At 39.0% G+C, this 220,000-nt stretch overlaps 6 protein-coding genes across 10 annotated transcripts in view; 1 reads left to right on the forward strand and 5 right to left on the reverse strand.

The window, feature by feature from the left end:
• csnk2a4 (casein kinase 2, alpha 4 polypeptide) overlaps positions 1 to 2,116 on the reverse strand; it is a gene marked incomplete at both ends in the record, with an annotated part of 9,294 nt that extends 7,178 nt beyond the window's left edge. Inside the window, one exon of the mRNA XM_081356938.1 lies at positions 2,016 to 2,116. Within this exon, the coding sequence (XP_081213064.1) occupies positions 2,016 to 2,116 (101 nt within the window). The remainder of the gene's footprint in view (positions 1 to 2,015) is intronic.
• A 15,817-nt stretch (positions 2,117 to 17,933) lies between these two features.
• Positions 17,934 to 41,350, reverse strand: hipk1b (homeodomain interacting protein kinase 1b). 3 transcript variants are annotated; one of them, XM_081357996.1, is made up of 16 exons: positions 41,019 to 41,321; positions 34,751 to 35,439; positions 32,855 to 33,228; positions 32,571 to 32,694; positions 29,454 to 29,573; positions 29,247 to 29,333; positions 28,976 to 29,160; positions 28,534 to 28,871; positions 27,808 to 27,926; positions 27,403 to 27,537; positions 25,857 to 26,017; positions 24,656 to 24,808; positions 24,306 to 24,437; positions 23,172 to 23,383; positions 22,945 to 23,075; positions 17,934 to 19,430 (listed from the first exon to the last, which is right to left on the reverse strand). In XM_081357996.1, exons 2-16 carry the CDS (start codon positions 35,435 to 35,437, stop codon positions 19,029 to 19,031), a joined length of 3,360 nt encoding a protein of 1,119 aa, XP_081214122.1. In that variant the 5' UTR covers positions 35,438 to 35,439; positions 41,019 to 41,321; the 3' UTR covers positions 17,934 to 19,028. The 3 variants fall into 3 exon arrangements, with proteins under 3 accessions (XP_081214122.1, XP_081214123.1, XP_081214124.1); XM_081357997.1 differs by lacking the exon at positions 27,403 to 27,537 and having other exon boundaries at positions 41,019 to 41,350; XM_081357998.1 differs by lacking the exon at positions 27,403 to 27,537 and having other exon boundaries at positions 25,857 to 26,014.
• A 2,040-nt stretch (positions 41,351 to 43,390) lies between these two features.
• Positions 43,391 to 46,881, reverse strand: LOC308685480 (ubiquitin-conjugating enzyme E2 J2-like). The gene is made up of 7 exons (XM_081357268.1): positions 46,717 to 46,881; positions 46,441 to 46,571; positions 46,206 to 46,246; positions 45,976 to 46,078; positions 45,745 to 45,883; positions 44,393 to 44,473; positions 43,391 to 44,319 (listed from the first exon to the last, which is right to left on the reverse strand). The coding sequence occupies exons 2-7, from the start codon at positions 46,569 to 46,571 to the stop codon at positions 44,041 to 44,043; spliced, it is 774 nt and encodes a 257-aa protein (XP_081213394.1). The 5' UTR covers positions 46,717 to 46,881; the 3' UTR covers positions 43,391 to 44,040.
• A 51,777-nt stretch (positions 46,882 to 98,658) lies between these two features.
• Positions 98,659 to 189,039, reverse strand: acap3b (ArfGAP with coiled-coil, ankyrin repeat and PH domains 3b). The gene is made up of 26 exons (XM_081358380.1): positions 188,828 to 189,039; positions 154,727 to 154,784; positions 149,706 to 149,825; positions 149,541 to 149,594; positions 137,735 to 137,793; positions 137,442 to 137,625; positions 135,672 to 135,716; positions 135,497 to 135,592; positions 125,197 to 125,271; positions 124,037 to 124,048; positions 113,419 to 113,531; positions 113,288 to 113,339; positions 112,805 to 112,905; positions 112,600 to 112,711; positions 110,961 to 111,169; positions 108,603 to 108,672; positions 107,319 to 107,413; positions 106,512 to 106,726; positions 106,292 to 106,387; positions 104,977 to 105,069; positions 104,673 to 104,893; positions 104,290 to 104,399; positions 103,148 to 103,258; positions 102,895 to 102,956; positions 100,541 to 100,590; positions 98,659 to 99,263 (listed from the first exon to the last, which is right to left on the reverse strand). Exons 1-26 carry the CDS (start codon positions 188,872 to 188,874, stop codon positions 99,195 to 99,197), a joined length of 2,529 nt encoding a protein of 842 aa, XP_081214506.1. The 5' UTR covers positions 188,875 to 189,039; the 3' UTR covers positions 98,659 to 99,194.
• A 2,522-nt stretch (positions 189,040 to 191,561) lies between these two features.
• pusl1 (pseudouridine synthase like 1) lies at positions 191,562 to 213,433 on the forward strand. Of its 3 annotated transcripts, none has more exons than XM_081357494.1 (8): positions 191,562 to 192,101; positions 192,194 to 192,251; positions 193,697 to 193,884; positions 201,679 to 201,828; positions 203,663 to 203,833; positions 211,860 to 211,914; positions 212,084 to 212,246; positions 213,268 to 213,433. In XM_081357494.1, exons 1-8 carry the CDS (start codon positions 192,043 to 192,045, stop codon positions 213,276 to 213,278), a joined length of 855 nt encoding a protein of 284 aa, XP_081213620.1. In that variant the 5' UTR covers positions 191,562 to 192,042; the 3' UTR covers positions 213,279 to 213,433. The 3 variants fall into 3 exon arrangements, 2 of the variants coding, with proteins under 2 accessions (XP_081213620.1, XP_081213621.1); XR_014029481.1 differs by having other exon boundaries at positions 191,772 to 192,101; positions 211,860 to 211,891; XM_081357495.1 differs by lacking the exon at positions 212,084 to 212,246 and having other exon boundaries at positions 191,772 to 192,101; positions 213,268 to 213,311.
• A 1,896-nt stretch (positions 213,434 to 215,329) lies between these two features.
• The window catches only part of ddx19b (DEAD-box helicase 19b), an 11,616-nt gene continuing 6,945 nt past the window's right edge, over positions 215,330 to 220,000 (reverse strand). The window contains exons 9-12 of the mRNA XM_081358591.1: positions 218,557 to 218,794; positions 218,273 to 218,435; positions 217,977 to 218,168; positions 215,330 to 217,294 (exon numbers count right to left, since the gene is read on the reverse strand). Coding sequence (XP_081214717.1) covers positions 217,233 to 217,294; positions 217,977 to 218,168; positions 218,273 to 218,435; positions 218,557 to 218,794 — 655 coding nt within the window. The 3' untranslated portion in view covers positions 215,330 to 217,232. The remainder of the gene's footprint in view (positions 217,295 to 217,976; positions 218,169 to 218,272; positions 218,436 to 218,556; positions 218,795 to 220,000) is intronic.

Raw genomic sequence — 220,000 nt, forward strand, 5'->3', positions numbered from 1 at the left:
AGTCAATAAAGTTAAAGCCTTGCCAATTGAAATATTCAAGCGCAAGAAGACGTGAAAGGGAATTTGTTTGTTTCTCACTGTGTGGGAAGTAGGGCTGTCACTTTACGTTCGAAAATCGATTGCACAATCGATCGGACCAACCAACGCAAGTTTCGAAAATGAAAATAGGGAATCGATTTTAACGGTCTTTTCTCGGAGCGCGTCCAGCTCGGCCCGCAGCGAACGCGCGTCACAAGTCCGGTGGTCCCGAGTCCGGTGGTCCCAGTTCCGGTGGTCCCGAGTCCGGTGGTCCCAGTTCCGGTGGTCCCGAGTCCAGTGGTCCCAGTTCCGGTGGTCTCCGCCCTGGCCGCCCGATGGACTGTCGTCTCCACCCTGGCCGCCAGATGGACTTTCGTCTCCGCCCTGGCCGCCAGATGGACTTTCGTCTCCGCCCTGGCCGCCAGATGGACTGTCGTCTCCGCCCTGGCCGCCAGATGGACTATCGTCTCCGCCCTGGCCGCCCGATGGACTGTCGTCTCCGCCCTGGCCGCCAGATGGACTTTCGTCTCCGCCCTGTCCGCCAGATGGACTGTCACTCCCTGTCCCCGTTTCCCTCCATGGACCTGGCCCCCCATCCCTCCCCCTGATCCTCCACCAGTCCACTTCCCGCCTGGACTCTTGTTTTGTTTGTCACGTCTTGGAGCGTTTGGTAGCCGCTCCGTAGAGGGGGGGTTATGTCACAGTGTTTGGTTTGTGTTCCCTGGGTAACCACTAGATGTCCTCCTTCCCCACGGTGTCTGTCACTTTCTGAACCACATTCCCCACGATCCTTGTTTCTTCATTGCACTCAGCTGTCCCTTGTCATTAATCATTGCACTCAGCCAATTCCCCATTAGCATTGTCATTTCCCTGTGTATATAACCCTGTCTGTTTTAGTATGTGTCACGGAGTCCTTGTATTTATCACGCCACTTCAGTGTCTGTTTCTTGTCTGCGATTGTCTTGTGTTTTGGATTGTTATTTGGATTTTGACCCCTGCCTGGACTGTTTATGAGTTACGGATTTTCCCTTAAATAAATATACTTACTGCAAATTGGATCTTCCCTGCTTCCCGTGTGTGGATCGTGACACACAGTCATGTTGAAGACTGCAGTGATGTTTTTCAGTGATGTTATGGCAGTCCACTCTGCTTCTTGTTCTTCGAGAATGTTGCTCTCCTGTTTGTCATTGTGCACGAAACTTCACGCCAATAAATCATCAGGAATATTTGCTGACTTGTGTGCGTCTCAAGCACCCTCTTTACGTTCGTCCTCCTAATGCCTGTTAATTGTCTGTGGATTTGCCCATATTTGGCGTTTAAAATGGAAACGTCTTTAGATATGGAAAATCGATTTTACAATCGATTCAAGGAACACTTATGTCTCAAAAATCGAACAGGATTTTTTCACAAAAGTGACAGCCCTAGTGGGAAGTTTTCTGTGCGCAAACATCAGAAGCACACACCCAGAAATCCGCATCTCAGAAAAGCATGCGAAAACTGAATTGAACTCTTTCACGTCTTCTTGCGCTTGAAAATGCCCGTATTGGCGAGTATCCTCTCAAACATACTCAGTTATGTCTTAAGTGAACATAAACAATTGAGAAAGAAAGTGCTTGTGTATCAGGATCCATGCATTAGGTCTTAAAGTGACAGCAACCTAATATAAACCTGCTGCTGTCTGTCATTTATGTTAATCAAACAACAAAAGACAAAGAAAAATCACTCACCGCTCTTGACTGAATAACTTTTGCAACTTTAATAAGGATTAATCCATGTTTAATTTACACAGTGAAGACTGTGCAGTGTTATTTTATATTTGATTGCTTTATTAAATTTCTGTACCTAAAAATTGCGATTTTTACTGGTATCTAAAATTTTTGTATCATAACTGCCTGTTTTTGCAAAAACAGTTTAAAAATGTTCATGGCCGGTAAATTTTCTTAAGTCACCGCCCATTATTTAATAATAAGTAACTCTATTATTTAAGTAATACATACCCCCACTCAATAATATGAGATTCATAGTCCCAGTATTCTCTGGGCCGGTGTGTGTTCACCTCAGTGTAGACTCTGGCGCGACTCGGCACAGGTCCTGACATGACACACAGTTTGACACTGCGTTTACTATGCTGCGAATTAAAAATCAGATGGGAAAACACAAGCAGTCTTGCTGAAGGCCACAGAAGATGGAAGCACCTCTGGATGGCTGTGGGAGAAAAGTAAATAAAGTGGGAAATCTGTGACTTTGCTAGGATGATACTATTTAAGCTAATTCAGTAAGTATACAGTATAAATGATAACAAATCATGATCACCATGAAGAGTTTGAGATATTTGGAACTTATGGAACTTTGGAACTAGTTTGAGAACTTGAAAACAACAAAAAACCCTCAAAGCAACAGTTCTCTTGTATGACTCTCTTTTTGTAAAACATAAATTAAAATCATTAAAAGTGTTTGGTTACCAACATTCTTCAAAATTTCTGTTTTTTTTTTTTTGTGTGTGTTCAGCAGAAGAAAGAAAGTCAAACAGGTTTGAATGACATGAGGGTGAGTAAATAAGGTCAAAATGTTAATTTCTGGGTGAACTATTCCTTTAACTAGTATTTGCTTTAGTGCTGAACATCTTGTTTTCATGGAAGACTCTACGATCTAAAGAACTTTATGTGGTTTGCATCATCAAAAATCCTTTGTCAGAAAACTATGTAAATCCCCCTTTTCATAATCAATCAGTTTGCAATTAGATTTGCATTTCCTGAAGGAAATACCAGCACTTGCAAGGAAGCCAAAGAAAAGGTTTTTTTAATAAAGAAAAGGAGACCCAGCTGACGTCATCAGCTACAAATGACTTGTTCAGTTTAATACATTAAAATGAGCTGAAGTAACATGATTTTGGAACATCTTGTCAAAACTTAATTTTTTCGTGTTCAATCCACCTAATTTATTTAAAACTGAAGTTTACTTAATCCATTTGTGTTGGAACTACATGAGTTTTTTTGTTGTTGACATAAAATAACTAAGGGGGCAGTGGATCTGTAGTTCCCATCATGCTTTACAAGGGAATTAATTGTCATTTTATGTGTTTTTCAGTAAAGGGAAAGACACGTTAGTGATTAATGTTCAGTTATGTTGTAGATTTAGAAGAGTTTCTGTAAAGTTTTTGAATTTTATGGTGAACCATGGTGCTGAAGAGTGGTGGTGTTTCAAAGTTTGAATTGGAACAATTGTGTTTTGATTTACTTTGTTCAATACGAATAGTATGTTTTGCTAAAAATTATGTTTAGCGCTTGTTGCCTTACAATTTAAGTTTTAACTAGAGCAAACATTACGCAGCATTTTAACTAGAGAAAATGTCTTTTTATTTATATATATATTTACTTGAATTCACATTCTGCAAATGATTAGATGTTAAACTGGCTTGCCATAATATTATTAAGCTATTTCTAAATAAGAGAAATGGCATATGATTCAGTGGTTAAGAGATATTATGCATCAAAAACTCAATGATCATATCATGTGTTATAGCAGTGAAACAAACACATATCTGAAGCACAGTGTAATAAATGTGTGATGAGTTTTCCCTGCACAATCCTACATGAGTAACTGCCGGCTCCCTCATCCCAGCACTACTAGTCTTCTTCACTATAGCATTACACAAACGCATTTACCTGTTCGATGATCGCAGTGCTGATGCGCTTATGTCCAGCCCGTCGTGGGGATAAAAATCCTTATTTCACTGGGATATTGAGTAATTTCTGTCTCAGAGACTCAACATGGCTGTTTGAGAGCTGCTGGGCTTTGAGAGCGCACGCGCCAAACACAACAGACAAATGCAATGCTGACTGACCTAGACAGAACATACACATATTATTTTCTCAAATAACAAGCAAATATGGCGCTAGCAGCACCAATGGTTCTATTCCAGGGAATACAAACTGATTTAAAAAAAAAAAAAAAAAAGTCGTCTAGATACCTTGAATAAAATGTAAACCTCTTTGGATAAAAGCATATGACACATTAAAACAAATCTTTAATCTCTTACGTGCACGTGCATACTGAAAAATCGCCATTGCATTTGTATGTCTCAAAGCCATCTTGCACCCTGGTTTTTGGCACATAGCACAAGGTTTTATAATCAAAGTTAGCTGAATTTTCAGCAGTCATGATTTTTTCAGAAATCATTTTAATATTCTGGAAAAGAAACATTTCTTATTATTTTTATTGTTACCCTAGTGAAAAAAGCATACTTTATTGTATTTGAAATATATTCCTTTTTTCAATAGTACATTGCAAAAATACTTACAAAAATTTTACTATCTTTAAATATATTAAAAGTATATTAGCATCATGCTTTTACCTATTTTTACAATACAACTTTTAACACACTTTAAAATAATTGTACTTTAGTATATTTTCTAAAAATATATTTTAGAAAAATATAGGCTACTTGAAGTGAAAATTAAGTTTATTTTTTAAAAGTGTATTTATTTTAACTTAAAAAATATATATTTTAGGTATATTTTAACTGTGTGCTGGAAATGATCATTGTAACAATGCATTGAAAGTATTTCAAAATACATTAGGCCTATAGTATAGCTACAATAATATTTTGTACAAAATGGAGCTTTTAGTTAAATATTTAGTTCTTTAAGTTTTAGCTTCGGGGGACCCGAGTTTGAGTCCCGGCTCGTGGACCTTTCCTTATCCCGTCAGGTACAGCGTTTCTCAATCACCAGTACTTTGGCGCTCGTTTTGTGTACATTCTTGTACTTTTGAGCGTCTTACTGAACGGGTGACCCACGTGACGACCTGAGGTGACGAAAGCGTCTTAAAATTAGCAGTTTTTTAACCATGCAAGTATCCAAGCTGATTTGTAAAGATTAAAAATGGGCATTAAAGGCAATACATATATTGTACACCTAAAACAACACTAAAATATTTACTGCATCCATGCTGTACTGTAGCCTACCTGAATACTTGAACATTTACAGTTTTTCTGAATTGCTAACAATAAACTCCATTCTCTGAACCAAATTATCAATAGCCTAAACCAATTTGTCAAATATATCACTATTTCTGCAAAACCTTAAACAAGTTCAGGCAATTAGACACTGTTTGCAAATCTCCTGCACTCTTTTTTTCAAAACTCTAAACACATTCTCAATTATTATAACACATATCGCACAGTGATACATTTGTGTCACAAAACACTAAACACAAAAGGCAAAATTTCTCACATAATGATTCAAAATTGTTCACACTGATTTCTAATGATGTGATCAAACCAACTGTATTGGTAACTGTAACTGTAACTGTATTGTGTCTCCTGATGAGGCTCTAAGAGGGAATGTGCGATGTCCCAGTGCGCAATGCAGTCGTACGGATTCCTTGCTAAAAAAAAGCATAGTCTGTTGCCTACATTACTCGTGCAGAAAACACAATCTGCCAGTTATTTATTGCTGCCACCAGTACGCTGGAACCTGTAAATGCGGATCCCTCTATTTCACAATTTCTGCAAACTGCTCTGTTGGCAACAGGCCATGTGACCCGCGAGCTGGGTAGTCTTACAGCCACGCTTCTGGCAGCCCGCCGTCAAGTGTGGCTTGCCCAAGCACGGCTGCCGGAGGACTGTAAGAAAACCTTGAGAGATCTTCCATTTGTTCCTGTTGCATCCTTTTGGTCCAAATGTTCCGGAACTGCTGGAAAAGAGGGTAAAGCTGTCTAAAACCACTTGTCAACTGACACAGGTGCAGTGCAACCCTAACTTTAGGATGCCAGTGGTTCAGACCCGACATCACTATGCCACGTCGGAGCAACGTGTCCGTCGGCACACTACACCTCAGTCACAGCCCCCTCAAAGACCTCGTGTTCCTGAAGAGTTTTTCGCCCACCTCATCGACAGTTTCCAGGAGGACCCCGTCAGCGTCCCCCTGCGACCACTAAAAATCACACACATAAAGCCTGAGACAGTCAGGCCGGCGGTCGATCGTTTTTCTATAGAACAGCTGGAGTACTGGAGATCCAACACAGCAGACCCCTGGGTGTTGACGACTCTGAGCAGGGGATATACTCTACAGTTTTGACGCCGGCCTCCCAGATTTTCAAGAATAATTCATATGATTGTTAGAGACGCGGTTTGCGCAATGGCTCTCTCTCTGGAAATTTGTTCACTGTTAGAGAAGGGAGCCATAGTAAAAGTTCATCCCCTCGTTCAGGGAGACTATTCAACGTATTTTCTTGTTTCGAAGAAGGATGGTGGTTTCCGCCCAATTCTCGATTTGAGGCTTCTGAATTTGTTCCTGAAGGTCCTTCCTTTTCGAATGCTGCGCACAGCCGATGTTCTTCGGCAGACGATTAGTTTGTAAGTGTCGACCTAAAAGATGCATACTTTCACGTCCCAATTGCTGTACATCACAAAAAGTTTCTGCGTTTCAGTTTCCTGAATCAAGCCTACCAGTTCAAAGTAGAGCTGGGTGATATATCGCATTACATTGTTAGGCGCATCTCGTCAAGCTGAGCCATATCGCATTAATTATCGCAGGCGATACATCCGCGATATTAATGCGATATGGCTCAGCTTGTCAGTTAACTGGCTTTACTGACGAGATGCGCCTAACAATGTCATGCGATATATCGCCCAGCCCTAGTTCAAAGTGTTACCCTTTGGCCTTTCCCTTGCTCCTCGCGTCTTCACAATTTGTGTGAGCGCAGCTCTGTCTCCTCTTTGGGCGAGAGGTATGCGTATTCTTCCTCATTTGGACGACTGGCTTCTCTGTGCCCCCACAGAGCGGCAGGCTGTGCAAGACTCCAGACTGCTTTTGAGACATGTGCAGAAGCTGGGGTTTACTATGAACGAGAAAAAGAGCTGTCTGATTCCAACACAGACCACTACGTTCATAGGAATGACCCTGAATTCCTGCCTAATGTCTGCCTCCCTGTCTCAGGAACATGTGACGAACATTCTGCAACTTTTGGCTTGCTTTCGCCCGGGTGTGTCTTTGCCCGGGTGTGTCTTCGTCCGGGTGTGTCTTCGCCCGGGTGTGGTCCTACGACTGATAGGGATGTTAACAGCGGCTACAGTGGTGATCCCCTGGGTTTACTCCACCTCAGACCACTCCAGTTATGGAACAATAGTTTGCGGCTAGATCCCACCAGACATCGCCATCGACTAGTTATAATTTCTCACCGTTGCATATGTGCGTTGAGGCGGTGGAGTTCCTGAAGGCAGGAGTGCCCCTGGGTGTTGTTCCCTCTCGGTCACGACAGGCGCTTCCCTCACAGGATGGGGGGGCAACGTGGAATTGGAGGGGTATTTGCGGGCGCTGGACACCGACCCAGGCCATAGAACATATCAACCTGCTAGAACTAAGGGAAGTGTTCTTGGCTCTAAAGTACTTCATGCCGGTCCTGGCAGGCCGCTATGTTCTCATTCGGTCCAACAATACCTCAACAGTGTTGAAAGTGTATTTTCTGGTGGTTCCATCTGAACCACCAGGGCGGCACGAGATCTCGCAGGTTTCTACAGCTGACTCATGAGATCCTGACATGGTGTCAGCCACGACTCGCTTCACTGAGGGCAGCTCATATTCCAGGAGCGTGCAACCAGACAGCGGATGCTCTTTCCAGGGATCAAGTACATCCAGGAGAATGGAGGCTTCATCCAGATGTAGTGCATTTCCACCTATCCCTCTATTATGGGAGACGTTGCACAGGATCTCCCTGTGCAAGGACAGAGTGTTACTCGTGGCACCACAATGGCCAGCCAGACCATGGTTTCCTTTGTTGCTGAGACTTCTGACAGGCAATGTGGAAGCTTCCCCCCAGGAAGGACCAGTTTTCTGCAGGTTCTTCTTCTGATATGGTGAATTCTGGGGGGACGCGTGTAGTGAATGTGACATAAATTTTTCACCTTTGTTGTTAAGCATAGTTCTATATACTGTTGATTATAAACGCACTACTTTGTTCTTAGCGTGTTTCTTCATGACTGTTCAGGGATCGCGGTCCCTTTAAATGTTCTGAATGCGTGATGACGTGGGACGCTTGTCAGCACCATTTCGTCTCTGTGTTTACCTACTAAAAAATAAATGACACGCGCATTTGTGTGCTCAACGTGAGAAGCTGTCTCTTGCAAATGACTGCAATTACCACACAAGCTTCTCTCTCTCTCTCTCTCTCTCTCTCTCTCTCTCTCTCTCTCTCTGGTTAATTCATAAGAAAAGTATTACAGCGCTACTTTATTTCACTTCAAAATTCTAGATCTGAGCTGTAGATAAACAGGGAAAAAAATTCAGAACTATATATCTTTTCCGTCAGACTTTTGACCAGCAAAACATTCATGTCATGACAGCTGTTATCTTATCTATTTATCCAACCCCATTTAAAAACAGTCTGTGGGTGCCATCTTTTGGACATTTATCATATTGCATTGGTTTTCATTTCTTGTCCTCAAGCAGAGCACTAATCTGTTTATTTTTAAGTTACACATTCTACAATGATTAAAAAAGAAAATCAAATGTGTTTTTTAATGGTAGTATTATTTTACACAGAAATAAATTATTTATAATTCAGATGAGAATAAAGTCAGTGGTAATTAAAATTAAGGAAAACAAATATATTGATCTGAAATATAGCAAATTATTTTTAAATTCATTCAGGTACAATTACCAAACATATCTCAAGGTCTTTTTGTCTTTTTATTCATTTCATTAATAAACTAATCATATAAAACTATTGTCAATGCACTAAAAATAAACTGGTTCTATGCCTTTACATTATTAATAAACTTATTTAAAAAAATACAAGGCTTAAGGCATTTATTTTCCTTTAATCTGCTGGCAATTTATCATCCTCAATGTCTTGACTTCATGCACAAAGAGTTTGGTGCCGATCGGATGAATTCCCTAGGAGGAGTATATCAAATTCCAGAGCATGCGTTTTCCAAACAACCCATAATAGCTGACTTCCTGTTGGGCGGAGCTAATAACATAGAGTGCGGAAGTTGTTCGGCCCGATGAGATCTATATGTTTACTGAGTTTCATACTAATTCATGCAAACGTGTTTGATATATGGACAAGTTTTCGGACACCGTTCAAGGAAAGGACCTAGACGAGGCTAGACAAATATATAGCTATAGGCTATCAAGGGCTAGGAGGATGGTGGAGAACTCATTCAGGATCCTTGCATCCAAGTGGGAGTGGTACCAAAAAGCTGCAGCCCCAAAATGTGGACAATGTTATAAAGGCCACTTCTGTCCTGCATAACTACATCATCAAAACCACTGACCCAACAAACCAACACCAAGCACCAGAGTGTTTGGCAGAATCCAGTATCAGTGGATCTGTACAGAATCTACAGCAGTGTGGGAATCATCCATCAAAGGAAGCATTTCTGATAAGGGAGGCCTACAAGGACTATTTTATTTCTACTGGAGAAGTCCCATAGCAGCAGAATGGCTCAATAGGAAATTTAACTGTTGCACAATCTCTATATTTAATTCTATTCTGTTCATGATATTTATGAAGTAATAAAAAAAACAAAAACAATGTACTCAACACTACAAATATTATTTGACTTATTGACTAGAATGACTAAAAAGGCTGCTTTCCACATTAATTGACTCATTTATTCTTTAAGCAATCACAACATCTACAGACATTTTATCTGCACATTTTTAAGTTAAGTTGTAACAGTATGTGGAAGTCTATAAAAATGTGTACTCAAATTCACTGGCTGAAGAAGATCCACTGGCTTCATACATTGTCTCCATTTCTGCTCTATGGACAAGCTCATGAATCTGAACATTTACCTTAGCTTTTGTGTGCACTGGCATCTGTCGCATGGAGGTAGCCATTTAATTAAAAATGCATCTAGCTCATCCTCCTGATGCTGTTTCCTGCTACCCAAATACTCCATTATTGCAGCATCAACTGCAGATGGATAAAAGTGGCACTTCTTTTGGAAGCGGACTTGGATTTTTTCCCTGGTTCTGCCCTCTTCTGCCATTTTGACTCTAGCTGTCTCTCATCTGCATCCCTTTCCTCCTCTGCATCATCTGCCTCATCTGGTAGATTACCGGATGTTCTATAAAAATAATTTAGATGTGATCTGCATTACAATTCATATGAGATTTAAAAATAGTTAGATAATAAAATAACTCCATAAGTGTAAAGCACAAGTAAAGTTCTGATTATTGATAATTAACTTAAGGTGTGGAATCATAAATTCCAGGATCCCTGAATATTTGTATGGCTTCTGAAATTTTGCTGGCTGCTTTTTTTCTGCTTAGGTGATGGGCATCTCGGATGTTGATCCACTTCTTCTTAGCACAATCCCCTATAATAAATTATATATACTAATACTAAAATAATAGGTTTAATGATATTGATTGATGTTATAGATTACATTTTATTACAATTGTTGTTAACAACATGTCACTGAATGTTTTTGCAATATTCTTGTTGCTTTTACACGTCTTTTACCAGCAGATGTCCTCAGTTTACTACGTTTCAAGCGCATCTAAACAGTGAATCTATCTAGCTAGTCTAGTGTAATCGATCTAATCTAACAGTGAATTTAGCTGACGAAGTCAATAATGGAATACAAACAACGCCAAGTCAACACCTTTATATATACACTACTGTTCAAAAGTTTGGGGTCAGTAAGATTTTTTAATGTTTTTAAAAGAAGTATCTTCTGCTCACCAAGGCTGCATTTATTTGATAAAAAACAATAATAAAAAAACAGTAATACTGTGAAATATTATGACAATTTAAATGACTGTTTTCTATTTTAATATATTTTAAACTGTAATTTATTCCTGTGATCAAAGCTGAATTTTCAGCATCATTTCTCCAGTCTTCAGTGTCACATGATCCTTCAGAAATCATTCTAATATGATGATTTGATGCTCAAGAAACATTCATTACTATTATCAATGTTGAAAACAGTTGTGTACAAATTTTTTTCAAAATTCTTTGATGAATAGAAAGTTCAAAAGAACAGCAAGGCCTTGTTGGGCTCTCAAAATGTGCATCAGTTTATGTTAGCATATTGTTTGGTTTTGATAACTCAAACAATCAACAATCAATAGACAATATAGTGTGTGTGTGTGTGTGTGTGTGTGTGTGTGTGTGTGTGTGTGTGTGTGTGTGTGTGTGTGTGTGTGTGTGTGTGTGTGTGTGTGTGTGTGTGTGTGTGTGTGTGTGTTTTTCATTTTGTCATGTGTATTGTGTCCATTTTCTCAGTGTGGACATCCTTTATCCACATTTTGTTTTCCCTCTATGTGGAAAGACTGTCCGTAGTCTCTGAAATGTTTTTTTTTTTCTGAAATCTCCTCTTGTTTCACTTCTCATTGTCCATTCTTTTCCACTTGGACCCTTCTAGAAGAAGCAGTCACTGGTGTCGTTCGAGTCTGTGCCTATGGTGGGTCTCAGGGTTTCTTGGTCTAAAAGGAGAACTCCGGTCAATTTTAACATTGAGCTCATTTTTTTGTAAATTTGGAGTGCTGTCAATACAGAGAACAACGACAAAAATCGGTGTTGCCTACACCGAGTTATCCTCTTTTTAAAATTTGCACCCTGTTGACTTCAATGGGGCAAGTTCTAAACCTGCTTTTAGCCTCTTAACATCCTTGATGTGTCATTACAAGTGCACAGGTCATGTGAGTGATTCCTTCTGAGTGAACACGAGTGAATCTGACTGCAGTAGATGTGAAAGATATGTATGAAAATGATGTTATTTCAGTCAGCGCACATAGGCCTACCTGTATTTTCTTCCTGTTTTCGGTCGAAGTCCATAGTAATCGATTGTCGAGTTCACACGCGTGATCATAAACCTATGCGTGTGAACTCGACAATCGATTACTATGGACTTCGACCAAAAACAGGAAGAAAATACAGGTAGGCCTATGTGCGCTGGCTGAAATAACATCATTTTTATTAATATCTTTCTACTGCAGTCAGATTCACCGTGTGTTGACTCTGAAGGAATCACTCACATTAGCTGTGCACTTGTAATGACACATCAAGGATGTTAAGAGGCTAAAAGCTGGTTTAAAACTTGCCCCATTGAAGTCAACAGGGTGCAAATTTTAAAAAGAGGATAACATGGTGTAGGCAACACCGATTTTTGTTGTTGTTCTCTGTACTGACAGCACTCCAAATGTACAAAAAAAAATGAGCTCAATGTCAAAATTGACCGGAGTTCTCCTTTAAGGGCCTGGATTTCTGGATCTTGCAGGTCTGGAAATCTCTGTATTTTGTTCTTTTTCTTGAGAAAATCCACTGGTTCTACTTCCTTCTCGTCCTTCAAACGACTAGATCATCTTTCTCCAGGAGGTTACACGTTTCAGACAAACATTTTGATGCTTATATCTGAAACAATAATCAAAAAGAAGAGGTTGCCTCCCTTTTCCCCACAATTATCTTTTCACATTCGAAACATTAATGTCACAGGTTTAATGAAATGAACATCAAACATCAGTAATGTCTTAAAAATTAATTTTAAAATAAATGTCATTAAAACATAGAAATTACAACTAGCAATGCTAATAAAACATCTTTCATAAACAGTAGCGTACCGTGGGGTTTCAGTCAGGGCCTTCAGTAACGATCTACCCCCCCCCCCCCCCCCCCAAAAAAATAAAAATACAATCATGCACTGTATGCACTGCGTAACATCAACGACGAGACAGCTGATCTTCAACCTCAGCGCACACGCACACCACTGTACATTATAAAAGCTGAGCTGAAACATCTCGCGCACGGATGTAAGTTAGTAATACAAATAAATAAAACATCTCCGGTTAACTAGCAGGACATTAATTTTCGTTTGTTGAATAAGATGCATTCTAGCGCTGAAATGTGTTGTTCAAGCTGAGTGCTCGTTGCCGCTGTTATCAGTGGCGCGGATACAGTGTTCTCTTGTGGCTCGCGCACAGTTTTCACTCAGATGCGCGCTTCAATCTAGCGCCGTTGCGGAGACTTTCTATTCGTTGAAATCTTACAAAACAAAATGCACACAAACGCCTTGCTTGATATACAACCACTGATGAACATATTCGGTAAAATAAAAATAAAAAACTATACAAGTGTGGACTCGAACCCAGAACCTCTGACACACTTGGCTAAAGTTCTACCACTGGACCATCGTCGAACACTAAAGTTACATAGTTATCAATGGATTTACTCACGTGGAAATTCTCGGTATTAACAAAATTGGTAGATCTAGAATGACAAATGTACCCAAAATGACCCAATGTACTAATGAAATTTATTTCTGGACATCGTAATGTTATTTTTCCTGAAAATTGTTATTGTACACAAACATGTATTGTATCTGCCCACCCATGTCGATGACATCAGCGCGGGCTAGCCATCGACACATCGCTGGGCCTCTGGGGCGTTCTGTCATACGCATCACAATTTGATTGGCTGATAAAACACGTCAGTCAAAGTTATGATCAATTGGAAAACGGCAGCTTCAACGGAAGGCTAGCTATACTACTAGTGCTGGTCCACGGCGTTTAGATGACATATGTAAAATCCAGCTCAGACTCACAAAAAATAACCATATTCTTTCTGGAAATATAATTGTAACGTACTGATAGACAGTAATTGAATTTAGACATGTTCAGACACACATTAATTTAATTTTAGAAAAAAAAAATTCTATTTTGACAGGGCCAGCAGAGAAGGCCCTGCTGGCTCTGACGGCACACCACTGTTCATAAAGAATCCCCCCCCCCCTTTTGATAGTAAACCTTTTTCTAAAATGTGCTACTATCGTAAAACCAATAATAATTTGCATCAGCATTTGCTTTTGACTGAGCTACAGTCATGTTGCTGGTGCAGTGATATGTTTGACAAGGTGTAAATGGCTTTTTCTTTATTTCCTTTCAACAGTGCCAACTGGGTTTCTAAATTACCTATTTTCTTAAGCAAATCACGATATAGCCCATCTTTCTTTTGTGTGAAAAGTGACACCGTCTTGCCTTGTGTCCGATCTTTCCACAAGCAAAACAATCAACTTCCTGATCTTTTCTTCTTTCCATATCATTTCACTAGCCTGGTAGTTATTATTATTATTATTATTATTACCCAAAAACTAAGATGCTCATTTTCAGCCTCTAACTCCTCCTAATTAATATACGAAGCACAAACAGCTTGAAGCGCATTAGCGTTTTTTCCTTTTTTGTTCCTAGGCATTTTGGGATCATTTTCAAACTTAGAGATAGTCCACTTATATGGTTAATAAACTATATTCTCTATTCCATCAAACATTTCCTGAAAACCATGTTTGAAGATGTATTTCACAATAATTTATTCCATTTTCAAAAGTCTTATCGGGCTTTAAAAGTATCTTGATTTAAAAGACTAGCCTACACATTAGTTGCAGACTAGTATCCATTAGTCTAATTATTCACAGCTCCAGTAGCCTACTTCGGACGCAAATGAACAAAATAGCCACACTACAGAGGCTTCTAAACTTAACCACGTCCACACAGTCCTTTCGACCTCAAATTTCACTACGCAGAACAGTAAGAATTTTTTTTATTTAGGCTATTTAACACTGTCAGACAGTACATCGGACAAAATCACACTACGTCAGGTTTTATGTTATTTTCTCAAAACAACTTGCCGGTACTTAGACACACTACACTATTCTTGCTTACACTATAACACAGTTGTGAAATAATTCTGTGACCACACTGCGTCGGGTCTATTCAATTACTTTAGAATTTCCTCAGAACTATAACAACTTTCACAATCAGTTTCAAGTAGGCTACCTTAGAACACACACATTTGTTTCAGTTACTTTAGAAACAACCAATCTAATATAACTCTGCCACCACACTACTTCGGGTTGATTCAATTACTTTAGAATCTTAAACAGAATTATAAGAGACCAACACCAAGTTTCAGTTTCTTTAGAAACATTACACTTAAGCACTTTGTTTCAGTTACTTTAGAAACAACAATTCCAATACAACTCTGCCACCACACTGCATCGGGTCTATTCAGTTACTTTAGAATTTCCTCAGAACTATAATAAGAACTTTCACAATCGGTTTCAAATACGTTAGAAACATACACATTTGTTTCAGTTACTTTAGAAACAACCAATCTAATATAACTCTGCCACCATACTACTTCGGGTTGATTCAATTACTTTAGAATCTTAACAGAATTAGAAGAGACCAACACCAAGTTTCAGTTACTTTAGAAACAACAATTCCAATACAACTTTGCTACCACACTGCTTCGGGCTGATTCAGTTCCGTTAAATCTTAAACAAAATTGTACGGAATAGGCTTAACAACTCCTCCTATAACACACAATAAATTGTGAAATTATTCTGTGACCTGACCACACTGCGTCGGGTCTATTCAGTTACTTTAGAATTTCCTCAGAACTATAACAACTTTCACAATCAGTTTATAGGCTACCTTAGAACACACACATTTGTTTCAGTTACTTTAGAAACAACCAATCTAATATAACTCTCTGCCACCACACTACTTCGGGTTGATTCAGTTCCTTAGAATCTTAAACAAAATTGTACGAAATAGGCTTAACAACTCCTCCTGCTAATACTGAATAAACCAAATTCTCTTCTGTCCTTAAAATTTTCCTTTCTAGATTTTTTAAAACGAGGGAGTTTCATGACCAAAACCAGCATAAATGAAAGAAAACAGCTTTTTTCTTACCTTTCCTCACTTTTTACTGGAAATTCCTCGATGGGTTGCTCGCCAAAGTGAAAAAATGATGTGTAGCCTACGTCGAAGATCTCAAAAATAAAGTTTATTACAGCATAGCAGTGGCAACATGAAGCACCTTGGGTTCACCGGCGTCAGAACGAACCCAGAACATCCAAATCTTAAACCTTTTATCCTGTTCTTAATGTAAATTAAGTTGCTCTAACTCTTGTTGCAACAGCTGTGGTCTGTATGTTAGCCTAATTAACCCTCTGGGCTTCTTCGTAAATGGGTTACACTTAGCTTCCTTTCGGTCAAAAAAGACCGAAGCCTTAAAGTCCACATGAAATCAAAATTGACCATATTTACTTTGTTTGCCTAAATTGATCGTTTTGTGGTGAACAATTCATCCATGCAAGTCAATCCACACAAAAAATGTTTTGGCTTTGTAATCTTTAATCAAAATCTGAAAATGCCCCTCCCCTGTGCATTGGAGGACCTTCCCTGATGACGTAGGTTTGACGGCATGGTTTGGGAAACGCTTAACCACTCCCCTCAAACCGTCCCCTCACACATGTCCCAAACTGTGGGCACATGTGTGGCCCCTCGACGGGAGCTCGGGGACCTCCCAGCGAGTGTCCTGAGTACTATCAGTGAGGCTAGAGCTCCGTCTACCAGGTGCCTCTATGTTCTTAAGTGGTCTGTGTTCTCTAGCTGGTGCGCAGCCAGAAACCAGGACCCGGTCTTGTGTGAAGTATCACAGATGCTCTCATTTCTTCAAAAGCTGTTGGATGCAGGCCGTTCTCCATCCACGCTTAAAGTCTATGTGGCAGCCATCGCAGCTTTTCATGCACCGATGGCTGGCCAGTCGGTGGGCAAGGACGACATGATTGTCCGCTTCCTGAAGGTAGCCAGGAGGCTTAACCCCCCACGGCCCCCTACGGTGCCCTCCTGGGACCAATCAATGGTCCTTCGAGCACTGAAGGGGCTCCCGTACGAACCATTGCAAACTGCAGAATTAAAACCACTTTCACTGAAAACTGCGTTACTGCTAGCCTTAGCATCAGTTAAGCGATTTGGTGACCTACAAGCGCTCTCTGTGACTGCTTCCTGTCTGGAGTTTGGCCCAGGGGACTCTAAAGTCATCCTCAAGCTAAGACACGGCTATGTGCCCAAAGTGCTTTCAACCCCGTCCGGAGCACAGGTGATCACGCTCTCTGCTCTCCCCTCCGCGGAGGACGAGCAGCAGTTGCACCTGCTCTGCCCAGTCAGGGCTCTGAGAGCATACATTGAGCGCTCCGCCCAGTACAGGCAGTCGGAGCAGCTTTTTGTAAGCTTCGGTGGTCGCACCAAAGGGCTTCCGTTCACGAAGCAGAGACTATCTAGATCAGGGGTGCCCAACCCTGCGGTCCAGCGGGGTATCCATTGGTGATCTCTGTAGAGCGGCAGGCTGGTCTTCGCCGTCTACTTTGACCAGGTTCTACAGTCCGGAAGTATCCCTCAGTCACGTATCCTTTCTGTGATTTAAAAAAAAAAAAAAGGGTTTGGGGGGGAGAAGGTGAGCTGGCCTCTACGAGCCCGGCCCTTCACAGTTAGTGCTTAGGGTCCATACTCAGATACCCCATGCCACGCTGCAAGCACACAAGTCTCTTCATCATGATTGTGGCTGGCCTTGGTGAGCCCGGCCCTTCACATTATGGGTCTTTGCCCCCTTATATGATATGTCAATAAACTCTAGCTTGGGACCCTTCTTAGCATCCCAACTTGGGTGGTGTACATGTCTTTGCACTCATCATTGCACGGCGTGACTGAATAGGTTCCCCTAGCGTCTTAAGCTAAGATGCAGTACGACTGACCGTTCGAAAGGGAACATACTCAGTTACTAACGTAACCTCGGTTCCCTGAGATAAGGGAACGAGTACTGCGTAGACGGCCGTGCTATGGTGTGAACGACTAGCGATCGTCGCTTCAGTCAATAAAAACCTGAATCCATGGCAATTCTTATCCTGACTGTTATCAGTTCCCACTGACCAGCCAATAGCGTGCGAGTAAGCCTCAGCACTGTATGGCTGTGCAGTAGCACTGCGTTTATATATATATATATATATATATATATTTTTTTTTTTTTTACACAGTGTAGTTTTACACAAGCTAACAACTGAAAGAAAGTTCCCAGAAAACAAACAATAAAACTAAAAGCTTAAAAATGCAGCCAGATAAAACTGAATTGATGTTTGTTTATTTGATGGCATTACAATGGAGGTGTTTTTTCTTTCTTTCTGTCATTGTTTGACATTACAAAATGTGTACAGTACTTTCTTGGTTGATGCTAAATGTTCTCTGAACTCAAAAACACAGCCAAACATGTTCGAGAGAATGTCAAGGCACGTCATGTTATTGAGACCAGAACAAAGAGGACCATAGAGGTCAGTCACAGTGTCATTTTGAGCAGAATTTCAAATATCACATAAGCTGTCCGTCACTAAGACCACAAACAGAGGTCAAGGGTCAGCAACATTTTTGGTGTACTCTAGTTTTAAAAGCAGACTACTCATAAATGCTGCAAAAAAACAAACAAACAAAAAGCACAATGTCAGAAAACCACTTGTTGGTGTGTGATAATGGTTTCCAAAGTAGCATCACATTTTCATTGGCTTTGACATCCCATCTCTTCTGCTAAATATCCTAACACTAGTTTCTCCATGGAGAATTCATGAGCACTGACATGATTAAAGAATTTTAGCATAATAAAAACAGGAAGTTGATGTTACTCCTTATCCATTTATATTCCTCACAACATACACTATGATTCTACAAGGACTTTGATTTTGAATCACATAAAGAGCTAACTTAAATAACAATACGACCAGGGCACATAATTTTTTTTCTTTCTCTTTCCATCCACTTGTTGACCTCCCAGAAAAGTGGTTTAGAACCAGTCAGCTTCACAATCAAACATAATTTAAAAACCAAAGAGATCCTACGACAACAAAAACACGGCACAGAATCAAAATAGAGTATAAAACATGTCAAGGATTAGTGTAAGGATTTTAGTTGAACAGATAATATTACACTATCACGATCCCGTTCCTTTATGTCAGCATTAGTCCGCTATTGCTTGCAAATTAAAAACACATCAGCGTTCCTTGAGCTAAGAAAATAAACTTACCTAACCAGACACTGGATTTCTCAAAATGCAAATATTATATTTCTAAATATTAACAAGGTTCTAAAACATAAATAGGATAGCTAAAAACAGTTGCAGCAGTTGACGGCAGGTCTGTCGGTCATAAAAAGGTAAGACGTGGTCTGTGCGTCTCATATGTAGGGGTACTGAGGGACCCTCCGGGGACTGAGCTGATAGCTGTTGTACGCCCCGCTGCCTCTAGTGGTGCTGGTGCTCGTGGTCACATAAGGGTGAGCGGGGTAATGTTGCTGGTAGTGGGTGGAGAGTCTGTGGACCACACCTCCAATGGAGTCCTTTGGGATAAGACTGGCTGCATAGTGACTGGTGGGCGGGGCATGAATGGAGGGGGAGGAGCCCTGGACAAGCAGGTGCTCCATGTGGGATGCGGGAGTGGGGTAGGTGTACAGGCTGGGGGTGCTGGTGAACGAGGGCGCCTCCTGGAGACAGTAATGAGAGGAGGCCGGAGGGTACGTGTGCTGTCGGCGCAGGGAGGATGAGCCACCGGATGGTCCTTGGGATGAGGAGACAGTGGTCTGGAAAAAGGAGGAAAAAAAGGAACATGAAGCACATGTATTTACCATACATTAAGTGGCTAGATTTAACTGATCGGCGAGATTTGATGCTTGCAGACGTGAAGTCGGACACTTTCTGTTTTTCACAGTGTTTGTGTATACTTTGGCCCCTTTCACACAGCGCGTTGATCCCGGGAAATTGCCGTAAAACTACTAGAGTGCCTTCTGTGTGAACACAAACACGTCCTGGGATCGATGCTGGGATGGGGAGCTAGTAACATTGCCGGGATCAGTCCCGAAACACGCCCTGTGTGAACAAAAGGACTGGACTGATGCCATTAGGGGTATTTTGTTGCTCTTAGAAGAAAGTTTGTGTTCATCATCAACAAAGTAAGAACAAAAAAAATCTCTGCAAACAAGAATGAAGCCGAGACCAGGAGCTCCTTACTATCCGCACTGAAGCTGAGAGCGTTCGCCAGCTTTGTGGAACGGTACGCGATGGGTTAGTGTACGACCGAATCCGGAAAAAAATGCTTGAGCGTGGTTTCTTGAGATCGAAAGCGCAGATCATTAGGAAACTTAAGACGCTGCGTATAAAAATCCACCAAGAGCACGACTACAATGGAAAAAGCCGTAGCGGAAGATTAGACTGGCCTTTCTACAACACATCCTGACGTCACGTGTCTTTACGGGATGTGTGTGAACGCACTCACAGATTCCGGAAAATCACTGGCAGTGTGAATAAACCAAAATCAAAATCCCAGGACACATTATCCGTGTATTTTCCAGAATCTCTGTGTGATCGGCTTTTGACTACCGATGAAGTGGATTAGATCCAATATTTGTCAAACACACAGATACAGTTGTCAAAATTTGAAGTGGATCAAAAAAGTTCAAAGTTGTCCTAAGACAAGAACGAGTATTGTTCAAAACTCATGTATAACTTTGATGAAAGGATTGGATCCACTTCAAATGTTGACTACTGTATTTCAGACATTTTCATGAGGCAAACACTTTTTATTCTATTTTGAATTTTGAATTTGAATTCTATATTTTATTTTGTCTACGTTAGTGTGCTTTTTCTTTTTTTATTATGAGTGGAGTGGCAGTCAGATTGGTGTATATTAGGGGTGGAACGGTACATGTATTCGTACTGAACCGAATCGGTACGGGCGTCACGGTTCGGTGCCTGAATTTACACGGAGAATACACGGTACAAAAATAAATAAAACTCGCGTGCAAATTAATGTAATGTAATGCGGAACTACTGTTAGATACGCGGGTTCTTTAAGGACACCTAATCTGTAGTCCCGCCTTAAGATAGGTTTGTTTATACTTTCGCCTGCCTCCGCAGTGCGAGCCTCCGCTGACCGCGTGCGCGCCTCCCCAAATGGACAAGGCATTTCTACTTCGCGCTCGCCGGTGTACTATTCTTTGAAACGACAGGGTGCGACTCAGTGTAACTGTCATCTAAACCATCAGGAATCAGCGGTGAGAAGTAAGGTACACTCGTGAATGTTTATTTTAGTACAACAACACTTTAGTACACCAAAACCACACTACAAAATAATCGTGTAAAGCAGTAAACCAGATTATTCCTTGTGACATTAGAAAAAAAATGGATGTGAGAACGTAACCTACAACTAAATTAACATTATCTTACATCATTTCTAAACATTTTTATTTAGTTTTGTGAACCTTTTTATAAAACATGGCCATTTATTTTTATTTAAAGGGCTTATGTCTGCTATTGTAGGCTCATTTTGTTAATGAAAGCAACTAATTTAGACACAAGAACTGGGTGCCGGTGCTGTGAGATGTACATGCTCGGCCAGATTCGGCTCGGAGCCGCCCGTGTTAAAAAGCCGTTAAAAGTGTACCGTTCCACCCCTAGTGTATATGCAGGATGATCTTCTGGGGCTGAAAAGTTCAAGATGCGGGGTTAAACATCTGATACCGGCTGTGCTGTGGAAGAGCTAACGCAAAAATGAAAAGCCAAGAAGGAGATATAAGCCATTTCTGCCATCGATACTTATTGGGAATGTTAATTCTTTGCCCAACAAGGGCGATGAGCAGGAGGCACCAGCAACTGTACCGTGAGTGTAGCCTTAAGCATTTGGTGGAGAGCTGGCTGAACAATACACCCGATGCATGTGTGGACATAAGGCTTCTCTACGGAGCAGGCAGGGATGTAAAGGCGAACCAGAATAGTAAAGGTGGGGGACTGATTTTGTCTGTGAATAACCGATAGTGTAACCCTGGTCATATTATAGTCAAGGAGAGGATCTGCAGTCAGGATATTGAGCTCTTGGCAGTCGGTCTTAGACCTTATTATGTGCCAGTGTTGAGCAGCGTTTGGGGCACCACAGGGAACTGACTGTCTTAGCTCCATTCTCGTTCACCATTTTCATCGGACTTAAACAACTCAGAGTCCTGCCATATACAGAAATATTCTGATACAGCTATTGTGGCGTGTATCAGGGATGCACAGGAAGGGGACCTTCAGTGACTGGAGCAATAAGAACTGCCTCCTTCTGAAGGAGGAGGTGGTGGACTTTTGTAGATCTAGGACACAATTGCAGCCTGTTTGTATACGTGGGGAGGCCATTAAGGTGGTGCAGTCCTATACGTATCTGGGTGTGAAACTGGATAATAAGCTGGACTGATCCCTAAATAAGGATGCCCTCTGCTCCTCTTTTGCCTCAGGAGGCTCAGGCCTCTTGATGTCTGCATTGCGCATGTTCGATCAGTCAGCTGTGGCTAGTGTCCTCTTGTATGCTGCAGTTTGTTGGGAAGGCAATATGATGGACAGGAACGACAGGCGGTTGGACAAACTGGTGGATAAAGCCAGCTTGGTGCTTGGCAGGAGTCTGGATTTTGTGGGAGTGATAGTGGAGAGATCCATGAGGAGAAAATTGCAGGCAGTACTGGACATCCTCTTTATAACATCTTGATCAATCGGAGGAGCAGTTGTAGCGGACGACTCATTTCACTGCGTTGCAGAACCGAGAGGTTTCGAAGATCTTTCATCCCTGTGGCTATTAGGCTGTTTAACAGTTCTTGATCCCCCTCACCCCGCTCTTATCATTACAACTTTACAAAATACTGAACATGCTAAGGCAGTATTCTGGTCTGTTTTGGTATTTATTTTATTGTGCTATTCATTTTTATTATTGGACTTTTAGGGATCATGTGCAATATTTGAGTCTGTAAATTAATTTGAGTTAATTATTTATTCTAAGGACTATGTGCCTTTTAAACATGCACGTTCATTTTTGCACATCTTTTTAATTTGGTTGTTGTGGCTGATTTATTTATTATTAAGATCTGGGTGTTGGTTTATATTGTCTGTAATTGTTGTGTGAGCTACTGGATGCTTGAATTTACCCAAAGGGGTGAATAAAGTATTTATCATCATCATCATTATTATAACATTAGAAATCAGTTATTGAGCAAATACATAATACAAAAATTCAGCATTCAAAACGGTATCAAAACGGTGCTTGCGGTGTTGTGCATTGACAGATGTGGTCACCTGACTGAGGTTAAGTGGTTGAGATCTGCTGGGCTCCTGTTGGGGGTCAGTGACTCTCTCTCCTGAGCTGCTCTGCTGCCTTGTGGCGGCTGCGGCTCTCTTATGCTTCATGTAGTAATTCTGAGTAAGACCTAAAACAAACACAGCCAAAAAAGTATTTGTTTAATAAAAGTACACCTAATAGCTGTTGACCAAGCTACACTGAATAAAAAAAAGATGATACTCACCTACAGCAAGTGGGATTTTGGCTGATATTGAGCTTTCCACAGGCTGCGCTTTCACAGATGGAGCCACCACTGCCATGGATTTGGACAGACGTGAGGACTGGAACCCCACATGACTGTTCTGGGGCTTGGGAGTTAGAGGACTGGCAGTGGAAGAGTCCGAGTCATGAACGGTTAGACAGCTGATCACATTAGTCCTGTGGCTGGGGCCACAGCTGAGAAATGAAAAAAAAAAATGCTGATTTTTAAAAATCCATGGAATTTCACATGAATGAAAGGAATAAAATAAATTATACATTTGGTTAAATGTGGCAAAACATGCGTACTGGTAACATTCATCACATTTGCTAAAATATTCAAACACCTCAGTGTGGTTTACTGAAGTTATATTGAGCTATTTTGATTGTGAAAGACATTATATCAGTATTAAATGCATACAATATAACTATAGAACCAATTCTAAATGCGCACGTGAACGCCATCAGCGTTTCCCACAGGTTCGCGTTTAAAGTCTGTGTAGAGAGAATGGTGTCGTCTTAGGGGCCCCTAATTTAATAACAAATGATCGTTGTGACGGAAGCAAATCAATCAAAACTAACTTTAGCTGGAAAATAACTTTATTAAAGAACCGCTATAAAGCCAAAACAATCTCTGTTACCTTAAATTATATGTTTATCTCTGTAAAGCTGATTTGAAACAATCTACATTGTTAAAAGCGCTATATAAATGAAGATGACTTGACTTGACAATACCGTTCAAAAGCTTGGAGTTGGTAAGATTATTTTAACTTTTTTTTTTTTAAATGAAGCCGTCTTCAAAATGAAGTCTTCTGCTCACCAAGGCAAAATTGTATTTATTCCTGTTATGGCCAAGCTAAATTACTCCAGTCTTCAGTGTCATATGATCCTTCAAAAAAATCATTCTAATATGCCTATTTGCTGCTCAAGAAACATTTCTAATAATTAAAGAATAAATAATAATAATAATAATAATAATAATAATAATAATCAAAAGAATAGATTTTATCTTTTATCTTTACAATCAACTCTCCATCAATTGAATGTGTCCTTGCTGAATAGGAGTATAAGTTTCTCATAAACCTGGTTGTGTATGTATATTAGCAGGTAGTGACCTCACCTAACGGGGTGGAACTTCCTTTCGTCCTCATCGTCAGAGTCACTGTGTATGGTGATGACACTGACAGCAGGACTTGGGGTGTCAGAGATGATGATGGGCTGAGTGAGAATAGCACTGTATGACTGAGCACTGCTGTGAACACAGAAATGGTCAGACGGTATATTAAAAGATCTCTCCACATACAGGGACACTTACACTACATTAAGCATGGTTTATCAAATCATATTTTTCTTTTAAATATCGCACAAGCTTTACAAACAAAATGCCAGTTCAAAATGACAACAACAATTACTGTTAATGTCGTTTATATTATTGAAATATCTGAGTGTCAAAAGTAAGTAGCCCAATACCTGCTGCCAGTGTCACAACAGATCCTGCTCCTCTTGTTCTGTGACTTCGTGACCGTAGAGGTTCCCCGACTAAGGGATTGAGTGGAATTGAGATTGCCAAGGATGTGTGGGTTCTGCTGGACAACGCCATTGTGCTGACCGCTCTGAGACACCCTGCAGGACACAACCAACCAATCAGCATTAACCCTTTTACACATATATATGTTTCATTAATTCTAGCTGGGCCCCCAGTGTGAATTTATGGAGACCATTATTTTAGAACGCATCGCCTGACTTCCATGGTAATGTGAAATGCTTGCCATGTGATCCACCACAGCCACAATAGCACTATGACTGATGCATCGCTATTATTTTATTTTTCATTCAAAATATCCACAAACTTGTTAATGAAAATAAAATAAAATCTGATATTACGATTCTCAAATATGTGTAAATTAATACGTTTGGTCATTTCAACACCTTTATAATAATCTTATTAGTCAATCTATAACATTTGCATATTGCAATTCAGATTATCACATCTGTCTGATTTAAAACACGTAAATTTATTCACTGTTCCTGAAATACATGAAAGAAAGTGGCCGTTGGGTTACAATATTTCATTAGTCCACTTTAGACATTCTACTAACTATAAGTAACTTTTCAACTACATGTCAACTAACTCTCATTGGAGAGTTAGTAGGCAGTAGTAGACTGATAGGTTAGGGTTGGGGTTAGTAGAATAAGTTGACTTGTAATTGCCAAGTTACTTATAGTCCGTAGAAACGTCTGTTGGGGGTCCAACAAAATTTGAAGTGTTAAGTGTTAGCAGATATTAAGCAGAAAGTCTACTAATACTGCAATGGGAGTTAGTTGACATGTAGCTGCAAAGTTACTTATAGTTAGTAGAATGTCTAAAGTGGAACCGGGAGAAAATTAAGAAAAGAGTAAACGTTCTGACTGCAGCCACTTAAATAACTATTAATATTTAATTAGATTTAATTAAAAGACTCAAAGATTTCACTTGCTTCCTTGCTGAATGAATCTGTGTTTTTGAACAAATATCTACAATGAACGATTCAATGACATACATTTTTTTAATTCACTTGTCGCCACCTACTGGTGTAACGAGGTAATTCATTCAATCTTTATTTGAAGTGTTATTTTGACGGCAACAGTAGACATCAGTAGGTCTTTATTCATTATTATTGTGTAGCTCTACCTCCAGCTTGATGTTTGCTGTGCAGAGTTTTCGGACAGTAGGGCTTCCAGAGGCGATTCGGTCACTACGGGCTGGTGGCTGGAGTTGTGGATGGTCATGCCAGGAACCTGCTGCCATGCAGAGGGTATGAGGATCTGCTGGGTACCCGCTGGCCAGGCCTGCTGGGGGATTACAAAATATCGCCCTTAGTGACACTGGCACTAAAAAAAAAAATACTTGAACAAGTCATAGTGTACCACAGATTTTCAATCAAACTTAAAAAAACAAGTTTTACTAACAACTGAATAAAGGGTAAAACAGCTATGACCAAGCTTCACCACACAATGAGTGACATTGATGCATACATGGCCATTTAAATTTGAATTTATACATCATTTGTGTCATGCTAGAATGGCGAAGAACCTCATCTAACATGCTGATGAAACACGCAGTGACATCACTGCACTCAATTAAAGTGAACACCCCAATAAATAAAACGAATGAATTAAATAATCCATCAATGCACACAAATTCTGCAATTCTCTCCTGGAGCATAAGGCAGCTTTAGATGTAGCACAGCCATTTCGTATGATTTTAAAAGCCAAGACAAGCACAGCATGCAACAATTATACACAAGCATTAAAAATTAAGATGGGGATGAAAGACAGTAATCCGGCAACCTGTTGGGAAGAACCATGGCTGTTAAATAGTCAGAAAACAATGAGTGTTTCCACAGAGCAAAACTGCCCAAAAGATCTGCCATGCTGGTACGGGCAGCACTAGAGTACCTGCGGACAGACATGGCTATGAGAGAGAGAGAGAGAGAGAGAGAGAGGAACATGGCTGCAAATGTTTTTGAGCTGTAGACAAGGTCAGTCTCCTCCCCTGAGAGAAGACGGAGGGCCAAACAGACAGTGGGGCTGGGGAAGGAGGGGTTGGAGGTCAGAGAAGGGATTTATATATATATAAAAAAAAAAAACAATTCACACAACAAGAAGCTGCAAGCAAAGCACAGAAGAGTCAGCACATGCCTCCCATGCCTGTATCAGACCTGCACTGAGAAAGAATGATGCGGGAGTGACTCAGAGGGAAGAGAAAGGGAGAATGATCAGAAAGTAAGATTAGAAATACAGAAAAGAAAGGAGGAAATAGTAAAAAAAAAAAAAAAAGTCAGAATTTTTGGAGAAAAGAGATCAAAGAGAGATCAGAAAACCAGTTAAATAAAGGATCAAGAGATCAGAGGATCCATAATGATCAAAGAGAGAGAGAGAGATCAGAAAAAAAGATCAAAGAAACACTGGAAAACAGAAAGATACAAAAAAAAAAAAATCAAAGAGATCTGTAAAGATCACCAAGAGATCATAGAAGGCCCAGAATGATCAAAGAGAGATCAGAAAAATATAAATATACACAAGTAACAATGAAAGAAAGAAAGGTAAGATCAAAGTGTTCAGAAAGAAATGCAGAGAGATCAGAAAGAAAGGAGGATGCATTTAAGGAGGATTTTGGAAAGAGGGGCATTGAGAAGTGATGTTAGTGGTAGAGCGCTGGGTGGGTCTCTCTTTACCAGCACTGTGGCTGTCTGCTCCAGTAGGGCAGGCCGTCCTGCCCCACAGCCCAGTGCCAGGGGCAGCGGGTACTGGGACGCCACTCCCGCTGTGTGGGGGTGCAGTGTGGCCACCATCAGAGGCGTGCAGGAGCCCTATGGAGGAGGGGCAACCATGGAGGGAAAGGGGCAAAAAGCATGGAAAGATTAGACAAAAGGTCAGACTCAGGTCAAGGGTACAAGGCTGTGATCTCACGTGCCATTTACTGGCACTTGCCAGCAGCAGAAGGGGTGTCCGTGCAGACTTTAAGAACGGACGTTTCCTCTCCAACTCAACTGGATTCATTTGCAATTCATCAGATTGCAGTGATCAGTTAGATATTATGCCAGAGTTAGATATTACACACAGAGAAAAAGATGTCTTACCTGTGTCAGCATGCTGGGTTGAAGCTGAAGGGGTTGTGTGGACTGGTTCTGCTGGACAACAGGAACACCATTCTCCATCCTGACAGGATAGCTAGAGGTTTTATTAGAAGATGGAAGCCCTTTGGGAAAAATAAAAGAGCATCTTAATTTTTGGTACCAAAAATGAATTGTTTGCAACATTTGCAATGTGACGTTTTTGAGACGCAATATTCAACGAGAAAATGATGAAACAATGCTTTAGCTAGAACTAATGGCCTGCGTCCAAAAGCTGAAAAATGCTTTCTCTGCAGGCAGCAAATGGAGGAAGGCAACAAGGCATGTCCAAATCAAATGATATCGTCACATACTGTCTAATGAGATGTTTCATAGATGTATCCTTCACTGCCCATGATATCCCACAATTCCGTGTTCAATTCTGTGATATATGAGCTAAAATATAAAGACGCCATCGGAAAGTTGCGTTTGGTGTTCAGTTTGATTTTTAATGCCTTGAATATTTCTAGAGAGAAAGTAGTATTGCAGTATTAGACATTCACTTCGCTATCAGCATCTTTCTCCATTTCGTTTTTCGTTGTAGATCATTCAACCATTATGCTGCCTCAGAAGTCTTGTTTGAAATCGGTTTCAGGAGGTACATTCATGCATAAAAGTCATTGCCTGATAGGGCGGCAAGGCAACAAGTCAAGACTGGCTTAGACACCCATAACGCGCCCTGCTCCAGCTCACCTTGGATAGTGGTGGGGGGGCAGACGATGAGGGTTTGCTGGAAAGGTTCAGTCTGAGCACACAGCTGTGTGGGGCGGGTCTGCATGGGGATGCTGGGTTGGGCCAGGCCTGGGATGTTTATGGTAGCCTGCTGGTAAAGGGCTGGCTGGTAGTTGAGGAGAGGAACAGCTCCAGCAGCAGACGGGACCTGGCTGTGCTGGTTTAGCTGGCTGCTGAAGGTCACAGTCAGGTTTCCAGCAGTTCCAGGAACAGCGTTAGCAGCAAACAGGGCCTTTCCACTGTCAAAGCTACTGTTCCTTCTCTTGCAGATATCCATGTTCTGGAAGCACGACTTCACACTACAAAAAAAAAAAAATAAAATCATATGAGAGCCAATTTAAACACACATATCTCTCAAAATGAACAAAAGCTAGAATTCAGTGTCTTCTTCAACAGGACATACTGAGAGCTGTGTGGGAAACTCAGCAAGTGGCTCATGGTCACAAACGGATGTGCCAGGGTTTTTGTGGGTGTGATTCTTTTATCAGCGTCCAGTCTCAACATCCTCTTCAGCAGGTCAATCAACTCCCGTCGGTCCGCCTTCTCCGCCAACAGGTCCGTCCCTTCTAAATGAGTAGGCAGATTGACCTGGAAACCGATCAAAAAACAAGAAAGATTTAGTATTAGATGTCTAGTATTGACAGATTCCATCCTAGAGATCTATTTTTAATTACCTGCATCATGTCATCTAAACAATTGAAGATGTATTTTCTCGCTTCTTTTGACTTGATGCCCATTTCAGACTCATGTTCAGATGTGGTCTAGAAAAATACAGAAGTGTCAGCCAAGTAAAATATCCAACAAAGAGTATCTGTTCTGTCATTCAGCGTTAGTTTCGTTTTAACCCAGCCAAAAAAAAAAAAAACTTAATGAGTACTGACTTTTAACCTCCACAAGGGATAGCTGGAGTCTGGTCCTCTGTTAAAGAAGCGGCTTGTCTTTGTGCCAGCACTCAAAAGATACTCTGGAGGCAATCCCTGTGTCTGAGAAATGTACCGAATCTGGAGAGGGAAAAAGGAAATGTCAAGTCTAGAACAAAGACTAGAGAAGATTTCAACAAAGGACTCAGAAACAAATCAAAGCAAGCCATCTTGAAGAACATCTCAATTCTGTAATTGTAACACGAGGCATGTATGAAAACAAAACACAAGTATGAATTCTCCTCCCCCTTCATATGTGTCACAATAATTTAAATTTTCCTCTGCAGTTTTAATAAACCATACATCTAGAGTTCTTACTAGAACCAGGAAGTATGACCATATTAGCCCAGTTCTGTCAACACTGCACTGGCTTCCTATTACACATCACATACATTTTAAAATCTTGCTAATTACTTACAAAACACCAAATGGTTTAGCGCCGCAGTACTTAAGCGAGCTCTTATAGTCCTTCATGTCTATTGCGATCTCTAAATTCTGGCCAATTGAAAATACCTAGAAAGATCAAAATCAACTGCAGGCGGTAGATCCTTCTCCTACTTAGCACCCAAACTCTGGAATTCTTCCTAGCCTCGTTCGGGAAGCAGACACTCAGTTTAATTATAGACTAAAAACACCTTTCATACACAACAAATGATCAATTTTTATTATTCAAATCAGTTAAATGATTGTTAGGCTGCATAAATTAGGACAACCGGAACCAAGACACTTCCAATAACACCCGATGTACTTGTTACATCGCAAAAAGAATGATATCTACACTCATATAAGTCTGTCTATCTCATCCTTATCCTGAGGTTACCGTAGTCAGCCGGATCCGGGCCATATCCAGATCAGATGTGGACCTGCAACTAGACACAACCAAAACGCAGCCCTCAATGTCAGCAGAGGCCGTGTCTACAAGACAATCCCCTGTGAAGACCTCGTCGACACAACAGCCATCGGCACAGATCCTCAGCAAAGACCACGAGAACCAGACAGGTCCTCCACACAGACCCTATCGCCAGCTTTGGCTCCATATCGGCGTGATGAATCGATCTTCAAGCAGAAGGAACTGGATGAAAATTTGAATGCTATCGATCCGGTTCTGAATTCACACCGTGGTCGTTCATTGGCCAGAGGAGAACTGGCCCACCAAACTGAGCCTGGTTTTTCTCCATTCTGTCGCCTGATGGAGTTTGGGTTCCTTGCCTCTGGCTTGCTTAGTTTTGGACACTTAATATTCAACAATATTATAGGGCTGGTCCGAATACCATTTTTTGAGCTTCGAAGCTTCGGTAGTAATGAACATCGAATATTCAAAGCTTCGGAGAGAGGGGGCTGAACATATTCTTCTCTCTAATAAAGGCAGGAATCTCTATGTGTCTGTCTGTCCGCTTGCATTTTTATTATTTCGAGAACCGTTCATCCAATCGACTTCACAAGGGAGTGCAGTGTCGCATTTGGTGCAATATAGATGGACACACGGGACGCAACACATTCAGAATTAATAAACTTTTAGTAAACTACAGAACAGCGAAAAGAAATTGAAATAAAGAAAAAACAAAATCGAAATAAAGAAAAACGAAATTGAAATAAAGAAAAACGAAATTGAAATAAAGAAAAATGAAATTTAAATAAAGACAAAAGAAATTGAAATAAAGAAAAAACTAAATTGAAATAAAGAAAAACGAAATTTAAATAAAGAAAAACGAAATTGAAATAAAGAAAAATGAAATTTAAATAAAGACAAAAGAAATTGAAATAAAGAAAAAACTAAATTGAAATAAAGAAAAACGAAATTTAAATAAAGAAAAACGAAATTAAGTTGAATTAAAAACGAGATTAATTTAGATTGATAATAACGGGTAAAAAAAGGCTAATACATTTTGTTTCTATTATTCTATTTTCCACAATGTCAAAGCAACGCAGCTTAACCCAAAACACAAGCTCAGGCATGCACTTCGGTCCATACAAACTCCGCTGTTCTGCGCTCTAGCCAGAGAACACTCCAGTGTAGGCGTCGGTTCTATTTATAGCATGCACGCGTTTTCCGCGTGGCTCGAGCCGCGCCTGAGACGCGTGTCTCACGCAGGCAGTGTGCAAACTTCAACCTGTTAACATGGGAGCAGAAATAAAAATGGAAACGCCATGGAGCTGAGACGCTCGATTACGCCATGCAGCCAGTGTGTCGCCGGCCTTATTCAAGCGTGAATGAGAACCGTTTCGCGGGGGATCCGAGGTGTGAAAAAAAAAAAAAAAAAAAAAAAAAACCGAATATTCCAATGTCAAATTTTCAAATCGAATACCAATCCACCAAACGAATATTCGGATCCAGCCCTACATTGATCTGACTGTACTGATGGCATTATATGAAAACTGAGCTGGATGATAATTTTTTTTGCAGAACTGCTTTATAGATAATATTGATGATCTTTACAACAGAACTAAATCAATACTGAGGCAAGTAGCCTGTACGCTGAGTTTCGGTTCATTTTTGTGACGCTCTCCAGTTCACGGAGAACAAGATGGCAGAAAGCGCATTCTGTTTGTTTTCTTTATTTTACAAAAGCACAACGTTTTGTTGTTACTGTGAGTTTACACAAATAAAAGACCTTTTACAATTTCGAATGATGTATTACTCTTATCTGTACGACCAAAAAAGTATTTTAAGTTGTTATCAGAAAAAGAAAAGCGAGTGATCGCGCTGGCGCCTTCATGCAGTAAACGCTATACTTTAGCTTCCACACTTCGCACAAACACTTATAAATGTGTGCCCAAAAGCACACATTTATCTAGGTTAACATGTTTGAACGATATGCCATATTTGAGGTTGATGATAGGCGAACATTTGGATTTCCTGCCTGATATGCTGTAATTACCACAAGGACCCGCTGTTAACAATCTGTCCCTCACGGACTGCGTGACTTCACTACTTCCTGTGGAGTTTTTTTTATTTCTGCAACTAACCGACTAATACAATTTTAATCGACTAACGTTTAGTCGACTATTAAGAGGCAGCCCTAGTTAAGGATTAGTTTTTTTCCCTAATAATAACAATAGTAACATAATATATGTGACCTGGTCATATTCTGATGCTCCTGGATACAGCGGCCAGCCCAGAAAGAGCTCTGCGATCACACAGCCCAGCGACCACATGTCAATGGCTTCACAGAATGGCAGACCCAGGATGATCTCGGGGGCTCTGTGAACAGAAAGTGGAAAAAAATACCATTTCAATATCATAATCTATGATTATAGGCTGTATTTCTCTTTGATCAATCATTTAGGATTCCATCAGGTAATCTCTTCTACAGGGATGCCTGATCATTAACATCTACAGATTACAGATAATCCCTTCTCACCTGTAGTAACGTGACTGGAGGTAAGTCGAGCAGACGGCTTTGGAGACGTGACTGGCTGATCCAAAGTCGATAACCTTTACCCTGTAGGGCTGTCTGATGGGGTCAACCAGCATGATGTTTTCAGGCTTCAGGTCAGCGTGGATGAGACCCAGGCTCTTCAGCTTCATCAGGGCCGTGGCCACCTGCTGCAGGATGGGCCGGATGTGCCTCAGAGGCAGTGGGCTGAACTTACTGTGCTTCAGGAAGTCATAAAGGTTCTGCTCCAGCATTTCAAACACCAAGCATGTGTGGCCCTTGTGTTGGAAACACTCGTAGGAGCGCACAAAGTTGAACTCATCAGCGTTCTCCGCACTGAGACGATTCAAAATGCTCACCTAGAAGAGGATCAATGACGAAAGGTGTCCACAATTAATAAAAGGGACAAAACAATTAATTTAGTTTAAAACATGTGCCAGGTTCTTAGAAATGTAATCTTTTTATTCTAGGGAGAAAAAAGGCAACATTTCACGGTACTGCATCTCTCGAACACACAGTGAGCCGTTTGTTGAAGGCGAAGTTTACGTCAAAGATTTACAAGCTGAAACTCTGCAAAAGAAAATGGGCTGAACCGGTCTGCAACACAAGCGAACGTTCCAAATGCATTTGTCCTGTTGTCAAAAGCACAAGCATGCGGATTGGATTGAGTGAGTCAGGTGACTTGCTGTGTACAGTGCAGTGTAGACAGAATCACTGATTACAATGGGTTCTATGTGCTTTTGACACAACCTGTCACACTATTCACGGGGTTTAACAGCTCAAAGAGGGTGCTAAGAAAATAATGAATTCAATATTCTGCATTTTATTTAATTTTACCCTTAATCATTTACAAGGTAACATTGTAAAGCGTGCAGAGTTATTACGCACGTTATAAATTTCCCTGAAATTTATTACTTTATTAGTGACACAGTAAAAAACAGGAAAATTATTAGTAAATCCTATGGGGCTGTGCCGTTGCTATGCAAATATCTGTCCGGGCAACAGCCCCAGCAAGCCTTTCGATCCAGATTAGAATCAAAGAAGCTGCCATAATGTGATATCTACACTGCCAGCACGCTCGTTCATAGTACAACAAGATTGACAAGAAAGACCACAGTAGCAGTAAAATGTGTCTAATTCTATGAGGGAGGAATGACATGTAAAACAGCCAGCTTCATCATTACAGATAGCCTAGCTCACCTGTTACATAAAGGTTACATTCAGTGATACCAGTTAAACTCTTTTGAAATCTAACCATTTTTGTTATTGTGTAGGCGATTTCACATTGGAAATAACCTCATCCAAGTTTTTAACTATCTGTTAATGGCAAATGTATGCATCTTCCAAAATCAACAATCTAAATATGTTTCAGCACATAATTACATTTCACAACTAAAAAAAGGAGAGTAAAGTATAGTCACCTTTGACTTTTTCATTATGCTGTTGGTAAGGTTGTTTCTTTGTAAAATTGCTTAAAACAATATGTATTGTAAAAAAAAAAGAAAAAAAAAGAAAAAAAAGTACACTGAATTGAAAGTGCAAACACTAAAATGTGCAAACTGTCACACTGTAATTTCTATAAAAAAAAAAGTCTGAAATACGAGTTAGGAAGGGACAAAGGAGATGGATGTGAAATGTACAGACTGGAAACATGATGTACATGATATATCAGTTTTTATAGCGATACTCGGCATTTAAATCGCCAAATGTTTAAAATCACAATATTTTATTGTGGCTTAAGAATCGTGATATTGCATCGTGGGGCCTCTTTACCAGAGACTTTGCAGTAAATTTTGGCTACAATGAAATCTTGATAAGCGGCAACAACCCTAGATTTCAAACAAAACCCAGTACAGAAACACAGATACTATCATAACATACCTCGATCTGTCCCTGACGTGCATATGATGGATGGTTCTTCAGGATTTTGATGGCCATAATCTCATTAGTTCCCCTTTTCCAGCACTTGGCCACCTGCCCAAATGTGCCCCGGCCGAGAAACTCAAGAACTTCGTAGCTGTTGGATACGGAGCAGAGGATCTCGTGTTGGACCAGCTGGTAGTCCCCTTCCCCATTGGAGCTGCTGCTTTTGGTGGTGGTGGCCGAGTGCGGGATGGACTGGGCGGTGGTTCCGGTTCCTCCGGTCCGAGCGGAGAAGGCAGGAGCCGAGAGCTCCTCCAGAATCTGAACGCTGCCGCTACCACTTCCACCTCCTCCGGAAGTCTCCACTTCCTCATTCTTCCTCTTCACACCATACCTGTGCCCACGGGAAGAGTGGGAATCCGAGTGGTGGGTGTTGTGGGAGGTCCTGCGACTGGACCCACGTGGGAGGCTCCCGGTGCTGTCTGCAGCACGGACCACAACCTGGCCCCGGGACACTGGGGGGAAGATCAGGCCGGAGGTGCCGAAAGGGAGGCCCGCTGCGGGGTTGAAGCTGTACTGGCCCACAGAACTGTACGCTTCATTGGAAGCATCCCAAGCACAGCTCTCCACCTTCATCTTTTTCACCCTGCAGAAGGCACTGGAAGACACAGATGGAGGGGAGAAAACCTGCAGCTGTGAAGCCATGCCTGCGAATATTAGATGAGATTTGACATTGTTGAAAACAGAAAGATTAGAAAGCACTTTTAAATGGCAATACTGATATCAACACGAGTGAACAGTCAAGCAAAAATCGGTAAAATATTTATTATAAAAGGACACATCTATGGCCGTTTACATCTGGTATTAAGATGCATTTTGGTCGATCGTATCAAAAGCAGACACCCGTTTACACCTGGTATTTTATCTCTTTTGTCCACTTTCGACCACTTCTGTCCTGATTTATTGGTGTCCTTGATGTTCTGTCCTGATTTCGAGGTGAGGGTCTATAGGTGGGTAAATACATGTATTTTGGATAAAATAAACACACTCATTGCAGTTATCTGATACTACATGTCAAAATAGATGTTTGCATTTACACTCTAAAGGCCCATTCACAACATATTTAACAATAAGTATATTTAACAATAACTATAAAGATAACTATCACTATAACTATTTTAGTGTCCACACCAGAGGACGATATAAAGGCTCTTGCGACCTTTTTTCTTGCCGGGGTGACTAATTTTGTTAGTGGACTGGGTAGGGTTGCACCAGCCGTTCGTAAGTTCTTTCTTAAATTGGAACGTAAAGTCCACACTAGAGGCTTAGTAACTACTAGCTAGTTTGTAACTAACTCTGAACTTTATTCCGTTGCACCATTTGTTCGTAAGGCAGAACGTAGCTAGTAGGCCGTAAGCTCTCCGTAAAGTAATTCGTAGTCGCATAATATGACGTTTAGCCTCGGTTATCCAATAGCAGCCTTCAAATACGTGAGCAAATGCTGTGAATTTCAGTTTATCCTTCATTCTTTTGCCTCACGTTACTAACGGTAAAAATAAGTTTCCATTAAATACGATACTTGATCATGAATAGCATAAGTGTTTTTATATGTAACATTCAGAAACTTTATTTGAAATGAAATGAATAAGGATCAATAAAAAAATATTGATACAAAAAGCATAAGAAATTACGTTTATTGATTATGACTGATAGGCTATATGACATGCACACCATGGACCGATGCACACAGCGGCGCGCTGTTTAGGGTGGGTTCGTGTTAAAGATAGCCTAGTCTGTCAGGTAAAAGAATAGCTTATTGATGCAGTTCAGTGTGTTTGATATTTTATTCCAGCCGTTAGCTACTCCTGATCGGAGGCTGCCGTAAATATTTAGTTTAAACGTAGAGTTACGCTTCAACTAAGTTTAATGGTGCAACGCAAAAATATTTAGAAGTGCGTAAGTCGTAACTTAGTGCCCATTTACGTCAAAACTAGGCTAAGTTATAACTTACGCACAGCTGGTGCAACCGGCCCCTGGTGCAACCAACACGTTGCCCAACTGATAAGAGCTGCCACTTCTGTTACATATTTAAACATCAAACGGCAAAGGAAGAGTGAAACGAAAACTCGTTTGAGCCGCACTGCGCAGACTGTTTATCAGCTCGGACCAATATTATGAGGCGGTCACACTGCAATTTTGTTCCATTGATTGATTTCCATTCAAATGCACATGAATGCATCAGACTGGAAATGCAAGGTCATGTGAAAAGGTTTGCATTTCACTGCATTCCAGAGTTCAACTTTGGTGAACCCTGAGCTGCGCATTCGCATCCCGTGAAGCAGAGGGCGACCGATATGGGTTTTTCTCTGGCCAATACCGATATTAAGAAATCGAGGCAGCCGATGGATGATATGTCGTCAATTTGTTTTTGGCCGATTTTGAATAATTTCACTAGGGCTAAGCGATTTATCAAAATTGAATCGCAAACGCGATTTGAAACGTTGCGATTATCTAATCGAAAAAGGCTGCGATATTAAAAATATGTCCCTGAGCAAAAGCATGACTGTCCTCTTTGTGTGGCCGTCTTACTAAGCAACTGAGTGAGCGGCGCGCACCTCTGTTCAGCCCCAAGGAAGCCAACCATCTACTGGATAGAAAATAATGTTAATTTCGTTAATGAAATCTATGACGAAAAATGTTTGTTGATGACCTTTATTTTCCATGACTAAGACAAGACAAAGATGAGACGTCCAACGTCATTAAACGATAACTGTGACTTAATAAACATGCAATATCGTTGACGAAAGACAAGACTAAAGGCCCGTTCACACCAAGCACGATAACTATAAAGATAACGATAAAGATAACTATATATGTGTCCACACCAGCGACCGATAACGGTCTTTTTATTCTAAGCACGCGCGCGCCCGGATGATCCAGATCCATTTTAAATGCGCGAAACCTTTAAATTAGAATGGATTCTGATTGGCTGTCAGTGTTTTATCGTTCGACAGCTGGAAAAAAATCGTTCTGAAAGTGATCCCAACGATATCGTTCCTCATATCTTTATCGTTATAGTTGTGGTGTGAACTCGGTTATTCTTTAATATGGAGAACGATTTTTAGAATTATATCTTTATCGTTATCTTTATAGTTATCGTCCTTGGTGTGAACGGGCCTTTAATGTAGTTAAAAATTTAAATAAAAAACTTGACCAATATAACTGTTTTTGTAGGAAAAAAAAAATGAGACGACAAAAAATGACTGTTTAACAAGCCGCTACGGGCATTCCTCCTTGTGGTTGCCAGATTTCAACAATTTAAATCCATGTGTATGGATTGGTTAACATTCTCTTGATTTGTGCTTATAGGTGAAAATGCAATAATTCTGATGAATATACAATTCTCAAATGACAACAATTGTTATGAGCAAAATAATCGGGATTATCAATTTAACCATTATGCAGCATGATGAAAACTAGACTAAAATACTCAGACATTTAGTCGACTAAAACTTGACTAAAAAAACAGGACATGGATGACTAAATATGATAACTAAAAAGTATATTTGACTCAGGACCAAGACTAAATAAAAAAAAATAGCTGACAAAATGAACACTAATAGAAAGGTACACTGCATCTGCTAGACTACAAGGAAGCGGAGGGGTCAATGTTAAAGGCATGAGGACTTATTGACTAGTACTACTTGGCCATTTCCACTGGAAAACGGTAGGAAGTCATTAAGTCTCATGAAAAACAAAAACTCTACACAAAAAGCTGAAAATAGTTTTTTTTTAAGGTTTAAAGGAGGGCATGACCAAACAAGTTTGAGAACCACTGCATTAGAGCAACAATGGCCTACATTTAATAGGAGTAGAATATTTAACTTTTTTACCTATAAAAATTAAAAAAGTTTTTGCATGTTACTGTGGTTAATAAAAGTATTTATCTATATATCAATTCAAGCTCAGTGCTTTACTGTTAGATTTCCGATACACAAACATGTAATGTTAGTAACTGCACTTATTAATTCAAAACAATAGTAATTTTATGATTAAATGAACTTTGATACATTTTCCCACAGCGCTACCAAATCAGGTGCTGGCGCCACCATCTGTAGAACTTCTGCGGCGAACTCACGCCGTAGCTACGTGGTAGGCTGTGTGTAGCACGCGTACCCTGATGCGCACCTCTCCAAAAATGTAACAATGCGTCAATTCTACGCACACCGCAAGCGCTGTGATTGGTCTGGGAGCCCCCGTCCAATTATCAAAAATATCCATATTTTAACATTAAAGGGTTAGTTCGCCCAAAAATGAAAATTCTGTTGGTAATTACTCACCCTCATGTTGTTCCAACCCCGTAAGACTTTCTTTCATCTTCGGAACACAAATTAAGATATTTTTAATGAAATCTGAGAGCTGTCTCACTCTTTCACAGGCTGATATAGGTAATCAATATCTGCCATCCCAGAAAAGTTAGTAAAGACATCATTAAAATAGTCCAAGTGACTACAGTGGCTCAACCTTAAGTTTATCAAGCGACGAGAATACTTTTTGTGCGCAAAAAACAAAAATAACGACTTTATGCAACTATTCATTTTCTTCTGTATGAGCCTCTGAGTGAGTTCACCTAGTGTAACAGCGCAGCGCTTCTGGGCTGTACGTCAGAAGAACGTAGGCTCACTATTAACCAGCATCACACACGACCAGCGTCGGCTAACTTTTATTCAAGAAAATGAATAGTTGAATAAAGTCGTTATTTTGGGGTTTTTTTGCGTACAAAAAGTATTCCCGTTGCTTGATAAACTTAAGGTTGAGCCACTGGAGTCACTTGAACTATTTTAACAATGTCTTTACTAACTTTTCTGGGATGGCATATCAAAGGAGTGAGTCAGCTCTCAGATTTCATCAAAAATATCTTAATTTGAGTCCTGAAGATGAATGAAAGTCTTACGGGGATGGAACAACATGAGGGTGAGTAATTACTGACAGAATTTTCATTTTTGGGTGAACTAACCCTTTAAATTCAGTAGTCATATTTTGTTTAGCTTTTTCTGGTGTTGCTGGTTACCAAAAGGACTTACTTAAGATACACCTAAAAATTGCAAACAATTTCTTTATAATATGTGACAGTAGGCATACAATAAATTATGCACAAATTACTAAAAAACAGAGCCTGTGATGTTGTTAATATTTTATATTTCATAAATATGCTGACAACAAATAACAACAGCTGGTAGGGACACAAGCGAAACCTAAATGTGCAGGATTTCCTTTATGAATCTTTCTGTAAAGATTTGAGATATAGCCTAGTGGTAATGTTTTTCACAAGTTTAATGTATATTTTTATTCAGTATCAGGCTGTTGTCTCAAAGCAAGTAGTTTTGGGGGTAGTGAATTCATGTAATAAAAAAATATAAGAGAAAAATCTGTGACAATCGCTAAATAATTATTTTATAGAGACGACGTTGCTTCTTGAAAAACTAAAGGGAGGCAAATTGTAAGGCAAGTTTCATCCCATATCTGTGTAATCCCTACATTCAGGCGTTTCAACGACAAAAACAATATTATTAATAATATTACATTTTTAAAAATTGGTAGTTAGTTGGCCGGCCAAGGGTCTCTCTCTTCTGTCTGTAAAAGCTTGAATCCCCTGATTCACACAGGCACATTTGCACAGAGAAGAGCAGGCAGAGGAGCGTCGAATCTAAACATTTAAATCAAATAAAATACATCTAAACAGAACTGAAATATCAAAGATTACAAAAGAGCTGCACAAACTGTCTATTAAACGAGTTTTACAGTGAAACCAAACCGATGTATGTGTTTACAACCACCGAACGACTCCACCCTTTTCGAGAAAACTGCGCTATTGTCGTGAAGCAACAAAAAAATAATAATAAAAAAATACTAAATTAACTCAAAAACACTAAGCTTGTTCCTTGATATGTGAACATTAATATCGCAGTCGTTGAATTTAGTGACATTGTTGCCGAGATCTTAGAATCTGCAGACGTTATAAGTTCGCTACATTGTATCATCTGTTCGCTGATAAGCAACCAATCGTTAAAGTTAGTGTTACAATATAACATATTAAATGCAAAACTAAAATTAAAGTACCACAATAACTCACAATACATGAAAAAAATCATTGGGGAAATTACCAGAGTTCAGCAAATCCAATCCCCTTCACAAAAGCACGTTCAAACGCATTAAATGTCACCATTAGTGTCATTAAAGACATTGTGGATGTATATATTATGGATGCTTATTGCTATATTAATACCTGAGCGTGTCGTTGATCCTTGTGTCTGGGACAGAGGAGAGCTTTAAATCCCTCGGATCTGGATTCTAGGCCTTCATTGTTTCAGAGCTACTCCGGCCCAACAGTTAACTCGAAAATAAACAGCGATCGGAATAAAAATACAGCTCCATCAGTCACTGTGAAGCGTGACCAGTGCCACTGCTCATAAAATCGTCGATTTCTGTCCTTGTACTAAAAATAAACCTGATTAAAACCCAGCCAGAAAGAGGCTGTCGGGCTCCCGGTACATCCGAAGCCTGACTATCAGCTGCTTCAGTCAGACTCAGGCTTCCTGTCCACGGGCGCAGCACTGCGCATGCGCACACGGCTTTACGCGTTTTGTAACACGAACTGAGATTAGCAATTGTGCAACTGTTGATGATGGGAAAATACCATGGCACTGCCCTGCATGTTTCCCGTTTCTACTGGAAACACGTCATTGACGTACACGGACCATTTCACGTAAACTGTAATGGAAGATATTAGACAACCATGTAATTTTTATAACGTACCACTACGATTAATGCAGTTAACATACATTAGGCTATGATGTAATAGTGCAATATACACTTGCGATATAAACTAAGAATTTACAAAAGCTCATAAGATTTTGTAATCCAGAACCAGAGTGGTTAAAAAAAGACATAACACGTTAAGCATATTACAAGTGATAATGCCAATTTGTTATGTAACATTTTTTGGGTAACACTTTATTTTAGTGCCCTTGTTACATTATGTTACATGTACTTACCATAGTAATAACAGTAAATTGAGCATAATTACATACAACTAACCCTCAACCAAGTCCTAGTCCTACCTTAACCTTATAGTAAACATGTTAATTAATATTACTCAATAGTACTTACATATATAATTACACTGTAACAAGGGCACCTTAAAATAAAGTGTAACCCATTTTTGTTATAAACATTTTATACAGCTATGCCATAGTTATTCAACCCCTATTCAACACTGCTGCTTTTTAAAAACACTTACTACTGTAGTATATAGGGTACAGAATTGTATATTAAGCCTGTGGGAACTCCATAAATGATACTTAATTAGCTATAGTCGTGACACATGGATAAATTTAGCTTATGCATGTGCTGAAGCTGAGTAGCAAATATGGCCATGACAAGAGAGCTCTAACAAAAGCCAAGAGAAGAGGTTGTTTATATTACTTCAAAAAGGCTGCAAGAACATTTCCAAGACACTAAAATTTCCTGGAGACACAGATGACATTTAAAATCCATACCATAGCAAAACTTCCAGTTCATGGAAGAAAAAGTATACAAATACATCAAGGGGAATAAGATGTTTGATCAGAGAAGTTGAAGAAAAATCCTGGATTAACTGCCAACGACTTGCTAGATGACCTGTCCTGATGAAATGAGGAAAAAATATTTAATTGCAGACTATAAGAACAACACTAAGCAAGCACTGACCCCAATGCGCGGACATTTCAACAAACGCCATTTTCGACCAAGAGAACATAAAAGGTTGACCATACAGTTACCCACCTTTCCAATGGTTTGATGACTTAAAGGGATAGTTCACCCAAAAATGAAATTTAGCCCATGATTTATACACCCTGAAGCCATTTTAGGTGTTTATGACATTGTTCTTTAGATGAATACAATCAGAGTTATATAAAAAAATGTCCTGGCTCTTCCAAGCTTGATAATGAGAGTGAATGGCTGTTTGTCTTTGGAAGTCCATCAAAGCGCATCTATTCATGATTAAAGTGCTCAACACGGCTCATGGGGGTTAATAAAGGTCTTCTGAAGTGAAGCGATGCGGTCATTAAGAGATCGTAAAACTAATCCATATGAATTGAGCAGTTTAGTAAAAAAATTCCTGAAGAAAAACGATTGCTTTATATGATGAACAGATTGAATTTAGGCTTTTATTCAGATATAAACATTCATCAAAGCACACATAGGTTTTGGTAAACAGAAGTTCAAGCATGTTCGCTTGACGTGTAAGATCCAATGAGGTTCATTTTCGTGTTAAGCAGCACGTTTGAAATTCAGCGAGAACCAATGCGGTTCATCGTTTTACAATCTCTTTATGAACTTTTTGAAGCATCAAAGTGGTAGTTGCGTAGACTGTCAATGGAAAGACGGAAATCTCTCATATTTCATTAAAAGGATCTTCATTTGTGTTCCGAAGATGAACGAAAGTCTTGCAGGCTTAGAACGACATGAGGGCGAATAATTACATAATTTTTGGGTGAACTAAGGTTTGGGTTTAGAACAACACGAGGATACGTAAATGATGACTGAATTAACATTTTCTGGTTAACGATTCCTTAAGAGAAATAATCAAGAAGCAGACAATTCTGAGATTTTTTTAAACATTAGTATTTTTCATTACATTATTATATTAACATTATTCAAAATATCATAGTCATTTATATTAGGAATAAGAAAATAAATACATACTTTAATACATCTGAAAGTAAGGCTTCACAAAGGACTTTAACAGAAACATAAACAGCTGGGTTCAAATCAAATTAACTAAGAAAAAAAAAAAAACCTTTCCCATTTACGAAACCATAAGTGTTGGGAAAATATTTTGAAAGTGTAATTTGGCATGGCATGACTGTTATGAGAGTGCACTGTGCGAGGACCTGAAAACTGTCACAGATAAACACAAGTGCTGTTGACCAATTTCATTCTTCCATCCAGCTAGTCTGTAGTGGCCAGTTCAGTCGAGAACATAATAAAAGCTGGAATTCTCTTTCGTCACATCAGAGAAGACACTGTTGGTTTCATTTTTAAGTGGATTCACCCAAAGCCTAATTCCGTGAACTTCAGAAAAAACACATTCTTTCGGTGCATTACCCAAGGTTGTGTCAAGTAGATAGTGTTCTGAAAGGAAGCTCAGTTTGGTTAAAAGAAATAGAGATGCCTAGGTGTGTGTTCACACTTTTGGGTCTGGACCAAACAAACCACATGAACACACCCTAAGAAAGAGCTTTCAAGTTACATCTGTACTGTTTTCAGTCCTGGCCTATATTGTGTAGCACAAACCTGACTGTGTAGACACAGACAACAAAGCCAGCTATAACACACAAGTTTCTAAGTGCTCCCTCGAGGTTTCGCTTTGGCTGGCGGTGTGCAGGAGCTTGTTGGGCCACTGCCTCCTGATTGGCTGCGTGACCATTATGCGGAGGAGCACCAAAGAGGTCTTCATCTCTATTAGACGTCACATCTGGAATATACAGAGGTTGTTGTCGCACACTTAAGTCTCTCTGAGTCCTTTGCTTCATCCTGATCTCCTGTAAAACATTAGTATGTAACATTAAATGAACACACATTTCATTCACAAGCTTATTTCCGAGTAAGGTTTACCTCTGCAACATCAGGAAACAGCTCACAGAAAACTCTGTCCTTCAGGTTGTATGCCAAGCTCTGCGCAGATAGCTCTCTTTTCTAACAGACAAATATAAAAAAATATATAAAACATTGAATGACAACCAATTTGGTTAAAAAAAATTACCATACTATGGGAGCATGAATATTACCAACACAATCTCATGGCAATCCACAACTATTTCAACTTGACCTTGTCCAACTCCACCTCTGTGGATCTAAGGGGTGGAGCTTATCCGAATTATGCCCCAGTTATAGTTAGGGGTGGATCTTTATGCTTACTTTTTTAAAGATCATGCGATATGCACCTCGTCAAAATACGTACGTTTGTATGATGATGGTAAATGCATGGTAGATGGGAAGCAAAATTAGATGTAAAAGGTTAGTTCACCCAAAAATGGAATTTATGTAATTAATTACTCACCCTCACGTCGTTCCAAAACCATAAGACTTTCGTTCATCTTCGGAACACAAATGAAGATGATTTTGATGAAATCTGAGATTTCTGTCCCTCCATTGACAGCAACGCAACTACTTTGATGCTTCAAAAGGTTCATAAAGAGATCGTAAAACTAATTGGTTGAGTGGTTTAGTCAAAATTTTCTGAAGAGACTCGATCACTTTAAATGATGAATAGATTGAATTTAGGCTTTTATCCACATGTAAACATTGATCAGCAAATATAAACAGAAGTTCAACCGAACCTTCTTGATCCTTGAACCTCATTGATTCTTGCAGAAGCTCAAACTTGCTGCATAACAAAATCTCTCCGATTTCATTAAAAAGATCTTCATTTGTGTTCCGAAGATGAAAGAAAGTCTTACGGGTTTGGAACAACATGAGGGTGAGTAATTAAAGACAGAATTTTCATTTTTGGGTGAACTAACCCTTTAATGCTTCTGCATTCTCTGGCAAAGCATTTGCGTTCCCCGATAAACTTTGTGCTACTTACAAAACTTTTGCCATGGAAATAATATGAGATGGGAGGGAAAAATATATATTTCCAGAACAAATGTGAATTTCTCTGTGGAACGCAACATTTCCTGGGGGGAATGCAGTACTTTTGCGATAGAATGCAAAATTTCCCGTGGAACGTAAAGAAATTCTCAGGGGAATGCAGACATTTCTTGGGGGGATACAATATTTTGGCGAGACAACACAAAAGCTTTTTTCCTCCTATAACCATGTCCATATATATATATATATATATATATATATATATATATATATATATATATATATATATATATATATATATATATATATATATATATATATATATATAGCCTATTCTTTCAGCAAAAAACATGTTTGCCTTTCAGTGTACATACAGTGAAGTCAGATGTCTCAATGCTTCCCAATGTGGGAATCTTTTCCATCATGAAGCTCAGCAATCCGATGAGTATAGCAGAGACTGACCACGAAGGATTCCAGGTGTCCGGGTGAAAGTCACTTATGGACAGGCAAAGCCTATAGGGACATGGTAGCAGATACTTGAAATGAGCCGCAGTGACTTTACAAGCAACTGTATGCTTACAAAGTCAAGCTGTTATTGACCTTACCGTGTGTTGCACTTAAATCTCCCATTAGGGGTTATCATATAAATACTAGGTGGTTTAAAAGGAAATTCTTGGGGGAATAACAATTTGCCATGATAGTAGCCACCTTAAATGAGCATTAAAAACAACATTGATTACCAAAAAAGAAGAAATAAGCTCAAATAACAGGCTTATAATATATAAGAAACACTTTAAGATCAAGCTTTCATTCAAGTGAAAGTATTCACACCTACCCTCATAAGGGGATTTCTCAGGTCCACGAACAACAAAATGCCTGGGAAACATTTTATCATGAGCGAGATCATTAACAAACATTTCAAGACATGAACATTCAGGGAAAAGGTTAATTTCACTATATTTTTGCCCAAGACCGCACAGCAAATAGATGTATTACGTTCATTCTTGTTTTTATATCAGTGCCAAAACCAGTGACATGACATTGACTGTATAAATCAGACAGATTCGTACCATTCTAGTATATTGGAGGGCAAAGGTTCGGCACAGATGTAAGGCACAGGGTCTTTCCTAATCCCGAAGTAATCCTGCTTCAGGCGCCGTGTTGCTGTTGAAGGAGTTTTCCTGTTACCACCCCCACTCATCTGAAATTGTTTTACTTAATGTTAATCGGCATTAAAAAAGTACACAGAGTAAAAGCTGATTGTACATGTAGCTGATTCTCCTATCCCTCTTCATATTTATACTCTCTCTCTCATATATAATTATTTAAATGGATGGCATACTCACCTCTCCAGATCAGATAAAAGTGTGAAGAGTATTAAATGAAGTGTCCGGTCTCTGTAAATGGGTCAGTTTCATGTGTCAACTAGCTTTGTGTGACTTTAAGTCAATACTGAAAATGTCGCATAAACAGGACATGCACGAGTCCTGAAGTCACTCACAAGTGTTCACGTAGTGACTTCAGAGAAGAGAAAATGAAGGTAACATAATTTCTGTCTGCTTTCACTTTTGATTTAAAGGAGAACTCCAGTCAATTTTAAAGGGCCAATAAGTAGGAATTTCTCCCATCTAGTGGTGAAACTGTATTTTGCATTCAAACGAATAATGCTCTCCAGCGCCTCACTTTTCCAAATGCGCGTTGCATCTACGGTTGCCGTTATGTACCAAAAAGCTATGACAGGATGTCTTATAATAGCACTTCGAGTTTTTCTTCGGTGAACAGGTTTGTTATTTAAAACAAACTGAAACTTGAATCAACGAAAAAAGAATGTTACAGTATAAATTACTGACTGTGAAAAACATTAACAAGGGTAGTTAGTAGTAATGTCGTCTTTATTCGTTATATTTTTGAAGTATGTGCATTGTTAGATATCATCATCATCCGTGCCTTCTCTAACGTTCCTTTACTCAATAGCTGCTATTCATCAAAGAGACTGTTTAACTTACTATGAATAGAATAGATAAATAGATATAACTATAAATGTTCTACTGTATATAATAAAGTTCACAACAAAGCAATGAAAAAAAAGCTTGTAATTAAGACCGTAACATTGACTTACCTGTCGAGAAGAAAGCAGGCAACTTCAGCATCTCTTTTGAAAGCTTTCTCCTGCATTTGCTATCCCGACATTAACCCTTGTTTTTGTAATCTCCGGTGTCACGTTTACGGTCTATTTTGGACTTTTTTGACGACGAGGACTCCTTATCCTGTGACTCATATGTATGTATGAATGAACGGTGTATAAATAACCGTGCAGTGCATCCTTTTAAACTTGCCGCGGCAGTGACAAGCGCCTCTCTCTGCGCCTCCGCTTCTGCTGGGCTCAGTCACGTGACGCTGGCTCTGAACGAAACGCGTTGTGGAAACGCGTTGGCCTAGTACTTTTTGTCCCTCTCTGCTATTATAGTTTTTCAAGATGGTGGAACTACATGGAAGCCTCCGTGGACCTACCCGTCCCATGTATATAAAGATAATAAATTCTTCTTTTACGAGGATTAGTCTGATCATTGGCATAGGTATTTGTACACCATTGAGGGCATATTTATGATTAAAAATATTGATTTTAGATAATAAAATACCTAAAAAGCTACATATTGTCCCTTTAACATTGAGCTCATTTTTTTTTGTACATTTGGAGTGCTGTAAGTACAGAGAACAACGACAAAAATTGGTGTTGCCTGCACAGTGTTATCCACTTTTTAAAATTTGCACCCTGTTGACCTCAATGGGGCACGTTTTAAACCTGCGTTTAAACCTGCGTTTAAGCCTCTTAACATCCTTGATGTGTCATTACAAGTGCACAGGTCATGTGAGTGATTCCTTCGGAGTGAACGCGGGTGAATCTGACTGCAGTAGATGTGAAAGATATGAATAAAAATTATGTTTATTCAGCCAGCGCACATACCTGTATTTACATCCTGTTTTCGGTCGAAGTCCATAGTAATCGATTGTCGAGTTCACGCGCGTGATCATAGGTACTAAACCAATGCGTGTGAACTCGACAATCGATTACTATGGACTTCGACCGAAAACAGGATGTAAAAACTCACAGAGAGTCCCGGAAACACTCCATCCATATGAAAGCAGCGTCATAGACGCAAAGTTCACAGACAGGGCCAGAGCTGACCTGAACTGGTACATAAATGCGGGTCTTACGTAATACAGCCCATAGCATAAACAGTCGGCGGCGCGCATCGCTTACGACGTCAGCATCCTAGTAAGAAGCACTGATTCGTCTATACCGACAGCAGCTTAGCCTGCAAGGCGGGAACCTCCAGGTTATAGAACCTTATGAATGCCGCCATACATATGTCTTGCAAGGAAATCCCGCTAGACCAAGCCCACGAAGAGGCGACGCCTCTCGTGGAGTGCGCTCTGACACCCAGCGGGCACTGTAAGCCCTTGGCAGTGTACGCCAGCACTATGGCGTCAACTATCCATCTGGATAGGCTCTGTTTCGAAACAGCCAGTCCCTTGGAACATCCACTGAACGAAACAAATAGCTGCTCAGTCTGTCTGAAAACAGACGAGCGAGACACATAAGCTCTTAGTCCCCTTACTGGACAAAGAAAGCTTGGGTCCCCTTCCTCGCCTGACACCGACAGGGCGGACAGGAAGATGACCTGAGCCCGAAATGGTGTGTTGAGGGATTTTGGAACGTAACCATGTCTAGGTTTGAGTATGACTCTTGAGTCGCTTGGTCCAAACTCTAAGCACGTCGCGCTCACCGAGAGCGCGTGCAGGTCACCTATGCGCTTCACTGAAGCGAGAGCCAACAAAAACACTGTTTTGAAAGACAAGTGTTTGGGGCTAATCGTTTGGATAGGCTCGAAAGGGTCACCTTTCATGGCTTCCAAAACCGTAGAGAGGTCCCACATAGGGACCGAAGGAGGTCTGGGAGGATTCAGCTTCCTAGCTCCCCTGAGGAAGCGGATGACTAAATCGTTCCTTCCTATTGACTAGCCGAGCGTTGACACAGTCGAAGGGTGAAAAACCCCGAGCTGTGCACCAGCCGGAGAATACCGACCACTTCGAGGCATACAGCCAATGGAGCTCTAGCCTGAGTCATAGTATTTAGCACTCCCACTGAGAGATCAGCGGGTACCCGTTGAGCGCCCACACATGAAGGGACCACAACTCCGGGTAAGGATGCCAAATCGAACCCCTGGCCTGAGAGAGGACGTCCCTCCTCAAGGGCACTGGCCATGGGGCAGTGTCTGCTAACTGCATCAGAACTGGGAACCACGGTTGGTTCTTCCAGAGCGGTGCTACGAGCAGCACTGAGCATTTTATTTCCCTGATCCGTTCTATCACCTGAGGCAGGAGAGAGACGGGGGGAAACGCACAGAGCGGGCAGCGCGGCCATGTTTGGGACAGCGCGCTCTCGCTCTTGGAAAAGAACACAGGGCAGTGAGCGTTTTCGTCAGACGCGAACAGGTCTACTTCCGCTCTGCCGAATCTCTCCCACAACAGCTGGACTGTTTGTGGGTGTAGAGACCATAGACTGTAAAAAAATATGGATGACGCCCCTTCGCTCTCTTCCATTGGTGAGAACTGAAGCCGCCAGAGTCCCGATATGGCGCTGACATATTGGAACTTGAGTCTGCGCAGTAGCGATTTCGGGACCAGACCTGCGCAGTAGTGAGCAGGAAGTAAAGCCGCAAAATCAACGCTCCGCCCTCACTCTCGCAGAATGCACTCAGGGAGAGTGGATTCTGCACACTTTTTTAAAAATTGATTGCAGTACGACAAGAGGCTTGTTAAAATAAAGCAAATACAATCTCCTCAGTCCTCTGAAGATCCCGAAAAAAATGTCCGTTGGTGCTTCAGTGACTACTTCGCTCGGAGAACCTGTCAATCACAGCTGTCAATCATGACGTTACACCACCGCATCACGTAACTAACTAAAAACCAACTTATTTTGGAAACAGATACTAGAACTTACATCAGCGTGATAAAAACGACAGCAAATGAAAGAAACCACCTTTGGAAAAAAGATATTTGAAGTGTAATTTAATTGTTTAGTTGGTCTCGCGTCCCGTTGAATAACATGGGGAGGCGGGGCTTATGACCTATACTAGGACCAGTCACCGGGGGGCGATCGAGACGTTTTGGCTTCACTTTTCAGGGCTTGTGCGGCACGCTTGGTAGAGACCATTCGCTCGCCGGAATGTTGTTCCTGGACAGTCTGTCTGGCCCCAAATTCTGAAGCCCAGGCACGTGCACTGCTCTCAGCGTGCGCAGGTTGCGCTGAGCCCATACCAGGAGGCGTTCCGCCAGCCTGTATAATTTTCAGGATCTGAGACCGCCTTGGCGATTTATGTAGGACACCACTGACATGTTTTCCGAGCGGACTAAGACGTGGAGGTCCTTTATTTGGGGACGAAAACGCGTCAGCGCGTTGTCCACTGCCAACATTTCCAGGCAGTTGATTTGTTGAAGCTTCTCCCGTTCCGACCACTGGCCGAAGAACGGTCTGCCCTCGAGCAGTGCTCCCCATCCCGAGGTGGAGGCATCTGTCGACACCACTTTCACTCTCGAGGAAGTCCCCAGGCTTACACCTGATTGGTACCAGTCGCTTGCTTTCCAAGGTTTCAGAGCTGCAACGCAACTCTGATCGACCCTGAGACGCAGCTGACCGGATGCCCACGCTCTGCGCGGTACTCGCGCTTTCAACCACAACTGAGAGGGCGCATGCGGAGCAAGCCCAGCTGAAGAACTGATGATGCTGAGGCCATAAGACCGAGCATCCTTTGAAATTTCCTGAGCGGGACGGTCGCGCCGCAGCGGAAAAAGCTCGCTGCGCGCTGAATGTCTAGCACGCGCTGTGATGACAGCCACGCTATCATAGACTGCGAGTCCAGAACTGTGCCCAGAAACGATATCGTTTGACTGGGGTTCAGAGAGCTCTTCGCCCAATTGACTCTGAGACCTAGATTGTCGAGGTGATCGAGTAAAATGGTCCTGTGCTCCACGAGCTCTGATCGTGATTGAGCTAGAATCAGCCAGTCGTCCAAATAGTTCAGCACTCGCATGCCACGGAGTCTGAGAGGTGCGAGCGCTGCGTCCATGCACCTCGTAAATGTACGGGGCGCTAGGGACAAACCGAACGGCAGGACTGTGTACTGATATGCCTAGCCCTCGAAGCCGAATCTCAAGTATCACCTGTGACGTGACGCTATCTGTATTTGAAAAGGTGTGAGAGGGGAGTTCCAGTGCAGACCACTCGAGGCCGAGGCCAACAAAAACACTGTTTTGAAAGACAAGTGTTTGGGGCTAATCGTTTGGATAGGCTCGAAAGGGTCACCTTTCATGGCTTCCAAAACCGTAGAGAGGTCCCACATAGGTCCCACATAGAGGCTCGCCGCGGCCAGCGTGAGTATATGCATCAGTTCCCTCTTGATGTTAGCTCTCTCGTTAGATTTACGAACAGGAGGCGCGAGATCCACAGAGCTCGCCCAATCCTCGCTGCCCGAGGCTAGCAGAGAGCACGTGTCATCCTCTCCCGACGCGGCTTTAGAATCATCCTCCTCAAAGGAAGCGGCGGCAGACAGCGGCCGCTATGCATCAGGAAGTGATTCAGCGGAAGCCAGTGAAGCAGGCGGGCGAACCGGCAAGCTTTGTCGGACTGGAGAAGGTTCAGGGACCCGCTGAGCACGGCGCTTTTTACGGCGCGGCAACACAACGGGAGGTGCAGGCTCGGAGAAAACTGCCAGGCGAGTCCTCAGAGTCACCATCGGCATTAGTTCGCAGTGAGGGCAGCCGCCGTCGGCGAGCGCTGCATGATCTTCACCCAGGCAGGAGACACAGATAGGGGTGTGACGGTTAGTATATAACCGTGAGACCGACGGTTATAGTTGAACACCGTCATTACAACTCTATAACCGCCAAAACCGTGTTTATTAAACAAATGAAAAACATTTGCAATAATAAACATTAGCAGTGAACATTTGCAATAGGGAGACATGGTTTTTACCACTTAATGAAGTTTTGTTTTGTAAATCGTCAGACATGATTTTTACCACTTCATTAAGTTTTGCTTTGTAGAAAGACTTTCTTTAAAGCGAATTTCGTTTTGTATTTTAATAAATGTTTCATCAACCAATTGGATGTATTTAATAAATAAAAAAGCAAATATAGGATAATAACCGTGACATGTAGGCTCCGATGCGCCGCGTTCACTTGCATTGCATTGTGAAATTGAACTAGAACGCATCTCATCGTAAATGAATGAAACTCAGCGTAGGCCTATGCCTCATACATTAGCATTAAATATCTTTGCTGCATCCTTTATAGAACAGACAAGGGCTTTCTTGCGGCTCGCTTTCGGCAGAGCATTACATCGTCCATGGAGAGAAGGGTCTGACTGCAGAGCCGCAGAGCCCCAGTTTCACCCCAGCAGTTTCACCCCAGCAGTTTTACCCCGCTCATGCGCAGTTTTGGTTTATATTGATATTAAAATATATTAAAAAAGACCTATATTTTTGTGAATTGGTGAATTTCGTGGCCACGAATTAATAATACCTCGGCAGGTTATACTAATTTGTTCCTCGTTTTACTATTGTGGCCACGTTGTAATTCGTTTAATCAAAATGAGGGAGGGAATTAGTTGAACGTGTCCACGATTTATTAAAACGAGGGAATAAATAAGTCAGGGCGCATAAAAAAACAAGCAGAGAGAGGATATTTTTTCCCAGGATGGTAGGGGAAGACTCATGAATATTCATTACCCCTAACCCCACCCCTAAACCTACCCATCACTGGGGTCTATGTGATGACCTACCCCAACCCCGCCCCTAAATCTACTATACCCGTCACTGGGGTTAAGACCAATCAGGGATGACTTTCCTAATGAATATCATGAGTATTCCCCTACCATCCTGGGAAAAAAAAAATATCGCGCCCCGGACGCGCGCGCGCAGCCCGCGCACTGCCTTTAAACAACCATAGACAGTATATAAACAAACAACACGAGCGCTGCATTGCTCTCTCCCTCGCGCTGTCGCGCATATAGTAAAAGGTCGAAAGACCGATTGTGTTTTATAGATTAGTAGTTTGTTCATAAAGTGTTTGGTCATAAAGTGTTTGATTAGTTCAGGAAATCTGAAACTGCGCATGCGCGGGTAAAACTGCTGGGGTGAAACCAAGCGGCAACCTCCCCGTCTCTCTCTTGAAACCAACACGGAAGTGAGTTAAACTGCAATTCATTGACTGGCCGCTTGGCCTGGCTGCAGAAGTGAGTCAAATCTGTATCTCCCTCATGTTAAAATTACCAACTTTACAGCAGAAAAAAATATGTTTACAGCCTGGATCTCTATATGTGGCTTTGGTCTATACAGCTAATTTTGCCCTTCATAACAACTGTGCGGGGGGTGAATTATTTTATAACTCGTCCGTTTAGTTGATTAATATTTAAATTTAAGGGTGTGGCCAGTGGCCACTTGAGTGACAGATGGATTGCCGCTGTCAGTGCTAGCCGTTTGTCTGCTGTTACTAGCCGTCACTTCACCTCAGCAAATGTTAGCTGCTGAACTTGCCATCTCTGCAGTGTTTGTGCTTTTTTTGGGATTATTTCATACAATTTAATACTTGGGTACAAAGCCCACGTCTTTGGATTCCGTCGTTATCGTTCGAGAGAACAACCAGCGCTGTATTTCAGTTGTTTTCCTCCGTGAACCTGCACTAATGGATGTCTGACAATTTCGTTGCTTTTTGTGGTTTTCAAATTTAAAACGTCAATAAAGGCTCGTTCGTTCTGCTCTCACGGAACAGATGGATTATAATATGCTTATGTGGGTGGTTCTTCAACTACGGGCACTTTTGGCCTTGTGAACTTGATGTAAAAAAAAGTGTTCAAATCAAAATTGTCACAGTCTTACAGTTAAATATAACTAGTCTAGTTTAATGATCCATAAGAGAACGCACTTACATTATAAGACAAATTGGTGTTTTTTGACATATTTTCCGATCCGCACTGAACAAATGTCATTTCCATCACATGCAAATATTTGATTATTATTTAAAATTCTTATGATATACATAATTTCTCAACAGTGTAAAACCACTTCCACACATAGTTTGACCAATTTATACCTATATTGCAATTACCATAGATTTGTGGATTAAATTAATTAATTGTCATGAGGCCCAAACACAAAGCTTACATCCACCACAACCTGAAATATAATATTGCATTGGTTAGATACATTTCAGAAAAATAACTACTTGTGTTATTACATTAAGTGGAACATTATCCCATAAAATATGCAGAATTTTTTAATGAGTGATTAGAATTTTGTACATATTTTTAAAAAAGTTATGAGGTGGTGGAAATGACTGGGTGTTGTGGAAATGACAATGAATGGACGTCCATGTAGAAAAACAGAAAACATTTAGTTGAAACCCATTTAACAAATCATTAGTCATTAGTCTGTTTGGTTCCATAACCAGATGAACAGTTACAGTCTTACTGTAAACAACTTTAACCACAAATAGTGAGACCTTTATCCAGTTGACCTCCGCAGCATCTTAAAAATAGATGTAAAGGCATTTAAACAAATATATATTTGAATAAATACATTAGTGTTGTACATTTCAATAAATAAAATATTCATATGTAGCCACTCAATCTAAGAATTCCACCTTGTAAGCATAAATGTCATTTCCACCACACCTTTGTCATTTCCACCCAAGAATAATTTGGTGGAAATGTGGTGGAAATGACCGTGGTGGAAATGATAATCCTACAGTATTTTGTAAAAAAATCCAAGCTAGTATTACATATTAGCTATGAATTGGTAGTTAGCATTGCATGCCTACAAAATACATCTATTTGTGTTAAAAAATTAATTTATTTACAAACTCATTTATTGTTACGCCATGTTTGGAAATGACATACAATAAAAATATTTTCATTTTAAGCAACATTTACCTTGAGTTTTCTTATCCAAGTTGCTGAAGAAATTTAAAATCTCCTCCATGTCAGACATGTGCTGTGATGTCATTGTTCATCTCCATAGAAACTACCCAAACAATCTTTCAAAAAAACTTTTTAAAGGGACATTACAGCGTTGGGGTGGAAATGACGGCAATACTGTGGGACAACTACATTTTGTATATAAAATCACATTAATAGTTGTCTGACCTTAAATACCTCAATTATGTTTTGATTCTTTTACTGAAACTTTATTCAGTCATAATAAAAAAAAAAAGATAAATAATTTTTTTACACTTCTTTTTCATTATTGAAGATCAAAAGTCTGGGTGTGGGACAAGCACAAAACAGCAATATTTGCATGTATAATGATGTTTAAAAAGGTGAAAAAATCATCATAGACTACCGGTAAAAAGTTCCTAAAGTACTTTCATTGTAAATTTAACTATGAAAGTGTTAATTTTTCAAAATTAAATGTTTTTTATAAAATATGATCAAAGGACATGAAAGTGCCCGTAGTCTAAGAATTGCCCATGTACCGTCAGATGAAATCATGCGGGCGTCGGCGCTTTCTCCGTCCATGCAATAAATGCACATGAATGAGCGCGGATTTTCTAGCGCATTTACTTGCACTTCAAAGGCAATATATCTATGGTTTAACCCAGTGATGTAGTGGTGCCTGGAGAAGTGGGTATACTCTTAATTTATGCCTCAAATTTTTTTTTAAGCGCCCCAGGAAAGGATGAACGCTCTGTGTTATAAACAGTGATGTAAGATAGTCTTGCATACAAGTTCACCCCAAAATGGGCCAGTATAGTATTTACACATTAGCTTGACTTCACAGAAAAAGGATCATTATAAAATTAATATTAGCCACAGAAGAGGTGCAGTTTTTGTAATTAATACTGGCTTTTAATTATTTATTAATACTAAATAATTATGAATTTTGAGTGACTATTCCTTAGTCCATCCACATATGAGGTCCTTTATTTTAGGACTATTCAAGGGATCACTGCAACACTGTCTTTACTGGGCGCAGGGCCATACGCAGGGTTTTATAAAGATCGAGGTCCCAAAAATTTTTTTGCTAAGGGGGTTCGGGGGCATGCCCCCTTGAGAGAATATAGATTTTCCTGATCTCGACATGTGCATTTTAAGGTGTTTTGAAGGCCAAAATAAATGGACAACAGTAGCTTTAAAAGCATGTCAGTGGGCAGTAGCATGAAGTATTTTATCAGATATTTTTAAACATGAGAATCAGTTTAAATGTCGCAATGAATGATCCACACTACAAAATGGAAATGCAGAATGTTTATGCTTATTGTTGACAATACACAATCACATATTCGAAACAGGAATGGCCTTAAATAAGAAATGGTTCAAGGATTATTTTGCATAGATGTTACATTTCAAACAAACGCCAATGCAATCCTTCTGTGTCCAGACCAGAGGCATATGAGCAATTTATATGAGTATCAAAGATCAGTTTCAGCTACTTTTTCTTTCCTAAATTAATCAATGTTTTTGGACTAATATGTTCATTTAATCAATGGTTCAATTGCTCATTCATAAAGACAGTCACTTGTGCCACCTTCTGGCTTAATGATGCAAGTTGCGCAAACACAGACAAGCGGAGTGATACAAACAGTGAAAAGTCTGATACTGGGGAAATATTCAAATACATTCGAGGTAACGTTATACAAATACATTTATACATTGTATTTATAATAATAATGGCTGTGCCGGCTCTCCTATGCCATTGCCGTTGATGATAGGAGTATGCAAGTTTAGAACGCGTACAAACGGAGTCAATGCAGACGGATGTAGATGCATAAAAAATGTCTCTTTATTACTTTTGCTCCATTAAACATGATCGTAAACTTCCTGTGGCTTTTCCTTGTTCACGTGTACACCCAAAGCCATACCTTATGGACCGCATACAACTAAGATCCAACTTACAAGCTACTCTGTCGTGCGGTCAAAAACTGTGTGCTTCCTAATCACCAACGCACACACCTGTTGCTCAGGGGATCTACTTATACACAGCACCACCCAGTGGACAAAAACATTTTTGCCCCAAAAAATGGCTCCTACAATGGCAATATATTTAATATGGTGCTTGTGTTGTTAAATTGAGCTTATAGTTTCCACTGTCTTTTATCAAACTGTTTATTTCTGTCGGTCATTTAAAACTTCGATCGAAAAACAGCTGTTCAGTTTAGCTACTTGTATTATCGTTAACTCAAGCGTGAAGCGTCGCGTTGGTCTTCGCGCTCGGCTCGCGCTTCTGTGAGTGAACATAAATCCCGCTTGCTTTGATTGGTCTCAAACATTTTGACATTGACGAGCGGGTGTTTGAGTGCTGAAGCAGCTCAGATGAGAAGGTCGGTTATCGTCGCGATGGGCAAATCATTGCAGCACCAAATTAGAGTTAATATTAGGCAATTATTTCACAACTTTCATTATATAGGCTAAACTAAAAACAATTACTGAGGTCTGGACCTCGGGGACCTCAATGGTGGGTACGACCCTGACTGGGTGTTTTCACACGCACATCAGAGGGGATTTAGAAGTGGGTATACGCAATGCCGACTGAACAAGAAGTGGGTATACGCCGTATACCTGCGTATACCCTGCACTACACCACTGGTTTAACCCATTTGAGAGACGGCCAAAATCAGAATTTAAAATGGACTGAAAAAGCTCTCTACGAACTTGAGCGATGCCGCGCTGACGGACCATGAAAGAGTGACGGACATGTATGCACATAAATCACTGTCACACACAAACACTCTCGAAGTAATACACAGTCTCACTTGTAGCCATGTCTTTTAACTATTATAATATTTCGAAGGACAAAAATAGGAACGTTTAATTGGCTTTACATCATCAGCTAACTCGATCACGTCGAGCTAGGTGATTTCAGATAGCCATGCATGCTCCTCAGCTCCACTCACGCCCCGCCTGTTCAGTGTTGCCAGATTGGAAATGTCCAAGTATCGTACCAGAAGCTCAAAATTATCGTATTTGGAAGGAAATGATCGTACACGAGTCAAGAAATCTCCAACGGGGGGGGGGGGGGGGGGGGGGGGGGGCACCCGCCCGCACTTACAATTCATTGGTTGGGTCCTTACATGCGCTTCGTGAGGCACACTAGCACACACACGCAAGGTCTCTCGCTCCCTCTCTCTACACGTTCTTCCCCCGGTAGACGTAGAATCCACAGCTAGATCAATGAGAAAGCCCTATTGCAACGACCATCATTTGAAGTGTCACACAGTTCTGAAATTATCGTACATTATAGGATTTTTTCCATTATTGATCGTACGAATACGATAATTATCGTACATCTGGCAACACTGCGCCTGTTTGCCTATTTTCTGTTATCCGGGAGTGACGCAAGGCCAAGATGGCGACGGCCGGCTCCGCCCACTTTAGGCTTCAAAAATGCTCTTCAGAAACCTACGGGTGACGTCATATTTTTTTACAGTCTATGGGTGAAACTGCTGGGGTAAAACTGTGGCTCTGCGGCTCTGCAGACAGATATTATTGTCCATAGACCGCAAAACAATCAGCGGATGGCGGGCGGGTGCGGCTTTGAAATCTGGTCAAAAAACGTTGGTGCGGATGATGAGTTATGCGATGCGGTTGCGGATGAACTAATACCCCATCCGCGTATCTCTATTGATAACAACATTGAACACTACACAAGTATTAAAGGTATAGCGGAGAATCTTTCCGAATTTTAGATAAGAACCGCCCTCTCCACTTTTTGAAAAAATGCACATGCGCAACACTCTACCTGCTCCCGAGAGGGAACCCCTATTAAACGTGTGCGAGGTTCTCCTCGTGCACGCTCTGTTTACAAGTTGCTGTCGGCATCGCTCATACAAGATTACTTTCCAAAAGAAGATTTGCACTTTTTCTCCAAATAGCATGCCAAACTTTTCCTGTCGAGTAGAAACTTCGCGACTGAGGCATCAGTGGGAAGCCCAACCTGTGTTTTCAGCGCACGCCATCGTGTGAAACAATCTCCCAAAAACACTCTGATCTTGTTTCTCTCTTCTGAGGCCTTTCTCTTCTTCTCATACAGTTCATACAAACTTTTTCTCTTGCGACCCTCAGACATTTTCAAAGGACCCGGTGAAACGGCGAGCTTCAATGAAAAACCGTAGCTCTAGCTCACCACCACACATAAACACCTGAAAGTAAGAAAAGCGAAAACTAAGGGACGAGCACGCGACGGCCTAACGTAAACATATCACCAGAATGATTGACACTTAGTTGGGCCAATAGTATAGACTACCCACCTGGAAAAAGAAAATCCTCCGCTATACCTTTAATTTAATTCAAACTAAGTTGTCCTATAACAGACGAACGTCGCATACAGTCTTCTCTCCCCTGAGCTAGCTGCAACAGCCTGCCTTGAAGTGTGTAAAGTAAGATGTAAACAAAATAAGACAATCAGCTATAAAACTGAAAATAAAGCATCTCTTATTTATGCGAGGGTGCGCGCTGCAAAAATACATTGCGGTGTGGGCGGTCGTGCGCGTTGGGTGCGCAAGGCCACATTTCGCGTGGCGGTGTGCAGTGCACGGCATTTTAACGCGCGCGGCTCCGCATCCGAAGACGCACGACTTCGAGCCGAATCTGGCCGAGCATGTACATCTCACAGCACCGGCACCCAGTTCTTGCGTCTAAATTAGTTGCTTACATTAACAAAATGAGCCTACAATAGCAGACATAATCCCTTTAAATAAAAATAAATGGCCATGTTTTATAAAAAGGTTCACAAAACTAAAAAAAAATGTTTAGAATTGATGTAAGATAACGTTAATTTAGTTGTAGGTTACATTCTCATATCCATTTTTTTTCTAATGTCACAAGGAATAATCTGGTTTACTGCTTTACACGATTATTTTGTAGTGTGGTTTTGGTGTACTAAAGTGTTGTTGTACTAAAATAAACATTCACGAGTGTACCTTACTTCTCACCGCTGATTCCTGATGGTTTAGATGACAGTTACACTGAGTCGCACCCTGTCGTTTCAAAGAATAGTACACCGGCGAGCGCGAAGTAGAAATCTTGTCCATTTGAGGAGGCGCGCGCGGTCAGCGGAGGCTCGCACTGCGGAGGCAGGCGAAAGTATAAACAAACCTATTTAAGGCGGGACTACAGATTAGGTGTCCTTAAAGAACCCGCGTATCTATGAAGGTAAATCAGTAGCAAAACTCGAGAGCACGTAGATGTGAATTTGAGAACTTGTACAATAAATATTGGTACTTGTACATGAACATTTACACTCACAGCTCCAATGTGAAAACCTGTAAAATAAAAATCTGAAGTTGAATGTTGAAATTTGCACTCGCATACAATAGTCACAAACCTGTATTCTGAATCTGAAGCTGCAGACAAGTAGTCACAAATGTGTAAAATCATTCACAGAAATACAACGACAGACACAAACTTGTAATATATATTTTGCGTTTAATCTTATGTTCACATTCGCAGTACTACCTCAATTAGGCACTTGCAACTTCTCAAATCTGTCACTGCAATTTCAAATTTCGCGCCTTGACTTTTGCTACTCTTAACGCGATATATCAGGTGCAAAACTAACTTGTGCACTTGAAACTCAGAGTTATAGAATAGTTATAGTTATAGAAAGATTTAAGTCCACAAATGTCCAACATTGATAATGGATTTAATGCAGTAACATTAACCGTAACTACAAATGTTTTTTCTAAAAGTTCAAAAATGTCATATTTTTTATTTTTATGTGATAACCAAAACATTTTTACATAAAAGTGATTTCATTTATAATCCTAAAAGTTGCAAATTGTAAGAAAAGTCACACTTAGTTAAATATATAAAATGTAGCTAAAAATTTTAAATAAAAAGTTAGTATTGTAAATAGTAGGTAGATGCAGTTGTGTATTTTTAGTCCTAATATATATATATTTTTTTCTACTTTTGATCATGAATGAATATTAAGACATTATGAATTATAATAAAGTCTAAGTAAACGTTAATATATTAATATAAAATTGTGAAATGTATTATTGCCTGATTGAATTTTATTAGAGTACTAATAGTAATTTGTTTTATTAACATGTTTAGATTTGATAAAATTACTGTGCAGATTTTTGCAAGAATTACTTTTTGCTGCTGATTTATATACTCATTAAGTTTAATAAAAATACATAATACATTTTTGTAATATTTAAAGGTGTTAACTGTAATCTTACACTGCAAAATAATAACTTAAAAAGGATTAAATTTATCACAATTATGTAAGTATCTCGAAATTTGCAGCGGGGCGAGGGCTTCGATAACCTCTGTTTTTTTGACCATACATGTGTTTGTATCACTGCTGGTGCTATGGCATGTTTGTGCTGTGTTGGAGATGTTAGCGCATCTCTAATTACATCGGACACAAACATGATCCCTGCACGATCTAATCTATAGTGTCTTATTAACTCACTGTCACCCACTGTCTGCAACACATTTCTTCTCCCTCTTGTCTTTCTGTCATTTTCTCCTCTGCTAAAGAAACTCTTAAAGGAGAACTGCGGTCAATTTTAACATTGAGCTAATTTTTTTGTAAATTTGGAGTGCTGTCAATACAGAGAACAACGACGGTGTTGCCTACAACGTGTTATCCTCTTTTTAAAATTTGCACCCTGTTGACTTTGCACCCTGTTGACTGTTAGTGCACAGGTAATGTGAGTGATCACGGGTGAATCTGACTGCAGTAGATGTGAAAGATATTAATAAAAGTGATGTTATTTCAGCCAGCGCTCATACCTGTATTTACATCCTGTTTTCAGTCGAAGTCCATAATCGATTGTCGAGTTCACACGCATAGGTTTAGTTATCTATGATCACGCGCGTGAACTCGACAATCAACAACTGTGGACTTCGACCGAAAACAGGATGTAAATACAGGTATGTGCGCTGGCTGAATAAACATCATTTTTATTCATATCTTTCACATCTACTGCAGTCAGATTCACTCGTGTTCACTCTGCAGATGAAACGCATGGCATCGCTTTGTGTGTGTGGGGTGGCGAAATTTTGCAAAATGCAAAATGCTATAAGTTGACAAATGTGTCCGTGAGACAGTTTGGTGGAGAAACGTCCATTTCTTCTACAGCACAGTCCAAAATAAGTCTGCTACATGGTGACATGGAGGTACATGGCATCGTCAATAACTTGAAGGTCTACGAAGGACAACTCTTCTCCGCAGAGTTGAGAGTTGAGTACATGTGTCCAAAGCGACATGTTCTGCCAAATATCAATCATGACACTGCTATAACAAGATGTCAACAATGTGGTGCATACTGCAAAACTGCAGCCGTTGTTGCAGTTTTGCGTGCAAAAGTGACCATCGAAGATTTAACTGGTAAAATGATTGAATTTCTTATTGATGACTACATGCTGCGCCAACTTCTAAATGTTGGATCTGAAAGGTTCTTTGACACGGATGTTCTGGTCTCCAAGCGGCTTATGGAGGACAGTATCCAGTTAAAAGGCAGAGGAAACCGCATTACCGCAGCAGCGTTTTTGCGTCCATGTAACACGTCTACTAATTAGATGGATGAAGCAACTGATTCAGGCTCGACTGCAAGTTGCAGCACCACAGCTTTGCCTCCATGTTCTCAGTCTACTAATGTGATGGATCAAGCAACAGATTCATGCCTGACTGGATGTTGCAGCACCCCTCAGGAGTGTGTAGAGGAACTCATGCTTGAGGAGTTTTTCAAAAGTGAAACTGGTGAACAGTTAGACAATGTGAATGAAAAGGTGACCGAGAAGTTTGAAGCGGATGGAAAGGATAATAAGAGTGATTGTAAGAGAACAGATGCATCTGTTGAAGAAACTGTGGAAAAAGTGGTGGAAGCATCAGCACGTCGAAAGAATGCCAAATGTGACCGAAGTTTGAAGTTTCCAGGGAAGACTGGGAAAAAGTGATAAATTGTGTAAAAATTACACTTACAAAAAAAAGAAAAGTATGCGGTTATTATTGTAAGTTATTTGTTGTTTAAAGTTTGGAATGGTAGTAAATATTTAGGAAAATTGAGATTCAGGAAAATATCATTCAGTGACGTAAAAAGTTAAAGTTTGTTCAAGATAGGTAGGAGTTTAGGGACAAAAATAGTATAAAAGTTTAATATGTAGGAACTTGTGGAAGTTTTATGTAATGTGATGTTAATTTAAGTTTTTATTATTAATCGTAGTAGATTAAAATTATTGCAGTTAATTGTGAAGTTCTATTTGTAGTTTTTAGTTTTACTCTTTAAATGGTTCATTTGTGATTGGTACATTTAAGGATGGTCAATAGTTAGATTTGTAAAGCTAACGTTAATCTTAACAAAATAGTATTCAAAAGTATTTTAAAATAATCCTATATGTCGTGTGTTGTATAGATGAGGTGTTTTGAAGGTATATGATTCTTTTGAAAATATGTTATTCTGGAATCCTGTGGTCGTTGAAGAGAGCATTAACGTTAACGTTCAGTACGTGTAGGAAATGTGCGTATTTGTACCATTTTGAGATAACATGATTCATAAAAAACAACACGAAATGCGACAGACTAAAGTGTGTATTCTTCTGTGAGGTAACGTTAAATATTCCGGTTGTCATTTGTAGTGTGAATGCTCTATTTGATCACGTTTAGTGTTCATGTAAACAATATATTCAGATTCATTAATCGGAATGAATTTAGATTGTACGAGTTTTGTTCGTAGATGATTAAAATACGTTCACGATCTACTTTTGAAGAAATATATTATCGTGCAACAGCACACATTTTAATTGTAGGCTATACTTCTGGCGCTCCGTCTCAACATACTATACAACGCGACACTTAGGTAAAGTTGGTTTTATATTCGCACATTCGCACTTTTTTGCTTAAAAACTGTCTCAATAACAAGCGCGATAAAGCACATTTTTGCAAAATAAAAGCAGCTACATGATCTTTAGGACAAAGATGGTGAACTACAACACTCAACAATCGATCAAAATGGTAAAATATTGTTTTAATGGCATACAAAGTTGCGACTGTTCACTGAACAATCAATGTGTGGTAAAGAAGATTAGGGACCGTCTAAAAAGTTCTATTTTTTTTCCATTGTGTGCAAACAGACAACTGCATTTTTGCAAAGTACAGATGTACCAGCAAATCTCTCTCACATTATGTGTTCTAATGCTATTGATTGTACTTTAGCAACAATAAAAATTGCATTATAATGATTGTATTTAGGAAACCTGCCTCACTTTACATAATGTACATAAATATTTTTAGAATAAAATTACATTAATTCACCAAAGGGATTTTTTACTATCTGAAGGTTGTAGCATGTTCCTGGTGACCACACTGACTTACTCCAGGTGGAATTTTGACAATACCTCCTTTACTGTACGTACAATAAACAAATAAGCTTAAGAAAAAAATACAGTAATTCACCTAAAGTATTTTTTCGTGTTCCAAAGGCTGTAGTGTTTTCCTACAGACCAGACTGACTTACTACAGGTGAAATTTTGACAAATAGTCCCTTACTGTACGTATAGTTGACAAATGTTTTTTTAAAAAATACTGTAATTCACCCTAAGTATTTTTTTCGTGTTCCAAAGGCTGTAGTGTTTTCCTACAGACCAGACTGGCTTACTACAGGTGAAATTTGGACAAAAAGTCCCTTACTGTACGTACAGTTGACAAATACACCCCCAGGGTGTATTGCTAATTGCCTATAACTTCCACCTTTTGTCTATTCCATTTGCACAACAGCATGTGAAATTGATTGTCAATCAGTGTTGCTTCCTAAGTGGACAGTTTGATTTCACATAAGTGTGATTGACTTGGAGTTACATTGTTTTGTTTAAGTGTTCCCTTTATTTTTTTGAGCAGTGTATTATTCTGTTTCTGTTTTAGGACTTTTATTTTAATGTTAATTATGATCAAATTTTCCTGTGTTTACATACTGTTTTCTGAATGACCTATGTTTGTTGTGTTCTTATTTGTTTCCTTGGTTAAACATTATGCTTAGTTGTGTCTATTTTTTTTTGGATTATTATCTCTATTCAAACTCCTCTGTTTCTTCAGTTCATTGCTACTGATTATTTTAGTTTGCTAAGCTGTTTGGTTTTGATTTCTGTTGCCTTGGCTCCACCTTTGCTGCTCACTCCATTGGTTCTACTATATGGCCTTTCGTCCCTCTGGTTCAACTGGTCCCTCATTATTCAGACTCTGCTCTGGTCTGAGATCCCCCTGGTTCCACAACAGACTTCCAGTCCTACCGCTATGTCTGCACCATCCAATAATTCAGCTTCACCAGGGACCTTCATCCCTCCAGCTGCACCATCATCCTCATTACCACCGGCTTCACCTTGTCCCGCACATCTTCCATCTCCACTTGGTCGTCTGGTCCACTGGTATCACACTGGTTCTCCAACCCTCTGGCTCCATCAAGGTAACCCACTCTGTCATTATTACTGAAAAACATCTTTAAAACGACTTGATCTGAGCATATTTAGTATTTATAATTGCTGTTTTGCATATATTAGAAATTTGCATACTATTTGTTTAACATCGTATAAAATTTTGTTTTATTGTGTTCCAGGACTATGAAGACACTAAACATCATCTGTCACCTTCTAGTTAAAACAACAGACTCTGCCTACACCCTCTAATCATCTGGCTCCTGTAGTCCATCCCTCCAGCTTCACCATGTTTGTCACTCCCACCAGCTCTACCTCAATCTGCAGATCTTCTACCTCCACCTTGGCCCTCCAGTAAAGTGGTATCACCCTGGTTCTCCAGCCTTCCTGACTTCGCCTTGGTCTTCCATATGATCTGCACCACCTTCACCATAAGCCTCTATTCCTGCACCTCCATCAAGGCATCCCACTATGCCATTTCTGCCATGGCAAGCTTAATTGATTTTGCATTAGTCTTTCCTCCACTGCACACCCATGAGCTCTTCTTACACTAGTTATGTGGTGTCTTCCTCGGTCTTCTCCACCTTAGTCTCTTCTCCCCACCACCATACTGCTGTTGTGATGTTGTATTTAGGCATGAAGAGCTGCCTTTTGGAAGTGCATGTATTGTCATGTTCTGTTTCTGTTCTAGGACTCATATTTTGATTTAAAAAAATAAATATCAATAGTTTCTGAGTTCATACTTATGTTTAAACTTATGTTATGTTTTTCTGAGGTGCCTATGTTTCTAGTGTGTTCTCATTTGTTTCATTGGTTGCCCATTATGCACACCTGTGTTTGGTGAATTCATTGTTATTTCTATGCATTTATACTCATTTGGATTGATAATACAAATGTATGGATTTTCAGTATTAAATTTATTTAATTAATTAAATACAGCAATGCTACTTATTGTCAATACATACTAAGAATTCTGTCATTGTTTTTATTATAATTTATGAAAAGGTTGGTTTTTCCTGTGAACTTTTTTGTGATCTTGAATGTTTCGTTCGCATCCGTGAAACCAGTGACTATCTATATAGTGTGTGTTTGTGTGTGCCTGTGCTTCAATGAAAGCTCACATTAATTTAGAACATCAATTAAAGTCAGGGTATACATTAAACTGTTTAAAGCATGCATTGCCATTCATTTATATCTACTAAACCTTATAACATTAAAACCAAACATGTATTTCTAACGGGCAAAATGCCATACTATGATATCCAATCAAATTTCGTTTACAGTCAAAAGTGACTGAATCAACAAGCACAAATGGGCTTCCTTTGTGAAATATAGCAGTCCACTGTTTTAAATAATAGTTTAAAAAAAAAACGTGCTCTGCTATCTTTCAAAAAGGAAGCTCAGACAGACAGACAGACAGACAGATAGATAGATAGATAGATAGATAGATAGATAGATAGATAGATAGATAGATAGATATAGATAGATAGAAGTTTAAATGTGTTTGGCCTATATACATTTATTAACATAACAAGCATTACAAACTACAATAACCTAAACAGAACTGGAACCTTTGTAAGATATGATTTTATGACGTTTTTAAACATCTTGTGTGGACAAAATATTGTTTATTCTGGGCAGTATGGCAAGCCATGGCAAAAAGTATGATAAATTGTAGGCTATAGCCTACTTGAAAGGAAAACAAATTTGCAAAACAGAGTAAAAACAGAGTTTGTGTTGTTGAATCATATTTTTTTTCTAGTAAGCTACATCTTAAAATATAGTTCCAGATGGGCAAACATTAAATGCAAAAACCAGTGTGACTAACAATATCTTAAAATAAACTAGAGAGTGGATACATAGATATGGCCTATTTATAAATGCAATTCATGCAGTTATTTGTCATTTAAACTGATGTAAACAGGGAAAGAGAGTAGAAAACACTTATTATCCTGTCGCCCCCTCTAGTGGACAGCATTACGTATTCCGGCCTTCATTACTCAGATAACGCAAGTCAATGGATTTTTTGGGAAAGTCTGACCAGTTAGAAAAGATATAAGCGAGTCAGACCAGTCTGAAGGTCTGAGCTGAGTTTGGTGAAGCATAAAGCACACTTTCTTAAGCCAACATAATAAATAAAACTCAGAGAAACATCGACCAATTCAGTATGTAATACAATTAGTTTTATAATAAAACTAATACATTTTAAAGGTATGCCGTGCTATTCAACCAACATGATTTTAATTAATCCCAAACCTGATAATTTTGTCAGTATTAATGTACGTTCACTGATTCTAGCTTCTCTCTTTTCTGTCTCTTTCTTTTTGTGTGAACTGCTTACATTCATAAAAAATAAACTTTATTTCTATTCAATTTTCTAAATTATTTATAGCCTACATGTCACACACGCCTACCTTTTGATGTAAATAAAAGACGAGAGTGGTAAATGTTACGGACATATTATCATGGTACAGTTCAGCCTATTATTGATTTTTATTTACACTTCACTTTTATCCAAAGAGACGGAACTATTTGCACTGTATTTATCAATGGGAAATACTTCATGCTAAAATCAACCTGGTCTCACAGGATTCCGTGAAATGTCCACGGTCCCTTAAAGTCCCCATGAAATCAAAATTGACCCTATTTACTTTGTTAGCGCATATTACTAGTCTTGTGGTGAACAATTAATCCGTGCAAGAAAATATTTAAAAAAAAATTTTTTTACCATGGTAATCTTTAATCAAAATCTGAAAATGCCCCTCCCCTCTGCATTGGAGGACCTTCTCTGATGACGTAGGTTTGAGGAATTGGTTTGGGCAACGCTTAACCACTCCCCTCAAACCGTTAGTCTAGGCTTGTTCGACTTGAACCGGCGCTGCACAGACCGATCGGTGAATGACATCAAAGTACCGCGAGAGCGAATAGAAAGTAGACGGCTCCTATATGCTTTTGAATTGCTCTCGCGGTACTTTGATGTCATAAACCGATCGGTCTGTGCAGCGCCGGTTCAAGTCGAACAAGCCTTCTGTTATGAGCAGAGATGGAGAGGAGGAGCGCTAGAGTAAAACCCTGCCCTCTGTTCAATATTCCTTTTCACTGGGAAATACGTCATAACACTGGAGAAAAGTCGTTTGCAACTTCCGGTTCACGGGGACTTTAACTCAAAATCCGTGCAGCCATCACGGAATCGCCCCAAATTCCGTGATGCGGCCACGGATATAACTCCAACGCAAATCAATGACACTGGCCTTCCGTGGTCCACACACGGATCCCCGTTTCAATGACGGGAGTACAGAACTCACTCAACGGACGTGCTTTCTCATTTGGAAACACAACATTTGAAGTATTTGTTTCTTTTCCAACATCAAATGCCATAATAACGTTAACCTGACTGTTATTGTAGCTATTGCATTGTCCTGTCATCATAAAATTTCAGTTTGTTTCAGTTAGCCTAACCAAAGTCCCGTGATGGCACCACGGACCTCAACAACCTGACCTCACTCATGGACGTTGTAATGTTGCTGGCTTGTTTAGGAACTTATAAGCTTTAGGTCGACTGTGATGCAATGGCATGTAATTAACTTGACATTTTGTCTCGTCCTGTCATCATAAAATCCAGTTTGATGGCGTTTTACACCTATTGCTCGCTTGGCTATAGTCAGAACTAAAATCTGTGATAGGAGCACGGAGTGAGTCTGTGGTGAGAGAGGCAAAGCGTGACAGGGCCAGCGTGTGTAGTAGGCTATTAGCCTACACGTTTTGGCGTGATGCCGGGTTGCTTACAGTTGTGCATTACATGTTCGAGGAAAACTTAAATTGATCAGTGTCGGTCACGGCGCCTTTTGATTGCTGTTTATGATTGCTGTTTATGATCCGTCAATTATTTATTTACAAATAAATTAAGAACCCTGTGTATTGTATTTTTTTGTAGACACAAAATATTAATAGGCATTATCTAATTCACATTCCTCTCATGGACTTCTTGTGGAAACCATATAAACACAATACATTCTCTCTTTTAAAATTTTAAATCAAAACAATAATCCTATTCTTGCATTTCTGCGGCACTGAAGCGCTGCTGTGTGACGTCATCGGAATGCTTTCTATCCGACACGTCACAGAGCTGCAGGCTCTGTCTGTTTCCAGGTCTGTGTACAAGTACAGTTGAATTGCACATTAGAGCTTAAAAGTTGTTGTAGAGTGAGCTTTTGGTAGATTGACCCGTAGGGGGCAATCTAATGCAGTTTGACTTTGGCTTAAGAGTAGCAAAGAAGAACTTGTTAGTAGGGCTGTGTATTGGCAAGAATCTGGCGATACGATACGCATCACGATACATGGGTCACGATTCAATATATTGCAATATATTTCGATACTGTGCATAAGGCGATATATTGGGATTTTTTAAAAGTAAAATATATTAAAATATTTGAAAAAAAGACATGATGTGCATAAAAGTCAAAGAAGTTTACTTTAGGTAAACAATTCAGTACACAGAAAATCAAACTGCCAGTTTGGGCTTGTGGTTTACAGGTTCTTAGTGAGCAAATGTTTATATGCTCAAGTAGGCCATAATAAAAGAAAATAGGTACATAGCCCCTGTCACAATACAAAACAACAACGTGAACTGGACGAAAATGAATGAAAGTGGATGAAAGTGAACAAAATAAATGTGTCATATATTGAAATCAAGTTTTATGTGATAAAAGATTTTAAAAGAACTGGACGCGCGAATGAGGCGAACCGCGCCGCACTAAACGCCTCGTGCCGCAGGACCTCCAGACGCGCGTAAACGCGTCTTTGCATTGACTTGCTTGTCCACCAGCGTCGAGATTTCTGACGCGACGCCAAAGCCCATTCATTTCCTATGGAACTACGTCAGGCAGCAAAAACGCCCCCGCAAAGCATGATGGGTCGCGTCACGTCGATTTGGTCAACAGCAGCGCGTCAAAAAAGTATCTCGGTGGATACTTTATGCAAATGAGAGCGTCAAAACGCGGGGCAGCAGCCAATGGAAACTCGGCGGCGAGACTTTGTGTATGGCCGTTGCTATGGTTTCATATTTATTCCAGCCCACAAACCCCGCACCCAAGCAGCGAAAACGTCACAGGCGTCGCGTCGGAACAAAAATTTATCGGACGCTGGTGGACAAGCGGCTTGAACATTGAAATCACTCGCGCCAGATGCTCTCTTCGCGTTTGATGTGAACGATGCACGCGATTACATTTAGAAATAGACAAGCTTTGTTTCCAAATGCACCAAGCAAAGATATCCTTTCAGTTGTATAAACTTTTATAAAACCAGCCAATATAATCACAATAAACACATCCAAAATGAAATATTTAACATATAGGCTATATAACAACTGCACAACGTCTAATTTGTAAACAAAATGATTTACGCACTAAATCCAGCATAAACTCCGGCACAATTTGCATATGTTTAAACTCTCAAGGTAGACATCACATCCCGAACCTCACAGCAATTGGCTGCCGACTGCGTTTTTCGCTTGATATTTGTATAAAGGAACTGCCTAACTTTTTGACGCTCTCGGTCGCTCTCAACGCTTTCTCCGGTCCGCTGTCAATCCTAAAATGTCCAGTGGACACGCACCGTTATAGGCGAGCCTGGCGAGGACACTAGTGGTGCGTCTCAGCATAGCTATCTATTGGTAGGGATTTAAACAACATAAACGTGAACCACTGTCTTAAGGTCTTACCATGAATATTTTTGGACGTAAAAAAAAAAAAAAAAAAAAAATCGATATTGCGTTTTGAAAATCGATACAGTATTGCAAAATAAAATATCGCGATACTCAAGTGTATCGATTTTTTCTTACACCCCTACTTGTTAGTTAGACATGGATTACACCTGGCTGTTATCATGTGTACTGCTGGCTTTTGATGTCTCCGAAGTAAATGAACTTACTTGAATGGATTTGTCTCCTGCAAGTTATTACATTTTGGCGACGAGGATAAAAGCAAGAAAAGGAAATGCCTTGGAGAGAAGTGCTGGAAGGTGAAGAAGTTTAATCCATACAAGTTGGAGCTTTGGAAAAGAAGATGGCCAACATGGTAGGAACAGTCACACCATTTGACAGTCAATCTCAGTCTTGGGAAGAATATTGTGAAATCTTGCAGCATTTTTTTGTGGCCAATGAAATTACAGAAGCAGTCAAGCAAAGAGCTATATTGTTGAGCACTGTAGGAGGTCAAACATACAGTCTACTGAGGAATTTACTGAGCCCAGTTAAACCAGGAGCAAAGACATTTGATGAATTAGTGGATTTGCTTAAAGAGCATTTCAACCCAAAACCTAGTGAAATTGTACAGCGGTTTAAATTCAACTCAAGATCAAGAGAAGAAGGGGAAACTGTACTCGAGTATGTAGCAATTTTGAGGAAATTGGCTCATGATTGTAGCCTGGTTCTACCAGACTCTCGTACATTTCATTTGTACAGAGAGTCTGGCCTTGCTCCATTGAGAAACGTTTACTTCCTTGTAGGCGGGTTCTCTGTTAAAGTTCAAAACTATTGGATCTGCCCAGAGTCACTCAAGATCTGCCATAGCCAATCGCTAACGTGTGGTCGTCCGAATGATCAGAGGATTATGTTTAGAATAAGATGTCTGTCTTTTATAAAGTTTATAAAGCGACGAGAATACTTTTTGTGCGCAAAAACAAACAAAAAAAACGACTTTATTCCACTATTCATTTCCTTCTCTCTGTTCCTCGAGTCTTGATAAAGCAGCGCGTCTGTGTGTTGTACGTCACACGTAGGCTCACTATTGTCCGACGCTAGTCATGTGTGTGATCACATCAACGTCATCGTTCTCAGCCACTCCCTCTATTCGCTGATTGGTCCTACAAAAAATTTGTTTCTGGAAACCTTAGAATATACAGCAGTCCCAGACGTAGTACTGAAGGAAAATTAAATTGAGCGGAAGTACGTAGGAGGGCGGAGCCAGGCTATCATGATTGTAACTATGGAGAAAAATTGACAGAAATGCTTCGGGATAGACTGGTATGTGGCATAAATGATGACCGTATTCAACGTAGACTGTTGGCAGAAGTGGATTTAACCTTTGAAAAGGCTTTGAAAGTAGCTCAAGCAATGGAAATGGCCAATAAGGATGTGAGGGACTTGCAAGCTAAGCACTCAGAAACATCCATGTCAATGAGAGTGCATAAAATGGCAGTAAAGCAAGAAGAAAGTCAAAGCAGAGCATGTTACAGATGTGGAAGTTTGCAACATTTGGCCAATGAGTGCAGATTTGTTTCTGAGAAATGTCACAAATGTGGGAAACAAGGTCACATCATGAAAGTATGCAAATCAAAAAGTTCCACCAGAGACACAAACTTACAAGGGGGAGAAAGACGTAAGAGAGTTGTGACCAGAGGAGAACAGAGATCGTATTATGTGGGCAGAGACGAAAAAAGTGCATCTGATGAAGAGGGTATTTTTACAGTTCACAGTTTGAAGGAAACCGAGATTCCAAAGGTTGCCCCACTGACTATCACATTGGCTGTTAATGAGACAATAATTCCTTTTGAAGTTGATACTGGTTGTGGTGTGACTGTGATGAATGGGTCAAATTTTTCCAAATTATGGACAAGGCATCAAATTCCAGAATTAAAGACCTGTTCTTTGAAGTTAAAAACCTATACTGGCCAAACTTTAACAGTGTTAGGTTCTGCGCAGGTGGAAGATAAACATAAAGGAGTCATGAAGGAGTTACCGGTAGTGGTAGTACCTGGAACAGGACCCAATCTATTGGGTAGAGGATGGATTAAAGACTTGGGCATGGAATGGGAGGCCATACATAAAATTCAAGGGGTGGAAAATGTAACCTTGACTGAAGTGCTTAGCCAACATTCAGAGTTGTTTAAAGAGGAACTGGGTGAATTGAGAGGTCCACCAGCAAAGATTTATGTTGACAAGGAAGCAGTTCCCAGATTTTTCAAAGCCAGACCAGTTCCTTATGCAATGAAGACGAAAGTAGAGGCTGAAATAGAACGCCTGTTAAAAGAAAAAATCATAGAACCTGTTAAATACTCAGAATGGGCTGCACCTGTAGTGCCGGTCTTAAAGTCAGATAATACTGTACGACTATGTGGGGACTATAAGTTAACAGTAAATCGAGTCTCAAAGTTGGAACAATATCCTATCCCTCGAATAGACGATTTGTTTGCCACAGTGTCAGGTGGGCAAAAGTTTACTAACCTGGATATGAGCCATGCTTACCATCAGATTGCATTAGATGCAGAGTCCAAGAAATATGTCACAGTGAATACCCACAAGGGTCTGTTTACTTACCGTGTTTTACTTCTAGTCCTGCTATCTTTCAGAGGACCATTGAGGGAGTACTGCAAGGTCTTCCGTATGTGGCAGTTTTCCTGGACGACATTCTGGTGACTGGTCGCAATGATGAGGAACATCTTCAAACGCTTGCCAGGGTATTGGAAAGATTGCAAGAAGCAGGACTGCGGTTGAAACGGAGCAAATGTTCCTTCATGGAAAAAGAAGTAACGTTCTTGGGTCATAAAGTAGATGAGACTGGTCTCCACCCCGTACCAGAAAAGGTGACTGCTATTCAAAACGCTCCATCACCAAAGAATGTGACAGAGTTGAAGGCCTATTTAGGACTATTAAACTACTATACTAAGTTCTTACCCAACTTGTCTACCGTTTTAGCCCCTGTGCACCAGTTGCTGCGGAAAGATGAAAAATGGAACTGGAAGGAGGAACAAGAGGTTGCTTTTGCTCAGTCCAAGAAAATGATCCAATCAGTACAAGTTCTGGTCCACTATGACCCCCAGAAGGATGTGATTTTATCATGTGATGCTTCTCCTTATGGCCTAGGTGCAGTTCTTTCACATAAGATGCCAGATGGGAGTGAGAGACCCATTGGATTTATGTCACGGACTTTGAATCAAGCTGAGCGGAATTATTCGCAGTTGGACAAGGAAGGGTTGGCCATCATGTTCGGCTTACAACGCTTCCATAAGTATTTGTATGGTCGTAAGTTTACAATAGTTACGGACCATAAACCCTTGTTGTCTTTATTTAATGAGTTAAAAGCTGTTCCTCAAATGTCATCTCCTAGGATCCAGCGATGGGCTGTGACACTAAGAGCCTATGAATATAACATCCTCTACAAGCCGGGCAAAGATCATGGAAACACAGATGCTCTAAGTCGGTTACCATTGTCAATGGAATCGGACATTGAACAGGAGGAAAGAGTCCTGATGCTGGAGAATGCAGACATAACCTCAATTACTGCCGAACAAGTGAGAGGGTGGACGCAAAAAGATCCGGTATTATCCAGGGTGAGAGAAATGGTGCAACGTGGTGGGCATGAATTAATTGGAGCAGAGTTTGACCCTTTTACATCACGAAAAGATGAATTAAGTGTACAGGATGGTTGTGTGCTCTGGGGGGCCAGAGTCATCATTCCCAGTGTGGGTAGACCAGAAGTCCTGAACCAACTGCATCAGTGCCACCCAGGAGTGTCCAGGATGAAAGCTATGGCCTGAAGTTATGTGTGGTGGCCTAAGCTAGATCAAGATGTTGAAAGGTTGGTTAAAACCTGTTGTCTGTGCCAACAGCATAGGAACGTTCCGGCTGTAGCCCCACTGCATCCTTGGAATTGGCCAGAAAATCCATGGCAAAGTCTGCATGTAGATTATGCTGGACCATTCATGGGAAAAATGTTCTTGGTCTTGATTGATGCACATTCAAAGTGGATGGACGTGTATCCTGTGAACTCAGCCACATCTGCTGCCACCATTGAATGTTTACGTAAGAGTTTCAGCAACCAGGGTCTACCGGAACTTATTGTATCAGATAATGCTACTTGTTTTGTTAGTGCTGAAGTTAAAGAGTTCCTGAATAAAAACGGAGTACAGCATGTTACTTCTGCACCTTATCATGCTTCCAGTAATGGGTTAGTGGAACGGGCTGTACAAATTCTGAAAGGCATGCTAAAAAGATGTGTGGAAGGCACAATTGCAACTAAATTGGCTCGAGTGTTATTCAGCTATAGGATTACTCCTCAGACCACCACCGGTCTCTCTCCAGCTGAACTGTTACAAGGACGGAAATTGCGGTGTTCTTTGGACTTTATGCATCCTGATTTGACGAGGAAGATTCAGAAGAGACTGTGACTGGACCACTTTCTTATAAAGTAATGCTGGGCGATGGGAGAGTGGTCTGAAGACATGTGGATCAAATTCATGGCCGACAGAAATTGCTTGTGAAGCTTTCAGGGGAGAAAATGGACGGTAAATCTCTTGATTTTGACTTTTTTTGACAACTCTGCTGCTGTATGCTCTAAAGAGACTGAGAAAACAGGGGCTGAGGACATTCCTGGGGAAGTTAATCCCCTTGAAGCAGATGGGGCTTCTTCTCCAACTGCTGAGATAATAACTGAAATGAACAAATCTGTTAGCCCTGTTGTGATGATGAGAAGGTCACAAAGAACCACGAAATTGCCTGGTCATTTGAAAGATTATGAAATGAAGTAAAAAAAAAAAAAAAAAAAAAAAAAAATTATGTAACTGTATTGTGATTACAGGATTGTAAAATGAAGTTCATAGTATGATGATTATATTGTAAACTTGGGGGGAAGGAGATGTTGTAGAGTGAGCTTTTGGTAGATTGACCCGTAGGGGGCAATCTAATGCAGTTTGACTTTGGCTTAAGAGTAGCAAGGAAGAACTTGTTAGTTAGACATGGATTACACCTGGCTGTTATCATGTGTACTGCTGGCTTTTGATGTCTCCGAAGTAAATTAACTTACTTGAATGGATTTGTCTCCTGCAAGTTATTACAAAAGTCCACGACGTCCAGCTGACCGCAGTCTCAGGCTTCCTCCGGTCTCTGCCAGAGGTGAGCTAGTCCAGCAATCTGAAACCGGTTTCCTACATTTTAATTCAAAACATATTACTTGAATACAGTATGTAAAAACAAATATTGCATCACAATAAGTGTAATTGTGATTGTTGTTTAGTGACAACATGTTACAATGTTTACATTGTACAATGACTGGTAGGATACCGTTTTTATTATTGCTTGACAAACATTTCAAGATTTCAATTCCATTCTTGTCATTTGATTCCGATTTTTATTCAATACTGACTAATTTGGATACATGTTTATTTTAAATTTTATTTAAAAAAATAATAATAATCTCACCTAATGCTGTAAACATAGAGGGCCCAATCTGCTGGTATTATTAAGGGTTTAAAATAACAAATTAAATACAATGGATTTTTTTGTTATAATAACAATTATTTAATGACATAAGTAAAAATATAATAAATATGTAATATAGTGCTCAGCAAAATCTCCTCTCTAGCTATTTTTTCTATTCAATTAACATGCTATGGTCATTAAATTATGGAAGCATATGGGTAGCAATATTCAATTTGAAATGTAATATGCAAAATGACAATGCAATATGTAAAATGGCAATGCATTTCTGTCATTAAATTTTAATTTTCCCATCATTTGTGCAACGTTTGGTGCAAAATGAAAATGAAAATTCAAATATATAATTTACATTTGCCATTTCATACACTAGTTTTAATATGTAAATTGAATACATATTTTAACGCTTTATAAGTTGCAAAATTAAAATTAAAATGTATTACAGAAATTATTAGATATGTTTAACATGTTCAAGCAAAAACTGTAGCAAAATTGTAATTTAAATGTTATTTTTTCTTAATTGCATTTACACTCACAGTTAAGACACTTGCGATTGCATTTCCATTAAGTGTCCCGCAATGAATGTAGCAAAATTCAATGTGCAATTTGAAAATGCATTCTGAGCCGATCACGTGCCCGCCCCGCCCCGCCCCGCCCCGCCCCGCCCTGCCCCGCCCTGCCCTGCCCTGTCAATCTGTGATAGAGTGGGACACTCTTAAGGGGATGATACTGGTCTGACAGTTTCCTTTGACAGGGCTCCGGTCAGAGAGAAGGGCACGGAGAAATTATTCCAGCAAACTTTATTATTGAAGTTTGGGTACAGGCATTGTTGTACAAATAAATGTGTATGTGTGTGTGGTCTATAAAAGAAACAAAGAATAAAATAATATTAATCACAATGTACAAAAGTATAAAGTAATATCCAATACAATAATAAACATTGAATCAAAATACTAAATATATTAATTTGGTCAAATAACCCGAAAAGAGTCATAAACAACTGATATACAGGCATACAAAGGGTTAATGAGGCAATTTAGAGATACTAAATGGATTTGGTGGTCTTCGCTTCCCTCTAGTGGAAGCGGGCGCAACTGCACCTCATGCGCCCAGCACGTGAGGGGCGCATGGCCAGGGAGTGCCGAACTACACTCTAGGTGCGTCTGACTGCGACACAGAGGCTAAACACCATTTATCGGTAGGACTAAAGGGCATAAGAAATTAAATATAGCACTCGAGAATACAGCTTAAGGCTGAAATAATGTAAAGGAAACAATCTCCAGTCTAACACGGCTTATAACAGTCACGTGATACCTATTAACTAAAGAAATACACACGAAAGTATCAAAACCATGCATATAAGATACTTAACAGGAAAACAGGTGAAAGTAGACAACATCTAAACAAGTCCAATGGCAATATTTACATCTTAGTGCAGGATGAAAACTTACTTTCGCTTAGGTTACGCACACGAGAGCCACCATCCCACAGAATGCGGAGTCGGGAATGAGGATGTGATGCGCTCGGAAAGAAAATGACGTCACTACAGTTTCAAAATAAAACGACAGGAAATAAGAGATAATAAAAGACTTAAAAGAATAAAAGATAATAAAATAAAAGACTTTCCGACATAGCCGCCCCCAAATTTAGCAATAAATTTGAATCCCAAAGGAAAGTCTACTTAGTTGGCGTCGTCTTCATCCTCCCAGGCTGGCAGCCGCACAAGGCGCACGACTGGCCGTAGGTAGGTCTGTCCCTTGATCTTGACTTCAGCTGTCCTGACTCGTCCATCCGAACCAGAACAGGTCTTCACCACTCTCCCGATGGGCCACTGAGCTCTGGGTAGCTGCGAATCAACCACCATCACTACCTGGCCAGCAGTCAGATTGTCTGTATCCTTGTGCCACTTCGACCGCTTCTGAAGGTCCGGGAGGTGGCGACGGATGAAGTTGGACCAGAAATGGTCTGCCAGGATCTGGCTGTGGCACCATCTTCTCCTGCTGAGAAGGTCACTAGATGCATAAACAGCCTGCGGGAGTGATGCGTCGCGGCCTCCCATCAACAGTAGATTTGGTGTGACGGGATCCGGATCCGCAGCATCGGAGGAGATGTACCCAAGCGGTTTAGCATTGAGTATTCCCTCCACTTCAATCAGCACAGTTTGCAGCACAGGTTCGGCGACGGTGTGGTCCTGAAGGATGACTTGGAGAGCTGACTTAATCGACTTGATCTCTCGTTCCCACGTTCCCCCAAAGTGTGGAGACCCAGGGGGGTTGAAACGGAACTCGATTTGCTGTCTGGCCAGCTGTTCTTGAAGAGGAACTTCTAAAGCGGCAAAACTGGCTTGCAGCTCTGCAGCTCCACCTCGGAAGTTGGTTCCTCTGTCAGACAGGATCTCAAATGGCTTGCCACGGCGAGCGATGAAGCGGCAGAGAGCCATCAGGAAAGCATCAGTGTCTATGCTCTCCAGTAGGTCAAGATGCACACAGCTCGTCGTCATGCACTTGAAAATCAGACCCCACCGCTTCTCTGTGCGCCGGCCCACCTTGACGTTGTAAGGACTGAAACAATCGACTCCAGTCGACCAGAAAGGTGGCTTGTATAAGCGGAGTCTGGCAGGGGGTAAGTTTGCCATCTGAGGCACCACTGGAGTAGCGCGCCATTTCTGACATTCAACACAGCCGTGCTGATGACGCTTGATGGACTCTCTACCCCGGAGGATCCAATATCTTCTCCTCATTTCGGCGAAAACCCGCTCGGGACCAGGATGTAGCAGTTAACTGTCATATTTCTTAATGAGCAGCTTCGTAACATGAGATTTGGGATCGAGGATGATAGGATGCATCGCATCTGGGTCAAGATCTTCTGCTCTGCGTAGTCTACCTCCCACTCTCACCAGGCCAACAGCTTCATCATACTCTGGAGCAAGCATGAGCAGGCGACTCAGTCTCGAGATGGACTTACCAGCAGCAAGAGTTTCCACCTCTTCAGGGAAGGACTCACTCTGGGCTTGTCTGAGGACATGGAGCTCTGCTGTTTGGACGTCAGCTGCTGTCATGGTAGGACTGCTCTGATCATCAGTGAAGGCCCCGTGAAGGCTCTCATGGGTAGTGTAACGAGGTTTAGATGTTATGGGAAGAAGGAGGCGGGAACCGGCGAACACTCAAACATTTTTAATCAAAATAAAACAAATACAAAATGAAAGTAAAAGCCAGCAGCCCCTCACGGATGACTGCTGTCAACACCAAACAGAAAACAAAACACAACATCAAATAAAATCAGGCCTGTCCTCTCTCGCTCTTCACTGTCGTCGCTCCTCCTTTATGCTTCCGCTCCTCCGTGAGAGATGCGAGACCGGTGCGTCGCGCAGGTGTCGCGCATTTGCAATCACGCCACCGGCCTCGTGCCGTCCTCCCACGGCCCTCGACCTCGTCCTGCTCGCCACATACCCCCATCGCCCCTCGCAGGCCGGGGGGTACCACCGAGGCTGCGCCTACTCCCCCCCCCCCTCCCGTGGGGGGACCGATCACGGCGGCTGCGGTACCTGGGGGTATGGACAGACGAGGCGAGAGAAAAGGAGACGGAAGCATGAGGAGCGACAGAGACGAGAGAGGGGAGAGAGGAGAAACAAACAAACAAAAAAAAAATTCTTGATCCGGTTCCCGGACACACTGCCGCTCGGTCCTCAACCAGCTGAGAGTCACTCGCGGTGCCATGCGATGGCACTGGACATCCGTTGGGGGACGGCTCGACGCTCCTCCGCCTCCTGGCGGACGGCGATGGCTCCTCCGATCGAGGGCAGCTGGCAGCGAGCCTCCCGTCCCCTGCTCCGCCCCGATCATGGCCGATGGCAACAGGCTCCGGCCCACGGCGAACGGGAGCGACTCCTCCGCTCCCTCGCGGATGGCAGCCATCCCTCCTCGACCCAGGAGGACGGCAGCGAGCTCTCCGTCCCACCAGATCTTCTTTCGATCCAGCACCATCGCCTCGGGCAGCAATCGGCGGCAGACGCTCCCTCGTGCTGCCCGACCTCCTCAGCACCGCGATACCTCCCAGCAGCGAGGGCTCTCCGACAGCGTGTCCCTCCTTCCTCCCGGGTTTCGGCACCAATGTAACGAGGTTTAGATGTTATGGGAAGAAGGAGGCGGGAACCGGCGAACACTCAAACATTTTTAATCAAAATAAAACAAATACAAAATGAAAGTAAAAGCCAGCAGCCCCTCACGGACGACTGCTGGCAACACCAAACAGAAAACAAAACACAACATCAAATAAAATCAGGCCTGTCCTCTCTCGCTCTTCACTGTCGTCGCTCCTCCTTTATGCTTCCGCTCCTCCGTGAGAGATGCGAGACCGGTGCGTCGCGCAGGTGTCGCGCATTTGCAATCACGCCACCGGCCTCGTGCCGTCCTCCCACGGCCCTCGACCTCGTCCTGCTCGCCACAGGTAGCCTTGAGAAGACTGTCCCAGTTGTCTATATCAGACCTGAGTGTCGTGGTCGGAGAGCAGGTGGTGGCTCCACAGAACAATGTCTTCCGAAGTTCATCCTCGTCAGCTTCTTGGGCTTCTATTAATTGAAGCACTGGCCAGGAGTCTGGATGTTGTCGGTCATCGGCTGGATTGTCAGTGGTGCTGACGTACCGCCAGGTCGAGTTTTCAGTGAGCTCTTGAATTTCTGCGACTCTAGTTCCTACAAAGACCTTGTAGCGACACGAGTCGGAATTGAGCCACGTTAAAACTGTCATCGCGTCAGTCCAGAGAGTGACTTGCTGGGAAGGGAGTGACAGTTCTGTCATAATGACTTTAGCCAGCTGGGCTCCGGCTAAAGCAGCACACAGTTCGAGGCGTGGCATGGATAATTGTTTGCGAGGGCTCACTCGTGACCGAGCCATCACAAATGCAACGTGGAATTCACCTTGATTGTCTTGGGTGCGGAGGTAAGCGACGGCCCCGTAGGCTCTTTCAGAGGCGTCGCAGAAGATGTGTGCCTCTCGTCTGGGTGGCCCAGTGTCTGCTACTGATGGGACATAGCATCGGGGGATTTCCACTTGTGGAAGATGGACTAGTTCACTCTCCCATTGTGTCCAGATATCCAGCAGAGCCTCTGGTCTGATCGGTTCATCCCAGCCAACTCCCACTCTCCACAGGTCTTGAATCAGGATCTTCGCTCGTGTGGTGAATGGAATTAGGTATCCAAAGGGATCATATTGCGTTGCCATCACCTTATAGACGTTCCTCAGAGTTGGCTGTGAATACTCTACTGGTCTGTGGAGGTAACCAAGGTGATCGGTAAGACAGTTCCAGCGAAGGCCTAAGGCTGGCTCTTCGGGATCTTGTCGAGGCTGAGAGAGCCACAACTCGGTGCTTGCTGCTTTCGCTTCCAATGGAAGATGCTCAACAACTGTGGGGGTGTTACTGGCCCATTGCCTGATGTCAAAGCCTCCAGCTGAGAGCAGTTTACGTATCCGGTTGATAATGGTTCAAAACTTGCCACTCATACACCATTGGTTCCTCCTCCCTCTTCATACCTCTCCAGAGAAAACGGAGAAGGGTCTTCTCTTCTGGTAGCAGGCGAACTTGATGAAACATCGCTTTGATGTCACCACTGATAGCCACACTGTGTTCTCGGAACCGAAGAAGTACACCGAGGAGAGTAGGACCTAAGGTCGGACCGGGCAACAGTTGGCTGTTGAGACTTTGACCGTTGTGCTGGTAGGAACAGTTGTAGACAATCCTCGCCTTACCGTTGTGGTGGACAACGTGGTGCGGCAGATACCAGGACTCTGTGGAGCTGTCTACTGTCTCAGGAGGTAGAGGTTTGGCGTAGCCCAACTGTTCAAGCTTCTGTATTTCTTGACAGTAGGTGTTGGCTAGAGCAGTGTCTTTGGCAAGACGGCGTTCTGTGCTCCGTAGCTGTGGGAGCAATGTGTGCTTTGGAGCCCAGAGTGTGAGGCTAGCTTTGCGCCTAAGTAGGGGAGTAGCATACCTTGTTACTCCATCCACTTCTACCTTGACTGTGCGCTGTTCTAGCAGCTCTAGGGCCTGCTGATCTTCTTTGGAGCGGGTCACAGTCTTGGCATTGGCATACGGTGTTATGTCAACTTCCCACAGTCGTTCAATGTGCCGCTGCAGCTCTGAGTTAGGAGACATAGTGAAGTAGCAGTGAGAGTGCTCACCAGTGAGGTTGAGGTTGGCGGGGCCTTGCAGTGTCCAACCAAGAGCAGTACACACAGCTACAGGACTCCCAGGAGGACCTGCTCGAACCGGTTGTTTGGGAAGCAGCAGATGTGGAAAGTCAGAGCCTATTAGCAGAAGCGGCTGGACCTTATCAACCTTCGGCAGAGGAAGACCTTGCAGGTGGGGGTATCTGCGCATGAGTGACTTGACAGGATAGCTATGCTCAGACAGGCTCAGCTCACCAGCAGTGAAGGCATGAAAGATGTGGTACCTTTGTTTGGGAGAATGAGCTGGGGAGATGTCGAACGAGACAGCGGCTCCTTGTAGATGGATCACCTCATGGCGGACAGTACGCAAAGGCAAGCTTTCAGGCTCTTTGGCTAAATGGAGATGCCGGACTGCTGAGGGAAGGATGAGGGTTAAGTCAAGTCAAGTCAACTTTATTTATATAGCGCTTTTCACAATACAGATTGTATCAAAGCAGCTTCACAGTATTAAATAAAATAGTACATCAGTGTATGTTTCTGGTGTAAAACATCCACGTTTGGTAATGCAGATCAATAGCACTGTTGAATCGATTAATCAAATTAAGTATCCCCAACTGATCAAGCCAAAGGCAACAGTGGCAAGGAACCGAAAAACTCCATTAGGTGACCTAATGGAGAAAAAAAAAACCTTGGGAGAACCCAGGCTCAGTCGGGGGCCAGTTCTCCTCTGGCGTTTATGAAGTAGAGACCGGATTTAACTGTAAGATTAAAATATTATATGAATGCCTGGCTGAAGAGATGCGTCTTTAATCTAGTTTTAAACTGGGAGAGCGAATCTGAGCAACGAACAGCATCAGGAAGGCTATTCCAGAGCTTTGGTGCTAAATGTGAAAATGCTCTCCCTCCTTTGGTGGATCTGGATATCCTAGGTATGACCAGAAGCCTCGAATTTAGTGATCTTAAAGAGCGCGATGGATTATAGGGCGATAGAAGATCCGTTAAATAAACTGGAGCTAAGCCGTTTAGGGCTTTATAAGTCACTAGCAATACCTTGTAATTAATACGGAACTTTATAGGTAACCAATGTAGTGATGATAAAATTGGTGTTATATGGTCAAACTTTCTTGATCTAGTAAGAACTCTAGCGGCGGCATTTTGGACTAACTGTAGCTTGTTTATTGAGGATGCAGGACAACCAGCTAATAAAGCATTACAGTAATCTAGTCTCGAGGTCATGAATGCATGAACTAGCTTTTCTGCATCAGAAACAGATAGCATGTTACGTAATTTAGCAATATTTCTAAGGTGAAAAAAGGCTGTTTTTGTAACATATGAAATATGATTTTCAAAAGACAAGTTACAATCTAATATAACACCCAGGTCTTTTACTGTAGAGGATAAAGTAACAGGACACCCTACTATGTTAAAGTTGTATTGAAGGAGGTTTTGTGGGCGGTTTTTTGAACCGATAAGTATTACCTCTGTCTTATCTGGATTTAATAAAAGAAAATTGTGCGTCATCCAATCTTTTATATCTTTAACACACTCTGTCAATTTGGATAATTTAGCGTTTTCATCCGGCCGTGATGAAATATATAGTTGAGTGTCATCAGCATAACAATGGAAACTAATTCCATGTTTCCTTATAATATTTCCAAGTGGCAGCATATATATTGAGAATAATAGAGGGCCTAACACAGATCCTTGCGGCACTCCATAGTTTACTGGAGTTATGATCGATTTTTCTCCGTTTAAATAGACAAAATGGTAGCGGTCAGATAGGTATGATCTGAACCAGCTTAATGCTTGTCCTTGAACACCGGTATAGTTTTCATCATTTGTGATGAAATCATTTGTGATTTTAACGAGCGCAGTTTCAGTGCTATGATGCGGCCTGAACCCAGACTGAAACTTTTCATAGGTGTCATTTTCTTGCAAGAAAGAGCCCAGTTGGGCAGACACAACTTTTTCTAATATTTTGGACATAAAAGGAAGATTTGAAATGGGTCTATAATTTGCTAGGTTATTTGGGTCTAATTGTGGTTTCTTAATTAGTGGTTTTATAACTGCCAATTTAAATGTTCTTCTAAGGGTTCTCTCTGATCCGTCGTCCAGAATAGCGAAACCTTCCAGAGAGTGCTCGGCATTGTACAGGCACACCTTAACTAGCTTCAACATGACTCTCTGTGGACGACTAGGACGGTCAACGTATATGGTGTCGGGAGCAGCACTGACCATTAACACTTTCTTAGCCTCTTGGGAACACACTTCGTGGAGCACGGTCAGGTGTTGCTGCTTGCACATCTGGCAAGGCTTCTTGAGAGTACATACCTCAGGTTTATGGTTCCTGCCACACCTCCAACAGCCTCTGTCTTTAATCCAGGTGGAAATCTCTGATGGAGTGAGCGTTTTGAATTTGGGGCATAAGCTGAGGTAATGCTCATGGGCGTCGCAGTACGGGCAGTAAGGCTTCACACTGGGTTTACCTTTGGGTGACTTTGTGCTGCGAGCAGGATCTGGAGGGGCTACCTTAGCTTGGCTCTCAGTGTTGTAAAACACGTTGGATGAAGGACCCTGGGATTTCCTTTGGCCCTTAACTGGCTTAGGCTGGTCTTGGAACATCAGAGCTCCTCGAGATGAAATGCGCTTTGCTTGTGACTTTAACTGAAGCCAAACAGAGAAGTCTTCAAGCGTGTAGGTCTGGTCAGTGCCGGTCCTGAGGATGCCTCGGTTTATGCTGTACTCCACAAACGCGTCTCGATAGTTAGTAGGCAGTTTGCTGAGCAGCCTGTCGACGTGGGAGCCGCATCGCAGTTCGTAGCCATTCTCACCCTCGAGAGAGCGGAGCATGCCAACTAGACCTTGTACTGATAGAGCAAAGTTGTCAAATGCCTCTGGATCTCCAGATCTTACATGAGGTGAGTTTAAGATGGCACCCAGCTCGCTCTGCACGAGCTGACGCGGTTGCCCATATTTATCTTGGAGAGCCTGGAGGGATGAGGTGTACGGCTTTGGATGATACATGAAGGCTTGGGCTAGCTTGTAGGCGCTTGGCAGTTTCAAATGATCGAGGAGGACTTGATATTTGAACTGCTCTGTGAGGTGAGCATGTGTAATGAGCAGATTGTCCAAAGCCATCTTGAGCAGGGCAAAGTCTGACTCTTTACCTGAGGTGAAGTGAGGTAGAGTAGGTCTAGGAAGGCCATAAGATGTGGCAACTAGGAGCTCCATGAGGTCTGTACCCGGCGCTGCCCTGTAATCTAGAGGCGCTGTGCCCTGTCGTGGAGGTGGCGGCATAGCGGGGTAAGGATAGGACAGCGTGTTAGCAGCTGATAGCACTGGCTGTAGAGGTGTAACAGGTGGAGGCACATATTGGACCTGGGCTTGGCTATAGTCCATATGTGGCTGGCGAAGTGGGGCCATATACTGTTCGACTGACAGTGGCGGAGCACGTGAGGTAACGGCACTCACGGCTGGTCTGGGAGCCGACTGCGAAGCTGGGTTGATGATTGCAGGAGGAGGAATCATGGTAATATACGTAGTCTGCGGCTGGGCAAGTATACTAGTAGTAGTATAAGCACTCACTTGTGGAGTGGGCTGGACTGATGGAAGACTGGTCGAGACAGGTGGACTAATGACTGCACTGGAGACTGGTGGCAGAACATGAATAGATGGAGTAGAATGGAGTAGTCCATGTTCACCTTGTGAGTGGAGTAGGAGAGGCTGAGCTTCTGATGAGGACCTTAGGTTGTACTCACATTCACTGAGGGGCCTGGAGGAACTGGGACTTTTACTTCCTTCTTCCTTCAGGAAAGATGTGATAAGAGCTGCTTGTGCCAATTCCATCTCTTTCTCTTTCAGTCGCCGTCGCAACATCTGATGCCTGGTGATAGCCTCTTTACTCTTGTATGCCATCTCTGCTTTCTCCTCCAGTCGACGTCTCTGCCATTCTTGTTCTCTGAGAAGTTCCTCCTTCTCATCAAGGGTGTCTCTGGCTTCTTTGCCTAGAAGAGTACACTGCTCGTCCACTAGCGTCTGCTCCATAATCTGCCGCTGCACTTCTGCTAATTCCATCCGCTTGACCTGTTCCTCCAACATGGCACTCTGTAGCTCGGATAGCCCTTCTGCAACGGACCTCTTGGTTGATGATGCAGCACTAGCTCGAGATCTCGGTCTGCTACGATGAGAAGATACCAAGGATCGACATGACTCTGCTCTCACAAATGGCAGTGAAAGTGGATCAGGGATTGGAATGTCGTGAGCTGGGGCTGCTGCTCCGAGTTCCTCAGCTTCATTGGAAGGAAGTACTGTGACTCTCGGTGTGTACCCAACTTCAAAGTTTGCAAGAGATGCTGGTAACTGTATCTCCCACTGGGGTCGAGAACGCACTGCTGGATCTGCAGATGGTTGTCCTGGCTCCATATTGTCTCCAGAAAGCTGTCAGATCCGGCTCGAAGGACCATGTGATAGAGTGGGACACTCTGAAGGGGATGATACTGGTCTGACAGTTTCCTTTGACAGGGCTCCGGTCAGAGAGAAGGGCACGGAGAAATTATTCCAGCAAACTTTATTATTGAAGTTTGGGTACAGGCATTGTTGTACAAATAAATGTGTATGTGTGTGTGGTCTATAAAAGAAACAAAGAATAAAATAATATTAATCACAATGTACAAAAGTATAAAGTAATATCCAATACAATAATAAACATTGAATCAAAATACTAAATATATTAATTTGGTCAAATAACCCGAAAAGAGTCATAAACAACTGATATACAGGCATACAAAGGGTTAATGAGGCAATTTAGAGATACTAAATGGATTTGGTGGTCTTCGCTTCCCTCTAGTGGAAGCGGGCGCAACTGCACCTCATGCGCCCAGCACGTGAGGGGCGCATGGCCAGGGAGTGCCGAACTACACTCTAGGTGCGTCTGACGGCGACACAGAGGCTAAACACCATTTATCGGTAGGACTAAAGGGCATAAGAAATTAAATATAGCACTCGAGAATACAGCTTAAGGCTGAAATAATGTAAAGGAAACAATCTCCAGTCTAACACGGCTTATAACAGTCACGTGATACCTATTAACTAAAGAAATACACACGAAAGTATCAAAACCATGCATATAAGATACTTAACAGGAAAACAGGTGAAAGTAGACAACATCTAAACAAGTCCGATGGCAATATTTACATCTTAGTGCAGGATGAAAACTTACTTTCGCTTAGGTTACGCACACGAGAGCCACCATCCCACAGAATGCGGAGTCGGGAATGAGGATGTGATGCGCTCGGAAAGAAAATGACGTCACTACAGTTTCAAAATAAAACGACAGGAAATAAAAGACTTTCCGACATAATCACTGCGTGAAGTTGGCCCCACCCCCAACACAAAATAGGCTCAATCGTTTTTACATAGTCTATGCTGTAATTTTTGTTTGTTTGTGCTGCTTCTGTTTTTTAGATAGTAAAAGAATATTTATAGGTAATTATGTCACCCAGGCCGCCACATGCTCCAAATAAAATAGCTGTTCGGTTTGTGATGCTTCAGTTTTTGAAATATTAGACCGAATTATAGACGATGACGTCACCTGCTCAACGTTCACCCAAAATTATCATATGTTTGTGCTAATTTGGGCAGATAAACGTTAATTTTGTGCTGCTTCGGTTTCTTAAAGAGCAACTTGCAGGTAAAAAAAAAATCTAAATGAATATATAACCGTGTATGAAAATACCATATGAAAAGATAATGCAGGATTTAAAATGTTTTAAAACGACATAATGACACCAATTTAGTAGATAAAGTGAGCGTTTCTTTGACTGCTCGTACAAGCCGCTTTTTTTTCAACATCGCGTCATATTACGTCACACGAGGGAGACGTGTGCTGTGCTCTGCCGCAGCTCAGTGCAGAGTGGGTTGGTATTCAGTAAGAGCGGTCGTGAGACAGTGTGTTTTCAGTAGTTTTTGTATTTCAATTTATCATCGTCATGGTAAATGTATGTGTTTGTGGAGCTTGCAAAAACTCCAGCCTGTCAGGACATCGAGTCCACCGGTTTCCTAACAGGAAAAAGGACGGTGCTATCTTTTGTGCCTGGGTGCGGGTTGTGCAGGTGAAGAGACGGGATTTCTCTTCCGCGTCGGCTTCGGAAAACGCGGTCGTGTGTAGCGTTCACTTCAGATCGGATGATTATCGTCCCGGCGATATGAAGGAGTTCAACATGGGATACCGAAGTAAGAACCGGGTGAGACTCAGAGCTAGTGCGGTTCCTTCAGTGTACGCATCTTCGGGTTCTCCCGCTGGATGTAGGCGCGAGCACAACATCAACTGGCAAACGCAATGTAAGCGGAACGAAACTGAGCTAACAGTTACTCGTTATTGTGTTTGTGTGGACCGTTTATCAGTTTGGACCAGTGCAGCGCGAGCCTGATCAAGCAACACTAGCCTAACTGCGAGGTAAATAAAGAGTTCGCCACTGAAGTAATAACATCGCTGCGAGATCTAGTGAGAAATATTCACATTTCTCCGTTATTAACGAATCAAACAGCGCTGACGTGAAAACCAGGAATAAACATTGTGCAATGAATGAACGAACTACCCAGTGTCCACAGATCAGCAACATTCACCATGGCTTTACTGTAGTAACACTAACTGCAACCATGGAAGTTTGGCATTTTCCACTAAGGCCCAGTATGCATCCACCTCCCTGTAACACTGACTTTCCTCAGCTGTAAACATTGCCTCGCATTTCCCACACAAGCACCTATGGAACAAAAAATGTATCATGAATAAATATCTCTCTGTCTCTCCATGAGAAACTGCTAAGTTATATCACGTAACGTTAGTCTGGGCGGATATTAATGAGCATGACAAACGCCTGATCAAAGCTTAGTTTCTGTTATTGTAAGTTCCAATATGTTCTGTCTAACATTAATCCTGGCCTGTCCCTGCTCTCTTGGCAGCCTAGCAGGCTCATAATTGTATGGCTGTGGTCCGTAAACAATTTCCTCAGCGTCCGAAATGTCATTGCAATCCATATTTCCCTGTTGTGTGAATCGACCGCTCTCCCTCGTGCTACGTCACGACTCTCGCCCGTCACGCCCATTTTCAGATGCGGAAGTAAAATTTTCTCACAAAAACGACTCCAGAAGCCACTGTAGCATATTTATAATTTTTTTTTAAAGAAAATCTAGTTCCTACATTATTTTTCTATACATTGACTTGTTGGGTATTCTAACCTGCAAGTTGCTCTTTAAATATTAAAATAATATTTATTGTAATAAACCTCATTCTGAGGTCACTCAGCCCCCCTACTGCTCCACATTCACCCAAAATAGTCTCGTTTGTTTGTGCGATCGTTTGCCGGTTAAAGTTTCGTGTGCTGCTTCGTTTTTGAAAATATTAGACACTGAATTATAGACGATGACGTCACCAGCCCTCGACCTGCTCCACATTCACCCAAAAAAGGCTAGGTCGATGAATTTGACCCGTCAGATTCCGTGACCCTGTGTATTAATACCTTAATACCTTCAATATGCTTTATAAAATAGAAAGGGGGATTCGCATGTCTGCCTCATATTTTATGATTATACAGCTGCAAACAAAGATGGTCACACACATCACATTCGTCACTTTATTGAACATTAGTTATTAAAGAGCGTTCACGTTTTTCGGTAGCTATTAATACCGAATACCAATGGAGCTTTGTATGTGATCACAGAGTAACAGTTAATAGGCCAATGCATTTGTAAGGAAAAACTATAGGATCTCCAACATTATTGGGTATTTAAGTTAATAGTAATAAGAATAAGCATGTATTAGACAATGATAATATTTTATAAAAAACGAAACCATCAACACAGTCCAGCATCAGACAACAGCAGCTCAGAGTAATGTTGACGCCTGATAAGGCAGAACATTCTCCCAGACCCAGACGGTCCAACATCGTACTGGTTCTTCTATCACCTGCAGACGCGCAATCTTCAGAAACACTACCATTTCTCTGTCCACGTGTAGCGGTGTGTTATCTGCGTTGTGTTAGGCTTCAAGTAATAGGCCTACTCGTGAACGCTGTAGTTCGTCTCTCAATTCTCTTTATTTGATCTGCAGTAACAGAACAGTATATGAGGACTTGTTCAGCACTTTAGAGCAGCGTGCGGCAGCAATGCACGACACACTGTAATTAATAAAGGATAAAATTAATATAGAAATAAAAATAATAAATAAAACATATGTGTGTCCACTACAGCGGGGGTTAAAGTCACGATTATACAAGTATTACATATAAAACAATCAGTTACAAGAAATACGGCCTTGTTTAATCAGCACATAAACTTGCGTGACCTACCGCTATGATTTCTCATGCAGACTGGGAAGAAATAAAGTGCGTCACCCCCAGATCAGCATGGTGGACGGGAAGACCCAAAAATGGTCATGACAAGTGGAATCACAAATTATTCTTAAAGCACACTTGCTACACACGGTCCACTTCATCTGTTAGTGAATGTAACACTCGTATCAGATCTGCCGCCGCCGTGTTTCCTTCCAACACCTCAAAATATGCACCATAGCCTATGTTTACCTGTTGCCGAGCAACGCAGTGATTGACAGGGCAGGGCAGGGCGGCGGGGCGGGCACGTGATCGGCTCAGAATGCATTTTCAAATTGCACATTGAATTTTGCTACATTCATTGCGGGATACTTAATGGAAATGCAATCGCAAGTGTCTTAAAGTAACAACATGTAACTTTTCAACCTTCATAATATATTTCCAAGACCCTTGTGATAGTACATCGACTTACAGTAGGTTGAATGAGACGTCTGCCAGAGCCTGACGGGGTCTGTATCGCTTTTACTGGCACTATGTAACTTCGGGGTGCGGGTAGTAACCAGCGCTCAAAAAGAACTACAAAATTCGACTGCTTTACGGCATACGTCACTTTGCCCACCACTTCCTCAAATGTGGCCAACCAGCGCGTTTGTTTTCGTACGTCTGTTTTCGTCATGGCTGAAGCAGCAGCGAAACGTAAGAAGTCCAAGGTTTTGTCGGAGTAGAGTCGGAAGAGGAAAAGGGAGAGTGATAAACTGAAAGGCAGGACGAGGATCAATATTGGTCGAGCGTTTGCTCGCTGGCGTGAGCTAATGGAGGAGGAGAGTTACCAGACCGATGCTGACTTGGCCGTCATGCTGTTGAACTACAGTAGTAAGTAACTGTAAATTGCTTGCATACTATCTTTAGTTTTTCTAATCTGTTGTCTGCCTGGCTACGTTACGGAAACTATCTGGTCCTCCATTTATCTTCATGAATCAGCTAAGTTAGAAGATGAGCGAATTATCAATCTGGTAGCTATTAAACACTAACATGGTAGTTTTAGATGGTTAGGATGCTATCGCTATCATTCTCGTTCAGATTTGAGCATTGCAATCGACATGCAAATCGCAAATGTTTGAGTTAAAATGTTTAGTCTACTAAACATGTATAAATTATGAAAGGGGGAAGATTAATAATATTATCATTGCCCATATGAAAAAAACCTGCATGCTTCATATACAGTAACCGTAAATAATTTTACGACAGCGGTAATGGACAATTCCGCTTCCAACCTGTAGGGCGACCGCAGAGGAAAAGTTCCATGTTGTTGCTTTAACTGTGAGTGTAAATGCAATTAAGAAAAAATAACATTTAAATTACAATTTTGCTACAGTTTTTGCTTGAACATGTTAAACATATCTAATCATTTCTGTAATACATTTTAATTTTAATTTTGCAACTTATAAAGCGTTAAAATATGTATTCAATTTGCATATTAAAACTAGTGTATGAAATGGCAAATGTAAATTATATAATTGAATTTTCATTTTCATTTTGCACCAAACGTTGCACAAATGTAATGGAAAATTTAAATACAGAAATGCATTGCCATTTTACATATTGCATTGTCATTTTGCATATTACATTTCAAATTGAAATTTGCTACCCATATGCTTCCATATTAAATGGCTTTCCTGAGGTAAATGTAACGTTATGTGACATAATTGTAGCCTACTCCTGCTGTTATATTGACCTCTTTCCGTGGTTGAAAAACACTAAGTAATTGGTCGATATTATGTATACTTTCGGTAAGTTGTACTGCATCTTTAAATAAAAAAGTAACAGATGATCACGTGCACTTGAACTGAGGCGCTCAGCAAGCTGTCACGTCACATTTACAAGCGCCAAACGTATTTTTGTCTGAATTTCGTAATAAAATTGACGGAATCTAAGAGCTGAGAATTAGTTTAATATTAAAAGTACCTCTTTGCTCCGCAATTTTTCTGTGCGTGAGAAAATGGATGTGTGGCGTGAGAGCGTGTGCAAAGTGTCAATTGCGTGAGTCTCACGCTCAATGCGTGAGAGTTGGCAGCCCTAAGAAGTAAACATAAGTTCCTTCATGAGAACCATATTTACATGTTTTACACAGATCAGATAAAGATGGTACCTCCAATTATATCTGGCAGCAGGGATGTGCAACGCAGGGCTGAGCTTATTGTACAAAACATTAACCATGCAGTAAGTGAATTTTTTATCTTCTGATTATTATGACCGCCGCTAGCGTAGCGTAGCTTTTTTTTTTTTTTTTCTTTTTTTCGTCACCTTACTGAATATTTCGTCAACGATACCAGGGCCACCGAAGCACCGGGGAACATGAAATTTGGTGGGCATGTAGCCCCACTAGACTTCTAAGGAAAAATTTCGTTTGAACCCCGGGGGCCACTCCCCCCCCGCGCTGGGCCCCCACAAACCCAAAAAAATGCAGTTTTTCCTAAATAACTACCTGAACCGTGGCACCGAGGATGAAGAAATTTTTATGGTATGTTGGTCTACTAGACTTTTACGGAAAAATTTCGTTTGGTCCCCGGGGGCCACTTCCCCCCCCCCGCGCTGGGCCCCCACAAACCCAAAAAAATGCAGTTTTTCCTAAATAACTACCTGAACCGTGGCACCGAGGATGAAGAAATTTTTATGGTATGTTGGTCTACTAGACTTTTATGGAAAAATTTCGTTTGGTCCCCGGGGGCCACTTCCCCCCCAGCGCTGGGGCCCCCGTAAATTTTTCGTCAACGATACCAGGGACACCGAAGCAGCGGGGAACATGAGATTTGGTGGGCATGTAGCCCCACTAGACTTCTAAGGAAAAATTTCGTTTGGTCCCCGGGGGCCACTCCCCCCCCGCGCTGGGCCCCCACAAACCCAAAAAAATGCAGTTTTTCCTAAATAACTACCTGAACCGTGGCACCGAGGATGAAGAAATTTTTATGGTATGTTGGTCTACTAGACTTTTACGGAAAAATTTCGTTTGGTCCCCGGGGGCCACTTCCCCCCCCCCGCGCTGGGGCCCCCGTAAATTTTTCGTCAACGATACCAGGGACACCGAAGCACCGGGGAACATGAAATTTGGTGGGCATGTAGCCCCACTAGACTTCTAAGGAAAAATTTCGTTTGGTCCCCGGGGGCCACTTCCCCCCCCCGCGCTGGGGCCCCCGTAAATTTTTCGTCAACGATACCAGGGACACCGAAGCACCGGGGAACATGAAATTTGGTGGGCATGTAGCCCCACTAGACTTCTAAGGAAAAATTTCGTTTGGTCCCCGGGGGCCACTCCCCCCCCCGCGCTGGGCCCCCCCAAACCCCCAAAAAATGCAGTTTTTCCTAAATAACTACCTGAACCTTGGCACCGAGGATGAAGAAATTTTTATGGTATGTTGCTCTTAAGGGCCCACATCAACCTAGCCCATAATCACTCATTTGTGATTTGCGCCCCTCCCATAAAAAATGAAAATGCAATATTATTCTGCTTTAATCGCCCCTATCTTCAGTGGAGATGTTCAGAACTGCACCATATTTCATGTGTATGATTAACTTGACATCCTCTGGGGGTATCCTCTGCTAAGTTTTGTAGAATTTCATCCATGGGGGGGTATAAAATAAATTCATTTATGTGCACATTTAGTGACTGTACACTCATCGGCCTGTAGATGGTGCTGTTGAGCGAAGGGTTGCTGGTTTAGGATGATACTGTCACACACACACATGCAGGAATACAAACAAACGCAAGCATGCACACACACTGACATCCACACGCACAGACACACACCCATACACACACATACAAATCCACATGCACAGACACACACACACAAACACACACGCGCACACATGTACGCACACATACATACACGCACAGACACACAGACACACACATACACAAACACACACACACACACACACATATACACACACACACACACACACACACACACACACACACACACAGACATGCACATACTATTACTTTTTTTTGGGTATATACATAAACACGCAATACAGCCAAATTACTCCACGTCATTTATTTTTGTGGAAAGCCAGTGCAGGCCTGAGCGGCGGTCATATTTTGTACCGCGATGCGGTACATCTAGTTTCAGTTCAAATGAATATGACATTTTGAAATATGAAATACTGTATCTACTGCTTGTAAATTGTGTGGACTAAGTTTTTATTTTGTGTGTTCTCTCTTTCTTTATCAGGCTGCTTTAGTGTATCGTAAAGAGGACCATCATATACCTCAGAAGGAAAGTGCCATATCTGAAAGAGAGCTGAAGGCAGAAAATAATCGGGACAACTTTGAGGCCAATCTTGAACCCGGTTTAAAAGTGCCGAATGCACCAAAGGCCAAAAAAGCGTAATTACTTTTACTTCATTGTTAAATGATTTGTAAATAATCCATCTATCAGATTGCCAGACACTGATTTTTTTCCGTCATGTTTCAGGGCTCGGGATGTGAACAGGGCACAGCGAAAAACAGAAGCACGTGAAGCTCTTGAAAGGTCAGCACAATAGTACTGTCATGCCAATGTGCACAATTTATGTTTTTCTATTTTTGCATATGTCAAGTCAAGTCAAGTAGATTTGTATAACGCTTTTCACAATACAAATTGTATCAAAGCAGCTTCACAGTATTAAATTAAAATAATACAACAAGGTTTGTTTCTAGTGGAATTTATTGATTGATAAAATTAAATTAAATGTCCCCAAAATATCCCCAACTGAGCAAGCCAAAGGCAACAGTGGCAAAGGCAACATATATGTATATGTTGCATATGCACACTGAAGATACTGCTTATGATAAAATTATTCATAGCCATCGCTGTTACTGTAATCCGTTTTAGAAAAGTCTGTGAACCTAACGAAGAAAGTGAAGAGCTGGTTTTGACAGAACCTGAAGAGTCCGAGGAAGAGAAGATGAAGAAGATGTAACGTTTGAATTTGAAAGAAAAAAGAAGATGTAACGTTTGAATTTCTGGACACCATGGACCAACAGGAACAGAACGACATTCGCCATCAGTACAAAATGGAAAAGATGTAAGTTTCTTGTGCACAACCATGGGTTTGATTTCTTCACACTCTCTTATCTAATCTGTGGGAAGTCTGGGAACTGAAGACAGTAACAGTGTTTGACCCTCTTTTTGTTTTTGTGCAGGAAAGAGAGGACGGACGGCTTTAAACATCAGAGAGACCGCTTGAGAATAAAACAGTTGATGAACAGTAACCTCACAGAACAAAAGCAAGAGCAACTAAAATACCTAGTGGAGATCTCCAAATCTGGCAAAATCTCTATAAGAGATATAGTAAGTGCACAACGTGTCCCATCTAAAGCCATCGCAGCATCACACACATCCAAATGTAATAAAAGACTACGGCTGATCTGTCACATGTGATCTCATCATTCTGCTTTTGTCTCACAGGTCAGACCGTTGTTGGAGAAGATGGCGGAGATTTGCTCGGACAACTTTGGTAATGTCTGGAGCCCTGACTTCCCATTGTTATTGGCGCCATGTATAGAGGAACTGAGTTTAGACGTGTTGGAAGACTTGACACCTGAGGCACTCCTCAAAAAACAAAAGAAGCTTTTGAAAAGCTATGATACATGGTAAGACATAAAAATACATGTCTTTATGACACAAAGCGATAAAGCTACTGTGATGATCATCAGTGGCTATTATAATTTTATGGTTTGAGTGACCTCTTGATAATCTCACACTTGCTTTCTCTCTTTCACAGTAACAGGCTACTGAGCCAAACTACGATGGAAGCACGGCGAGAGGAACGGAGGCGGAAAAGACGGGAGATAGCTTTTGCTCCTCCAGTGAAAGTAGTAAGTTGCACACAGAACCGGCACTACTTCCCCTGTACTTTTGTCTTGCCCATTAAATATTGTTATATGGATCAATAGTGTGATGCTGACTGAAAAATCACGTCTCTATTGCAGACCGGAAAAAAGCAGACGCCACGCAGCTGGCTTCCAAAGATTATAAAAAAAGAGGAACCAGTGGAAATCAAGAACCAGAAGAATGACGATATATACAGTGACCTTCAGAACTACTGATCTCCTCCACTGCCTCCAGGCTCCAAGAACAAAAAACAGGACTGGGGCTAAAGACAGATGAGGCGAGAGAAAAGGAGACAGAAGGATGAAGGGGGACAGAGGGAAGAAAGGAAAAAGGTAGAAAAACAATTCTTGGTCCAGTGATTGTGGGAACTAGTGCCAGTCTCTCCCAGAGATTGGTGAGATCTGCAAATGGAACGGATGTGTGTCTGTTTCCAGATCTGTCTACAAGTACGGTTGAATTGCACATTAGAGCTTTCTGATCTGTGGTTTCAGATCATAATTTTTTACTAGTAGGATTTTGGATCAACGTAGTATTTTAGATCAGAGAATGTATAGCAATACATTGAGCAAGCTCAGGCCCCAGACATGTGTCAGTCCTGCTCAGACTGCACAACCTGTGTCTGTGTGTGCTCCAGGCATTCCTAGACCGAGACCACGGGCAGAAGGCAAGGTATCCTAATGACAAAGATGAATTGATGATAGTAAGAAGAGGATCTACGACCTCTGGAAGCATCTCTTTCAGTAGCTTAGTCGGTATAGGGTCTAACATACATGTTGTCGATTTAGCTTAGATAATAACGTTAGCTCTATGCTATGCTATTATCTAAGCTAACTAAAAAACACACTACCAACGAGAAATGTTTAATTTCACAATCTATAGCTTCGGTTAAATACTAGTATATGAAACGTATAATTTAAAATACATTAAATACATTAATGACTCGTTATAACGTAGTACAAACGTCTTCTATAATAAAATTATTTTGTATGATTTGTAACCAGGCACTAAAGCGATTACCCATAAAACGGTCTTTGAGCCAATCGGATTGCTTGGGTCCTACGCCCGGACCCAGAGCCATAGAGAGAATCAAGGATTTCTCTTTTGCTATTGGAGCAAATAGGAATACAAAAATTATATTTGCTGTCGTCTCCCTTTCACCGCTTTTAGAGGTTTACTAATGATTTTATTTTTAATCATAAATGAAATGTTAGTTGAAATGGATGTTTTTTTTTTAATACAGTTTGATGGTTAAAGTCTCAATGCTGCAGACGGTAACATTTCTAAAACCAAAAGCCTTTTTAATGTGTATTCCAACCCATTAAATAAAAATCTAAGTTACCCCTAAAACATTTTCAAAAAACAAGCAACATAATAAATAATGCTCAATTACTAAACTATTTCATACATTCTTCTGTAGCACGTGAGCACCAGATATGTCACTGTCTTAATAGATAAATTACAGCATGGTTACATGTGAATTAGAAATGTTATTTACATAGTTAACCACACAATCCACACATATAAGGAATAGGCTACATCTCCCTTTAATTATTATGGGAATCAAAGCTGCTCAAGTCTGCCCAGACCACACCAGGGATGTGCACTTTTAAAATAACACAAAAGCCCCTACAAAATAAAACCATAAAAACTTTAAATACAGAGCTTTATGAGTAGACCAAATCTAAAAACAAATCAATCCATGTTATTAAAACCGATCACCCAAGCTCTTATTTCAACATTTTCATATATTATTCTTTGAGATGAGTAAAATCTTGAAGACACCCTTCATCATAGGCCTCAGTGACTGCTGGTTAGTGTTTTGGAGGAGTGTTAAGCCATGTGCGGAAACTCCCGAAAGATGACAGTGCACGTGGAGACGTCTGCAAAAGGAAACAAGTTAGCATTCTCCAATCATACTGTACTGAGTTCAGAAATATTTATTCAAAAACACCAGTCGAGTCCCTGCTCTGTTTCTATTCACCTGCAGGGAACTAACTGTAATAATATATCTTATCTTATATCATATCATATATATATCATATGATATCATGTATCGTATCATATCATATATATATATCATATCATGTATCGTATATCATATCTTTTGAAAAGTTCCCCATAATAAATAAAGAATCAATAAATGGGTAGTTGACATGAAATGTTGAGCAGTGACAGTAGCGATGTGACAAATTGCCTCTAAAACCACATTTAATTTTATTCAAATTATTATAAATGGAGTTTTATGTCCTTACATTAAATGAGAGACTATATTGAATTTTGGTACTTAACCAGATTGATCCAATCTGGTAAATTAACCAATAATTTATCACACAGCATAACTGTTTAACTCACACTGTTAAAGGTGATTAAACATGGTGAAGAATTAAAAGAAATCATAACCAGTAACAGAATCTAAAATATAAAACTTAGCTTGCACAATACTAATAAATTTAATATTAACAATGAATGCAATATGTAATACATACTGTAACTATCATACTACTATATACATAAACTACCATTTAAAGGTTTGGGGTCAAATTAATACTTGCATTAATGAATGCATTAAATTGAACAAAAGTGACAAAAGATTTCTATAAAAAAAAAAAAAAAGAAAAATCATGGTTTCCAAAAAAATATCAGAAATGTTTCCTGAGCGGCAAACCAGCATATTAAAATTCAGCTTTGATCAGATACATAAATTACACTTTAATATATTTTCAAACAAACAGAAAACAGTTAAGTAGTAATATTTCAAAATATTTTTTTTTTACTGTATTTTTTTTTACTTTAAAAAAACCGACCCCAAACATTTAATAGGTAATGTAAATACATACATATAATATAAATGTGAAACTAAAGTCTTTGTGTTGAATAAAAAAATAAGGAAATTTATCAACTAACCCATGTGTTTTTTTAAAAGCACCAGTGTGATTAGTGTGAAGAGAACATGTGACAAAAACAGATGGTGTTTTTTCAGGAAGAGAGCTCAGTGACCATACTGACGAGCAGCATTTTCAAGATAGATTTATGATGTTCTTGAGTCAGTTGAGTCAGTAGCACACAAGTGTAATCACAGATCCCTTTTAAATGAGATAAGAGACCCATAAAGTGAAAGACCCAAACCCAGTAGTGAACAGTCTGTAACATCACTCACTCGTAAACTCTTGCGCGTTACTCTCAGTGGACTCACGGGTATACTGGGTTCTAAAAGAGGAATAATACCTAGTAAGACAATGTTACCATCACAATATGAATTACAACAAAAACACAGAAAATATGCCTTGCATGGGAAAATTGCATTATGGGTGTCACCAAGAAAAAAAATCCCCACCCCAAGCCTTCGTGAGGAACAGCAAGCTGATGCAGAACGTGTCGTAAGAGAGAAAGAGCGGAGCAGAAATATGAGCTCAAGACTTTGCCTGTTTTATTGTTTGTCAGTGTTTCAAAAGACAAGCTTCTTTTTATAGATTTCTGTCATACAAACAATAACAAACAATTGTACAAACATTACAAGAATGTCTCCAAACACAGAACGTCATCTAACAGTGTGAAAACAGATTGCACCGAATGTTGCAAGAGAAAATGAGATAAAGGTCCGAACGCAAGAACCACAGAGAGAGAGAGAGAAAGAGAGCAAGCAGTTGAAAATAGTTCAAAGGTCAAAGCATATTCACAGCACAGTAGTTACGTACTTTTTCAGCTAAACTTTGTTTAAAACACATCCAGACACAATGACTGAACTGGTCCCTTCTTGGCGAATATCTATTCTATACACTGTCTCTATTTTCAGATGATTAAAACTCAATTTCAGATCATCGAATGTTTTTTTAAAACAAAAACTTAAAATGTACAATTACATTTTCCTTTCTTCAAGCTATTTCCATTGAGATTTCCGATTAATATGCCGGTCTTTTGCACTTGCTTTATAGCCAACCTGTATAAAGGTGAAGTGTGTCATTATTCAATGTTAAAATGTGTTTCTATGTCAGAAACTATAAGTAAATCGTAGGCCGAGTCCCCTTAATAAAGCGTAAAATCAAAACATTGCGTTTGTTTGAGAATCGAACCCGTCCGACATTGAACAGCCAATGGTGTGAATTTGGGGGCGAGACTATTTGTTTGTTGACCAATGGCAGATTTAGAGAATGTTTGAACAGTCTATATTTTTTACACACTTCACCTTTACTTGTAAAAATCCAGTCACGAATGCCAGAGCGTCACGCAGAATCCTATCCCACTACACCCCAAATCAATTTGTTTCATTCACAATACTGAATTTTCATTTTTCTTATTCACAGTGTATTTATTCTTAATCATTAAAATGTCAAAGCTAAAATTGGTCATATTAAACATTACCCTTTCTTTGTGTTTTCTCTTAGTCTTAGTTAGCAAGCTAACAGCTTAGCATAGTGCTAACTGTTTAAGATAAGCTGTTTAAATTAGCTCCGTTTGTAGAGATAGATAGGATTCTGATGGCGTATTCTTAAAACTGGGATCATCTGAACCAAACGTGGTCAAAAAATGGACAACACAGCGCAGATGTCATCTGCAGTCATGCATTTTTACATTATGACAGAATCAGGTGGCTAAAATAAGGAACCATGCTTTCTAACGCAGACAGGCACTTTTGCCTTGGTATGCGAGCGAGTAAACGCATGCAAATGCTGACTGCTTTCACAGACAGACTGCTTCTAGACAAGCATTTCTCATTAAAAAAAAATCACATGACAGTCATTTGGGAGCTTGGCAATACAAGTACAAATATATAAAACAGACGGCTGCGATACGTTTTATAAATAATTTCGAATAGCTGACATATTTTTAAATCTTTAAAGGGGTCAAAACACCCGTTTTGTTAGCATATGAGGGGGTCTGATGTGTTTTTGAAATGCGAAAGACAAAAAAGATCTAGTTAGGCAAACGTAAACGCCCATACATATTTCCATATTCTAGTTATAATTGCACTAATCCTCAGGACGGAATATAAATAAAAAGCACAACAAACAACATTAACATGAGGCAAAATAACATAAAAAGAAAAGAACTCTGTTGTAAAAAACAAAAAATACTGTCGGTAGGAAAAGTGCGCACAGTCATATTTTGCACATAATGACTCAATAACACTCAGAAATGCTGTTTTGAATTACTAATGAACTCTAATTCAGTGAGACAAGGCCGTTAATCCATCAATTTATTATTACATCGCGATTAACGACACGTTTGAATGAAGGCCATTTGTAGCCGTTCATTTCAATATTTTGGGTTAACCACATACATAACGAACACAACGTGTAAACTATAGTTGGTCAGGTGAGGAGGAAGTTGAGGATATCACTCGATCCTTGCTAAAGCTATTCCTGTTACGGGCTACAAACTTAGTATGTAGTCCTCCTCACAGTCTGCCAGCGCTCAAGAGCGCCCCCTAGCATTCGTCAATCGTGAGGCAGATAAACTCCTGAATACACTTTTTGTACTGCTGCTCTGTGGGACTGCTGCTGGGATATTGACCTGGTTGTCCGAAGGGCCCGTCCGCTTCCCGCATCTCTTCGTTCATCCGAGCTAACCGCAATCTAACCGAGACAGAGAGAACAAAAACATGGGTTTCGTGTGCAGTGGCTTCCCAGACAGCAACATAGTGCCGGCCCAGATCTGGTACATGTGGATTCGAGGCGTACCGCATGTGGGCCGGATCTGGGCCGACACTATGTTGCTGTCTGAGTCTCTGGGAGAATCCACAAGAGAAGTGAAGTACTCGACTTACAATGTGACGATGTCTGCATTGGCTGCCTGAACGGCGATACTGAGCGGGTCCTGCCCGTCTCCGTCGACCTCCATCTGAGAGGCTCCTCGCTTCAGGAACAAACACACCTGTCTGTGGACACAAACAAACAACACACAAAGGGTTAAGTAAAACTTCACTGTGTAAATGACTGAGGTGAATCAGTTTTTGGTCAAGATCTTGTATTGACAATGCAAGAGTCCAGCACTCTGCATCCCAAAGACTTTCAATGAATTTAAGCTCCGGACTCAGAGGAGCCGATTCATGTGTGAAAATGATTCTTCATGCTCACAACCATTTTTTCACAATCTGAGCCTGAAGGATCTTGACATTGTCATCCTGGAATATGGTCATGATGTGTCTTTCTACATGGTTGTTAAAGAAATGAAAAGCTACACACTCCATCAATAAGGGTTTGATGAAATGTTGCCAAACATATAACCTGCTAGAAACATCATAATCACTGCAATAATGATCCAATCATAGACTGACAATCATAGCATTTTCATATTTAAATCCAAACAGCGCCTTTTTTGGACAGGCAGTGTATATAGTGTTTAGCACTATATATGGGATGTCTGACCACGACTGACTGGAAAGAAGAAATGAACCGGATAAGATTTCCACATCAAAGAAGGCGGAGCCCCAGAGAAAACCTACCTATTAAATAATCGCCACGGGACCAATGAATATATATACTAATGAGTTTATATCTTGCAATTCAGACATCTTTTCTCAAAATCGCATTCTGACTTTATATCATGCAATTCTCACCCTATATCTCCCAATTGCATGTTATAAAGTCAGAATTGCGAGATATAAACATGCTATTCTGAGAAAAAGTCAGAATTGCCAGTTTATTTCTTCAATTGCGAGTTTCTATTTCACAATTCTGACTTTATAACATACAATTGGGACTTTATATCACGCAATTCTCACTTTCTAACTCGCAATTGCCACTTTATGTCACACAATCGTATGGAAAAAAAGTCAGAATTGTGAGATAAAAAGTCGCAATTACCTTTTTTTTTATTCTGTGGCGGAAACAAGCTTCCATACAGATCACCAGATCTCGTAAACAAAACTTTTATGCAAGGTTGTCACAGTCTTGAGTGATTTCTTACCCCGTGTGACCCAGGCACGTGGCGTGGTGGAGAGGTGCCCGTCCTCGTCCGTCCCTCTGATTGACATCTGCTCCATTCTGCAGCAGGAACTCGCAGGCTATCAGAGAGCCCTATGAGAGGGATGGAGATATCAAACATTAGGAGAAACATTGAGTAAAGTAAACACCGATAACTGACACTATTAGCTGTACAAGGAGTACACACTGAAAAAAAGTTGTAAATAAAACAAAATGACTATTTTAGTCTTTCTACTTCAAACCTTCAGGTTTAATTTAATGTTTTATCTCCGATTTCTCTGTAATAATTTACTAGCAATTTATGAGTGTAAATGGTTTCAAAATAAATCCTACACCAATTTTCTTTTTCAGTATAGAAAGTCTCACCCCTGTGACGGCTTGTATTAATGGACTCTTGCTTTCGTCCTCCTCGTTGACGGAGTTGACATCTGCACCGTGTGCGAGTGCTTCCGCCATGACCGGGAGGTTCCTCGCCCGTGACGCCTTATGAAGCAGCGCGCTCGGGTCAAGCTCCCGCACGTCTTCTGGATCCGACGCTTCCTGCTCGATATCAACCTCTCCGCTGGATTCATCAGAGTCCTCACACTCTGCAATAAAACAGAAAGACATGGAAGATAAAGAAGGAGATACGCACAACAGATAGATATACTAATGTCGGACATCTTCTCACCTTCTTCAGTGACACTGTCCACCACTGAGCCGAAAACGAGTATGTCCGTGCTGCCGTCCGTACTGCCGCCAAGCCCGCTGTCACTGCTGAGACCTGCGGGGCCAACGGGTGCCAAGCGAGGGACACGTTACTCACACCATGACCTTCTCAAACATTCTGTGCTAAACTCCTCACATAGTACATCATATAATTAATCTGAAACAGGCTATGTTACTGAAGCCATTCTCTATGAAAATCAACAGTGTTGGGGGTAACGCATTACACGTAACGCGAGTTACGTACCGGTAATCAGATTACCTTTTAAGTAACTAGTAAAATAACATTACTTTTACATTTATAACAAGTAAAGCAAGTTACTTTGTTTTCCGATTTATTCACGGACACCTCTCCTGTCCGCATATTGAGAGAAATCCGGAGTAAATGCAGAAATCAAGTAGCTAATCACGACTGTTTCCCGAAACCATATTGTCGCAAAGTGGTCGTTCAACCACGTTGTTTCATTACGTCACGCACATGGAGTAATAACTTTTTAATGAATCTGTAGATTGAATTAATGCAAGATGTTTTGATATAAATTACAGACATGGCATCTGAGGACTATTTCTCATTTTTCTCAGTTATTTTGCTTTATTTCCAGATTCAATCATAGCAGAACATGTTCGCACATGCGCACTCTTCAAAAACGGTACTTAAAATCTCTTGACAAACTAAAAGACGTAAATGGCATTTGTATGTATTCTAAATAAAAGACACAGGTTGTGCTGAATGTCAGTTTGCTTATTTGGCTCAAGATAAGGATTTATTGAGTCCACATGTCATGCAAACAAGAAACTCTGCTTCTATTCACAGGTCGAGAGCTGTCGTTCCAAACACACAACTTTGCGATGGTTTCGCGAAACACTGACTCGTTAAATTATGCTGATAACAACAGAACTTGCGAACATAGTTGGCTAATGATGCTTTCGAGAAACGCACAACAGAAAGGCAGCGCAGCTGAAAGGTTTTTTTAAACGGCGCCCTCTACTGTACAAATGTGAATTTGCGTTTACTTCAGTCTGAGACTTATTCATTTCACTTTTGGTGTGAAAGGGACTTTCCATTTGCCAAAAATAGAAGTTTTTTTTTGTTATTAAGAAAAACAAAAGCAATGTAACATTACTTTCCATAAAAAGCAACTAGGTAACACGATAAGCTACTTTTTAGGGAGTAATGCAATGTTGTAAGTATCTTTCCCAAACACTGACAGCAGGAGATATATGCGATAGACATGGTTGTCTCAGGGTCTTTAGAAGGTAAAGTCTCATAAGAAACTTACTGCGAGGCCCTGAGCCCGTGTCAAAGTAAGAGAAGAGTGAATCAAGCTCATCGGGACAAAACAAAGATTCTCTCCGAAACTTGGCGGCTGCTGCAGCTGAAGGTGACAAAAAGAGAAGGACATCATGTCAATTTGAGATGATTGGACATGAGAACTGGACACAACCTTGTCCAACTCAGATGAGTAGAACAAACATGTTCAAAAATGTCCAAGCAATTACCAGCGGAGAGATTGCCTGGCGACATGATCCCGGCGTCGTGCCTGTATTTCCGGCGTGTTTTAGGGGCTCTGATGGAGCTGTTGTGTCTCCTGCACTTCTTCACGCTCCAGTGACGGGATTTCCTGCTCCCCTCCACCAGGGCTTCGGAGCCGCACATCTTCTTCAGAAACTTCCTCTCCACGTATTTCGCTTTGATCCACGCTTCTTTCTCCTGCCTAAATAAAACATCAGAAGCAGAAACGGGAGTCTATTAATGAAACATTCAATATATAAAAATATAATGACATCAAAAGGATTTTTTTTTTATCTAAGTTATGAAAATAACTATAAATATGAAAATTGTTTATATTTGAAAGCCGATAACCGATATATTGGCCGATAAATCTAAATCCACATTTTTATATAATTTCTGAGAGCCTGATTACAAAGTCTCACTATTCAAAAGCCATGTCCTAAGCACACAATTATAATGTTCTCATTATAATTTTATGTAGCCTATATGACAGACTTGTTGCACTTGACTGTATTTTCCTTTTTGAAGTGATTTCAATCATATTTCAATCAATTCAAAACCATCATGTCGAACAGTGTGCATCTGAAGTGTCTCAGCTGAAGGAAATAATCCATTATTTATCGACTTTAATATATCCGCCAATTTGTGTTATCAGGCCGATAACGATAACATTAAAAATTAACATATTTCGGCCGATACCGATATGGTGGCCGATATATCGTGCGTCCCTAATCTAAGTTATAGATTATGGTAATTAATATAATGCAAAGGCAGAGATTTGGCCACACACTGACCTTGAGCTGTTGGGACCGGGCTTCTTGAGTCCTTGTTCCTCACACGCACCTTCATAAATATGGTTGATTACGGAGTTGCCAAGCTCACACATTAGCTAGAGAGAAAACAGTCATAAAGCATTATTCAATCAATAAAAGTCAAAAGTATTATAACCAAAATCATGTAATAAGCATATCTAAAATTGATGTATCTGATGAAATGGAAGCATAGGAAACTATAGTATAGGAAGTATAGGATTTTAGGAAACTATACCGGGTGCAGTGTTGGGGAAAGTTACTTTTGAAAAAGTGGTATTGTTTAAGTCGATCATCGAGGGACAGCAGCAAAGACATTAGTTAATAAAGTAAGATTAAATACATAAAGTATATTTGTGTTATTTAACATTTGATTAATGCGGTTTTTCATAATATTCCGAGTTTGTATTTAACAGTTTTTATTTATTTTGAGGAATAGTGAATCTGTTTTTGTGCTAGTGGGATGAGTAAATGTATGTTCACATTTAGTCTAGAACTACAATACCCATCATGCTCACACACAGCGCACACCACGCCTCTGCACTTTTCCCTCAACATGGGGACAGGAGAGCAGTCAATAAATGGGAAAATAAAGTAACTTGCATTACTTTTTTGAAAAAGTAACTCAGATATTTTATTATGTTAGATTTAAAAGTAATGCGTTACTTTACTCGTTACTTGCAAAAAAAGTAATCTGATTATGTAACTCACGTTACTTGTAATGCGTTACCCCCAACACTGTTTGGGTGAATGTATAAAGAACATGAAGACTATTTTCATGATTAAGCATCCCCCATAACGCTATTAAAAATAATTATTTTTTAGTTGTAATTATCATTATTATCATAATTTTTATTGTTATCATAAAACTGAATTTTATGCAGTTCTTTTGCATGTAAACTTGTTCTTTATTTAAAAAAATAAATTACATAATTTTTTACATTTATTTAAATCAGCCAAAATTAAAGATCATAAAACACATACTACAATGATACATGCATACTTTACAATTTAAATAATAATAATAATCTTTATCTGCATTATAGTAATGAGAATGAAGTTTTGAAAAAGGTAATGAATATTTTTGGGGGAACATGCTTAATATTAGATTATTTTAATATAATTTGTATTATATATTAATGAAAATAAAGTTTCTACATTTTATTTTCTTCATCAAAATATAATGAATTTTTTTTTCTTTGATATCTTTTTGTTTAGGGTGAAATGAGATTCACCCTTTCCGATCTCACTTCATCACTCAGGTCTTACCTTCATAAGCTCTGGCTCCCACGTGTCGAGTGTTAAAGAGCGAACTTTAGAGCAGTGGACACCTAAACTCCTGCAGGCATAGAATAGAGATGATAAAAATTACCCTGTATTCAAGAATCTTCAATATGGAATTATTCTGATTTAGGCACACATACATTTTATACATTCAGTTATATTTTGCCGTGACATAAGTGGATTAAAAATAAAATGTACACTTATACTAGTCAAAGTGGAACAATGACAGGACACATTTGTGTCAGGCTCCAGTAGAAACCCATCAGAATCTGCCAGATCTCCATGTGCAGCCCCTGTTGTGCCTGAGCAAATCAAATCTAATGCCTCTGTGTATCATGAGTGCAGTCTTTGAGGAGGTATGAGAGATTTAATCTGATTATCAGGCTGGCGCCGGTAATCTGCAGAGGAACTGATGAAGCAGAAAAGGTGCTTCACCCTGAGGGAATGACGCAGTGTGTACACGAGAGTCATAGGGATGAGGGCCTGCCTTCACGTAAAGCCATTCTGCTGTTGGGTTCAATCTGTCATGGGTGATGTAGTCGGGATAAACGCACTGACGCAGGTGGCTTTAAGGCCTGTCGATCTTCAGTCAAAACAATATAGACACTGATGGCTTCTCAGATGTTTAGATAGTAAGTGGGCAAATTCAAATCGGAAGTGAGCATCCCTTTGCCCCTCTCACTCTGAAGGGCCCTTGAAGCGGGCACTTTGGAGGAGGCAGGGCACTTGTGAGACAACGTAAACGTTTGGAACACACTTGGCGAAGGAAGCAACGAAAAATAATGTAATTTCCTCATTATTTTCACCTGGAACATTACCAGGACAATGCAGAATGGTTTCCATCACCCCATTAGCTGCTATTACAATTTAAGAATTTAATTTTTGCATATAAATATATATTGTACAGTTAAATTTTTAACATATGCTTTATATATGTGCGTGCATGGTCTAAAATGAACACTCGCCAAGCGGCAAATAAGAGTAAAAATCGGCATTGGCGAGTATATAAAACAGTGTCACACACCAGTTGGCCGGTAAAATTTTTATGAATTATAACAATGCATGAATGGCGCTTGAGACAGTTGACGGGCTAGCGGCAGCGCTTCATTTTAAAGAAAGTTTAAGCTTTGACAAGACGACGCGAAAGGGAGCTCATTTCATTACTCGTGCTCTTTGTGGAAAGTTTTGTGAGTGCGAATCTGAAACAGAGCTCTCCTTTATGTCTTCTTGCAATTGGGTGGACAAATTCACACAAAATTGTCAAAAAAATAGAGAGTAGCCCAGTAAACATAGTCATGTCTTATATTAGATCCGGCATTCGCTCTTAAAGTGACAGCAGCCTAATATTCCTGCAGCTGTCTGTGTTTTTAATGTTATTCAAACAACAACTCACTCTCTGTTCTTGACTGAATAACTTTTGTAACTTTAATAAGGATTAATTAATAAGGATGTTTAATCTTTAGTGTTATTTTACATTTGCGTACTTTATTAAATTTCTGTGCATGTAAACTACTCAGACCTACCTGAAAAACCAGAAAAGCCTAGTTTATTTAATTTATATATTTGTTATATTGTATTTATTTGTGCTTTTGCTTGTAATTTGATTATTGGTTCTTATTTTATTACTGACTGTTTACTTGTCTTTAATAAATGTTTTATATTAGTTCTATACATAATAACTAGAGAATTGTGAATTTTCACTGATATCGAAAATTTTGGTGTCAGTTTTCGGTAAATTTTCTTAAGTCACCGACCATTGGCAGGTGTGGCAAAAAGTTAGTTTTAGGCCCTGTGTGTGTGTGTGTGTGTGTGTGTGTGTGTGTGTGTGTGTGTGTGTGTGCGTTTCCTCTTTAAAACTTGCCTTCTCGTCTTTGGGCACAGCAGGCATTCACATTTACCTAATGTATCTATTACCTATGAAAATTAATTAAACTATATGAAATGCATAACAAACACATTTGTAATACATCACAAATATGTGTAATATAAACAACACAACCTGAATTATTGTTTATACGTTAACTTGACCTCTCCCACCATCTAGCTTTAAAATGAATCACAAGGATTTGCCACCCTGGGTCACATGACCATATATAATAAAATTATATGATAAATTTTAAACATTTAATATGATACATTTATTATGCTAAAAGATTTGAAGGGATTCAGTTGTTCACTTTCATTCGGTACGTTCCTTCAAATGTTTCCCCTTCAAGGGCGCAAAATTGTCATTTGGAATTCGCCCTGTATGTCGGCTGTAAGATGTCTGAACTAACAATGACCTGTTTTATATTGCTTATAACTTATAATTTTATAACATCCAAAAAGGAAGCGAGCTCTCACCTGTGAATGCCAGAGCACTCGATACACAGCAGAATGCCGAGGTTGATGCTGGCCCAGCGCGGGTCGGCCTGGCCACAGTCGCAGCAGATCTCGTTTCCCGGCAGACACTGCACACGCTGTAAGATACTCTCTCCTCTGACTATACGCTCCCGCGGCTCGCTAGCAGAGTCGATACTGCTCGTGGAGGGAGAAGCTGTCCTGTCCAGACGCTGGCAAACAGTTCAAACAGTTTATTACTGATACGTATGTAAAATACAAAACTATGTAAAATGCAATTTATGTAATAGGGTCAATGGCATGACATTCTATTCATACATAAAATGAGGAATTAATTATTTTTGATCATTAATTTGACGGGGAGTGCTTCATTGCTTAATAATAATTTATACAAAGTTGTCCTGTCATGTGGTGCGACCGATGTACAAAAAGATGTCAAGAAATGACATCACAGAGAGAAAACCCTCATGACTGTGTCTCAAGGACAGTAAGCCTCTTATAATAATTAGATATATTTATGACAAGGCAAGGTTAGTTCAGATCGTATAATGCCATGTGGTGAAACTCCCCCAAATGTAATATTATATAAATTAATTATTTATAATACTTGTCTGAATATCTATCTTCAAAATATATTTTAAAACTTTTTGGAAAGTATTTAAGACGTGTACACCCACGTATTTTTAGGGGCATAAGTGTTTCACTGCTAACTAATTTTCAACAGACCTTTGTTCTGTCATATGGTGCAACTAACAGAAAGAAAATCATAAAACAGGAAATGACATCACAGAAAGGACCTATGAAGATCCTCATAACTGTATGTCAAGGTAAATAATTAGATTTTTTTATGAAAAGGCTAAATTAATACAGATTATAAAATGCCGCAATTCCCATCCAAATCTAATGATATTTATCAATTATTCATTTATGATTATGTAAAAAAATATATTTTTAGGAAAATAATTAAGACGTACGCTTTTGGCTAGGTTGGGGGGCATAAGTGCTTCACTGCTTATTAATATTTGAAATTATTAATATATTTTGTCCTGTCATGGTGCGAAAAAACAACCACCATAAAACAGGAAATGACTTCACATCTGATAATTTGACCTTTTTATAAAAAAACAAATTAGTTTTCGATTGTAAAAGACTGTTCTGATTTAATAATTTATGATATTTACCTTGAAATATATTTGAAAACTTTTTGAAAATTAATGATTATGATGTGTACATGGAAGTGTATTATGGGGTGATGTCACATAGGCGACATGTAGTCTTTCTCGTTATGTCTTTTCCACAACTGCTAGCCAAAGAATCATACAATATACTGTCAAACTCATAACATGAAAAATTATATAAAAAATTCACAGACAACATATGTTCACATTCATGGCAAAATTCAAACGGGACCAGAAAATAATTATTTTCTCCCATTCACTTGCATTGACGATTTTTCAACCTAGAGGTCCAGTGGGGTTTTACGGATGGGCGGGACTTACCAGCTCTATTCCAAACTTTGATCTGAACTTTGAAATGACTTTTCACCAGTTTTACAGTTCATACTGATGTTAAATGCCATGCATAGTGTGACACAATGACACATTATAAACAGCTTTTCAGAGCAGTTGTTAGTAAGACTGACCTCTATGTAATAGTTTTCAGAAATCTCTCTGTAGGCAGAAGCAATGCTGGCCTGAACCGCCTGAATCCAAGCTTGACGGAGCTTCTCCGATTCAGCCTGCAGCATACAGCTCCTGATGGGGGTTGATTCGCATATTAGATACCGTACACACCCAAATACACACACACACACACACACACACACACACACACGACACAGTACTCACTTTGTAGGTGACACCACTTCAAAACAGAACCTTCTCTCAATGTCCTCACATGGTTTCACAGAGCAAAGCCGCAGGTCCTCCACAACCACAGTCAAAACGTCCTGCGACACACAGCAGATTGCAATGTCAGGTCACAATAGTCATTTGTAGCACTTGAAAGCAGTAAAAGTATCTGTAAAGTAAACATCTGAATCCTACACTCTACACTTAAGTGGGGTTCTACATAGAAGCCTAGCATTCTTGACTCAAAAAGGTTCTATATAAGGAGAAATGTCTTAAATGATTGCACAATACTTTAATGTTTTTTATAAGTGATAAATTATGAGCTGTTTCATAAAATTTTATCAACAACAACAAAAAAAAAATCCAGAAAATTAACCCCTACAAAGTTCTAATATACGAAGCACCTGACAGAGATCTTTATGGCTCCATATGGGGCTCAATATAGGTTATAGAAGAATGTAGCAAAGTTGAACCACTTACTTTTAGTCTCTTCTGATACACTAGTTGACTGTTCTGTATCGAAAACCATCGCCTGGTACGAGAGGAAAACACATTATCAGATTTTCTCCAAAAAATGCATGGAAAGTCAAACATTTAGAGCCTGTTCTTACCTGTTCCATGTCTTGAAAGCATTGCTCGCCCTCTTGAACAGGTATCCCTCCATCACGACACCATTGGGAGCATCCATGTTGAATTCCGCTTTGGAGTCATCGTAAGCAAAATCCTGTCACGCAAAACAGAGCAGCTCTACGTGATTCAGGCAGATCAGTAGCACACACAGAAACTAGACCTTGTCAGTCAGTACCGAGGACCCTTATTGTTCTGTTAAGTCTTCTGCGAGACAGACAAAAGACAAAACTTAATCCCTATCAGTCAAAACATAATCCCCATGACCATAGCAGCCATATCTAATCCCTCTGATTTCAATCAATAATGACCGGCAGCCTCTTAATGGCTTTTCTGACTTTGAGGTATTGCTCAATCTATAAACCAACTGTGTTGCTATATTGAGATGTTAGCGATGTTTTCTAAAATGCTCAATGAATGATTCTCCTCCAACATCATTGACACTGACCTTCCAATGGATGTTTCAAGTTTTGTGCTCCGACCACACACACACACACGTTTGTTTCACTATATTAGTAAGGACATTGCATAGATTTCCATTGATTTTCTATCAGGCTAATGGGCTGAACCAACCCCTACCCCACACCTAACGATTACAGAAACACGTGTAAAAGACAAGAACTACATAATTATATAATAACATGTCAATTTCAATTTCAACTGATATTTATATGCATTTTATGTAAGTAGTCTGTTATACAAAGATATCATACTGATTCACATTACAAACTCTCAGAATTTCATCTTATTTGTTTTGGACAAATAAATAACAAATTGGGTCTCTGAATATTTTTTTTTTCCCTCCTTAGTATGAGCTCCATTTTCTCCTATATCATAGTATATATGAGCTATACAAGCCTGATGTATCAAATATAATACTCAAACTCAAACATATATGCAAACCTTTATAAAATATTTTTTTTAAATGTTTCGTCTAAGGTCCAATAAATTGTTCAATTTCATAATATCAGCCTGTTATTTCATGTCAAGCTTTACAGGATTAATATAGTACTATACGAGTGTTTTAAAGGTTATACTTCAAATGCAACACTCAGTTTTATAGTATAGTTATAGTCCCTGCTTCATCTCTCTATCCACTAAGGCATCCTTGACCTGAAAAAGGTCGAAGACATCTGTATTCTGTACTAAAAAAAAATGTAGGCTACCGACATTACATAATAATAATAATAAGTAAAATGCTAAATAAACACTAACTACAAAATACATGACATATACTGATTACTCAAGAAAATATTAAAGTTAAATACAGTAATAAAATGAGTATACAGTACGTGTAACAAATAATATCTCAACAGTTTATATTGGCAAAGTACAAATCATTTATTCTAACTCACCAGGGCATACTTCAACCTCCCGAATATCTTCATCTTTAAAAAATGTTTATCCAGAAGCATCAGTAATAATTGAGCAGCAAGCAATTTTCCCTAAGAACTCAGTCTTGTCTCAGCCAGTGAAGTCATCTCACGTCAAAGTCAAAGGCACGCGCTTCATTGCCCTCGTGCGACGCGCGAATGCCAGCGGCGAGCCTGCGCATCAGCCATCTATCGCTCAATATGCACGATTAGCATACAGCTGTCGATTTATGTGCCCTGCTCTTCGCTTTGCCCCCTGACCTCAGTCAGAGAGCCGACCGCAAACATTACTCCACTGCCACGTACAGAAGCACCGCGTCATTCGCGGATTTATGAGCGCGAGGTGCTCAAGCGCTCTCCCCACTCGCGCGAGTCGCGTTTTAAAATGCCCCGTCCATCTGTCTGACAGCGCGCAGGACCATTGCTGTTTAATCAAGCAAGCGTTATTGCCCCCTAAACCCCTCCCGAGAAGCCTTTTCTTCCAGCTCTCACACTCTCTAACAAGTGGATGGATTGCATGAGGTATTCCACTTGTTAAGGATTTCATTTTTTTATTTTAAATCTAACAAACTTTAAAATATTTTTCAAAAATCCTTAATTTTAAAACAAATTAAGATAAAATGCCCTTATTGTTTCTACCATGACAAGTTACTCCACCTAAACTAGATGAACCTTAATTAGTGCCATAAGATCAATTTATTTTGCTTATAACATTAGTAGAGCATTTAATTTAGAAAGCAATGTATTACGAAATATTACAAATATATTGTAAAATTATATACAATAACATGTTTGTAATAAATATAATATAATATTAATAACTAATATGTTTGTGTGTGTGTATAAAAATGTATTACAAAATATTACAAATAGATTGTAGATTGTGTCCACCAAATTCAATTCAGTTTGGTGTAACCAATATGCAAATGTTAATTTCTGTGTGTGTGTGTGTGTTTGTGACAAGAAAACTATGAAATGGAAAATATGAACTTTTTACGTCAAGGTCAAAAAGTTAGAAAATGTGTGATATTTTAATATTTTTTATGTCAAATGGAGTAACTCCATAAAAAAAATATATATATATTTTATATTTTTTATTACATTTAAAATAATAATAGTAAATATTAAAATAAAAGTAATGATAAATAATGGAAAATATTTAATGTTTTTTTTTCTTGATATTACGTCATTACATTTTTGTTGAAAATAGAATAAACTTTTTTGGTATAAATGCATGAAACATTAATAAGATTACATTTCTAAGAAATTGGCACGTGTTTTCAAGTAGATTTAGAAAAGATTTCTCCTTTTCATCATCTCAAACATGCTTTGAGGTAAAAGTGAAACTGCATATTTTGCAAGTAAAATTATTTGCCAAATCCTTCAACACAAAGAAACAAAATTGCTTATGTTTCCATATAGCTTATGAAATAATTGCGAAATGCAATCTGCTTCACAGTCCTTTATTCGCCACGTTTTGTGCTCTATGTTAGCACCGCATGCTCATACACACACCTAGTGCAGCTGAGTCTGCGAAACAGCGTAACTGTGAGAGACTGAGAAAGAGAAACCCCAAGGGTGCCACAAGAGCGTTACATGTGAATAAAAGACCAGTGTGAGAGGAGTGAGTTAGTGTGTGTGCATGTGTTAGGAGTGACAGATGCAACACGAGGAGGTAGTAAAGCAGTGAGGTGGTGGGACGGCCAGAGAGATCGTAACTCTTCACATTGAAGAGACACTGTTCAGGCATCTCTGAAGATAAATCATCTGATAAATCTACAGGATGCTTCCGCCCACGGCTTCGCTCAGGAATCGCAGCTGGCCGCGTTCACTGTCGGCTTATATGTAATTTATAAAGAAAATGTTTTGGATATATAGTTTACATTTTCTGAAGATTTTGTCTATGCTCACTGAGACAATGGCAGGATGCTGCTTATGATTGTCAGATGTTATGGTGCTCTGATTGGTTTTTAGCGTGTCGCTATGTATTGCTAGGTGGTTGCTACAGGGCGAGGTCAGTGTAGCACACGTCTTGGGCTTGGAGGAGTCTGTACAGGCCCTCGCCAAGGGGGGGCATTCGGGAAAAGTGCCCGCCCAGGTGACACAATGTGTCCCCTAATAGTATGGTCATTCAGCGAACTTACTACTAACAGCAAAAAACATGATTTTTTTGGTTGATTTGTATGGTGGCTGAGAGAGCTCAACATGCTGCAGCTGAAGAAAACACATGCAAATAAAAAAACACCAGCAAATTAAGAAAACATCATCAGTTTGACAACACATACTCACAACACAACCAAATACAGAAAGGACTGCAAATAGAACACACATATGATCTGGATGTTAAAATTATAAAAAAAACTCACCAGGTCATTTACAACACCACTAAGGAGAACACTGAACAATAAGCAGGTTTGTCACTTGTTGGGGTTCCCTTGAACCCCTTCCACATTGCCTTGTGAGTATTTGCAGCGCTTTTCTGTATTTGGTTGCGTTGTGAGTTTTTGCAGTGCGTTTCTGTATTTGGTTGCGTTGTGAGTATGTGCAGTGCGTTTCTGTATTTGGTTGCGTTGTGAGTATTTGCAGCACGTTTCTGTATTTGGTTGCGTTGTGAGTATTTGCAGCACGTTTCTGTATTTGGTTGCGTTGTGAGTATTTGCAGCGCGTTTCTGTATTTGGTTGCATTGTGAGTTTTTGCAGCATGTTTCTGTATTTGGTTGCGTTGTGAGTATTTGCAGTGCGTTTCTGTATTTGGTTGCGTTGTGAGTATTTGCAGTGCGTTTCTGTATATGGTTGCATTGTGAGTATTTGCAGCACATTTCTGTATTTGGTTGCGTTGTGAGTATTTGCAGCAGTTTCTGTATTTGGTTGCGTTGTGAGTATTTGCAGTGCGTTTCTGTATTTGGTTGCGTTGTGAATTTTTGCAGCATGTTTCTGTATATGGTTGCATTGTGAGTATTTGCAGCACGTTTCTGTATTTGGTTGCGTTGTGAGTATTTGCAGTGCGTTTCTGTATTTGGTTGCGTTGTGAGTTTTTGCAGCGCGTTTGTGTATTTGGTTGCGTTGTGAGTATTTGTAGTGCGTTTTTGTATTTGGTGTTGTTGTGAGTTTTTGCAGCGCGTTTATGTATTTGGTTGCGTTGTGAGTATTTTCAGCGCTTTTCCGTATTTGGTTGCATTGTGAGTATTTGCAGTGAGTTTCTGTATTTGGTTGCGTTGTGAGTATTTGCAGTGAGTTTCTGTATTTGGTTGCGTTGTGAGTATTTGCAGTGCGTTTCTGTATTTGGTTGCGTTGTGAGTTTTTGCAGCACGTTTCTGTATTTGGTTGCGTTGTGAGTATTTTCAGCGCTTTTCCGTATTTGGTTGCATTGTGACATGTAAATTGAAACTATTTCAAGGAAATCTATTTAAATGTGTTTTTAAAGGGTAAGCGCATCTCCTTATCCTTACACTTGAGTTGGTTCACCATCCACCTAAATTCATATTTAAAGCATTATAACACAAAACAGAACTTGAAACATAGGCACAATGTTTTGTTACAATTTTACTCGCATCGGAATTTGTTGCACACGTGTAAACACAAAAATCCGCACAAGATACAATTTTAACGCATCCGTTCTGAGCCACTTCCAAAAGTGGTTTTTAATCAGATGTACAGACGATATCTGGACATTTGACCTGCATCTAAGTAAGGGATAATGTACATCTCAGAATAAACCCTGACAGGGTGATCAGGACCCCGTCGTGAAACAAAAAATCCCCCCACCGTTACTTAAAATAAACATTAAATTAAAGATAAACAAATCTTTATTTCAGCTAGTTGCCAAACATGCCAAATATATATAAAACAGTATCTCAATGGCACTAAAATAACACTCTGTGATTAACATTTTCTCACAGGCTGTGTGACTGAACTTGGTAAAAATGTTTATCACCCCTCGGGGTCAACATGTCACCTGACAACATGCTGTTTTGTGGAAGTGGGCAGAACATACGGGACGGAACGTACTGCACGCTTTAAGCTTATTATTGACTTTACAGCTGTTCTCTTTCTCCCAAATTAGTTTCTCACTCTCTTTCATCCGCAGGTCAAATGTTCCTCGCTCTTTTCTTTAGCCGTTTGGCAACCTACTTTTCTTTGTAATTCAAATTCCCTTTTTTGTTACACAATTATTTTTGTCCCTGTACTCTGGCTGTCTCTAACTGCTTTTCCTTTATACATAAACTAATGTACTAAAGAACAGGGGAGGTAAGAGTTTTACATTTTTTATATATATAAAATATAAATATTATATATTTTATATATAAATATTTGTGCAACAGAGTCACTCTTAAAGAGACAGGTCACCAAAAAATGAAGTTCGATGCACAAATTATGTTATGACTGGTCACAAAACATAAAAAAATTGTGATGAAAAAGATAGCTTTGATAGCTTGGACGGAGGGGAAAATGAATAAGAACTTTTATTATGCTTTTGTACCATTAATACAAAGCTATCCAAGTCTTGTCCCCACACAAAGAAGTCCAAATGAGTCTATGTGACTGGCAAAAGCAGCTTGGATGTGGACAAAAACAGGATGGCACATCAAATTGCTCTGCTGAGGCTCCTAACAGATTTTGTCATGTAAATGTTTACCTCATGTTGGCCTCTAAAATCTTGTTGTTGTTGTTGTAACAGAAACAGGAGGTTCAATTCATCTGCAAGTCATGTTCTAGATCAGCGATTCCCAAACTGTGGTCCGCGGACCACTAGTGGTCCGTGAGGGTACTGCAGGTGGTCCGTGGAAAGGCAAAATGAAATATAAAATAATATTTTTTTTACCTTCATTTTACCAGGAAATTCACATACAAAAAAGTAAAAAGAATATGTAGGCCTATATTGATGTAACATTTTAATTAAATTGTCAAGTTATTGTGTGATTACTAAAAAAGCCTAGTGGTGTTCGGCCGTGACATTCAAGTTTGTGCCGTTAGAACCACAACATTGGTTCGGTGGATAGCAACAGGTTCTCTGAAGAGAAAAAGGGCAGAGGCAAATATTATCTCATTATCACATCACACGCATATCCTTTAATGGTGCGTTCACACCGGACGAAATTTCGCTTCAAACTTTTGTTTTGACGCGGGAATTGATACAAAGTGGTCAAGCGTATCACTAGACGCGGCAGGCGCGATTTTGACATATGATCCCTTTTTGAATTTGACGCGCTCGCGTCCGGTGTGAACGCACAGTTAGGCATAGGCACTTTATATGAAACGAAATGTTTATAAATGGAATGAAAAAGGCCTGTTATTATTTTAATTTCCAGTTAGTTTCTTGATCTCGCGTTTCTGAAATGTTTTGCGGATGTGCTGTTTAGTGGACAAACTCAAGCCTAGGTACTTTTTGAGGAGTTGTAAAATTCTGAAGATTAATAATCCCCTAAAATCACCAAAGGTTTTGAAATGTTGACTATATTCCAGTGTTCTTATTACTGTATAGATTTCATACTCCATTGCTATGGAAATAAGCCTGTTGTTCAAATGAACCTGATTATGCCCTCGGCCTCGGGCGCTTGAGTAAATAAATAAATTAAATATGTGGCAGCCGTTGTGTGCAGTAAACTTTCTTTTAACAAGTCTGTTGTACTGATGTGATGACCAATGATAGTTTTAGAGCTAGTAAGCCTATTTAGAGGTGCAGATTAATTCAGGTAGGACTCTGTGTAGACATATTTTATTATGTGTATTATGAGGTGGTCCGCGAAAATTCTTGATTACAAATAGTGGTCCACACACAAAAAAAGTTTGAAAACCCCTGTTCTAGATAACAGTCTTGCCCTGCAGACAATCACACTCACACGTGTGCACTTGAGTGTGCAGCGCTCTTGAATCAAGCTCCGCCTGTTCGGGACAGTTGGTGGCACTAATTTGTCCATGTTTTTGGCGCGCCAACTCTTGCCCTCCCTAAGCATGGGGTCTCTGCCATCTGCTATGTTTAGCGGTGTTGGCCAGGGCAGAAGTAGGCAAAGTGCCCACTGAGACACTTCCAGACCTCGGCTGACTCGAGAGTCTCAACACAGACATACCTGGAGCTGCATGTTAGTTGCATCGCATGAATTTAATACGAAATTTTTTAATATATAATTACCAATACAAGATTATGTCAAACAATTTAAGAGTTTTCTTGTCAATAATTTTTTTCTTTTAAAACCCCATCCATTTTGACGCGGAAGGCATACATACAGTTGTGGTCAGCGTAAAAAAAGTACTATTTTTAAATAATTTATATGAAATATATATTTTCCAAAACAAGTTTTACTCTAAAACTGTGAGAAAATCAAAGCCAAAAATCTAAAGAAGTTGTGTTCCAAATTTGAGGTTGATTTCTCAAAAAAAATGAGCTTTCAGTAAGTATTTGTTTGGATGCAGTACCAAACGCTTCCATTAGATGAAATTAGTCTCCCATTCATTTCCAATCTGCTAATTTTTGACCAGGAGGAGCACAGCACAAGTGTGACTTTTTTTCAGAACCATTTAATCTTTTCGAATCATGTCCATGATTTTTGTTTGTGTTCACATAGCAAGTGCCAAAACTTTTATCAAGTTTCTTACCATTCCGATGAAGTAAAAAAATGATTTAAAAGAAAAAAAAAAATTTCTGTCAAAAATTACAAAACAGCACCAGAGGGTTAAAAGGGGGCAAGTGTAGTAATATGATAACATTTAAAACCTTGAGATTTTTTGCAAATTCGCTCATTAATGAGAAGTTATTGATCAGATACGATATGGTTTTAGTTGAAAAATACTACGTGAATACTACGTATTACATTATGGTGGTAATGAAGCTTTTTTTCTTTATTATGATAGTGATACCACGTGACTTTATGCCACCCAAAAGTTTAAATTATAAAAAAAAATCTCTTAAAATAGACCATTAAGTCATTGTATGTATGAGCTACATTTTAATGTATTTTTTAATCAATTTACAAATTAAAATCATGTCTTTTATCCACAAACCAACTCTTTTAAATTTGTAAATTTATGTTAAAATACTTCTTCCTAGTTTCTATCCTTAACAGCACACATCTGAAATCAACAACGCTGTCTCATCTCTCGTGAGAACAGCAAACACACGAAGAGTGAAGGTGTTGTGCATTGATTCATTTGGAATATGAGTCTAGACTGTAAGAGAGCGAGAATTAATGAGAGAGAGAGAGAGAGAGAGAGAGAGAGAGAGAGAGAGAGAGAGATTTGTGATATTTACATTTTTGCAGACTCATTTCATTATTATCCTCTGCTTATAATAAAATATGAGTTTACTAAGATTTTAAGTGGTATAAATATGAATATGAGTTGAAGAGCCTTGGTTCCACATACAAAAGAAGAGGAAGTCCATAGAAAAATCAGTTTTTGGATTTCAATAGAGTTTCATAAGCTCCTTAGAGCTCTGCTGAGATGAAATTCCCAAGTGTCCCAGTGACGCAGAAGCTCGCGGGTGAGGAGGAAGGTTCGGCCTCACGTGGCTCTGACAGCCTCAAAACACATGGAAATTAATTTCTGGTGGCAGCTTTTTGTCAAAAGACTTATTTTTGATAATACGTACTCTCTAAAGTATATGTAATTTACAATGCTGCTGTAGAAACATTAAATAGACACCTGCTGCTCTGAAAATGTCTTTTCCAGGGAAAAATTCTTCTTTGATTGTAACTAGAAGGAACGAAACAACCTGAACGGCACAAATGTTGTACTGTGCATGTAATTCTGTGACGTCACCATCTCCCCCTCCTACTCACACACACACACCGATTACACCAAACAGGGCATGTGACTGCCATAAAGCAAATCTTTATAGATTATGAATCAATTCATCCCTAAGGCTGACTGAACTATATTATATATTATCACATGGCTTGGTTGAATTCTAATGTAGAATGCGGTGTGTTATTTCTTGATAACAGACCGCTGCTAAGTATAACACACCGTTGCCATGAAAAACAGAGCGTTGCTATGGACGCAGGATTCTAACCGTAGAGACGGAACAGACTATTTTCTTTAGCGGAAGCAATACAATCGTTTTTAAATCAATAAACTCCTTTTTAAATCAATATTTTGTCAAATTATTGATTTATTTGTTAGGTAGCCATGTAATAAGCAGGATAATGTAGAGCGAGGCGGTCCCCGACGCGAGCCTGTCGGGGTTGTATTCGCTATAACAACCGCCTTACTCTACATTATCCCTTACGTACGGAATAAGGAATATTCATTTAAAAATTCTATTAGGTGACGTTTACACGACAATGTCGTTTTGGGGGCCTGAGAAGCAAACTTTCAAAATCGGGTTTCAAAGTGCACGTTTTTAAAACACTATACCATTATCGCCTCCATGTAAACTACAAAAAAAAAAAAAAAAAAAAAAAAAAAAAAGTGCGCGCAGTGTTTCTTTACAAAGTGACATCGCCATCTACTGGTCTGGCTGCAGAATGCAGTGTTTTTGCAGATCCGTGTGAACGGGATCATTTTGACATTTTGTCGTCTGTACACAAACAACAAAAAAGGAAAAACTTTATAATTTTTAGTTTATCGTTGTGGTGTAAACACCCTAAGATTACATTTAATAGTTTTATTAAATTATTACTGTTACAAGATTATAATATTCAGTATTGAATAAAGTAAAAAAAAAAAATTTTTAGATTACATTTAATAATGTTTTTTATTAGTGATAACTTATTTAGCAACTAGAGAGAACCAATAAATGACAGATAAAATTTATTCTATTTTGTTTAAATGAAACCTAAAATATTTTGTCTAAAATGCAAATATAACACTAAAAACTAAAATTAGTTAAGTGAATTAAGGCGTCACAACATAATATATGGTATGGAAAAAATAAACTTTATGTTAAAATTGGATTAAGATTGCATTTAGCCGTGTTATTAAATTACTAGGGTTTTTAAAGATTATCTTTTCAGTTGAGTGACAATGACCAGATCTGTTTGTTAAAAACGGCTATATAATTCCTTAACAAAATATATTTTTTATAAAATAATCCAGAATACAGTTTCATGGTAGGCACGGCATATTAGTGGCTGGTAGATTTCCTCAATTTACTGCCCATTGGTTAGAATTGTTTTCCTTTTGGACTCTGGTTATTTTCCAAACCAAGAGCAAAATGAGGATTGTCACCATTCATTGGTCTGTCTATGCCAGGGTGAGAATTCATCCTGTCGATTAGGAAAAATGGACTCACCTGTATCAAAGTCTGGAGGTGGGTGGCACAGCGAGATCAGACAGTGAGGAAAAAGAGAAAGAAAATTAGTCTCTTATTGTTCAGCTTTGATCATTTTTCCAATTCACTGCATGCATGCATTGATAAACAACTGTGCACAGTTCTGAATAAACCACATCCATTATCTTGGTAATGGACATTAGATCATTAACGGAGGCAAACTGCCCCGTCCAGATCCCAATGATCAATGCAAATAGTCCCTGCGCTGTCACAAAATTATGATTGATGATCTCTCCATCACTGCGAGGTGTTTAGATCTATTTTAGAATTGGTTTCTGCCTTCACACACACAACTCCGATTCAATTAAATCTGCTTTTGTCTAGAAATGTGTTATCAATACTGGTATCTGTACAAAGACAAGCTGAGATAAAGATTCAGGGTCGCATGGAAAAGTCAGAGTTTCTGGCTCGGGTCTGTTGGCAGCGATGCCCTGCTGGCTAGCAGTGTGCTAGCAGATGGACGTTAGCGAGTGTGTGTGTGTGTGTGTGTGTGTGTGTGTGTGTGTCTTGAGGGCCAAATTCCCGCAGAGATCTGGACAGGGCAGGACATCATCCTTTATTGATATGGTGATGAAGCACTTTGAACAAAAGGCACTACAAACAAACAGATGTGAACATACGAGGCTGAAGCACAAACACACACAAACACATGAAGGTAGAGTCTTTCTTCTGGAGTTATCACTAGCGGCCGAGTTCCTCAGACACGCTGACGTTTATGCGAACTGTCAGATGAGCACGAACATGACAGCAAAAGGCTTGAGCGAGAGGACAATATTATGACAGGAAGTGTGTCACTGCTTCAGAGGAAATAACTTTACCTGACACCTGATTCTCAGCAGAAAAACTTTTTTATTTTAGGATTAATAATTCAGAAGTCACCTAGATCTGTCTAGTCAAATTAAACTGAGGATCTGAGGAGGGAAGATTTTATGGGATGTGGGTTTGTGAAATAGTTGTTTTGTTCGTTTGATGTCTTGAAATAACGTCATATCACCCATTATGGAAAGAGGCAGTTAGAAGAAGAGGAGAAAGAGACATAATGAAGAATTAAAAGAAAGAGTGAGATATGGAAAGATGTGTAAAATGAGGAAGGACACAGGAGAGAAAGCAGATGTTCTCACTCTTTGCTGTATGGTGGCGTGTTTGTGCTCCATCTCTCTCTTCTCCATTGCAGAATCTATGACCAGCTGATCCAACTGAAACACAAACGACATTGGGTTATAAAGTTGATTTTGTTTTATATCTATTTATATCTATCTATATATATATATATATATATATATATATATATATATATCTATTATATCTATATCTATTTATATCCTTTTACAATATATATATATATATATATATATATATATATATATATATATATATATATATATATATATATATATATATAAGCTTTATTTTAGTTTTATAATATATACGTTTACCATAATTAATCATGTGAAATGTGCTTTCATGTGCAAAGCTCAATGCCAGTATTTTATGATATTAATAATGCGTCCAATAACTAAAATGTAGATTTTTTTTTTAATTGTTATTGCTCTTTGACACAGTAAGCAGTGAATGATTTTTTAAACTTATTACATATGTTACCGGCAAAGTGTGAAATCCCGGTATTGTATAGAATGCCTAGGCAATGTATAGAATGCCTGATGGTTTTTGGCAAAAATACATTACCTAATTCTATACATTACCTAGGCATTCTATAGAATGCCAGATTACACACTTTGCCGGTAACATATACATTTATTACTATGATTATTTATAATTTTATTTTTAATTATAATTTAGTTTATTATTATTATTATTTTACATTTTAACTTATAATAATACCAATAATAATAATAATTAAAGCTGCAAGCAGCATTTATCGGGGTTCAAGCATTTAAGGCCTTTAAGCACATAAGCATTTAAGACATTAAGTTTTATTTGTAAAGCTTTTAACCACTGAAATAATAGATGGAAAAGACCATTTACAGCCAAAACAGGCAATTTACCATAGGAAATATATGGTTTTCAAAGCTTTTTAACAGTTATAGCGCCACCTATCGTACGATCTTCATGAAATTTTACATGCTTGTTTAGACTGTTATGGTACATATGCTCACCAATTTTTGTGAAGTTCTGAGTTTTCGTTTAGGATTTATAGGCTTTTAAATGCATTTTGCCACGCCCATTTTCATTATGACCCAATATACCCATGCGAAAAATGCTAAAGTTGAACTTTTTTTGATAATTATTGATCTAGAGAGTCCAGAGAATTACCCTAGACTGGTCTTGTTCCGATCGGGCAAAAAACCTAGGACTAGTTCGCAAAAGTAGGTTTTTAACATAATTGCGAATATTTAATGAACGGTTTGATTGACAGCAATGGTTCTTGAGGCAAAGTTGTTCAGCATGAGCAGATCTATCAAATGATATGCATTTTGTGACAATAAGTGTAACACCACGTGATTACAGAGCCATAAAACTCGTTAGCGCCAACTAGTGGCCGATTTCTTTCAAAATTCTTACAGACCTCTAGGGCCATGAGTTGAACATGCCCATCGAGTTTCGTTCCGATCGGCCTCCGTTAACCTTGTCTAATAGGTGCTCAAATTTCATTGGTCGATGGCGGCCATGTTTTTCGAGATACGCCAAAGTCCTCATAGACATACATGGCACCTTGGACCAAGACACTGCATACCAATTTTCAAGTCAATCGGACAAACGGTCACGTGGTCATAGCCCTTTTCATGTTTTTTTTCATGTTATAGCGCCACCTAGTGATCAATCGTCGACATTTTTTTACTATGACCCCAGATTGAACTCTTACACATGTGTACCAAGTTTGGTGAAGATATCTCATTTCCTTTTCGAGTTATAGCCATTTTAGTAAAATAGGCTCCTCCCACAACATTAATTTATCACCCCCTAGCGACCAGGAATCGAAATTTCGACTTTTTTTCGATAATTATTGATCTTCAGACTCCAAAGAACATTTCTGCACTGCTTTGGTTCCGATCGGGTGAAAAACCAGGGACTAGTTCGCAAAAGTAGGTTTTTGACAAAATTCAAAATGGCGGAAAAATTTGCATACCTGAAATAAAATCGGAGATATACGTTTTGACCTTCAGGCGTCCAGCTTTCCAATGATATAGGACACTTGAGTCTACGACATACGGTCTAGGAGTTATGAGCAGTTCCGCGCTTTTGGTTGCTATAGCGCCACCTATGGGCCAATCTGGGTCATACTTTGATAGGTTCTCCCCAAATTGAGGACTACCATTTGGCCAAGTTTCAAGGTTCCAGCTCTTACGGTTTGGGCTGCACGATGCGTTTTAGGGGAGAATAATAATAATAATAATAATTAAAGCTGCAAGCAGCATTTATCGGGGTTCAAGCATTTAAGGCCTTTAGGCACATAAGCATTTAAGACATTAAGATTTATTTAGAAAGCTTTTAACCACTGAAATAATAGATGGAAAAGTCCATTTACAGCCAATACAGGCAATTTACCATAGGAAATATGTTTTTTAAAGCTTTTTAACAGTTATAGCACCATCTATAGTCCGATCTCCATGAAATTTTGCATGCTTGTTAATGATGTTATGGCACATAAGCTCACCAATTTTCGTGAAGTTCTGAGTTTTTGTTTAGGATTTATAGGCTTTTGAGTGCATTTTGCCACGCCCATTTTCTTTATGACCCAATATACCCATGCGAAAAATGCAAAAGTTCAACTTTTTTTTGATAATTATTGATCTTGAGAGTCCATAGAATTGTCCTAGACTCGTTTGGTTCTGATCGGGCGAAAAACCTAGGACTAGTTCGCAAAAGTAGGTTTTTAACATAATTACGAATATTTAATGAACGGTTTGATTGACAGCAATGGTTCTTGAGGCAAAGTTGTTCAACAAGAGGAGATCTATCAAATGGTATGCATTTTGTGACAATAAGTGTAACACCACGTGATTACAGAGCCATAAAACTCGTTAGCGCCAACTAGTGGCCGATTTCTTTTAAAATTCTTACAGACCTCTAGGGCCATGAGTCGAACATGCCCACCGAGTTTCGTTCCGATAGGCCTCCGTTAACCTTGTCTAATAGGTGCTCAAACTTCATTGGCCGATGGCGGCCATGTTTTTTGAGATACACCAATGTCCTCATAGACATACATGGCACCTTGGACCAAGACACTGCATACCAATTTTCAAGTCAATCGGACTAACGGTCAGGTGGTTATAGCCTGTTTTATGTTTTTTTCATGTTATAGCGCCACCATGTGACCAATCGCCGCGATTTTTTTACCGTGACCTCATATTGACGTCTTACACATGTGTACCAGGTTTGGTTAAAATACCTCTTTTACTTCTGGAGTTATAGCCATTTTAGTAAAATAGGCTCCTCCCACAACGTTAATTTTGCACCCCCTAGCGACCGTGAATCGAAATTTCAACTTTTTTTTGATAATTATTGATATTCAGACTCCAGAGAACAATTCTGCACTGGTTTGGTTCCGATCGGGCAAAAAACCAGGGACTAGTTCGCAAAAGTAGATTTTCGACAAAATTCAAAATGGCGGAAAATTTATCATGGCGGAAATAAAATCGGAGATATACGTTTTGTTCGTCAGGCGTCCAGCTTTCCAATGATATAAGACACTTGAGTCTATGACTTACGGTCTAGGAGTTATGAGCAGTTTCGCGCTTTTGGTTGCTATAGCGCCACCTATGGGCCAATCGGGGTCATAATTTGATAACCTCTCCTCGATTTTTGTACTACCATATGGCAAAGTTTCAAAGCTCTAGCCCTTACGGTTTGGGCTGCACGATGCGTTTTACGGCAGAATAATAATAATAATAATAATAATAAAAATCAGCACAATTACAATAGGGTTTCAGCACTTCGTGCTTGAACCCCTAATAATTAAAGCTGCAAGCAGCATTTAGCGGGGTTCAAGCATTTAGGGTCTTTAAGCACATAAGGCAGTCTAGTGAGTTGTCTGAGTTTTTGTTTAGGATTTACAGGCTTTTGAGTGTTTTTTGCCATACCCATTTTCTAAATGATCCTGTTATGGCTACCCAATGGGTAAAGTTAAAGTTTTTTATATAATTAATAATCTAGAGCTTCCAGAGAATTGTACTGCACTGGTATATTTCCGATCGGGCGAAAAACCTAGGACTAGTTCGCAAAAGTAGGTTTTTAACATAATAGCAAGTATTTAATGAACAAATTGATTGACAGCAGTAGTTCTTGAGGCAAAGTTGTTCAGTATGAGGAGATCTATCAAATGATATGCATCACGTGATTACATAGCCGTAAAACCTGTTAGCGTCAACTAGTGGCTGATTTTTCAAAATTCTTACAGACCTCTAGGGCCACGAGTCGAACATGCCCATCGAGTTTCGTTCTGATCGGCCTCCGTTAAGAGCAAACTAACAGCTTTGAATTAAAATGGTGAGGTATCCTGTTGTAAACATCAACCATGCCTGTTGACAGTTTTGTGGGAAGGGAATGAAAAGTTCTCAAATCCACAGCACAGCCTCAGACATAACATTTATATCCATGATCTGCCATTTTCACTATTGTCCTTGCTTGCTTCTTCACAATACCTGCAGATCTTCTGTTGATTCGGCTGTGCAGGTCCACATTAACACTGCCTGGCCTAGAACATGGACTGGAAAATGCAAATTTGGGGGGTATAAATATTAATGATCCTGACTCCAACGTCACAGTCGGTGTTATGGTGGGATTCACTCATTTTTCAGCGGTCTTTTGCAAACAGGAGATTTACACAAGAAGGAGGAAACAATGGTGTTTGAGGCTCACGGTATGTCAGTTCCATGTCCAGAACTCTTATCATTCAACTATGCCAAGATAAATACAGTTTTCAATTGTATGGCACCTGTAAAATAGATGATTAGTAATATAATGCTTACTTGGAGTCTGAAATGGCTTTAACAAAAGAAGAAAAATAGTCTTAGATTTCTGTTCATTCTAATCATGTACAAATAAAGTAGCACAGTAAGATTACATTTATTTGAATGCATTAGTGAGTGTGTGATTGTGCTGTGTGTGCAGCGTGTCAATACTAAAAGTGAAGGTGTAGTTGATATCTTTGGTGATAATATCTGTAGTAATCATAAAAAAAAACACTTAAGAAATAAAGAATTAAAATTACAAATAATATTCTATTAAGATATGAGTTACAATAACATGATTTGCAATAGTAATAATATCAATAATCTATGCACAATACACACAGATTAGACTATCAGGTCTGTGTTTTACAAAAACATTAGTATTGCAGCCAATGTGAGTCTGTGGGATTTATAAACAGACAAAATATGATTTGAAATGTTATTTTAATGATTTTATTAAGTTTAAACAATATTTCAAATGGAAAAAAAAATTAAAAATAATATTTTAGTGAGCAGAATGAACCAATGAGTGTTCTTCTTCTGGTGGTTAAAATGTAAATGAAAACAATAATACTTAATAATTCTTAATACACTAACCATGCTTGAACACACACATGCACACACATTTTGTTGTAGATGGAGATATTTAAAATAAAAGATAGGTAACAAAATGATAATTGCAAATCTCCTCTGTATAACACCATTTTCAGATTTCAAATTAATCACTGAGAGGCAGAATTGTTCAAACTGAGAGCTCAGTAAAAATGAAGTGATAAACTTTGACAAAACATGACTGTGTTATAATAGGTGATTTTCATGCAAGTAATTTGATATAGTCCAAAAACTAATGCAAAAGCACAGATGAAAATATTTTATTAAGTAGAATGTCCTGCAGAGGGCAGTAGAAGACCACTAATTGACTCACTTTCATTTGAAATACTTTTTTATCCACCAGTAAAACAAAGCAGTTTCTTCATGTTCTTTCCATTAAGCATGCTTACACACACACAGACACACACACAAACCCACACACACACACACACACACACACACACACACACACACACACACACACACACACAAAGACAAATATGTTTTCAATGTTTTTAGGATGTGATATTGTGAAAATATCTTCATCTCCTCATCTTGAACAACTTTGCCTCAAGAATCACTAATGTCAATCTAACCGTTCATAATCATAATAAAAAAAAATAAAATATATACAAATATCATAATAATAAAAAAAACATCATAATAAAAAAGATTGCTTCTTAAAGCATTTGTTTATTTCCAATACTGAAGCGAATTAAAAGATCATGCGTAATCCTGCTGCTCCCTCTAGTGGACAACAGTGGTATTATAGCTTACATTTTACAGTTGAAGTGTTTGAATGAATGGGAATTTGTTTTTTTACTTATATCTCAGGAACCAAAAGGCGAAAAATTCTGAAACTCAGAGCATAGATAGTGCTTGAGGAGCCCTGTTGAATGAGACCATCAATGTGTTTTTGGGCGATTGGGGCTGGGAGTTATGACTGTTATAAGGCATATCTGTTCGGGCTATTATCTCTGGAATGCCCAGGGCAAATAACACCACATTTGAATCGAAGCTAGCCAAGGACGCGCCCTTTCCAACGAGCTCTCACACAATGTTCGGGGTGGTCTGGGTCGGGAGTAATGGCCGTTCAAAATCGGGGGTCCCGCGGATTCGCGATGCGCGGGGGGCGCGCTCCCGAGGCCCGCGACGACACGTTTCGATCAAGAGCCCGGAGAGGTCCTCACCATCAAAATTTGAGCGCGCAACGACTTTCCGTTTTCGAGTTATGAATGGATTTGTATTCGGGGGCGTGGCTTAAATGCCGTTATACTTTCGTTTCATTTCATTCATTTACTTTCGTCCATTTCCATATCTCAGTGTAACACAATTGTCAATAGTAATACTCAATAGATGAGTTTTGACAAAATGTGATTGTAAATGTTAAAATAATGATTTTAAAAAGTCTAAATATGAATTTTATAACAATATTAGGGAGTAGTATGATGAAATGACAGCAGGGGGCAGTAAAATACCACTTATTGGCTTAATATGTCATTATATTCATATAAAATCACCTTTTGAAGAAGTTAAACTTTTTTTCTGATAATTATTGATCTAGAGAGTTCAGAGAATTGTGCTGCACTGGTTTTGAACATTATGATATGAACATTATATGATAAAAGATAGAAGACATCATTTACAGCAAATACAGGCAATTTACCATAGGAAATATATGGTTTTAAAGCGTTTTAACAGTTATAGCGCCAACTATCGTCCGATCTCCATAGAATTTTTCATGCTTGTTAATGATGTTATGTCACATATGCTGACCAATTTTTGTGAAGTTCTGAGTTTTTATTTAGGATTTATAGGCTTTTTAATGTATTTTGACACGCCCGTTTTATAAATGACCCTATTACAGCCATCCAAATGCAAAAGTTCAACTTTTTTTTGATAATTATTGATCTAGAGAGTCCAGAGAATTGTCCTACACTGGTCTGGTTCCGATCGGGCAAAAAACCTAGGACTAGTTCGCAAAAGTAGGTTTTTAACATATTAATGAATAATTAATGAACAGTTTGATTGACAGCAATGGTTCTTGAGGCAAAGTTGTTCAGGATGAGGAGATCTATCAAATGATATGCATATTGTGTGGATATTTGTAACACCACGTGATTACAGAGCCGTAAAACTCGTTAGCGCCAACTAGTGGCCGATTTCTTTCAAAATTCTTACAGACCTTTAGGGCCATGAGCCGAACATGCCCATTGAGTTTCGTTCCGATCGGCCTCCGTTAACCTTGTCTAATAGGTGCTCAAACTTCGTTGGCCGATGGCGGCCATGTTTTTTGAGATACGCCAATGTCCTCATACACATACATGGCACCTTGGACCAAGACACTGCATACCAATTTTCAAGTCAATCGGACTAACGGTCAGGTGGTTATAGCCTGTTTTATGTTTTTTTCATTTTATAGCGCCACCATGAGGCCAATCGTCGCGATTTTTTTACTGTGACCCCAGAGTAAGCTCATACACATGTGTACCAAGTTTGGTGAAGATACCTCATTTACATCGGGAGTTATAGCCATTTTAGTAAAATAGGCCCCTCCCACAACGTACGTTTTGGCGCCCCTTAGCGACCGTGAATCGAAATTTCCACTTTTTTTCGATAATTATTGATATTCAGTCTCCAGAGAACATTTCTGCACTAGTTTGGTTCCAATCGGGCAAAAAACCAGGGACTAGTTCGCAAAAGTAGATTTTTGACAAAATTCAAAATGGCGGAAAATCTATCATGGCGGAAATAAAATCGGAGATATACGTTTTGTTCGTCAGGCATCCAGCTTTCCAATGATATAAGACACTTGAGTCTACGCCATACGGTCTAGGAGTTATGAGCAGTTTCGCGCTTTTGGTTGTTATAGCGCCACCTATGGGCCAATCGGGGTCATAATCTCTGAACCTTTCCTCGATTTTTGTACTACCATCTGTCAAAGTTTCAAAGTTCCAGCTCTTACGGTTTGGGCTGCACGATGCGTTTTACGGCAGAATAATAATAATAATAATAATAATAAAAATCAGCACAATTACAATAGGGTTTCAGCACTTCGTGCTTGAACCCCTAAAAATCAGTACAATTACAATAGGGTTTCAGCACTTCGTGCTTGAACCCCTAATAATAATTCAAAAATACATTAATAAATTGCTTTACTTGGGAATACCACTGCAGAGTGCAGTTCTTTAGAGACTCACTGAACTCTGTCATTTTTTGGCTGATATTATGTCTTTCACTATTCAAGACATGAAACTACATTAGTAACACATTTAACCTTGATAATGTAACATGGCAATGTATTTAAATATATACAGTATGTATGTGTGTGTGTATATATATATATATATAGTGCAATGCATAAGTGAATACACCCCTATGTTAAATTCCCATAGAGGCAGGCAGATTAAGTATTTTTTTAAGTATTTTTTTTTTATTTATTTTTTAGGATACTATGCATCCTGATAAAGTTCCCTTGGCCTTTGGAATTAAAATAGCCCCACATCATCACATAGCCTTCACCATACCTAGAGATTGGCATGGTTTTATTTCAGTTAGCCTAATAGCTAGTTTGATTTGCATTGAGAGATGATCTTATGGAAAGTACTCCATGCCAATCTCTAGGTATGGTGAAGGCTATGTGATGATGTGGGGCTATTTTAATTCCAAAGGCCAAGGGAACTTTATCAGGATGCATAGTATCCTAAAAAATAAATAAAAAAAAATACTTAAAAAAATACTTAATCTGCCTGCCTCTATGGGAATTTAACATAGGGGTGTACTCACTTATGCACCCTGTATTTTAAGGAAGAACATTTATTTATTTACGATACATTATTCATTCACAAAGAAAATTGGTGTCCTTAAAGGTTGGATTTTTCCTAATTTTTTAAATTAAGGCATTAAGTTCAATTTCCAAAATATTATTTTTTTATTCCTCTTTTTAGTCAACTTTAGCATGGGTGTATTCACTTATGCATTGCACTGTATATATATATATATATATATTATTATAATGGCCTTGATTACATCACCAAAAATGCTGAGAAAGTAACTAAAGTCTGATAAAATAATTAAAATAAACCTTTCTTGCTTCAGAATAACATGCACTGATGAATCATGCACAGTAAGACATTTAAATTATTAAGTAAATAGGGTGAATTTTAATTTCAGCTTGTCTTTAATGCTGCTTATCCTATGAGATCATCACAAATCACAATGTGCGACATGGATTTAATAAACTTGGGTACGACATGCATGTACGACTGTACGATAATGACACCTAATGAACTGTAGGCTACGACGCAAGTTAGTATAGAAGTATAAAACGTCAAACAATTAGAGCAAGATGAATCGCACTTTGGCAATTGTGTTTTTTATGTGCACTGAAAAAAGTGGAGAGAGCGTGAAAGACGAGAATATGGACACGGTCACGGCGAGGGGAACCAGGTGAACTTGACAAGCCAAATTTGCATATGGAGCTTAAGGAAATTAGTTTTAAGCTTTAGAGCCATGTCGCGTTGATCAATACGCTCATGATGCATTTTATTGGCTAGTCAGTAGATGGTTGTAGCAGCAAACACACTGTGAGATGATCATGCTAAATTCCTAACACTGTCAGAAACCTATCGCAGGCTATCTTTGGTCTCAAAACCACCATTTAAATCGCCACGAGTGGTCATCTTTCGTCTGGGACAGCCCAAAATTGTACAGTGTGTACCGGGCATGAGCCTGTCTCAGACAGATGCATTGTGCCCGTCACCCTCACGGATAGACATTATCCCTCATTAGGCCTGTGTTAATGTGGAGCCTGGGGCCCGTCAGCACATGCCCAGCATTAGGCGCAGGTGTCCCGGGACAGCAGGTGCACAGGGGCCCTAATGAGCGCGAGTTAATGAGATGTGCAGATCTATCTCACCTCGGCAGCCAGCTTCTTCATGTAGGGGTCGATCTCGTCCAGGAGGTTGAAGCCCTGCTGGAACAGACTGTACTGAGCCTGCATGAACGACAGCATCTGTGGAGGAGAGAGAAAACCGTCAACACACAAACTACGGAGAAGCTGGTTTAATGTGGTGTTTTTATAACCCACTCACCGAATCCAAAATCTCAAATTTCTTTTTGGCTTGAAGAACATTGATCTGAGAAAGATATCAAGAGAAGCACATATTAGCAGGTGCAAATACAAAGTATCTTGGGTTTCAAACTTACAACCTTTGGTTGCCAGCCCACTAAGCCATTTAGGTTCAAACTAGCCATCTATGGCATGATTATTGTCCCATGAGGCGAGAGGACCCTGGTGAAGAACAGGCACCCTGAGACTTTTGGGGGCCCTGGCACTGGCACACAATCCATTCTTGGCACTTGTAACCCATAACCAGCACATTTTTAGCCTTGTTCACTAATTTTATGTGATTGCATATGATCCTGCTCCAAGCAGTGGCCATTAGAAACACTACAGACAATTTTTGTCCTGTTGTTCACATATTAAACATATTAAACATCCTTTTAAAACAGAAACGTATCAGATATAAGAAAAAATTTCTTATGACACAATATGATGGCTGACCATTTCTCCAAAGCAGTGTTTCCCAACCCTATTCCTGGAGGCACACTGAGGGTCCATTTACACGACACCGTTTTCAACTATGAAAAGTGAATGTGTTTTTGCCATTTGTTTATACGACAACAGCGTTTTGGGGGCCTGAAAACGCAAACTCGTGAAAAAGGGATTCGAAGTGAAAGAATTTGAAAACGATACCGTTATCATCGCCGTGTAAACTACAAAAACACAAATTTGTGAAAATGGTAACGGTGTTTTTTCAGGGGAAAATATGCGTTTTTTTCACGCACGTGCGAATTACGTGTTCAGTCTATAGGCGCATAGGCCTAGTGTTTCTTTAAAAAGTGACATCGCCAACTACTGGCCTGGCAGCAGAATACAGCATTTTTAGTCGTTTAAGTGGATCCATGTGAACGGGGATCGTTTTGACAACGTTTACTACATTGTTTTGATGTAAACTTACCCCAACACTACACATTTTCAACTCATCCTGATCAAACGCACCTGATTCAACTCCTGAGCTCATTAGTAGAGACTCCAAGACCTGAAATATACGGGTCAGACAAGAGAGGCATCCAAAATGTGCACTGTTGGTGTGTCTCAAGGAACAGGGATGGGAAACACTGCTCTATAGTAATTGAAAAACACACTAACATCTATTTTTTTTTTTTTTTTTTTTTTTTTACACCAAAACAGCCTTGGGTAACTTAACCAAAATAGTACAGCCATTACAGCAATCTTTGTCAACCGACCGAGTTCAATAAAAACAGAACATGGATGGTAACTAAAAAAACCATAAAATCACAGCCTTCACAGGACACAAAGCTTGGAGAGTACAAAGTAGGTCGCGTTATGTTATGAAATGAGAGCTAATGATGGCCAAGTAAAGATTGGAGGAAGCGGTCAGGTCCAATCCGTCAGACCGCTGCCGCGAGGACTGGAGGCTGGCGGCCATTTCCAAGTAAAAATAGCATCCAAGAAACTGGCATAGCTTTTATGGAGACAGAAAATTAAATGTTTGTGGCCTAAACACAGAGTTTGTGACTGGACTTTTTAAAGTTTTTTTTTTTTTTTTTTCTCCATACAATGAAAGTCAATGGGGTCCAAAAAACATTGGACCCCACTGCATTTCATTACATAGACAAAAACAGTTTAAACATTCTCCAAAAGGTTTGGAATGACATGAGGGTGAGTAAATGATGACAGAAGTTTTAATTTTTAGGTAAACCATCCCCTTTAACATTTCCTTGTTTTCATCATTTTGGGGATTTACAATTTTAGATGTTATTGATTTGTGAAATACCTGAAGCACGTAGTCGAGGGCGAGGTGTCGGAAGCACTTGCGGGTCGTGACGAGGGTGCTCGTGGCCTCCTCCACCTCATGAGGTTTGTTGCGAGGCGCCTGTGCGTTCTTCACCTGGGCGATTTCCATATCCTCCCGAACCTTATCGAACTGCTTCTTTGTCTCTTTAAACCTTCGAACATCCCTGCGTGGACACAAATGACAGGGTAAGACGCACACATCACGGAGGACAGGGAGAGTGGAAATGGAATAGAAATCAGAAACAAGGGCAGGGAAAAGAAGAAAGGACTCACTCCTTCACAAAATTGTGCAACTGTTGCTTCACGGATCTTTGGGCCTGGTCGAACAGGATCTGTGAAAGAATAAAAAATAAATAAAAATGTATCAGCATCTAACAGAAAAATATTGAGCGGGTTGAACAGTACTTTGCATTAAACAGGAGTCAGTGGAAATGAGCGGGACTTAGTGTGCCAGATGTTCCCTAATTGTTTGATATGATGTAGTGGTGTGTCGTTTGTTTTTAAGTGAACGAATCATTCCTTTTCCTTTCACTAAAGCTTCTCCCTTTACTAAATTAGACTCGAAATTTCACTTGTGAACAAACTGTATCGACTGAAGCATTTTGTTTCTGAATAAATCAACTGGGACATCTCATTCAATCTGGTTTACATTTCAAACTTGTGAGCGACTCAGTGACTCATTTAAAACACTTGCTTGTCACCACACACTGGCATATGTACAATATAACCTGCAGAAAAAGCAAAAGTGAACAAATCTAAAATAACCTTTTTGGTAAACAGATTCAAAAGACTCAAGTCACTGGGATGAGGGGCTATATATAAACACTGCCATTTTGACATCAGTAAGATATATATATATATATATATATATATATATATATATAATTTTTTTTTTTTTTTTTACGAAATTAATACTTTTATTCAGCAATGACACATTAAATTGATGACGTTGTTCTTTTGAACTTTCTGTTCATTTAAAGAATACTGAAAAAATGTATCAATTTCCACCAAAAGTTTTTGCAGCACAACTGTTTTCATCATCGATAATAATGAGAAGTGTTTCTTGAGCATCAAATCATCATATCAGAATGATTTCTGAAGGATCATGTGACACTGAAGACTGGAGTAATGATGCTGAAAATTCAGCTTTGATGACAGGAATAAATTACATTTAAAGAGATACATACAAAATACAAAATGGAAAACAATATTACTGTTTTACAGCATTTTTGATCAAAATTATGACAACAAAACGCATCCTTTAGAGGGAGACAAAGGGATTTTTGTGCCTTTTATCCAGCACTAAAGGGCTTTAAAACACATTAGGAAGGTCATTTTATAAGGGATCAATCAATAAAATTTTCCGTAGGTTAGCAGATCTTCAATCTTGCTCCCGGTGACCAACTGTTTATTTCCAACCTGCTTCAGCTCACCTGCCTGTGACTTTTCAAGTGATCATCCTGAAGACTTTGATAGCCGAAGTGATAGCTGAAGTGTGTCTGATATATAATATAAAGGGTGCACTACTCTCATATCACCAGCAGAGGGCAGAGCAGTTGCAGATCTGTGTCTGTAAACCCAAAAGACTGCAGCAGAGCCCAACACCATCTCACGGTGGGTGACTGCAGGTCAAGGGTTAAATAGGTCACAGATGCGTCGCAAAGGACGGGGAGCAGGGAGTTAGACATCGGCGTCACGCAGGCCATGACAGGCAAACACAGTGACTACAGTCTGCACATGCTCATGGAATCAAACCCTGGGGGTCCTGCGAGGAAACCTCTGATGGAAGGTTGTAAGAATGAAGGCATGTCAGTGTGGATCATACATGATGTCAGCAGAACGGGGCTAGAGGAAAAGCTTTACGCTGCAATCATCTCGATTCCGGTCACAAGAGCAGCAGCTTTACGGCAGAGATAAGCTGCAACCGGAGAACATGTGACGAGTGTGTCACATGGAACAGGAGGGCAACATGTCTTGAGGGTAAAGCTGGCACGTGAGAGAGGAAGAGAGAGTGCAGGGAAAAGGGGAAGCAGACAAGCTTAGACATTTGCATTTTGTACAGTTCAGTCAAATCCCAGCCTTTGCATTTTATAAAGGACTAGACTAGATTCAGCATTTTCTATTCATCCGCCTCAAATGGCCCAATTCTTTCATCAGTGATGCTTGACTACTGCTCATACTTTGGACCCAAGGGTTCTGCAAAATGTTCAAACCCATAAGTGCCCAGCATGCACATACTGTACACACGAGAGTTGTACGATTTGGTGAAATTATTAAAAAAAAGTTCTGAAAAAAAATAAAAGTGATTTAAAATTCAATCAAAAAAAGGTTTGTTGTGTTTTGTGATGACTGAGGCCACACTTAAAGGGTTAGTTCACCCAAAAATGAAAATTCTGTCAGTAATTACTCACCCTCATGTTGTTCCAACCGCGTAAGACCTTCGTTCATCTTCGGAACACAAATTAAGATATTTTTGATGAAATCTGAGCCATGTTTCACTCCTCCATAGGCTTCTATGTGACCGAAACTTGCTGGCCCAGAAAAGTTATTAAAGAGATCGTTAATATAGTCCAAGTGACTCCAGTGGCTCAATCTTAAGTATATCAAGCGACGAGAATACTTTTTGTGCGCAAAAACAAACAAAAATAACGACTTTATTCCACTATTCATTTCCTTCTCTCTGGGCCTCGTAGTGTTTTTGCGCAGCGCGTCTGTGTTACACGTCATCACGTAGGCTCACTATTGGCCGACGCCGGTCATGTGTGTGTTGCGTGATGACGTGCAACACAGACGCGCAGCGCAAAAACACTACGAGGCCCAGAGAGAAGGAAATGAAAAGTGGAATGAAGTCGTTATTTTTGTTTGTTTTTGCGCACAAAAAGTATTCTCGTCACATGATAAACTTAATGTAGTGCCACTGTAGTTACTTGGACTATTTTAACGATGTTTTAATAACTATTCTGGGCCGGTGAGTTTCGGTCACACTGGAAGCCTATGGAGGAGTCAAAATTCTGTCAGATTTCATCAAAAATATCTTAATTTGTGTTCTGAAGATGAACGAAAGACTTACATGGTTGGAACAACATGAGGGTGAGTAATTACTGACAGAATTTTCATTTTTGGGTGAACTAACCCTTTAATAAATATTTCATTTGAATTGTTCTAGTTTTTTTGTATGCGAAATATTTTTCGTTTGCTTTGAGGGATCCATTTTTTTTGTCTGCTTGTTTATACATTTCTATGTATTTATTTTGTTTCTTTAATATCATTTACCCAAAAACATTTGAATTAGAGGTGCGCGTTGTCTCTTTATGCTCACATTAAAGATCAAAGAGCGCCAGTAAATACACGCTAGTAAGTGTATAGGCAAAGATATGGGTTTAACATTCTTATTTAATTTAGTTTTGAATGATTGTGCATCTTGCCCATCGTTCCACAGGGATCCATGATTGAAGCTTGGAATAAAGGCCTGTTATTAAAAGGCCGTGGCATTTCCTGATGTCCTTTATATCTTTTGCTGGGAATTATGGGAAATGTAGGTTTTGGGACAATATGTGTTTTCTTTCCTGTAGCTCGAACAGTAGAGCGTAGGCAACGCCAAGGTCATGGATTCGATTCCCAGGGAAAGCAAGAACTGATAAGAATGTAAAAATGTGGTGAATGTGATTTCATATGTGTATAGAGTTTATTTAAATTTTTTTCTTTAGGTTTCATGCACTGAATTTTGAATTGAGATCTTGTGAGACCCCTGTAATTATAAAATGGTTTGGTCTGTTTTGTTAAAAGGGCTTAATTTTCTATGGCTGAGTTAGTTTTGGTGAGGGATCCCTGTGAAACATCTGAGACCCAGAACTCAGTAATGTGCTAATGTGCATAGTTCCAGTTTCTTTTGTTTTGCTTCTGATTTTCTTCAGATGATCTTAGTTAACGTCTGTTTAAAGAGTTCAGAGAGTGGCATCTGTGTTGAACACTGTTCAGCAGGGTAATTAACCAGCATGCTTTACCGAGCCCTTAATGACTCTACATTGCGGTCACATCTCTAGACGCTAGCATTGCACCTTCTCTTTCACATTCTCACTTCCTCTTCACCGTGTGAGATCCCTCTTTAATTGCATTTCACTTCATATCTTCTATCCTTGTTTTACCTCAGATTGTCTGTAGCGAGTGTGGAAGACCATGATAGCATCACCTCGGGTGACACTCTAAGAAAGACATCAAGAGGACGTCAAGAGATGAGTGACTGTAGGCAGAGAGAGAAACTGGGGAAGATTTGAATGAGCCTGAGCGAGTGTGTGTGAGATGAGGTTTAATCGTGGCCTGCAGCCCGGCCGTACATGTGTGCTAGCGCCTTGAGAAAGCACAGGCCTTTTATGTAGCGCCAGACGCTAGCGCAGAGAGCTTCAGAGTCAGTGAAGCATCTCAGTCACAGACATGGAGAAGAGAGGAGATTCTGCAGTCAAACAAAAAAGAAGGATGAGTGAACGAGAGAGAAAAAAACTAAGCGATGAATGGGTGGTTCTTCAACTTCAGGCACTTTTATGTACCAGGGGTTGATTTTTATTAAAAAGACAGATTTTCCTTTGTTATATGAAGGCCACATTAAAACATTTCATCATGCCTTTGTTATTTTTGCAACTTTCCAAATGGTTTTTATGCTAGTTCCAGGCTTTTTAGTTTTTTATAACTATGAATTTTATTTTATTTCTTACATTGTATTCATATTAGATTTTCATATTCATACTATCTTTCACAAGCTAAGCAAAGGGAGAAATAAACAAAAACCTTTTTATATTTCCAATTAATCTGAAATTGATTATTTTATTATATGAAAATTATTTATATACGTTTTCATTCCAGGCGTCTTTTCCACCCCTGCAAAACAATTAGTCACCAGCCCCTTTCACACATGCAGTCCTAAATTATCGATAAATTACCATTAAGAGATCAAAAGAGATTTAAAAAATACCGGTAAATCAGTTCTGGCAATTTCCTGGTATAAGAAGTTGTAACATTACCAGTAAATTATCGGTATGATGCTGTGTGTGAACCAAAGACTCAAGATTACCGGTAAGCACAGACGAGGTCAGAACGCGCTGACATATGAAGTTTGCTTTCGGCCAATCATAAAGCGCTGTTGGAGCCGCTGCTTTTCATTTTTTTTCTATGCAAACATGCGCGGCTAGACGAATATCTGAACCAAGTGTACCGCACGAGTCCTGAAAAGTGAAGCCAAAGCGTGTCGATCGCCCCAGGTGCTGGATGCAGTATAACTCATAAACCCCGCCCTCTCCATGTAATCCAATGAGACGTGAGACAAACTAAACAAATCAAATTACACTTCTAATAATTTTTTCCAAAGATGCTTTTTTCATTTTAGATCGTTTTTATCACACTGATGTAAGTTCAAGTGTTCGTAAAAAAAAAAAAAAAAAAAAAAATGGTTTGATTTTAGGAAACCGGGACGTCATGATTGACAGCTTCTCTGAGTGAAGTAGTCACTGAGGCACCAAATGACTTTTTTTCTGGAGGAGATTGGAGCTTTAACTTTAATTTCTGTTAACTGTTTATTTCACACCGACATAATGAGTTGTTCTGCAGTAACCGATTCTGCTGGAGTGTGAGTGGGGCCTTGATACTGATGTTTTGTAGTCTTGTCATCAGAAAAGCCCCCCAAAGAGAAAGAAAACCCGGCAGTGGGCATGTTCCTGGATTGCATGAAGAGGAAAGTATGGGCTGTCAGTCTTCCAAAGAAAAATTGAAGTAAAATATCCACAAACTTTTCCTACATTGCATAATTCCACCTATAGCAGCACCAGTACCATCATCTCCCTTTCGTTTCTGTGCTCCTATTGGTCAACGTCAGATGTGACGGGACCCGTCGTGGAGGACCCAAAAAAGTAAACATGCTAGTCTTTCTGTCAGGTCGCCGTAAAGCGCCGCAGACAAACCAAAGATTCTTGCGTTTTATTGTGAATCTATGCTATCATGCAAACTGTAATTTTGTCAAATCATGTCAAAGTTGTGCAAATATTTATTGTGTGTAAAATGGTGGCTTTGAAACTAGCCATAGCAAGACAAATAGTTTTTTCCATGTCTTTTTCATCACTGCCATGGTAGAAATGTTGATATTTCAAAAAAAGAAAAAAAGGCGGAATGCTTGTTCATGCACGTCTTTGGACATTGTTAGTAAATGAAATAGAGAAAAGAACGAATTTTCTAAAAGTCTACAACAAAATGCCCATCACTGAAAAAAACACCAATACAACACCAATACAATAAAGGCGGGAGAGAATGGCTGCCCACAGAGAGCCAAACAGTCGCAACCAAATGTTCCAAACTGGCACGAGGAACATCAGATGGAAAGCTCCTCTTCTGTGGAGCAGTGATGGCAGTGACACGCTTTAGAGAAAGACAGCGTGTTCAGCTGCAAGCTGTTGGAAAGGTCCGTGTGCGAATGAACTGCCAGCTCAGCTTTTGACTTCCTGCATTAAAAAAACTGCTCCATACGAGACCACTTTACAGAGCCCAGCTGCCAAACGACTGGGCCATTCGTGAACTGTACAGTTGAATTAGTTTAATTCGAAAAATGTGTTGCAGAAAGCATGCTGGGACATCACAGGAAGAGAACGAGATCAATAACGCCGGTCAATGGGTTCTGTGTTGCTTTCAAGTGGAAAGAAAGTAAACTGGGTTTGAGACCCTCAGTTGTGGTAAAGCAAAAATGAAAATCTTGAAACAATAAAAGAGTATTACCCGATTCTTACTTCTGGAAATGGGAATGTTACATAATACAGCAAAAGGGGGGGGGGGGGGTTTGGGGAGATTTTAGCAGGAAGTTGTTCTCACAAGAAACTAGGAATGGCAGTTAAAGTTGTGTTACAGCTAGAACTGGTAACTTTGACTGCTTGCATCTTCACATTCAACCAGATACTGTAAAGAAATGTTCATAACATGTTTGAAATACTTCATAACAGTTATGAAAGCTTGTGTGGTAGTGTCTAAGGCCCTGTTTACACCTGGTATTAAGATGCGTTTGGTCGATCAGATCACAAGTGGATGAGGGAGACTCATTCCCGTTCACACCTGGTGTTTTAATCCGTCTCTTTTGTCCACTTTCAACCACTTCTGTCCTGATTTCTTCGAGATGAGGGTCTATAGGCGGGTAAATGTATGGGCTTTTTTAAATCTTTCGATCTAATGGACAAAATAAGTTTGCGCAATTTACATATGAACGCGACCAGAGATAACAGCTTTAGTTTCTGCTCTGACAGCCGCAAGATCACGCCGAACACTGTGAGTGTGTGTTAGAAATCAGGAATGATGGAGAACATTGTGCTTGGTACATTTTTTTGTCTTCAAACCAACCGTAGGTCTCCAGCCGACAAACTTTAATTCCCTTAATGTTTACGCATTGGGTCAGTGGGCAGAGTCTTTTGTGGCTGTTCGAACACATTCGATCGCATGAGCGTTTACACTACGAAATCAATCCGGTCAAATGCGTTTTCGACTACTTCTGGAAGTTGACAAGAAAAAACCTTTTAAACCCCGTTCACACCTGTATTTAGCGTCGTCCACTTGTGATCCGATCGACCAAAACGCATCTAAAAGTGTTTGCATCCAGAGTTGGTAATATTATTATTATAGGGAGATACGAGGGTCCGTGACTCCATTGGAAAACAAGTAATGGCTAACTTGGATCACGTGTGCCTTGATAACCAATCACATTACAGCCTTGACGTCACTAGTCATAGTTGTGCAACAGTCAATCACTGTTTGCGGATCATTTTTAAATGAATGAGAAGTGCCGTAAACTGAATCGTACCTGTCGCACAGTTGTTTGTGACTTTTTTCGGTGTAAAAATAGATCAATCCAAAATGAATGTTTCAGAGCAAACATGATGAAGACCTGATGGGCTGTCGATTTATTCAATGATAAGCTATTTTCTCATTTAAAAAAAAAAAAAACAGCCTCTTGTCTCCACTCCTGCGTACCACAGAGTTAACAGGCGTTATGCTTTTTTCGGTTGCAGGCTTGCCTTCAAGATAATAATCTATTATTTGGAATATTATTTCTCAATACCAAGTCCTGCAAGTTTGGTCTTGCATCCTTGGTAGTTTGGGCTTGGCAAGATAGACTCAGAAGAAAACTGGACTTCCAAATAAACAATAATTACAGTACATTAATATTACAGTGAGCAGAACTCACAAAAGCCAACAAACTTGGTGCAATACGTCTTGAGGCATCAAATTTGATGTGCGCATATTCAAAAAGTGTCTGACATAAAGGAACAAAGTATAACAGCACAGCTTCTGCGGGCATGTGTTATCACCTCTAAAATCGCAGAAAACACATCACGTTCTCTCATTACTTCTCTTTCTATGGCCTCTTTAATACTGTCCCCTGCCAAATAGATAATATCAGTAATTACACTCAGTCGGGAGGTAGTGAGGCGTCACTTCGACAAGTTGGTTCAATTCCTGACTGTCTGGATTCTAACAACTCAATAAGCAGTAAAAGAGGGACATATTAACACTGCCTGATGAAAAGACACACAGGCTTTCAGTCAATAACTGTAATTACTATATATTTACATCTTCCAAACAATTTATTGCTACACTACAAAAAAGAAAACATTGCTTTTAACAAAACCCACTATCTAGAGACAGTGATTCGCAGCATCCAGGGATTTGGCAGCGATGGGCGTCCTGGATTTATGAGACAGACAGATTATCTACATCCCAGAGTAAAATGGCCAGACTTCCGATTTATAGAGTGACAGGTTAACTGCTTTGACCCTGGTAAAACAGGAGAGAGCAGGAACAAGAGGAGTGAATTAAAGTAATATTCTTTTCAGCACACAGGCTTTATCTGTCATTCCTCCCATAGACAGACACCTTTTCTGAGTGGCACAAGGATAAACAGAGGAGAACCACTTCCTGTGCTGAGACACAAACATCTCGAACAATCAAGCAGGAACCATGCCAGACAAACAACATATTCAAACACTTATTACTGGTGATAAATATCACCTACCATGAATGTGTGATGTGCATTATTATTAACTCTTTATGATTTAACAACTGAAAAATTGTACGCAGGAAAAAATACCAAATTTGAAAAATAGTTTTTACTATTTAACAACCACGAATTTATTTTAAAACACTTAAAGTGTATGCATTGACGCCACTTTCCCGCCGGAACGCCCCCTCAGCCGGACTGAGTGGCAGAAGAGCTGCTGAGGGACTGGATTTAAGATAAGATAAGATTGGCTTTATTGTCCCGAAGGAAATTTGTCTTGGACACATACAATACAATACTGCGGTTTAAATACAAATGACATTCGACATGCATACAATACATAAAACATCCTATCAACACATCACACACAATATACAATACATACATAAGTTCTAAACCAACTAAATTACACACTGCCCATCGTGCAACCCACCTATGATCACTATAATAAAAGATATAATTTTTTTATTTAAAAATTCAAACACCAAATTGAATAGGGGACACTGCGAAAACACAAGTAAAACAAACGATTATCAGTTTAAACTAAAGGTTGGAGTCGATATAGTGTTCCTTACAACTTACTAAAGATCCAGTGATCCATGGATATTAACATGCAGCCAGGAATCGTGTTTCCTGACATTTATATGTGCCTGATTTCGACGCCGGGGAAATGCATAAAGCAAATTTGCCTGTGAACGCTTTATATAAATACAATATAGGTAGGTCTGAATCCATGTGATCACTTATATCAATGTTATATATAGTCCAGCCTTAAAACTTGTATAGTCAGTTTATTAAATATATTACTATTATTAAATAAATATTTAATTGGTGAGTCGTCAATACAATATATAACAATACAATATATAGGGTATGATTTTACCCCTAAATGCAGCATATTGATACCCTGGAAATCCAGAGTTGAATTTGCTCAGCGAGTTACTCTGGGGTCGAGTAATGATGCTCATTAAATATGCCCTTGTATCCGAGCTGAACCAATCACAGCGGGTTATCTGATATAGGCGGGCCAGAGGCGCTGTGACGTCCAAGTCATTAGTAAACATTGCAAGATGGCTATGGATGAACACCAGTTGTTTGAAACGGCTTTGGCCGCTACAATGAACGAGTTAGACTTGGCTTTACGGATACGGCAAGAGTCTAATCTACCAGTTAGCTCCACTGGTAGCTAAGCGTATGGGGCTTGTTGTGATTGGTCGTAGTGTTATCTAATTGTGTGCAGTGAGATTTTCAAATGCATGCTTGGTGCCGCCCCTCGAGCTGGACGATTTTCATTAGTCGACGCCAGACCATTAATCTTTCAGATTTAGTTCTGGATTTCCAGGCTAGCATATTGACACCAAATGATAACTGTAAATCCACCTTTCTCTGTCTGGAGTCCAGTTGTTTATGAATTGCAGCGACCTATTTGCTTCTCTGTTCTGTAGCTTTCGGCAGTCTGTAAAAATATACCTCTGATTTCTTGTCAAATCTAGTTGTACAGTCAATCGCAAAGCTCTTTCCCGTTTTAGATGTGTTTTGTGTGTTTTTCGCGGAATTCACGCTGAAAACAAATGCTGCCGCTCAGTCTTTTTGCCACTCGGTGACGTCACACGCATAACCTCTATTTATGCTGCTTCTTTTTTTTTTTTTTAACTGTACGGAATTCAAACAGTATGCAGTTTTTCATTCATAAATGCAAGATGCGATAGGTAGTGGAATGAAAAAAGTAATGTAAGTTGGTCTGGAGATGCTTTTTAAAAAACCTGACCTTCTATTATCTTGTATTTAGAAAGCTGTGTCAAGCCTGAGATCCTGCAAAACACATGAGCGCAACAGATGAAATTGAGCAAAGACATGTTCTGTGTGAAAGAGTTCCTTAAAGCTGTTATAATCTTTGATGTAGAACTATGACTTTTTTAACCCAAACTGAAAAAAAATCATTATTTAATTTATCTAAATATTACTTATATTGGCATATTATTAAGTATAATGTCCACACTCCCAAAACTGATAAGTCACTGGTGAGCCTTTGTACTTTGTACTGATAATTTGGATCTTGCATACAAGCACTTTTTATTTTATTTATTTTTTTGATTATGTGCTGGTCGTTTTGTAATGCCAATTGAGTGAAGTGACAAAGGTTTCCACCAAATTTTTGTAAACATGTTCTTTTGAGGGTTTGACCTAGATGTGTTTCTGGTAAAGCCCAGGAATCCAGTGTTCACCACAGTCATGTCTCACAAAAACAGTTTATCACAAGAATAGACCAGTCTAATTAACCATAAAAGCAGCGAGAACAGAGGAAACATCCGACTGTTCGGAGACTGCTGATGCTACAAGCAGGAAGGGATCAGTCGTCTTTGGGCTGATAATTAAAAAAGCTGCAAGTCCTTTATACCACAGCCCTGGTATTTCCTCTTTCTTTAAAAGTGAATGCGTCTGTGGTAACAGGAGACATGTAGGGCTTTACACACTGATTGCCACTCTCTCTGTTTTCAATTACACTGAACCTCAAGAACAGGAAAACACCCCAAAAGTCTTGAGTGATGACGTACTCGGTCTCAGATTAACCAATAAATGTGATCAGACACCTGCTGAAATGAACAAAACATGGTTTCAAATGTACAAACCATTTTACATTGAGCTGTGGTGCTCATGCGACCAATGCAAATTCAAATCTGGCTTGCAACATTTCCAATTCCCATTTCACCTAAAAGGTTCCTGAACATTTCCTGTCCTTATTATACCCTCTTCTCAATAAAAGTGGCAAAAATGTCAATACGCAAGGCTCTTTATGACTCTGCAGACGGCTTTTGGGTGGGATGTGGAAAAAATCAGCCACATATGATGGGAAACACACCGTGTAAAGAGATCCACGTTCTCTGGTTTGAGTTACGCCCCACGGCACGCATAATATGGTGTCATAATAAAAACACCCATGAGAGAGCCAGGTTATGGCAACATGATGAATCATTATGGGCCCTGACTGAAATGTGTATGTGTGCGTTTTATTATGGGACATGTGGCCATGCCGAGCGAGCCTGGGGAAATGTGTCTTACCATGTGATAGTTGACGATTTCCTGAAGGCTCTCTCCACACTTTTCAAGACATTCCTGAAATGAAGCAAATAACCGAAAAATCAACACAGCTCATGAGGGTCTGACTATTATCTGAGTCATTTGACTCGGATCATTTAGAAATTATTACTTGTCTGGGAAACTTACTGAGATCATCTCCTCCTTTTTGCAGTGGTGAGACAAGTCTCGAATGCCATTGACGAAGAGTTTATTAGCACTGACGTACACACGACCCGCTTCGATCATACCACTGCATAACTTCACCAGCTGATGGACAGAGAGACAGAAAACACTGTTTATAGTTATCAAAAAAATAGATTTCGCTGCCAAAACTTTGGCCATGACTGTAGTACACACATTTTTCTAACTTTGCGTAGTCTGTATGATAAACAATAAAAAACTGGAGGCGTGAATTGATTTTATCATTTGGGAATCGCTTCATTGTGATAAGTGGTCATTTGGGTCTATTCTGTTGATGCCAAAACATAATTGCTTTAGGTATCAAGCAAAAACGCTAACACATTTTTATATATAAGGTTGAAATGAAGTTAATATAGTATCATCATGGTTGGTCACTGATCAAACTTAAACATCTGCTGGACTGGTTGCAGTCATGCTGTTGTTCTCACTGATTCGGTTTGGGATGATACCATTGAATACAACCAGTTAAAGTCCCCCTGTGGTGAAAATCAAGCTTTTAAATGTTGTTTATATGTCTATGTGGTGTTTTTAATTTGCTTTAAGACAAACCATGTGTAAATTCATAAGTCAAAACCATTGCTGAGTATTTTCTCCTTAAAACTGCAGTGAACCAAAGACAGTCTCAAAAACACGGTTTAAAATCGCTGGTGTTTCTGACGTCACAAACTACCTTAACCAATCAGATCAACATGTGATCGCCAACGAGTTGAGCTGAGTGAGTGAGTGGAGGCGGGGCTCATTTGTATATTCATAGAACCGTGTATACTAAATGAGGATAAAATTATTGACTACAGTGGAACTCTAAATAAAAATGACCAAAATGTGCTGATTTCATGCAATTTTAAAGCTTAAGAAACACAAAAGTTGTTTTATTTTTTTATCCGGAAATTAATTAAGAGATTGAACTTCACAGAGTTTTAGCATGTTGTGCTTGTGAATGGTGTGCGCCAGGTCCACACTACATGATTTTAGCCTCAATTATCACATTTGCCGACAGTTTTGTGGAAATTTCCGACAAATGCTTGAAATTGGAGGCAAATCGGTGCTCGTTCACGCGAGCGGCAATCACGTAGTATATTGTCAAAGATCCGATCTGTGAGAAGCACTGATGCAATGCATTTAACATGCTTAATGTCTGGACCTGTCCTGCAGTGTGAAATGTGTTTTGACTGAAAATGACATCGGCGATGACCCACAGCCAATGAGAGTTCAGGGGGAGGAGTCATATGCTGCGTCCTAATTTTCCTACTTATACTATGCACTAAAAGTATGTACTGTTTTTGAGCAGAAAGAGTACATACTTCTGAGTGTGAAGCAGAAGATTATGCAAGCTTTGGGATACTTTGTCATAATTGAGTCTTTAACGGACGCTCTGTCGCTAAGTTAAGTGCAACCTTTCACTGTTTAAACTGCCCTGTCAATCATCTTGCCACTGTTAAAATCCTCTGCATTCAATTAATTAAATTAATTTCCTAATTTCCTAATGAATTGTTTTGGAGAGAAAAGCAGTAGAACGTTGATCTGCCAGTCATGGGTCTTACATTCGGAGAACCCTCCTCATGTTTGCATAATGATGCATTTAAAAGTTAATGACCAAACGCATCGTTATAAAAGTTCAGATGCAAAAGCCTCTAAGTGCCATCTGAAATTTTCTTCTAGAAAAATCATTTTTATCAAGCTTGTATTTTAAGTTCAGTAATTTCGCTTAAATGACAATTCATAGGTAATTTTCATTGCCATTTAAGTGAAATTACTGAACTTAAATATACGAGCTTGATAAAAATAATCATTCTAGAAGAAAATTTCAGATGGCACTTAGAGGCTTTTGCATCTGAACTCTTCATACACATATACATACAGTGAGGAAAATAAGTATTTGAACACCTTGCTATTTTGCAAGTTCTCCCACTTGGAAATCATGGAGGGGTCTGAAATTGTCATCGTAGGTGCATGTCCACTGTAAGAGACATAATCTAAAAAAAAATATCCAGAAATCACAATATATGATTTTTTAACTATTTATTTGTATGATACAGCTGCAAATAAGTATTTGAACACCTGTCTATCAGCTAGAATTCTGACCCTCAAAGACCTGTTAGTCTGCCTTTAAAATGTCCACCTCCACTCCATTTATTATCCTAAATTAGATGCACCTGTTTGAGGTCGTTAGCTGCATAAAAACACCTGTCCACCCCATACAATCAGTAAGAATCCAACTACTAACATGGCCAAGACCAAAGAGCTGTCCAAAGACACTAGAGACAAAATTGTACACCTCCACAAGGCTGGAAAGGGCTACGGGGAAATTGCCAAGCAGCTTGGTGAAAAAAGGTCCACTGTTGGAGCAATCATTAGAAAATGGAAGAAGCTAAACATGACTGTCAATCTCCCTCGGACTGGGGCTCCATGCAAGATCTCACCTCGTGGGGTCTCAATGATCCTAAGAAAGGTGAGAAATCAGCCCAGAACTACACGGGAGGAGCTGGTCAATGACCTGAAAAGAGCTGGGACCACCGTTTCCAAGGTTACTGTTGGTAATACACTAAGACGTCATGGTTTGAAATCATGCATGGCACGGAAGGTTCCCCTGCTTAAACCAGCACATGTCAAGGCCCGTCTTAAGTTTGCAAATGACCATTTGGATGATCATGGGAGAAAGTCATGTGGTCAGATGAGACCAAAATAGAACTTTTTGGTCATAATTCCACTAAACGTGTTTGGAGGAAGAAGAATGATGAGTACCATCCCAAAAACACCATCCCTACTGTGAAGCATGGGGGTGGTAGCATCATGCTTTGGGGGTGTTTTTCTGCACATGGGACAGGGCGACTGCACTGTATTAAGGAGAGGATGACCGGGGCCATGTATTGCGAGATTTTGGGGAACAACCTCCTTCCCCCAGTTAGAGCATTGAAGATGGGTCGAGGCTGGGTCTTAATGACCCGAAGCACACAGCCAGGATAACCAAGGAGTGGCTCTGTAAGAAGCATATCAAGGTTCTGGCATGGCCTAGCCAGTCTCCAGACCTAAACCCAATAGAGAATCTTTGGAGGGAGCTCAAACTCTGTTTCTCAGCGACAGCCCAGAAACCTGACTGATCTAGAGAAGATCTGTGTGGAGGAGTGGGCCAAAATCCCTCCTGCAGTGTGTGCAAACCTGGGGAAAAACTACAGGAAACGTTTGACCTCTGTAATTGCAAACAAAGGCTACAGTACCAAATATTTACATTGATTTTCTCAGGTGTTCAAATACTTATTTGCAGCTGTATCACACAAATAAATAGTTAAAAAATCATACATTATGATTTCTGGATTTTTTTTTTAAGATTATGTCTCTCACAGTGGACATGCACCTACGATGACAATTTCAGACCCCTCCATGATTTCTAAGTGGGAGAACTTGCAAAATAGCAGGGTGTTCAAATACTTATTTTCCTCACTATATATATATATATATATATATATATATATATATATATATATATATATATATATATATATATATATATATATATATATATATATATATATATATATATATATATAGGTAGTGTGGTGTATGTACACACAAAAGCCTCTTTGGTCTAGCTTTTATTTGAGCATCTTACACTAATTCTGTGCTAATTAAAACTCTGGGGTTTTTCATATTGCAAAAAACTTGTAATAATAGGCAGACGTTGCCCTTGTATGCAGATTTGGAAGCTTCTAATAATACCATGAAGCAGCTGAGAGCTACAAGACTGCAGTTTCCTGAAGCAAATGTTCAGCATCCTAATGCTAAATAGGTTTCTCCCTCAATCTCCATTAATCCTGTATGGCGTACAAGCTAGGATTTAGCTCAGCGCACATTTGTTATGCTGTTTTATCCATGCACTAATGCACTAGTCCTTATTAGCTCAGCATTCAGAAGGCCTCAAACCAACATCTCAATTAAATGAGACGACACTGATCAAATGAAATGGAAGTTGCGTCCCAAATGACAAACTATACACTATGCACATAACCATCTAGTGTACTATGTGAGATTTTCATGTTTTTTTTGTTTGTTATCCAGCATCTGAGTCTGATAGCCCTTCCCCCTCCTGCAACTGTTGAGTGCATGAAGCGTCCAACATGACACACTTTGATTTTCGGGTTAAATAAGCGCATCATCCGGGTATTTTCAATGTGAACACACTACATGCCCACACTATTTATACAACAAAATGGCACAGAATAGTGCATAACTATGCCAATTGGGATACACCTGAAGTTATTTTTTTTTTTATCAAGGTCTCTTTATTGAGAAAGCAAGAAAGAGTTATGTAACATGCATCCGAACTCTAGAGACTAATAGAGGTAGAACAACAAAAAAACACCCTTCAAAACAGAACATTTAATATTAAAGAAATCCAATATAATGCAGTAAAAAAAAAAAGTTACAAATATATATATTTTTTAAATCATAGCGTATATTCAGTACAGTTCTTCAGCGACCATGTTCTCCACAAAACTTAAAAAAGGCTGCCAAATGATAAAAAAATCTCCTAGCTGATCCTTTCATAGAAAATCAGTTTTTGTTTCCAACTGTATATCATACATGACATCCTTAATACAATGTCCATATGTTGGAGGGAAAGAGTCTTTCCATTTATACTAAATTAGCCTTCTGGCAAGAAGTGAACAAAAAAATGATATCCTGACTAATTAATCCATTGCAGTTGGTATTGTTGGAGCAACACATTGATCAAACATTATAGAAAAAGACTCAAAAGATCAAACCCCAGTAATTCAATATCTTCGGTAATGACCAGAATCTGAGCCAATCTATCCTTAGACCAATGGAGGCGATGTGCAGTTTTGAACTGGATGACCGTATGCAGAGGATGAATATATTCTTTGGATTGATTCATGCCATGTATCATCTGATATTTGTTCTTCCATTTCTTTTTCACATCTGAAGTTACATCAGATAGATTTTATTCATACCTTATCTAGCTTGGCTTCTATTTCCACAACATCAGTCTCAACTTCATCGATATTCGCCCTGCAAAGACACAAGAAAAACACATTATTCATTAGATGATAGATTTATCACAGGACAAGCAAAAAGTTGTTGGGGACTCACGCTGACATTTTACAACCTGAACTAACCATGCCCACATGTCATAAAAATACTTTATTGAAAAGTTGTGTTTTTTTCAAAGAAATTGTTTGAGGTAGTTTTGTTTAATTGTTTTTATTAATCGTTAAAAGATTGCAATCTCGATTCAAACACCCACACAGGATAAAAGTGTACAGTTTAGATATAAACACTGATGTCTGGTACCGATCGAAATGGAGCAAATCTTTTGAAAAGTAACTTGGCGCTTCAAATAACGATTGTATCAATTACATTATTACACCACTAGTTGGCGACAAGTGATTACTAAAAATGTATTTGTAATTGAATCATTCATTCAAGAGATTCGTTCAAAAACGCAGATTCATCCAGTAATGAAACAAGTGAAGTATTGATGAGTGAGTCTCTTTTCTTTTCTCTTTTCCATTTTTTTTAAAAACATTAATTCTAATTAAACATTTTTAAATAGACTGCAGCAATTATTATTTTTGTCAGAACCTCTAGTAATTTACATGTTATTTTATTCAGTTGTCTGTTCAGAATCATGATCTCTATTTTTTTTAAAAAGACTTGATTCTCAATTTACGCGGCATTGTACAGCTGTAGTTTGCAGTGAATTTCGTCCATTTTTCAGACAAAATCTATCTTAACCACTGTCAGAAGTCAAACCTAAAAACATAAATTTGTATATTTTAGTCTTAAAAATGAGGATCTGTGAGGAAGGTGTGAAAAAAACAATAGGATATTCATACCACATAACTATTTTGATGTATACATTTACATTTCAGTAAGTTTTGCTTTACTATTCCAATATTGGCTTAACATTACAACTCCATTAATCCATAGTTTTTGAGGAGTCACACCACATGACATTTTACAACCTGAACTAGAACTAACCTTGCCACGTAATAAAAAAATAAAGGAAAATGTTACATTAAAAGACGATGCCAAGATATTTTTAAATATTAAATTATTATATATTTTTTTAAATTAAATACATTTTTAAAGAAATATTTTTTACTCATGATATCAGGACAGTTTTTACTTTTTGCCACCCAATAAATAGCAAAATAAACTGTCTGACTGCTGTTGCCTCTTTGACTTCAGTGACCTACAGTTGATCCCAGAGCCTATTTGTTCTCAGTACAGACTGACAATAGAAATACTTGTCAATTCATGTCTTCACACTTTCTCTCTGCAGCGAGAATGCTCTGTGATAAGGTTACAACTTTATGAACATTAATTTCATAAATGCATAAAGACATATATCTAATCTCATGCTCGCTAAAAGCCTTCCTAATCCAGTTTAGATTCCAGCTAAAAGCTATTGCTCTTAGTCAGCTCAGCACAGTTGGTGGAAATTTGAAGAAACACGGTTGAGGTTTTCATGCGAGTCCCTCCACAGCTCTTCCTCCCACACAGCATGCTCTGTTACTTAGATTTATCACATTATCAACTCAAGCAGGGCCGAGAGGAGTCCAAGCACGAAACATATGTGTGGCTCTGCATGCAGCCTTGCACATATATCTGTGACATCCCACCTGATAATCGTTCTAAACTATGGTACAGTATATATATCAAAGCATCATGGTATTACCAGCACTGTACTGCAACGGTACTTTTTTGTAATAAATTTCACCCATTTATTAGGAAAAACACAAAAAAATTAAGTATATTTTAATCTTAAAATGTAGGATATTTGAGGAAGTATAAACAAAACTTTGCTTTACTATTCTACTTTTGCATGTAAAGCAACCAATTGCAATCACAGTTTGTTTTGTTACACGTCATGTTAAGGGGCGTGAAAATATAAAGGTCCCTACAATAACAGAATGGCGTGCATGCATCTAACAAATAATTCATTCAAGAACGTTGTGCAAGTTTACTGCAACAATGGCGGCACTTTTGAAAATCCAACGTTTAGCTCATTGTCACAGTTGTAAACACAAAGGCTTTCTTTTTCCATGAGGGGGTTTGGCATCACGGCATCTTTGATTCCAGGCAGACCGCTAAAGAACGCGACACACACGTCTCCAGGAAATCCTGTGGAATTCAACCAACCAGATGACGACTTCAAAACTCCTGAAGTGTTTCCAGTTTTGTGTGCCTTATGCATCAAACGCTGATGCTGAGACTACATCAAGCTCAACAGTCGAGTTCTGGAGGTCAAAATCTCACAAACCTTTAAAGACAGACCTACTGTGAGCCAAACTTAGTTCTAAAATAATCGTATTTAACAGAAGAATTTGTGGTAAAAAAACAAAACTACATTATCCATGATGCTGTACGGAAAATTCCACCAATCAGAGAGTAGAAAAAAACAAAACGCAAATGGTAAATAATTTGAACATCTGTGACACTTATCAGCTGCTTAAAGGGAACACGCGACTCAGAGTTAGATAAGTCCATACATACCCTTGTCTGACGCACCCACCGCTAGCCTAGCTTAGCACAAAGACTAGAGGTAAACGGCTCCAGCTAGCATACTACTCCCGAGTCCCAATAACTAAAAAAAAAAACACCAACCGTATACATACTGGGAACTATATTCTCAGAAGGCGAAGCACTGCTACTTGGGCAGAGTGATTTACTCCAACTCTGAGCGAACTCTCTGCTCCTCACCACGGGGCTTCTCAGGCGCTGCGAGCAAACCACTCCGCCCAAGTAGCAGTGCTTCGCCTTCTGAGAATATAGTTCCCAGTATGTATACAGTTAGAAGATGGCTGTGTCTCATGATGTGACCTTGTTATTTGTACACGCTGTGACTATACAAATCACAACATGTAAATTTTGGCATTATTTTGTCACTTATTGGGAGCAGTATGCTAGCTGGAGCCATTTACCTCCAGTCTTTGTGCTAAGCTAGGCTAGCGGTGGGTGCGTCAGACAGAGTTCCGGCACGCACAGAGATGAGAAGGGTATGTATGGACTTATCTAACTCTGGGGGATACGGTGAATAAGCTAAAGTCTTAAAAAGTCGGCGTGTTCCTTAACACCACTTTCTACCATAAAAATCATAGTAAAGCACGGTATGTCATGGCTTATTGCTTCATTACATATAACAGCCTGAACAAAAACTAAACAAAAACACCCATATGTCTGGATATGCCTCTTCTGGGTAATTTGATTATCTTCTGCTTTGGAAGATGCTGTCACATTGTACTCCTTGGAAAACGTGATGCCAGCCTCTAACCGTTTATGCCATCTCTGGCCACAGGAGAGTTTCTGTCCCTAATGCAGCCCGGCCTCCGGGGACCACACAACCATTAAACCAAAACACACCCACACGCTGAACAAACACTTAAAAAATGAACGACCAGAGACATAAAGGTCAGTTGTCATGGCAACCGCTAAGTGGGGCACAGAGGTCGCAGTGGGGGACTTCTGCTCTGCTTGTGTGGGGGTCCTAACAAGACATATTGTTATGGAGTTATGAACAATCAATACTACACACAGACACACACACACACACACCTATTTAAACAGCTCTGTCATCTCTGATGCAGTCATTAGCCTTCTGGGACGCACTGTTGACCAGTTTTAAGTTATTTTAAACACTTTAAACAGGAAAGGCCAGCTGTAACTGGCTGAGACCAGTCCTGGAACGAACTGACAACTGTGACACAATGCAAATGTTTTTACTGAGGAGAGAATTGGGGTCATGACAGGAGCAGGATCTATTTTTTTATTTTATTTTTAAATACAATAAAAATAAAACATTTTTGTTACTTGAAATAAAATAAAATGTAACAAATAAAATACAAAATGAATAAATATTATATTAAGTTTAACTGTTATCTATATATTAACTAAAAAGACAAAAAATTATAATAAAAATTATACATAATTTTAAAATTAAAATAAAAACAGAAAATACAAAAATAAAACTAATTCAAATTATAACTCAAAAATAAGTATTAAAACAAATAATGATAAAAAACAACAAAATTACTAAAACATTAACATTAAAACAGAATTTTTTTTTTTCAGAAGTTTGTATTCATTTTTATTTCAGTTATTTTAGTACATCAAGTTAAACTCAATGAACATGATAAATGTTTCCTTGGCAACTAGCTGAAATAAAATACATTTTTTATGGTTTTAGTGAACTATAATAACCCTGGTGTGAAGGTCAAAAAGTCACTTAAGATTTAGTTCATGTTGTAAAACATCATGTTGTCAGAGTTATGTTCGGTTTTTGGTTTCATTGTGCTTTCAGTGTTCCTGTCAGTTGACCCAGTTCCTCCAGTATGTCTGACTGTTGTATTCTGTTAACCTGTTGTCTAATTAATTAACTCATTAGGTCCTCTTGTACATTTTCTCCTTGTGTTCCAGCTTTATACCAATACAACACGTGACATTTGGTGCGAATTACGAAAAACAATGATACTGATGTAAAATAAAAATAAAAATATGATTAAGATTCACCTGTATTCAAGGTTTAAGGAAATGATCATTACTTTTTACTTGTTGGTTACGACATTACATTTTTCATTAACGCTTCCCCACCATTTTCAGAATTTTCTTGCAATCCATGTTTTCACTGTTATCCGGTAAGGTCGCTATTACACATCTTCTGAAAGAATACTGAATCTCCGGATCAAAACACAGGAGAAGAAGCAGCAGAAACAAGCGACAGAAGCATTGCTTACGCACATGTAAAATAATACGATCATCAAACATTAAACAGCATATAAATGAAAACTAACTAACATTACTGAAAGAAATGTCGACCCTATAGGACTGTGAAGCTTTGGGGTGTTGATGGACTCGATCTACTCCATCTGTGTTTTCTCAGGGGAGAGGGAGAGATCGGGACAACAGAGCCAAGCTCCAGTCCAAAACAGCTCTTCCAGAAGGTGTGGACCTTCACTGAGAGCATCTCTTGGACTCATCACTGCTACACGATTGAGCAATAACTAGTCAAAACAATCCCAATGTGCATTTGTAATGCTAGAACATCCTTATTTCATCCTAGGGGCGAGAGAGGTTGCTGTTGTTGTTCAGCCTTAACTTGTAACCAGACTCATGAGTGGACGGCATGTCAACTGTGATGAGCTGCGAGGATGCCACATTCCCGGGATCTATTGTTAGGAGGATCCTGAGCATCTACAAACAGCTGAAGAGCTGCTGGTCCTTCAGGTTCCCCAGTATGTGGGCTTTTCCAGCAAGTTTAGGTACTGACTAAAAAACCCCATGTGGCTAGCATCAACCTTTGAAATAAATGTGTGTTAACAGACAGTAAGGGTGAGATGTCTTTTTTAAATTAAAGAGTCACATGTATCGTTCTTGTATAGCCCACTCCACACAGACCGTTCATATGAAAGAACAGTACAGAGCGTGAACAGTCATGGTTATGACTGTCCAAATGTCCAATTTGAACTATACTGATGATAAGTGGAGGTAGTCAAGGCTAAACAAAAATGTGATAATATTGTAAATGACACTGGTTTCATTTATAACATCCTTCAAATAATGTAAAGTACACTGTAACTTGGAAACAGAGATGGGTATAATACAGGGTGTGTATAGGCCTGTCTCGATTATTGATTAATCATCTGATTGTGGTTATTTTTTCTAATCGCAATTATTTGAGATATAACCGCAATAATTGTGCAGTTTAAATTTCAATCACATTTTGCCATTCAAATAAAATAAATTTAAGCATTCAAAGTAATGCCATCAAATCCAATATTGTGTCTTCCTTCATGCAAAATGAAGGCTTGTGGGTTTAATCAGACTACATTATTATATTTTATTTGATATTATAATACTTTATATCATTTAAATAATTCATTATATAACATTGATTGTTTAGTTGACAATTGATTTTCATAATCACTGAAGTTCACTGAAAAAAACAATAAGTAAAATGTATTTAATTTTACTTTTGCAAGTTTTGGCATAAATATTTTAAATTTCACATAAGGAATTAAGTAAAATCTACTTAACTTAGTTAAGTAAATATCACAAAGAGTAATACATTTGTTTGAGTAATTTCTACTTATTTGAAGTTTACTTTGCAAATACATTTCACTCAAACAACATAACACTTAATTAAACAACGCTTTTAAAGTGTATGCTTTACTTAAAACATCTAAGTAAATAATGCAGTAGATATTGTGTAGACAACATATCTACATTATAGAAATAATAGCCAGCCGAACACAGAGACCTCAATACTTGGTACACAATAACAGTAACATTTGTTGGGTCATTTTTGAGTATTATTGGATCATTTTGACTAGAAAATTGTCACAAATAATCCAGATGTCACAAAACAGCAGGTTACTAAACCTAACAACAAAAGCAACGATAAAACAGTGAAAATGCATCCTTATTAATTATGCATGCCCCAGTGTATGATGGGAACACCAGTATCAGAAAGTTGAGTAGGTTTTACTTAATTTTATAATGTTGATATTTACACTAATTTCTACAAGCTTAAATTGAGTGCTTATACAGAATGTACTTTGTTTTTTAAATTATTCGCCTGAAATAACTTATTCAGGTAGAAATTACATTTGTTTTTTATGAAGTATTTACTTCACCATAGAATATTTTTTAAATAATATGAGCCTATTATATAGTTTTAAAAAAATAATAATATATACGATTTCAAGTTACAAAATAAAACATAAAAAATTATGTATAATGCTTTCACTGTAAGTGACACAAACAAAACAATGAAATCATAAATCGCAATTATTTGTCTGACAGTTCATCTACGGCAGAAAACTCCTGATTGTCACAGGCGTGCGTGTCCTGAATCCTCATCTATTTTTAATGTCGAATCCACAAGATCACAGAGACACTAACTCATCTGAGATGAGGGATAGATGGATGCCTAGACTACAGCTGTGTTTGCATGCATGTGTCTGTTCACTTAAGCACTATCTAGTGTGTCAGATTGTCCTGTTCACTCGAGTGAGTGGACACTGATGTGATGGTGCTGATGGGGGAGGGTCTCACGTGTCTCTCATCTTAAGCTCGGCTGCGCAGCCTCCCATACATCTAGAAGCTATTCTTAGCCCCGCGTGCGCAGGCATGATGAATATGTGCGCGCATGTGTGTCTGCATCACATGAATCTATGCTCATAACTCTTAGCCTGATCTTTCAGATCAGCCCTGAGGTGAGACGCAGAGCCTGGAAGATTCCTCATCAAAAGAGCACTGTGGACAATCTCAACACACAACATCTCTGTCAGCCTCAGGGAACTATGACCTAAAGACCAAAATATAACAAACAAGCACTGATAACATTGTAACACTGATCAATGTGCAGATGGGTGTAAAATCGGCACAACATTTTAAAGACAACACGCAATCACCCAAGAATTAACCCATCTTTTTTTCATGTTAAAATACGACACTTATGATTTTTTTACATTAGATATGCTGTTCTTTTTAACTTTCTATTTATCAAAGAACCCTGGAAAAAAGCAGCACAACTGTGTTTAACACATATCATAACCAGAAATGTTTCTTATCAAATCAGTATATTATAATAATTTCTTAAGGATCATGTGAGTAATGATGCTGAAAATTCAGCTTTGATCACAGAAATAAATTACATTTTAAAATATATTCAAATAGAAAACAGTACTTTTAAATTGTAATAATATTTCACAATATTGCTGTTTTAATTGTATTTTTATTAAATAAATAGTGAGCATATGAAAAATCTTTATCATTCCAAACTGTTGACCAGTAGTGAATATATTACACACAGGTTGTAAAAATATAGTTTGGCCTGCTCTGAATGATGATTTTAATTATTCTGGTAAGTGTTTTAAATTTATTTTAAATATAGGCCTACATTACATGTATTTATTAATCATTTTGAATTATTTGATTTAGTAATTGATTTTTAATTGATATAGTAATTGATTTTTAATTACTATGAATAATGCAGTAATAATACTAATTATTATTATTATATCAAAATTTAAATATTTAAACATAGTAAAAATTGTGGCACATGTACTTCTGGTTAAGACCTCTGGCTTAACATTTTTCTTATTTTCATGACGTCAAATCCTATAAAATAAAATAAAATCAAGTTCCCTCAGCTAAATTCGACATGTAAAGTGAGAATGGCAACAATATAAAAAACAAAACAATAAAAATTGTGGGTCTCATCCTTTCTAGTAAAGATGATGTCCTGTAGTTTCATTGCTGGAATGTCCTTGCTCGGCTGTAAACATCCTCGATTTCACAGACTGTTAAACTAATGCGGTGGTATTTGCAGGTTTAATGATTTGCTGAGAGAGAAACCATAAAACTTTATGTGCTCCATTTGATGGCCAAGATAAGCAATTTTGAGGAAAAGAAAAAAATGATAACATTTTTTATAAAAATATGACTGTTGCAAAATGCCATTTTAGTCATCTTATTGCTTGTTTGTCTTTCTTTAATTATCTCCCAAAGAACTAACAGACATTAACCACCTTCAATCTGTCTTTTACTCTGTTTTTACTCTAGTTCTTGCGGCTGAGTTTGAATGATCCTGATTCTCACTGTAAAAACACAAGCTCACTGTGAGCAACATCTCTCGGAGAGTGAAACAGCCGAACAGCTGCAATGCAGCTATAGATCTTCTATATATGAAGGGGAATTATAAAGACACCTGCGAGTCTACTAAAATGCCATGCTGTCTTCGGAGTCCTAGCGCAGCTAAGCACATTCCCTGAGCTGTTTCCGCTCACAAAGCCTGGACTGTTAGCAAACAAACTCAATAGGCCAACACAGGGGCTGTTTTCATCCGCTGAATGACTGGGGCCTTCAGGGCCCATAGCAAACGGATCACTGAATATCAATCTGTGTCCACATGTGTCCGCTATTTACAGGCTTTACTTTATTAGCAACCGAAACAACAAATGTGAGGCGCTTTATCTGGGGAAACTGAAAGAACAGAGGAGACGTTTTTCAAGTCGGAGACACAAGACAAATTTGTTTGGTTTCACAACAAGAGGGAAGACTGGTTGGTTCGGGAGCACAACGCCTTCGGCAAAATGGAGGACTATGCATGCGTTCACATTCTTAACATTTGCTCTTGACGTTACCAAAATATTTAGGTCACAATTTATGAGGATATTTAATTCACTGAACATGCATAAATGAATAAGCAAGTTCTTTAAGGTAAACGGATATTAAAATGGCAATGCATGCAATATGTGACCAGTTCTACATTTTTAGTGACATGTATCTTATGAAAAGCCTTTACTCAGAGAGGCTTAGGGTAAGTTTACATGACAACGATGTACTAAAAACAGTTGCGTTTTTGAAAGTTTCACGTACAGATGACAACATTGTCAAAACGATCAAACGATTAAAAAACGCTGTATTCTGCTGCCAGGCCAGTAGTTGGCGATGCCACTTTGTAAGAAACACTACATGGCTGTAGACTGAACACATAATATGCATGACGTCACCGGTTTCACAAAGTTTGAGTTTACACGGAGACAACGACAGTATTGTTCCGAAAAACCCATTTTCAAAAGTTTGTTTTCAGGCCCCCAAAATGTCATCGTCTTGTAAATAAACAGCTAAAATGTGTCAAAGTTTTTTCCTTTTTAGTTGAAAACGGTGTTGTCTTGTGTAAACACCCCATTAAAACGCTGTTCTAGAATGCTGTTGGAATTAAACTTGTGATTGTGTACCAAGTTTACTGTGCATGCAGGCTTATTTTGAGAAAGCTGTACTCTTAACCCCTTATATACTTGATTTTTTTTAACCCTATGATAAAGGCATTTTAAATGTACACTCACCTAAAGGATTATTAGGAACACCATAATAATACTGTGTTTGACCCCCTTTCGCCTTCAGAACTGCCTTAATTCTACGTGGCATTGATTCAACAAGGTGCTGAAAGCATTCTTTAGAAATGTTGGCCCATATTGATAGGATAGCATCTTGCAGTTGATGGAGATTTGTGACATGGTGCATTATCCTGCTGGAAGTAGCCATCAGAGGATGGGTACATGGTGGTCATAAAGGGATGGACATGGTCAGAAACAATGCTCAGGTAGGCCGTGGCATTTAAACGATGCCCAATTGGCACTAAAGGGCCTAAAGTGTGCCAAGAAAACATCCCCCACACCATTACACCACCACCACCAGCCTGCACAGTGGTAACAAGGCATGATGGATCCATGTTCTCATTCTGTTTACGCCAAATTCTGACTCTACCATCTGAATGTCTCAACAGAAATCGAGACTCATCAGACCAGGCAACATTTTTCCAGTCTTCGACTGTCCAATTTTGGTGAGCTCGTGCAAATTGTAGACTCTTCTTCCTATTTGTAGTGGAGATGAGTGGTACCTGGTGGGGTCTTCTGCTGTTGTAGCCCATCCGCCTCAAGGTTGTGCGTGTTGTGGCTTCACAAATGCTTTGCTGCATACCTCGGTTGTAACGAGTGGTTATTTGAGTCAAAGTTGCTCTTCTATCAGCTTGAATCAGTCGGCCCATTCTCCTCTGACCTCTAGCATCAACAAGGCATTTTCGCCCACAGGACTGCCTAGTGGACTGCATACTGGATGTTTTTCCCTTTTCACACCATTCTTTGTAAACCCTAGAAATGGTTGTACGTGAAAATCCCAGTAACTGAGCAGATTGTGAAATACTCCGACCGGCCCGTCTGGCACCAACAACCATGCCACGCTCAAAATTGCTTAAATCACCTTTCTTTCCCATTCTGACATTCAGTTTGGAGTTCAGGAGATTGCCTTGACCAGGACCACACCCCTAAATGCATTGAAGCAACTGCCATGTGATTGATTAATTAGATAATTGCATTAATGAGAAATTGAACAGTTGTTCCTAATAATCCTTTAGGTGAGTGTATAACACAGCTCTCTATAATGCTTGATTCTGATTGGTCAGTCGCAACATACCGAAGGTCAGATATTCCCTTACAATGATCGTCGTCAATAGCAATGCTGAATAATGAGTGCTCACCTGGGAATTTAAGGTCGGCGCTTCTTTTGTGTCTCTCATATCACACTCTCTCGTTTAAATCAAATGCAGCTCATGCCATTTTGAGTCTCAGTTATCAACTGTATTTACTGTAAAATGAAACTAGAGGACTTCAGTATTAATATTACACCTACGGTAATATTGTGGACATCTCTTTGCTAGAATGGTTATTTGCACACTGTAATGTATTATAAGATAATAAACAGGTACGATGTCTTCTCAAATCAATTTTTCATGTTCCCGTTATCATTAAAATGGTGAAAAGCTGTGTGATATGATATGACTGTACATTATCCCCTTACATGTTTGTCTTGTTTGAACTTGTCCGTTCATCTAGGCTTCTTACTAGACTGCTTTTCTTCATGAAAGCTTTGCTTTAAATGAGCTAATAAAATATTTCAACTCAAATCAATATTTTGTGTCTAAATATCTACTTATGTGACAAGCGGCCATGCAATAAGCGAGATAACGTACAACGCAAAATAAACCTCTTCAGGGTGATACAAGACCCCTCCACATTGCGTCCTCATAGTTTGCGATAACAACCGGCTGGATGTTCATTATCACTTGCGTATATAGGGTTAGTGAGCCAAAACGCCATGACTTGATGCGTCACATTGTGTGTTAGATCAAGGAATCTGCAGGTGGCCATGTAAACTCACTAGCATTAACCTCCACACATCACTGGAGTTTGTTTGATCACCCTGGTATTACGCCGCCTTCTAAATCAGAGAGCGGCGTTGAGAGATAATGACAAGGATCTCACCCTCTAAACCCACAGAGAGCGTGAGAGCCTCCCAGATCATGGTGTCGTACGTCAACATGCTAACTGTAACATTGTGGTATGACCCCGTTTATCACTCCTTTCACTGGTCACACTGGGAGAAGCACGTTTGCTAATGGTGTTATAATGACTTTCAGATGGTGTAGAGGAAGAGTCGACCGTTGCACTGGATGACAGGATCAGATGCCGCCCATCAGCTGTGCAGCATCTGTTAGCGAGGGAGTGTAGCCGTCGTGTTTAATGGAGTGAGCCGTTCCCCAATCCCCAAACCTTGGAACATGGGAAAACGGGCCACGGGAGTTGGATAGAATCCAGAGTTGAGAAGAAACGACAGTTGCCAGATGTTCCTATCTATCTTGAGCGATATCTTCTGTAGTCCAAGGTTCATGAGGGCGTCTCTTGTGAGAAGTATCACCCTCGTCCACTTTGTGGAATGAGATCCAAACGTCTGAACAGGAGAATGACCAGATGAGAAGGTGACAGAACCCTAAGGTGTTTTACCAAATAGTTCCCTCAGGAGCGGGGCTGATTGCTTAAGCGACGGTTCAGAGAAAAACCAACCCAAGTGCAAAGACCTCATTTGTGGTGAGAGAAAAACAAGTACTAAAAGTGTTGGCCAGGCGAGGTTTACTTTGGCCCTCAATCTTTCCTCTGCAAACTGCAGGGGAGCAAATAGCACCTTTTCCCTAAGTTAGCTAAAGACCTATGCCAAGAATTAGGCAACACTACGAGGCTTAAAACCGTTATACATCTGCACAGAATACACGATCTGTTCTGAAGTAAAAACACAAGCTTTCTTGTTTATACAGCAGTACATTTGTACTGTTTAATGATCCTCAATTTGCTGTTCCTGAATGTTCAAATATTACATCACCGTTTCACTGCCCATGCTGTGTACAGAGTATGTGTTGGACAAATAAGCATCAGGCTTGTTCGGTCTGTCAAAACAATTTATTTCATAAAATCAATTTAAGTTAAATCATGTTGTAAGATCAAGATACTGTCTTTATGCACAACATGTGTTGACCAGAATTGGGTCAGTTACAAATAAATGTGTCCAGGATAAAGAAAAGGAAAAATCTTTTTCAAAGTTTACAACACCTTTTTATTTTATTTATTTTTTTAGAAATGTTCTTTTTGCATTCATTTTGGTTCCCATATGGTTTTGAAAAACTTTTGTTTAGTTTAAACGTTATTACTCTGAAAATGTCACTGAACAAACCTTGTCTTGTTATAAAAAGTTCAAATTATGATAAGATTTTCACTTCTTTTACCTCAGCAAAAGCTCCTTTGCATGTGTAAGAACAGGGGTATCAAACTGACATAAAGAGTCCGCTAAATAAAATAAATGAATAAAAATAAACAATGCAAACAAATGTAAAAGATATATACTACCATTCAGAAGTAGTGGGAAAGAAAGAAAAGAAATGAATACTTTTATTTAGCAGAGATACATTAATAAGGATTCCATTTCTTTTCTGCAAATTGGTTGCACCTTATGACTTTATTGGTTGCACCACATGACTTTGATATGGCAGACAAGCTTTTGTCAAATATTAATAAACATTAATATGGCAAACTACTTATGGTTTCTATGAAAGAACATAGTTTGCCTTAACCAACCTGGTACTTATAACCTTGGTCATCCAGTGAGAAATTACAGAGCAGCGCTGAAGTCTCGACTCATCACATCCCTCCACCGCTAATGGAGTCTTTCACAGCCTCATCTGCAGGGTGAATAATCAAGCTTCTCCCGTTACGGCTACTGCCTAACATGGGAATTGCTTTTTAAGAGGATGTTGGGAAATTGTGTTTTTACTGGCTTGTTTTAACAACCATAGTCTGGGACTAAGTGAGATCAAACTAAAAACCAGGCATGTTTTCTACCAGTGAAAACATGAACTTGTCATATCATATCTGATGGAACCCCAACTTTGGTAGAAGCTTTCTAGCCACTTTAAACCCAATATGCAATCTTATTTTCAATTGCTTGCTTTAGGTCTGCTGATGTGGAGAACCACAACCCAATAATTACACCTGATCATAAGTCATAAATGTACTTTCGATGCAATTTACGGTGCTTAACAATATGCATGGCAGTTCAACATTGCCGACAGAAAGCACTGACGTCTAAGAGTTCTCAGGCCCACCCATGCAGCATGTTCACCAGCCAGACGATTCAAACTCCTGCCAGAACGACTGTGGTTTGATTTCTCTCCAGAAACCTCAAATATCTCAGAAGGGGAGACTGAAAAAATCTAGACTAAAAAACACCCTCTGCTTAAAGCAATCCAGTAGAATACGGTCATTAACCACAACTTTAAAATTACCAAAAGACACATTATTTGTAAAAAGCGCATCAACATTTCATAACAAATCCAGCTGCAGTATGGTTTTGCCATCTGGGTTGAGAATTCCTTGGCATCTCCACCTACCGATGATCAATTCTACAAAAATCCTTTCTTGGGTTAAGCTGTGCAAACCTTTCAGAAACAATTTAACTTTTAGAAGAACCTGGCAACTTGTTTCTGGCTAGTCAAAATGATGCCTTCTCGTAATCCTGTTCTGCGTATGATTAAGAGACAACAGGCATGCTTTTTACTAGCTATGGGTCACAATAGGTGACTAGTTGCAGATTCGTATGTATATTTTTGAGATTTTTACCTGCAATGTTTTAAATAGCATGCAAACAGCTATTATGCTTTATCTGGTTTATAGTTTACACAGTTAAACTCTCCCACAACAGTTGCATCATTAAATCCATGCTGCAGACACTGACATCCCATTTTTGGCTGTTGTGTCAAGTTTTATTGTGGGTTTTGAATGTCCTGCTTTTTTTTAACAATTCGGATGGGCTGTTGAGTCCATTTTTTACGCATGACCAAACCAAAAACATACTGAATAATTGAACATTTACATAGGCTAAGCTAGCATGCATAGCAGATAACCTATGAAAACAAAAAAAATGTAATAAAAAAAAACTATGAAAAATGTTTGATTCCTTTTTGGTTATATAACACAATTAAAAAATCGTTAATAGTTGTAATAGACAAAATACACCACAAAGCAATATTTGTAGAATTTCTAATCAGTCACTAAATATAAAACCTATTAAAAGATCTTCCACCCAATGAAATCACTTAGGGGTCCTCGGTTGTCCCAACAAGTGCTGTGTTTTTAAAGGCCGGGACACACCAAGCCGACTGTTGGCTTTTGGGCAATGTTGGGCCGTTTTTAGCGTCCGTTGGCTTAGTTTTTCTGTGTTCTGCATCATTGGCTCTAGTTGGACGCCGCCTGGGTATTTTGGGCCGATTCATCATGTTGAATCGCCGCCGATGAGAGAGAGAACTCAGCTTTGCGAATGAGTCAGTGCACGAGAATATAAGTGAAAGCAAGCAAAGAAGTCAAGACGGTTCAGACAGAAGGCTTCTCAAACAGCAATTCAACATGTTCAATTGGCAAACAAACCAACACAGATAGCGGTAACACACTGATCTGACAAAACCAGACAAAGTGTCTGTTGCCGTGTGCAGTGTGAACTGGCCTTCAGCTAGCTCTCCTGCATTGTTTCATTCTGTTGTGCTCCATCTAGGACATTGTGGACCATCTACGCATCTTCTATACCTGTAAAGGTACACATCTGATCAGGTCCGGTGAATTTAAAACCTCCCTAATTAATCAGACAGATTAGTTAACTAGTCGTTCAAACAACACACTAACTAGTTAATTTTGAAAACATACAGTTGTACACATTAACACAGCACATTCCTGCGCCGCAGTCGAGCAGCAGAGATGAGCACATTACCCAAGCCGTCAAGAATGCCTGAAAGAATGCGCACATCAAGCGTTGGGTCTTAATCCTGAGAAGCAGCGACTGATCTGAGCTTTGGAAGACATATCCTGTCTAAAAAATGAGAAAAGAGCCTGAAGAATAATTCCTTCACAAACAAAACCAAACATCAGTTTCAGTCCATTGGCAATAGACGCAGCATTGGATGGCTCTCTGGGGACAGACAGACAACTCACAGGAAGTCCAGAGAGAAGCACTGGCCAGCATGTCACTTCTCTGACTGGACAGTGCCAGAACTCTGGCGCGAGAGACTAATTCTCTTAGCGGGGTGTTGTGTTTGGCACGGGGACTTGGAGCAGACGGATAAGCCTTGACACGTTGCTCCTCGCTGTGAGAGCTGCCCCGAGAGGAAGCAATCTTTAGCACTGTCCAAAACAGCCAAAGAGAGAAAGTGAGAGAAGTGATATAGATGGCTTGATGTGCGCAGGTTTTCTTTTTAAATCCATTTGATAACCTGAAACTGTTCTCACTTGAGCAAAGCACTGCGAATGACAAACAACTCATTCTCTAATATATTGTACTTTATACTCAGTCAGTATTTTATATTGCATTACTGTTGCTGATTAGATCATACAAGTGGTTGTTCATTTTTATTTCAAATAAAATGTTGGGTCGCACTTCATATTAGGCGTCTTTAACTACTATGTACTTATATAAAAAAAAATGTTAAGCACAATGTTCTTATTGTGTTGTTGAATCGCAAAACACTTGCTGCTATTGAGTCGGGATACAGGTATGGTTAGGTGGAGGTATGGTTGGGTTAAAGGGGGGGTAAGGTGTGTAGGAAACTCAGAAGCGAAATTATTGCAAATTGTAGTTTATATAGATTTTTAGTGGGCAAATGTGACCCTGGATCACAAAACCAGTCATAAGTCTCTTGGGTATATTTGTGGCAATAGCCAACAATACATTGTATTGGTCAAAATTTTTCTTTTATGCCAAAAATCATTAGGATATTAAGTAAAGATCATGTTCCATGAAGATATTTTGTAAATTTCCTAGTGTAAACATATAAAACATTTATTTTTGTGAGTGAATGCAGCACAATCGCGAACATAAATGGACAACTTTAAAGGCGATTTTCTCAATGTTTCGATTTTTTTGCATCCTCAGATTCCAGATTTTCAAATAGTTGTATCTCGGCCAAATATTGTCCTATCCTAACATATACCATACATCCATGGAAAGCTTATTTATTCAGCTTTCAGTTGATGTATAAATCTCAATTTTAAAAAATTGACCCATGTGACTGGTTTTGTGGTACAGGGTCACAAATGAAGTATCCAGGTATAGTAACCCGTCCCAGACTCCCAGAGTGTTACCAGTCCTAATCCAATCAGCATAAATATTCAAAGAATGGGACAGTGGCTCCAAGAGCCATTAAAGACAAAAGGTAAAGAGAACAGGACTGCCAGGAACCTCTTGCTAAAATCATTCCTCTGATGTCATAATCTTTAAATGCTAAATACAATGTACTTCCTCTTAGTTTTTTTATGTGATGTTATGTAAGGATGTAGGATCAGCAGATCTTAAACAGATTCTTAAATATGTAATCCCACAGGTGTAAGGGAAGAGTGAATTATAGATGTAATTACAGAAATTAATTACAGCTTTAATTACATGCAAGTATTTTTTAAATCTTTAGTACAATATAAAAACATGTAGGCCTATGTGCATGTAACCTGCTTCATTATACAGACCGATTAGTTAACTAGTCATTCAAACAACCCACCAACTAGTACATTTTGAAAATATACATTAACACAGCACATTTTTTGCTGTTATTTTAAAAAATATTTAAAAAAAATATATACATTTTTATTACAAGTACAATGTAAAAGCATGGATGTGCACAATAAGTGATTCATTTAAATGTACATTAGTAGTTAATAGGGATGTACTCGAGTACTCGGACATGACAGCGACGATCAATCATGAAAACGATGATTGCCGTAACTTTAACTTTTTTTTCTGATTGGTTATTGCAGCATTTTGGGCGGTACCTGAGGTCTGATTGGTTAGTGTGGGGATAGCATGCCTTCCAGACCGGTGAAATAAAGTGAAACTATCACTTTGATCATGAAAATACAGTTAAGTGTGGGATGTGTGACACCAATCTGACATATTTTGTTTAGTTGTCTGTTCAGAATCGTGGAAGAATGATTATCTCAAAAAAATTATCTTTAAAAAAATTCATGATTCTCAATTCAGCCACAATCGTGATTCGTGCAGCTCTATTTGATACCTCAATGTTTGACTTCATTTATTTTTTTTACCAATCTGGTGTGATGCTCTTCACATTAAATGTGAACACATGAAATAAGCTGTCGAGCTGTATAAAATCAATTTTTCCAGTAGAAATGGGAATGCTAGGATGTTAGCTATAAGAGATGGATTGGGTTCTTATGAGCCAGGGATGAGGGAACACGTGTTCGTCCTCTTTTCGTGAAGGTTTACATAAACTCTGAGGGTGGTCTGTCGTTTCTGGAAGAACACATAAACCTGATATGACAGTGTGTATGTGCGTGATTGTGATGCACATGTATGTATGTTCTTCTTCCGCAGGGACAGAACAACAGTGCATATCTGTCTTTAGGAGTTATAGGGAAAATATGTGTCAAAGTCTGTTTGCGTATTTGAGGACTAAAGCCTCAGCACAAGTGGTTGTGTTTCAATCAAACATCAGATGCTCTCAGATGGATGGAGTTCAAGGCATGCTGTAACCATTCATAAGGCTAGGAATGGTAAACCTTAGCAATTCTGTTTAAGTTATTTTCAATAGCATGTTATTCAGGAAGATGTGTTTTCTCTGAGCTCAGCATATTATCTTCATGGTACTGGCGTCAGAACCGTGAGAACGGTAAGATATGATAGTCTATGTTTACATATTAACGTCTGTTAGTCTTCAGCAACTTAGCCCAAACCTTGATGAACGATGTCACCATTATGTGGAGATTAGCCAAACATAAGAGGACATTTACATATAGAGTTCTTAAAGGTATAGTAGCAAAACAGCCTGTTCATTAAAGGGTTGATGAAATGACAAATGAAAAGGGGAAAAAAGGTAATCTAGTTTAGAAATATACCCTTTATATTCATGTTGGCTTCATCTGAATTGAAAAACTTTTATACCAAACAAAAGTTTCAATTTAATGAATGTCATTTGGTGTAACCGTCAAGTAACGTAATATTTTCCATAATTTCCTTACACCTTGAAGACGTGAGTGTACATCTCAAATTTTTAAATATATATATATTTTTCAAGGTAAATATTTTATTTAACAAATAGTATGCGTTATTTATTTATTAATAGCATCAAGTTTTGGGAGAGTTGCACCGCATGACAACTAACCATGCCTAAAAGGTCAACCGATCTGAAATTTTAAGGTAAGATCATTTATTATCTTATTTTCATGGTCATTGTAACACATGCCTTTAATTTATAAGACACTTTTTTATGAAATAAATATAAAGATTATGCCAAGCATAAAAACATTCTCATCACTGAAGGTGTATTGGGGTCAATTTATGCATTTTAATTTAAATTAACAGATCAGGGGTGGGGGGGGTGTATTTGACCCAAAACTAAACTACGACTTTTTTTGGTACAAAAAAACCATGACCACCACCAGTAAGTGGACTTCAGGGAACACATAAAATGCCATAAAATGGTTTTAAGTACTTCAGAAGCTTGACTACGAAATTCTGGCTGCCAATTTTCACTTTAGTAACTCATTCCTTTCCTCAAGAAACACACTCACTTTTTCTCTCTCTCTCTTCCTGCCAAGGTCAAGATATAATCAAGCTGTGTCGTCCACAGTTACATACCGGGTCCAGTCCAGTCTCTCTAAGGACACATGAGCTGGTTCTGATGGTTCTCTACTTTGTAGTGTAACTGAGGCTTCAGAGCGCGCAAGCATGCAGTATATCGAGCGTTTACTTCCTTCCCACCTGCGAGACCATCCATTAGAAGAACGACAATATTTCAGCCGTTCTAATTTTCCACCGCTGGTCTGCCAGGACCTGCTCTTAAACCATGTTGTCTAAAACTGACAGCCCTGGAAGCTCTGCGACTATTGCGCAGTTTAACATCCTTTTGGTCTTGTCAAATTCCCACAGTAGAGGTTCATACTGTGTTAAACATTTTTTTTTTTTTGGTGAGGTCTGGGTAAGTCATCTGTAGCATATTCAGCCTGATTACAGAAATCTACAATACAAATAAATTCAAATGACATTTAATTTGCACTGTTAGCGGTTTGTTTCAAAGGCTATTATGATCGATCACTATAAGATATTTCAGAACAAATACTTAAATACTGAGATTAAAGAGAATACTGAGGTTGAGAGAAAAACTATATATCTCCCAGATTTTTAAACACAAAAACAGCTTTGGCAGCCAATAGCTGAAGGAAAACTTTGGATCATTAATAGAAGTCTAAAAGACAGCCTGACAATATAGCATTGCTGAGAAAACGCCTAAATACAGTACTGTGCAGGAAGGTTTCTTCAAGCATCTTGGAGACGTTCCCGCAGTTCTTCTGGATTTAGTCTGTCTCAGTTTTTTCTGTTTCTTCATGTAATCACAGACGGACTCGATGATGGTGAGATCAGATCATACCGGCTGTTGTCAGACTCCTTGTGCATACACAAATCTCACTGGATTATTACAATTAATGGCAAAAAGAATGTTTGGAAATGTAAACTGATATTTCCTACTGACACACTACAGCAAAAGATATAAATAACTGACTTAAAACCATTTTTTTGGGGGGGGGGGATATTAACATGCCTAAGACTTTTGCACAGTACTGTACATGTGTAACCATAACCAACCTCAATCGCTTGTTGATATTATTAAATGTGGAGGAGTTGGTATTTGAAGACGATGAAACAGATCCCTATAGGGAAAAACATAACCTTGCATCATAGTCGTGGAATTTCCTGGTCCACTTTTTCACATTTCCTTTATCAAAACATCTAAACACTCAGGTTGTGAAATTACATCACCAATCCAGTCATTCTTACTCTTCTGCCGCAAAAGCACAATATGTAACATTTATACAAGATTGGTATTGATAAGATATTGCTCAGAACTATATCTGCTTGAGAATGAGATATTGGCCTGTTCATAACCACCAGACAAACTTTCAATATCGCATCAGACGTGTCGACATCACACCAATATCACTCTCTTCTCCTCCTACATTTTGGTGATTCATCATTTGTGCCCAAAAACAACAACAATCAATAATGTACAAGCTGCATTTTAGAAAGCTACAGGACAGTATGGGTTTGTTTCAAACAGCATCACATGTTTTCATGTGCAACGGTTTCGAAATGCTAAATAACTGCAGTGGGAACGATGTGACGAGCAAAACCAGTTGTTTTGGTTTGAAGCCCTGAAAGTGTACCATCATTTTCCACATGGCTTCCTTTTCTGCATAATACAGGATGATGACATAGTAAATAATGAAGTTTCGCTTAAAACCTGACACCTTGCTGCACAAGTCATTTTAGTATTATTTATATACTAGTAAAGTATTTAATATTTATAATAAGCTATTTTTAATTTTAGTTTAACTTTTAGTCATTTTGTTATGCGGTTTTGTTTCTTTTAAATATTTCTATTTCGCTTTAACTTATTTTTATTTCAGTTTTGATCATTCATATTTATTTTTATTTTATTTAAATTAACAAAAACAATTTTAAGTAGTTTTAGTTAACAATAACCTGACTGAACTCGCTCACTAACTCACTATTTTTCATTTCACTTAAATATTCCTTAGTTTTAATTTTATTTTAGTTTTAGTAATTAATAATGATTATTTCTATTAACAAAAACGAATTTTAAAGGGGTCATATGATGCTATTTTAAAAGTTCATTATTTAGTGTATTGGGTGTAACAGAATAGGTTAACATGCTTTAATGTTCAAAATATACTGTAAATTATTGCATCTTCTCTATTCCCAGTCTGTCTGAAACGCTCTGATTTCTACAAAGCCCCTCCTTCTGAAAAGCTCAGAGTGCTCTGATTGGTCAGCTGAGCTAGTGTGTTGTGATTGGCCAAACACCTCAAGCGCGTGCGTAAAGTAACACCCTTTACCATAATTGCAAGTTTCAACTTCCAAGTCTTTAAAGAAATAGTAAACACAGTTAACTCTTTCTGCACCAATGGCACTTCCCCGCCATTGACAGAATTTTCCAGCAATCCATGTTTTCACTGTTATATGGTAGGGGGCGCTATTACGCATCTTCTGAAAGAATCTCTGGATCAAAACAAAGGAGAAGAAGAAGCAGAAACAAGCGACAGAAGCATTGCTTAATGTGATCATCAAACATTAAACAGCATATAAATCAAAACTGCCTAACATTACTGAATAAAATGTCAACCCAGGAAGAGGTATAAGAACGTGCAAGCTTTGCTATGTGGTTGCTTGGGTGGCTTCTTGCAGGTCTATGGGATATTTCAGTTTTTAATGTCTGAATACTGCATGATTTGAGGTATCGTACATCCCTAAATGAAAAATACATATCGGTTGCCCACTAATCTGAGCTGGTGTGGTACGGGTTAGTTTTACACTCATGATTAGATATTTGTTCCAAAAATTAACCCAAATATGAGCAAAAGTAGTAGTGATGCTTGTCTCAGCTATACAGAAAAAAAATAAAAATAAAATAAAAATAAGCAGAAGGGTACGAAATGAAATTATTCATCAGTATCCTTCATAGTGATCTGGAGACACTCACCCAGAGCAAAGAGCCCCAGATGCAGCGCTTGATCTGGGAAGTAATCGGAGGTTGTATACATAAACATGTTTTCATAAAGTACTCAAGAGGGACACACAATCAAGTGACCCAGAAATGAATCTGTCACAAGCCTATAAATAAAACAGATCAGAAGCAACAATCAAAAAAAGATACAACTGGCAATAGCTGCAAAAAAAAAGAGGAAAACTCAGACACAGATGGCTGTTTATTATCACCAGAACCACTTAAAGATGATGTAAAGCAGGAATTCAAATTCCTCCTGTCCACAAACAGGACACTCAAAAACTAGTTCTTCCAGGGTTCTCGTGGGACAGATAAGCGAGTTATGTGTACTTTTGTCATTGATTTGTGGGAAATAATCGGCCATAATAGAGTTGCTTGGTAACCTGGACCTTTTTAAACATTGAACACTTCTAAGCCTGGTTTCACAGGCAGGGCTTAGATTAAACCAGTAGTAGGACTTTACAGTTCAATTAGGACATTTAAGCAGCTTTTATAAACGTGCCTTAGAAAAAACAGTACTGGTGTGCATCTTGAGACAAAACAATGGCACTGACATATTTTAAGATATATCAGAGCAAGTTGCTTGCAGTTTAAACAGCTCAATCATGCATTTTAGTCTGGGACTACAGGATTAAACCTTGTCTGTGAAATCGGAAATAGTCACAAACCGCTTAACTGAAGTCAAAACTAACAGCTTTAATGCAGCTATAACATTACATGCTCATGCATATTCCAGGAATATTAGGGAATATGCATTCCCAACTTATGCCGGGTTCAGACTACACTATATTTTTGTCTGTTACAACAGTCAGAGTCAGATTATGCTATCTTGACTGCTAAATGCTTGTGTCATGGACAAGAAACATGTCAAGACTACATGTTGCTTCCCGACCAATCACCTCTTGCTGTCTTTAACGACATGCGTGATGTCATCAAGAAGGTGGAATTAGTGACTGACGTCCGGACACAAGAGCATAAACAACTGAAGTATTAGCTTAATGCTAATTCCAGTACTCACTTTTTTCACTCTGTCGTGGTCGTCCCTCGAGGAAACATCTTATGGGCAGGAGTATTGTTGCCATAGCTATACAAACCTTTCCTCCATTGCATAATTCCACCTAGCAGCACCAATGCCATAGTCATTCTTTCGGTTCAGCATGTTTAAAAGCTGTGTATGGAAGAGTTTCTGTGCTCCTATTGGTCAATGTCGTAGATGTGACGGAATCCATCGTAGAGGACCGGAAAAAAAAGAAACATGCTAGCCTTTCTGTCGGGACATCCCGGGATTAACTCATGGGCCTATCGGGAAGGTGCCAAGGGCACTAAACCAGAGGGGAGGCCCAGGCAAGCTGCACGGTTGATACTGTACTGAACCCGGCATTATTTTACTGCAGTAAGGTGATGTATTCCGGATCGAAAGGGTTTATACTACACCAAAAACAACTGTAGGACTAGTCAGGAATTGATTGGATGAGCTACAATGAGCCCTTTATAGTAGAGATATGGGTATACAACCAAGATTAACAGGGTTCTTTCAACAGACATCACTGTCATGAGTCACTAGATTCATATGATGGGAACATGCCTTTGGCATTGTGTAGGACCGGATAAGGAGTCTCCTGCCAAAACAGCGACAATGTACACCTTCATAGTGTCAATAGATTGAGAAGATACAGGAGATAATAGAACTCACTGTCTTCAGTATCTGACCATTCTGGTTTCTGTTATATCTCTGCTGTGTTCTTTTAACCTTCTATGGAACAATTCAACCGTTTGTGTGTATATAATGAAAGTCAATGGGGTCCAAAACAACATCGGAACCCATTAAGTTCCATTGTACGGACTGAGACATTTGGCAAAATACCTTCTGTGTTCCACAAAATTAAGAAAATCATACAGGTTTGGAATGACATGAGGTTGAATGAATTGTGACCCAATTTATTTTATGTGAACTCAGGACTAGCTGACTCACTGAGCTTGAACTGAAGTCAATCACAGATCATCAGACAGGTATATCTCTCTAAAGAGATAACAACAATCCAAACGTGGCGCAATGAAAAAATGCATTTATCTGTCTGCATGTTTCACTAATCTCCAAAATATGTTCTGCGAGACACAGCATGTAAACAGTTCAAGAAATGGGTAATCCATTGGAATGAAGTGCAAATTGCCCAACATGTTTATTCTGAATGAGGCAGGTATGGACTATGCCAATGGACATTGGCCTTATTGTGGAGATCAATGACCACTAAACTGCATTTGGAGACATCGGCGCATGCATAGATGATGAAAATGTGTTGGACAGTTTGTTCTAGATCATTACTAGTGAGTTCTAGATCATTACACCAACCATAATTACAAACCCTGACAAAATTACATAAACACTATATTCCTTTCGCTAACTACCACTAAATATTTCACACAGCAGCCAATGCAGAGTGACATCTCAGTTTCTCGTGCTGCTTTGAAGTTTTTCAGTGGCACTCTCATGATCTTGACATGAAAGAGGACGCCCTGGTATTCCCAGCATGTGCTTGAAGCAGAGTGGAACAGTTTTCCCAAGAAAAACAGATCTTTGAGTTGTAACTTTATTACAAGTCTTTCTTCCTCTTGGGTTTGATTTATAGAGAACGCTTGGGTAAACTGACTGATGGCGGAAACCTGAATGTTGGCTTGACAAATAAATCTAAGTGTAATGACTTTATGAAACAAAAATATGAAGGGCCAATACGAGTCGATGACATGATGTTCGTGTGTTTGTCCTATTCTTTTATTCAGAAACTCAAAATATAATACAATTGAAAGAGAAAATGACTTACATGATGAGCATGGTGTTATTTTCTGAATTAAACTTCATTCTGATATTTTTGTCAGGATGGTATAACTGTTCTGATCACATAACGGACACTAGCTTTATTGAATGAATGAAATTCTTGAAAAGACAACCTACTTAAGCATAGTTTGACGCGATCTTCAAAAAAAGTCTGCCAGATCATAGTCGTGGTATTTGACTAACATGCAGGAGAAAGTTAGTTAGTTCACAAGTTAGTTCAGGTTGTAAAATGTCATGTGGTGCAACTCCCCAAAAAGGCAGTAATATATAAAAAGTATATTTCTGAGGCCACATGTGTTTAAAACTAGCTTTTTCCTTTATCATGGACACTCTGATATGTCACTGACCCATATATGCAACTACGAGTTGCGTTATGAACTCAGAAGAACAAATGCAACAGAATTCCCCACAGTGTGTTTGTTTGTTTGTTTGTTTTCTATTACCATCAAATCTACATATATTATTTCCCGTTAATGCTCTCTAAAGCTCTTTTGTATGCGGAGAGAGATGAGATTCAAGGTTTAATCCTGGTCAAACAATTGACCTGATGCAAACATACCTACTCTGAAAACCTGTTTTCATAGGATAAATCCGTTGGGATTAAAGGGTTTCCAACAAGATATAGAGCATTAAGGCCCAGAATGCAATCATAATTCATTTCACTGAGTTCTTTTTTTTTCAAACATTAGGGAATCAGATTTATGTATCAGGTTAATAGCGATCCATTTTGTCCTGACCTTTCTAATGAAATAGTGTTATAGGATTTAATAAATCAAATCAAGAGATCGATGTGTGCAAATCACAAAGGTCGCCGGGATATGTGGAGTGAATTTTTCATTTATCTTCTGAGGATTATGATCGTTCATCGGTGTGTGATGTGGAATAGGTAAAGGCCACTCCTGTGAAATCTGCAGAAAAGGGGAGTCATCCGCCTACATCCAAAAAGCCTGTTGCCATGGCGGCCAGTCACTGCCAATGATATCAGCTCGTATTGACTTTATTGACGTATTACATAATGAAGCAGAGGAGGCATTCATAATTCTCAAAAGGTGATGCTGGAGACAATGGATTACATCCAGTTGACTGACATTTGTGGTAGAAGAATGAGGTTATATAATTATACAAGCAGCCATATTAGAGTCTGTAATGAAGATAATCATCTATCCATAGAAATAATAGATTTAGACTTGCTAACTGGAATAAAAGAATGTGATCAATCAATAACAATACAGTAATTTATATTATTACATAAATATATATATATATATATATACACATACAACATTCATGTGTGTATGTATGTATGTATATACACACACACACACACACACACACATACTACTCTGTATCATTAATGTGAATCAAACAAAAGAGAACACAACTTTATAACTTTTTTAGCTTAAATAAAAATAAATGTATATTTAATTCATACACTGAAGACTATAAGCAATATTTTATTTTTACATATGATATATTACATTTTTTGTACTAATTCTAACTGCATGTAAAATAACCCTATTGTACCTGAAAAACTTAATTTGTTTAATTCATATTTTTGTTATATTGTATTTGTAATTTGCTTCTTTCTTCTTGTTTTTAATAACAGAAAAGAGATCAAATAAGAAAAACTATATCATGATATATCTTTATCGTGAAATCAAATTTCTCATATGGTGAAATAAGAATTGAGTCAAATCGCCCACCCCTACATGCATATATACACAAATATACATTTATTAATAAATGTAACTATTATTGAGATTTACTGGGTCATTTGCATATTGTTTCTGCAAATTTAGAAACATTCAGTTGTGCCTTCATGGTATCTCTTGGCTTTCCCACACTTTACACTATACATCTATACATTACAAACAATGAAAGTATTTCCGTGATTTAAAGACAGCAATACTTATTTTTATAATGTAATACGTGCACTACAGACAAGTGTGATAAAGGATGGTTTGAGCATTATGGCAAATGTTCTCTGGTTCAGTTCCTTGTCATCTTAAACCATACATTCTTCTCATGCATTCCAGTCAGCCGATTATAGAAGCCCATCCATTAGAAACACATGCTGAGTTCTAGGGTCACGACCCCATATCTGTCCGTTTCCTTCACTGTAGGATCCAGGAGAAAAGTGGTAGTTTCCTGTAACTATAGAGACCAAATAGAAAATACACTGTTGTGCTATTGAGAGACTGTATAAAAGGCTTGTTCTGCATGTTCAGAGCTTGTTTTGACACAGCGCTGAATGTACTGTCGGGTGAAACAACAGAGTCAATTAAGTTTGTCAGAACTGTTTACTCAAGTCACCCTCTTTGACTTCTTGAGGCAAAACTGATTTAGTTGTTTGACGGCTCTGGCTTAATCCACAGAGGAAGTAATGAGGCTTAATGTAAACCGACTACACACATCAGAGTGAAACCTTGACCTTTGTAGGCTAACGTAAATGTGCACATTTCTGTGAAAGGGAGGTGTGACAGGAGTTGCCACATGCCGGTTCTACTGCATTGTCAAAGAAGAGGCCGCTGACGGTCATGGGTTAAGAATGAATGAAGGGTATTGTGACAGGTGTGCGATTGACTTTACCTTTGTGTTTGTGAAAAGTCTGCCGTGCAAAACTGTTTGCCACATGCTGTCATGCTGACATTCACTGACAATGCTTTCTTGAAAACACATACACAAAAGCAGACCTCACAATAGAGGGCCAGTCAAACGGTCAAATTTGTATCGCAAGTTGTACTGTTATAGCTATTCTCGGTACCATACCTCCATCCTCAAGGGGGCGATAGAGTTCACATGTGCTTATGATCTAACTTACTCAGCAAAATTATTTTCAAACTGTTGCTCCAGTAGTTGATCAGAATGAAAAAGACAATTTAGAGTAATGCCCGCAGGCTTTGATTAACCCCTGAAGCAACATTAGGATGTTGTGTTGCGGTACGAATCGTGCAGATACAATTAGGAAAGCAATTATATCAATCTTGCATGGCTAGAGGCGTCTACATTTGTACAGTTCCAAGGTTAATTTCTAAATAAGAAAACGTTGAAATCAAAATGTAGTCCTGTATGCACTGACGACTCGCGAGACACTCTGTGTCCAAATATACGCACTTCACTACGATAGGATATGCAAAAACGTATTATGTCAAGTAGGTAGGATGTCTCATTTTTTTTAAATGGTAATTTTAGGGGAATACTTTATCTACTTTTGTGTTCCCCAGAAAGAAAATAATTGGAACGACATGAGGATGAGTAAACAATTTTCAGAATTGAAATTTTTTGGCGAACTATCGTCATATAAAGAAAAATCCAAGTTAGCAAAATTAATGTAAAATTTCACGGGTGAAAAAAGTCCATCGTCTATTGTCAATAACGTAGCAATATATGAAGCACATCACCTCAGTTGTCCGTTTCGAATCCGTGTGACATACTTGTGAAATATGCATCATACACAGAAAGTTGTTCCTCCCCATGGTTAAATTGTACTTGTTTAACAACACCAGAACTATTTTTGTGGTTGTTTGTTTTACTATGCCTCGGGTAAAAAACAACAACATATGTTCATATGTTCAATGGCAAATTATATACGGAAATGCATTAATACTACACACCTACACAACGCACTTCATCAACGGTCTAGACGGAAGTTTTTCATCTTATTCAGGAAATACTATAAGAGTACAGGAATTCAGGTGCAACACTGTCCCACCTAGATGCCTCTAGCCTATTTCACTCAACTGACTGTGACTTCTTCAGCGCAGTGTGTACCGCAGCCACACCTGATCTCTCTTAATACTGCACAGTTTTCTGGCTGCAGGTTGAAGCATGTAGAAACCAGCAAACAGCTCCACCTTTCCTAAAGCTGACAGCCTGCTTGAATGACTGGGAAGATCATTCTGGTTCCTGCCTCCTACTCTCCATGTCCCAGTTTCACCACGTTACACAACAGCAGCCGGCTGTCCGTCAGCATGTCCACATATACACTGTGGTGCCCGCCAATTTCGTTCTGTTCACTTTCTGGCTGGAGTGACTCAGTGAAATAACATGTTTAGTGTGAAAGTGTCCTCAAGGAGTTGATCATTTCTGTAGATGCTCCAGTTACTTTCTAACTGGAGATTGAGGAAACTTGACAGAAATTACTTTCTTGCAGTCTACAGGAAGGGTGTAAAACATAAAGGGTTAGTTCACCCAAAAATGAAAATTCTGTCTTTAATCTTTTTGATTAAATCGGAGAGCTTTATGTCCCTCCATTGACAGCTACGCAACTGCCACTTTGACACTTGGTATGACACAACAAAAAGTTCATAAGAGATCATAAAACTAAACATATGAATTGAGCGGTTTAGTCCAAAATTTTCTGAAGAGACTCGATCGCTTTATATGATGAACAGATTTAATTTAGGCTTTTATTCACATATAAACATTCATCAACGCACACATCCCTTCAGGTAAAGAGAAGCTTAAGCATGTTCGCTTGACTTGCAAAAACCAATGAGGTTTATTCTCGTGTTACACAGAACGTTTGAGCTTCGGGAAGAACCAATGAGGTTTGTTCTCGCATGTCAATCAAGTTCGGTTGAGCTTCTGTTTATGTTCGCTGATCAATGTTTAAATGTGAATAAAAACCTAAATTCATTCTGTTCATCATATCAATTTTGTGGATAAGGGATAGTGTCTCTTCAGAAAATTTGGACTAAACCGCTCAATTTATATGGATTAGTTTTACAATCTCTTTATGAACTTTTTGAAGTGTCTTAGTTGCGTAGCTGTCAATGGAGGGACAGAAATCTCTCAGATTTCATCAAAAAGATCTTCATTTGTGTTACGAAGATGAACGAAAGTCTTATGGGTTTGGAACGACATGAGGGTGAGTAATGATAGCTGAATTTTTCTTTTTGGTTGAACTCTCCCTTTAATTCAGACCCAGACATACGAGTACCTTTACTGTAAGAGACAAAGCTAAAACTAAATCTTTTGAGTTATTGCCATCACAAGTAGAAATGATGGCTTCAAAGGCTGTGACACACCAAGCTGAAGGTTGTCCATCTTTGAGCCGTCTTTGAGCCATCTTTGAGCCATCTTTGAGCCATCTTTGAGCCATCTTTGAGCCATCTTTGAGCCATCTTTCTATGAGCCATCTTTGAGCCATCTTTCTATGAGCCATCTTTGAGCCATCTTTGAGCCATCTTTGAGCCATCTTTGAGCCATCTTTGAGCCATCTTTCTATGAGCCATCTTTGAGCCATCTTTCTATGAGCCATCTTTGAGCCATCTTTCTATGAGCCATCTTTGAGCCATCTTTGAGCCATCTTTGAGCCATCTTTAAGCCGTCTTTAAGCCGTCTTTGAGCCATCTTTGAGCATCTGTCAGCTCAGTTTTTGCTATGTGTTTCACTAGACTGATACTGTCAGCGGCTTTTTGGCCAACTGAGCATGTTGAACTGGTATCGGTCAGTCAGTGATACAAATCCCTCTGATTAGCTTTTCAGTAACCAGTGCACGGGAAGAGAAGTAAAAAGTGATGAAAGCAAGCAAACAGGGAAGTCCAGTTCTATTCACATAAAAATTGATCAGTGAACAAATTAATTTATTTTACATTCTCCTCATGAACATTTTGAACCGTCAAGAGTTTTGGGTGAATAGACTTTCAATGGAGAGACAGAAATCTTTCAGATTTCATTAAAAAGATTTTCATTTGTGTTACGAAGATGAATGAAAGTCTTATGGGTTTGGAACCAAATAAGGGTGACAAATTAATGATAACTATATTAATGAAATAATTTTCATTTTTGGGTGAACTAACCCTTAACACTTGGGCCAAATACCACAAACACGTCTTGAAAGTAGACAAGTTGTCAAATGCAAAAACTGCAAGCATGTGTGTTCAGACAGGTCAATACTCTGGAAAATGTTGAGACTGAGATCAGTCTGTCAGAAGTTTGAGTTAGTCATGTGACCTTGCACTCAAAATGGCAGCCAACATGATGGTGGTCGACTCTTATGTAGAAAATTGCAACTTTTCTAGGCCTTTAAAAGTATTAATAATTTCTTTAAAAAATATAAGTGTAAAAAAGTACATTCACTGGATCTTTTCCTTCAATAGACTATTTGAAAATATCAGAAGGTGACAAAAAATACAAGCATGTCTGAATGTGCTAAATGTAAAGGACACTACAAGATAAATCCATCCATCCATTCTCCAAATCGCTTGTCCTATAGGATCATGGGGATAAACTGTAATTTTTCACCGAAATCTGCAGTCTGGCTCTTCATGTATGGTCCCTAGAGAGTGTTAGTGAGTGAAGCTGGGAATACTGGATGTCTGCCCAGAACATCAACCCCCTTGCCGAGACTTCATCTCCATGACCCTGATGCCTGCCTTTCAAAAGTCCTTGATGCCTCAGAGGCACAAAGAGGGCAGAGCTCGGAGCATCACAGACAGTGTGCTGGATAAATGTCTGTGCATGATGGATGTTGATCCAGGAACATGTTGTAATTGGTGAAATCACATTCACCGCATTGTACTTAACATCACTGCTGTAGAATGACGTTCATGATGCCTCAATGTCTGACAAAGAAGATAAAAGATCAACTGAACTGAACAGACGGAGAACAAGTTCAGCATCGTCTGTGTCCTTCATGTATGATGGCAAATCACAGAGCCATGACTGTCAAAAGCTGTGATTCACCTCATTAGAATTCATCTGAAGTGAATCTGCCCATGCTGAAAGCTGCACGTGTGCTGACTAAACTACTGAAACCAAGACTTTCACTGTGCTGAGAACAAGAACAGCACTACAAATGATATAAATGCCATAATTCCTGCAACGTTAGACACCAGGCTAGAAAATGAAAGGAATCGTTCATCAAAAAGCAAAAAATCTGTATCAAACCCATAAGAATCTTTTTTTAAATGTCCTGGTAAAACGTATAATAAAAGGAGTCCAAACAACTATGTCCTTTTGGAATTATAAGATGCATAGACTTAAAGGGATAGTTCACCCAAAAATAAAAATGCTGTCATCATTTACTCACCCTCATGTTGTTCCAAACCTGTATGATTTCCTTTCTTCTGCTGAACACAAAAGAAGATATTTTAAAGAAGGTTGGTAATCAAACAGTTGCTGGTCCCCTTTGACTTCCATAGTATTTTTTTTTCCTACAATGGGGTCCATCAGTCGTTTGGTTACCGACTTTCTTCAAAATATCTTCTTTTGTTTTCAGCAGAAGAAAGTCATACTATCCCTTTAAATTCTATATTCATTAATTTCGACTCAACGATTGAGTCAATGAACTGAAATATAATAAAACATCAGCCGGATTTATGAGTCAATCAGATCAGTTTTTTGTTGAGTCAACAGTCAACTTTTCTCACGTACTCTCATGAATGCTCCAGAGAAGATTTGAATAACAAATTATTAAATGTCAGTCACACTAGGCTATACTGCATACTCTTTTGAACCAATGTATGAACCATTTTAATCAAACTTTTATGATTTTATGTGATTTTAAGCACTTTAGCGCCTGTTAATTGTAATTAAATGGAAAAGAGCAATCAGGATATTCTTCAGATTTTCACAGGTTTACATGTTCCCTTACTGTTTTTAAAATGCATATTCATTCTTTGGCATTTTTTTATACATTTGTGTTTTTATATAATGCTCATGATTATATTGATATGCATGTCATGCATTTTATATTATATTGTGTTGTAATTCACTAATTTACCTACTTTTTACCTACTTAGCGGTGAACTATCCCTTTAAGTCAGTGGTTCACAAACTTTTTGACTCCAACTTAAACATCTGCTAACAATATTTAGCTAGTTTATTTATTGCAGTTGAATCAATGGCCCGAAAAAAAGCAAGATTGTTTTTTTTTTAAATCCATTGATGACTATTATAATTAATTGTGACGATGACTACTAAATGACTGTCTCTGGTAAAAGCCTTAGAATTAATGACTATATCAATTTGCATTATTACATATTATACATGCAAGCCTTATTACTGAGATGATTAATGCTACTGTAACAGATGAGTGTATATTCAAGAAAGCTGTGCACATGTGTAAATGGCCAGTGTTTCTGCATTAGTAATCCTGATACTTGGCGTGTATAGCACAGCAACGCCCCCACATCATCACTGCATTAGGTTTCATGTGATGCTCTCGCTTTATCTGGACCGATTAATCTCATTTATTTCAGTAAATGATTCAGCAAAGCATCCGACCAACATCTGTAACACAACTATACAAGAAACTAGCGAAACTGAGCTATAGCGGCTAGAGATCCGTGTCCTTAAAAAGCCCTCATTCATTCAACTGGTCCCTCAAGAACACGGCGAATGTCCTCATAACCTAGTAACAAGAAGATGACGAGCGAGACAGCATTTTGGGGCGCCTATGATGCCCAACACTGTAGCACGCGCCCGTGATGCCCTAAAAACATACCTAGGCTATGGATGTTTTGAGCCACAATGTGTGTACATGTTTAAAATCACATTGTTATAAACGGAGCATAAAAGCCCGACCTGTTTTTAAGACTCGTCGTATTATAACATAAACCCACAACCTCAAACAGAAATCTATTGTATTTTACAATTAACCCTCAACTGACCATAAGCGCTCAGAGAAACACATTAGAGGAGAACCGCCAACGATGTTATGAACTGTGTGTGTTGTTCAAAGAGAATATTCTGAGCATTCACATCCAAACAGGCGTCAGCTGTGGATCATGAGTGTGTTCTTACCTGAAACGGGGAGAATCTTTAATACATTCCTCAAAATCCACCGTCATTTTTGCAGTTATTCCTTCTTTCAGTTAAAAATGTAACACAGCATTGCCGGTGGTTGTAATACGCCTGAATGTAAAACGCAAGTGTATCCCTTTCCCCGGTAAAACAGTGGCACTGTGACACACTGTTACAGATCTATGTGGATCAGTTTCAGCGCTGAGAGAGCTAAGGGACCGTCGTCAAAGATGCGGCAAGAGATGATAAGGGAGCGTCTTTCAAATATCCCACATTTGTACTGTGTGTGTAATATTTGGTTTGACTGTGGCTTCGTCTTCCATTCACTATTCCCTACATTAGGCCTACTCCACTAATATAGTCTCCTTGAAGGAGTGAATGAAAATGAGTGAGTGAATTCGGACAGTGGAATTTGTCTTGAACTCTGTCATGGAAACTAGCATGAACCTTAAAGCTCCAATATGTAACAATTTTGTAATAAAATTTCCGAAAATAACTCGCACAGTGTGATATATTTCCTCCAGTTGTGTACTTACAATATCTCAAAAGTCTCCAAAGATTTTTTATTTCAGAGAAATTCCGATTTTAAATAACTGTCCGTCCCGGAAAAGAAATGTTGCCTCTCAGTGACGCAATGTCCGCACTATCCTTTTTTTCGGTGTGGACCATGTGATATTCCACCACACCGGAACATCACATGGTCAAATGCGGAAGTGGTGGTTATAGCGTTATTGCCATAGAGAATGTATGGTAGCTGTTATGGATCACGATTACTCTCTATTGAAGTGCCAACAAAACGAAAGCGTCCATATTCGGATACACGCAGACTGTGTGACAAACGGAGGAATGAAACCCGGATAAATATCGGCCAGGCGTTTTCGAGATGGAGAGAGCTGCACAACAATCTTGGACTTGACAGAGACTCTGCTCTCGCGAGTGTATTGATAGACAGGTAAGCAAATAAATTTTTTTTTATTGTACAAGTAACGTAATAGTTACAGTAAAGATGATTTTAATAGATATGAATTAATGACAAATAGCTGTAAGTTGTAACGGGATAATATAGCATAACATTTCACGTTCCTTGCAGTTCATTAATTATGATGACATAAAATAATAAGATCAGACATACAGGTAATACAAAAACGAATAAATTACCTCATCCGTGATCATGATTCATTAATTCCATTTAGATACATCGCTAGATGGTGAAAACGCATTAAAAATGACATCTCCCATCGTCACCTCCTTCATAGCGTCATCAAGCTTCGCCTTTGTTATTGTTGGAAACTGCGCCCTCTTGTGGTCAAATTTTTTTACATATTGGAGCTTTAATTAAAGGTGAACTAAGTAACTTTTTTACCTTAACTGAACAGCTTCGGAGTCATTGGCATAGTTATATGACTTTTTTCGGGTTGAATGGTGGTCGTCTCGCACCCCTCAAGCGCCTGTGAGCCGAAAAACCACCCTTGCAAATTTGAGCCGGCGTCAGGAAGTCCTGGATATCACGCGATGTAACGAATTGCTTTACGGCAAAAAAAATCTGCTAAAATTCTGTCATTTTTGCGCTCCCTCACGCTGTTCGAACCCGAATGAAGAAGACGTTTTAAAGAATGTCCCATCTGCTTTGATGTCGCTGATCTACAAGCCTCTGGTATCTGAGAGTCGCCAACGAGTTTTTCGACAGTGTTGTCAAATATCTATTCCGAAGCTGTAGGGGGAGCTCTAGAGAGAAACCTGCGAGCAAAAAGCGAGAATACAGCAAAGAAATTCATGAAACTGCACAGCCCTGCTTTAAATTAAAAAAGGAATTTATATCTGAATTATTTAGCCACACGCTGGAATTCATTCAGCACGACCCTCACAGTGCATTATGGGTATTCTCTAGCCGTTGAGCATTCGTCGTTATTGCGGTGCATTATGGGATTGAATGAGTGCACTTGATAACTTTCACTATGGTTTTGGACACCACTACAAATGGCTGTCCCCTCATACCCTATAGGCTAGCCCCCTATACCCTATTTAAGGTATAGGGGGCAATTTCGAACACAGCCTGTGTGTTTTTAAAGGGATTGTTCACCCTAAAAATGAAAATTAAGCATTGTTCTAATGCTGCATGCACTTCTTTCTGTTATAGACCACATAAGGAGAAAAATAATAATAAAAATGTCCCGCTCGAGCTCGTCCTTATATTGGCATTGAACCAGCATTAAGCTTTTTAAAAAAAGAACACAATGGATATATTCATCTCAGAGAAGAAGGTACATAGTGTTTTTAAAATATAAAAAAGTATTTAATATCCTTTTGTGGCCCATAAAAGAAAGAAGGGCATACAGCCAGCATTAGAACAAAACCAGGGTGAGTAAATTATTTTCATTTTAGAGTGAGCTATCCTTTTAACTTTCCTTATAAGGTCATCCTTCAAATATTTTTTTTAAACCAGTAAAAATATTTGAATTATTTTTCTTTCAGCAACACTTTACAATTAAGGTCACATTAGTTAACATTAGTTAATGAACTAACAATAAGCAATATCTAAATTTTTACAGCATTTATTAAAGGTACACTGTAAGTTTTGACGCAGTTAATAAATTAAATTATGAATCAAATCTTCCATTTCATTCCAAAATATTCTACAACAAATGCAGTTGAAAAAATAAACGAACAACAGTCTGCTTCTACATCCCACAAAACTCACGTTTTTTAATTGTTTTAACAATGTACACCAGAGCTCATAGCCAGAGCTCTGTCAATCATCATTACGTCAATGTCTACGTCAGGTTTGCTCCTGCTCCCGCGGATTTTTTTGAAAGTTTTTTTGTCGTCCTCCAATTCCGCCTTTAAATTTCCAACATTTAGAAAATACATATTGTCAAATAAAGCCATACATGGTATTAAAATAAATACTCATTGTAAGGTAAACACGTCTCAAGGCTGAAAAGATGTGTGTTTTAAGTAATTTGGCAGTTCAACGCCTTTTTTTTAAAAACAGGCATCGCTTCGGCTTCTAAACGTCAGACAGCAGCTGTGTTTTCCTTTGTGGCGTTCACACACATACACACATGCCTCTTATTTTTAACATGACTTGTGTCGTGTGTACGGCATAATTTGGGGTATACAACATCTAATGGCTACTTATTTATGGGCCGTATACTGCTTTTTCAATCCTGTTAACTTCTCGTTCTGACAAACTTCAAACGAACACACCGGGAAACATGCTACACTCCACCGCCCGTTATTTAATCTTTTTCCAATACGCAGGGACCAAATACAGGTCTGTCTCCATGACAAGCACAATCACGCTTCCTCATTACTGAGCTGTCATAAGTTATAACACCACATGTCTGCTTGTCCTTCTGTCCTCAGTGGCGTGATGAGAACACCAGCCGATCAAGCTGGAGAAGGGGTTGGGAATCATTTAGAGGTCAGTCTCTGCCTGACAATCAAATACAGTTGACTATCTCAAATGGCTTTTCCTCATGATGACTGATGCCAGTTTGTTTGTTTTCTAACGTACTTGTTCTCTGATTCTGGTGCAAAGCAATATGTCTGTTCCTTAAACTGCATTTCTTTTGGAAATATAATATAAAAGTTTTGCTGTGAAATCCCTGTGTGATGTATTTCTGTTGGCAAGACAGTTAGCTGCTCTTGCATAGATTGGATTGGATTGGATTTGTTGCACAAAAAAAGAAACGAAACACTAATTTGTCAAGGATATCACAAAGTTAAAAACTTGTTTCCATTGCGGTCCTTGACGTAAAGCACAAACTTCACTCCTAGCAACAGGTACATTGGTATTGTGTAGTATTATAAATACAAAATTACAATACGTTTCACATTTACAAAATGTACAATCACAGTTAAACACATACACACCTTATACTAATACAAATTCATCACTAAAACAACCTAAGAACCAGCTTTTAACTTTCATACTAAAACTAGCCGTATTCAAAATACTTTTTAAATGTGTTCTTTAACACTAGACTACTGTAATGGCATTCATTCTGACCGCTCATACATTATTTGCATATCATTTCAATAAGCTATATCAAATCTAAGAATAAATGGGTCTGTAATGTTAGGATAGGTAATAATAAACATCAGAACACTACATTTTAATTCTAATGTATGTGAAAATGTATTAGTTAATCGACAATGACAGAACAGCTATTGTAATTACAGATACAAAATTGAAAGTGATCAATTTTCTATTATTTTCTTTGTAAAATGAAAAGAAATGTATTCATCCTTGGATATTAGAATACAATACCTTACGAAAACATCGCCAATATGCATTTCAATGCATAGGTAAAACCTTTATGGGCACATATGAAACGCATATGCCCCAAACTGGCCAAAACAGTCATTCTGACCGTCACTGGAAAAGAATATGAAAATATAATAAACTGTGAGAAAACAAACTGATTTAGTAACCAATATTTGTTTTAGTGAGCAAAAATATCATGCTGTAAAATTACAATGAAAATTGTATGCGTACGGTCAGAGTGACTGTTATGGCCATTCAAGGTAGAAATACTCAAAACTCTTTTGTGTCTTGTAATTTTAATAAAATAACAATGGTAGAATAAAATATAGACACATTTAGGAAAAGTCAGGGTCCTCTAGTTACATTATCAACATTTATTGTTGGTTTTATTTCAACAAAGTTATTACATTGCAAAATTTTAAAACAGTCAAAATGACTGCCTTGGTAGTTCTGGTGTTAATTTGTGTGTCGTCAGTAGATTAGAGGCCGAATTTTCCACTTTACACTTGAATTACACTCTCACGCTAGTTTAGTAAATCTGGCCCTAAGTGTCTGAATACCATTAATTTCATCGCTGCTGTTTGTTTCTTTCTGTGTAGAGTGCAGTGCGAAGACTAAAGCCGGTCAATGAGGTGTCGGTGTCCATCTCCAGTAGAACAGACACTGGTGTGCATGCCTTGTGTAACTCTGCACATGTGGATATCCAGCGGAGAGCAGACAAACCCCCACTGCCGGAGCAAACCCTGGTGGAGGCCTTAAACTTCCACTTGAAAGCAGAACCTATAAGGTGGGAGTCTTTTAAGGGAGTTAAAAAGCTGTATGTGTTTTATGGAAGCTTGTTTCCACCACTGAATAAAAACTTTTTTTCCTCAGAATTGCAGGATATAAACTCGCAATTGCAAGTTATAAAGTCAGAATTGCATGATATAAACTTGCAATTGCAAATTATAAAGTCAGAGACAAAAACCTCACAATTCTGACTTTTTTCTCACAATTCTGACTTTATAACTCGCAATTGCGCGGAAAAAGTCGCATTTACTGTAGCTTTTTTATTTTTTTATTCTGTGGTGGAAAAAAGCTTCTATTGTTTTTGAACCACATTTTTTATATACACTAGCCTATTGTTTAACAGTTTGGGGTCAAAGAAATTACTATTACTTTTATGAAACAAGAATTCATTAAATTGATCAAAAGTGACAATAAAATCTTTTACATTGTTACAAAACTATTATATTTCAAATAAATGCTGTTCTTTTGAACATTCTGTTTATCAAAGAATCCTCGGGGGGGGGGGGGTTATCACAGTTTCAACTCAAATATTAAGCAGCACAACTGTTTTAAATATTGATAACAATAAGAAATGTTTCTTGAGCATCATATTAGAATGATTTCTGACCTGGAGACACACATTATCATATATTAAAATAATTTGTTTTGCAAAAATACAGAATGTTTTAAACAGGTTTCCTAAATTGGAAAAGCATTTAAAGGGATACTTCACCTCTGGAAAGATGAATGTGTATTTAAAATAGGTCATTTATGTAGAAGAAATGTGAAGAATTTTTTAATTTGGAGCTTTCTAGACTGAGAAAAGCCAGAAAATGTATTTTTGGCTTATGTGGATGAAAGACAACAACTCCCAGAATGCACTTGCTTTGCTGCCCTAGGAGGCCACGCCTACCGGTTAGAGAGCGCAGTTGAAAACAACAAGGTTAGGCTACCAGTGAGTCTCCGTGATGAGTTTGCCAGGGATTTCGGGATCGCCCAAAATGTCCGGGATTCGGCTTTTGCGTTCTACAGTCGCCATTCATCATGTTTACTGTGGCGAGCAGGACGAGGCTGACGGCCGCGGGAGAACGGCGCGAGGCCGGTGGCGTCATTACTGAGACGCGCCGGTCTCGCATCTCTCACGGAGGAGCGGGAATTTTCTTAGCGATGTTAAAACGCACATCAACCGATCACTTGTTTAGCGTTCATGTAAACACTACATTCAGATTCACCAATCGGAATGAATTCAGTTAGATTGAAACAAAAGGTGTGCATGTAAACAATGAATGGCGACCGCAGAAAGCAAAAGCCGAATCCCGGACATTTTGAACGATCTCACCCGCCGGACAAGTCCGGGAAAAGGAGGATGGTTTTCCCTACTTACTCAGCTTTCTTCACAGAACAAGAGCCTGCTAGCTTAGCTTCCAAAGAAAGACGGCTGACACTGTGTACATTCTGTGAGTGAGATCCCTCTATGGGCGGGCTGAACACATGCGGAACAACGCCATCTACTGGCTGTAGTCTTTAGCCTCTGGCCAGAAAATCCTCCGATGACGCAAAATGACGATTTTTACGTCATCGGAGGATTTTTTCCAGACAAAAAATGCATAAATCTCTCGTCTCAGGGGGATATGAGGGTGGAAAGCACTGTAATTCGAAAATACTACAGGTTTTCTACTAATACAAAGCTTAATGCTAAATCCTGAAGTATCCCTTTAATGTATGCTCCAAGATGCTGACATTATTCTTTTATAAGTCTTTTATTGAATCAGTGTTTTTATTGTAGCTTTGTTTGGCAATCTTACATTAACAAATAGGTTGAATAGTCATGTTAAGGTGTCAGGAAAGGTCATAGGGGTAAAGTCGAATTCAGCATATTGTCATTTATCACAGACAGGTTTTGAATAAGACACATTCGATTGTAAGAAATTTAGATCATCCTTTATATAAAGGATTACAAGTGTTTCCTTCTGGGCTACGTTTTAGGGTGCTGGGTGGAAGAACAAACCGTTTTAAGGTTTGGCTGTTGGTTTAATGAACTATTCATAGGTAGATTTTGATATGAACTATGACTGTGTCATGTGTATTATGTGTTGTCTGCATGTCTGGTACCTTTTGCTGCAGAGCTAGTTTAAAGTGTAAAAAAGCAAGCAAACAATAAACAAACCAAAAAAGAAAATTATTATTATTATTATTATTTTTTTTATTATTATTGGAGAAATATAGTGTACAGATAGGCTTAACAAAATTTTAATCTGAAGATCCTCCGTCTTTTCCTTATGCATACAAAATCTAACAAGATATTATATTTTCTTCTGCAGTTGTTAATTATATATATTCATATTTATACATTTGTACACACACGCATATATTCACTAACATGCCTATACATGTACATGCCACCTACACACAAACATATGCATATATTCCAACATACAGAAACTCTTAAACAAAACTTCTAGAACAACCCACCCACCCCTCTTCCCCATCCGCCTGATAGGCACTGCATGGAAAGGAGTACTTAAAAAAACTAACAAACAAAAGATAAACAGCTACCAACATTGGAGTGGTCTTAGGTCCAACTCAAATTGAGTCAACATCTCTTTCCTCCAAGTCTCCTCCACCTAAATACCTTATGAAGGGTTCCCAAATTTTAGCAAACTGTTGTCTTTTATTCCTTAGATGGAGCCGTATACGTTCCAGATGAAGAGTATTTGTGAGTTTGTCAAGCCAAAGCTGGAAAGGCGGCGGCAATTTGCTTTTCCAGAAAGTTAAAATAAGCTTTTTGGCTGTTAAAAGCCCGTAGGAAAGAAATTGTTGTTGAGACTTGGACAAACAGAGCTCATGTCTTGAAACCCCAAACACAATTAAAAACTCATCTGGTTCAATACATTGATTTGTGATTTCAGAGATGACATTGAAAAGAAAATGATTTTTAACACTGAACCTAAAGATACATAAAAGTGATAAGGATAAGGTCAAAACCTGATTAGACAGATTTCATGACGCACATTTTGCGACAGAACTTACCGAACATCCAAAATAATGCATTGTGCTGGACACTCGTCGTATGTGCGTAGTTGACATGATGGTATTTTTTACCAGCTGAGAACTCAAGAAGAGCTTATGAAATGTGTAAAGGAGTCAAAACAGCACCAGGAATCCCTCCGATACACACACAAACAATGATCGAGAAGAAGACGTTTCTGACGCCTTCAACGTATCTCCCGTGATGAGATTAACCAAGTATGCTGTCTTTTTTAGGGTCGCATCTTGTGACATCACATCCTGTTTTTGGTTCGTTTTTAGTATGGGTTGCGTTTATATTTCACTTTCAGTCGAACTGGACCAGAGTTTGTTTGGAAGCACTTTTTCAGGGGTCTATGTCTGCTTGTTTGGGGCAAATTAACTGCATTAACAGAGCAATCGCAACAGTTCGTTTCAATCAAACCAATCCTGAGAAGTGTGAACACACCATTAAACATTGAAAACATGACACATTAATGCTTTAACACATCCGTTAAAGCATTAACTCAAAGTTTTTCTTTTAAAAGTCTTTCAAACAATGTCACACACTGCTGTCACTGTCAATGTCACACACACACATGGCTAATTCAGATCTGCAGTCTTTGGAGGTTGCTTAGTTGTGAAAGATCAGGGCCATTTATCTGGAGATTCGAACCCCTGAAGGGAAGATTCATGGGAATTACTAGGACCCCCAGACGCTGTTGTGCAAGAGATTCAATCCCATGTTGCTCTAGGCAGACCTTCCTTGTATTAAATGCTCTGTAAACTGCTTTGACAAAGTCACCTTGACACATCTTCTGTAGTGTGCTGGTGTGGTGTTTTGCTGTTAGTGACCAAGTGAATCCTTTAAAGAAAATAATTTTGTGCTGATATGAAAGTGGTATGAAACGTCAAAGTGGTAGTTGCGTAGACTGCCAATGTAGGGACGGAAATCTCTTAGATTTAATTTAAAAGATCTTCATTTGTGTTTCAAAGATGAACGAAAGTCTTACAGGTTTGGAAAGATATCAGGGTGAAATGATGACAGAATTTTAATTTCCCTTTAAATTAAATTTCATTTTTTAACTGCATCAAAACTTACAGTGTACCTTTTAATAAATCCTGTAAAAATGTAGATATTGCTTATTGTTAGTTCATTAACTAATGTTAACTATGGGACCTTAATTGTTGCTGAAAGAAAAATAATTAAATAATTTTTACTGGTGTAAAAAAATATATTTGAAGGATGACCTTATAAGGAAATTTTTGCTATTTCAGTCCACATTGTATAAGTTTGTGTAGTTGGCCGGTGGGACGAGCAGTGATGAATATTTTAGTGGTTGTGGGTTGGGGAACCTCAGGTCTGATTGAGGTCACAGGAACCATTAACCATTCACATCAAGAATCAATGTCTCTAATGCTCATCATGCACAGATGCCTGGGAATCTCTTGGAATGCTACAGGAATTTATTAAGCTAGTAACTGTTTCAGTGCCATTTTCATATACATTTGCCTTATGTCACAAAAACTCTTTAAAACTGAGGGCACACAGTGCTCAAGTCTGGTCTGTTTGTGTTTTATTCCATGTTCCTGTTAGCAGCGATTAGCGACTGCTGGTGAATCATTAATATCCACTGACAGACTCCTCTGGGAGCCTGAGCTTGTCATCTTCTTTATTTGGTGTTGTGAGTGGAGGCGCAAACTGGTGGAAATTGCCCTTAAAATGCCCCAGCGACCCTGAAGAGACGCTGTCAGAGTCTAATGGTGCTTTTAGCTGAGATGCTGCTGGCAGATGCGCTCTTTTCTCTCTGCTTCGCTATGTTTAGAACTCTCTGGCCACTGAAGACTGGATCCACACAGACTCATGAAAATAGTAGACCTGAAGGAGATTCTTAGATGATTTTTTTAAAAGATCGTTGTTTGAAGAAGTCTCTTATGCTCAGCAGCATTTATTTGATCAAAATACAGTTTAAAAGTAATATTTTGAAACAATATTGCAATTTAAAATAACTGCTTTCTATTTGAATATACAGTATTTTAAAATGTAAATTATTCCTATCATCACAGCTGAATTTTGACTAAATAAAATTCTGTATCAAAATTTATAAGGTAAGACCAGTACTTTGTTTAGGCTTAGTTTGTAGGTAATTACAAACCTGCGCACATATATTCAAACGCACATAACTATAGAACCCATTCTTAATGCGCATGTGAACGCCATCAGCGTTTCTCACAGGTTCGCGTTTAAAGTCTGTGTCGAGAGAATGGTGTCGTCTTAACGGCTCCTAATTTAATAACAAATGATCGTTGCGACGGAAGAGAATCAATCAAAACTAACTTTAGCTGGAAAATAACTATTAAAGAACCGCTATAAAGCCAAAACAATCTCTGTTACCTTAAATTATACGTTTATCTCTGTAAAGCTGCTTTGAAACAATCTACATTGTTAAAAGCGCTATATATTAAAAAAAAAATAATAATTCCAGCATCATTACTCCAGTCTTCATGATTTGATGCTCAAGAAATGTTTCTGATTATTATCAATGGTAAAAACAGTTGTGCTGCTTCATATTTTTGTGGAAACCTTGATGGATTTTTCTCCACATGATTCTTTGATAAATAGACAGTTCAAAAGAACAGCATTTATTTGAAATAGAAAGCTTTTGTAATATAAATGTATTTACTGTCAAAAAATACTGAAACTTCTGAACTGTAGTGTATTTTAATAATTTATTATATATTTTATGTATTTCAAAATACTTGCTCTAGTTTAAATTGTTTTGATGCCTGATTTTATTTAAAGCACATAATTTCACAAAAATGTCACAAAACGTGACAAAATTATCCTAGATATTTAAAATGTGGGGGTAAATATTATTATTTTATTTTTTTATCGTTTTACAATATATGTAAAAATGTTGTATTAAACTCCCATAATTCAATTATGCATAATTATGGGTTTGACACTGTATTGATCATTTCAATTAATTAAATTATTTCTTTATAAAAATATGCTCTCACAAAGATATTTATGCATCTGAAAATCGATTCCGTTATATGGAATATCACCTTAATAAATATCACACCTTTTGATACTGATGTAATTTTTGTTTATAAATGCAGATTTAAAAAATTTTATTTACAGAAAGTTTTATATCGGGGCGTCCTTAGTATGATTTGTAACATGGTTAGCAGAACATTAGCAGTTTATCCTGCATCTGTGGACGGTTCTTTGTAGAAGTCCCCTTTCTGTTAACATAACGTATCATAAACCTTCTTCATTTGACTCGTATGACCTCATCACAGTAAGTGTGTTGAATGTCAACATTCATGACTTTTGAACTTGATTTTTTTGTCGATTTGTCACGTTACCATTAAACTCATGAGTATATTCACAGAATATCCATACTGTCTTCTCATGAATAGTAATGAAGCCCTCTGTCATGTGCTTTAGGGAGGTCTGACAGTGATAGACTGGTCCTCTCAAAAGGCCTCATGGGACTGTATTGCATGAATGTTTAATGAAGAATTGAAGCTTTTTGAGAGTCAACATATAACTCATGGGGTTTCAAGACCACCAGTTTAATCCATAAGAGCACTTAGTCAGATGAAGAGCGCCATCATAGCAGTGTTTGGAGCAGCATCTAGTGTCGTAAAAAACCTTACAGATGATGTAAATACTGTTGTTTCACTGTTATTCAACTAATTACTTTATATGTAGTATTTCATATTGTAAAAAGGACTAGATTTGTATGTGTTCTGAGTAAAATGTGAGGCGTTTGCCTGTGCAAAACTCGCTGTCCTGTTACTAGGGTGTTGCTATGCGTGGTTCCCAAGGTTGTGTGGTTTCTGAATGTGTTCTGAGAGGTTTTTAGTGCATTGCTAAGTGGTTGCATTGATAATCAGGTTTCTAGAAATGGTTTGGTTCTTTATTCAGTGTGTCTACAACAGTGGTTCTCAATGAAGTGGGCCGGGACAAATTAGGGGGCCGCAGAATGGCTTAAAGTCCTTTGAAAATAATAAATAAATAAATAAAAATTAAATAAACCAAAAAAGCTAAAAATCAATATGTAAGATGAAATCTTATATCATTAATTTGTCCTTTTAACATTTTAAGAACTAGCGTTTGCATGAGCTTGGACAACCATACTGTATGAGTGAATTTAAAGACCTGGAAAAGTTATGGAAATGATTAAGTAAAGTAATTACATTATTATGGAGAAAAAATAATGCTAATAATAATAAATATATATTATAGTCTCAATACCTTTGATGAATAGAAAGTTCAAATGAACAGCATTTATGTGCATTTATTACATTTATTTACTTTTGTATCAATATAAATGTCTTCACTGTCACTTTTGATCAATGTAATGCATCCTTGCTAAATAAAAGTATGAATTTCTGTTTTGTTAATCTTCCAACTAATTTTTGAATGGTATCACTGTTTCCCCAAAAATGTTAAGCAGCAAAAACTGTTTTCAACATTGATAAAAAAAATATGATTTGATTAAATAAGTGCAGCCTTGGTGAGCAAAAGAGACTCATATTTCCGTGTTGCTCTTTTGTTAAAATAAACCAGATTTGTTTGTTATTACATCAAGATGCATTTGAATTTTGAGTGACTATTGTTTTTCTTTCATGAGAACCAGTGTTATGATATTTCCTCCAGTGTCTTGATTATTCTGGACTAACTTGAACCTTTTTCAGTGGAAATTGGCGGGTGAGTTTGCAAAACAAACACATGAGCATGTGTGCATTACCAGATTTGAATCAGTGTCTGCTTTTCTGTCTTTTTTCCCCCCAGAATCACCAGGGCTTACCGTGTCCACAGCGACTTCCACGCACGCTATCAGGCCATGTCACGGACATATGTGTACCGCTTTGCTTTGGGTCTCAGACATCACACAGAAATGCCAGTAACGGAGAGGGATCTATGCTGGGCATTACGAGACACGTGAGTGCCACCCCCGCTCTTCTGCACGTGCTCAGAGGGCTTCTGTCTAAAACCGCATCACTACGCCTGTGTCACAGAAGCTAAATCCTCTCAGAGAGGAATAGGAACAAGCACTGGAAAAAGCTGCACATGAATTATACACACTCACAAACAAGACCCATCGCAGGGGCAAGCAAATGATTATCTAGGCCAACACTGAAACTAAAGAACGCAGATGAGGAAAGCATGCATTGTTTCGGCAGTGCATGCCTCAGATGTCTTTTTGAAGCCCACGATGGAGCGAGAGGCTCGTCTCCAAGGTGTCGAGTGAACATTAATGCTATTTTTTCCACTGTCTTCATTTTTAGTGAGAAAGTAGGCCAAGATAAGCTTCAGGCTCGTAGTGACGCAGAACAACACCCACTGTCGTCTCATGTCTGGTCCATGAACACACACATGCCTTCTTCTGGCTTTCCATCTCATTCATAAGAACTGCTATTCCCCACACATACACTGGATTAAGTCCTTTAAAAATGGATGTTTGTCGAGGTTGTGCTCATCTTAGTGTTCCTTGACCTATGTGTCTGAAGTTAGAATTAATCAATACATTTTAATAATTTAAAGCATGCAATGAAAAATTATTAATATATATATATATATATATATAGGGCTGTTAAGTGCTATTATGAAATAATTAAACTTAATAATAGTAAAAACTTAATAAACTTGTCTACAAGCCGTAACTGATGAAAATAAACATCAGTTTGACCCTTTTGGTCAAATATTGCATTGCAAACATCAATAATAGCTTTAAGTTGTCAATGCTGGCAAATTACCATGGTATAAGTGTGATAATCCACGGCTAGCTGTGCATTAAATGATTTTAGTGCACTTCGTGGAGGCTAAATTTGGCTGATAAATTACCCCCCAAAAATAATTTGAAGTCATTATTGTGTTAAATGAAAAAAACAAAAACAATAAATAGACATTACAAAAAAATTGCTTTTAGAAAAAAATATTTTATTTGATTCAACTTAATTTATTACACACAAACTTTTACAACGACCATGTTGTTTTTCAGAAGCTGCATCTGAATTGGTATTTAGATTCTAATATCCTCTTTTATGTTCTGCAAAGAAAGTCATACATGTTTGAAATTACATGAAGGTGAGTAAATGTAAATAAATCGTTTGATTTAATTATTTATTTTCTGGGGCGAACTATCACCAAAATATATATATATATATTTTTTAATGAAATGATACGCTAAAAAAGATACTAACACTGTAGGTGGCGGCAAATGTCTAAATGAGTAAGTTATTGAGTCATTCATTCATTTGATTCGTTCAAATGGCTGATTCATTCAGGAATTAAGTAAATGGTTGGCTGCATCAGAAATCGCAAACTTCCCTACTATTTATAAGGCGAAAAACAGTATGTGACAAAAGAAGTATGTCCAAATTCACAGTACTTCATAAAAGAGCAAGCATAAAGAAACCGGATGACCTACTACTTCCGGCGAGATAAATATGAAGTAGCAACTGTTTTCAACATTGATAATAATAAGAAATGTTTCTTGAGCAGCAAATCATCATATTAGAATGATTTCTGAAGGATCATGTGACACTGAAGACTGGAGTAATGATGCTGAAATTTCAGCTTTGATCACAGGAATAAATTAACTTTTAAAATATATCAAAATAGAAAACAGTTATTTAAATTTTCATTAATATTTCAATAATATTACTGTTTTACTATACTCCTAAAGTAAATAAATGCAGTATTAAAATACTGTTGATCACAGTCTGTTATAAAACAGAGTTTGACGCTGTCCATTACTTCATTCTCCCCACAGGAGGCTAGATATCAGTGCAATGCAAGAGGCTTCTGCACTGCTGATAGGAACCCATGACTTCAGCACCTTCCGGGCCTTGAACTCCGAGACGCCCTTTAAGAACCCAGTGAAGACTCTAGATTCGGCCCGGCTGGAGCCTGGGGTCTCCTTCAGTCAGAGACACTTTCACAGGTACGACTCTCTTCTGTCCAGGTAAAAAGCTACAGCACCAAAGATTGGAGGAAGCTTGGTTTGGTTGGTGTTGTGATGATACCAACAGTATTGGTTGATATGAATTTCAATAACAATAAATAAAACAATAAGTCTTTCCAAACTGAAAGACTTTGTTCCATGGAACACAAAATGAGAAATTTAGCAGAATGTTCACGCTGCTATTTTCCATGCAATGCTGCTGAAAAAAGGCACCATAATAAAATGGCCAAATATCAATATTTCTTATAGTCTTCTGAAACCAAATGATACAAGATTGAATTTTAAGTCATTATTCACTGACATTCTTGCTGCCTTTAAACCATATTTATTTTACTCGATATTTACCAAAACATATATATTAAACGGCTTTTATTTCGTTTGCCATTTCATGTTTTTCATATGGAACAGAAATAGCAGTTCTTATCTGCTATGCAACATGATGGTGGCACCAGTGTGACCTCTTACAAAATTGAGTTGCACCGGGAAGAATGTGCAAGATTTTTGCATTAAAATATCCAAAAAACGCTAGTACAGTGTTATATGTTTTGTGTACTTGTGAACTTACATTATCCCAAATGTTTCCAACAATGTTTAAATACAGAGAAATTCACAGTTTTAACCAGTGTAATGTCCCTCCTCATTGCATCATCTGTCAATAAGGTCATGTCCGCTTTATCCTCGGTTTCCACTTTTACTGCCGTAGAAGCCATGCCAACACAGTGAGTCTCATGAAAAATTGCGGAAGTAGTAGTTGTAGCGTCTAGCGCGCCACTTTGTTGTTTTATTCGCAGTCGTCATGGACCACAATTATTCATTATCTTTAGCAGGTTCTGTCGCCAAAGAGAACTCTTAGAAATGTAAACGTATGAGTGAATCAGATGACCCAAGAAGAGTTTTGGTCAAGAGAAATAAAACAAGGATCAATATCGGTGTGAAATTTCCTAACACTGTTTAACAAGTCTATGGCAGTGGAATTAAATACAGTATGTATTGTACATAAATAGTTAGTCAGCCTTTTTGCAAATGCTGTGGATACATTCAAATGTGCTTTTAGTATGACTGCACTGTGTTACCCCACCATTTAATTAGACAAATAAAGTGACGTACGAGTAGTAATTTAGAATTAAACATTGTTACTTGCAGCTAATTCATAAGAATGTGAATGTGAAATAAAATCATGTGATCAAAACGTAACTTTTATACAAATTTATTTCATTATCTCATTCATGAACTTGATTTGTGAGTCCCGTGGGATAGATTTCCATTGGCTGTGGAGGTGAAGATAACTCCCATCATTCCACGCTCCTTCACAGCGTCATCAAGCTACGCTTTTGTTATTGTTTTGAATATGTTCACTCTAGTGGTGAAAATTACACACTGTGCCTTTAAGCCTTTAAGTGCTGCTTTCTTCGCAATTTGCCAGATTTAATTCTGTCATTTGGGAAATGCAGTTGAAATCTTGGTGTTTTATTTTAACAGCCACTTCTCAACAGCATGTGTAGAGGGATTAATTGTGCAGATGTGGCCATTTGGCACAGAATCATATAAATAGCTTCTGATTTCCTAGAAAGATAATATGGCTGAACATCAAGGCCAAAGGTCATCTAATCCATGAATAGTGGATCTGAAATTACAACATGCTGTCAATTGTCGCTAATGCAAATTCATTCTACAGCTATAAACCCTCCTGGAACTAGTACATTTGTGCATCAATAATCCCAATTATGATTTTTTTATAGTCAGTAACATGTTCTTCAACCTCTGGTCATTATCGGCTCCAAGCTAACGCAATGTTTACAATGTTTAATATCATGTAGAAATGTCAGAAATGCTTAACACACAGTATGAAAGGCAAAACTGCTTTATACAACAGAGGATGGCCAGTCTTTGAAGCTGGTCTTTCATCAGTCGGCTCTTGAGTTAGGCATGTGCGATCAGACTGTTGCTAGGCAACAGATGTTGGACTAAAGCACAATGCTGACAAAAGCGGGTTGGCTGCTCACTCTTGCTGTAATGAGCTGAGGGACAGACACTGACTATAGCCTGTCAGATACAGTGAAGAATGGCCATTTTTATACTATCCTTTCCATACTCCTTCAGCTCAGTTCATTGTACTGAAGAAAACATTTTAGTAGCAAAACTATTTTGGGCAAATACCAAAAGAGGCATTCAGTATTTGATTATTTGGGATAGTTGACCGTTCGCAAAGACTCGCCCCCTTTAGTGACTGTTGCTATGTCCGACAAGCCACGCCGCTCTCACACCACACATCATGTTCTCACACAGTGAAACATACATCGCGGAGCAGAGAGGACACTGACAACACACTAACAGACAGGACAGACCAGGTTACTTTTGATATGTAACAAAGTCTCAACTTTCAAATTTGGTCCAAATTTAAACAATAAATACTGTTTTGTGGCTCTTTAATGTGTCTGACAGATCGCTGTAGAGCCTCTTAAATCTGCTCGTGAACCGATCATCTCTTCCTTCTAGCTAATTTATAGCATCAAATAAACATGAAAGAACATAAGACATCAGTATACTCCGTTTTTCAAGATCAAATCTTCCAACTTTAATCTACTAACTCTCCTGACTGCTTTGTGGGACAAAAATGGTGGATTCGGCAGATGATGGATTATGATAGGTCAGATCGCCTGTCAATCAAACTCCCTGCGAAGGGTCAATCGACTGCATTATATGAAGTGAAGTGACGTGTAGCCAAGCATGGTGTCCAATACCTGGTATTTGTGCTCATTTCACCCATCCAAGTGCACACACACAGCATTGAGTATTGATTTCACACACACACACCATAAACACACACCCGGTGCAGTCGGCAGCCATTTTTGCTGTGGCGCCCGGGAAGGGACTGGGGGTTTAGTGCCTTGCGCAAGGGCACCTCACTTGTGGCTAATGAGAGTGAAAGAGAGTGCTGTTCACTCACTCCCCCACCTACATTTCCTACTAGTCCGACTCTAACCATTAAGCCACAACTACCCGCTCTTATTTTTATATACATATATATCCCTTGTGGTGCGTTGAAAACCCTATAACACTTGCAGTGTTCCCGGTCAAAAATGAAAGCATTATTTGTGGACAAATTTGTAAATTTTACATAACATATGAAAAAAATGTGCACTGTTTATCACACTAGTGTGCTTTAATGTTTAACCAGGAAATTTACTGTGAAATTGTTTTTTGTACAAAATGGCACAAAGTCACATTTGTGGTGTTCCCGTTCAAAAATGACCGACCTACAAGAAAATTGCTTATAAATCTGTTACGCTATTTATCACCAAATATTGGATTCAACCTTTTTGTCAACTGGCATTGAGGGGAATATGTTTAAAAGCTCACACTGGGATCCCTTCATCGGGTCATTTTGGGTTTCTCACATGCAGCTCTCAGCTGGGAGAGAGCAGTCTGGACACACACCATCTGCTCTGTTTCACACTAATGTCAAGATCTGCAGGGGATCAGCCGCTTTTATCATCTACACACACTCACTCATAGTATGTAACTGAATGTCTGCATCAAACCACATCTAGGTATTTTGCTTCACAACCCCAAGAAATTCACACAGTGAGAAGTTTTTTTTTTCTCTTGAAAGGTGGACTTAGCCAGTTCATCAAAATAGGTCAGAATATTTTGTCTTCGTATGCCATCTGTCATTAACAGCAGTGTGAACGTTGAACCTTTTCCTTTTCCTTTAGTGGAATGGATCTGTTTGTGCATGTATAAGATCTGTAAAGTTACGAAGTCTCCCCCAAAAGTGATTTATTCTATCTAACAGAGAACACTGATCCAGACCTGCCTAAAATGCTTTGATCAAAGTCTATATATTTCTTCCACAAACGTCTGTCACAATGTGAAGCTGAAGCTCACCTTTATGGAAAGGGCTGTTACATTTCTGACACACTCTTGAGGTGTTTGGCCAATCAGAGCGCACTGGGCTTTTCGAAAGGAGGGGATTTGTAGAAACTAAAACCTAAACAGAGCGTTTCAGACAGCCTAGGAATAGAGGTACTGCAATAATGTACATTATGTGGAAAAAAATGTGTTGTTTTGAACATGAAGTTATGTTAACATGTTCTGGCCTCTTTAAAATATCTCCTTTTTGGTCCTAAGTAAAATGAGTTTGCTAAGACAGAATAAATTATGTTAATGATGACAGATGTTTGACTTTTCAATGAACTTCCCCTTTAAAAGTTTTATTAAGCACTTATGAAAGTGTGTGTGTGTGTGTGTGTGTGTGTGTGTGTGTGTGTGTGTGTGTGTGTGTGTGTGTGTGTGTGTTTGTGTGTGTGAGAGAGAGTGAAAGAGAGAGAGATAATGTCAATTAATATTTCAGTTTGATCACAACTCAAGAAACCAGGTCATTCTCCTGACAACTAGAGCCTAAATTAAACCGTGTGTGTTTTAAATGAAGACACAGTAACTTTAAAGTGATGCAGTTAAGCTATACATTTATTATTGACTTGGATTCAAACAAGAAATCCAATATCCAAACAAGGTTTTATACTACAGAAGTTAAGTAGTTAATTTAATGCCAAATCCATCTGTATCATAATTAATTGAGATTGAGGACTTCACCCAGGAGGAGCATCATGAATATAGAAACATCATGAATATTACCCCATGTGGTCGTCAGAGACATCTGTTATGTCATACAAAGATTGATAAATTATTAAATGGATAGCAAATAAGCTTAGATGTCCAGGTTTTTAATTGAAAATAACACTGAGTTGGTTATGAAATGTTTGTACAATCACTAAGTTAATGAAATCAGAAGTTATTTCTACAATAGGACCATATTCATACAGTGGCATTAAAAGAATCTCATAGCCATTAAAAGTAGATTCTTTGTGCAGATTGATTATGAGGCAAAGACCATAAGCTAATTAGGTAACCTAAATGTTTATTGTTTGTGAAACAAGATGTTTAAATGTTCAATTAAAATCAAGGGGTCACGGTATGGCTAGTTCACATGGGCCAGTTAGCTTAACTGACATTAAAGTGCCCCTATTATACTATTTTAAAAGTTCATTATTTTGAGTCTCCTACAATAGGTTTACGTTTATCCAACGTAATTTTTTTTTTTAATTTTCTCATATAATCCATTGCAGCATCAGCTCTTTTTTACAGTTTTTTACGATAAAGAATTCGGTTTCTCTAAACCCCTCCTTTCCAAGAGCCTACTCTTCTCTGATTGGTCAGATGGCTCAGTCTTTTGTGATTGGTCTACTCTGCTCTGATTGGTCAGATGGCCCAGTCTTTTGTGATTGGTCTACTCTGCTCTGATTGGTCAGATGGCTCAGTCAGTTGTGATTGGTCTACTCTGCTCTGATTGGTTAGATTGCCCAGTCTGTTGTGCTTGGTCTACTCTGCTCTGATTGGTCAGATGGCCCAGTCTGTTGTGATTGGTCTACTCTGCTCTGATTGGTCAGATGGCCCAGTCTGTTGTGCTTGGTCTACTCTGCTCTGATTGGTCAGATGGCCCAGTCTGTTGTGCTTGGTCTACTCTGCTCTGATTGGTCAGATGGCCCTGTCTGTTGTGATTGGTCTACTCTGCTCTGATTGGTCAGACGGCCCAGTCTGTTGTGATTGGTCGACTGCTTACAGCACATGTTGGAAACCAAACGGCCATTATCAAATCTGAATTTCAGCTTCCTCTACACTTCTAATACACAGTAATACTAATTGCGATGGAGCTTGTTTTACTGTATCAATTCGAGCCTGAGTCCTCATTCCTTTGGAAGTGCCGCGAAGTGGATTTGACAGAAAACAGCGTCTTCTCGACGTGAACAACTCTAATCAAACTCTTCTAGTCTCAGCTGCAACTACAGTGTTAGAGGGTCAAGTAGACGTTGTTCACGGCAGCCATTGAAGAGCATAGATTGGCATTATGCACATTTGTTACAAACCTACACAGCTTCGAGCAGAAGCTCGGAAATTCTGGAAATATCTGCAAATTTAAAAAGTGTGATTTCTAGATATGGAACCATGGAAATTCGTAAAAAATGTAACAATGTTTATCATTGCATACTGTTTCACATGCATATTTTTTCAAATTTAGTTCAGTACAGTAAGCAGTTAGCTATTATTCTATTGAGCACAGTTCTTGTTCTGGAAATGCATGCTTATATATTAGACACACATGTGCATCCTTTGAGGTTTTCATTGCATTGGTGTTGTATGCTTATCTCTGTTCATGTAACGCACACTGCCTGTTTGTTCATTCAAAGCCATGATTAAATGAGAGCCAGACGATCTCATTCAGCGCTTCTATGAAGACATTCCAAAGAAATCTCATCATGAATTTTCTGCCATCATTTTCTTCCTGCTAAAAAAGCATTTAACCTCTCCTGCAGTAAATATTGTCTGCTCTGCTTGATGTTATCTAGCCTGACCGCTCCAGTGCTCCTGCTGCATCTCCAGTTGTTTATTTGATGCAGGCAACTTGGCAAAATAGCTGTCACATTTAGTTTTGATGGGAGAAATACTGTACCAACTAGACAGAGTTAATACACTGAGTGAGACGACACAAAAGAGGTCACATCCTCAGTCGTCACCCATGAAACTGTTGTTCATTGACTGCCCACATGGAAATGCGTTCATGTTGTGATGGCATCTTCAACATTGGAGCTAATGTGTATAGTGGTTTACAAAAGCGTAAAGATATACCCTTTTACCATTTGTATCATTTTGTATTGTTGCAGCACCTCTCTTCCTAGTCTGCCTTGAGCTTACGATGCTTCTGTTTCCAAAAAGCATCGTAAGCTCAAGTGGATCGTAGAGACCATTGGTGGTAACGGTTCTACGATCTACTTACAATGCTCTTACGATGCTTTTGGGAAACGCAGCCCTGTTTAGTTCTGGTCTCTGTGAAGCTCCTCCTTCCGAAAAGCACGATGTGCTCTGATTTGCCAGCTGGATCAGTGTGTTGTGATTGGCCAACAGCTTTTAGCGTGTTTCTGAGTTTCAGCACACTACTTAAGCAACTCAATCAGGCACCGCCCCTTTTTTTGCATATGCCTTGGACGGTAATTATTTAAATGAGGAATATTGTTTGTGAAGAGTTCGTTCCTGTAAGAAAACTCAAGTAGAGATGGTCTTATTATGCCTAATTTTCTATATATCCTAGTAATTTTGTTGACGACATGTATTAATTTCTTCAATGAGCTCATTGTTTCTGCCTTATTATTAATATATTGTTAGCTAACTGCGTGTGTATGTACATTTCTGAAATACAAAACATGGACAATGTCACCTCTGATAACAGATCACTCTAAATTGTAATGTAGACACATGCATTTTCTGTAAAGCTGCTTTGAAACGATGTGTATTGTGAAAAGCGCTATACAAATAAATGTGAATTGAAATTAATTGAATTATTATTGGGAGATATGAGGGTCTGTGGCTCCATTGGAAAACGTGTAACGGCTAGCTTTGGATCACATGTGCCTTGATAACCAAAAACATTACAGCCTTGACGTCATTGAATTTCGTTCAGAGTTGTGCAACAGTCAATCACTGTTTGCGGATACCATAGAAATGAATGAGAAGTGCCGGAAAATTAATCATATCTGACACGCAATTGTCCGTGACTTCTCTTGTAAAATAGAATTTTTTTGGTGTAAACTAAAAATCAATAAATCCATAACAAATGTTTAAGGGCAAGAGCCAATGGGCTGTCGATTCATTAAATTATAAACGATTTCCTCACCGTTTATTCAGCGTACTAGTGAAGCATCTCCTCAATTAACTTTTTTTTTTTTTTTAAAGGCCTCATATCTCCTTTGGCTAAGGTTGCAGGCTTGGCTTCAAGTGACTTTGCTACGTCCAAGTCATTATAGGGAGTTCAGAAACAGTGCTTACTGAGATATATATATATGAAGTACTTTAACTTTGCAGAGCTTTTTCATGCACACTAAAGAAAGTTGAAAATGCAAAGCACAATAGGTCCTCTTTAATTTTTGTATTTGTGTCTGTTTTCTTTCAGAGATATTCAGTTCTGGGAACTCACTTTTAAAAGTAGGTCTTTTTTATACAGACAAGTAAGTACAGGCTTTGTTTCCCTATAAACATGATGTTGATGTTGCATTATGGGATGTCTGCCTCCTAGTGTTAGATGTGTGACTCTGCACTGTTTTATTTCACTAGTTGTGAAGGACGTGTCTGGTGATGTTATATAACAGCACTGGTGTGTGACGTCTCCCCTCACAGGTGCGGAGGATGACTGGGGCGCTGGTTGCTGTTGGTCAGGGTAGACTGTCTGTTAGTCAGATTCAGGAGCTACTAGAGGCACGGGATTCATTGGCATTCCCAAATAACCTGACCGCCCCAGCCCACGGCCTGTTTCTGACCAATGTACAGTACAGAGATACAGGTGAGAACTGGCAGCTTGGGTCAGAATGTTCTCATTCTTTATGCAAATTTTAGACTACCCAGAACAATTCAAACTGAACACACTGTACAGAACAACATATCCCACAAAGCAAAGCTCTTGAATTTGCCTGATTGCAACAGTCGGGTTCTGGAAAACTCCATTAATTTTCTCCATAGGGAAATTAATTTGTATAGACAACTTATAAACCATTAAAGACAGACCTACTGTAAGCTATGAGGTTGATAATTAATGATATTCTCTTCTGTTGAAGGCATCAGCCCGCATTATTTCAACTTATTTAAAAAAAAAATCATGTTTAACATGGATTCGTGGTGAAAAACTATATTAGCCATGATGCTGTACAAAAATTCCATCTATCAGAGAATCGCGACAAGTAAATTGTCTTTTTGTCTGATTTTTTTAAGTTCTTGTAATGTAATGGTTCACCTCATTGCTGATTGGCTTGTTTCATTGCTTATTAACAAAGACTTTTTTTAAAAATCCCTATGGGAAAAATGAATGGAAAAAAGTTTCCGAAACCAGTGCTGCTAAAAAGGTGGATGGGCACTAATGCACTGAAATCAAATTTATTTTTGATTTTTGATATCTTTTATGACTCATGATTTGATCGAACTGTTATATAGATATTTTCACACAAAATTACAAATTTATAACGTTTACATTTAATATAACGTTTTTATTCAATTCTGAAAAGATATGTGGACTGCACTCACTAAATTAAACATGCAGCATGATGAGGTCATGTGATCAGTGAAGCAGACTGCTGTTTGAAATATATACTGTTGTATAATGCATTCCGTTTTATACTATACTATATTTAAATAGTATTTTTAAATATATATATATATATATGTATATGTGTGTGTATGTATGTATATATATATATATATATATATATATATTTAAACAGTGCATAGTGTGTGCAGTATGCAGTACACATGCCTTCTAAGGACAGCAAAGTACATCAGTATTAAATATGTGTATACTTTTTTTTTTACAGATCTTGGCTGACTGGACACTGATATAATTATGTAAATGATTTTTAAAAAATAGTAAAAAAAAAAAAGAAGAAAAACATGTATATATATATTGTTTTTATTTTTCTCCAACACTTGCCTGTTTAAAACCTGTGTTAAAGTTCTACATAAATATTTATACATTTCTGGATACTGATTTTTCAATACAGTATTTTAGCTAAATAGAATGACGTGAAACACAAATATATATATATAGTAGAGTAGTGTATGGCTAAAGTATACTTTAGACGGCATAAACAGAACAGACCGGAACGCAAACATGCAGTGACAATGGAGTTCTACATAGACGAGAGATTGTGCGAAGAGGTTAGAAAGTACTCTCACAAACAAATAGGGCTGGGTGACAAACTCAAGCTCCTCCGACATTTCTCTTTAAAAATTCTCATTTTAGGCTTAATTCATGAGCGGTGTTTTGTTTTGCTCTATTCTCTCTGACGTCAATATGTCATGCTTCAGGTCATAAGTCACTCTTTTGCCTTAATTAGATGCGTTCGACCTGTCAGAAGCTAGTTATTTTATTTTAATAAAATAAGTTTTAAAGGGGTTCTTGATTATGATTCCACTTTTATAACTTTAGTTAGTGTGTAATGTTGCTGTTTGATCATAAACAACATCTGCAAAGTTACAACGCTCAAAGTTCAAAGCAAAGGGAGATATTTGCTTTTAAAGAAATCGTTTTTTAAGGACTACAACAAACGGCTGGTAGGAACTACACCACATTCCTCCCGGGTTAGTGACATCACCAACCCTAAAATTTACATAAACCCCACCCCCAGAACACGCAGTCCATGTTGAGAAGAGGAAGAGTTGCTGTAGGAGAGCACATTTGGGAGTCTGCTCAAGCTGTCGCATGCGTCGTCTTTTTACATGCGATACAGTACGTAACACAAATGCAATAGCATGTCACTCTGTAGGCATCTTGCAACAGTTCCCACACGAGCAGATTTATAGATTATCATGACAGAATATGCTATTCAGACTTGAAGATAGTTGACTCCACATCAGCAACATAAATTCATAACCATTCAGAAACGTCCTGTTGCATTCTACATGTTGTCACTTCTTCTTGAGTCTCCATCATTGTCCGACTCCAGTTTAAACAAAAATCAGCAGAGTTTCACACACACACACACACACACACACACACACACATAAGCTCTTGAAGCTCCACCCTCTGTGCCGGGAGCAGCAGCTCATTTGCATTTAAAGGGACACACGAAACGACGCGTTTTTACTGACCCTCAAAAAGGGACAATTTTAACATGCTGTAAAAAATGATCTTTGGGGTATTTTGAGCTAAAACTTCACATACACACTCAAGGGACATCAGAGACTTGTTTTACATATTGTAAAAAGGGGCATTATACCACCCCTTTAAATATGGATATTTTTTTTACACAAATGTATTGCTTTCCTTCAGAAGGCCTTTATTAACCCCCGGAGTCGTATGGATTACTTTTATGATGGATGGATGCACTTTTATGGGCTTCAAAATCTTGGCTCCCATTCACTACCATTATAAAGCTAGGAAGAGCCAGGATATTTCTTTACTACACCTCCGATTGTATTCGTCATGTCATAACGTACACGTAAGTCATATACACCAAGGATGGCTTGAGGGTGAGTAAATGTTTGGGTGAACTATCCCTTTAATTAATGTTTAAATATTTATTATTGCAGCTGAGGAGGCATGAATGCATTTACACTACAATTAAATGATACAATGAGATTAATGGGTTTCAAATGGGAATTACAGGGATAGTTCACCCAAAAAGATAACTCTGTCTTCATTTATTCTCCCTCATGTTTTTAAACCTGTATGATTTTTACTTCAATGGAACATAAAAGATAATTTAAGAAATGTCTCTGTATTTGTATACTAAATACTAATACTCTTTATGGCTATATTTTATAAATACATGTATTTTTTATTATATTTTAAATGTATATTTAAATATATATAGCCTATAGTAAATTATATAGATAATATATAGATTAGAAAAAATAAAACACATGACAGAAAGTCAAAGATACTTAGATTCATAGTTTTATTCTACCATACATCATTCAGACATCAATATCAGCACAAATGCAGCAAACCTGAGAGATGCTGGATCTGCACAAACATTCCTCATCCTGTAACATCCAGACACTGATCGGCTCCAAACACACACCGAGTCTGTCATAACACAACTTCCAAAGCGATGCATACTTTTTTGTCATCAACATTTAGTTGAGGTGAAATATCGAAATTATTAATAATTTCAAATGGCTGATTTGTCATCTGTAAGTGCATGTTTGTTGAAAACCAAAAAATATCTTAGAAACATTTAGACAGTGATAAATGAAGCTAAATTGGTACAAAAGCATCTTCATTGAGGTGAACATGACACAAATCGCTGTGAACAGCCTCGTGATGGTGCAAAGTGGAAACATCATTGAATTGTCCTCGAGCATTATGGTTATTTCAGTTACATACATAAAAAAGTGTAGCAATGATTATGCAGGAATGTGTTTGATAATAGACAACTCCATTTATTATCTGATGCAACACCAGATCAGTTGTTGGTTTCTAGACAGTCCTTTCATTCATCATAGACTTGACATCAATGTTGTTCACAAGAAAAAAATGCCAAAAAAAATAAAGCCTTCTATTTAATATGAGGTCAAATATGATTGACAGCTTGAACCAAACAGACAAATGAACAAGGCATCAGAAGATGTATTGATCAATCTAGTATTTCATCATCAAAAAGTCTTCCCTTCAAAGATGCGACTGACACACTTTACCCCAACCTCACATGCCAATGAATAAAATATAGGTATATAATGGAGCTGAGTGCAGTGTCGGCTGAGTTTGGAGTGGTTAAATTAAAACATTCCATAATATAAAATAATCATTTGCTATGTCTACCCTGAAGTATACAGTGAGATTGTAGATGCGTTCACATCTGCCTTTTACATTTTTAAGGCGGCTGTAAATGGGAATGTGGCACAGCCTTCTGCGGTTACAAACTCAGTTGCATTTGTGTACTTAAACCTGATCGCTTACAATTCAATGCAGATGGGGATCACAAATAATGCTTCTTCCATGACACATCTGCTTTCATTACACTGCATCTGTTGAATATACTAACTATTTCACTCTTTGTACTTATTAAACATACATGACAATATTTCATTACGATGAATAGACCAGTTTGCATTATTCCATGTTAAATCGAGTACTGACGAATCCAATGGAGGCACAAATCTTTGGCTTTTTCATGATTTTAGACTAATAAAAGGACTTTGGCAACTATTTCTTTTAATTCAAAGCCAATAACAGCCAGCATCCTTTCAGTAGAAATGTTTTACTTTGTGAGGTATTGAGTATTGATGAACAATACAATAACAGCAATCTCTCATGATTAAATAAACCCTGCATTTTGACTCCTAGTTTGGAGCGTCACAAAATCAAATGTAGCTGCACCCAGTTTTATACAACACAAATATACTTGACCAAAAATGCAAATTGTTCATGACACATAGAACCATGCATACTTTAATTACAACAAAATAAAAAAAATCAGCAAAATGAGTCCTTGATTTCGAGTCCCATATTAAAAACCAATATAACAGTCAATGTAATTTCTTCCACACTTGGTGTGAAGGCAGGCTGTTAAAAAGTCAATTTAAAAGGTGCATGATGCAATCGTTAATATGGAAAGGCATATTCCTTGTGTCAGTATCCCAGACATTTCTCCTACAAGTGATGTTAAGACTACACATTCAGAATTTATTAAGAAGTACAAAGAGTGAAACATTAAAAACACCATCTGAGATAAAACTGCTGCACATGTAAACATCCTCTCCGGCACAGCTCTTCCAGCCTCTGAATTAAAATGTAGCGTGAGCACAGTCCTATTAGAAGAACAAAGACGGACGCTCAGTTAGCGATTTTCTCAATTTCATCCAAATCATCTGTGTCCAGCTTCTCGATTTTCTTATCTGTGAAAGACAGACAAGTGAATTAACCCACATTCAGAACCACGAAAGCATGGCAATATAAATGCAGATATAAATTCATGAACAGAACGGACCTGGACCAAAAGTTAAAGTTTTATCAGCATGCAAATTAATTCAAATGTTGTAAAATGCATTTCATTCCTGTGATGGTAAATTTCTGGCTCAAAAGAACAGCATTTATTTGAAAAAATAATCTTTCATAATACTATAAATTATCACTGTTGACTAATGTAATGTGTCTAAATGTCTAAACAGCTTCTTAAAAAAAAAAAAAAAAAACTGCCCCCAAAACAGTAAAAAAAAAAAAAAAAAAAAAAAGTGTCAAACTGCGGCTCATTTTTGTTCATTGATACTATTATATTAATATTAAAAGCTTATGTTTCATAAAGAACATATTTTGGATATGTTGGGTTATTAAGTGACTGCCTTGTGTGATTGTGTATGTTGTTTCTGTCCTTTGACTATACTTTCAAAGGTATTTTATGTATTTTAATAATTTATTCCATTTATTCCCATTCACAACTGGACTAACCCATTTTGAATTATAAACGATTTTTGCATTAAATTGAGGGAGATCAACAGAATGTCCCCAGCTTTGCCGATTAGGCTTAATCCTGTACATGTCTTTAATTAGTTAAATATGGGAACTGAAGGTTCAACTTACTGAAGTGCTCCTGGATGCGGTTGAGGATGTTCATGCTAAATCTGCTGTCCACCATGTTGATCGCCAACCCTCTCTTGCCGAACCTCCCAGTACGCCCGATTCTGTGCAAATACGTCTCATTGTCAGGGTTGCCATCCTTATCCACTGGCAGATCGAAGTTGATGACCACTGAAACTTGCTCCACGTCAATACCTAGTAGAAAAAAAATGTTTGAAAAAGCAGCAAAATCTGCTAAACCTGAACTAAAGATGAGTTGGACACCATCATCGCTGTATAACAGGTAAAATGACATTCACCTCTAGCACAGACATTAGTGGTAACAAGGACTTTCTCCTTGCCGTCACGGAAACGTTCGATGACCGCTGCCCTCTGTTCCACCTGCATCTCTCCGCTGAGTAGTGCCACCTGGTGGCCTTCTCTGGACAGCTCTCCTGCCAGCCACCCGGCCGTTTTCCTGGTCTGTGATGGAAAATCACATCATTAAACTTAGAAATATGTAGGCATTACTTTAGTTAGGCCAATTCTTTCTGTGCTTTAAAAGGAAATTAAATAACTCCTCAATAAATGATATTGTACTTACGTGGCAGAAGATCATGGCCTGTGCGATAGTAATGGCTCCATAGATGTTGCACAAGGCCTGGAACTTCTCCTCCTTGCTGTTGCAGATGACATAATACTGCTTGATGGTGTCCAGAGTCTCCTCTTCACGCTTAAGTTTAATAATGTTGGGGTCAGGAACGATCCTCTTCGCAAAGTTCCACACAGTTTCTTCAAACGTGGCAGAGAACAGGAGCATCTGGCAAGTTTTAGGAAGCATCCTATAAAAAAAACAGGTTGTAATACTTAATGCAATTCAAAAGACATTGATCAATTAATGCATTTTTTTATAAAAAAAAATAAATAAATTCTCTTAACCCAGTTTATTGTTGACTATGATTAGTATGTCATTCATTGGTTTATCTTCCCCAAAAGTGTAAACATCGAGTCTCCCAGGCACCATCTAAACATCGAGAGCAGTTCGCTCAGATCTGTCAGTCTCTGTCCAGCTCAACCAATAGCGAGAGTCTGAGGCATGGCTACTGTAGCAGGCGGAGCCAGAGGGGGTTTAGCTGGTGTGGGAACATGACTGGCGCATTACATGTAGGGTTGGGTGGTTGTCGAAAACCAAAAACAAATTTCCAAAAACCGGGGATTCAATAAGACGCACGCATTTCGAATCCGCTTATCGATTCCTGACTTTGGGGCCGTTCACACAACGCGTTATTTGCACGTGCAAATTCGTTATTTCAAATGTAGGCGCGTGGCAAGCTCGCTCATAATAAAAGCGATACGGTCGCTTGTTTTCCCAGCCGCGCATATGCCTCGGAGAGATGACCGCATGTCATGTGACAAAAACCAACCGACCTTTCCGTAACATCGAAAGCTCGGACGAACAGCTGATCATAGCTGTACAGGGCGGCTTTTTATTTCTCATCTCCATAAATACATCTTGTAGTAAAGCTAATGCACGGGCTAGAAATCAATTAATCCTTTGCTGATACTTCCTCGTCATCATGAGCCGCTTTCCGACCGGAGGAACCTTTTCATAGTTCCTAGAACTATTGGCTAAAGTACCCGTATGTTCCTGCGGTGCGAACACGCCGACTAGGAACGATTTTAGTTCTAGGAACTTCATTTGTAGGAACTAATTTAGGTCCTACTTCAGAGTAGGGTCTAAACCAGCACTATAGGAACTACCCGTGACGTTAGTGTACGCTGATGACCGAACGCACGCGGAACACCAGCACCCGCCATTTTTAAAACAGCTATATGTAAACACACAGATTATAGCCTATATATTTACTCCAGAAACTAGATACAAACATGGAAAACAGTGATAGATGGGCCTCTTAACCTTAAATGCCGAAGAGAAAATCCAACGCAACTTTGAGGGGACCAAGCCAAACATGATAATGTATTTCTGCTCAGCTAGCAACACTGGACATCAACCACACGGCAAAGGCTAATAACCTTTTTTTCATATA

Source organism: Scardinius erythrophthalmus (genome assembly GCF_964197995.2).
Source record: "Scardinius erythrophthalmus genome assembly, chromosome: 25".
Taxonomy (NCBI): domain Eukaryota; kingdom Metazoa; phylum Chordata; class Actinopteri; order Cypriniformes; family Leuciscidae; genus Scardinius; species Scardinius erythrophthalmus.

Excerpts from the sequence above, each read along its gene's own strand:
- hipk1b (XM_081357996.1), bottom strand. The coding sequence starts at position 35,437 with ATGGCTTCACAGCTGCAGGTTTTCTCCCCTCCATCTGTGTCTTCCAGT. Across the intron at positions 29,161-29,246 it reads GTTTAGATGACATGATGCAG|GTCAATCTGCCTACTCATTT; the intron begins GTAATTAAAAAT and ends ATCGGTTTCCAG. Across the intron at positions 23,076-23,171 it reads CAAAATCCCACTTGCTGTAG|GTCTTACTCAGAATTACTAC; the intron begins GTGAGTATCATC and ends TGTTTGTTTTAG.
- LOC308685480 (XM_081357268.1), bottom strand. The coding sequence starts at position 46,571 with ATGAGTGGGGGTGGTAACAGGAAAACTCCTTCAACAGCAACACGGCGC. Across the intron at positions 46,247-46,440 it reads CCCTCCAATATACTAGAATG|GCATTTTGTTGTTCGTGGAC; the intron begins GTACGAATCTGT and ends AATGTTTCCCAG. Across the intron at positions 44,474-45,744 it reads TTGAGACATCTGACTTCACT|AAAAGAGAGCTATCTGCGCA; the intron begins GTATGTACACTG and ends TTTGTCTGTTAG.
- acap3b (XM_081358380.1), bottom strand. The coding sequence starts at position 188,874 with ATGACGGTGGATTTTGAGGAATGTATTAAAGATTCTCCCCGTTTCAG. Across the intron at positions 108,673-110,960 it reads GAGTGCTCTGGCATTCACAG|GAGTTTAGGTGTCCACTGCT; the intron begins GTGAGAGCTCGC and ends CTATGCCTGCAG. Across the intron at positions 103,259-104,289 it reads ACGTGCCTGGGTCACACGGG|ACAGGTGTGTTTGTTCCTGA; the intron begins GTAAGAAATCAC and ends TTGTGTCCACAG.
- pusl1 (XM_081357494.1), top strand. The coding sequence starts at position 192,043 with ATGCTACACTCCACCGCCCGTTATTTAATCTTTTTCCAATACGCAGGG. Across the intron at positions 192,252-193,696 it reads GGGTTGGGAATCATTTAGAG|AGTGCAGTGCGAAGACTAAA; the intron begins GTCAGTCTCTGC and ends CTTTCTGTGTAG. Across the intron at positions 203,834-211,859 it reads AGTCAGAGACACTTTCACAG|AGATATTCAGTTCTGGGAAC; the intron begins GTACGACTCTCT and ends GTTTTCTTTCAG.